General features: G+C 46.3%; 6 protein-coding genes across 20 annotated transcripts in view; 3 read left to right on the top strand and 3 right to left on the bottom strand.

The window, feature by feature from the left end:
* Positions 1-1,506: 1,506 nt before the first annotated feature.
* LAMP1 (lysosomal associated membrane protein 1) lies at positions 1,507-21,518 on the top strand. Of its 2 annotated transcripts, none has more exons than XM_036301359.1 (9): positions 1,507-1,708; positions 6,850-6,971; positions 8,794-9,010; positions 9,112-9,270; positions 17,005-17,303; positions 18,230-18,355; positions 19,707-19,773; positions 19,843-20,013; positions 20,557-21,518. In XM_036301359.1, the coding sequence occupies exons 1-9, from the start codon at positions 1,657-1,659 to the stop codon at positions 20,694-20,696; spliced, it is 1,353 nt and encodes a 450-aa protein (XP_036157252.1). In that variant the 5' UTR covers positions 1,507-1,656; the 3' UTR covers positions 20,697-21,518. The 2 variants fall into 2 exon arrangements, with proteins under 2 accessions (XP_036157252.1, XP_036157251.1); XM_036301358.1 differs by having other exon boundaries at positions 1,508-1,708; positions 6,847-6,971.
* A 2,378-nt stretch (positions 21,519-23,896) lies between these two features.
* Positions 23,897-54,869, bottom strand: GRTP1 (growth hormone regulated TBC protein 1). Of its 3 annotated transcripts, none has more exons than XM_036301363.1 (8): positions 54,689-54,869; positions 54,122-54,273; positions 46,763-46,921; positions 40,834-40,958; positions 37,746-37,842; positions 27,745-27,917; positions 27,480-27,663; positions 23,897-24,364 (listed from the first exon to the last, which is right to left on the bottom strand). In XM_036301363.1, the coding sequence occupies exons 1-8, from the start codon at positions 54,733-54,735 to the stop codon at positions 24,225-24,227; spliced, it is 1,077 nt and encodes a 358-aa protein (XP_036157256.1). In that variant the 5' UTR covers positions 54,736-54,869; the 3' UTR covers positions 23,897-24,224. The 3 variants fall into 3 exon arrangements, with proteins under 3 accessions (XP_036157256.1, XP_036157253.1, XP_036157255.1); XM_036301360.1 differs by having other exon boundaries at positions 23,897-24,340; positions 27,478-27,663; positions 54,689-54,865; XM_036301362.1 differs by lacking the exon at positions 27,480-27,663 and having other exon boundaries at positions 23,897-24,340; positions 54,689-54,735.
* Positions 54,870-78,012: 23,143 nt separating this feature from the next.
* LOC118651456 (protein ADP-ribosylarginine hydrolase-like protein 1) lies at positions 78,013-118,353 on the bottom strand. Of its 3 annotated transcripts, XM_036300640.1 has the most exons (8): positions 117,950-118,353; positions 111,675-111,839; positions 105,991-106,116; positions 101,647-101,787; positions 97,889-98,016; positions 97,216-97,348; positions 95,544-95,697; positions 78,013-83,719 (listed from the first exon to the last, which is right to left on the bottom strand). In XM_036300640.1, the coding sequence occupies exons 1-8, from the start codon at positions 118,161-118,163 to the stop codon at positions 79,903-79,905; spliced, it is 4,878 nt and encodes a 1,625-aa protein (XP_036156533.1). In that variant the 5' UTR covers positions 118,164-118,353; the 3' UTR covers positions 78,013-79,902. The 3 variants fall into 3 exon arrangements, with proteins under 3 accessions (XP_036156533.1, XP_036156535.1, XP_036156534.1); XM_036300642.1 differs by lacking the exon at positions 95,544-95,697 and having other exon boundaries at positions 83,534-83,719; XM_036300641.1 differs by lacking the exon at positions 78,013-83,719 and having other exon boundaries at positions 94,673-95,697; positions 117,950-118,163.
* Positions 118,354-120,622: 2,269 nt separating this feature from the next.
* Positions 120,623-154,788, bottom strand: DCUN1D2 (defective in cullin neddylation 1 domain containing 2). The gene is given in 8 exon segments (XM_036297496.1): positions 120,623-122,566; positions 124,036-124,132; positions 125,356-125,438; positions 137,105-137,235; positions 141,670-141,838; positions 147,904-148,120; positions 154,586-154,728; positions 154,731-154,788. Coding segments are annotated over 8 exon segments (963 nt in total). The 5' UTR covers positions 154,774-154,788; the 3' UTR covers positions 120,623-122,486.
* Positions 154,789-154,902: 114 nt separating this feature from the next.
* On the top strand, positions 154,903-212,001 carry TMCO3 (transmembrane and coiled-coil domains 3). 9 transcript variants are annotated; one of them, XM_036297490.1, is made up of 13 exons: positions 154,907-155,268; positions 163,843-164,198; positions 165,427-165,606; positions 167,652-167,843; positions 169,307-169,435; positions 176,722-176,814; positions 180,126-180,312; positions 182,923-183,043; positions 191,068-191,263; positions 196,078-196,228; positions 199,941-200,020; positions 200,902-201,051; positions 202,585-203,254. In XM_036297490.1, the coding sequence occupies exons 2-13, from the start codon at positions 163,923-163,925 to the stop codon at positions 202,696-202,698; spliced, it is 1,869 nt and encodes a 622-aa protein (XP_036153383.1). In that variant the 5' UTR covers positions 154,907-155,268; positions 163,843-163,922; the 3' UTR covers positions 202,699-203,254. The 9 variants fall into 9 exon arrangements, with proteins under 9 accessions (XP_036153386.1, XP_036153382.1, XP_036153381.1 ...); XM_036297486.1 differs by having other exon boundaries at positions 154,908-155,268; positions 163,843-164,366; XM_036297487.1 differs by having other exon boundaries at positions 154,909-155,268; positions 163,843-164,366; positions 182,926-183,043.
* A 20,782-nt stretch (positions 212,002-232,783) lies between these two features.
* Positions 232,784-257,403, top strand: part of TFDP1 (transcription factor Dp-1) — a 51,196-nt gene continuing 26,576 nt past the window's right edge. For both annotated transcript variants that reach the window (XR_004966018.1, XM_036298762.1), the window contains exons 1-3: positions 232,784-232,962; positions 233,869-233,943; positions 255,262-255,328. Coding sequence is in view for 1 of the 2 variants with exons in the window: in XM_036298762.1 (XP_036154655.1) it covers positions 233,932-233,943; positions 255,262-255,328 (79 nt within the window). In the remaining variant the exon portion in view is untranslated. The remainder of the gene's footprint in view (positions 232,963-233,868; positions 233,944-255,261; positions 255,329-257,403) is intronic.

The raw sequence follows: 257,403 nt of genomic DNA, 5'->3' as shown, positions 1-257,403 counted from the left end.
TCTCTGTGGCCCCAGCCAGGCACAGGAAGATCCACGGAGACTAAAGAGAGCTAGAGAGTTCTGAACGCTTGTCTCCCTGTAAAACATTCTTCGCGGACTCCGTCCCCACCTTTGGGAACCCCTGGACCACTGGGGCTGGACCCCGGCACTCAACTGGGTGGCACTTCACCTAGTCGAGCAGAATTCTGCTGTTTAAACACCTGCCCCATCTGGAAGAACCAACAAAAAAATCCAAAAAGATCCTTGAAAACACAAACTAGGTATCACCAAAGCTACTCTTTAGTTCCTGCCCCAAACAACAGAGCACAGCCCAACAAGTCTCTGCTTTCTCTCGGAGTCCATTGGCTCCTCCGCTTCATGACTTTTTCCAGCTGATTCCATGTTAGAAGCTGGAGGGCAGAGATGGGAAACTGGACAAAATCTACAAAAAGCGAATAAATGTAAGAACGAAGGGAAAAAGCGATGACACGATCAGGAGGAGGGGCAAGACTGCGAAGGCTGGACTCAGGGCAGGGACTGGGCAGCAGGAGGAGGAAGGGAAAGGGAACAGAGAGCCTCTGGTCCAGGCAAACCACGGGCGGGAGGGAGATGCTTCAGGAAGGTTCCAGAAACAGAGACGGCGGTTTCCTTGTCTGCGGCCCGTGTGGGTTCTGCGGAAAGGACTGGTGCTTCCTAACTCTTGTGATAAACGCCACCCCCATTCCTGAACATCTCCAGGCGGGTGTCACGGCTGGGGAGCGCCGTAACCTCTGAATCTCCTCCAAGCTACGATTTTTGTCTAGTTATAAATTCTGTACCTTGTGTTTAAAAAGAGGATTTTTGTTTTGATTTCAAATATGAAGTGTACTATTCACAAAGCGTGCTCAACCATCCCACCTCCTTCCGAACCTTCGCGTTCATCCTCCGTGAGGACAGCGGAGCGGAGGAGACCCAACGTTAGAAGCGTCGGGATGTCGCGTCCTAACTACCACCTAATCCCCCAAAAAGGTTCCTTCCTGCGGAAAGCCTCGCTCCTCGCGGGTGGGACCAGCCCTCTCCCCGCCGAGGACGCCCCCTCACAGTCGCTGGGTCACTAGGAACGCGAGTCTGCACCGCGCCGGCCCCTCGGCACGCCCCTGGGTTCACACTCAACTTAACCGCTGGCGGCCGCCGGCTGGTGGCTCAGGGACCCCCTTCCGCCCCGCCTCCCGCCCCCTCACCTGCAGGCTCCCGGGACCGCCTCCTCTACCCCGAGCCACCGCCCACTTTCCGCCTCGGGCCGCGCGGAGAACTGGGCCAGGGACTTTGGAGCCGGGCCCGAGTCACGCGGCTCCGCGATCACCCGCCTGGCGGTGTCACGCACCCGACTCCAGGGCGAGTGGGAGGCGCGCGCCGCGGGCGGGGAGGACCCCGCGCTGGAAGGCGCACGGCCGCCGGCCACCGCGCACTCTCGCGAGATCTGAGGTCACGTGATGGCGTGGGTGAGGCGACGCTTCACGTGACGGGCGCCGCCGGCCGTAGGGTCTCTTTTCTGTCGCGAGCACCGCAGCTGCTGGGCCTCTTGACCGAGGGATCTGCCGCTCTCACGCCGGCCCCCAGCGCTTTCCCCAGCGCCCATCCTCCGGCGGCCCCACCACCCGACCCCTCGGGGCTCCCGATCCCGTGGCCCTGGTGCCCATGGCGGCCCCCGGTGGCGCCCGGCGGCAGCCGCTGCTCCTGCTGTTACTCGGTGAGGGTCAGGCCAGGAGCTGGCGTCAGCGGGGAGGGCGGAGTGCGAGAGGGCAAGGGGCTGCGCGGCGGGGCTCGGGAGCATGGGAGCCCTGCGGGGAGGGTGTCTCCGGGGGCGCGGGGAGGGGGGAACTACACGGAGTCCCGGGGGCTACAAAGTCCGGGAGCTGCGGGCTGGGCCCGGGGGGCGGGCGGGCCTGCAGTCGTCCCCGCACACGCCGAGGTCCGCACGCCGGGTCCGGCCGGAGCCCGCTGGTCGCCGACTGAGGAGTCGGGTCCGGGTGCCGAGAGGCGGACGAGGGAGGGCCGAGGGTCTCAGCCGCGGGCCTGCTCCGCCCTCGGGCCACTGAACTCGTTTTCTGGGAGGTGGAGTGGATGAGAGTTGGGTGACTTGGTGCTTTCTGGAAATTGTGCTTTGTTTCTGTAACTTCCGGGCGAGTGTGGGCTCGGCCGGAGGTCCAGGTGAGGCTCTGCGCCCCGAGACGCCAGGGCCCGCGCGGTCCCTCGGTGCTCCCAGCGGGCGACCCACCTGGTGCCGCTTCCCACACGGGTCCGAACCAGGAGAGACTAGGCGGCGTGGCGACCCTGGCCTTGTGGAGTTCGTCCTTGGTGCTTTCACCTTTGCCTGTGTTTCTTCGTGGCCTGCAGCGCTCACATGTTGCTGCGAATTTAAGTTTGTGTTGGGAGGACTTCGAGGTACCCTTAGGAGTTTAGGAGAACTCATGGGGGGCGACCTGCGAGGCAGGACCAGGCCTCGGCTTCTCGATGGCAGTGTTCGCATCCAGTGAGTCCTTGTGAAGAGCTGCTGCCACTGTTCTGTGTGCTGCCCGTGAGCCAAAATGCGGGACTCGACACGTCGGGAAGCGGCTCGCCCTCCCCCACTCTGTGTAATTCATAGAAGCAGTTGGTGGGTGCTCAGTACTTGACTGATTGAGGGATTTTATTTTAATTTGTCTGTCCTAGTAAGAAAGAGGAATATGTGCTGTTTGTTGAACGGTAGTCATGACATGGCTTGATTTTAAGTCTGTTTAGAGGCCACCTGTGTATGCCACTCTGTCCCACTCGCTCCCAAATAAAACGGGAAGACTTATCTAAGGGCTAGGATCTGAAATATGGGGGTTCACGTGAGTTAAATAGATACAGATACACATTTCCTGCTCACACATTCTTTAGATACCTCTCACGTTTCATCTTACTCTGAAATTCTGTTCATTGTGATCGAATAGATTTTGGTCTGCTGTTTTCGTTTTGCCAGTTATGTAAAGTTCGTTCTTTGAGCTGCAAGAGCCACAAGGGATGACCTTATTCCAGCAGTAAACCTGAAGCCTTGCCCTTCACTGGCAGGTGTTACAAGAGGAGTTGCTGGAATAAGTTTTGTCATGCCAGAACGGCTGCATTGTGATTTATTAGAAGAGCTCACAAGCATTAGGACTTGGATATTTTGTTTCATGTTTTAAAAACTCATCTTAAAAATGAAGAGGGAAAGTTCATAACTTCTCTACATTGCAATAACTTGGAGTATTGTGCGTGTAATTAGCTTTTTTAATGCCCATTGCATCATATCTTTTAAGTTTTATATTCAACTAAAATCTAACTTTTTAAAAAGGTCCATTAACTTGGATTTAGGTCTGTTTTTTAAAAAAATGTTTATTTTAATGAACAATTTCACCAAAAAAGCATATTTTCTAAAAATAGAACAAGCTTCTAAATTACTAACTCCTCCTACATTAATGAGTAGAAACTACTTACACCTTTTGTATCATAGTATAATTGAGTGGGATTCTTTAAACCATTGATGTCAACTAGGTGGCTTCCTTTCCCTTTCCAAATGAAGAACTCACTACAGCGGTCGCCAGTGGTCCGTGAGGTCCTAAAGGTTGGCGACCACTGATAGGAAGGAAGTATTAGCTTTTATGCTAATTAACGTTATACTTGCTTGTGGGAGTTTTGTCAATTATCCCAAGTTTGCAACCAAATTCTTTGGTAGATTTGAGATCGAAATGTTTTGGGTTCATAATTTTGAATTTACATACTATTTACAAAATTGCAGTCCCATTCCAGGCAGTATTAGTATTCGCTCTGTTTGTGTCCACAGAACTTGACTACGTGCTACAATATGTTCTTTAGACCATTGATTCAGCTGAGTTACGATTATTTTTACAAGTGTATTTCCCTTCCCCATCTCACAGCCCAGCTCATGCCTCACACATAGTAAGTGCTCAGTACATACATATAGAGATGTCCAGTTTTACAGTAGTGGTCTCTAACCAAACATGCATAAGTCAGCTTTTTAGAAATCTACATACTCATGCCCCGCCTCTAGGGATTGTGGTTCATTTCAAAAGTGAGTGTTTCATAATTTAAAGCATATTTGCTTGCTCAACGAGGGCTGGAGAGAAAGCATGGGTTAGCCATGGCACTCATCCTGCAGCTAGCCCACACTAGCATGGGTGAACATGCTCTGAGTCAGCAGACCTGGCTCTACCACTCACTAGCTGTGTGACCTTGCACTAGTTAGTTAACATCTCTCCGCCTTAGTCTCTACATCTGTAAAGGAGTCAGAATATGTCTACCAATTAGGATTGTCATGATAATTTATCAGTGATGTGCTTGGAGCTATAATTGGCACATAGCAAGTGCATTACAAGTGCTTGTTCAATAAAATAATTGACATTTTGTGTCAGGTACTAGGATTCAGTGATGAACTTGATAGATGAGGTCTGTATAGCACTGAATGTTTAAATAATAATAGCTAATATAGTCAGTGCTAATGCCCTGTATACTGAACACTCTGCATGTTGTTGGCTCAGTTTGATGCTCTAGTGAACCTGTTGTGTCAGCACTCCTATTTCCATTTTGCAGGTACCTAAACCAAGGGTTTGGTAGTTGCTACTGGCCCAAGGTCACACAGTAGTGGGGGAGTCTGTCATAGAACCAAGATCTCTTACTGTCAAGCAAGCATGTTTCCCATAGCTGCATTTGTTTTAAAAAATGGAATTTCTACAAGTAGGAATATTTTAAAGGAATAGGACAAAGTTATTCCTTTATGTAACCCCTGGAGAAATGATCGAGTTCTCATCTGAGTGAAGTACTGCTAGAGATTAGCAGTTGCCAGTAGGCCAGGGAGCTGACTTTTGAGAGGGACACCCCTCAAATTACTGCAAACATTTTAACTGGCTTGAGAAGAGTCTTTTTTTCCTCACCAACTGCCACTGTTAAAGAATTCTTTAAAAAAATAAACATGATCATTAACATACATAATAATCTCTCAGAATATTATGTTCTAATCCTCTTGTAGACATTTTTCTCTGGATCAAAATTGGCTTCTGGGGTAAGTTTCTTGTTTTAATAATTGGACATTTCTGGGCCTTTCCAGAATAAATGTGGGCATTTAGTGCTGCTAGCGCTTATATTGTTTTAGTAATACTTTGTTTTTCTTTGAAAGATCAGCTCAACATATTTCTAAATGAAAAAATTGTATGATTGAAAGGTACTTAATGTGAAATGTTTACTAATGAAGTGCTTTGAGTCAGTAGAAAGTTTTTTTTTTTAATAATTCAGGAACTGTTTTATCAAAGGGCAGCTTGTTGAGAACTGACCTATGTGTGCTCCCATGGGAGACAGTGACCTGCTGTGCCTATGTCACATGTGATTGAATATGACAGACTCTCCAGCGGAGGGACCAGGGCTAGGCCTGAGGAAGCATATGCACTGGGCAGGCAGTGGCCCAGGGATCGCGCCCATGCTTTAACACACGCTTTTGCTTCTGCCTGCCGGCTCTGCTTTTCCCTCTGGTATGCTTACCCATCCTCTCAGAAAGCATGTGTTTTAAAAATCTTTACTGTGTCAAAAACAAGTTATGGAACAACTTTCTCTAACTTTTAAATAAAATATTCAATTTATTGGAAATGCTTTTAGTATAATCTTGCCCAAGTATTTCAGAGATGGGTTAAAAATTTGCAAATCAAAACAGACCAAAAAAAAATGTGCACAGGTTTTCCAGTCTACCATAGTTTGCTTCATTTTGGTGTAGCAACTTTTCTTTATGCACATGGATTTTGGTATTTCCTTTACCAGAGGCTTATGGGAAGATATGTGAGGTTTCTGGCTATACCCTTTACTTTAGGCTTGAACTGTTGGCTCTAAAGATTTTGTTTTGTGAAAATCTCAAGGGTAAAATGAATTGGAGACATTTACTTTGCCAGGGACAAGGGAGGTAGAATGAAATGTTAATTGAGTGTCCTCTGAGTATGCTGCCTTCAGAATGTGCAAGTCATATTTACCCTTAGAGTGATCAGAGCCAGGTGTGGAAATGCTTGCTTGGTAAAGGGCATGTAGGAGCTTGTAGCAGCAGAGATGGGGAGGAGGGAAGGGAGGAGCACACCACTTCTGAATGTTATAGTACACTGTGATGGCTGACAACTCTTTGGTTTTAGAACTAGTGAAAACACTTATTTTTACCCATCTATGAAAGAACAATGTGCTAAAATGTACCACTTGTAAAATTACCTACTTCTGTACTGTGCTGATCAGATTACATTTGCTAGTAAACTGCTTGATCAGGGTGGTGGGATATGAAGAAGATGGCACTGGCCCTGGGAACTTACTTAAAGAGGTATATTTAGCAGTGATCACTCTCAAGCTAGAAAGACCCATGAGAGTTTCACTCTGTCCCATGCCCCTGCCATATGGAGGCCATACCTAGACAGATTGATTGAAGTCCTAAGGTCACACAGCCAAGTCCTGGTTCAACTTAGTTTTTTTAGAACCTTTCTGAAATTGGGCAAAAATCTTAGATCTTTGAGTCCATGACTTTTCTTCCACACCACCAGTCCATGGGAGGTAAAAACATATCTAACTTTAAATATTGGTCTAAGTCCACAGTGAAAGATACCATCAGCTCTTCCATGGATTTCTGTAGAAGGTCAATATTTAGGTTGAGTTGTGCCTCCATGACCCTATGGAATTTCCTGAGGAACCAATGTAGAGCACTTATGCCCCGTGGTGACCCAGAAATTAACATTTGACTTCTTGATCAGTATTCTGACAAAATCCATTATTGCTACAGTTGAAGACAACAGAAATATCTTAAATATTTTCTTAGAGATGTTTGGTAATTTTTGTCTCTCCTGGAGTTAGCAGGCCTTGTGTATGGTGCATCAGCAGTGTTCTTTGAGGTGAAGGATGGCAACGGGACAACTTGTATAATGGCCAACTTCTCTGCTGACTTCTTGACCAACTATAATACCCAGAGTGGCTCTAAGGTAGGAAACAGCACATTGTGTACGTGCATGCATGTGTGTGTGTTCGCACACGAGAGATTATTAAAAGTTTTCAAATGTTTGAAAAATGATCCCTCCTTGACATAGTTAACATTGGTTGTTTTGTATGTATAGTTCCTTCTCAGCTCCTCAAGTAGCCTGTGCTGTTTTATATACTGAAGTTCCAGTCAAAATATACAAACCGTTTTATGCTTTGCATTCACTATTTTACTATGAGCATTTTTTCTCAGTTTTCTTTGTGATTATCTTTTTTAATACTTCATTATGTTAATCAACCTAATTTGTTAAACCATCCCACTATTTGTAGTTAAGTATATCTGTGGAATTTACTCTATATGAACTATTAACACTCCCCAGTTGTATATAAACAGTTTATGTGCAGTGCCATAAGCATTGTGTTAATTTGATTAAAATGTTTTTGGTTGTTTTGTTAAAACAACTCTGTACTTCTACAGGATAGGCTTTTGCATTTCCTAGATTTCTAACAAATAAACAGCATTTGTTTGTATTTCTTCTTTCAGTTACCTATTAATGGCATTTCACTTATTCTATTTACCATGTACCCTTTTAAATATATTCTTAATTCAGATTTTATTTCAATTCCTTCTTGTAACCACCATTTTTCTTTATCTCCATTTCGATAGCATCATATTTTTTTACTACCACTCAAAGGGCAGCAGTGGGGCCCAGGATTGCTGGGAAGATCAGCTGTTTCTTTAGAGCACTCTGGACTTTGTGCTAGCTGCTCAGCCTCATTAATTCATTTGTACTGGTCTAGATACAAACGTGGTCTCTGTCAAAATAGAAGAAAACTGGGAAGGTTTTGTTCTGTAGAAGTGTCTCAAATTCTAAAGACTTGTCTAAGCACCTTTTATTTTAATTTCTATTCACTATATTTTGTGCTTGGATTTTTAAAATACTGTCTTGCTATATATTAATTATTACACAAATGGGATCATCCCTATGGGTCATGTGCCTCACTATTTCGCAAAGCATGTCTTCGTCACCTCGTGTAGTTCTGTCTTTTTTTAGGACAGCATTCGCATGCAGCTTAACCATAGTTCTTTTAATCAGCCCAGTTCGTTTTGATGGACAGTAGGTTGTTTTCTAGTTGTTTGTTTGCATATAATAGTAAATTAAAACAATTCTGTGTAAACCCCTTAAAGAGACATATTCTGTAAACAAACATTTCTATGGCAAACAAGTAGTAATAGCCTTTTTAAAATAAAAACACACACTTTATCTTGAAACCCAATGTTAGTTATTTGAGTTTACTAAGATAATTTTAATTCTGTTCTGTTGAAAGTTAAAATTATATTAATGAAGAATTTGTAATTATATGAAAAATTAAGTCAACTTCTTCTAGCACTTGAATTACTTTATTTAATCCTCACTCGAGAGTATGGTTTTATTGATCTTCAGAGAGAGAGGAAGGGGGAGAGAGAGAGAAAGAAACATTGATGTGAGAGAAACATCAACGTGCTCCCACCAGAAATCAAATCTGCAAACTAGGTATGTATATCCCTGACTGGGAATGGAACCGGCAGCCTTTTGGTGCAGGGGACGATGCTCCAACCAACTGAGCCACACTAGCCAGGGCTTGAATTGCTTCTCTTACTGAAATGTAATGCTGACTTTCTTTGTGTTTTTTGTTTATATTAAAAATACCTTAACAGTGCCAACTGAGATGGAACTGAGGAACTGAGTTTATGTCATACTTACAAAAGATCTCTACTTAGTGTTTCTGAATCCCTTTAATAACCTACATTCTAATTGGGTTCTGTTGACATTGTGTTTGTTCTAGAATTCGACCTTCAAACTGCCACCTAATGCAGAAGCATTAAATAGCAGCTCCTGTGGTAAAGAGAATGCTTCTAACCCCAGTCTTATCATTGCTTTTGGAAACGGACATACACTGACCCTCAACTTCACAAGAAATAGTACACGTTACAGTGTCCAGATGATGCGTTTTGTTTATAACTTGTCAGACACACAGATTTTCCCCAATGCAAGCTCCCAGGGTAAGAACAAAAATTGACCGATTATGAAGTGAAGAAAATTGGTTTGGAGTAGTGTCTAAAATTACTTTTAACTAAGTAATTAAAATTTTATTCTTTTCTAGGACCCAAGACTGCAGAATCCGTACCTGACATCACTGCAGACATAAATAAAAAATACAGATGTGTGAGCAGCAACCAGATCCACATGAATAATGTCACTGTCACGTTCATTGATGCCACCATCCAGGCATACCTTTCAAATGATAACTTCAGCAAGGAAGGTAAGACCCTGCCCTTGGCCCTAATGTCATTAGTCTGACTTCACTGAACGCAGAAGCCGCTTTGTGGTCTGGTGCCTGGGAGAACTATGTACAGATGAGCATCTGTATAGCTGGGGACAGAGCAGGCAGCTTCTGTCTTAGAAGAGCTGTCCACCAAACCTTTTTTCTCTTTAGAGATGACCTCTTTAGATTAGGGAGGACAAAATTGATCAAAAAGGGGTAAAAGGGCAAAGCAGTTAAGCCTCTCTGGGTCTTCCCTTGTTAGAGCTAATGGAGTCCAGGGAGCTCAGGCAGACCCTAGGGCCAGATGGTGAAAGGATTAGGAGTGCCTTTCTGAGGGGATCATGACATACACCCTCACACCCCACAAGGCACCTGCCAACCCAGCTCCATGGTCTCGGCTAAGGTAGTCAACCTCTCATTTTCCTCACTTGTAAAATAAGGATAATAACTTGTGTTAGAAGGTTGTTAGAATTAAAAAGGAAATTAATGCAAAGTGGGTCTCTCAGTGCCTGGCACAGAGTAAGTAATAAATAGGGCTGTCATTTTACTATGACTTAAGAAAATTCTGTTCCCCAAATTCCACTAATCAACTAACAGATTAATGTCATTTTTCTAAAGAGTGAGGGGATAAGAGGTTGATTGCCTTGGGGAAGTTGTCTCTGCCTGCTAGAGGGTGTGTTAAGGATAGCACTTCATTCTAATCTTTTTGAATTTATTGGGGTAACATTGGTTAATCAGATCATGTAGGTTTCCAGTGTACAATGCTATAAATATATCATCTACATATTGTATTTTGTGTTCACCACCCCAAGTCTGGTCTCCTTCCATCATCATATATCTCCCCAACCTCCTTCTACTCTTTAGATCTGCTGGGCTTTTGATTTGCATTGTTCCCTGGTGGTCTTGCTTGAAGGCTCCGAGTGACTGTTGGAGAGTGGCTAATTTGCACCATCCCAGAGCTAATTAGCAGGATGAACCAGTCAGCCCTTTTGTGCAGCTTGTTACAGTCCTCAGAGACCGGGGTGCTTCTAGCAGAGCTGCCAAACTGGGCTGCAGGCCTGGTCCAGCCTGCCTCTGGTCTCTGTATAGTCAGTAAGCTAAGAATGGTTTTTATGCTTAAAATTTAAGGTTAAAAAAATGAAAATAATATTTCATGACGTGAAAATTCTTTGCAGTTCAGGTTTCAGTGCCCATAACTGAAGTGTTGTTGGAACACAGCCATGATCATTCACTCACCTATTTCTGTGCCCGCTTTCATGTTCATGGTGGCAGAGTTGAGTTGGAACAGACACCCGACAGCCACAAAGTCTAAAATGTTTAGTATCTGGCCCCTTACAGAGAAAATTAGCTGACCCCTGCCCTAATGGGAAGAGTGTTAGTAACAGAGCTAGGACTAAAAGAAACCAAGTGTAACTGGGAGAAATACAACTAGTAGCAAGTGTGCAGGGCTTATCAGTGGAGATCTGCGCAAGCTGGAGCAGCAGGAGATTCTGAAGGAAATGGGCTTGACCTTTCCACAAGCAGCCTCTTCTCAAACTGGGCCTGGCGGGCTGGGTGAGCATGCAGCTTCCCAAGGAAGGGCTGATGGAGTGCGAGGACTTTTCCTCTTGTGCTGGCGTGAGCAGTGTTTGGAGGCAGTAGGTCCCGGTGTGTGCACACTCTAAGGTGCACCTCCTCAGGCATATGAAAGGTGACTTTAGTCAGACAGTAGCTAAGCCAGTGGCGGTTAGATCAGCAAACTAAATACTTGAAGTTATTTGTGTTCACAGTGATAACTCTCCCAACTACCTGGGTTTCATACCTAGCCAAATACATCTGGGTTGCTTCAGTCTTCTGGCTCAGGTCTCAAGAGCAGAAAAAGGGAAAAGCAAATTCTGTCAGAAAGTCTTAGGAAATAATTGCATCTCTGGCTTGCTGGTTCATTGCAGGGCTCTCACTAAAGTTGGGCCAGAAAGTGGCCAAGATACAGCTCCTCACTTTCCAACTTGTTTTCTTTTGCTTCAAAGGCTTGCGAGCACAGAGATGACCAGGTCTCCCCTAGTGGGCTCCCCAATATGGTGCTTTGAAGTAAGGTGTCAACGCCACCAGGGTTCATACAGGGCAGTGGAGCCCTGTAACAGGACTACCGTTTCTAATCTAAAAACAGATGTGACAGTAGAGGGACTAATTTTGTTTTGGGGTTAATTAATTGCTTTTTTTTTTTAATAGACTTTATTTTTTAGAGCAGCTTTAGGTTCAAAACAAAATTGAATGGAAAGTAGAGATTTTTTTCATATCTCCATCCCCACAAATGCACATTGTCTTCCCTGCCAACATTCTACATTTTAATTACTTTTCCAATGGAGGACATATGCATGTGATTCCAAGTGGAAAAGGTACGGGTGTGAGGCTATCCTGACATCTGGACCCCAGCCAATAGCCCTTTCCCCAGTGGTATGCTCATGTCCTGCATAGGGTTACCTGGGGGTTTGGGGTTTTGGCCTTCCAGCCTGCGAGTCCTGGGTTATTTGGAGCTCATGGGTGCCACCCACCGTGTTCCTTCAAGTTGGTGGTAAGAAGTTTGGTCATCGAGCTCACCCTCACTGGACGGATCTAAGACATCGTACTCACCTCCCCATGTTTCGTGGTTGTCCCCTCTTACCAAAGCTTGATTCAGTTTTGTTAAATCCACCTGTGCCAATATGTATGTACTTTAGAAAGGAAATCTTTTTCAAAGACACTAGAGCACTCTCTTAGTAAATTCTACTTGGCTGAGGAGGGTTAAGAAGCATCCTAAAGTTACCAGGTACATGAATATCCTGTAGAAATCGAAGTTTCCTTCTCTCATCATTGGCCAGGAAGGCTGGGTGAAGTCGAGAGCTGCTCATACATCACCTCTCACACAACCGTGACTTCCTGCTTGACACACTGTTTTATAGGATTTGATCCTCCAGTGACCTGGGTCCTAGTATATGCAGGCTGCTGTTCAGGGTGGAGGTGCTGGGTAGGGAGCCTCTGAATCTCAAATATGGACTGATGCTCCTTAAGGAAGGGTCTACACTGTACAATATAGTAATTGATAACATGATCTAAGATTTACTTTCCAATTAGTTGATATACAGTGTTACACTAATTTCAGGTGTACAACATAGTTATTAGACATTTTATATACCTAATGAAGTTAATCTGAATTTTCTAGTCTTCACCCAAGGAAATTATTCCATTGATTTTTTTAGAGAGAGTGGAAGAAAGAGGGAAAAACAGAGAGAAATATGGATGGGAGAGAAATACATCAATTGGTTGCCTCCTGCACATACCCCAACCAGGACCTGGGCGGGGGAGGATCCTGCAACCAAGGTATGTGCCCCCGACTGGAATCGCTCTATCCACTGAGCAAAACCAGCCAGGGCAATCTGAATTGTTTTTAAAGCTCAACTGCTAACATGTTGCGAGGTTACTCAACTTATTATGAACCTAACTCGGAGTCTTGATTCTTGGGAAGCCTAGCCAGCCAGCATGTCATTATACTACTTTTTGTCTGTTCCCAGTATCTTACTGGGTATTTTTTTAAAATATCTTTTATTGATTTTTTTACAGAGAGGAAGGGAGATTGATAGAGAGTTAGAAACATCGATGAGAGACAAACATCGATCAGCTGCCTCCTGCACACTCCCTACTGGAGATGTGCCCACAACCAAGGTACATGCCCTTGACCGGAATCGAACCTGGGACCCTTGAGTCCGCAGGCTGCCGCTCTATCCACTGATCCAAACTGGTTACAGCTGGGTATTTTTTGACAATGGTTGCTATTAATGTTATTTTGTAATTAAAGAGACCATCATTTTCCCTAAAAGTATGAGATTTGGCATAACTAACCTCATATACTACCAAAACAGCATAAATGGCTTAAAATACTTGATTTCTATTAGAATTGAGCCATTTCTCATTTTTTATTTCCTTTTGTGCCAGTTTCACTCCTTTGATTCTTAGGTACTTTGTTTTGTTTTGTTAATCCTCACCCGAGGATATTTTTCTGTTGATCTTTGGAGAGAATGGAAGGGGAGGAGGAGAGACAGAAACATAGATGTAAGAGAGAGACATCAATTGGTTGCCTCCTGCATGCACCCCATCCAGGGACAGGGATCGAGCCTGCAACCAAGGTGTGTGCCCTTGACTGGAATTGAACCTGGGACCCTTCAGTCCTCGGGCTGACACTCTATCCACTGAACCAAACCGACCAGAGTGATTTGTAGGTACTTTTATGTTGTTGGTTTTTTTAAAATATTTTTATTTATTTCATAGAGAAGAAGGGAGAGGGAGGGAGAGACAGAAACATCAATGATGAGAGAGAATCATCTATCGGCTGCCTCCTGCATGCCCCCCTCTGAGGATCAAGCTCACAACCCAGGCATGTCCCCTGACCAGGAATTGAACCATGACCTCCTGGTTCATAGGTTGACACTCAACCACTGAGCTACGCCAGCCATGCTTTAGGTACTTTTAAATATTTTTCTTGTCAACTGAATTCCCTGTTTCAAGGAAAAGATCCCAAGCCAAATATGTTAAGCATATTTTTATATCCCCTACTCTGTTCTACTCATGGATCCTTAATAAATTGTTGAGTTAACATGTTTGCAATAAATCATTAAATTTTTGGTTATAAAAGCCTGGGTAAAGTTTTTATTTTTATTTTTTTATTTATTGGCTTTTAGAGAGAGAGAAATATCAATTTGTTGTGTCACCCATTTATTCATTCATTTGTTGGTTCTTGTATGTGTCCGGTCCAGGGATCGAACCTACAACTTTGGTGCATCAGGGTAAAATTTTTATTAGATAAACTGCATGTTCAGGTCATTAGAGTGGGCTTCTGTGTTTGTACGTAACAGTAGTGTAGTAGTCGCCTTGTCCAGAAAGTCCTTGTTCATTTTGCCTTTACATTTGTATCCTTTTACCAAAAAAAAATTTTAAAAAACCTCAGCTATTTAGAGATTTTATTTTTAAAAGGAAATAAATAACAAGGCAAGGCTGCACTGACTTTCCTGTCAATTTTGTTGATGAGGATAAGTTCTGGAGAAAATCAGGTATCTTCTTTCGTGAAGGTCTGCAAAGTAGGGTAGATGATTATCATTCTGGAATGCTCTGTCTGGAGGCTGGAGAAAGCCAGGTGAATGAGTCTCACTCTGTTCAGCAGAATTGGATTTCTGGGCCCAAGCCCACACTGGGTTAATGGATTTGGGGTGAATCCTATACAGGCATCTGAACAGCCCTTCACTTTCCTCTCCCAGTGTTTTCTTTGTGGGGAAAACTAATGGTGACCCAGTAGCAACCTCTGGATCCCCTAGTCTTTCCAGAGGCCTTCCCACAGGTGGCACTGAATATACTCAGTGCATTTTATTTGTGACTAGAGGCTCAGTGCACGAAATTCGTGCACAGGTAAGGGTCCCTAGGCCTGGCCGGCAATCAGGGCTGATTTGTAGGGTGATGGGGTGCCCCCACTGGCACCTGCCTTGGCTGGCCTGGCGCCACCCACTCGTGGGCGCTGCACCCCGCTGCCGTCGGTTGCCTCCCCTTGTAGGGCGACTGGTGAGGTGATCAGGGGTCCCCCGCTGACACCCGCCTTGGCTGGCCTGGGGCCTTCAGGCTGGGAGCAGCTCCTGCATTGAGCGTCTGCCCCCTGGTGGTCAGTGCACGTCATAGCGACCGGTCGTTCTGCCATTCAGTTGATTTGCATGTTAGGGTTTTATTATACAGGATTATCTCCCTGTGGCCTGTTTGTGAGCCTTCTGCAGGAAGGGCTTTGGTATTGGTTAGAGAGTGGACTTTGCATTTATAACTCAGAAGGAAGACGGCATTTTATCCTTACAGATTTCTAAAGTTCTGCAATTTTCTGACTAGGGATAAGATCTAAGGGTGTTTATTCATGTTTCCAAATTGATATTTTGTAACCGGCTTTATGAAAACAGTGGGTGATTGTAAAATCTCAGTGTAGGTTACTTTCCCTCATTTGTGTGGTGCGGCCATCTAGACCAGAACTTGGAGACTGGCCTGTTCTCGTTTTTGTTTTGGCGTCGTTTTAATTATGTTGTGTTCTGTAACTAGTTTTAATGTACTGATGAAGCTGTTTTTTAAAATGCGGCTAAAACGTCTGTCTGTAGCTTAGCTCGGGATAAGAAGTGGACAGTGTTGGCCAGCACGCCCTAGGTTGGAACATCTCCGGCAGTATTTGCTGTACCACCACTGGCCCAAGGTTAAACCCTTTCTGAGGTATTTCCCCAGGCTTTAGCCTCTGTCTAGAAAGGCACTTCAGTCTCTAAGATTACATTGTGGGAAGAGATTGAAGGGATCCTGGGTGAATTGAACTTTCCAGAAAGTGTGTCTAATTTTCCCTGTGTTACAGTTTTGTGGGGTGAAGTTTTCTATCTCTCCTCCCCTAAGTAGATGGGATATGGAGGCAGAATTGGCAACTGAAAAAGAGTTACATTGAAGTTTCATTTTAATTTAGAGAAAACAGGTGGTGGGTAGAGTTACACAAACTACTGACTGGCTCCCTACAAGGATGTCTGAGCCAGCTTCCTTGGCTCAGCCTAGCAGAACTGTGGGAAGAGTCAGAATTGGATGGAAATTGTATGAATATTATATTCAACTTCTTGATTGTCCACAGAAACAGAGTGATAAAAGAAAGAATCTAATTGTGGTATCCTAGAAGTGCTGCAGGTGTTATAAAATGTTAAGTAATCTGAAATCTTCACAGGGGAGCCTCTCCTTCCTGTCTATTCCTGTAGAAAATTTTGAGTTATTCCGCTGTGGGTCCCATTTGCTTTGATTTTGAATATAAATTTTTGTTGCAAACAATCATGGTGGGTCAAATTCTGAGGGACAGAGTCCCATTCAAACTCCTCAGCATCTGCTCTGGTGGCCTCTCCCCACAGACACCTCCCCCACAGATCTGGCTTCTGGTCACCAGGTTGCTTTGCCGTGGCCTGTCTGTACTCCATCCGCCCTCAGGTGCTGGATTGTTGTCTCCTCTTTTGGGGTTTTTGCTCTCACACTTACTGGGCCTTCTGCCTACGTGAGAGTGCCTGCCGGAGCCCTCACCACCCTGCCCCAAATAGAAACCCACAGCAGCTGCCCGGCCCTCTGCCTGAGTCTCAGCTCCAGGCTCAGCCTGCAGGGCCACCTGCCACCTGTCCTTCCAAGGCCTCTCTGCTCTCCCATGGGCTTTGTGCTGATGGCATTAGGTTTGTGTGTCTGGTGTCTGTCTGTCCCTCCTGAGCGTGTGAGCTCCAGGCCCCTCTTCTGTCCTGTGACTGTTTCCAGCAGCATGCAGTAATAGCTCAGAGAGCTGTTTCAGGTGGCGTGTGGCTGACTGTCCCACTGGCATGTGAGAGGTATGGTTTTTAACTTGACCGCACGTAGGAAGGGAAGGTTGTCAGGCAGCAGAGGATAGATCTGTGAGCATGGGGCTGCCCCGAGGCTGAAACGGAAGTGTCCACTTAGAACCATCACGTGTCAGGAGTGGGGACAGGAACTGGACACTGCCGTCCTCCTCAGCCAGCTGTGTGAGACACAGTGCCTGCCTGCCTGTATAATTTACTCCTGTTCTGAGGGGTGGGGCTATTTGAGAAAGTCTGGGGTTTACAAGGAGCTCAGGGAGCTAGAGCTCAGGGTTGCTGTGGCTCCTGTTTTTAAGGAACCAGAATTTTCACCTTCCTTCCTGTGAACAGTATGATTAATCCCTCCTTGTTTCTCCAGAGACGCACTGTATCCAAGATGAACCTTCTCCAACAATGTCACCAACATCTGCCCACCCCTCGTCATCCCCTCCACACCCTTCACCAACATCTGCCCACCCCTCGTCATCCCCTCCCCACCCTTCTCCTCCCCACCCTACCCCTCCTCACCCTTCACCAACCCCTCCCCACCCTTCACCATCCCCAGTGCCTGAGAGCCCCTCAGTGCACAAGTACAACGTAAGTGGTACCAACGGAACCTGTCTGCTTGCCAACATGGGGCTGCAGCTAAATGTCACCTACAAGAAGAAGGACGACAAGGTAGGCTGAGCCCCAAGGAGCCCCTTTCTCTCAGTGCGTAGCAGTGTTGGTGCACACGAGTGTTAAATCAGTGTGTGTGCACGGTCTTTCAGAATACAAGTCAGAGGGAATAAAAGTCAGTGTGCCTGTATCTGTAGTTAGCTTATTGGCCACAGCCATGCACACCCCTGTCATAGTATGGCAGCTTTCCTCTGAAACAGCAGAATCAAGTCATCCTGACAGAGACAAAGCATAAAATGTGCAGTGTTTGGCTTCTATAGAACAAGTTTGTTGACCCCTGAGAGAATATTAAATTTTGCTTAATTCTTACCACTCAGACATTTAAATGTTATTTTTTTTTAATATATTGTATGGATTTTTTTACAGAGAGGAAGGGAAGAGAGACAGAGAGTTAGAAACATCGATGAGAGAGAAACATTGATCAGCTGCCTCCTGCACATCTCCCACTGGGGATGTGCCCGCAACCAAGGCACATGCCCCCGACCGGAATCTAACCTGGGACCCTTGAGTCCGCAGGCCAACGCTCTATCCACTGAGCCAAACCGGTCTCGGCTAAATGTTATTTTTATGCTTTTCCTTTGAAATAATATTTCTCCCTAATGACAAACTCTGTGGGGCTATGTCAAATAACTTGCTTGTGATGAAAGTAAAGTGTGTGACCACTGGGAGACAGGGTGAGAAGGGCACTTGGATCTGCTACACCTTTCCCACGGGTATGGGCCATTTTGAAAGTAGCAATCAGAAATAGCGCTAAAAATTGTTTTTGATTCCAGAAATCTGCACTAGTGTAAACTTTTAGTGTCTTTCTTATAGTTTTGGTTAAAATGAAAGTGACCTTTGAAGTTTTTTAGGATTGCTTTTGTTTTTCAACAATAGAGGACCCAGGGTAGGAGATGGAATGGTAACTAGTTTGCTTTTCTTCGTAGACTGTGACCAGAGTATTCAACATTAACCCAAACAACACCAAAGTTAGTGGGAGCTGCACTACCCAGCAGGTGACCCTAGAGCTCCAGAGTGAGACCAGCACTTTCCTAGCCTTCCAGTTTGGAAAGGTGAGTGTCCATGTTCACTTCACTCAGGGGGCTTCAGTGCCAGACCTGCCTGGCATCTTAGCATGCATCTCACTGTGGTTTTTGTTCTACTGTGTTTGCTCACGCACTTGGTGCCTCGTGGCCACAGCGCCTAAGCTGAGCACACCATGTACAAGCCAGAATGAAACTGAACACAGGTCCTGAAACCCAGAGCTCTGCATTGGGAAGGATAAGTCTTTTTTTTTTTTTTTTACTATATTTTATTGATTTTTTTTTACAGAGAGGAAGGGAGAGGGATAGAGAGTTAGAAACATTATCAGCTGCCTCCTGCATGCCCCCTACTGGGGATGTGCCCGCAACCAAAGTACATGCCCTTAACCGGGATCGAACCTGGGACCCTTCAGTCTGCAGGCCAACGCTGTATCCACTGAGCCAAACCGGCCAGAGCAGGGAAGGATAAGTCTTTTCTCTGCCTTCCCTTTTCAGTCTTTTTGGACCTTTAGCTCCCCCTCCCCCTTTCTTGTTTACAAATGGACCTTCATTCATTTATTCATCAGACATTAGAGAGTGCCTACTATGCCCAATTGCCACTGTTAGCACTAGACTGCAGACAGTCTGTGTAGCTGCAGAGAGGGAAGGGGTGACTTCAGGGCGGAAGCTCAGGTCAGCCTCTCTCACCCCCTTACCGAGAAGCAGCATCTCTGTATTCTGTACCTCTTTTCTTTTTTTAAATATATTTTATTGATTTTTTACAGAGAGGAAGGAAGAGGGATACAGAGTTAGAAACATCGATGAGAGAGAAACATCAATCAGCCGCCTCCTGCACACCTCCTACTGGGGATGTGCCCACAACCAGTGTACATGCCCTTGACCGGAATCGAACCTGGGACCTTTCAGTCCGCAGGCTGACACTCTATCCACTGAGCCAAACCGGTCAGGGCTGTACCTCTTTTCTTTATACCTACCTAGGAAGAATCATACAGAAAGTTAAACTAATATGGGAAGAATAGAAGTACAACTTATGAATACTTATAATGTACTATGCTGGTGAACTGTTTAACAGTTGGGTTTCTCATAGTAAAGTTTAACTTTCCTAAAGCTCAGTAAACATTGGGGGGTGGGGGAGCAGAGTTTACCTTTTTAGAATAAGGCTTCCTCAGTCCTTTTAGCAGAAAATCTGATTATGTTAGAAGATCTGGAAGGAACTAATCAGAATTTGTGTTCTTGATATTTATATGATGCCTTTTACAGACATGATACTCTTCAGTTTCATTCTAAAGCTTAGAACTATGATAGATCAAATTTATTACCAAAGTTTACAACAAATGTGTGAATCTGTTAACTGGTTAAGGATTATCTTCTTCTCTTTAAGAATGCGAGTTCCAGCCGTTTTTTTCTGAAAGAAATCCAGTTGAACATGACTCTTCCTGACGCCAAAGGTAAGATTCCCCACAATTCCCCTGCCCACTCCGGTGTCTCGGAGCACTAATTCTCACATGCCTTTGCAGTGCCCACCTTCCAGGCCTCCAATAGCTCGCTGAGAGCACTTCAGGCCACTGTGGGGAATTCCTACAAGTGCAATGCCGAGGAGCACATTTGGGTCACAGAGGCCTTTTCTGTCAACATTTTCAAAGTGTGGGTCCAGGCTTTCCAGGTAGAAGGTGACAAGTTTGGGTCTGGTAAGTAGCATTGAAGGCAGCGTTTCAGACTCTGAGTGGGCTTCAGCAGGCTTTGGTTCTGTTTAGATATTTAACAGCTTCTGTGTTACAAGGAGGGGGTGGGAGTGCAGGTTCCCTTTCCCAGCCTAAGAGTTTTAGAGCAAATTCCCCTTCCTGTGTTAGCTTGCTTCCAAAATGCCCAGCATGTCTCAGTTGTGAGCATGTCACTATTTGAGCAAAGGCAGTTCTTCTAACAAGTAGTGTGGCTCTTCCCCCTATTAAATTGGGATATTAAAATGCTATCTGTTTGATGAGTTCAGTGTCCAGAAGGGCCCAAGCGCCTAGGACTGCACACTGACCATAATTTCCTAGCCACACAGAATGCCCCGCCTCTGTAGGAGCTTCTCCAAGTGATAATGGATTGGAATTGGAGCCCCCTCCCTGGTATGATCCTCCCCTGCTGGGAGTGGCGGTGGGCAGAGGTAGAGAGGAGGGAGAGGCCTCTGTGGGGTCCGCATGGTGACAACCCATGTGCGCATGGTGCGCTCCCGCTTGTCTCCTCAGTGGAAGAATGTCAGCTGGATGAGAATAACATGCTGATCCCCATCGCCGTGGGCGGTGCCCTGGCAGGGCTGGTCCTCATCGTCCTCATCGCCTACCTCATCGGCAGGAAGAGGAGCCATGCTGGCTACCAGACGATTTAGCCCGGCCGCAGACCAGCAGAAGCTGCAGGGCTCTCTGTTCATTTCCCTGAGCTTAGGTTGATGTTGAGGGAGGCACACTTTATTGCAAACTGATTTTCAGATCTGCTTTATCCAATGTGAAGTTCATCTTGCAACATTTACTATGCACAAAGAGTAACTATTGCAATGACGGTGTTAATTTTGCTAACGGGGTTAAATATTTTGCTAACTGGTTAAATGTTAATATTTACCAAAGTAGATCTTTAAAGGGGGGAGGGTAAGAGTGCTTTTTTAAATGGGCACTGGCTCCACTATCATTTGACTTTTTAAGGTTCTGGTGTTTAGTTTCTCTTCATTCTTGATTCAGATATAAGCCTTACAAAGGGAGGTTCTCTGGTCTTAACACTTACAACTGATGAAGGCTGGCTAACTGTTAGACTGACACAGTTCATAAATTAGTAGACAGAAGTACTTCAGAAGAGGAAACTCTGGAATGCTTAAATTAAGCTTTAGAAGCCAAGACAGGCCTGGCCCCCACAGGCTGCATAGCTGAGCATTAAAGCGATTGGTCTTTCCATGCTCTGCCACTCAAGAGCTGGCACTTTTTTAACTAGAAAAATGGGTGTTATTTTTACTTACTTTTTTTTTTTTTTTTTTTTTGTAAAGTGATTTTCAATCTTCTGTTTGAGGTTCAGGGTGATCCTGTGTCTGCACTTGTGTACAATAATCGGTTCCACTCTCTGATTTATCCGCTTGCAGCTCGGGTGGGCTGTGCACTGAGGATCACTTCATTTAATGCATTGCTGTAACAATGCTAATAAAATGTCTCTTTCTTTCTTTGGACCTTGTGCTTTTGTCAGCTCTCGGGATGAATGGTGGAGAGCAGTGTGTAAGCTGGGGTGGAGTGGTGCCAATAACAACTGCACGTGGGGAATCTGCCCTAGCCACCCTGCCTCTAGGAGAGCTGATGTGTAGCCAGTCTGCTGGTGGCAATTTGAGAACATGAGTGTGCCTAAAGGTTGGTCTTCAGTTGTGACAATGCAGCCATAGCGTTGTCCTACCCACTCCATGAGAGTGAGGAGAGGAAGAAGATGGGCCTTATCTGGTCCTGCTGCAGGCCCTGCGAGTTGTGCTTGGAGCTTACAGAGCAGGGGCTCAAGACTCAAGTTTTATTTAATCTTAACTTTTAAGCAAAGATCAGTGCCCTCTAAGGATCTCTGGGCCTTGGTGGCTTAGGCTGAGGGCAGCCTGCCTGCTGGGTGACCCTGGGACTGGAGTATCGCTGGCCACCTGCACCCCAGAATCTGCTGTGGGTGGGAGGAAATTTTCTTTTGTATAGCTGAGGTAGCCCTGGGTGGTTCTTACCTCGGTAGCAGTCCTTTTCAAACCAAGCATAGCAGTATGGGGCCATGTGACGAATACCAAGATGCGGCAGGATTGCAGTTAGGCAGTCTGAAAGCTGCCTGGGGATGGGGTCCAGAGCCTGCAGGCAGTGGCATGACATACAGCCTTAGTGCATCATGAGGTTCTTGGATTTTCATTTCCCCAGTCTGGACAGTACGGACACATTATGCCTGATCCAAAACTGAGAAACCAGCAGTTGGCTGAGGGTCGGGTCTTAGCAGGTGTTTCAGGGTTTAGAGAGCATTAGAAATGGCCAGTGTAGAAGTAGTGTATGTCTGGAAGGGCAGAGATTCCCAAGAACCCAGACAGCCCGGATGCTGAGACCATGCCCTAGACCAGTGATGGCGAACCTTTTGAGCTCGGCGTGTCAGCATTTTGAAAAACCCTAACTTAACTCTGGTGCCGTGTCACCTATAGAAATTTTTTGATATTTGCAACCATAGTAAAACAAAGACATATTTTTGATATTTATTTTATATATTTAAATGCCATTTAACGAAAAATCAACCAAAAAAATGAGTTCGCGTGTCACCTCTGACGCATGTCATAGGTTCGCCATCACTGCCCTAGAGGCACAGCTGCTTACATTTCAAGAAGGGAACCTCCATCACTGGGTTCCTTTCAGGGAAAGCCACCACTGGTTCATCAGGTACAGCTTCAAGTCATCCTGTCTAGGGTGGGTGTCGCAGTTCCTGGGAGCAGAAGGCTAGGGATCACACGGCTGGCGTGGAAGTGTCAGGACTAGGAGCTCTGAGGTCACTGGGCAGCTGTGCCCACCCCATGCAAGTGACCCGCATGCTTGGCTGTTTCTTGGAGGGCTCCCCAGCTCAGCGTCTAAAGTGGATTGGGACATTCGCATGCTGTTTTGGTCTAGGTCCAGCTTCATTAGTGGCGGCGGAGAAGGGAGGCGTTACCATGATGGCCCAGCTGGAGAGGAGCGTGGCCCAGGTGCTGCTATCAGGCAAGGCTGCCATCACCCAGGTCCCTTAACTGTGTCTCCCTTTGAGGGTAAAACTCCCCATAATCGCAGTATAGACGTGGGATGAGGATGGAATAAGTGGGAGGACGTTTTTTGGAGAAATTGGGTGTTTTCAGGTCACACTGCTGAGTAGGGCAGGCAAGCTTGGGGCCACTTGGAGGGGCAGGTGCTGGGGAAGCAGGCCAACTGCTTCTGAGTTCCCACATGTCTCCCATTTGCCTGCTCCCATGGGACCCTGCTTGTCTCCACCCGTCTCCCCTTGCCCCTGCCTGCCCCCTGCCCTGCCCCATCCTGTCCCTGCCTGTCCCATGCAGGGTTCAGCCTACCTAGGCAGTGAGGTTTCTCAGACAGAGGCAGCACCACCATCAGGGCTCAGGGTGGGGAGATGGGGTCAGGGGTCTGGGTGGGAGGTTCATGTCCTCGAGACCAGAGAGGATGGGGTCTAACTCCAGGGGTCCAGGAAAAGCATCAAGCACTCATGGGCCCAAATCATACTCATTCTTCGCGTCACATGACAATTTTTAAAGTTTTTTTAAATTACCTTTCTAGCCCTGGCCAGTGTGGCTGTTTGTTGGGCGTCTTCTGGAGCACCAAAAATTCCAATTTGATTCGTGGTCAGGGCACGTGCCTGGGTTTCAGGCTCAATCCCTAATAGGGGGCGTGCAGAAGGCAGCCGATTGATGTTTCACTCTCACATCAATGTTTCCCCCTCTCTTCCTCTCTCTAAAAACCTAAAAATCAAATTTTTAAAAATCTTTTTTTAAAATTACCTTTTTAAAGAGAGATCACTTGGTACATTTACAAACTTTACATGAAGGTAAATGCTCTGCCACAGAAAGGAATAGAATAATATTTAATTGGCATTAGTAACACTAATGACAGTTTACTGTTTTGGTTTTAATTTTCAATCGGCTGGCAATCACAAACTCATAGGTGTTGACATACTTTATTAAATACAAACGCACACCTCACATTTTATATATTATTGTCTCAGGTAAAAATATATCTTCAGAAATTTGACTTCATAGCTCATCAGTTACAGAATGACATGACTTTAAATTGCTCTTTTAAAAAATTCACGACTAAAGTGTGGAGACATCAAGTATTTACAGCACTAAAAAGGAAAGCAGTACAAATTGGTCAACTCTGGGAATGAAGCATCATGGTCAGGGCAGAGGGGAGTGTGTCCAGGTCACCCCTGCACCAGCAGCTTGGCCCTGCAGCTCTCCCGAAGCCTGGTGATGGTGGTCATGGGCAAGCTTCCAGGCTCGGAGAAGATTTTCTGGAAGAGGAACGGAATTGGATTAAAAACAAACCAAAGGTAAGTTTTTACCTTAGCCGCCCCCTGTTCAAGGCTAGGCTGTGGCAGATGGACAGATGTAAGACCACACCCACCGAGGGAAGACAAGTTTGATGTGTGTATTTTTGCTTCTGTTGCCTGAGTCCTGTGTATTGTTTAGACCCTTTAACTATTGCATCCTTAGTAGCTCTGACCCAGTCAAGCCATTCATGAGCAGACGAAGCATAAGAAACCAGATTTGAGAAGTGGAAGCAGGAAGAGACTCAGACTCATTTCTAGTAACAAAACTGCCTCCCCATGAGGAGAAAAGGGTGTCTGGGAGGGAGGCCGAGCAGAGAGCAGCAGGCAGGCGGCCATAGCCGCGGGACTCCACAGGCCGCGCGTTAGGATGGACATGAGAACAAACATTTTGAGCTGGTTGGTGTGCCATCACATCTTTTATGAGTACTTTAATAATTTGTGCAGTGACTGCTGAGAAATTCACGGTTATAAATCAGGCCAGGTGTAAAGGCTAGTCATTAAAAGGTTTTGTTAAAAGAAATTGCATTTCTGAAATTCTTTGGTTTCATAATACACAGCACCTAAGGTCGGGGTAGAGCGTGTGCGTGCTAACTGTCCACGTTCCTGAGAAGGGGCAGTAAGTCACATCCACCGAGATGTGCCAGGATGTTCACCTGTCCTCTGCCCATTAATGTCGCTCTGAGCTCCAACAGGAGGTTTCTATCCTCCAGGACATTCGAGGTTCTTGTTTAGGGTTTCAGAGACTTGTGATGTAGGAACTGCAATTGCTGTGCTGATGTGCTCTTAATACAGAAATACGGACACAATTTTGAAGAAATCACTGAGAAAATGAGACCCACTGTACTAGGGCTCTTTCCCTGCCAACTTCCCTTGAATGGCTACATCTATCCTGTGCAATGATACACGGCATTTTTATTTCAATGTGAGGAGACTGGCAAAACCCAGTGTCTCCATGGTCCTCTGTGCTTCCCTCGAGCTCACCAAGCTCACAGGGCCCAGAGTGCCTTTGGACAGCAACACAGGCAAGGTCCCGCCGTGGACGGCATACTCACCTGCAGCTGGCTCATGGGCAGAGCTGTCGCCTCACTGCCCTTTGCACTTTATAAACACTAGCACTTACTGAGTACTTGCCGTGTGCAAGATACTCCGCTAAACACTGACATAAAGTCCAGAGCCACGCAACCTTGAGGGCATTGTGCTGAACGAAAGAAGTCAATGCAAAAGGGCGCACGTTATTTGATTCTCCTTATGTGAAGTAAGCCCTTAGAAACAGAACATAGACTGGTGGTTGCCCAGCGTTTGGTGGTGGGGGTGGGTGGGGGTGCGGGTAGGGGTTACGGGGTTCATTTTTGGGGTGATGAAAATGTTCTGGAACTAGATAATGGAACTATACCTTTGAACTGTTCATGTTCAAAGGGTGAATTTTATATGGGAATTGTATCTCATTAAAACAAGCAAAATGCCCTAAATATCCTTAGAATACAGGACCTATTATCATCTCTTCCTATTATAAATGAGCATCTTGAGTCTAAAAGGAATCCTAAAACCTGCCAGCAGTCATACAGGTGAGTGCAAGCTATGATTCTGTCCAAGTTCAGTGTCCGGCTCCTACCAACTCCTCGACCTACAATCACAGACTCATATGAGGCCTAAAAGAGCAGGGTCCTGGCATCCGCTGCTTGAATTCCCCAATAACATTCTCACCAAGAGGCCACCAGTGGCTTCAAGACTTCCAAGGACGGAGAAGTTACTCCGGAGTATTTTGTCCTTACATGATGGGCTCCAACTCTACCTGACAAGCCTCCAAAGGAGTCAGTACAGGTTTCTGCCTGACATTTCTTATCCAGCATCCTCATCTTCTCTTTATTGGTACCAGCTGAAATGTCAGCGTTCATGCCCACCCGCCTGCCATTTAGAGGGTGCGTGTGACCCTCATGACCACTAGTCCTCACCACAGCAGCTAAATGGGAAGCCGTCTTCTAGGCCAGGGGGAAGCAGAACCCCAGCCCTAGCCCCTGCAGGTTTTCCCACTCCCAGCAGCTGTCCAGCATACCTCCAGAGTGGCGTGGAGAAAGCTCAAGGCGCTCCTCTCTGTCTCAGAGTCCTGGACATTTTCTAAGACAGTCCCAGCCATCAGCAGGCTGGCCCTTGGTGGCTCCCAGGCAAACAGCCCCAGCAAGGTGCTTGCACCCCCCAGGGAGGCTTGGAGAAGCACCTGGCTTTCCGGGGCATCTGAACAGCGCACCCTGGGGATGCCCTCTGCTACCTCCTTGGAATTTGTAATTACTTCAAATGGAAAGGTGAAAAGCCAGGTGGGCCGGGTGCTCTGGAACAAGGCTGCTCCAGATAGCACGCCTCACCTCCCACCAGGGCCATTCAAGCTCTGGGCTCTGCTCCTGGCTGGCGCCCTCTTCCCACTAGCCTACCTAAAACCCTCTTACCAGCCTAGGCCTGTCCCAGCTCCCAGGCCGCCTCAGAAGGCCTGTCAAATGCAGCTCCCACTTCATTCATTCACCAGGTATGAGTCATCTACAGAGCCTGCAGCCCCGCTAGGACCAGGAGAAACAGGAGACCTGTAGACGGGGCCATCAGGAGAGCCTCTGAGATCAGGTACACAGGCAGCAGGCTTGGGAGGGGCTCCAGTCCTCCAAGAACTCTGCCACCTTCCAGGCTCCCAGACCCGGAGAAACTGGAGATTAGATGAGCTGTGTACTCACACCTTGATGCTTCCCAGTGAAGAACCAGCCCTACAAGGGGTCCTATAAGCATTGGACCCTGCCCACCTTGGGGCAAGCCACTCCATGGCTGATGCACAGGAGGAGGGGCAGCAGCTGCTGGACTCCAGATAGGTGGCCCCACCCATCTGCCTCGGGCACTAGGCTCCAGGAGAAGAGGGCCTGGAAGGGCTGGAGTCCCTCCTCAGGGTTTGCTTGAGATGGGAGGGTGAAGGGACGAGTGGAGGCAGAGATCCAGATCCAAAGGAAACACAGAGACAGATGCTTTGCCAGACAGATATGCAAAGCCAGGACTCCCGTTCCACAGGCCAGGCAAATGGAACCGCAGAGCAAAGTGCAGGCTGAGCACACCCAGACACTCACCTGCATAAAGGTGTGACATTCAGTCACAAAACTCCCTTTGGTGATCTCCTTGAACTTTTCACAGATGTCTGCAAAACTGGTGGCTTCCAAAATAAAAGCCTGGTGTTGCTTAATCAGGGTCAGAGCCACCCGGAAGATAATCTTTGAGCCTTCGTTGAACAAACAATCCCAGATTCGAAGCACCGTCTGCAGAGAAACAGACATGGCGCATCTCTGCACGGTGATCTGAGCCAGCGCTGGGCCCAGCGAGGCTTGTGACATGCTCACCTCCACGGGCAGGATGTCCACAAACAGGCAGATGAACCAGCGTGACACGACCAGAGTCCACAAGACGCCATGCCCGTCCATCAGGGCCGCCACCGCTGGCAGCTTGGTCCTCACCAGCTCCCCCAGGACCTCCTGGTCCGTCTTCAGGCCCAGCATCTCAGGGCTGTAGTAATCTGCCACAGGGATGAAGAGAAAAACCCAAAAATGTGTATCACTTGTTCCACAACCACAGCCCCTGAGAGCCTCATCCCTCGTTCCTTCTCAGCCAGGGAAAGAAAACAGGGCTGTCCCCAGAGGATCCTTTCTAGAAGAGAGGAGGGCAAGGTTAGAGGGAGGACCAGGGAGAGATGCCATGCCATGTGGATAAAGGGACTCCTGGGAGTGATTCCCAAAGCAAGGCCCCCCAGGGTCCCTGGGGGCTCTGGACAGTGAGGCCCTGGGCATTGGTTAAAATCGGCTGGCAGAAAGAAGGAGGGTTTACACACCCATGTTCGTAGCAGGATTATTCACAACAGCCAAAAAAAGTACATAACCAAGTATCTGCCTATGGATAATGTGGTCTACACACATAATGGAGTATGATTCTGCCTTTAAAAGGAGGGAAACTGACACGTCCAACAATAGGATGAAGCTTGAGGACATCGTGCTAAGTGAGATAAGCCAGCCAGCCATAAACGAACAAATACTACATGATTCCACTTATGTGAGATGCCTAGAGCCGCCAAAATCAGACAAAGTAGAATGGTGGGTGCCAGGGGCTGGAAGAAGGGAGTGGGGAGCTGTTATTTAATGGGGACAGAGTTCTATTCGGGAAGATGAGAAAATTCTGGAGGTGGATGGTGGTGATGGTTACACAACAATGTGAATGCGCTTGATGCCACTGAACTGTATACTTAAAAATGGTAAAGATTGTTGTCCTGGCCAATGTGGCTCAGTTGGTTAGGCATTGTCCTGCGCACCAAAAGGTTGCCAGTCCGTCTCTTGGTCAGAGCACATGCCTAGGTTGTGGCACTATCCTGGTAGGGGGGTGCAGGAGGCAGCCGATTGATGTTTCACTCTCACATTGATGTTTCTCTCTCTCTCCCTCTCCCTATCTCCCAAAAAATCAATATAAAATATCTTTTAAAAATGATATAGATTGTAAATGTCATATTATTTGTATTTTATCACAATAAAAAATAAAACTTTAAAAATCTGCAGGTGACAGCTGCCTTTCCCTGTCATCCAGACTGAGGGAGAGCCCAGCAGCCACGGACATGCCGCCCTTGGTGGCTCTGCCCACCCGGACTAAGGGAGGCTTGGGGCACCGGAGGAGCAGGCATAGGGCCACCTGAGCTGCAGGACAGCACTGCCTGCAGCAAGCTCCTTCCTGGGAGCCAGAGAAGGTTCAGGGTCGAGGTGGCCCATGGAGGATGAGGGAGCAGGCACAAGTGAGCCTGACCCCAGCGCCCATGTGGTGCCATCGTGCCACCCCCTACATACATGGAGTAAGGAGAGGTGGGGCTCAAAGCAGCTGGTCCCTCTACATCGTCCCTCTGCATCCACTGCCTCCCCAGAGTGGAGGGTGTAGGCACACAAATTAGTGTCACAAAACAGTATTTTTAAAAATTTGGCCTAGCCCTGACCGGTTTGGCTCAGTGGATAAAGCGTCGGCCTGCAGACTAAAGGGTCCCCAATTTGATTGGTTTGATTCCGGTCAAGGGCATGTACCTTGGTTGCAGGCACATCCCCAGTTGTGGGTGTGCAGGAGGCAGCTGATCGATGTTTCTCTCTCATTGATGTTTCTTACTCTATCTCTCTCCCTTCCTCTCTGTAAAAAATCAATAAAATACCTTTAAAAAATTTTTTTGGCCTAAATCATAAATTTCTAATCCCACAACTGGTTGGTGAAACGTGTGCCCTTGATGAGGTGGACTTGGGATTTCAAGGACAGTGGCTGCCCCAGCCATGATGGCTTCTCCAGCATCATGCCAATGCCTCCCGAGCATCCTGGGGTCCTCTGAGCACGGCTGCACTCTTCCTTCTTTACTGGTGTTTTGTTGTTGTTGTTATGAAGGTGATACATGCCTCTGATAAAGTTGAACACTACAGGAGAGTAGCAGGTGAAAAGTCAAAGTCGTCCCCTAGGTAACCACTTATCACTAAGCAGTCTGATGGGCCTCCTCCATACTTGTAATGCCATGTCACACATGGACACACCTTGCAAATAGGACCCTGTCATACATCCCTTTGCAAACTTCCCCAACACCTTTCTGCATCCTCATGTACGTGGCCTGCCCTCTGCTGAGGTGCCTTCGCAGGGATATGCCATAACCCACTTCAACTGGCTCCTGGCTGATGCGCGTTCAGACATTGTCAACCCACATGCGTGTGCTCACGTGTGCAGGGGAATGTCTACACATAGAGCTGCTGGTGAAGGCTCTCTTCGCTGAAGTTTCAAGGAGTCCGAAATGCTTCCTCCAACTTGAGGGCGGAGGACACTTCATTCTATTTACCAGAAATTCTAGAAGGATCTAAATGTCCCCACCACGCTGAATACAGAAAGGCAGAGACAATATTAAGTCTAAAATTGTTCTTGTTCATTCCCAAAGAGGGCTGACAACTTAATTTGGAAAATTTTCTTCTACTCTAGTTTAGTAGCTTGGGGACCGACCCCAGGCTGTCAAAACACGACCCGCTAAGGCGACCTCATGGTCGCTCTGCTTCTCCCATCAGGGCCCTGGGCACCAGCGGGCTGCCAGCAGTCCCTACAGCTCTGTGACCACTCGCTCAACAGACAGAAAGACCAGCGCTGCCAACAGCATGTCCATCTTTTGACCGGACATTTGCCTTGCCAAAAAAACTTCCTAGCTTCTTAGTGTGATGTATTACAATAATTTTAACGCCTAATTTCTGCTATAAAAATGTAGCAGGTAATCTATGCAATAGAATAGACACATTCAGCATGCTGCCCAGTCTCTCACCAGGGCAAATGAAATATTTTGGTTAAAATAGTCATCATAAATATTGACACAATATCACAGTCACATTGCTAGTTTTCAAAGAGTAAGCTACAATAAACTGTTTAATACTGAAAATAATTTAATAGAAGCCAATTTGGTTATAAAACACCAGGGATTTAAAAAAATTCTTCCCCTTCATACATTTGGAGACTTGGAGCCATTTACTCTCTTTCTCCTTTTTAATTCGGCAATATTCTGCTCCATTTGGGAAGAAAGAAGCAGAGATTCTCTGTTCTCTGTACGAGAGTGTCTTCAATGCCAACCCAGTTATACGAGGGACATCTCAGAGGGAGCCGGGTCCAGGCGCAGCAGTGATAAGAGGATTTGCCCAGAAGGACATTTAAGCTGTGAGCACAGCACGACCTTCTTGGTTACAGAGACGCTTACAGTAGTTTCCAAAAATAGATGTCAGAGTCACACACCACAGGCCTGAGCCGATCACCAGGGGAGATCCCTGAAGCCCTCTGTACCTACTTTCCCTCCTCGATGCATTCTGCCCTTGAATGTTGCAGGCAGACAAACCACAGTTTCCTGTGGGCCTCACCTGCAGCACACCCCTACCTGTCTAAGCAGAGGAGCGCCTGACAGGGCACATTCCACTCTGCACAGGGACAGAGAAAGCCTAGGTAGGCCCTGAACTGACTCACCTGTCTGGGGCCCCTACTTACGCTTCTCCTGGGGACGTTCACCTCGGCAGACAGCATAATGGCTGTGTCAGACACTGGAAGACTAAACGCTGCTGCGGGGGCAGGGCCGCTGCTGGGGTGCTGTCTGGGGTGTGGGAGCTGCTGTGGGGGTGGGGTGTACAGATTTAAAGTGTGCCCGTGGTTATTGCTACATGAGTAGAAAGTGGTAGAGCTGGGTCCTCGCTGGTTTGGCTCCGTGGATAGAGCATTGGCCTGTGGACTGAAGGGTCCCGGGTTTGATTCTGGTCCAGGGCAAATGCCCGGGTTGTGGGAGGCAGCAGATCAATGATTTTCTCTCTCATCATTGATGTTTCTATCTCTCTCTCCCTCTCCCTTCCTCTCTGAAATCAATAAAAATATCTTTAAAAAAAAAGAAGAAGAAGAAAAAAAAGAAGAAAGTGGTAGAGTTGGGATTCAAACCCGTGAAGTCTAATTTCCAAATGGATGCTCTTCAGGCCAGGGATGAATGTCAGCCTGTGAAAAAGCAAACACCGGTCCCCACAGGCGAAGAGCACAGGCTGTGGAATACTATGGAGGAGACCCTGTGGGTAAGTTAATCAAGAGAACACATGAAACATCCTCCAGTGCAGCTGCGACAAAGACAGTCCAGTGTTCCTCAGCCTGCTCCACATTTGCTCCTAAGGGTCTGTGGGCTCCCCCCCACCCCTACCCCACCCCCCCCCCCCGCCCTCCTCCAGCGTGCCTTATCAGTCCTCATCTCGGCCACACCTTCTCGCTTCAGCTGGGTTATTCTGTGATGAGCAATTAACAGCCTGTTTCCCTGTGTTTCAACGGAAAACAGGTTTGACCAGCTTTTCAGGATGCTAATACATCATTAGTTCATTATTGCACTGATTCATTCTTGGAGGCAATTACCCCTTTACTTCTTGAAGTAGGATGGGCACCATTAGCACTAGGGGCTCAGAGCCTGGTCCTGGCCTCGCTTCTCTGCAAGGCTCAGGAATCCTTTTTTTTTTTTTTTTAAAAATATATATTTTATTGATTTTTCACAGAGAGGAAGGGAGAGAGATAGAGAGTTAGAAACATCGATGAGAGAGAAACATCGATCAGCTGCCTCCTGCATATCTCCCACTGGGGATGTGCCCGCAACCCAGGCACATGCCCTTGACCGGAATCGAACCTGGGACCCCTCAGTCCGCAGGCCGACGCTCTATCCACTGAGCCAAACCGGTTTCGGCAGGAATCCTCTTCTATCCACAAAGTGAATCTGCTTTTTCTTTTGCATCCCTTCACCGGATGCCTTGGTGTGAGTGGTGCCTAATCAGAAGAGCCACCACCGGTTCCCAGGAGCTCTGCTGGAGACTGCATTCTGCGGGAGACTGCATTCTGGATTTAGCATGCATTGTTTGCTAGTGCTTTGTTGCTTTGGGACCATAAGAGGCATTTAAGTGTAAAAGTGAAATCCTTTAAGTAAACCTTATATGAGTGACTTAACTTTTGTACAACTCCTAGAGGTGGTAGTGCCTGAGGAAGGCTCCGGCAACAGGGCAGGAGGCCAGCAAGGCGTACACAGGACCATGAGGTCTGTGACTTTGTACTCTGCTCTGCGTCCTCTGTGAGAAGTCCATAACACAATGCTGTCTTCGGTCCTAGCACTGACTTTTACCCCATTTCCACTGCTCTGAAATCGGGGTGTCACTTGCCTAGAAGTGGTGGCCGTCAGGTGGCTATGCTGGCTTTGACATCCTACTTTAGTGCTGTTTAAATCTGCATTTCCTTGCTCACAGGAGAACTTGGTCATCTCTTCGTAACTTTGTTGGCCATTCAGGTTTCCTATTTTGTAAAGTGCCTATCTGCTTTTTCACAAAAGTCTGAATCCATCTGGAATAGAAATAAGGATCTAATTTTGTCTTCTTCCATATAGATAGTCAATTGTCACCAAATGATATTTCAAATAGTCTTTCTTTTCCCCATTAATTGAGACATCTCACATATATTCTAATAGATTAATAGGTCAGTAGACCAGTTGACTTCTGGCCTCTTTTCTATGAATATATCAATACGCTAATATCACACAATTTAATTATTATAGCATTATAATAAATCTCCAATATTCTTCTCTCTCTCTCTCCCCCTCCCCCCGACACCTGTATTCTTCTTCCAAGCCTTTATTAGCTTGGCTTTGCTCTTGAGTCTTCCATATAATTAAGCCATCCTTGAATTCCTGGTAAACTCTCTTTAGATAAAAAAATAATCCTCCATGGCCATCCCTGGATTCAAGTTGCTAATTTTTTATTATTTAAATTAGGATTTGTATAACTGCTCATCAGTGAGATTCACCTGCATGACAACAAGGTTGTACCAGCTTCATAGCATAAATTGATGAGTAGTTATCATTTTCTACTTTCTACAAGATTTAGAAAACATATAGGAAATATCTGTTCCTTCAGTTTGATGAGATTTTATGTCTGTGAAGATTTTTGTATGTCTGTTCATATGCCCATTCAGATGCTCTATTTTCTCTCAAGTCAACTTTGTTAAACTGTCTTTTCTCAAAAGTATCAGTGTCTTCATTTTATTTGTAGTAAAATCAGTAGATTTTCAAATCACAGCAGATTTTTCATTTCTAAATACCTTATCCATTACTTTCTTTACCAATCTTGCCAAAGGCTTATCTATCTTATCAGTTTTCCTAAAGAACCAGTTTTTGTTTCAGTTCATCTTTTCTATTGGTTCTTTGTTTTTTTTTATTGTTTGTTTGTTTTGTTTTGTTTGTTTTTTAAATATATATTTTACTGATTTTTTACAGAGAGAAAAGAAGAGGGATAGAGAGTTAGAAACATCGATGAGAGAGAAACATCGATCAGCTGCCTCCTGCACACCCCCTACTGGGGATGCGCCCAAAACCAAGGTACATGCCCTTGACCAGAATCGAACCCAGGACCCTTCAGTCCGTGCAGGCCAACGCTCCATCCACTGAGCCAAACCGGTTACGGCCTTTGTTTTGTTTTTAATTTTCACTATTTCATTTGTGAAATTTCACTCTTTCATTATATATAAATATAAATACATAGAAAGAACTCTGGAAATACATATGCCAAATTGATAACATGATAATAATTACCTCTGAGTAGGAGAGAAATGGGTGTTAGTGAAGGTAGACTGTTACTTTTTATCTCATAATAACTATTATATTTTTGAACTTTTAAAATGAGAATATATCTGCATTTTTTTTTCTGTAATTAAAAAAGAAACAAGTAAAAGCAGGATAACTGTGGCACTAAAATGACCTAGTTTGTGCAACGAGAATTCAGATAACATGGCATCAGCTGCCTCTTTGCCACTTGGAGAGCTCTGCAATGGCAAGAATAATCCCTTTTTTCTCTCACAGTCCTAACATTTTTATTGTGACATTTTCTTTTTTTTAATATATATATATATATATATATATATATTATTGATTTTTTACAGAGAGGAAGGGAGAGAGATCGAGAGTCAGAAACATCGATGAGAGAGAAACATTGATCAGCTGCCTCCTGCACATCTCCTACTGAGGATGTGCCCGCAACCCAGGTACATGCCCTTGACTGGAATCGAACCTGGGACCCTTGAGTCCGCAGGCTGACGCTCTATCCACTGAGCCAAACCAGTTTTGGCTGTGACATTTTCTTTTGTTTTTGATGGCACTGCAGTTTAGTCTGACTGAACCTAATAATGATAGGAAATGACATTTCTTGGTTTTAAAAATAAGTCTCTGTAATGACACTGCCACTTCAGGAGCAATTTGGAGTCTTGCTCTTATGTTTTTCTAAGTCAGCATTTATTACCTGCTAATAATCTGTTGCAAAAATTAAAGGAAACCTCAACTATAATTGGAGTTGGGAAGGCCTATCGAGGGAGCTATCACACCTTACCACTTGAGGTCAACTACCCCAAAAAGGAAGACCTCAACTGCAGACCTCAACAGGAAGAAAGTCAATTACAGACCACAACACTTGACTACTTTAATACTCCAGCAGATTCTTCCCCTGCCCAGCAACAAGCCCAGCCAATGGAAACGTCACAGCTTAGCCAATGAGAAGCCACCATCACCTGAATTCTTACTTTCCTTTCATGAACTTTCACTTTTCATTTGCTGACTTCTTTGTCCCGCCCTCCTTTCTATAAAAGTCTTCTATCTTGTATAACCCCTCGTAGCATCTCTCTACTTATGAGATGAGTTGCTGCTTGATTCATGAATCGTTTGATAAAGCCAATTAGATCATCCAATGTACTCAGTTAAATTTTGTTTATTAACTACAGAGGAGAGACTGTTCCATGAAATGACTGCTCTCTGTCCCTTGAGCCGGACTCAGGCTAGAATGGAGGTTGCTTCATGCAAACCCCCTTTAGAGGCTATCTGAGCATAACTGGTGTTCATTCTGATATAAATCAGTACCCCTCCCTTGCCTCCTGCTACATACTAGTCCCTGGAACAGGTTACTGTCCTGACCTGGTCAAGCATGTAAATTAAGTTCCTGTACCTGGTCGCGCTGACACACCCATTACCATTCCCCTTTTTATCCATATAATTCTCTGGCACCAAGTGGCAGAGAGGCCACCTTGTCTTGCAGCTGCGGAGGACATGCCTCAAATGTAAGTTTCCCTAAATAAACTCTATCAATTGCAAGCCTCTCTCTTTGGTCTTTCCTTGCCCTCCACTTATTGAGGTGAATTTTCAGTCTCGGGGCTCCTCCCTTGGTCTGCGGGTATGAATGTCACCACGGCATATGTTGCCTATTTGTTATGGGTTGAATTGTGGCTGCTGTTGCTCATTGTTTGACCTCTTACTACGCTGGGAATCCACCGGGCAGGGCCTTTTCTGGTTTGTTCACTGATGTTTCCCACACCCCCAGAACGGAGTTGATCGTGGATATAAATTCAGTCTTAGGACATAACAGAAGCCAACGGTGAATATGTTACAAAGCTCTGTCAATATTTTATATGGAAAATCTTGACTCCCTCTTCCTCGTCATTTCCCCACCACTGCAGCTCTGGCCTTCACGTTGAGGCTGGGACTCCCAGAGTCCTCTCCCTTCAGGCTCTTTTCTCACGCTCAGGACCTTTGCACCTTTCCCCTCCCAGTGGCAGCGTCATCCAGCCTGGGCTCTGCATGCCCACGCCTGAGCCCTTGTTAATGGCCGTTCCAGAGCAGGAGGAGGGCCCCATTTCCCTCTCTTTCCAGGTCCTCCCTTTCTTTAACGGTGCCATCCAGGCTCACTCTTCCATCAGGTACATGCAAGGTCTTAGAGTCACATAGCCGTGGATTTGAACCCGGGCTCTGCTGCATACTAGGCTCTGCTGTGGGATCTAGGCCTTAAGTGTCCTTCTCTTTAAAACGGGTTTAATATTTGGGTCTATGTGGTGCAGCTGCTCTGAGGATTGAATGAGAATGTAGGCACAGTTTAGCATGGAACCTGAAACGTTCTATGTGCACACCACGCTCACTGTCTTCAACATGGAGACATGGGAGCCGTCTCTCCAGAGAAGCCCCTGGACGCTGTCCTGGGCGGGCCTAGCCTGACACAGGGAGGCATGCCTGAGGGAAGGGAGGAGCAGGAAGGGAACTCAGAGGCAGACAGAAAACAAGACCAACCCAGGGCTCACTGCCGTGGGAGGCCTGTAACCTCCCAGTCATGAGGACTTCGCAACCTGCTAGTCTTTCAGGACAAACGTGAGGCTCGCTGTGACCAACTGCCACCATCGAGTCCTATCCCACCCGGATGGCTCCGGCCACGTCTCTTTGCAAAGTGATCCTACTCTGCAGCTCATAGTCAACACGGTGCATTACCAAAATCAGTGGGTGATTATTAACATAAATTATTTAGTAATTAAAGCAATATTTATTAATAAATAGAAAGGTGGAAATGTATGACAAGAATGATTCTCACCTTCATAACAGGAATAACAACAGCTGACAATTATTTCGCTCTTACATCCATTCACAAACTCAGTAACAAATACTAGTATATGCATGTAACCAAGTGAACTTCTCGCAGGCCTGGTGATCAGTAAGACATGCCAAGGCCAAACGAGTCTCAACACAAATGGTACAGACTGAGGAACAGATGAGCCAAGCACACAGTCTCGGCCAAATTCAAGCTCGGAGATGCAGAAATGACCAGCCGCTCTAGCTGGAGCTGATCATCTGACATATATTTCTTCTCTTTAACTTCACTGCAAAAAGATTTTAAACCTCAACTCCCAAACAATTCAGTTATATTTTCATTAAATCTTGACTTGTCAGCTGAATCATTTCAATAACATCAGAAACAAGACAGTGAAAGGCATGCAGTATGGATTTTCAACATACCAGGTAGTATTCTTCCAACAAGAGCATCTAATAGCCAAAAGGATTCTTCTTCGTTCTTCGTGATAAGAATCAGATATCCCGCTATAAAATTCATTCCCTGAAATTAGAAACATGAGAAACAGAAATCCATGTTGAGCTTTAAAACACCATAAGATTCTGTAATCGTTGGGCTGCTTACTACTAACTTCCCATTTCCCTTGCTTTTTCCTAAAACTTGCATAATTCTAGAATGACCTTTTAGTGCAACTTTGGTGATAGTAAGGATCTGACATCTGGTGCATTTAGTCTACAAGAAAAGGAAGAAGAAGAAAATGATTACAGGAAACTCTTCTGAATGCTGCCTTAGAAAATTAAAATAAAAAATTCTTCAACCTTATGAAAGCAACTTGCAATTGATTTCTAAAAAAAAATTAATCTAATAGCATGAAACTCTATATCAGAGGGGAAACTACACCAATAGCCATAGTTCATAAAGTCCATAAGGAACATGCTCTGACACACAGGCATGTTGAAAGAGATTCTTGTGATCGAGGCTCTTTGGGGAAATTCATGGCCAAAGGGCAGATGTTGCTGAAATACTTGAAGTATGTGACTCTCTTATCGAAGAGAAGCAGCTAGATGAGGGAAGACCAAGGGAGGTGGGCGCTTAACAACAGTGAGTTAGTGTCATCTCTGGGTGACACGGTTTCAGACTATTTCTATTTTTCTCTTTGGCTTGCCTGTATTTTCTAAAAGAAGTATGTATTTCTCTAATAATAAGGGAAAAATCCAACTTTTGTCAACCAACAAGGTAAGTATGGACACGGAGACACCAGGCCGGGAGAACACCATGTGAGCAGGAAGGCAGAGATTGGGTGAGGTGCTTAAAAGCCAAGGATTGCCCGAGACCAGAAGCTGGGGGACGCCTGGGACAGAGACCCCCTCACAGCCTGCGAAGGAACCAGCCGTCCCACACCTCCATCTCAGACTTCGAACTCAGTGGGAGACGATTCCTGTTGTTCACACCTCTCAGCTTACAGCGCGTTGTCATGGCAGCCCCAGGAAGTTAATACAACATGTATGTGTGTATCTGTGTGCTTATGTGTAGGTGTGTGTGCGTATCTGTGTGTGTGTGTGTGTGTGTGTGTGTGTGTGTGTGTGTGTACATATTTATTCCAAAGCCAACATAGATTCGAAAAGCCAATAGGGTGTTGACATCATGCTAATATTTAAAATTGTGTGGTTTATTTTTTAAAGCCATTTTAAAAATCCACAAGAACTGTACCTAGAATACTCTTAGGACAATTTCTCAGCCCTCCTGCTTCCCCTTCTGAGAAAGGCAGGTGGAGTCCTTGTTTCAGGACAAGTTAATGACAGTAATAAAAGCTGAGAATGACAGGAATTCTGTCTGGAAGAATGGGCCCATCCCAGCTCCATCTACTTGAAGGCACTGCCTCTGGGCACCAGAGCAATATGAACACAATGATGAATTATTCAGGTGAATATGAGCAGTAACTATGATGCCTATTTTGAAAAGGACCTGCCTCACTCCTTCTCCCATTTCCTCTCTGAGTCCAGAGCCACGCCACATGCTGACCACACAGGAATGCAAACTGCAAAGCACCCCCCGCCCTCCATGCACAACCATTTGTTCAAACCTTAGGAAGGACCCAAACTCTCCTGGCTCCCCGGCCTGTATGACCCGCTCTGGAGCCTTGGACCCTGACTGTTAGGTGTATATTTCCCATCAAGATGGGCTTGGCCTGGGCGTGGCTCAGGGGTTGAGTGTCGACCTATGAAACAGGAGGTCATGGTTCGATTCCCGGTCAGGGCATATGCCTGGGTTTCGGGCTCGATCCCCAGTGTGGGCTGTGCAGGGGGCAGCCGATCAATGATTCTCTCTCATCACTGATGTTTCTATCTCTCTCTCCCTCTCCCTTCCTCTCTGAAATAAATAAAAATATATATTTTTAAAATATATATTTTATTGAATTTTTACAGAGAGGAGGGGAGAGGGAGAGAGAGTTAGAAACATTGATGAGAGAGAAACATCGATCAGCTGCCTCTTGTACACCTCTTATTGGGGATGTACCCGCAACCAAGGTACGTGCCCTTGACCGGAATCGAACCTGGTGGACCTTTCAGTCCGCAGGCCAACGCTCTATCCACTGAGCCAAACCGGTTAGGGCAAAAATATATTTAAAAAAAAAAAAAAGATGGGCTTACTCACCTCCTCTCAAGAAGCCTACCGACGAGCCTCAGGCTCCAGGAGCATGAGAAGCATGCAGTCTCAGAGGCAGGGAGAGCCACACTCCCGTGACAGCCCTGGGCGCCTGCTCGTAGCCATGGCAACAGCAGCCTTCCTGGTAACAGGAAGTGGGCAGCTCCTGCCAATGGCGGCTCAGGCCTCCCAGGCCTTCAGCAAGCTCAGAGACAGAACCGGCCCATCTCCAAGGCAGCGCGGCCGTATCCCATGCAGCAGCCACAGAGGGCACAGCTGCAGCTGCTCCTCACCAGGGTTCTTGCTTTCCCTGCTGTGAATAAGAGTGTCCCTCTGAAACACCCCAGCCTGAACTGTCCAGGGAGAAACAAGAGGTTTCATTCCCACCTCATGTGTGCTTCATGCAGCGAATCCAAAACAAGACAGCAACGTGGCAGGCGAGGAGGCATACCGTTACCTTTAATCGCAGGGAAGACTGACTTCCCAAAACCATGTCAAAGGAACAGGCCCCACCCCCACCCTCCAACACACACACACACACACACACACACACACACACACACACACACAATGCACACTGAGGCAGTAAGGTGCTGTTTGTCCCCTTCGGTTCTAGAAAACACAGCCCTGTGTTCACTTAACTTACTTCCTAGCTGCTTCCCAACTTTCCGCCTTCACTCCCTCTCAGGGCCGTCTGACACCAAAAGAAATCATTACGGAGGCTTCACTGCTTTGGTAACAGGGAAATGTTTGAAGTCACAGCTTGTGCGGGCGCCATGACTTAGGGAGTTTTGAACTAGATTTTTAAAGAATACTTCACGTAGACCTGAGAGCACACCTGCTGTAAGTCTGTGGGGTGCCGATCCTTTTCACCTTCCTGGGGCTTACCTGGCAGTACCCCACACCTTGGTTGTGGTGCCCGTAGGCCAAGAGCACGTTGTACAGGGTCTTCTGTAAACACGGATCCGCGCTCCTGCGGAATTTCACGTTGTCCGGGAAGGTCCTGTTCATATCTGCAGAGAAATCAACGACAGGATTATTCAGAAGGTGGGAACTGAACGGTCTGTGAGGTACAAGCCCCACCTGGTGAAGTGCTGGGCCCCGGCTCAGGTGCAAGGATTGGTGTCATCCCTGGCTATGCACTTGAGTCACCTGGTAGGGCTGCCCTGTATGGGCAATGAGCACCTGCAGCCTTCATAGTCAAGGTCCTGGGCGACTGGAGTCGGGATGGAAGAAGAGGGCACTCCCAGGACCCCCGTCCTGCTCCAGCCACACCCAGGGGGGCACTGTGGGCCCCAAGAGTGGTTCTCTCAAAATCAGTGACAGCAGAGTGGGTTTCCCTGGGGGAGGCCCTTCACCCTGCAAACCTGTCCTCACGCTGCCCCCTCTTAGCTAAGGGGAGGCTTGACTCTAGAACACATGACAGATGAACATCTTATACAAAACTCTAGAAATGTTTCCCAGTTCTGAAGATTGAAAACATAAAGAAGCAGAACACACCAAGATTCCCTTTCAGAGATAAACAGACAAAACCGAAAACTAAGAACTATACAGCCTGGTCGGTGTGGCTCAGTGGTTGAATGTCGACCTATGAACCAGGAGGTCACGGTTCAATTCCTGGTCAGGGCACATGCCCGGGTTGCGATCCCCAGTGTGGGGCATGTAGTAGGCAGCCATTTGATGATTCTCTCTCATCATTGATGTTTCTATCTCTCTCTCCCTCTCCCTTCTTCTCTGAAATCAATACAAATATTTATATATATAATTTCTTTATTAAGTTATTACATATGTGTCCTTATCCTCACATTACCCCCCATCCCCCCATTACAAATATATTTTTTTAAAAAGAACTAAATAAACTTCGCACTGTCAACCTTTGTCTGCAGGAGGGCTTCCTGGCCAGCCTCTTCCTGCGCATCAGACACCCACTTCCTCAGCCCGGCCCTCCCACCTGGCCGGCCAGGTCGCCAGGACACCAGGGCCCAGTGCAGGATTAGGCCACTAAGACAACGCCTGACTTTTTTTTTTTTTTTAAGATTTTTTAATTGAGTTTCAGAGAGGAAGGGAGTGGGAAAGAGAGAGAAAAACATCAATGTGAGAGCAAAACATCAATCAAACATCGACCAGCTGCCTCTTCCACGCTCCCGACCTTTCAGTGCACGGATGATGCCCAACCAACTGAGCCACACTGGCCAGGGCCGATGCCTGACTTTTTAAAGCTGAGTTTTATAAGTTAGTGCTGTGGACAGGTGCAAGAACATAGAGGATATCAACTTAAACTTTTACATCTTTTCTGACTCTACTGACCCCACTTAGGTAGACGAGTGGTGTGTTTGCTACTGTGCTATGTATGATAACCAAAACAAACCCGATACCCCTCATAGATCGCACTATGGGGCCCACATAACCATTAGCTTCCTCTGTCGTGATCTAAGATAAGCATGCAAGGTGTCTCCCCTCTGTATCTTAGGAAACCCAATCTCTATTTTACTTATTTTTTATAATTTTTTGTTTTTATTAATTTCAGAGAGGAAGGGAGAAGGAGAGAGAGAGAGAGAGAGAGAGAGAGAGAGAGAGAGAGAGAGACATCAACGATGAGAGAGAATTCTTGATCAGCTGCATTCTGTTTGCCCCCTACTGAGCTCACAACCTGGGCATGTGCCCTTGACCAGAATCGAACCCAGGACCCTTCAGTCTACAGGCCGACGCTCTATCCACTGGGCCAAGCCAGCTAGGTCCCAACCTCTGTTTTAGCATGATGGCCACAAACCTCTGTGAAATGCTGCAACGGTGATCCTCTGACCCCCCAGGCCTTGTCTTTGCTTATACAAAAACTAGATCTGGGCCGAACAAGCTTAGTGTCCCAAAGCACATTATTTTTTATTGTTTTCTACAAAAATTTGTTTTGCTTTTTAAATGTCCTCCATAAGCCTGTCGCATTCTCCATCCTTGCCTCAGCCTATGCCTTTCAGTTCTGACAACCTGAAGGACACACAGTATCACAGGGACAGTGAAAAGGAGCTTTGCAACGATTCATGATTGAGTAGTATCATCCCCAAGAAGGTGCCAAGAGGTGGGAGACTTAAGGTTTCTGTTTTATTAGCCATGGATACATTTTTTTAAACTTTTATTTGAATGTATTTAATAATGTATTTGATGATTCTCTCTCATCATTGATGTTTCTATCTCTCTCTCCCTCTCCCTTCTCTGAAATCAATACAAATATTTATATATATAATTTCTTTATTGATTAAGTTATTACATATGTAATATGTAGAGGCCTGTTGCATGAAGAGATTCATGCAATAGGCCTTCCCTTCCTTTGGCTGCTGGCACCAGTTTTCCTCTGGCACCCAGGGCCCAGGCCTTCGCTCTGGCTGGGCTCTGGCCAGAGCCCCCCGCCCCAGCCATCAGGCCTCGCGGCTCCGCTGATCCCGGTGCCGTGAGGCCTCGCGGCTCCGCTGATCCCGGGGCCGTGAGGCCTCGCTGCTCTGCCGGCTTCAGGGTCGTTTGGCTTCAGGGTCTTTTGGCTTCGCTCCACCGCTTGGAGCCTACGTATGCAAATTAACCGCCATCTTTGTTGGCAGTTAATTTGCATATCGCCCTGATTAGCCAATGGGAAGCATAGTGAAGGTACGGTCAATTACCCTTTTTGTCTTTTATTAGATAGGATGAGTATGATACATTTGTGTTACAATTAATGAAGTAATTAATACACTGTCATTAACTAAAATCCCTAATTCATTTGATTGCTTGTTTTTTTGTGTCTCTGAGTGGGCTTGAATCATTTAGATTTTTAAAAAATTTCCACAAATTTGTTTTTTTTCTGGAATTCTAAGCATTCCAAAAACTGCACCTGGTCAGGAGAAAATGAGTGCTTTCATTTTCATTTTTTACTAATTTAGACTAGAATGACCAGTTGTGCTCATTTTTAAAAAAATATATATTTTATTGATTTTTTACAGAGAGGAAGGGAGAGAGATAGAGAGTTGGAAACATCGATGAGAGAGAAAAATCGATCAGCTGCCTCCCGCACATCTCCCACTGGAGAGATGTACCCGCAACCCAGGTACATGCCCTTGACCGGAATCAAACCCGGGACCCTTCAGTCCGCAGGCCAACACTCTATCCACTGAGCCAAACCAGTTTCGGCACTCTTTTTTTTTTTTTTTTGTAATGTTTTTTGTTATGAGAAATTCTTTCATGTTTTTAAATCTTTCTATGGGGAATGCTACCTTCAACTGTACAAGTGAATGTGGACAAGGATATTCAGACTATGCTTACATGGGATGAAACATCCACTCTACTAATCCTATAAAATTATTTGTCCAGATTCCAAAAAAAATAGACACAGAATTACCATGTGATCCAGCAATTCTACTTCTGAGACTATACCCAAAAGAGCTGAAAGTAGGGTTTCGAAGAGATATTTGTCCACCCATGTTCATAGCAACATTATTCACAATAGCCAAGAGGTGGAAGCAACCTTAGTGTCCATCAAATGGGTGAATTTTAAACAGAACTGTGCATATACATACAATGAATAATTATTCAGCCTTAAAAAGGAAGGAAATGCTACACATGCTATAACATGGGTGAATCTTGAGATCATTATGCTCAGTGAAAGAAACCAGTTACAAAAAGACAAATACTGTACGATTCCACCTATAAGAGGTACTTATGATAGGGGCAGAAATAGAATAGTGGGGACCAGCTATAATCGTAAGAAATATTAATCATGCTCTGTTAACCGTGATTGTTTTGTTCTGATTAAAGAAAGCACATTCTAACCTGACTGGGAGTTGGCTGTGGGGCCTGGGAGCTCACCTGGAAATTTGGCCCATCCTCCCCATCTGGGAGCTGCCTATTATCATGGAAAGATGAACAACCTTGTTGCAGAAACAGAGCCGCCAGGGAGGACCCACAGCCTTTGCATACCCACAGGCCTTTGCAAATCTCCAGCCCTCATTACATGAAAACTGCCCATTTGGCATACACTTGTTCTTACTTCACCATGTAATCTTTGTCCTACCTAATATTCTAGTAAGCAGCTGGCTTATGGTGGGGTCAGAGCAGATTTTTGCTGTTCTCCCATACTGTGGGCATTTTTGGAATAAATGCTCATATATGACTCAACCCTATCTCTGCTTAATTGGCTCAAGTAGTGACAGGCAGCCTAGACCCATTGATTGTCCGGTTACACTTAGAGTCATCAAATTCCTCGAGACAGAAAGTAGAATGGTGGGTACCAGGGGCTGGGGGACAGGAAGTCAGTGTTTAATGGGATCAGAGTTTCAGTTTAGGAAAATAAAATGGTAAATTTTATATTATATATATTTTACCACAATAAAAAAATATTTATCCAAAAATACTGGCACTAAACAGAGCCTCTAAATTCATTTGTGAAACCAACAGCAGCATTCTATTTTGTTTACTATGCTCAGCCTCCCTTGGACCTCCCAACCTGACTCGGCATTTCTGGCCCTGCTGAGTGATACCCCAGGCTGTGCCTGCAAAGCCAGCAACAGCTTCTGTTCTGAGCCCTTTGACCCCAGTTTGCTGTGCAATCAGGATGCAGCCAGAGGGTTCAGCACCCCCAGCTCTCCCCACTGGTTCCAACCCTGGGCATATGAGACCCTGAGGACTGAAGGACCCCATTCCTTATGACAGGGACACACCACCCACTCTCCCACTGTCACAAGTCAGTGTGACAACCTCTCAGCACTTGAAAGTAATTGAAATTTTAAAGTGAACTATTTGTGTTTATATATTTATTTCCCCAAAACTGTTAAAATCAGAATGGCAGATGTATTTCCTTAAAATGTAATTATTCAATTTAGGTTAAACTTTTTTTTTTTTTTTTGAGCATTTTGAACTTTTAAGAGTCAGAGAACCTATGTAACTACTAGAGGCCCGGATGCATGAAATTCGTGCAAGAGTAGGCCTTCCTTCCCTGAGCTGCTGGCACTGGCTTCCCTCTGGCACCCGGGACCTGGGCTTCCCTCGCAGCCCTGGCTTGGTCTGGAAGGTTGTCTGGTCTAATTAGCATATTACGCTTATATTATTAGAGAAGATGAGGAAAGTGGAGGAAAAAGAGATCGGAGGCCAAGAATGCCAGCATCCCTATACAACTATTAAGAGTTTGACACAAAGAAAGAAAACTCTGGTGTGTGGCTTTAAGAGACATGTGTAGCTGGACCTGTAAGTCCCACATGCTCCTGGCAGGCACAAATCCCTTACAGCATTACCTACTGTATTATGACTGCTGCTCAGCGCCCTTCTCATTCTCCTGGAGGGCTTCTTCATGGAAGAAGTCTGGTCTCTCCATGGTCATTTTCCTCACTAGCTAGCTAGTTGCTCAAATATTTGCTGAATAAATTAAAGACATTGTTCTCACCTGGCCAGTGTGGCACAGTGGTTGAGTGTCAGTCTATGAACCAGGAGGTCATGGTTCAATTCCCGGTCAGGCATATGCCAGGTTTCAGGCTCAATCCCCAGTGTGGAGCGTGCAGGAGGCAGCCGATCAATAATGATTCTCTCTTACCATTGATGTTTCTATCTCTCTCTCCCTCTCCCTTCCTCTCTGAAATCATATATAAAAAGACATTGTTTTCCCTTCATGAACACTAAAGTTTTGATTTTCCTTTAAGAAAAATATAATTTCAAATTGAAATCGGTTGGTGCATCTTTAACCATGTTTGTTTCTTTGTCAACGTCATGACTTCAAAGACGGAGTACAAACCCAATTTGGGGATAATTCCCGCTCCTCCTCCTCCCGCCTGGGCACCATGCACCCAGGGAGGGATGCCATGCTCACCTGTCCTGATGGCCTCCTCCAGGCTGTCGTTCCTCTCTCCCTGGAGAAGCTGGTGGTAATAGCCAGGGTTCCTCTCCATCTGGGCCTGGGCCCCACTCACCCCCATCCACACGCGGGCCCTGTGCTCGAGTGGAACACCTTTCCGGATATAGCGCTTCACTGAAACCGAGAGAAGGGACAGTTTTAGAAGGGCAGACAGACATGTCCCAAGGTCAGGACCTCATAGAGGGCCCTTTGAGCAAATGGCACTAATTTCAGTGCCTTTAGCTCACCAGTTCTCTCCTTAAATCAAACATTAAAAAGCTGCTAAACTTCATACATCGCCCCTGAAACTGGTATATACACTCATTACAGGTTCCTGCTCTCTCTCCCAAACTGAGCACAACCAAGTGGGAGGCTGCAATAACCCCATACTTCTTCTTCACTGTCCAGACAGGGGCCTCAGAGGCCATCCACTGGCCCTCCCTCGCCTCTTGCCACACAAACTGTGCCAGACTCCACAGATGTAAAGACAGGTTAGCTGCAGGCCCAGCCTCGATCCCCTGCTCGGGGCAACTCGGACCAGAAATAGTCACTGTGACCCAGGCACTGCACAGGGGAGGAAAACTGGAGGGACAGAGCCAGCCCAAGTGAAGGGACAGGAAGCAGGAAGAGACCCTCCGCTGGTCCTGGGAGCTACAAGCAGAGCCTCGAGGGCTGGAGGGTCAGCTGTGGGCAGGGACAGACGCTGAGGCCCTAGTGCACCAGGCTCAGATGCACTGTCCTTTCCTGGAGGCGATGGGGACCGACGTCACATGGATGTTCTGGAAAGTCCGCTGGGGGCAGAGACCAGTGAGAGGGCAAACTGAAAACAGGAGACAGCTTGTGTGCAGCACCTGGCTGGGAGCAACTGGCCGCAGCTGCAGATGCCCCGGTCTTGTTTTGCAGCTAATCTCTATAAATTGAGAACTACAGCATTTGGGAGGAATATTTTTATTGAAAATAAATATGTGAAAAGGTAATCAGTAGTTTTCTAATGACCATAGAAACATATAGGAAAATAAGCCCAAAACCATGAGTGACCTCAATAATCAATATTCAATGCCCAGCCGGTGTGGCTCAGTGGTTGAGCATCAAACAATGAACCAGGAGGTCACAGTTCGATTCCTGGTCAGGGCACAGGCCTGTGTTGCAGGCTTGATCTCCAGTGGGGGGAGTGCAGGAGGCAGCCAATCAATGATTCTCTCTCATCATTGCTGTTTCTATCTCTCTCTCCCTCTCCCTTCCTCTCTGAAATCAATAAAAATATACTGTTTTAAAAAAGAAAAGGACAAAATTAGAAAGAGACCCACATAAATAGAATCAATTGCTTTTTGACAAAGTTCAAAGGAACTTCAATGCAGATATAGAATAGTCTTTCCAACAACAAATGTCCAAAATAAAAAATGCCAAAATATTAAGTGCTGGCAGGAATGTGACACAGCAGGAAATCTCATTCATTGATGGTAGAAAAGCAAAATTGTACAGCCACTTTGGAGAGACAGTTTGAAATTTCTTACAAATTAAACGTACAGTTACCATATGACCCAGGATTCTCAATCCTAGGTATTTCCCCCAAGAGAAATGAAAGCTTAACTTCACATAAAACACTGTAGGTGAATATTTATAACTAGAGGCCCAGTGCATGAAAGTTGTGCACTTGTGTCCCTCAGCCCGGCCTGCGCCCTCTCGCAGTCCGGGAGCCCTAGGAGGATGTCCAACTGACAGTTTAGGTGGGCCTAAGCTGGCAGTTGGACATCCTTAGCGCTGGTACAGAGGCGGGGAAGGCTCCTGCCACCGCTGCTATGCTCGCCAGCTGTGAGCCTGGCTTCTGGCTGAGCGGCGCTCCCCCTGTGGGAGCACACTGACCACCAGGGGGAAGCTCAAATGTTGAGCGTCTGCCCCCTGGTGGTCAGTGCACATTATAGTGACTGGTGGACTGGTTGACTTTCTGCCCCCTGGTGGTCAGTGCACATTATAGTGACTGGTGGACTGGTTGACTTTCTGCCCCCTGGTGGTCAGTGCATGTTATAGTGACTGGTGGACTGGTTGACTTTCTGCCCCCTGATGGTCAGTGCATGTTATAGTGACTGGTGGACTGGTTGACTTTCTGCCCCCTGGTGGTCAGTGCGCATCATAGCGAGTGGTTGTGCAGCCTTAGCATATTATTCGCATATTATTAGCATATTAACTTTGATTGGTTGAATGGACAACCAGAGGACCGGACACTTAGCAAATTAGGCTTTTATTATATAGGATGTTGGCCTCACACATCCTAAATGTCCTTTGACTGATGAACAGATAAAAGAATAAATTGTAGCCCTAGCCAGTTTGGCTCAGCGGATAGAGCGTCAGCCTGCGGACTGAAGGGTCCCAGGTTTGATTCCAGACAAGGGCATGTACCTTGGTTGTGGGCACATCCCCAGTAGGGGGTGTGCAGGAGGCAACTGATCAATGTTTCTCTCTCATCGATGTTTCTGACTATCTCTCTCCCTTCCTCTCTGTAAAAAGTCAATAAAATATATTTTTTAAAAATTGTAGTACACCACCATACAGTGAAATATTCCTCAACAATAAAAAATGAACTATTGATACACCCAAGATAATGGATGCATCTCAAACACATTATGTTAACTGAAAGAAGCTAGACTCCAAAGGCTACAAGGTGTATGATCCCACTTATGGCACATTTTCTGATGGCTGAAGAGATCAGCGGTTGTCCTGGGGGGCGGGGGGGGGGGGGGGGACTGCCCACAAACAGGCAGCAGAAGGCGATTCTGAAGGTGATGGACTCCTTTGACTCTTGCTTGGGCTGAGGTTATGTGGCTCTATGGGTTTGTCTGAATTCATAGAACTATACACCAATAAGAGTGAATTTCACTACAAATTCTAAAAAGTAATTTAAGAAAGGGGTCCATGGGGGGAGATGACATATGTAATACTTTCAACAATACAGATTTAAATAGCAAAAAAGAAAAGTAATTAAAAAAGGGAAAGTACAAAATGGCTAAACCCCTCACTATGGAGTTAGACACTGGCTCTACTGTGACTTCCTAGCCTCAAACCTGGAGCAGGTCTCAGTTTTCTCATCTATAAAATATAAATAAGGCACTCAGTCTAGTAGCTGAAATACAGTCGGAGCTCACGTTGGAGAACACATGTCTTTGCTACTTTTGGATGTTTGCTATCTGAATTTACAATGTTTCTTCAGGAAAGAATGAAAATAGTTTACTTGCCCTCAGAGACTAACACTTTCCCAGGGCAGGGCTCACCCACAGGTCATCGCTGACATTTGCAGAAGAATAAAATAGAAAGGAAAAACAGTGGGAAAATTTTTTATTAAAAAAAGAAGCCGGACACCAGAGAATTAACCTCCAACTGTCTGCCCCAACAAAGTTAAGCAAACCTCCAGTTTGGGGTATTTGTCTTTGAAAATATGTTTTTGTAAATTATTTCTAATTTACATGGTGCCGATCTCCTAAGCCACTGGGAAGGAGATCTAGAAGAAGCACGCGGCTAGGAGGCTTTTCCCCTTGTGGAGTCCCTTCACCTCAAGATGGGACATGAACAGGAGTAAGGATCGGGGCTAGGTCAAGCCAGGGCTAAGCTTGTTGAACTTGGCTTCAAGGCTGTGGGAGGAAGAGTAAGCTGTCTTAAGGCTCCTACTGGATATTTGCTGTAGACAAAGAAAAATAAAAATATTCATCATATCCACCAGTAGCATAATCAAGCAGCACACTAGTAAGCTGCCTGAACATACACTGAATGTCCAGATTTATAGATACCTGTGTTACTGGAGACTTTAAGATAGGCAACACAAATGAAAATCCTCCCCCAAAGAGAAAAAACAAAGCAGAACAACAACAACAACAAAAGCAAGATAAGGTGAGAAGAACAGGATAAAGGGAGATTTCAGGGTGTGCTTGCTGATATGCAAGGATGAGGTTCCAAGACTGAGTTCCTTGGTCACTGCAGGACCAAAATCCCTTACATGTCATCTCTTCCTCGAGATGTCTCGTACCTGACTACACAGCAGTCAGCCTAGGATGCGTGGCCGGAAAAAACTGGACTCCCAATTCTGGAACAACTTGTCCAGCTGTGTTTATGCCTGACAGCCCATGCTCTAACTGCTTCCTTGTCACACCCGGAAACTACACCGAGCTCCAGTGGCAACACCCTGGATCACAGGCCCCTGTGAGGTCACACCACACGCTCTCCCTGAATTAATCTGTGTCACTTCCTGGAACGACATCAGGCCATGAGACTCTCCAGTTCACCTTGACACTGAATCCCATCCCCTAGGCTGAAGGCTCGTCAGGAATCAAACATATTTATTCCTAAACCTGTTAGCTTTCTGTAAAGATACTTGTCACCATAATCACACAGTTTAACTGACATTACATAAATCTTAGAAGTATTAAAGCAAGCAAGCAAGAATTATTTCAGTAAAAAACCAAGCTAAATTTTTAGAGAGTTGCAAGAGACAGCTACCCAACGCAAAAGCAAAACAGAATCTTAGAATCAGATTTAAGACAACTGCAGGATGGGGAAAAGGCTAAACATCTGGGAGGAGTCTGTATTCAGATTGCTTTTATTCCTGCTCTACGTGAAAAACACACCAAAAAAACAACAACAAACAAACAAAAAAACCCCAATACTGGAAAACAGAGACAATGAATTGAGAGTGTGATACAAAATTTAAATTAGTGGACCCACCTATTCAAAGGAAAGGAGATGATAGGACAGAATTGAATGACAAACATCCACTTGCTGTGATTCTCTGCTTTAGCTGGCCTCTGGGTTAGTAGTCCAGAGTCAGCCATGTTGGACAGGAGGCCTTCTTCTGCACTAAAAGCAAACTGCAGCCCCATGGCGTGGCTGCTGCATTTATACACATGTGTGCATGCACACGCTCATGTGTGTGCACCCCCTTCCCGGGGGAGACGAAAGGACAGTCACCATGATCAGTCACCTTTATAGGAGAATGGAGCCTGGGGCAGGAGAGAAACCTAGCATCACTTTACATCTTTTAGTATGGTTAAGACATTTTACCATGCATGTAAACTATGTTCACTTTTGAATACTTGTATGTAACTTTTTAAAACAAAAAGACTAGTCAACTTTTAAAAATAAATTGAAAGGAAGAATTAAAGGCAGCCCTGGCCAGTGTGGCTCAGTGGTAGAGCTTCGGCCTTCTCACCTAAGGGTTGAGGGTTTGATTCCCAGTCAAGGGTCACTGGCATGTTTGAGGGTTGCAGGTTTGTTCCCTAGTCAGGGCGCATTCGAGAGGCAACCAATGGATGTGCCTCTCACCTCTCTCTCTCGCTCTCGCTCTCCTCATCCTCCCTTCCATTCTCTGTAAAATCAATGGGAAAAATATCCTCGGTTGAGGATTTTTTTAAAAATCAAAGGCAGATGTGCTGCTGGAAACACATTAACACACAAGGCCCATGCAGGGATGGACATATGTTTCATATAGGATGGTACATGGTACATTGGAAAATATTAGCTTTCTGTAAAGCAACAAAGGACCAACTTTAAGGTCCCTTCCAGCTGGTTTTATGAAATGATAGTTTCCCTGAGTTTTTGTTCTTTTTTAATCCTCACCTGAGGACATGCTTAGAGAGAGGAGGGAGGGAGAGAGTGAGAGAGCCATGGATGTGAGAGAGAAACAGAAATCGGTTGCCTTCCATATGTGTCCCAACCAGAGATCGAACCCGAAACTCAGGTATGACTAGAAATCAAACCAGCAACCTTTTAGAGCGCAGGATGATGCTAAAAAAAAAATGAGCCATTCTGGCTGGGCTAGCTGAGTTTTTACTAAGCACCCCTATCAGTAATAGCCTGGAGGAGGGAGGGCTGTCCAGTGTCTAGGGATAGCCCCTGACCCCTGCCCTACAGGGCAGCAAGTTCCCAGACCCACCTGCTTACACCCCGCCCTCTGTCAACTCCACAAATACTTTCCAGGCGCCTACTGTGTGCTGGGACCACTTTGGGCCCTATGCACTAACCGCTTTAAAAGCAAAAATTGATCTCTCCATCCCCTTGCTCATAATTCCTCTTACAGTTGGCTTCTGTCTGCCAGGTCCAGGTGATGTGTGGCTACATGGGGCCCCGTGCAGGGTTCCCTGGCTCCATCTCTGGCCCTTTCTACACACACCCCTAATACTCTAGTCACACAGCTCTGTCCCTTGCCTCTGACCCCGTCCTCAGCCTTAATTGTCACCAATGTCCTATTTCAGGAAACCCGTACACACCTCTCTGCACCATTTATCTGACTTCTCTTAACTCCTACCAAGGGGCACACTCCTACCAACGCCCTTCCACTTGCCCAGCAGTTACCACCTAAACCAGTGGTTCTCAACCTTCCTAATGCCACGACCCTTTAATACAGTTCCTCATGTTGTGGTGATCCCCAACCATAAAATTATTTTCGTTGCTACTTCATAACTGTAATTTTGCTACTGTTAGGAATCGTAATGTAAATATCTGATATGCAGGATGTATTTTCAGGGGTCGCGATCCACAGGTTGAGAAACACTGAAACACTTCATTCATTCATTCATTCATTCATTCATTCATTCATTCAAACACTGAAGCAATTACCCTGACCAATCCCTGCCAGCAGAGAGGGATCTTGGAGTCCAGCAGGGGAGACAAATGATAAAATAAATCAGCTCTGCACTGCATGAGACAGTGAGGAGAAAATAAGCAGAAAGGGGTGAAGAGTGTGTGGCTGTATGGTGTGATGGGGGAGTGCCATTCCAGACAGGAGCTCCGGAAGGCATCATGGAAGTGGCATTCCAGTCAGCCCCTGAAAAAGATAGGAGGGGCTGGGGATGAACCCCAAGGAGAGGCAGGTGCTAGCCTGGGGTGTGCTGGAGGAAGGGAGAGGAGGCCTGAGGGAGGGGGCCCCAGGCCTAGAGAGAGGAAGGGAGAGGGCTGGGGCAGAACAGGTGAGGAGGGGTCCAGTAAGGGACGCAGGGAGGGCTTGGTCACAGGCATGGACAAGCAGAGAGCCCTGGCCAATCTCATTTTGAGAAGCAGGGAACCAACTTTCTTCTGGAAAGCAAGCAGGCCCATCTTCTGGAAAGAACACCCCTGTACCTCAAAGGTGCAAGTTCTAGCTGAATTCAAAGCTTGGAGCCTCAACTTGGGCCTACGTAGGTCACACACCTGTCTGCCATTTCCCAATCTCCGGATCCCTAGGAAAGATGCCAGACTCAAGGCAGCCTCCCTAGATTAGGGGTGCCTGAGGAATCCTGAACCCCTCTTCCCCCCAGCATTTGTCAGCCAGTGACCTGGTGGTTGAGTGCGTGGTGGACCAAGTTCCAAACTCACCTCTCATGCTTTTCTGGACACTACCGCTTCCCTTTAGAAGTTTAGACCATTTTATTGCTCTTCTAGTGAGTACCACCAGATAGGTGGAAAAGAATTCTTCATAAGCCGCATAATCAAAATCCTCAGGCCTTTCAAACCCATACGCATCGATCCTGCAATACAAAGAGACGCCCTGTAGCCCCAGATCAAGCTCCCCACGCACGTGCGACCAGCGGCACAGACCGCCCGCCTGCCAGGGTCCCGTCCCGGGGTCCTCTTCCACGCCCCGCCCGCGGGTCCTCGCGTGGAGGGGCGGGGCCGTCAGGGGCCGTGACCACCCGCGGGGGGCGGGGTGGGGTGGGGGGCGCGCCCTGGACCCACCCCCGGTGCAGAAGGGGGTCTCGGGCAGAGAGCGGCAAGAATGCGCCCCGGCCGAGGGAGGTGCAAGGGCCAGCACCCCCACCGCCTACCGTCCCACTCCTCGCACCCCCAAATCCCGCGACGTCCCACTCCCGCATCTCCAGATCCCGCGCCACCACCCTCGCACCCCCAGGCTGGGCGAGGGGCGTCCCGGGCCTGAGCGCCCACCTGGGGACGCGGTCCCGCGCCGCCTGCTCGTGCTCCGAGAGCTCCATGCGGAGGAGGCGGGTGGCTGCCCGGAGCCGCCCAGACCTCGGCGGGTGGGGGTGCCCAGTCCGCCTCCCGGGACTCGGGCAGCCAGAGTCCTTCCACCGCCGCGGGCGCAGGGAGGCGGTGCGGGGGGCCGGCGGCAGGGGGCGGTGCTAGGAGTGGGGGAGGGGGCGTGCGGGGGGCGGGGCCAGGGGAGGGGTGAAGAGAGGGGAGGGTGGTGCTGCAAAGAGGGGGAGTGGGAGGGGGAGGGCAGAGATAGTGCGGGGGGCGGGGGGTGCGATGAGCGGCGTGGGAATAAGGCGGGGGCCGGGGAAATGGAGGGGAGGGGCGGGGGGGGGGCCCTGAGCGAGGGGGAGAGGGCGGGCGCCGGGTTGCACCTGCTCCCCGGCCCCTGCGGAGGGCGGAGGGCGGAGTCGGAGGCCCTGGAGCCGGGAGCCTGGCAAGGGGTAGCCCTGCCCACGACTCCCTCCCGGCCTCAAGGGAGAGGGCGCTGGGAGCTAGGGAATGGGGCCCGGGTGCAGGGTGGGGACGGGGTGGAAACGGGGGTGGGGGTAGACCGGGGAACGGGGTGGGGTGCAGGGGCTTGAAGGGGGCTCAGCGGGAACCGGATGAGGAGACCCGAGGGGCGGGATGGGGGGGGTCGCTGGGCAGGACGGGGACTCAGGGCGGGATGGTGGGCAGGCGGGAGCCTCCGGCTAAGGGATGGGGGAACCAGGGGGTGGAACCGGGGCCGACTGGCAGCGCGTCCGCCCAGCCTCCAGGCCTCTTAGACCCTGAGTAAAGGCCGGAGAAGGCCATCCAGGTTGGATTCCTCCGAGATTCCTTCAAGCCTGAGTGCGCAGCAGTTCCAAAGGCCAGAGTTCTGACTTGTGATACCTTTTTTATTTGCTTTATGCAGAAAAGCAAGTTCTCTCTCTCTCTCTCTCTCTCTCTCTCTCTCTCTCTCCTGCAGCCTACAGTTCAGACCTGAGAACCTGCCCTGTTCCTTCCTGCCTTCCCTTCTCCACCCAACCCCAACTGCAGTGAGCCGGGCCTAGGAAAATGGCAGCTGCCAGGAGCCGCGGTGTCAGACTGGCTGGCCTTGGCTACTACAACCCAGCAGTTGGAGGGATGTGCCGCCCTGCAGGGTTGCCATCTGGGGTGACTTGGAGTTAACAGCTCAGGCATCTGCACCACTCCCCAAACTGCAGCCGGCAGCTGTGGGGGCTGCTGCCTCCCTAGTGCTGTGTCCAGAATCCTGGGAGCATGAGTCAATGCCCAGTACTCTCAGAAAATGAACAGCCGTCTGATCACGCAGCTTCTTCTGCCTCTCACTTCTGAAGGAAAGCACCACCGAACAAAAACAGCCTAACAGCCACTCCTCCCTGGAGAGCCAGGGCTGCCCTGCTTTTGAATTGCATCTCCCTTGGTCCGGCTCACCATGCACTGAGATGGCAGAATTATGGCATGCAAACTAGGCCTGCACTGCTTTCCCTAGCTGTGTGTGTGTGTGTGGGGGGGGGGTCCCCAAAAATTTGCCTGAACTGTGTGTTTTGAACTTTGCGTCGGAAATGTGGTGAGATAAAAGGAAACTTAAGATGCTTTAAGATTTAAGGTTCTTTTGTAGCCTTAGTCCTCTACATCCCCAAGGTCTTTTTTTTTTTTTTTTTTTTTTTTTTAAATAAATAGTGGTCTCAGAACAGTAAGCAATCAGGCAAATCAGGAAGACAGCTCTTCTGCAAATGTTCCGTGACCACCTTCCTATGCCCAGGAACCTGCTCCACCATGGCCAGCCCACCTTTGAGGAAAAGTCTCCCTGGGACTCCAGATGCTCTTTCTCCAGAAAAGTACCCATAAGCCACTGCTATGTGCGGTAGAAATAAAACCGCCAGCTTTCCACTGCCAGGGCTTCTGCGAGCCAGCCTGGGAGCTTAACGTTGGTTGTTCAGGGGTGTTCTGTCTGAGGGCTCAACAGGAGCCTGGGAAGTAATTTGGGGCCCCCTCTAAATCGGAGACGTCAGTCTGCCCATTGTTAAGCCTCTCCAAACCCTGCAGGACTAGAGGAAAGTCAGTGCTTGGGTAAGCATAACCCAAGTGCCGGTTCTGCCAACCTTCCCAGTGTGCTGGTTCTGGGAAAATTCTTCAGGCTTTCAGCTCCGTTCACAGCATTTTGCTTTTGAAAGACAAAGTGTTGCTTCTTTCAAAGACCCCTTATCCACGCTCTGACCTCCTTGGCACATTGCCAACAATGGTCCTTTCTTCTGCAGGCTCAAGTCCACAGATAGGGTGACTTATTCTTACACAATTGTGGGGGGATCCCGTCGGCCCACACCACTTCACCTCTGCTGGGTCTTACAAAACAGAACAGGCACACAGCGACCTCCCCCTGATCCCCATCCTGTAGTTTTTGCCCTGTTCCCTTCCTTGTCGGTCTGCCACAGGTCCACGGGAATGACTGAACCCCTCTCTGCTCCGATCTCCCTATGGGCCCAAACCCCATTTCCTACTTCCTGTTGCAGTTTCTGTGAGAATATCTGGCATTTCTCTTGCACTCAGCATCGTGTGCCCCCAAACCATTCAGCTTCCAGCCCTGTTGGCACAGCTCTGCTATTCCGATCCCTCCTGGCAGTCCTGGTGGACACTTCTTACTTCCTCAAGGCCCCTCTTTTCTGTAACTCCTGCCCTTCTCCAGATGGGCCTCAGGGTCCCAGCCTCACTCCCCTCCTACCCACTTCTTCACAACCGCATTGGAGAGCAGCCTTGGTCCTGTGGCTCCAATGCCCCGACAGGAAGCACAGACCACGGGGTACATGCCTTAACCTTGAGTGTGATGGCAGTGCCCCAGATCAAGTGTATTTTGGAGCCAGATAAAACTAGAGTGTGAACTTTCTATGTTGGGAATAAGTTAGATAGGAGCGGGGCTGCCCTCCAGGAAGAGTGGAAGGAAAGATAGAAAGGACCAGGGCCCAGGGCAGGCAAGGACGGTCAGCAGCCAGAGGGCAATGTCACTAGAAGGGCCTCCGGGAGGTCTGAGGGCTGCTGGAACCCCACCAGCGTGCCCCGACTCCCATTGCACAGCTCCCCAAGCTCCCCTGTGTCCTTGGTGCACCTCCACCACCTCCCCATGCCCAGTGCTCTGAGTGTCCTGGGCACCTTCCTGGCCACCTCCCTTTCCTCAAAGCGGGCAGCTGTGATAATCCGTGATGGATAGATCACGTCGGAGTAAGGAAACCACACTGTGTGCACACCCCAGGAGGGAGCGTGCAGCCTGCGCAGAGGCAGCCAGCCCACGCCCGGTCTCCCCAGAGCATCCCTTCCTGGTGCTCTGGGGAAAGCTGTGTGAGGAGCCCGCTTTGCAGCACTAAACCTTCTGGACACCAGGGGGGCTGGTCAGTCCGGGTATGAGAATTCCTGCACAGGGGACCCAGGTCCTCTGGGGAGGTGGCACTGAGAGGGGCATGTGCAAAAGCTCTGGAGTCACCACCCAATGGATGTCTCTCTTCCTGCAGGAATTCCTGTTCTCATTACTTGATTAAAAGAGTTGCTAGGAGTGCCCCTTCCTCCAAGACTAACAGACATCTAGGGGACAGCCATAGACCTGTGGGTGATGGAGGGACAAAGGTAACATCTGAACTTGCTGACCCATTGCAGATCCCTGCAGCAGCCCACTGGACACCGAGTGCTTCCCAACGTGTGGCAAAGGGTGCCCAGCGCCACGCTGGGTCTCCTTGTGATGTCCTCAGACCTGAAGCCAGTAGAGCTTTTGCACATGGGGTGGGGTTGCAGGAGTCACAGGTGTCAGGGAAGGTGTCTTACCCAAAGTACAGCTGTGCTGCTCAGACGCCCACCTGGGGACCCAGTGAGATGTGGATCCTGATTCAGCGGGGCAGGGCGGAGGTGGGGTAGTCTGAGACCCTGCATTTCTCACAGGCTCCCACATCTGGTCCATGAGCCATAGTCTGTTCAACAAAGGGCTGGATGGGGAGAGCATTATAGATGAAAAGAAGCTTAAGAGAGGGAGGCCCTTGGAACTGATCCTCTTGCCTTGAGATCCAGCCTTGACTTTGGCCCCAATCCAGCTGGCTGTGCACTTCAGCTCCCTGGTCTGGGGCAGGGCCAGCACCCAGCCTTAGAGGCCTATTTTGACTCTGGGGATTAATGTGCACAAATGTACGCCTCCCACTCAGAAAGTCTGAATGGGTTCAGAACTGGCCTCTTCAAGATGCACTGTTTTGGTAGGTGAATTGTTTTGAGCTGAAGGCAATTGAGACCCTGCAGGATCATGAGAAACTTTCACCTCTCCCTTCAAGAATTTAAATTAGGGGCTTTGCCCATAATAAGAGTTATGATCAGTCCTGGCCAGGTAGCTCAATTGGTTAGAGCATTGTCTGATAGGGCACATATAGGAAGCAACCAATGAATGCATAAATAAGTGGAACAACAAATCAACCTCTCTCTCTCTCTCTCTCTCTCTCTCTCTCTCTCTCTCTCTCTCTCTTTCTCTCAAATCAAACAATCAATTAAAAAAAGAGTTATTGTTACAGGTGAGATGACAAGACTTCGGTTCTTGTCTTCTTGAAGGAAAAATTTTCATCAAGAAACAACGTGCAACAAAGCAAGCTATAATTTATTGGCTGAAGCAAAAACACACTCAGGACAGTGCAACAAAAAAGGGCATAGAAGAAGCAAAAGGAGAGCCTAGGCTGGGCTGCTTTGGCTCACTGAGAAGGGGGCCTTGGAGACAGGCTCAGGGGGTTAGCCCAGGATCAGCTGCCACTGCCCATTGCTCCCCTGGTTGCAAGTCTCCTGCAGTCCCTTGGAGGGAAGAAGTGGGGAAGGGAATGGCGTGGGCTGCTTCCCTGGGGGAGAGCTGGCTCTGGGTCCTTCATCCTGAGCGTACTTATCTCTCTCTTGCAGGTGGAAATCTTAGAGGAGGTTTCCTGGGAGGCTCTCAATAGAAGATTCATCAGCTCTCCAGGTGCGTTCTTTTAGGGTCCTGGTCTCACTGATTAGTTGGAGCCAGGCCACAGGGTTATTAGTCAATGCAGCTCTCCTGAGACAGCCATGGCATCACTTGTCTGGTTTTGCTGGTTTTCTGGGCCTGAAGTTGAAATACAACTGAGGCCTACCCAGATGTTATCTTTAGGGAGGAAAGGTCATGTGGTCTAAACTGTGTGACCATGACCATCGATATGCTAGGGGAGGAAAGATTAGCCTGGGGTGAGGTCTTGCTTTCCCAGTTTTGCCCCTTGCTGGGCACCTGCCTTGGTGAGTTTCTGTCCCTGGCCCATCATCCTCACTCTCTTCAAGTTGTCTAACTGCCTAGAACATTATCCCCAGAAGTAACTTTATATGACCTATCTATAGGGCAGGGCAAACTGCTAATTACCGAATATCTACTCTTTTTATCGTCCTGCCAATATCCTTCTTCCCCTATAAAGCCCCAGGGAATATTATCCCACCCTTAGCTCAGAATGTTCACATACCTCATTTCTCTTCCTGCCTTTGAACGCCTCATGGATGTGGGGTTCCCACATGCATGTGTGTAATTAAATTGGGTCATATTCTCTTGTTAACCTGTCTCATGCCTATTTAATTATTAGCCCAAAGAACCTTGAGGGTAGAGAAAAGTGTCTTCCTCCCCCACAGGCCTTATTAGGCCACCTGCTCCTGCCCTTCCCAGAAAGCAAACAGAAACACATGCAGATGTTATGAGTAAAGGATTGAGAACTGGGTTGGGGGACATAAAAAATGACCAATGTAGGGAGACGATGAGGTTTCCAGTGACCACCCAAATGCCCACATCTGCACGTGGGAGCTGAGCAGGGCGCCTGCCTTGAGCAAGAGCAGGAGGCTTTGCTCAGAGGACAAATTTCCCTTCTGTTCCTCCTGCCCCTTTCCTTACTCTCTAGGTGAGGTCCAGGCCAGGACAACTGGGTGAAATAATTGTGCTGGGACCTCCGGCAACAACCAGAACGGCCCCAGAAACACCAGGCCACAGGGTCACCCTCCGTGGGCCCTTTTCTTTGGGAAAGCCGCCCTCTTTGAGACTGCAGAAGAACTGGAGTCCCGGAGACTGTGCAGGTTCACGTCTCAGCTCATCCGGCTGGGTCATGTCACCTCGTGCACGTAAGGAACTTGGTGATGTCTGGTGCGTGGAACATGCTCAGTGGATGCTTGGCATTTTGTTGTTCCTGTTACGCATCCTCCCAAACTCAGGTGCTTCATGTGCATTTTTGCTCAGGTGCGTTTTTATCTGGGAGAAGATTCCTGGCTCCGAAGGCCCCTCATACCCCTCGTGCCCTGCAGGAAATCACCTTAGAGTCTTCCCTGAAGACCTTTAAAGAAGAAAAACAGGTTTAGGCAGATGGCAGGTCCAAAGTCTTCTTGCTCTCTGCTATGCCCGGGTAGTTTACAGCTGTGGGGAGAACTGTGCAAACAAGAGGCATGGTTATAAAGCAAGGAGATGGGTTTTGCGTATAGTTTATAAACCAGACACTTACAGTTGGTTTTGGCTCCCTCGTGCTTTCAATACAGATTCGAATGTAAGGTATTTTGTAGGCTCTGAGCATTACAGGAAGCTTACAATTAGGTTCCCGAGACAATTTTATGAGTGCTACTCATAAGCAAGATTTATTTCTATAAGGTAAAATGAACACTTTTTTTGTTTGTTTGTTAATCCTCACCCAAGAATATTTTCCCGTTGATTTTTAGAGAGAGCAGAAGGGAGGGGAAGAGACACAGAGAGAGAAACATCGATGTGAGAGAGACACATCAATTGGTTGCCTTCTGCAGGGGGATCAAGCCTGCAACCAACATATGTGCCCTTGACCAGAATCAAACCCGGAATCCTTCAATCTGTGGGCTGACACTCTGTCCACTGAGCAAAGCCAGGTAGGGCTAAAATGAACATTTTAAAGAAAAACATTGTGATGCATGACATTATGTAACAACCCTAATAAAGTTTTTTTTGTACAAGATACTATAATTCATGAGCGGGAGCAGGTACTTCCTTCTGCACAGGTCAAGGAGGCCTCACCCAGGAAGTGTTGTTTGTCAAGTCTTAATGGACGGTGGGAGCCTGCACTGCAGAGACCTGGGAAGGAGGCTTCTACTTCAACCTGCGCCCCTGACAGACAAGTGCTCAGGAAAGGCGGAAGGACAACAGGGGAGGACACTCTACAGACACTGAGGTGGTCTCCACCATCTTTTCTCCTCTTCTTCCTTTCATAATGGAACCCCCAAGTTTTCATTTTGTATTATCCAGCTCAGGCCACCCTAACAAAGTACCACAGCCTGGGGTGCTTGGACAACTGAGGTGTATTTTCTCACAGTCCGGGAGACTAGGAACCTGCAGTCAGGGCATTGACAGGGTTGGTTTGTCCTGAGGCCTCGCTCCTTGGCTTGCAGACAGCCATCCTCTCCCCCTGTCCTCATATGGTCTTTCTTCTGTGCATGTCTGTGTCCTACTCACCTTTGCTTAGAAGGACACCAGTCGTATGGGATCAGGACCTGCCCTAATGACCTCATTTTAGCTTGATCACCCTGGAAAGGCACTCTCTCCAAATGCAGTCACATTAAAAAATATTTCTACTGTTGAAAAAGAACCATGCTCTTAACTTTGGCAATTAAGGCAAAAAAAAAAAAAAAAAAAAAAAAAAAAAAAGTTCCAGCCCTAACTGGTTTGGCTCAGTGGATAGAGCATCGACCTGAGGACTGAAGGGTCCTGGGTTTGATTCTGGTTGGGGGCTCCATCCCCAGTAGGGGGCATGCAGGAGGCAGCTGATCAATGATTCTCTCTCATCATTAATGTTTCTATCTCTCTCCCCTTCTCCTTTCCTCTCTGAAATCAATAAAAATATATATTTTTAAAATATGTTTAAAAAAAATGTTCTAGATTCATGACATGAAAGTTACACACCCAGAGAAACCCACTTCACTTACGTCTAAAATGGGGCTGACAGATTTAGCAAATAAAAATACACATACAGCCCTAACTGGCTTGGCTCAGTGGATAGAGCGTCGGCCTGCGGACTGAAAGGTCCCAGGTTTGATTCCGGTCAAGGGCATGTACCTTGTTTGCGGGCACATCCCCAGTAGGGAGTGTGCAGGAGGCAGCTGATCAATGTTTCTCTCTCATGGATGTTTCTAACTCTCTATCCCTCTCCTTATCTCTCTGAGGTAATAAAATACCTTACATACAATAAAATATATTTATTTTTTTTCTTTAAAAATATATATTTTATTGATTTTTTTAAAAATTTATTGCTTAAAGTATTACAAAGGGTATTACATATGTGTCCATTTTATCCCCCCGCCCTAGACAGTCCCCTAGCCTCCCCTATCCCATACAATAAAATATATTTAAAAAAATACACATACAGGGCACCCAGTATGGGATATACTTATGCCAACAAAGTATTCATGTGCGTCTGCGCTTCTGATGTGGCCGGCATTCTGTGTCTCAGCTGGCAACTCTTTCCTGAAGGCATATGGAACACGGTGACCCAGATTTCTTTAAATAAGAGGTCAGATCCTTTTTCCTTGAGAGTTTTTCCTTATGAGGCCATTTATCAGGAAACACAATGATGTCCTTTGTTTCTCAGCTTTTTTATTTTGACGTTTTCTAGCAAACTGAGCACCGACCTGCCTCTCTGTTGCTCTGGAAAAGCTGGCAGCGCCCTTTGCCTCGGATGCAGAGGAGGTCTCCCTCTGGTGCTTACCCTGGGGTTTCAGGTGAAGAGGTAGTGGGACCTACTAAGTTAGGAAGCAGTGAGGTACAGGGCCCTTCAACGCCAGTGGGGAATGCTTTGAATACACAAAGCTAATTATCAACCATCTAGACTAGGAACCCAATCATTAGAATATGAATTTTAAAATAAATATTTGAAGCTGGAATTAGGGTCATGTCAAAATCTTATTCAAACCCAAGAGCACAAACTTCTGAGGGATTTCTGTGTGTGATCACTCAGTCAAACAAATCGATTCAAGGCCACTGTGATAACTGTCTGGGTAAATGCAAATCTAAACAATAAATTTCAATTTAAAAATGTCCCTAATGCCCAGTGTGGCTCGGTGGTTGAGTGTCAACCTATGAACCAGGAGGTCACAGTTTGATTCCTGGTCAGGGCACATTCCCCGGGTTGCCGGCTCGATCCCCAGTGTGGAGAATGCAGGAGGCAGCTGGTCGATGATTCTCTCTCATCATTGGTGTTTCTATCTATATCTCCCTTTCCTCTCCCCTCAGAAATCAATAAAAAAAAAATCTAAAAAAATAAAAGTGCCCTGGCTGGTTTTGCTCAATGGATAGAGCATCAGCCTGCGGACTGAAGGGTCCCAGGTTCGATTCCAGCCAAGGGCACATGCCTGGGTTGCGGGCTTGATCCCTATTGGGGGGCGTGCAGGAGGAGGCAATCAATGATTCTCTCTCATCATTGATGTTTCTATCTCTCTCTCCCTCTCCCTCTCTAAAATCAATAAAATATATTTTTTTTAAAAAATAGAAGTGTCCCTAGTTCCAAAAGGGAGCGAAAACTCCCACCTCTTTATCAACATTTTCTTTAGAAAAGTCAACACCATACATGCTCCCTCCCTCTTTGAGATGCAGGTAAAACTTTCTAGAAGCCGGAGCAGCCTTCAGATAGGCTTGCGTCTCAGGATGTCTTTCTTGGGCGCGCAGCCCTGTCTTTGAAATGTGAACATGGAAGCGGCCCCCTGTCTGGAGAACCTTCGCCAGGAGCTTGTCTGCACAATGCAACTTCCTCTGGTCGAAAGGCGGGAGTTTCATTTCTCCTTTGGAAAAAGACAACCGACATGTACACTGTGGGTGACACGGGCCTGACTTCACAAAAGGGTGGGATTCTCTCTGTCTTCACCATCTCTTGTTGGGCTGCCTGTAATGAGCACCGTATTCAGGCTTCGTGCTCATTCAGTAACAACCGTTTCTTTCTCGCCTGCCTAGGTGGAGAGGTTTTCTGGGCGAGAAGGAGGTTTGGTGGCTACTTTCGTCAGGCTGAGGTGCAGGCTTGGGGATCGTTAAAATGTCTCTACGGTGACTCCCGTGCACTGCCCCCATCCCCGAGAGTGATGTCTCTGCTTCGATCTTGAAAGTGCTGAGTCCACTTCCTTTCCTGAAGTAAGTGCTGACTCCCAGACCTTTACCTCAGGCTCCTACCCCTTTTCTGAGCTCTAGTCCTGTGTTTCATCAACCGAATGGACATTTTCACCGAGATGTCGAGAGGGCACCTCCAACTCAACCCAGAAAACCTGGGCTCATCTCCCTGCAACACTGTGCTGCTCTCCTGGCGCCTGCCTTGCTTTGGGGGTACCACCAATTAACCTATCTGCTCAAGCCAGGAGCCTGGGGGTCACTCCCCAAAACTACAAAGGAATTGAAATCATACAGAATTGAGGCAAAAAGAAAAGGTCATCCTCACCACTCTCTCTTATTCCCATTTTTCAGGGCCCTCTGATAGTTAGACTTCTGTGTATATTTCCTCCCAGACTTTCTATCCTTGCAGGGAGTAGAAGCGCACACACATGCATAAAGGCAGACACATACATGTGCACCCACACATACACTCTTTTTAATGGGCTCTCATTCCACATAATGTTGGCGCCTCTCTTGAATCCTCAACCCACATTCACTCAGTAACCAAAGCCCACCCTTTCTACCACCTCTAAGACCAAGAATAAAGGTTGTTGGATGAATTCCATTCAATGTACCCAAATTAAAATTCAAAACTAATGAGACTATGCTAAGTAAAAGAGCCCGACCCAAAAGAGTATATAGAGTACAATTTATTTGGATGATGCTCAAGAATAATGAATCTAACCCGTAGTGATTGAAATTGGAACAGCGGCTGCCAAGAGGGTTGGAGACGATGTAAAAGGGAACGAGGGAACTTTCTGGGCCAGGGAAAATGCCTGACCTCGACGTGTTATGTGTGTCAAACCTCATTAGATTGTGCACCTGAGATCTGTGCAATTCACTGCATATAAACTTTTCCTCCATTTTTTAAAATGTGAAAATATGAACTGCGCTGTGTTATCAGTAGACCTGCATCTATGCAGAATAAAGGGCCACGCAGAACTGGCACAGTACTGAAGAAGAGTCACGTGAAAGAGAGCGCCCCAATCAGATATGCAGACTTGTAGTAATTACGTTATAATAGCTCAGGCAGTGTGGCACTTTCACTAGGATAGACAGACTGGCCAAACGGATGTGCTCCCTGGGGCTTTCCTAACCAAATACCACAGACTGTGGTGGCTGAAACAGCATGAACCCGTTTTCTCACAGTTCTGGAAGCTAGATGTCCAGCACCAAGGTGTTGGCAGGGCCGTGCTCCTTCTGAAACCTGTAGGGAAAGGTTCTCCCTGCCTCTTCCCTCTTCTGGAATTCCTTGGCTTGTGGATGCATAACTCCAGCCTCTTCCTCTGTGGCCACCCAGACGTCTTCCCTTTGAATGGCTCTTCTTATAAGGACACCGGTCCTTGGATGTAGGGCCCACCCTAATCCAGCATTATTTCATCTTAACTAATTAAAGACGCAAAGACTCTATTTCCAAATAAGGCCACCATATGAGGTTACAGGTAGATATGAGTTGTTGGGGGACTCTATTGAATTCAGGACACCAATGGAGCCAAATAGAGATTCTAGAAACAAACCCAAGGGTATTTGAAAACTTGACTGATGAAAAAAGGTGCAGCGTGGTGGGGAAAGAAAGAATGTGCTGGGACACTTGGTTATGAGAGAGAGAGAGGGAGAGAGAAAGAGAGAGAGCATTCTCAGTGTTCTGTACCAAGGTAGTTGTCCAGTGGATTTCTCTTGACAGAGTTGGCTACACACGTGTGTGTATTTCAGGGCCTGGTAGCTTTCCCTGGAGCCTCAGCACAAGAACTTCTTTTTAAAGAAAACTTCATCCTCTAGCAGGTCAGTACCTCTGTATCGGCCAAGGTTCTTTGGTTGCCGTGAATGGGTCATCAACGAATACAGTATTTGTGATCAGAAATCCCACTTATGTCAGTTAGAATCCAGCTTCCAGAACAAATGCCCGTCGATGTGCTTTCGCACCGTGAGCAGATGTCTGTGTCTTGCTCACATAACAACCCAGAGGGAGTATCTGGTGGGCAACCTTCCATCTCTAGGCTCCACTGCCCCTGAGGCGTTGGGGTGGTGCGTGGAGAGAGTGTGCACCCGCCTCCTAACCATGCCGTCCCAGGTGTGACATGTGGGACTTCTCTCACACCCTACCTGGGCTGGGAGCATTTGTTACAGGACCGGGAAGCTGAGGGGGCTAGGAAAGGTGGCCTGGCTCACAGGCTGCTTCCAGCAAAGACGTCACACTGTGGAAAGAAGCATGAATCCTGAGTGCAGAGTCCCCATCACCCCACAGCATTCAAAACAGCTTAGACCACAGCCACGCTCGGAGGAAGGCCTGCAGCCGGGAGCGAGGGCCTCGCCGCAGTCCTCGGAGAATGCACCTGCTCCACCCCATAGGAGGCGACATGTCCTATTTTATGACATTTTGCCTCTATGTGGGCATCATTGAGCGCGCCCTATAATGTCCGTGCCAAATGGTCAAAGTTAAAAATGGGTCGGCACAGGGCTTGACTATATTGGTGCCTTATGTGTAATCCTACAGTTTCCATCTTCCACTATTTTTTAAAAAATATGTTTTTATTGATTTTTCAGAGAGAGAGGAAGGGAGAGGGATAGAGATAAGAACATTGATGAAAGAGAAACATCATCGATTGGCTGCCTCCTGCATGGCCCCCCTACTGGGGGTCAGGCATGCGCCCCAACGGGAATCAGAATCAAACCAGTGACCTCTTGGTTCATGGGTGGATGCTCAACCACTGAGCCACACTGACTGGGCCCACTATTGTTTTTATATCAAGAGTAATTAGTATTTGGTGGTGATTTCTCACTAAAGGCCCCACCTCTGCCAATTCCATGTAACCCGCAGACAAGTGGATGTCTCACGGGAAGTGGCATCCCTCAGAGGGGGGGGTACGGTTAGCCTGGTATTTACTAGCTTTTCTGCAGCTGATGTTTGGTTTTCATGAACTTCAGCTTCATTAACAGTCGGGTATTTCTTTTTTCCCCTTTGAGCTTTTTCTTAGAAAAATGAAATAAAATCATCTGCATAATCTTGGGAACAAAGGTGTCATAAAAAGTTCAACCAGACAAGGTGAGAAGCTTGCTTTTCCTGTTTTTAAAGCTTTCTACAAAACATCCTAACCATTTTCTCAGATTCCTTGGAGGGTTTCACATAAGTTGAAACTGTGGTGAACAGCCTGGGAAACAAATGAGTATAAAGTTAATTTTTCCACTTCGTGTTCCTTCAAGTCAACAGTCAAGCAAATTGCTCACAACGACCCAAAGAAACCGAATCAATAAAAAAGTAAATGTGCTTATTTTCCCAGGATTTGCTTGGAGGCACTGCTTGGAAAAAAAAATAAATTGAACGAACAGTCTAGAGTGGCAGAAGTTCGGGAGGGTGTTTATTTTTAGAGACTTGTTGACGTTTCTCAACAACCACCTCCAGGCTGGGCAGCAACCCCGCATCTTAACACGTGGGGGCACCCAGCTGTTCCCAAACACAGGGAGCCAGGAAAGGGACCTGCTGGTGGCCTCCGCTCCTCTCCTCCTGTCAGGGGCTATCCCTTCAGCCTCCAAACCTGGACGCACCCCCTCCTGCCCATCAGTGCCAGGTCATGTAGTGACCGCTCCCCCATTTTAAAATTGAGGTAAAATACACTTAACATAGCACTGACCACTGCGACCATGTTTAAGTGTACAGTTTAGTGCCATTAAGCGTATTCGCATTGCTGTGACATCGTGCATTTCCAAAGCTCTCTCATCTTCCCAAACGGAAACTCTGCACCCACTGAACAACTCCCCATCGCCCCCTCCTGCAGCCCATGACACCCACCACTCTACTTTCTGTCTTCAAATTTCACTACTCCAGAGACCTCAGATGAGTGGGACACAGTATTTATCCTTTTATGTGTCTGGCTTATTTATCTTAACAGTAGGTCCTCAGGGTCCATCCACACTGTGGTGCAGGAGGTTTCAAATAGTTTTGTAGCCCACAGGACATTTCTACTGCTGGGAGGGGCTCCAGACATAATTTTGGTTCATTCTATTTTCCTCTGAGCCTACTGGGCACGTTTCTGGCTGGGTGGGTCAGAGTGCAGTGAGAAGAAATCGCATTGTGGAGAAGGAAATAGTGAGGGTCCTACATCTCTGAGAGGTCAGTCTTCAATCTTGGAGAAAGTCGGGAAGGAATGGGCTCCACCAGAGCATGCCAAAACGGGCCAGCTTAACCTCCATTTGCCAAAGCCATTGAAAAGGAAAGCATATCCAGAAAGAGAATTGCAGGCCCGGTCGGTGTGGCTCAGTGGCTGAGCATCAACCTGTGAACCAGGAAATCGAGGTTCGATTCCCGGTCAGGGCCCATGCCTGGTTGCAGGCTTGATCCCCAGAGTGGGGCGTGCAGGAGGCAGTCAATCAATGATTCCCTCTCATCATCGATGTTTCTCTCTCTCTCTCCCTTCCTCTCTAAAATCAATAAAAATTATATTAAAAAAATAAATTAAAATAGAATATCAGCACAAAACCTATTGAATTTTCCCAGGAAGAGGCCTGAGACTTACGGTGGATTAGCCTTCAAAAGGGCATGTTTTTCTCAGAAAAGGTGTGGAGAAGAAATATTAATTGGCTCATGGGTCAGAGAGAGCTGACAGGATTCAGGGAAAGTTAAAACCCACGGTGCTAAGGTTTCCTGGAGAGTGAATGGCAGAACCTGAGAGCTGCCGTCACAGGAGGTAACACGAGGGGTAGGATTTGTGTTTGTCCTCAGCAGAGAGCATTGATGGCAAACTCCTGCATTCACTCACCCAGTGGAGCAGCGATTTACTCCTGCTGGAAGGGCACCACTGCTGGCCTGGTTGTCCCTGACCTCGGCGATGCCTCCTGCCATGTGACCATGTTTATCTGTGAGGCTCAGGGATGCTGACTGAGTCATCTGGCGCCTATGACTGTCTCACAGACAAGAGGACAGGACAGAGGAGGTGAGGTTACGTCCTTGCTCCCACAGCAAACCCCCTATAACTGACACCTGGACACCTGCCAGGTCAGGAGTTATGGAGCAGAGGCAGGAGGGTACCCACAGAGGGCCCCATGGGTCGGCTCAGGTGTGCCAGGCCAGTGCCAGGAGCTTCGTCCTCCACAGAGAGGAAGTGCTGAGCCTGGACGGGCACCTCCTGAATGACAACTCCTGGTCAGAGTGAGGGAGGCCCCCCTCCTCTGTAATAATGATAACAGCCATGCTGTGCCAGGCAGTGCCCAGTGCGAATGCACGGAGCCTAGTGCTCACACAGCCCCATGGGGTAGATGCTACAATTCTTATCTCAGAGTAGAGGAAGCTGAGGAGCTGAGGAGCATGCACCCACACGAGGGTCTCCCACCCTCGGATACACCCCCACACACGTACACACTTATGCACACACAGGAACTTTCCTGAGGCAAGTAGCCGGTCTGTGGCAAGACAGGGCTCAAAGCCAGCAGCTGGCTACAGGGCTCCATCCTGGTCCCACAGCCACTGCAGCTCCCTGGAGCCCCAAGGGAAGGAGAGAGCCCCTGAGGCTGGCTGCTCGTGCAGGCAGGGTCCAGGTCCAGGAAGGGTTGGAGGAACCCGTGTGCTGGTGCCGAGCCACGCGAAAGGGCCCTCTCAGGTGCCCAGCTGAAAGCAGGGATCACCAAAGCGGTGTAGGGCCCATGTGCTCTGACCCCCATGCACTCACTCCTTTCCAGCCTGGGTCTAGCAAACCCCATGGGTCACAGATCTCAGGACTGGACTCACAGGAGCCCACAGTGCCCTCTGGTGGTCATGGTGCCCGCTGTGGCTCGGTCATTTCCAGAACTAAGGTCTCTGAGGAGGTCCTGGCAGAAGGGCCTGTGGGCGATGGCCGCCATGAGTCCTGTCTTTGAACTGCCCCCCATGCCTCCCCTGGAAGAGTGGGCACGGAGCGTGGGTGAGGGCATAGGACACCCCACCTCAGTCGTGTGGGCCAGGACAGGGCTGGAAAGTCCAGCTGGACCCGCCCTCTGTCTAAGGTGCCTTCACTCTATCACAGAGCCCCCCTGACAAGCCCTGGACCCAGTGACCACATGACCATCTGGAACCTGACAGGCAGGACTGGTTGACTGGTTACCGCCCCAACAAAGAAGACGGGAAGCCAAGATCTGGGAGTTCGCTGACTTGGGCAAAGTCACGCAGCCGTAACAGAGGCGCTGGGTCTTGCAGCGCCAACCTGGGTCCGGGGACACTTAATTTCTGGTCATAAAATGTCTCCATACATTTAAATTAACTTGGAAAATGGTGACAAATACAAAGACAAGAGAAAGAAAGTACCTGTAGATTCACCACCCCCGATAACCAATGCCTGCTGTTCTGTTTATTTATTTTTTGTTTTCTTCCCCTTTTGATAGGCAGTTAGACACACACAAACAGCAAGGTGATGAGCCAGGTGCAGAGGTCACCTGGGCGGAAAGCCCCAGGTCCCTAGCAAAGGGACAATTGTGTAGGGTGGGGCCTCACCCCCAGGGTGACCTTTCCTCCCCTACCATCATATCGCTGGTCCTAAGGTTTGGACCCCCTGACCTTTCCACCCTAGAGATAATATCTAGGCCTCAGTTGTATTTCAGCTCCAGGCCCAGAAAAGCAATAAAACCAGACAAGCCACAGCCAAGGCTGACCTCAGGATGAACTGCATTGAAGAAGGACCCTGGTGCCGGCCAATCAATCGATGGAGACCACAACCCTGAAGAGACACACCTGGAAAACTGCTGAATATTCTATGAAGATCTTGCCCTGGGACCTTCCCTAAAATCTCCACCCTGAAAACCCTTAGGACGGAGGACCCAGTGAGTCTCCCTCCCGGGAGCACAGTGCCTTTCCTTCCCTTCCCCCTTCCCACCCACTAGGCACGGTTACCCTGAGCTTCCCACTCCCAAGTTCCTAGGGCCGCCGTTCCTTTGCCTTCATAACCTGCTTCCTAAGCCCATTACTTCTAGGAATTACTTCTTTTACCTCTGTGATTTACCCAATCAATGCTCTCTTACAGTCTGGGTCTTAGCTCTGAATTCTATCCCAGCCAGAACATAAGCACCAAGGTTGCTGAACTCAGGGTTGGTGTGCCCACACGGGTCAGACACCTGGTGCCATTCTTGCCGCCTACAACACCTTTACATGTAGTTTACATGTGTAGATCTACTGTTTTTGTATTGAATTTAAAATATATGTACTATATATAATATATAGTCTATGTATATAGACTATATATTATATATATATACTATATGTTACATATATATGATATATATTATATATATATAATATACATATATATATAATATATATATATGTATATATAAGAGCCCTAGCCGGTTTGGCTCAATGGATTGAGTGTTGGCCTGGGGACTGAAGGGTCCCGGGTTTGAGTCCGGTCAAGAGCACATGCCAAGGGCACATGCCCCGGTTGCAGGCTCAATCCCCAATAGGGGGCGTGCAGGAGGCAGCCAATTAATGATTCTCTCTCATCATTGATGTTTCTCTCCCTCTCACTTCCTCTTTGAAATCAATGAAAATATATTTTAAAAAAAATTAAATGGTAAACTATTATTCATTTCCTAAAATTATTTTTAAGCATGATTTTAGATGACTGCATATATCTTACTAAGTAGATTATGCAATAATTCATTTAATCCATCTCTATGGGGGGCAGACGTTTATGTCATGTATGTCTCTGTCTTGAATAATATACTGAATGGATTGTTTTTTACATTTCTATAAAAAAAAAAAGGATGTGTCCTTAATGAGATCCCTAAAAAGTTAGTTACTGGGCTAAGGACCCACACTCTCTAAAGCAGTGGTTCTCAACCTTCTGGCCCTTTAAATACAGTTCCTCATGTTGTGACCCAACCATAAAATTATTTTCGTTGCTACTTCATAACGGTAATGTTGCTACTGTTATGAATCTTCATGTAAATATCTGATATGCAGGATGGTCTTAGGCGACCCCTGTGAAAGGGTCGTTCGACCGCCAAAGGGATCGCGACCCACAGGTTGAGAACCGCTGCTCTAAAGGCTCTGGATACTGATTACCATATCGCTTTACAAAGGGCGGCACCAATTTGGGACCCATTAGAAATGCCTGTCTCAGCGCATTCTCCAAAGTAATGAGTGTTAATGTTTCCTTAAAAAAAAAAATTGGGGCAGGGCGGTGGAAGATGGGGGAGCAGGTTTGCCAGTTTGCCTGCCCCGTGTCGTATTCCATCCTTGCGTGCTCAGGCCCGTCAGCCTATCCTGATGTAGGCCCTGTCTGCACGTGTGTTCTATTGGATGTTGCTGTGGCCCTGCGCCTGGGCCTTGGCCATGGGAGCCGAATCCGCTCCAGCAAATGTCAGCAGAAAGGGACGTAGCAAGTGGTGTTAAGTAGCCAAAGGTTCGTTGGTGGGAGTGTAAGAAGGCTGTGGCCCATGGGGAGGGGTTGACCTGTGTGAAGGAGCCAGGATCTGCCTGTGGGGCACTGGGGGATGTAGAAAGACGATCAGGTAGTTCTCTCTGTGCGTCAGGACCACACTAACCGGTGATCCTGTAGAACTGTGATTGAAGGGAGCAGAGTTTGCTACCCCAAAGTATGCCTCTTTGGGATATTGATTATTTTGGGCTGGCTAATTTTAATAAAGAGCAGACGTGGGAGAAGCTGCGAAAACCAAGTAGAAGGGACCCTCAGTAAAGGACAGTTACCTTTGTCAGGGAAACCTCTATCAGTGATTCCCTCACTGTACCAGGCCTGCCTTCACCATCAAAGGAGAAGGCTTACATCTGCATCACCGGCTTACCTTGGAAACTGTATTTTTCCTGGCCACACTGTAACAGAATCTGCACCCTCAGCATCTTTTGTCTTTAGCTGAAGGTGGTATTTAAGGTGATTGCTAACGCCAACTTTCCTGGGTGTCTCCCATGGAAACAGGAGGCATGCATGTTATTAAACTTTAATGTGTTTCCCTGCTAATCTGTCTCATGTTAATGTGATTATTGGTCCAGGCAGAAGAACCTTGAAAGGTAGAGGATAATTTCTCCTCCCCCACATAATTAATGAGAAATAGGCCTTTGGTCTTTGTCCGTAGTTCCTGGCTCAGAGCTCCTAAAACCTTGGGAATTTCCTGAGTGTTGGGGTGAGGAGGGCATCTTTTGTTATTCATAATAAGCCCTTTCAGCCCTACCTGAGTTTGTGCTAACCAGGTTACCCTGGGAGGAGGGAGGCTGGTTGCCTGGGAGACCAACGATGTGACTAGAGCCGTGGTTCTCAACCTGTGGGTCGCGACCCCTTTGGGGGTCGAACGACCCTTTCACAGGGGTTGCCTAAGACCATCGGAAAACACATATATTGTTTTTGTGATTAATCACTATACTTTAATTATGTTCAATTTGTAAAAATGAAATTGGGGCCACCACAGCATGAGGAACTATATTAAAGGGTCGCGGCATTAGGAAGGTTGAGAACCACTGTACTAGAGGGTTGGAACTTTTAGCCCCACACTAGATCTGGGGAAAGGTAGAGGGGACAGGGCACTGGAGATTGAGTTCATCACCAATGGCCAACGATTTAATCAATCATGCCTGCCTAATGGGACCTCCATAAAAACCTTAAGCGACTGGGTTTGGGGAACTTCTGGAGTGAATAGTCCTGTGCGGAGGGTGGGACACCCCAACTCCAGGGAGACAGAAGCTCCTGCGCCACGGGCCCCATCTTCTACCCCCACCTGCCCCACCGGGCTCTATGGACCCTTCATCCTCATGTTCATTTGTAACTTTATAACAAATACCCTTTATAATAAACTGGTAATAGTAATTCTCTGAGTTCTGGGAGCTGCTATAGCAAATGATCAAACCTGAGGAGGGGGTCATGGGAACCCCTGATTTGTAGCCAGGTTGGACAGACGTGTGGAAACCTGGGGACCCAATGCTGCAATTGGGGCTGAGCACTTAACCTGTGGGGTGTGCACCAACCCCAGGTAGATGGTGTCAGAATTGAATTGAACAGTAGGACAGCCAGCTGGTGTCTCAGAGAATGGGAGGATTATTTGATGTGGAAAAACCAACAGATATATCTCGAGTATCGAAACAGTCTTCCTGTAGGTCCCTTTGTTCTTTCAGGGAAGATGCCCAACACTTTCACAGGTTTAGAGTTAGATTCACAAATTGACTGTCCATACCTTCCTGATCTTGGAGTGAATTCTGCCCACCACCCAGGGGCTACGGACCCCAGCCAAGTCAGTCCTCTGTCCTCAGAGAAACGAGTTAGCTGTGGGCCTTTTGCAGGTCCTTATCCGAAATCCTCCCCCCGCAGGAGGAGAGGGGACTGGGTGATCTCACCTCAGGGAGCTCCTGGTGCTAAGGAACATTTTAGGACCTTGGTCTTCCCAAACCCTCTTCCAGGAGCAGGGCACAGGCTCACCCTGAGGAGGGGGTGATGGGGACCCCCTGACCAGGTTGGACAGCCTTCGTGCTCCCCACTGTGGACGAAGGAGCTCTCCTCTCCCACGATGCTAAGGACTCGCAGGCCCCGCTCAGGGCACAGCAGTTTTTCTGAAGGTCCTGGAGGGAAGTGGAGTTGGAATTAGTGTACCCTGACCCCTGGCCTCCCAGGCTCCTCTTCTGTGCAGTCTGTCCCGGGCATCTCCCTGGGGCGGCTTGGCTGGCACCTGAGCTCCTCCTCCACGGGGCCTGGCCTGGGGAGCAGGCTTATTTATTCTCTCCTGGCCCTAGGCGGTGTCCTGGAAGCCCTGCTTGTTTTTACTAAGCATGCCCGAGGGATTCTCCTCCCAAGCCCAGGGCCTCCCAGATTGGAGGATGGAGGAGCCGCTGCTCTCCTTTGCTGACCGAATCTCCCCACACTGGTCAGCACTCCAGCGCTTGCCCCTGGCCCCACAGCTGCTTTCTGACATGAAACCCCTACCTCCGCAGGCAGTCCCTCAAAGAGGCAAGGAAGAGATCTGGAATGGGTGATTTTTTTTTAATTTTATCTTATTGATATTATTTCCAGCTGGATAAAGTTAGTAAAAATTCAAAAGAGAATACAACAAAATATATTTTGTATTTTTTTTTCTAATGAATCCATTTTAGAGTTTTATACAAAGGAGAATAAAACAAAGAACGTTGAGCTGCGGGTTAATACATAAGCCAATAATTAAAAGATTGTAACTCAAACGGCAAAGATGCCCTTGTTAAAATAAAAAAATAAGGAAGTGTTGCTGAATTCATAAAATTCTAAACAGTGACTTTCCTGACGGAGCGTCTAAAATACACGTGTTTCTTCATCATAGGAGTTTCCTCTGGGAGCCACCCCTCCCCTGCAGGTACATACCACAGGCGTGGCTCACAGATGAGTCTGTAAACAGTAGAAGGAGCTGTAAAAATCTGAAGTGAGGTGTAACTTGATAAGCTACTCAGATGTGCAAAATCAAGTGGGTCAGCTAAAAAGTTCACAAATGTTTACTGTGGGTTTCATTTAAGATGCCCACCACCCTCCTGCAAGAATCATTTCAACCCAGGAGGCCTCCTGGGTCTTTCTTTGGCAGAAACGGCTGCCATGTCTGCACTGTAAACTCTTGCTTCAAGTGTATTGTGAATGCACACTGACCACTAGTAAGTCCTGATGAAAAGTCACTCGAATCTTTCCCACGGAGCGGCTCCAGCAGCGGCATGGAGGGCAGCCTGACCTGAACCGTGTTTGGTGAAACCAGAGCCAGGGCCCTCCTGCTGGCCGGGTCGGAGACGCGCCCTGCGCCTGCCAGGTGTCCACAGGAACTCCGTGTACGACTTCTCAGAAGCCGCAGTCCGGAGGAGATTCTGATCATTTTTTCCCACCACTTAAAACGATACCGCTCAGTTCATTCTCCAACGGGCTTTCTGGCCTATTTAAAAATAGTGTCGAAACTCCACTGCTTCTTATTTTAAAAAGGGAACACCCAGTAAATAGAATATTTTTATCTCCTCTGTCGGTCATCAAGTTCTTTGCCAAACATTGCTTTAAATCCTTTGTGAAACAGAGGACAAATAAAGAAAACAAACAAGATGGTGCCCCCACCAGGTGCATTAGCAGGAAGTCACCTTCCCAGCTCTAGCAAAGACGCCCCTGGGTGTGAGCAGGTGTGGGCGATGGGACTGACAAAAGCCCCCTCATCTGTGGGCCTCTGCTGGGACCCTGAGTATGTATTTGTCTCCTGAGCCTCCTGGATTTGCAGCTCTGAGAAGCTGAACCCCAGTCTCGATGCAGCCTTCCCCTGGGGCAGGGACACCTTGGATCTCCGTAGCCTGTGCTCTTTGAGACAATGGGCACCCCGACTGCCCGGTGGAGGTGGAATGGCACCAGAGCCAGAGGCTTCGGTCCTGTGCATGGCCAGCCCTCAGCTCCAAGGGGAAGCAAAAGGCAGTGAGGGAGGTGTCTCCCCAAGGCCCCCCCCCCCCCAGAGGTGGGGCTCCTCATCCAGATGCCCAGACACTAGACACGGGGCAGCGCCACCCATGCAGGTGACTGTCACCCACACCGCCTCCTGCTGCTACAGCGAGCAAACCAGGCACACACCCTCCTGGGTGAACCCGGGGCACTGCCCCTGCTTTACAGAGGAGCAACCCACGGAGCCCTCTGAGGGGTGACGGAGGGAGACCAGCACCTTAATCCGCCTTCAGCTCCCGTGGGGCTCTCAGGCTCACCTGACGCTGCAGTTGAGAGTCTCTAATCGGCCTGATTTTAAGTTAATTGCCTGATTGGAGGGTCGAGGGTGCCAGGAAATGAGCCCCGCCCCTGGACAAAGCCCAGCTGGGTGTGCAGACCTCACCTTTCCTTCCTAGCCTCACTGAGCCCAGTGCCGCTTTGGCCACCATGCATGTCCGTCACATCTGGCTGACCTGTGCTGAGAGGAGACACCACAGCGACCTGGACCTCACCATGGACAGGGTGAAAACGGACAAACCCAGCTCTTCCTAAGCACCCAACCAAAGCTTAAATAAAAAAAGCCCTTCTTGCCCTGGCCCGTGTGCTCAGTGGTTAGAGCATTGGCCTGCCCACCGAAGGGTCTCAGGTTCAATTCTGGGTCAAGGGCACATACTGGGTTGCAGGTTTAATCCCCAGCCCCAGTCTGGGTGCGCGAGGGGAGGCAACCAATCGATGTCTCCTCTCTCTCTCTCCCCCTCCCTCCCTCCCTTTATCCCTCCCTCCCTTCCAAACTCTCTAAAAATCAATGGGAAAAATACCCTCAGGTGAAGATTGACAACAATAACAACAAAAAATAAAATAAGAAACCCTCCTGTAAATGAACAGTCAAGTCGGAGAATAAAGAGGTTGCAGCACACATGAAGGAAGCTTCTCCGGGAAGAAAAGTCTAGAACATCGCTCAGAGGCAAAGACAGCAAACATCACGAAGTCTTCAAAACACAGAAATCCATCTTCTGCAAGAGAACAGCACCGACAAGCGTGTGCTGGGCAGTGAGGGCTCACAGCGTCCGCCTCTGCTGAAAACCCGGGGCACACGCGTTAGGGTTCAAAGACCACTCTGCGGCCCCTGAAAGTGCGTGCCCTGTAACGTTAAATCTTAAAACTGGACACACGATGTGGCTCCTCATGCGTCTGTGTTATGGAAAAAATAGCCGAGGGAAAAGTCTGGAGAAAAAGCAGTCCAAGGTAGTAACAGAAATCATCTAAAGGTAACGTGGTTATGGGTGGTTTTTATTTCCTTCCTTATACTGTTATACAATGTTCAAAGATTGTAGACTGAAAAGGCATTGTTGCCCTAACCAGTTTGGCTCAATGGATAGAGCATTGGCCTGCAGACTCAAGGGTCCCAGGTTCGATTCCGGTCAAGGGCATGTACCTTGGTTGTGGGCACATCCCCAGTAGGGGGTGTGCAGGAGGCAGCTGATCGATGTTTCTAATTCTTTATCCTTCTCCCTTCTTCTCTGTAAGAAATCAATAAAATATATTTTTAAAAAAGAAAGAAAGAAAAGGCATTGTCTTAGTGAGTAAAGATAAATTCGAATAATATAACATCGCGGGCAGGGGTAGGAAACGCCCCTGTGCTTTTCAGGAGAGCAGCGTGGGGCGAGAGAGCATTGCGGCCCCGTCATTGGCCGGCAGTGCCATCCAGCGTCCCAGCAGGACGTGGAGACCCCGGAGGCTGCTGTGATGACTGAGGAAGACGGTGTGACATTGCGTTTTCCTCACCACAGCAGTTTCTAAACGAAAGCTTCCTTGGACTGGTGCACCTGCAAACACGGTGCTGAGAACGACCTTCCGATCGCTCTGCAGCCTCGCCTTCCTCTGTAACGGACTCGAGTATTTCCCGTGATCTGTTCTGCTCCGGCCCAGCTGGGCCCAGGTGCAGGGACAGGGTGTGCCAGAGCCCGGTTCCCAATGTCCTCACTCCACCTTCCTGACCGTCATCAAGAAGGTAAAGATAGATTATCTTCCCCCGGGAGAAGCTGCGACAAACCAGAGCTCTTAGCCCTCATTCCAGAATGTGTCAGGACTGGTGTCTGCATTGGAGTCACGGGCCCTCAGTCGAGGCACTCAGTGTGCGACTCCCCTGCCCAGGTCACACGCACTGGCGGCGTCTGAGTGAGGCAGGGGCCGAGGTCTGAGACCCACCACATCCATGCCTGCCGATGACCCGCAAGGAGACGGTGCCCTTAAAGGCCAAAGCTGGCGGAGCCCCCTAAGAGCAGCCAGGACAGACACATGCCAAGTTCAGCACCAAACCTTAAAGTGCCCAAAGCAGCACAGATCTGTGAAAAGGTAGACGTGTGTGCTTGGACGAACTCCAAGTAGAGATGCCTCAAGTGAAATAAGGAACAGATCCACGGTGGGCAAAGGCCTGGTGTGCCTGGCACCTGCCTCGTCCTCGCTGTGCACAGCTCCCGGGAAGTCATGTGCACTGAGAACACAGGGCAGGCTCCACAACACGTTCAGGCAACACGTCCGTAGCCGTGGGGACAGTTACTGTGAGAGTGAAAGGAAACCACTGGTCCAGGGGCCTTTGGAGGCAGGAAAACAGCCTGCAACCTGAGTGAGGAGCAGAAACGGAGGCATCAGACGTGCCAGTGGTCCCGACGCCGGGGGCTTCACTTTGGAAGTTCGAACGTGTCATTGGCCCTGATAACTTTGGCTCGAAAGGACAAATCAAAGGACCTCTGGTCGCAGAAGCTTTGGGCTTTGTACTTTGAGAAGTGTGCTGACTTTCTCTGATGTTCGCGGTCCAATGTGCTCCTTCCTGCCCTGGAGATGTCTGGGGGCCCCTCCTGGGCTGGGGCACCAGGCGTCTGGCAGCCCCCAGGCTTGGGCGTGGGCACTGCAGTGCCTTGTGTTGACTCAGGATGGACGGACGTCTGGCTCTTGGCCACCTGCAGACAGTGTTCTCCCACCTTCTGTGGCACTCTAGGTGGCCCCTGGCCACCCGTGAGGGCTGGTCTCTGGGACTGCCCACTGGCACCTGGTGTAGACGTAGGTGCCACAGCCAAGGAATTGCCTGTGGGCCGCACCAAGTGGTGGGGTGCCATCCCGCCGGCCTGGGCCTGTGCCGGGCGCCCCCGCTGCTCTTCAGTGTGGAGACCGTGCTGCGCTGAGGGGTCCTCTACAGACTGCACCCACTGCCCCGGGGCGCGTTCTGGTCCCTTCTCAGCGTGTCGGCAAGGAATCTCCCCACCAGCGGTCGCCCTGTCACTCCCCACCACGTCATCCTGGGGCTGTGTCTGCGCCTCTTCAGAGCCACACGAGGGGGTCTTCTGGCTTGAAGGAGGGACTCCCTTCTGACCAGGACTCTTCGGCCCCACAGGCCCTGAGACCCTCTCCTCTCCACCCCCCAGGCCTGCCTGTGACCCTGGCCTCTCTCTGACCTCCATGTCCAGCAGGACACCAGCTTGTGTGCGGGATGCAGGCAGCAGGTGTGCCTGGAGGCCGGGACACGTCTGGGGGGCCCCTTCTGCTCCTGTCGATGGCACTGAGGGTAACTGATGGGAAACGCCAGCAGCGAGAGGAAGCTGATTTTCCCACACGACATGCTTCTCCTCCCTGGCCCGCTGCTCCTCAGGAGACGCTGGGGGCTTGTCCAAGCCGTGGCGCGGAGGCCCCTGTACGCCACCTCCCTGCGGTGTGGGGTGATGTGAGGGTGCAACCGGGGACTTCGTGCTGTTCCCCCGAGGACCTGCTTGGGCAGCCGCGGTATTTCTGCTTCCTGCTGCCCCATTCGCTTTGTTGGCTGCCGGTTCATTTGAAACCCCCAAGCCGGGGTCGGCAGGCGTGAGTGGGGGGCCCGCGGCCTCCTGTGGGAGGGCGGTCAGTGACTCCGAGGTCGCCGGCAGGCGCTGCCCCGGGTCTCCGCAGCCGTGGCCCTCTGCCGCTCTGCCGCTGGGGGGCTTCGAGGGCCCTCCTGGTGCCAAGAAGAGGTGGCTGTTGGGTGCATGGCCGAGGCCCTCTGCGACAAGACTGTGACCTGTCGGTGAGGAGCCAGAGTCTCTCTTGTGCAAAGGGCTCCCCTGTTCAGGAGAACTGATTTCGGCGTCCACGGTGTTCCCTGGTGCTGGTGCTATGTGGCTCTTGGCGACCCCTGTGGCTGCCCCTCGTCCGGGGGCTTTGATACTTGGTTGGGGGCCTTCATTTAAGGAGGCCGGTCGGTTCTCACCAACATCCTGGCTGGCACCCCCTTCAGCCATCAGCAGGGGCTGAGTGGACTCAGTTACTGGTGGCCCCCTGCGTTCTGCTCGCTCACGCAGGATGTCCTGACCCACTGTGGTCACACGCTCAGACCTCGCCCAGTCCTCGGCCGGTGCCGCCAGCAGTGTTGGGGCGCCCGTCGAGTCTCCCTCGTTGGGAGATGGCGCTTGCTGACCACACAGTGCGAAGCGGCTGTCGCCCGTGGGGCGAGTTTCCGGAGCTGTGGAGTGATGTGCTGGGGCGCCCTCGCCACGGACGGGCATTCCCTCTGATTCTGGCAACGGATGCTGCTCAGACCTGAGCGCAGACACACGCTGTCCTGAAATACGCTCCTGATCCTTGAGTTTGTTGGAATTCCCACAGCTGCGTTGGTCTTCTTTTCCGCCAGCGGGACTTGTCGGAGGTTTCAGCGTCCAAGCTGCCTCTGGGGTGTCACCATCAATGCTGGCAGCACCCCTTAGGGGCGTGAGAGCCAGGTCTGCCCGGGAGTCCTGCTGAGAAGGGGTGCTGAGTCCCCTGGGCGTCCCTGCAGGCTGGTCCGCTCCCATCGGGGCCACCTTGGTGCTTTCACTCCCCGTCGTCGTGGGAAATGGCGCAGGTGCATGTTCAACCTCGCTCTCTCTTCCCCACACAGGAGATGGTGGGTCTGCATGACCTGCTGCCTCCTGCAGCGCGGCAGGAGGGAGTGGCATCTCATGGACCACCGGGAGCCTGACGGTTATCTGCGGAGGCTCGCAGGCCATCTGGGTGCGCCGGGCAGCCTGGGCGGCTGGCACGCTGAGTGGTGGGATCTGTCCCGGGACTGGCTGTTCCGGAAAATTCTCCTGGACAGCAAAGAGGGGGTCTTGCTCTGAGTCTGAAATCACTCTTTCCGTTTCATCCTCCGAACTGCAAACCATGAGGTCCACCTGAGGGGCCTCCTCTGCTCCCTCACCTGGGGGCCCGGGGCGGGGGCCTGCCCTTGGCCCCTCCGCCCCCTGGGAATCATCTGAGGTGATGCCTGCTGGGGGCCCCTCCATCCTGTCACCTCCCAACACCCTGGCGTGCCCTGGGCTGGCTGGTGTGAGCAAAGAGAACTTGGGTTCCAGGCCAGGAGGGGCTTCCGGGCTCTGGGAGGCAGGCGAGCGGGCCGGCTCAGGGAGGCACTCAGGCCCTGCACTCAGGGAGGCTGCTGTCAGGGTGGGAGCCACGGCCTGCGCTACCAAGGCCTGGGGGGGCCCCCCATCCAGCAGCCCCTTTCCTGGTGTTTGGGTCCCATCAGGCACCATCTCCCCCGCGTTGGGGGGCCTGCCGGTTTCCTTTGGGGGCATGCGCCTCAGGTCCGAGTGTCTGATCTTGGCGCAGTGGGACAGCCAGCTCCGGGGGCCGCCGACGATGGTGACGATGCTGAAGGCTGGCATGGGCTCCTCCGAGCAGGCCAGAAAGCGAGCAGGGGGCATCCTGATGCAGGAGCTGGCCAAGGTGGCCGTGCAGAGCACGCGGGCCTCGGGCCGGTGCATCTTCTTCCGCTGCAGGTTCTTCTTCTTTCGCTCCTCCATGTGGAGCGGCAGCACGCCGGCCTCTGAGCACAGACCCCCGCTCTGCTCGAACTTCTCCCGCAGCTTGGCGAGGACCGAGCCCTTCTTGCCCACGATCTTCGGCAGGAGGCCCCTGGCGGCCTTGGACCGCTGCGCAGGGGGCTTCTCACGCAGCCTCTTCTCCTCGGCCTCCTTCTCCTCTGCGGCCAGGAACTTCTTCAGAATGTTTTTCACGGTGTTTCTCCCGGCGGGCAGGCCCCCCCGGGGCTTATCACGGCTAAGGGGCTCCTGGCCCCCCGCGGAACTGCCGGCCCCCTCCCTGGTCTTCTCTAGGAGCTTGTTGATGGTGGTGGCCACCACGCTCCTGCCTGGGCCTTGCTTGTCCTTGAAGATCAGCCTTCCCACCTCCTGGGTCTTCTTGAGCCAGGTCTCCCGGCCAGTGCCCATGAACTTGGCCTGCAGGAGCTGGAAACGCGTGGGCCGCCGGTTGGCGTCTTGGGGCTCGGGCTTCCCGCTCCCCTGGCTGTCTCTGCTCTCTGTCCTCTTGGTGGGAGGCAGCCCCTGGGGCCCGTCCTCACGGTGGGTGATGTAGAGCAGCAGGCTTCTGAGGATGGCACGGACAGCGGGGTCGCGGGTCGCCTTGCTGACCTTCTTCTTCAGGGCTTGGGCATCAACAGGTGTCTTACTACTGCAAATCTTGACACTCTTGGGGCTGTAGGGAAACACACACACACAATCATCACAAATGTTATCATTTTTTCCGAGGTGACCCCATAGAACATTTCTTCTTTATTCAAATTTAATATATATATATATATATATATTTTATTGATTTCCGAGAGGAAGGGAGAGGGAGAGAGAGAGACAGAAACATCAATGATGAGAGAGAATTATTGATTGGCTGCCTCCTGCATGTCTTCACACTGGGGATTGAGCCCTGACTGGGAATCAAACCATGACCTTCTGGTTCATAGGTTGATACTCAACCACTGAGCCACACCAGCTGGACCATAATCCTATTTTAAATACCCAAGGATTCCAGGAGGAAAAACAGAAGAGTGGGAGGCAAGAGACTTGTAGTTTAGTGCATCCCCGCCCATAACTCAGGGATGTCAGGGACGCCCATCACCTCCCTGGGTGGCTGTTCCCTTTTCTGTGAAAGAGCAATCATTTCTGACCTAATACCCTCCTAAGGGCTCTGGCTGGTTGACATTAAATAGTTCTGTGAAAGCCATTTTTAAAACGACTTTGCATGTGAAAGGTATTTAATGTTTTTATAATGGACAATATCATACCTGGAATAAATGGGGCGTAAGCAAGCATAAAGAACTTATATTCTATGTGTGGGTCTGCATATCTCTCACTTTAAGTATGAGAGATGAGGTTAACATCACAGCTATGTCCTGACTCAATCACAAACCGAGCCTCTGAGAGCAATCAGCGAGACCCCAGCCCTGGGTATGAGAGGACTCAGCTTCGGAGTCCGGGTCACTGGGGCAGAACACCTGGGCTGTGGGTGGTGAACCCCAAAGCAGGCGGGAGAGGGCTTTGCTACAGAGTGGCAAGAGGGCTGGGGCACCGCTGGGACCTGCCTTCAGGAACCCCTTTGAAAATGCTCCCAGAGAAACCCTCAGGCAGAGGGAGGCCCGAGCCATCAGCACACCGCCGTTCTATGCCTGTGGACCCTTCTCAGCAAGGCTGCCGGATTCCTTCATCTCAGCCAAGCCACTGCAGGCGGGGACCTCAGCTCTCTTGGGGGAGGGGTCTCTGATCTATGACAAGGCTTCTGAGCATGCGGGCTGAGCGGCTCTCCCTTGAGCGGCTGGCACCCAGGGGTGCACCTGCCAGCTGCCATGTCAGAGCCAGAGTCCTTCCTGGTGGGGAGAACCACCCCCAGCCTTTTCGGGCGGTATTTTGTCAAGTTGCACCCAGAATTGTAGCCTCGCCATGACCCGGCCCCGTGGGGTTAGGTCCCTCACCAAGGGCTCCAAGGACATGACCAGGAAGTAGAGCAAAGGTTCTGCGGTGCAAGGAAAGTCTTCATGGCTGTTTAGAATATAAACATAATTGGAAATGCCCGACCTGTCAACCCCCAGGCTGCTTAAATAACACGCGTATTTACAGGAAAATAATCTGGTGCAGGAAAGTGCTTGTGATGTAAAGTTGGAAGTGCAAGCTGCAAAGCTGTATGTGGACTTTGGCCCAACTGTGTTTTTAAAAGAATGGCGCGGACACACAGAGACCGAAGACAGATGGGAAGGAAATACACTAACGTATTTTTCTTTTTGTACTTCCATGCATTTTTCCAAAAAAAGAGAGTTCTATCTTTAGAAGCCACATGCAAATGTCCTTTTAAAAAGCTGTCCTGATCACTTACGTGCCACTGTGATGGGGGAGCACCAGCAGCCCTCCCCTTCGGCGGCCCACCTCACGGACAGGGAAGAATCTGACCCCACCCACTGGGTGAGCCCACAGGATCACCCAATGCCGGGGGATGGATCTCAATACACAGAATTTCAAGGCAAACATAACCTTGGAGTTCTGCCTCCTTAGCCTCCCTGGCAACCTCAAATTCACCTCCATGCAGTGAATTCACACAGGAAGTGTCGGATGTCTCCGGCCCTCAAAGACATCAGAGCCCTGAGAGGACTCCTTAAAACCCGGAGCGCTGGGCGGCCACACCACAATTCTGACTCAGTTTGTCTCTGAGGGGCCAAGAACTTGCATTTCAAACAAGTTCCCTGCGTGGCCGATGCTGCCGGCCAGGGACTCCAGTTTGAGCACCACTGGGATAGACAGATCTTTTTCAACCTCAGACAACTGGGGATTTGGAGAACTGAAGCAGTGGATTAGGCTCCTAAAACAGAACAATATCTGAACCCACTCCTAAGCCACGACGTGGTGCGTAGACATCCCAGAGGACACGGCCGCCCACCGGCACCAACGAGGCCGAGAGGCCTGATGCTCACTGAGAACCCGCAGGAGGGGCCAGCCCACCCGGGACGGTGCCTGGCTGTGTCCTCAAAACTGAAAAGGCCGCCCCCCCCCCCCCCCCCCCCCCCGGCTTGGCCACTGAAGGTCCTGGACCAGCATCAGGGATTAGGGAAGACCAAGGAGCAGCCGAGTTCTGTGCTGTTTCAGCCTTTGGTGCCTCCTGCCCTATTTGAGAAGGTTGGCATCACACCTCGGCTGTCTGTGGCCCCGGCATCATTGCCACAGTGCTCACTTTCCCTGAACCCCAGGTGTTCAGCAGGGACGGCCTCTCTCCCATAGGGTTAGGTCCCTCACCAAGGGCTGCACCAGGTTATCTGAGACCTCCTTTGACCTGAGAACAGCAGCCAACACCAGGGACTCAGTGCTCCAGGCCAAAGCGTTTCAGGGGCTTCCTCCACAGCCCTCAATGCATCTCTGTCAATCTTACAAAGGCAGCTTGAAAGAGACCCGGCCCAGGAGCCATAGGGATGGATTAGGGGTGGAGGGGGGAGCTGGTCCCTGTGGCTGATGCTGGGACATCAGGGGAAAGCCCTGCTCAATGCAGTGCCCCATCCGCGATCCGAGAGTTGTTACGTCTCACATCTCTGAAATAAGAGGAACGTAGTGACCGATGGCGTCATGGCCCGGTCGATAGCTTGATCGGCTGGTGGCATTTTTATTTCCCAGAGGCACATGGACCATGGGCATCTCTGCGTTGGCTCAGTGGAACTCACCACGATGCTCTGCCACTAACTCCCTGGGCGTTTTTCCAGTGCCTGCTGGTGAGCGCCCTGCTCCTCACACTGGCTGCCTCACTGTATCTCCTTATCTCGTAGGGATGGTTGTCACCCCTTCCACGTCTGGGAAATCAACGCTGGAGATAGTCAGTGGCTTGTTGGAGTTCACAGGGCTGACCAAGTGCAGAACCAGGATGAGGTCGGTGCTCAGCTTCATGGAACATCATGGGGATCGCCCCTGGGAACTGCCCAGGTCTCAGCGCCTGGTGGACATCTGGGCCTCACAGGCACATCACACGTGGCTGAACCGACCTCCCTGCACCCCAATCCCTCTTCCCGTTTTTCCTCTCTTGGCAGATGGCTCCTGCTGCCCCCAGAAACACCAGTCATCCTTGGCTCCCACACCCACACCCACACCCACACCCACACCCACACCCACACCCACGCGTGGCTGAGCTCTGCAGTCCTATGGCCTAGGATGGAGGAATTGTCTCTGCCACCCTCACTGACCACACAAAAATCAACTCTGAAAACAAAACAAAACAAAAAACCTCCTCTGCTTGCTTCGGCTCCGCTCCCGCCTGCTGTTGTCTCTGAATCACGCCCGTGAAGGTGGCATCCGGACAGTGGCTTCCACTGACTTTAGAATTGAACGTGAACTGCCAGCGAGGCCCGCAAGACTCAAGCCTCACTTTGTGCCAGTTCCTCCTGGTTCCTGGGCCTGAGCTGCTCTGCCTGCCCTCTACCAAGTGTTCCTCTTTCTTTCTGCCACTCTACCCCACCTTCCTCACCTTCCTTGCTCAGGTCTTGGTGTAAGTGCCACTGTTCAAGGAGGTCCTCCCTGACTCCCTTTTGTTTTGTTTTGTTTTGAAAATCCTCACCCAAGGATATTTTTTCCATTGACTTTTAGAGAGAGTGGAAGGGACGGGGGAGAGACACAGAGAGAGAAATATCAATTGGTTACTTTCCACACACGCCCTGACCAGAGATCGAGCCTGCAACCGAGGTACGTGCCTTTGACAGGAATAGAACCCATGACCCTTCAATCCTCAGGCCTACACTCTAACCACTGAGCAAAACCAGCTAGGGTAAAAATATGTGTGTGTTTTTAAATTGACTTCAGAGAGAGGAAGGGAGAAGGAGAGACAGATAGAAGTGTCAATGATGAGAGAGAATCATTGATCGGCTGCCTCCCACACGTCCCCTACTGGACATCGCAACCCGGCATATGCCCTGACTGGGAATCGAACTGGCTTTGTGGGTCGATGCTCCACTGAGCCACGCAGGCCAGGCTTGAGAGTGTTTCTTTGGCAGCACCCTCACAGTCACACTGAATTCTTGGCCTAATTACTTAACATCTATCTCCACTACATTACGTGAGACTCTTCCCACAGAGTGAAACACGTAGCTCAGTGCCTGGCACATGGTGGGTCCTCCGTAGGCTTTTATGGACTGAATAACACACCTGTGACTAAGCAACGTGCTGAGGGCCTCCTGCTTCATCATCATTCCCGTCTATCAACGAGCCTCCCACAATGACTGCGACGTGCGGAGAGCCCGGCTAAATGCGGAAGGGTTACAGCAGCAGGGACAGCGATTCAGCGCCAGCGTCGGCTGTCCACACGCCACGTGGGAGCCTCTGGGTCTAGGACTCAGTTGCCAGGAGGGGCCTGGAGGAAGCCTGGCCTGGTCCCAGGTAGGACCAAGCTCTGGGCCTCCCGAGTCACGTTGCCGGGCGGCCTCCCAGCTTGGAGTCATTTGCTCACTTGGTCATTTCAATCATCTTTATGACTTCGCAGGTTGAGTCATTCAGATAACTGAAATAGTTACACCGACAACGTCCTTTGGGACATTCGGGTGTCTGAATAAGGCCCCGAGGGTCAGCCGTGTCTGAGCTCATCCGCCGCTCCGTGTACCTTGCCAACAGGTTCTGAGTCCCATGGTCTAAATAGAAAGATGAAGAATGCAGCTGACAGCACACTCCTGTCAGCCTCCTGTCTTAGGAGGCGAATCGGAGAGCACAGGAAGCTCGAGGCTGACTTTATCCATTACCCTCTCGTCAGTCTGCGGCACATCTCAGCGACCAGACACCAGCTTCCCCGTGCTCCACGCATGGTTTCGAGGCTGAGCATCCATCTCCTCTGGGAAGGACAGCGGTGCTCCTGCATGATGACAATGACACGTGCCCGGTTGGGCTTGCCGTATGTCCTTCTTACGGTGCGTTACTGGGACAAGTCTTATGCCACGCCAGTTCACTGTTCCAGCCAGCTCAGGGCTTCCACATCACGGGGACATTTGTGAGCCAGTTATGAGGTTGATTATGTTATCAAGACATTGATCAGCATCCCACGAAGCGAACAGCCCCCCAAAACTCCATGTCTCAGAGATGCTCCAAGCAGCCTAGGAGAGCCCCAGGTATATATCACAACTGGCTTTATCTGCCAGCCCACGGGTAGAGTTTCAAAACATTCTGAAATGCTTTCGTAATCAGCTAAGAAATGTCTTCTCTCCCCGAGAAGGTCAGGATGCTTTTTCTAAGATTTATAGGCCAAGGAATAGGAGATTCACCAGGACCATAAAGTGCTTTTTTAGGTGAGCCCTGCCTTGCCAAGGTGGCCTTGCCCATGAGCGGGTGGCATCTGAAGAATGTCAGATGCAGGACGACATCCTGGGACTGTGACAAGAGAAGGGGTATGGCATGACCTCCTTCAGTGAGTCATTACTGAGCTGGGCTCCGCGTTCCCTGCAGGGACCCCCTACCCTGCTCTTCAGGCCCAGGAGCTCAGCCCATCTGGCCCTTTGACCCCACCTTGTACTATGCTCCAGCTGCACTGGCCATCGAATGTTCCCAGCTCATTCCTACCACAGGGCCTTTGCTCAAACTCTTCCCTCTGCTTAGTGCAGTCTGCCCTCGGGGCTTCCCGCATCCCCTCCCGAGGTCACTCTCTGAGCACACAACCCACAGTGCTCTCCCGCACATCCCATGGATAGCTGTGGCTGGAGCATTTTTAACTCTCTGAGACTCAAGTGCAGTTGCAAACACACATGCATGTTTTTGTCTGCCCCCCTCCCCGCACCTCTAGAATATGGCTCCACATAGGCAGGCACTCATTTTGTCCCCCACTTTCCTCCGGGGCTGTCAGCAAGCCTGGCCAGCGCAGGCACTCAGCAAACGCCCATGGAAGGGCCTTGTTTGGAGGCTTTGGGTCACCCTACAGGTCACTGCAAGGTGTGCCTGAAGCTTCGAGCAGCAGCAGGTACCGCTCGCCCACCCCGGACCTTCTTCCGGGCTCCCTGCCCTGCCTCACTCCGTCTCTGGAGTGCCAGTCTCCTGAGCGTCTGCCACCTGACCAGGCTGTGCTCTTTCCCATTTCCAGACTTTGCCAATACTGAGCCTCCTGGCCTGGAACAGCCGCACGCCCAACGAGCTCCCATTCATCCTTCACAATCTGGTTCAGATGCCCCTGCTCAGTGGAGCCTTTTCCAGTGGCCCAGCTGTGCGAGCCACCAACCCCCAACCATTCCCACAGAGGCCTCTCAGTATGGACCTCTGCACCCCCAAAGTCACTGGATCAGAGCATGTGTGGGAGGGTGAGGGTGGTCCCTATTTTGGGGCACCCACGCCATTCACCAGGGACCAGACAGCAATCTGGGGTGGGCGGCTGACAGCCAGCCCATGTGGCTATTACAGCGGTGAGCTCGTAAGGCCAGTTCTAATGTTGAGTATTAATCATAATTTGTAGGCTCATTTTAATGGTAACTATGTTTCTACTAAAACACAATAACCAATGTCTGTTGACTATTCCATATTTTTTGTTAGTGACTAAGGAACTCACAGTTGAAATTGTGTCAATGAATCAGTCAGAGAACTGAACCTCTGCATTTTCCTTGAAATAAATCTGGTTACAAATTGGTGGGTGGCCTTCTGGGTTGGGGTACCCCATGGCCATGCACCTGAATCTCACAGGCGTGGCCCTGGCTGTGGTGGACAGAGGGGTGCCTGTCCAACCCAGCTGACTGAGGCCCCTGAGTCTTGAATACTTTTCCAGGCCCTGAGATTTAATAAGTGAGCAAGCATTCTTAAAACACTCCTCTCACACTTAATTACAACTACTGCCGTGTGTGTGTGTGTGTGTGTGTGTGTGTGTGTGTGTGTGGTGTGTCGGGGGTGTATATATCTCTGTGTGTGTGTCAGTGTATGTATCCATGTGTGCATACCCCTGTGTGTGTATCTGTGTATATACACCTCTTTTTGTGTGTCTGTGTGTAAGTGTATACCTCTGTGTGTCTGTACACCTCTCTTTGTGTGTCTTTGTGTAAGTATATACCTTTGTGTGTGTATCTGTATGTATACACCTCTCTTTGTGTGTGTGTGTACACCTCTCTTTGTGTGTCTGTGTGTAAGTGTATACCTGTGTCTATGTGTGTCTGTGTGTGCAGTGAGAGGGAGATAAAATGATAAGGCAAATGTAGCCCAGTGTTAACAGTTGGTGACGCTGGGTGAAGGGAACATGGGAGTTCTTTGAGCTGTTTTGGTAACTTCTGTGTGTGAAGTACTTAAAAACAAACAATTAGGATGGACAGGAGGGAGCAAAGCCATGGGAGACAAGTGCATTCCAGGACCCTGAGAGCACAGATAAGCCCTGGTCCGCGGTCACACTGGGGACCCGGCAGTGCACAGACACCGGAGGCCTGGCGCCAGGAGGAGGACTCTGGGTTTTCTCAGGAGTGAGGGACATGAGGCTGTCTACGCCAGGGAACTTCGGGCTCAGATAAGGCCCGTGTTCCCAGCGTCACCCTCCTGTGGGAGGTCCCCATGGTGATGAGGGTGGTGGTTGGGTGGCTGTTGAGGCCAAAGTGCTGCCCGTGGGCCGTGTGATGGGCTGTGAGCCCACCTTTTTGCCTGCAGCTTGGGCACCATCACAGCGCCCGCTGTGCCCATCCAGATGAAGTGGGTCAAGCACTTGGTGCCCGAGCCGCTGCCCTTTCCGCTGCACGTGCGGAAGCTCCCATTCGCGGGCTTGCCGTCTCGTTCAGCGCTCGGGCACCCGGAACCCACCCAGAGGCTCAAGGCTGACATTTTCCGTCCTGTGTTGATTCCCCCCATGATACTCTGCGGGAGCTTACACTTTATTTCTACTTGAAAACTGGAAATAAGTCAACACGTGAAGATTTTTTCACCCACGTGGTCACAGTGCCTGCACTGCCACTTAAAAGTTACTCCCACTTAAAGGGGCTTTGGGATGAAGTGTGTAAAACCCAGATGTTTGGAGGGGACATTAATTCGGGCAGTTCTGTCAGTTGACATCTGATCGATTTTTCCCGTTCTGTCTGCTAGGGGTGCTGGGGTTTCTTAACTCACTGAGGGTCCCCCTCGGGGACTCAGGACTGTGGTCAAGTCTCGCTGAACTAGGGTGGCCAGCTGGAGATTGAGAGGTAGGAGTTGGGTTGTCAGACAGGCTGGATTTACATTTCCACTCTCTGTTCACTACCGGCCCCAACCCCATGGAATATAAATGCAAAACCAAAGAGTTTGGGGACATGAATTCATCGAAATCAGCCTGAAGTCGGAAAACTTGTGAGCACCACAGAGAACCTGCTCCAATATTGGAGCCACAGGAACCGTGTGCCTGTCCGTGGGACACAGGGGCCGCCAGAGGGCAAACCCTTCCTGACGGCCACGACATTTCCTAGCCATGGCCCCAGTCCACCGAGAGTCCCCGGCTCAGACCTCACCTTCCAGGTGCTGCGTCAGCCATGGGGCCATGAATAAAGGGGTGTGGGCTATAGGGGTCGGAGGAAGACAGCGTGTGGTCAGTCACATCTCACAACACACACCTGCCACTGAGTCATCCTTTCTTGTCACCTGGGAATAAGAGGTAATAACACCCCCTCATCTGATGTCTACACTCGGGTGGTGTTTAGCATTAGCATTCTTGGATAGAACATGCTATTGATTGTAAGAGGAGCTGTTACTTTGTAAATCTCAGGAAAAGAAAAATAAACTCTGCCAATTAAGTGATCAGGCACAATGAAATATACACTGCATCTCAATTTTAGAAATGTTAAATGCAAAAACAAATGCATTCTGGAATTAAGAAATCACCGTGCTATTAATTAATGTTTAATTTCTTTCCAGACGAGATGGGGAAGCAACATTTTGAAGTAAACATAAGAAGCAGTGTTTTAAAATGCCACTTGGAAAACGAAAACAACTTAAGGATGACATCAATATGGTCCCTTTGTAAATGGAATAAAAAGCAACATGTAGATATAAATGTGCATATATATATGATGATACTGAAAAATATTTAAAAACCCATTAAGTGAATAAATCCAAAGGAAACCATTATGAATACTATAAACTTATTTGTGGAGAGTAATCATGTATATGTGTGTGTGTATGTGTGCGTGTGTGTGCGCACGCGCACAACACACAGATGCAAGTGTGCAACACACACAAACCCCTGGTTGTCTGTGTAGAGGAGGTTTCTGGAAGGAGACACAGGCATCACAACCTACGGCTTTCTCTGGGGCCTGGTGATGTGAGTCTGGCTGAGGTTTGGAAGAATCTTACTTTCCACACGCACATTTAATAATGACATTTGAATTTCTGAAGCTGCGCCCATGTACCACTTTTATAATAAAAATGCAATCAGCAAGCGTTACATTTCTAAAAGTTCAAGTAGGTGCAGTATTCATTACTTTTGATAGTTTTGTTTTTCTTTTCAACTTTTGCATTTCCCTGTAATAGGACAATGAAATGGGGAAGCAGTTTCACTAATTTGTGATGCTTATAAATTTTTCTTTATATGTTTTAATTTATAATTAATCTGTAAATAGACTCATTCCCTGATTCTTATATTTTTAAAAAATCCTCACCCAAGGATATTTTTCCCATTAATTTTCAAAGTGAAAAGGAGGGACGAGGAAGGGGAGAGAGAGAGAGAAAGAGAGAGAGAGAGAGAGAGAGAGAGAGAGAGAGAGAGAGAGAGAAAGAGAAACATTGATGTGAGAGAGACACATCAACTGGTTGCCTTCCCTAGGGGCCCCCATCAGGGGCAGAGAGTGAACCCACAACCCAGGTACGTTCCCTTGACAGGAATCAAACCCATGACCCTTCCGTCCACAGGCCAATGTTCTAATCACTGAGCAAACTGGCCAGGGCCACTCCCTGACTCTTAAGGGTGGTTTGAATTCTCCTAAATCGTCAATAAGGTTCAGACCGAGTGACTTCCTTCTAAACCATTTGCACTCAACTCGCTTGAGATCTACTTCTCTTTTGCACAGCAGAGTCGAAGGGCCACTTTTAAGGTAAGCTGGTAAACACAGATATCCCTTTAAAACAGTAAGCCGCTGTGTTATGTACCTCTAGGAAAAGTGCCAACTTACCTTACTTGGGTTTCTTTTCCTGGAAGATAACTCTCGGTTAATTTCTGCACACCCACTAACCCTGGCTTGGACCCTGGAGTGATGGGAGAACCCCTCACCCACTCTGTCTGTCTTGCTGCCTCTCTTGATTGAAAAGCATCAGTAGCAGCAAACGTTAGTTCCGTTATTCAGAAACCTGATGTGGAAAACACTTTGGTGCAATATGCCTAGTAGACAATGGCCCACTGGTTCTTTCATCAACCTGGAGGGAGGCCTTCACACTTCCCTAAGAAATGGACAGAGATGTATTCTATTGAAACTGTCCTGTCCTGTTCCACAGCCCAGGACACCAGGGTGCCCAGGAAGGGGAGGCAGGGTGCCTGGGGGAGACGAGGTGGTCTCAGGAAACCTCAACATCTGAGTGTCCTCTGAGTGTCTGCGAGCAAGCATCCCCGAATACCGGGATCCCGGGGGTTCTGGGCGCCTCGCCTGGCTGTGCTCAGAGGCAAACTTTCAATGAAAAGATGTCACCATCAACAAGATAGAGCCCAGCTAAGCCGCCAAAGCGCCATGTTAAACGTCAGTCACCAACTGCTGTTTTATTCACACCAGATACTACTTCAAAAAGATAGTGTCCACGGTTATTTTTAACAAGAGCACGTTATCTCCTTTTCAAGATTCTCAGAGAGAGAAACATGGGCCACAGGGAGCAGCTCTGTCTCCTTCAGCAAATCCGGGTGGAGCCGGCCACAGGCCCTCTCTGCAGCCTGGGCCGCACCCACGCGCGCATGACAGCTGCAGACCCAGGGAAGAAAGAGGTGGGTGCCGGCGTGAGAACTGTGTGGCCTGGTTTCCTCACTTAGTTGTTCCAAAAGGTTGGCTTTAAAGATCTAGTGTGATTAAAAACTTAGGCTGGAGGGTTAAACGCAGTGCTTCTGGCTGCATCCTGAAGGCACGCTTACTGACTGCTCTGCTGGGGAAACATGGCCGTGAGAACGCAAGGGCAGCAGGCGCCTGGGAGGGACGGCTTGGCTGGGGGCTGGGGCGGGGGAGCAGATGGGCAGTGGCTGAAGTGCGTGTCTAAGAGCTAGAAACAGACAGTGGCGGAAGGTTCTGCAGATGGAGGAGGCCCTTCTGAGCGGAGCCCTTGTGGTTAGTTGAAATGAGTGAGCGAAAAGCATTAGCTATGCAACAGAATAAAATACACCAGTTGTCCAAGAGACTACTTGCGACCACTGTATGTGGAGGTTTAGGGTAGCAAATCCAGGGTGACCTCCATCATGCACTGGATTTGGGCCAGGATAGGAACAATACTCTTGTAGGACAAATAATGTATTTTATAAGCACGGTCAGTTGGGCATGAGCTCTCAGTGCTCGGAGAGTCGGGGAGCTGCGCGTGGACTCCCCTGGGGCCCCGGGGCTGGGAGGGCTCCCTGGCAGGGGAGGTGGCTTTACTTCTCCTCCGTGGACAGGCGGTGGAGAGCCTCTCCCAGGTGCAGCAGCTCCGCCCTGTGCTCCAGCTCCTGGTGCAGGCCTTCGGGAACAGCGCCCAGGCCGTGGAGCAGTCCGAACAGGCAGCCCGCGATGGCCCCCGTGGCCCCACTCTCACCTGGAACGGAAACACAGGTCCTCAGGATTCCAAGGGCAGAGTGGGAAGGGGCACATCACTGTGAACTTGGCACTAACCCAGTGATGGCGAACCTTTTGAGCTCGGCGTGTCAGCATTTTGAAAAACCCTAACTTAACTCTGGTGCCGTGTCACATATAGAAACTTTTTGATATTTGCAACCATAGTAAAACAAAGACTTATATTTTTGATATTTATTTTATATATTTAAATGACATTTAACAAAGAAAAATCAACCAAAAAAATGGGTTCGTGTGGCACCTCTGACACGCGTGTCACAGGTTCGCCATCACTGCACTAACCAGGGCCTCTTTGCAAAGGCCTGTCTCAGAGATGCTCCTGGGCTGGTGTCTCTATAGCAGTAAGCACCAGGGCTTTCTCAGCCTCCTCCCCCTCCCTCGTGCCAAACCCCAGTTTTGCCGATGGGCCCTGGTGGCTTTTGCTGTCCTCAATACAAACACCCTGACAACACACAAGGTGTGCAGATGCCTTTGTTATCATGGGTGCAGGGTGCCCCGGAAGTCCTCCCCTCCAGGCTCTGCGGGTGGCCAGAGTCTACGCGGGCTCCCTCACAAGCAGTCTGCACCTCACGAAGACTCCTGTATGCCCCCCAACCCTGCTCTCAGCTAGGGGTCCTGGATTGTGTGGGTCACTGCGCCCCTTGGAAAGTCCCTTCTCCCACGTTCATGGCCACACTGCTGCCCTTGGCTCCCATCACTCTCTCCTGGGCTCCTCCTCCCTCAGTGGAGCCCCCAGGCTCTCAAAGAAGCCCCCTGCTGGCCTCCAGGAAGTGCAAACTTCTCAGTCATCTCAGTACCAGGAGCAGCACTCTGCTCTGACAACAGTCACTCTAATAGTGATGGAATCCATGCCCACCCAGAGGTAACATATACAGGAATCCTCTTTACACTCACAGGAGACAATGGTACAGGGAGTGAGGCAAGGCTCCCAGCCCTGCAGCAACGATCACTGCTGCTCAGTGGTGCAGTGGGGAACTCCTGGCACCATGTACCCAACTGCCTCATAGCCCTCTGAGTTGGGTTTGATCCTCTCACCTCACAGAGAGACTAGCCTGGAACTGCACTTGAACCCAGGGCTGCCTGATTCTAAAGTGCAACCTCTCTGTGATTGCAGTCTGCAGAGGTGAGGGACACGATGATGGTGATGGCAGAGGTCAGAACGCTGCACAGCCAGCACCAGTGGAACCCGCGTGCTCTTCAACCAGCAGCCACGAGGGAGAGGAGCCTGCACTCCAGCAACCTGAACACTACATCTCTCCAAGCTCAGAGCCTCAGGGCCACCCAAGGCAGCGCGGCAACCTGCCTGCAGCCTGTGATGTCTGTGCACGAGTAGCTGGAGCCAGGGCCCTGCCCAGAGAAGAGCCCATGGTCTGGGGCTCCCTCACGCCTGAAACGTCAGACATCCTGACAGAATGCACAGGGATAGGGATGGGGTGCTGGCCTCTTGGAAGTTCAAGGCCATTGAAGAAGGGAATCTCACCTCCGTGAAACATGGCCCGGTGGCAGAGCTCTGTCCAGTTGTTCCCGGCTCCTAAGAGAGCGTCGTAGGCAATCATGGGGGCATCATGGCCCCGTCGCCCCCCTCGGCCTTCTGAGCTCCATTTCTTGTAGGTCTGAAGAGAGAGCCAGGGGTCAGAGGCATGGACCAAAAGCGGAACCGTGTCAGAACCTGAGCTCCCCAGGTCCGTCCAGTGGCTGTTCATGGTACCCACGGAGCACTGATGGAGTACCACCCTGTGCCAGGCACTGCCCGGGGTTGGGGAGGGGCAGCGAGCAGGAAAGGCTCACTCCTCATGGCTCCTACATGGCAGCCATTCTGAGACGGACATTCACAGATAAACAAGCACCAACAGCGTGTCAGGCAGCCCTGAACCCCACGAGGACAAATAGAGCTGGGCAAAGGGGCTGAGGTGCTGTGACAGGCATTAGACACCACACGCAGGAAACCACTTGCTGGTGACATTCGGTCTGAGTAGGGCAAAGGGGCAACGAGATCTTCCACGACCCCTCCCACATGCAGCTGTTCCCTCAGCCCGTCTGTACTGCTTGGGGCTAAGATGGCAGTAACAGCCCTGGTGAGGTGGACCCCGTGGGCAGTGGTACCCTGAAAGCTCCAGGTCCCCGGCTGCCATCTCAGACACAGCAAGGCTTACCTTGTCCCTCTCTTCTGCATCGTAATGGTCAGGGAAGGCGGCTTTACTTTCGGTATCTTCACTGAGCTTTCTCTCTTCCAAGTAAAACTGCCATTTAGCTTCAAAGTAAAACCAGTGCTCCTGGTACTCTAAATGCAGAGAACAGGGTGGCAGGATGCCATGGCCATCAGCCGGGGTGTGGGGGCCGCAGGAGGGTGAGTGGGGCCTGGGGCAGAGGGGCTGGGCTCAGAACGTTGTGGGCAGTGAGCGGGAGGGGACAGAAGACACAGGGCAATACTCTTTATCGGACGGGAGGAGACCTGGCATCTGGCCTTCGTGATGGCTCTAGACATTCAAACATGCTCGTATTTGTAGCTACTCTGGAACAAAAGCAAGGAAGATGGTGATGGGGGACAAAAGCCATTCAAAGAATTGCTTAACTCTCTTCTGAAACTAGACAGTGACTGCAACATTTTTAAGTGCATTCTTTGAAAATTCTGAACCTGGGTATTTTTATTAATTCAACACTGCCTGCAAGGTAGGGAGAGAGGATGCTTTACTATCCTAATGACCAGCTCGACATCTAAACCCTGGAGGGGGTGAAGCAAGTTTTCTGGGTGAAGAGGACATTGACTCAAAAATGAGCTGGAGCAGCAGCTACACTTTCTGGTGGTGGATAGGAGATGGCTCTCTGAGTCTCAGAGCTCCTTGGAAGTCACGAGGGCTTCACTGTCCCTCCACAAAGTGTGCTGGGTTAACACACTTGACCTTGTCCTCTTTGAGAGCAGGCAGGACCCTGGCTCCATGGATCGCCCAGGATGCCAACTGCGTAGAGTGGTTAAGTGGCCAGTGAGGCCCGAGGGACTCAACCGACGCAAGAGGAAAACAGATGCTGCCGTGTCTGCTTATGGTTGGGGAGCTGGGGAAGAGAGCGGGGACCAGAGAGGGGCTAGGTGGTCACGGGCTGCAGGGGAAAGCAGTGTTCCTCTGCCCTTCTAACCACGGGGACAGCAGGAGGTGCCTGGGGTGGGTCGTGGGATGACATTCCAGGTTGCCGCGGGAATGCCAGTCTCTTGGAAACAGTGGCATGACCCTGTTTTACAAAACTAAAGGTGAGGCCCATTTAAGGTCTATTTCAGTGAAATAAGATGAAAAGTGAGAGGCAGAAGCAACAGGGCAGGGACCAGAATCCACAAATCCCATTAGCCCTGCAGAGACCCGTGTTTCTAGCAGAGAGCTCATGCTGGTGTGGGCACAAGCTCAGACAGAGCCTCCTTCCCAAGCAAATGGCCAGTCACCTTTGGAAGCAGATCTTCAAACACAAAAGCATGGAACTAACTTGCTAGCTGTCCTTGCTGCTGATGGATGTTGTCCTAGACTTGGCAGAGACCCCAGAAGAATATTTTCTGGGGGTGCTCTATAGAACATTATTTTTCTGGATGATTTTAGGTATTTTGTTAAAAAGGGGTTAAGAAGTACGAATGGAGGGGAAAAAAAGAAGTACAAAGGGGCCGTTACAAAATAGTCATGAGGATGTAAAGTACAACATAGAGAATATGGTCAATAATATTGTCATAATTATGTATGGGGCCAGGTGGGTACCAGATTTATGGGGGGAAGCTAACCACTATGCTGGTACACCTGAAACTAATCCTAATATATAAAGAACCAGGGTTCGTAACGTCCAAAACGACCGAATGGACGACCAAATGCCAGACCACACGTGCAGCAGGCTCAGGTGGGTGGGGACTGGTGAGTGGGCTAAACTGCTGACCTCTCGGTCCCTCCTGGGTCGAGGGTGCCCCAAAAACCCAGCACTGACTGCTGCCGCCGTGGGCATGGCAGAAGTCAGTCCTGGGTCCCGGTCACCCCCGGCTGGCACCGCAGTGACCTAGCACTGACTGCCACTGCCAAGGCGGGTGCAATGCAATTGGTTGGGGGGCCCCGCCATCGCCCCACGATCACCTCACAGAGGAAGGCCTGGCTACCTGGCCAGTGGTGGTGGGTGGGGCCTCTCTCTGCGGGGCGATCAATCATGGGGCTCCCGGACTGCAAGAGGGTGCAGGCTGGATCGAAGGACACCCCCCCCCCCAGTGCACAAATTTCATGCACCAGGTCTCTAGTATAAAATAATACTGACTGTTAACTGTGATTGACAAATAAAAAATTAAAATTAAAAAAGGGTTCTGCCATAGAGGTTCATAAAGCTCTGAGTTAAACAAATTTAAAATTAAACAGAAAGAATAAAATCTCAAAATTATCTGACCAATGACTCTTCTCGTTTCTGTTCATGGAAGATCTTTGACTATTTGTTCTTCAGAAAACACTGGGGAAAACCATTTTGATACTAGAGTTCTGGGGAACTGTTGATTAGTATAATGTGAATAATGCAGTGACTGTGTAGTTTAATACACTCATGTTATTTACTTCTTTCAGATGGTTTAAGGTGAACCTACTTGGGGGAAGGGGGGGCGGGGGGATGACTAACCCAGTGATCAGAAGCCAGGGATAACAATGACTTAGACCAGATGAAAAAAACAGTGCAGGGCTGCCACCTGTGTTCTATAATTAAGCCTGTAGAGGGTGACTGCTTAGGGACACTTTGCTGTGAACATGGAGGCTTCTTATTTCTCACTGGAACAGGGACCTTGTGAAGAAGTGTTTCCCAGCATTGGGTCCAGGCAGGGATAAGTGCAAAAGTCTCCTTGAAAAGTTGTTCTAAAGTTCCCACTCGGCCTTCTAGAATATAGCCCCTGGGGCTTGGAGGGTGGCAGAAAAGTGATTTGTTGGTTCTGTGTTTCAGGGCTTCAGCCTCAGGCTGTTCTGAAAAATCAAGCATCCTGCGCCTACATTCAAATCCTTCAACTCCCTCTCCTCCAGGACAAATTGGATACTTTATTCTGGAAATTTTCTTCCACAGTTTAGAGTGTCAAAGGCCACATGAAGCTGTCTGTGCTCCTCATGCAGCCCATGACCCTCTGTGGCTCAGCCGCCCGAGGAGAAAGCCAGGGGTTGCCTGGTCCTGTGCCCGCTCTCCCTCGGATCCCACGGGGAAAGGGGAGCAAGCCGAGAGGAGCTCAGAGGCCAAAACGCCAGCAGCACCGTGATCCCCTAGGACCTTTGCTGGGCTGGCTGCATTTGGCTGGGTTGACCGTACTCGTGGCCAAAAAGAGTGAAGCATTTAATGACTCAACTGGGACAGATGGAGCTTCCTGGGACTTCATGTCATCAGTGGGCACAGACCTCTGTCTGGCCTTCATGTGAGAGACTTTAAATCCCCTGGGTTAGGCACAGCTGTCCGTTAGGTCCTTGGAGCAGTGTCAGCTAGCATCTCTCATTCCTCTCTGAGACATGGGCTACTTAAGGATAATTTGGAAAATTAAATCTAAGTACAGTAAATTCTCACTTAACATCTTCAAATGCTTCTGTGACTTTAAGAGAAATGATGTATAAGGAAACCAATTTTACCATAGGCTAAGGGATATAAACAAGACTCAAGTTCCTCATCAATGATTTAACAAAATGACATTGAATGAAACACATACTTCAAGGATCTGCTGTAATGCACCCCGTTCTTCCTGGTACCTCTGTGGATCTCCCTGGGCTTCTTTGTGGGATCCACCTGCTCACATGGACCCTACAGAGATGCTCTTGGTGGGGCAAATGGACCTTGACCTCCTTGGGAGCCAGGTCTGTGCAAATTTGCACTGAATGTGACCTGAGACCAAGCTCTAACAGCCTCCTTTCCTATGAGTGGCAGGAAAGGAGGCCAGGCTCACCTGCCAGGTGCCGGATGGTCTTCTTACAATATTCTTCAGCCAGTGGGAGTGTCTTCATCATGTCTCGCCCCCACTGCTCCAGCGGCTTGCCTTGTATGGCGTAAGATGCAAACAGGGCTGTACATAGGGCCCCAAGGAAGCCTGGAGGGCGGAGGGGAGAGAGCAACAATGGCACCTGAGCCATACCCCTGCTCTGGGCTGCTGGATGTGTGTTAACAGAGGCAGGACCATGGGCAGTTGCTTCATGCATTTTGAGCTTTTTGATCTTTTGTTTCCTCTCTGCACAAAAAGGCACAGCACCCATCTTTCAAGGGCTTGTGGGGACAGATGATTCTAATCACAAATGAGTGCTTGCCAGCTCATAGTAATGGCCACACCAAGACTGTGCCCATCAGAGGAAGGGCACTGCCATCTTTTTTTTTTTTAATTGATTTCAGAGAGGGAGAGAGAGAGAGAAACATCAATGATGAGAGAGAATCACTGATAGGCTGCCTCCTGCACGCCCCCCACTGGGGATCGACCCCACAACCTGGGCATATGCCCTTGACTGGAATCGAACCCAGGATCCTTCAGTCTGCAGGCCGATGCTCTATCCACTGAGCAACCCGGCCAGGGCAGGCACTGCCATCTTGCTGAGACACTCTTTGGCCACTCCTTGAGGCATCAGTTAGGGGTCATTTCAAGGGCAGGGGACAAGCATCTCGTTCTCAAGCCCAGGGTTCAATCACTGTCCTGTCCACCTGCCATCACGCCCCCTCCTCTCATGGAGTGTTTCAGCTCGAGTCTGGGAAATGCACACTGTAATAAAAATTCTGACACTTGCAGTCAAAGGTGGTTCAAAAATGGAAAAGGAGCCCTAGCTGGTTAGGCTAAGTGTTAGAGCATTGGCTCAAGGACTGAAAGGTCCTGGGTTCGATTCCGGTCAAGGGCATGTACCTTGGTTGCAGGCTTGATCCCCACCCCGGTCAGGGCCTGGGGTGAGTTCAGGAGGCAACCAATAGATGTTTCTCACATCGATGTTCCTCTCTCTGTCTCTCCCCCTCTCTCCCACTCTCTCTAAAAAAAAAAAAAAAAACCAACAAAAAAAACCCAATGAAAAAAATATCCTCTGGTAAGGATTAACACAAAAAAAATTATAAAGGAGAGTGGACTCAATTGAAAAGGAGAATGCACATCTTAGCGTTAATTGAGTACAATCAACCCTTTAAAACATTTTCAGTCATCATTCTAGAAATACATAAATGACTTAGCTATTAAACATGGAAAACAACGTTTCTTTAATAAGATTGGGTAATATATTAGCCAATGTTTTAGGTGTTTAAATTCTCAACCCAGACCCTTTTTTTTGGATACAATTTTAAATTTAATTTTACTTGAATTTCACAAAACAAAAAGAAAGAGAAGTTGATGGAATTGTTGAATTAATATAAATCTTTTCTCTAGACAAGAGACACTTCCCCTAAAATATTCCTTCAAGATTAAAAAGAAAAAAAAAAAAAGAAAAAAAAGGAACTATGAGAACATTAGAGGTTGAAGTCATTATGATTTTTTCCAAGGACATATTTCCCTTTTTGTTTGTATAGACTGACTTTTGCTGTGAAAGATGAGTTCGTTGGCCCAGCCACACTGGCATGAACATGCGGTTCTGAAAATATTGAGCCCATCTGTACCAGTTAGTAAATATCAGCCACTGACTCCCCAGGGCTCTCCCCTCTCCCATCTGCCCCTTCTCACCGCCAGGACCAACCCCAACCCCCATCTCCCTGGACCCAGAGCTACAGGGGAAAGGGGACTCTGGTCTGTCTCCCAGGAACCTTCCAAGCAGCTTAGTTTCCATCTGTTTTATATAATGGCCTCAGGTAAGGCTTTGTTTGCAGAAAATATTCAGTGTGAAAACCCCTGCTCAAGGTCAGCCCTCAGGCCCTTGAAGTTTGGGGATTTCTGAGAATGAAGGCCTTTCTCCCAAACACACTAGCTCCTTGTGAAGTCAAGTGCACGTCTGCATCCTGGTGTAATTACCTGGCATCCAAATGGGCAACAGACACAGGCCTGTGGGTATGGAGACTGCCCCTGAGCCGGCTCCAAATCGGAGGAGGCAGAAGGTGCTGGAGCCCAGGCTCAAGGGGAGGCGGCAGGAAGGGAGTGGGCTTTGCTCCGTGCCCAGCCCCGGGCCAGGTGCTCATGGTCCGGATCCTCTCCAGTCCTATGAGAGGTGTTTCTTTGCTCCCTTCCCTCCCGCCCTCCTTCCCTTCCGTCCGGATTTACTGAGCACCTGTCTGTGCCAGGGGCTGGGCTACAAAGGCTCAGCTCGCATCCCGAGACCTCACCGCCCTGTGAGAGCATCAGCCAGAAAACGGCTGTGACTGGGGTGGGCGCAGGATGCAGGGGGAGCCCAAGCAACTCAGGGAAGGTGCTCCAGTGGAGTTAAAGCCGAGCTGGGATTTGAAGGACGAGGAAGGGCATCCCAGTGGAGGGAACTGCATGTGCGAAGGCAGGGAGGCAGGAAACAGCCTGCCTGGTCTGGGAACTGTGGGAGAGCGAAGGAGCTCAGGTCAGGAAATCTGCTGGGTGAGGTTGGGGCCCCAGAACCCACTACCTGGACCCTCTGTCTCCTTGACCTCCTTTGCTCCCGGCTGCCTGGCTAGGAAGAGGCCCTCATCCACCTGCACAAAAGGAGGCTTTGAAGCTGCAGAGAGGGAGTGAAGAAGGGGGGGCCAGCTGGTGTGTATTTTGGGGTTGCTTCTCAGAAATTTCCTCCTCCTCCTCCTCCTCCTCTTCCTCCTCGTCTGACACCATGGCAATCAAGGGGCCGCTGGGGGAGCCACCTGTGAGTAGGACTGACTTGAGGGGGAGGTGGGCTGGGGGTAGGGGCCTCAGTTTTGCCATCTAGAATATGGGCACGACAACCCAGTTGCTGGCTCCTGCAACCCAGGTGCTCCAAGAAGCAGAGGCCCAGGCTGGACTCCTTAGGGGGAAGGCCTGGGAGGTAAGGGTGGGGCTGGGAAGTACCCTGCCTCATCCTGCAGCTGGGGACTCAGCAGGGCAGCGAGGAGTCCCTGAGCCACGTAGCCTGCACTTCCCACCAAGCAGCCTGCCCGCTGTGCCCGCTGTGCCCACTGCACTGTCACTGCCGAGGAGCCCCTAGGGGAGTGGGAGACAGGGCTGAGGCACAGACACAGGGAGGAATCTCCCTGTGAGCCCTGCAGCGAGAGGTCTAGGGGGTCTCCCCTGCCGGGGCACAGGGCTCTGCTGTCCCCAGAACTGGTCAAAGCCCCAAATGGAGGGGTCTATTTCCTGGGGCTGCTGCTCCCATGACTCCAGACTGGCCTAAACAAACAGGAACCTGTGCTCTCCCCGTCTGGGGCCAGAATCTGAAACCGGGGTGTCTGGGGCTGTGCTCCCTCCCAGGGCTCCAGGGGAGTCCTTCCTGCCTCTTCAATCATTCCAGATGTTGCCAACTGGCTGAATTATATGCCTTTCCGTGTAAACTTTAAAGATCTAAGAAACTTATCTGTAGAAGTTATGGCTTAGCCTGTCACTGTCTTTGCTGAACTCATTGGCATGTTTTGCCACATCCACTTAACAGGGGTTACATTGCCCACTGCAGTTCACACCCACAAAAGAGTACTTTCCAGAAAGACATGGGATCACCCCTGAAGGTGACCTTGCGAAAGGACAACAGTCACCAGAGAGCAGCTGGCAGCCTCAGGACTTCTGGGTGGGGCTGGGGCACACCCCCTGCATTGCCATGATTAAGGGCTGGTCACAGGTACAAGAGTCTCAAGTCATTCTTTTTTTTAACATCAGGAGCTGATTGCTTTCTAAGTCACATCTCAGTCAGGCTCTGGGGCTGCCCCACCTGCCCTCCCTCTGTGTGATGGACATGTGGTGGGGATCCCAGCACGCAGCTGGCCCCGCTGTGCACACCGTGCCGTGAGGGTGCGTGGGGGATGAAGTGAGTAGAATAATAACCCTCCTATCACCATAATCATCCCTGTTGCGGGTGAGGACACAGAGGCGCAGGTCATTAAGTGACTCAGTGCAGCTCACATAGCCAGTGCGCCTTGGACCAGGGGCAGGTCGTGGCAGCCAAGGACGCCGGCTCTCTGGGCTGGCTTCTGTCTTGACAGCATAACACAAACGCTAGCTCTCATGGTGTCCACCCAGATCTCAGGTTTCAGCTCTTTTAGGTTGAAAACAGAATTTAAGCAGAACTGTAGATGTACAAACCCAAGTCTGTCAACAAACAGCAAACCAAATAGTGGATGTGACCACATAAGATTCCAGTCTAATCCACCGGACTGAGAATGGCACAGCAGGCGCCTGTGCTGACGCCAGTGGTACCTGTGGGGTGGTTGTGCGTCATCCTGCCGCACTCGATGCTGACTTCGATCAGGGTCTCCAGCCGCTCAGGCTTCCAGTACCGCATGCCGATGCACATCGCTTTGGTGGCAGCTCCAAACCCCGAACCTACATGGACCATGAAATACCTCATTTTAGACCTTTGCTCCAATAATTCCACTTCAGGCAATCTGGTTTTCACTAATAATCTTAAAAAATGTATAAAAATTGATGTAATAACATGTTTATCATAGTGTCATTTGGATGAGTGAAAAATAGACACAGCATCCAAATGCCTGACAAAGAAGAGATTGAATAAATTGCAAAGCATCCATGTGTGGAATGTTATTTAGTCATTAAATAACTCATTCTATGCTTCTACTGGGGACAATGTAGAAGACAGAATTGTGTACACAGTGTGCTTTCAATCATATATATTTTCTCTTTTTAAAAACAACTTCATGAGTTATAACTGACACATAATCAACTGCATGTATTTGAAGTATGCAAGTTGATGATTTTTGACATATCATATACCCATGAAATCAGCTCCTAAAGATAGTGAACATATCCACCACCTCAAAAAGTTTTCCCTGTCCCTCCTGCCATCCCCACCAACCACTGATCTGGCACTACAAATTAGTTTGCATTTTCTATAAATTTATATAAACAAGATCATACAGAACACACTTTTTTTTCCCTGACTTCTTCCACTCAGCATAACTACTTTGAGATACACCACTGATGAGTATCAATAGCTGACTCCCTTTTGTTGCTGAATAGTACTCCACTGTATGGATGTACCACAACTGAATTATCCATTTACCTGCTGATGAACATTTGGGTCATTTCTGGTTTGAGGCTATTACAAATAAGATGCTAAGAACATTCATAACCAAATCTTTGTGTGGACATATGCTTTACCTCAGAGTGGAACATGTAGCTCACATGGCAGATGAATGTTTAACTTTTTAGAAACTGACAAACAGGTTTCCAAAGTGGATGTACCATTCTACATCCCATCAGTAGCTCCTCCACGTCTTTGACCTCATTTGCTATGGTCAATCTTTTTAACTTCAGCCATTCTCTTAGGTATGCCATAGTATCTCATTGTGGTTTTAATTTGCATTTTTGTAATGACTAAGGATGTTGAGTATGTTTTCATCCACTTATTTGCTATCCATATCTCTTCTTTGGTGAAGTGTTCATTTAAATAGTTCTCCCACTTTTGTATTGGATTGCTTGTTTTCTTGTTATTTTTAAGAGTTCTTTATACACTCTGGATTGAAATCTTTTATCAGATATATGCTTTGCAAATATTTCCTCCCAAAATGTGGCTTGTCTTTTCATTCTTTTTTAAATTTTTTTTTTATTGATTTCAGAGAGGAAAGGAGGAGAGAGAGATAGAAGTATCAATGATCAGAGAGAATCATTGATTGGCTGCCTCCTGCACGCCCCCTACTGGGGATGAGTACACAACCCAGGCATGTGCCTTGACTAGGAACTGAACCAAAACCTCCTGGTTCATAGGTTGACGCTCAACCACTGAGCCATGTCAGCTGAGCAGCCCCTTCTTTCCCGCCCCCTCCCCCTCCCCCTCCCTTCCCCCTCCCCCTCCCCCTCCCCTCCCCTCCCCCTCCCCCTCCCCTCCCCTCCTCCTCCCCTCCCCCTCCCCTTCCCCTCCCCCTCCCCCTCTCCCTCCCCCTCCTCCCTCCCTCCTCCTCTTCTTCTTCTTCTTCTTCTTCTTCTTCTTCTTCTTCTTCTTCCATATTAGGCTTTTATTATACAGAATTTGCTGTTGCAAGAAGATCTAGTACTTACAATGATTACTTAAAATTGTGTTGTAAATATTGATAAAACATTTGTTAACCTCAGTTTTATTTTATTCATGTTTCCAGGTGGACAGAACATAGAGTTAGGCACATTTATTAAAGTTGTATGCAGCCCTAACCAGTTTGGCTCAGTGGATAGAGCGTCGACCTGCAGACTCAAGGGTCCCAGGTTTGATTCCGGTCAAGGGCATGTACCTTGGTTGCAGGCACATCCCCAGTAGGGAGTGTGCAGGAGGCAGCTGATCGATGCTTCTCTCTCATCGATGTTTCTAACTCTCTATTCCACTCCCTTTCTCTTTGTAAAAAATCAATAAAATATATATATATATTTTTAAAAAGCTTTAAAATTTTTTTTTAAAAGTTGTATGCAGCTGGGTATTTGCTGGTTCTCCATTTTCAGGTTTAGTTTAAAACTGAATTTCTTTTCATTTTATCGCAGAAACAAGTGTGATATAGAAGCCTTTCATTCTTTTAACAGACTCTTCTGGGGAGCAGAAGAATGGATTTGGGAAGTATTGTCTTCTTCAATTTCAATTTCCTGGAAGAGTTGTGTACAATTAGTACTATTTCCTTTTTAGCTGCTTGGTAGAATTCCTCAGTGAGGCTGTCTGGATCTGGAGCTTTCTTTGTAATGTCTTTCACAGATATAATGTAATTTAGGTGATTGTTTACTCGAGTGCCATTTGGTAGTTTGTATCTTTAAAGGAATTTGTCCATTTCATCTAGTTTATTAAATTTATCAGCATAAACATAGTCATAGTATTTCTTTTCCTCCTTTCAGTGAAAGGTGAAAGATCCATACGATCTGAAGAGAAACCTTTTTCCCCTTTTATTTCTGTGGAAACTGTAGTGATGTCGCTTCTTCCATTGTTGATACTGGTCATTTGTGTCTTCTTCTTTTTGCCTGATCATCGGCCTAGAGGATTATCACTTTTTTATCTTAAAAAATCAGCTTTTGTGGAGTTTCTCTGTTGTTTGTCTATATTTTCTTGGTCATAGATTTTCACCCTGATCTTCATTGTCTCCTTTCTTCTGTTTTCTGTGGGTTTAATTTGCTCTTCTTTTTTAGTTCCTTAAGGTGAAAATGGAAGTCATTGGTTTGAGACCTTAAAATTAAAATCTCTGCCTATAATTGTGGCTTTATCTATTTCTCCCTACAGTTCTATTAGTTTTTGCTTTGTATATTTTGAAGGTTTGTTATTAGATACACAAGTATTTATGTTGGTTACGTCTTCCTGACAAATGGATGCATCTGTCATGATGAAATCCCCCCAGCCCCTGCACAATATTTTTGCTACAAAACTTACTTTATGCACTATTAATAGAATCACTCCAGCTTTCCTTTGATTAATATTACATGGTATATCCTTTTTCATCTAACCTATGTGTGTCTTTATATTTAAAGTGCATGTTTTATAAGCATAATATAGTTGGGACTCAATTCTTTATTCCCTCTGAATCACTGCCTTTTATTTGGGGTCTTTAGAACACTTATATTTGATGTGATTAGTGATATGGTTAGGTTTAAGTCTATCATCTTGTTATTTATTTTCTATTTGTCCGATCTGTTATTTGTACCCCTTTCTCTCTTTTTCTGCATTTTTTGTATTGAATATTATTGACGATTCCCTTACCAATCCCAGTTAAAGATGACCACTGTGTGGAGGATGGTAAAGACCATAACAGTGCCACCACTATAGGGAGAAGCCTACGGACCTACTCCTACTGTGCCGTCAACGGGTTCAGAGTCACCAAAGAGGACTCAACACATGGGCCTGGGTTGGAACAGAAAGGAGAAGACACACAGCAAGGCCCAAATTGGTAGCACGCTCTGTCTCCCAGGGCTGGTGGGTCCCTCCTGAAGCAAGGCAGGGCAGCGGACTGCATGTACCCTCATGCTGCAGGTAAAACCTCATTCTCTGCCCACAAGGCTGATGTGCTGGTGAGGCAGGTTATGTGCCATATGATGCTCACGCCTAAGCAGTACAGGCCGTTCACTGCGAACCCAAACAGGGAAAGACTTCTCTTATTAAGGAAAAGAATTTTGAGTCGAGTGAAAGCTCTTCACCTGGTCTCCAGGTCAGGGGTACTGACTGGGCAAGCCGAGGGACGGCAGGGCCTCACAATTTCTGCTTCCCCATTTCACCTCTTTTGTTGGCTTACTAGTTATTATTTTGTTATTTTGGTGGTTGCTTTGGGCTCATAATCTAGATCAGCGGTCGCCAACCGATGGTCCATGGACCACTGGTGGTCCGTGAGGTCCGAAAGGTTGGCGACCGCTGGTGTAGATTTTTAACGTAGAACAGTCTGCCTTTGCGTGATTTTGTATCATTTCATGCCTCCTATTAGAACCTTACGCTGCGCACTCCATCTCTTTACTCCCTGCCTTTGTGCTGTTGCGCCATACGTTTGCTTATACATAATTTATAAACCTTGCAGTACATTGCTATCACTTGCTAAAGTCCATTCTCTTTTAAATACATTTAAATAACAAGTTAAAACATCTTACTGTTTACCCATGTGGTGAGCGTTTCCATCAGTCCCATGCCTTTGTGTGGATCCCTGTGCCCATTTGCTGTTCCTTTCCTTCTGCCTGAGTGACTTCCATTAGCATCTGCCAGCGTGACTGCTGGTGATGCCTCTTCAGCTTTTATTCACCCGAAAAGGGCCATGAGGGCTTGGGTCTGAAAGATAGTTTTTCTGGGTGTAGGATTCTAGGTTGAAGTTGTTTCTTTTCACACCTTAGTGATGTTGCTTGGCTAGCTCCTCTCTTACGTTGCTGCTGCTGTCCTCACCTTGACTATACACAGGACGTGCGTTGGTCTCTTTGGCATCAGTTTTGAGCAATTTGACCACTATACGCCTTGTTGCAGTTTTCTTCGTGTCCTTTTGTATTTGCTTGGAATTTATTGAGTTTCTTGGATCTGTGAGTTTACGGTTTCATCAAATTTGGAAATATTTGGTCCCTATTTCTTCAAATCATTTTCATTTGTTCCCCTTCTCTCTGCAGAGGATTCCAGCTTCAGGTATGCTAGGCTGCCGAAGTTGTGCCATGGCTCACTAGGTGTCCTTTTCTTATTTTCGGATTCTTTTTTCTCTGTCTGTCCCATTTTGGATAGTTTCCTCAAACTCACTCATCTTTTCTTCTGAAATGTCTAAACTGTTCATCTCGACCAATGTGTTTTTAAATTCAGACATTGTAGTGTTTTTCTCTAGAAGTGTAATTTAGGTCTTTTATTATACCTCCTTGTTTCTACCTAACTTTTTGAAAGTATAGAATACATACTATTTTATATCCTTGTCTGATAAGTCTAACGCCTGTGAGGTGTCATCAAGTTTAATGTACTGATTTTTCTCTTTTTAATTGGCTTTACTTGATTGGATGCCATCCTTCAATGTAAACCCAGAGGGGCAGGTCCCACCTTCAGTATAAACCCAGAGGGGCAGGTCCAGAACCCCAGGAGCCCAGGCCCTGGAGGCAGAGACTGTGGCTACCTAAATACATCCCCCATAAACACATGAAGTCTTTGCAGAGACAGACATTTATGCAGGTGGTGTATGTTTCCCTTGATATTTTAGCAAAAAAATTTTACAAACAACGGGAAACCAGTGGAAAATATTTCTTAAAATAAACCAGGGATGGGTGGCAAAACTGCCGGGGAAACTGGCGTCCTCTAAATAGACGCCCATGCTGCAAGCTGGCTCCCCAGGCGGCACGCTGCCCTACAAATCCTGGCAAATCCCTCCCAACCCGCACAAAGCGGCCAGGCGGCCGGCTAGTGGGCAGACAGATGGCCAGGGCCCGGGGCGGTTCTCTAGATGCGGCTTTAGAGGCGGAAGCAAGCCTTCCCTCACCCTTCTCGTTGAAAGGCGTGTGCCAGGCAAGGAGATAGTTATCCGGCTTCAGCTGCGAGCAGCCGTCAATGGTAGCGGGATCTGCTCGATGTTCTGGAAGCTTCTCGAGCACTTCCACGTAGTGCTTCACCATCTCCCGGTACAGGTCGTCCAGGCACCAGTAGTCTGGGGGAGGAAGGGGAAGGCAGGGTCAGAGAGAGTGGGAGACAAGTCTGCCAGGTAAACCCCAACACAGCAGTGACAACAGAAGGGCAGCGAGTCGGTGGAAGAGGAGGAAGATTTTAGTGACCCTCTCACACCACCCGGGCTACCCAGAGAAACTGGACATGCAGACAAATAATTCGCTTTAGAGTTCACCCAGATTTCAGACATCCTAGTCTGTGGTTGTATTTATTACTTCAGTTACACACAGGAATCTAGAAAAATCCAAGATGCTCATACGCTAACAGCTCTGTCCATGTGAGGACAAGCTAGACCGACATCTGCCTGTACCTTGGGGTTTCAAGGACCCACGTCTAACGCACCGGGAGCGAGTCTCTCCCATCTTCAATTCCCTCCTTCTCACACCCATGAAGCAGCCAGTGCTCCCCAGGCATTGTCCCAAACTGCACCCCACTGCGTGAAGGTGTCCTGGGGACAAGAGTGGCCTCAGACCCGAAGATCACAGGGCAGGAGGACAGAGGGGCCAACGCACACAGACCACCCGCCATCTGCCCCGCAGGACACCTTCAGTGATTCCATGTAGTCCTCCCAGGACCCTGCCAGGCTCCTATTGGTCACACCTGTGGCCAGTGGACCGCATGCGGCCCAGCCAATATAACAGTATGTAGGAAACATTTTAATAAAAATTTTGTAATTAATTCTGTATTAATTTTTGTAATATCCTGTTACACATAATTATTCATTATGAACGACAACGTTTGCTAATGACTGATTACTATAATCATGTTGCATTCATTTCCCTTACGCACCTTATGTACAGGTGCACCATTTCTCTCCACTGATACTAGCAGCAAATATTTTAGCAGCTGATTGCCACATCATTAGTCCTGGACTGATTTGTTTGGTGTGCGCAACAGGAAATATTTCACTTTCGGAGAACACGAAAAATACGTTTATTTGTGTTACGCTTATTAATTTGTGCAGTTATTCAGTGTCTAGTAAGTTAATGTTCTATTATTTTATGTTAACTAGAAGCCTGGTGCACGAAATTCCTGCGGGGGGGCAGGGGTGGTCCCTCAGCCCGGCCTGCACCCTCTCCAATCTGGGACATTCCTCTTGCAATCCGGGACTGCTGGCTCCTAACTGCTCACTTGCCTGCCTGCCTGATCACCCCTAACTGCCCTCCCCTGCTGGCCAGATCGCCCCTAACCACCTCTGCCTCAGCCCCTACCACTGTGACTTTGTCAGAAGGAGGACCAGACAACCAGAAGATGTCCGATCTATCTGGTCTAATTAGCATATTACCCTTTTATTAGTATAGATGATTACTCACTTATTTCAACCCTTTGTATTCAGCATGTCTCTATTGAAATAAACCTACGTTTCTATGAAAATTGAAGCTTTTGTTTTTTTTTGTGGCCCACATAAACTTAAACCTTGTTTATTTGGCCCATGTTAGCCTTTGAGTTTGACATGCTTGGGTCACTCTGTTCTTTTTCCAGATAAGGCACAGGGAGGTTATGTGACTTGCCCAAGACCAGGGCTGGTAAATGGGTTTCAATTGCAAAGCCTGAGCATTCCTGCCACTAAATTAATCCACAGCCCAGTGGGTTGGTCACATGGGAGAGCAGGCCCTGTGGGTTTGTGGAGGGGCTGCCATGCCAGGCAGGGCAGGCAGGTATGGGGCGCCCCTGCCCATGCATCTTTTAGAGCCCCCACAACTTTACCTGTGCTAAAACTGTGTTTCAGGCAATGTGGGCTGCCATCAGGAGCCAGCTACTGCCCCTCCTCTCTTTGGGGGTGGATTTCCCATCTCTGGTGGCTGGTGCGTGGCAGGGGGGTGGGGGTGGGGCGGCGGCAGGAGGGAGACCACCTCTCAACCTTCCTGGGCTCAGAGCAGGCAGTGAAGTGTCGTTGGCATGAAAACCCACGGCCCTTCCCCGGGTCCAACCAGATCTTCGTCAGGCCCCCTCAGAGCCAGGGGCCCAGCTCAGAGGGCGAGCAAGATCAGAAGTGCACTTGGCAAAAACAAAGCACTCCCTGGCCCAGGACGAAGCCTCAGGCCTGGCAGTGGCCATGGCAGGTGGCACCCCGTACCCTAGAGGTGTGACCCTTTGGAGAAAGAGTGGCTCTGAGTCCTTGGTTGCCATTCTCCAATCTCTTAACAGCAAGGGGAGTCCCAGGAGGCCCAGCCCACAGCTCCGATACTTGGCATTGCCCAGTCTTGAGTAGGGGACAGAGAAGATGTGGCCAGACCTTGGTTGGGGAGGAATGAGTTCTGCCGGTCACAACGCCACTAGAATAAAATTAATCCCTGGCTGGAGGTGCGAGCCACTGGAGCCAGCACTATCAGTTACAGACAGTGTTCGTAATTAACTCAATCCTGGATTAGCTCAGTCCAGCGTTAATAAGCCTGGCCCTCCCAGAGTCCCCCAAAATAATTCCTTTTATTCTGGAATACTTTTTAAAGGAAAAATAGTCCCTAAAAACAAAATGGCAAGTAAAAGCCTTGGGCTGGTTTCAGGCTAGAATTTAAAGTAGAAACAGATTTTTTTTCAAAGCTGCAGAGCCTCAGACTCTCTCCCCTGAGTTTCTCCACTTTGTGAAAACATGGATCCTCAACTCATTTCTTCTCTCTCTTGCCCGCCCAGTCTCCTAAAAGACAAACCAGCTTATAACGTCACCCGTAAGCCTCCCACCTGATCTCACAATAAAGACAAGTCACAATGCCAATATCAGGTTCCTTTGAAAGAAAAATGTCCACTTTTCAAAATGCGGTACTCAGGGAGACGTTGGTGGAGGAAGAGGAATCCGGAGCTGAGCCTGGACAGGCCTCATCTGCTCTGACTTGGGTCAGGCCCCATGTTCCCCTGCGGGCCATGGACCCACAGGTGGCACTTGCTGCTGTCCCCAGTGGGCTAATGTCCCCCCCCCCCCCCCCATTCTTCCTGCACCAACAGTGACAGGGCTCCTTGGCTTGGCCACGACCGTTGGAGCTGCTGACCCTCAGACGCATAAGACATTGTAAAAATACCAACAGTAATTAATTGCCATGAGTCACCTTCCCATATAACCCAAGCCGTCCCATTTAATCCTCACATAACCTATGACGAAGGTATTGCCGTCCGGAAGTAAGGCTCAGAGAGGGGAAGCGGGTTTCTGACCAGTGAGTGGTAGAGAGCTGGGAGTGTCATGCTCCAGAGCCCCCCGTCCTTGGGTGACGGGCCCACAAGGGAGCCTTTGGTAAACGCGTGTCGAGTGAGCTGTTTGCTCATAAGCTGTGCATCCTGGGTTGCCTTCCTACCTTGTGGAGTATCAGCTACTTCCTATATCTGGTCAGTGTCTGCTTTCATTTAACACTGACCCTTGTAGAGACACACCCAAAAGGAGGACATCACACAGGCTGCACCTGACCTGCCTCATCCTGTTGACTCTATAGAGAGCAGTGGCTCCCCAGACCACACCGCTACATGGCTTATGGGCTTAAGGCACTTATTAGCGAAACTTAAGTCTGCCAAGACGCAGTTCCACTTTGTGAAAGTCTGCCTCTCTTCGGAAAACATGCTGAAAAGCCACTGCTCATTGGGGTCCTTGAAATATTTGCATGTCCAGTAACCTTGGGTGGTCGGGACAGTGCTTATCAAGAACTTAGGCGTTGGAGCAGGTTGCTTGGGTTCCAATCCCTGGCCTGACGCTCACTCGAATGTGTAGCACTGTGTCAGCTATTTAACCTGTCTATCGGGTCCCTCGCCTGTAAAACTGTAATAATAGCCCAGCTGGTGTGCTCAGTGGTTGAGCATCGACCTATAAACCAGGAGGGCATGGTTCGATTCCTGGTCAGGGCATATGTGTGGGGCGTGTAGGAGGCAGCTGATCGATGTTTCTCTCTCATCATTGAAGTTTCTCTCTCTCACTCCTTCTCCCTTCCTCTCTGAAATCAATAAAAAAATTTTTTTTTACCAAGGCAAGAGTTCCTTCTTTTTTACCACAGCATAGTATTACATTGTGTAGATGTACCACAGTTTTCTAATCTTGCCTTTTGCAACAGCATGGATGGAACTGGAGAGCATTATGCTAAGTGAAATAAGCCAGTCAGAGAAAGATAAATACCACATGATCTCACTCATTTGTGGATTATAGAGAACAACATAGACTGATGAACAGGGACAGATCCAAAGACAGAGAAACAGTGATCAGACTATCAATCCCCAGAGGGAAAGTAGGGGAAAGAGGGGGTAAGGGGAAGAGATCAACCAAAGGACTTGTATGCGTGCATATAAGCCTAACCAATGGACACGGACAACAGGGGGATGAGAGCATGAGTGGCGGGGGGAGAGGATGGGGATTAATGGGGGGATAAGGACACATTTGTAATACCTTAACTAATAAAGAATTAAAAAAAAATAAAAACGGATTTCTCAGTATCAGAAAAAAAAATTTTTTTAAATGAGCTGTTTGAAAACTCAATGTAAATGAAATTTCAACTTGGATTTCAACTGAAAAAAATATGTTTGCTTGGGTTTTTGGAGGAGAACAATTCAAGGCAGCAGACTTCTCGCATTTTGTCTCATGACCCCCCAGCCAGAGGGTGCTGCCATGTATAGCAACTCCCCACTTCCCACGCCTGGTGGCTGCGATCACATAGAGTGAACTCATCTTCCTCCTTAAAAGCAATGTCCCAAACACTCACAATCCTCTTCAATGCATACATTTCACGTGGAGGGCAAATTAGGTCCTATTTCTGCCAACAGGACTTGACCCCATCTAACCTCAGAGAGCAGGTTATGGTCAGAGGTGCCCCAATCTGTGCCAGGTACTGTACAGGACAGAGACACGTTGTGGATCCTGCCACGCACAAAACCTTACTGAAGCGCTCATGGAGATGAGGGCAAACACCATGAGGGCAAGCATGAGAGGACGCGTGGACTGTGGACTGCGCGCATACAGCATCCGTCAGGCACGAATGAAGGAAGCAAAGTGTAAGCGTATGGACCGGCTGCGTGCACCTGAAACAAGCCATGCTTTTGTTTTGAAAGCCATGCTCTCCATGCCTGGGGGTGGGCATGGCTGCTGGAATGCTACTGAGCACTGTTAAACACCAAGCCCATGGGACCTTCCTGAAAACAGGCAGGCAACATTTGGATGCCACAGCCGTGTAGACTCAGAAAGACACCTCACCATTTTCAACACGCGGTGACACTTTATCATATCTATGGTGCTTTAGCTCTGCCCCTAGCTATTTAGGAACCGGTCACAAAGTAGATGGCATTCTTGTGCGATGACCACAGAACTAAATCGAGCGTGCTCACAGCAGCCCCATGGAGTGGTGAGGTGAGCTCATAAGTGAGATTTCATTGACTTAACAGTCACTCTCAGGCTTTAATTTTGCAGCGACATACTAATAACACAGGGTTTCAAAGAGCAAATCATGTGTAGAAAAATAGTGCTACATATTTATACGTTTATCTGAAATTCATATAAAAACATGTTGATCCTAAACCAACCTGTTTAAAGAATATTTCAATCAACTTTGTTTCCCCATTCCCCAAATTCAACCAATTTTATAGCATTTTCTTAGGACATACTTATATATAAGCAACAATCCAAGCTAAGTCATATTTTGGTAGCTGGCATTTCAACCCTATTTCAGTGGAATTTAGAAGTAGTCCCCAAACAATATTACCTTCATTTGTCCAAGTTTCAAAACTGGCATGTTACTTTATATTCTTTTGAAATAAATCCAGAAGAAAGCTTAATATCTGCAGTGAAAAGTTGAGCCCTCACCAGGAACAGCCCCAAAGTCAGATTTAATTGAATTTAATTCCAGAGACAGAGCTCAGCTTAGTAAACACTTTACAAATGAAAGTATTTAAGACACCGACTCTGCAGATAAGCAGAGTGAAAGAATATTGCCATCCAAAAAGACTGCATGAGAAACATGAGCTGTGGCACGTCCGATTTGCGGAGGGACGCTGGTGTATGTTAAATGGCCACTTTAGCAGTGGCACTGGGTGACACCATAGCTGAATCGCCACAGCGCCTTCAAAGCCCCAGTGCTTACCACAAGAGCTCGGGTTCACCGGACACACTGAGGGGCAGGGGCCGAGCCTTACCTGTGGTGAGGGCCCTGGCCGTCGCCAGGTGCATGATGGTGTTGTCACTCACAGGCCACTTCTCTGGTGAGAGCACCAGGTGGTCCAGCCCCCCGAGTTTTTGCAGGTCCTCCTGGATCTTTGTGCCTGAAGCACTGTTCTCCTTGCGGGCGTTTCTGTAACCGAGAGCGTCCCCAACACTGCCCAGCAGCATCGCAGCCTGAAATTTCTCCATTGCGGAGCAGCTCCTCTGTCCGCCCAGCTGCTGAGCACGTCCAGCCTCTGTTGCTTCGCGGCAGCAGCAGCCCTCAGTCCACCCCGCTGACCTCCGTTCTGGTCATTGTGTCACTGTCAAGAGCCTACTCAAATGGCCAAGCACTGCTTTCCTGTCTGCAGGTGGCACCAATGAGAAAACCTTCCTGGACCCCGCAGCTCACAGCGCCTTCTGAAGAGCCACGTGGAAGTGTCAGCTTCCTTCAGCGTCTGGACAGACACAAGCTCTTCCACAGAGGAGCCTGCGGCTTTCCCAGAGCATCTAGGCAGCGTCCAGGGCAACTCCCGACGCTCTCCCAAACGCAATGGCTTTCCAGTGTGAGTCTTTGCACAGCATCCTTGGAGAAATGCACTCATTTCTAAATGCTTTAAAGTGTAATTTACACACCGGGAAATTCTCTCATGTCCCGAGCACAGTCTGATGAGCTTGTGCAAAGGGACACTGCTGTGCGTCACATCACAGACCTGTTTTAGAACACTTCTGTCACCCCCAAGTCCCTGTTGCCCATCTGCTCCGTTCCCCCCATCACACCCCCAGGCAACCACTTTCCTGCTTTCTGTCTCTATAGTTTTGCTTTTTCCAGAATTTTTAAGAGTTATGCATATGTAGCCTTTTGTGTCTGGTTTCTTTTACTTAGCATGATGGTGAGATTCATCCATCATGGTTCCATTTTGGGGAAAACTTTTTGTATTATAAAACGTGTTTCTGATAGAACACCGAAAAAATGCAGAGGGTAAAGAACAAAGCATACCTGGCCCCAGGGGGAAAGATTACGAAGTGTTCTCACAATTCAATGTTCAACAAAAGGCTCCAAATACCCAGGCTTCAGGTGGCAATGCATGTGAGCACAGAGCAGAGCTTTGGCGTGGCATCTGTGATGGTGCCATCCATCAGCACCGGGTGCTTAAATAAACACTCTGTCCGTTCACAAGAACATTCAAAGAGATGAAGAGGCTGGCGGGGAGAGGAGGGGGGGGAGGTAGATGGGATGTCTAAACCAGGTATCTTGAGTTGAAACAAGGCGTTAGGAAGCAGTCATCTCACTGTCCCAGGCCCTCGAGTGACTGCCCCCACTGGGACCGTGCTTCCCCCTTGTCCGCAGGACCTGGGTGCACATCATGCCAGAAGGGGGAGGGCATCACACCTGGGCTTCAGAAACACATCTGCTAAAAATGGAATTTCTTTCAATAATAAGAGGATGCTAGGATGCACTTAAATGAACACATAGCACTGTAACGGCCCTTGTTAAAAATGAGGTTCTGGAACATGATTCCAGCTAGCACAGTTCTGAGAGATCCTGAAGCAAATAGTCCTTTAAAAGCCAGGACTTCACCTGTTTGGCTCAGTGAATAGAGCGTCAGCCTGCGGACTGAAGGGTCCCAGGTTCGATTCTGGTCGAGGGCATGTGCCTTGGCTGCAGGCACATCCCCAGTGGGGGGTGTGCAGGAGGCAGCTGATTGACGTTTCTCTCTCATCGATGTTTCTAACTCTATCCCTCCCCCTTCCTCGCTGTAAAAAATCAATAAAATATATTTTAACAACAACAACAAAAAGCCAGTACAGACAACCTTGGATTTCTGGGTATGCAGATTCCTTATCCACCAGGACCAGACAGACGACAGCAGTCCTTTTTTAGACAACTCCCACTGTAGGTAGAACAGCACCATTGGGCAGGCACATGTATCGTGGAGGGCAGAGGTATAGTCTAGGGTGAGATTCACTTGCTAATTCTGAGGCAGTGGAAACCTTTATTGCAGATGCCAGAAGCAACTCCATACTATGTGGCCTGTGTCAGCAAACAGGAAGAGGTGAGATGAGTTCACTGAGGGGTTCGTGCAACGTTTACTGAGCCCTGACTGTGTGGATGCAGCAACTAACGGAAAAAACCGGCTCTGCCTCCAAGGAGCCTGAAGTCCGCGATAGGCACATGACGCTTAAACTTTTACTGAGTTAAAATAACACAATGGCCTGCATCGTGCCACCAGGACAAAAAAAGAGACGACATCTATTCCAAAAATTCTTGGCAGGCACTGTATGAAGGCATTCATTATACTTATTAAACCTATTGTGCTTGGTTAATTTGTGTCTTTTCAATATATCTATAGCTTGCATTTCAGTGTATCCTGGTTATATAATTCCTATCAACTCAAGGGCTGTGTATTATGAGATCTGTAATTTTCCACATGAAAACCATATTAAGTGCCACGATGTGACACTTAAAAAAACCTAAATGACTGCAGCTGCCAATGTTGGGACATGACCACTTAACTAGGGTGGCAGGCTGGGCACAGGGGGGAATGTCCCTGTCCCTGGGCTATGGAGGTGGCTTTCCTGTAGGTGGCCACTCATGACTGATGAAGAGGCTGACATCTAGTGGTGAGTACTGGAATAACCGAGGGTAGAATTAAAAGTACACCACACCAGAGAAAATAATTTATTTTAATGTTTCCAAAGTCCTTAGCAGTTTTGTGGCATGCATGACTTAAATGTATATCATAGGAGAAAAAGAAACCCACAGTTTTTTGAAGACCCTTAGTCCCATTACTAATGTTTTGATATCTACTGAGCCCATAGAACATTTTTTCCTCATGTAACTTTAAACCTTAAGAATAAGTCTCTGAGCAGAACACTTACATGTCAAGAATGCATGAAGCCTGAAGGATGCTTTATATTTGCTGAGGTTTTTATTAAAGCTAGCTTTCATAATATAAAATAAATGCTCTCTTAGAATCACAGACTTACAGATAGAGCTGGCCTTGCTTTTCCTTTTATAGACATGGAAGTGGCAGCCTGGGAGAGGTGAAGTGACTTGCCTGGGCCCTGCACCTAGTCATGGGCCGGTGACCCCAGCTTAGCCTGTGGTCTCCAGGCCTCAGCCCCCTTTCCAATCCTCCACTGCCTGCTGCCCTCTTTGAAAGACTTCTATTCAAAAGTATAAATAGTTCACATAGAGTAAGTATACGCAAACCTTGTGTTGCACATGGGCACTTCCTAAAACACAGTGAATCACACTTTTGGAAGTCAAATCAAAATGACACATTTTAGGCACACTTTCTGTTTACAGGAAATCTGAGTGAATTTCCTGTGCGGAAATAACCCCAATTCACTTGTCTCCTAAACCAGGCTGCGGGCAGGGCAGCGGGCACACGCGTGGCAGGAAGATCTTCTCAAATATGAGGTAGGGTCCACACCGTGATTTTTCAAACCTGCACACAGAACCCCCACATATCCCTGTGCCGCGGGATGGTTCTCTTTGACAAGGCAAACACCAGGAAAAGTGGCGGGCAACGTGAGGCAAAGACAGACTGCAGCTCACAAATGAGATGAAGGTTTCTGGCTTGGTTTTTGGGTTTTTTGGACAATAAAGTGTATGTTAGCTCCCAAATGTGTACAACCATATGAAGGGCTGGAGAGTGGACATTATGGAGATTACAGATATGTGAAAGGAACCGACTCACTTGATTTTTAAATCTATAATTCATCATTCATAAAAGAAATATTCTTCATGGAAAACGTCCTTTAAAGTGTAATAAAATACATTTTTTTTAAAAAAACATAGTTTACGAAACTTCTTAGGAAGTTCAAATGACATTATTAGAAGTAAAATAGACCTGCTGACTTGCAAGCTGTTTAAAATAAAACTTCCTGGAATTATCACATACATGTGCCATTGCTTTGGAAACTAATGGCTATTAAAAACTATAAAATGATTTTCAGATGAACATCTAGAGAAAATTAAAACAAAAATAGATCTGATAAATCTAGATATTCGATAATTCAAAAAATATAAATCTTGAATTCCTGGCACCAAGTTTAAAAAAATGTTAGAATCCACAAGATCATTTCCTTCTGGGCACACACTTTAGCTTTGACTATATAAAAATATAACATCCTACCAAGGACATAAGTACTTTTTTTAAGTGTAATTACAATATAATTCAGCGGAGTGTGGTAACTGCTGGTGTTCACCTGAAATCATGAATTATCAGCATGCTCTGCAGTCCTGCTAACAGGCTCTAGGTGCTTTTTCATAAATATAAAAATCATGCAGAAATCTCCTAAAGCAGCAGCGATGCGATCCGTCTGCGGACATTCCACAGCAGCTCTTTCCTGAGGGTCTCCTACGGAGTCCAGGCTCAGCCACCGTTCCTTCAGGCAGAGTGAGATGCTCGTTCCAGTTCCACGGCTTCTGAAATCAGTGACATATGTGCACAGAAACTGACCAAAATGTCTCCTTGCAGGTGGCAGTTCATCTTACAATCCTAATCCATGTTCATTTTCTGCCTAGAAAGGGCTGTGTTTGCCACCTGTGACCACGGGCCGTGCATATTCTACGAAATCATCTATAAGAACAGGCCATGCTCCTAAAAACAAACAGATTTTTAAAAAATTTACATTTAGAGCAATATTTTTATTCAAAGCACTGTTTTCATAATCTAACACTTACAGTTCAAAACCTCAAATGATTTTTAGTTTTCACAGCTTGTGCTTCACTTAACTGCTGAAGTCACCCACTTCTCTGCTTTAGCTGGACCAGGGCCGGCAGATACTGGTGTGCTTGTGTGGCCATGGCCCTTGCTAACGATGGTAGCACACAGGGCTATCTGGCCCGGTGTTCCCACTGCAGCCTCACGGTTCTCAGCCTCTGCACCAGGCAGTCAGGACCAGGTGAGAAATGCAGCTGCTTCCCTCCACCAGGGATGCTGCATTCTTCCTGAGCCAGTACCTCACCCAATCCAAGTGGCCCCCTAAACGCCCAGGATATTCGGACACCACCCAGTGGCCAGCCACATACTGACTACTTTACATTTTGGCTCCTTTCTATGTAGACGTGCCCTATCTCACCCACCAGCAAAGGCTCCTGAAAGCTGGGCTTCTGTCTGAAGTCAACTACTCACCCACTGACGAGCTGCCTACTTTGCTAGGGAAGGAGTGGAGCTGAGGACAGAGACACAGACACTTGCCCTGGCAGCTACCACCAGGGTGGGGAGGAGGCTGTCCCAGAGCACATCACCTCCTCACTGGGCACCGAGGAAGCAGCCAGTGGGTGGGGTGCGGAGAGAGAGCATTCCCTTCCAAATGCAGCACATGCAGAGGCATTCACATGTTCCCAACAGAGTGCCCTGAAACACTGGGGCAGGGGCTGCTAGGTGTGAAGTTATGTTCATGTAGGGAAATGTAAGTGGACTCATCAAATAGCTCAAACAGCCTAACGACCTGAGGCCCCAAATGGGATTACGTCCCTGGAGCACATTTTCCAAACACCTGTCTGGTTCTAAATTCTGCCAGGGGCTCTTTGCACGCCCATATTTTAAATGGTTTAATTTAGAGAGTTGTCTTCGTGATTAAATAAACATGAAATCCTGTTTTTCTTTTGTGTGATTTATAAGATATAATGAAGTGGATACTATTATTTTCATCATCACCTCCATTTCAGCAATGGGGGAAAGCCAGGAGTCAACTGGGTCGTCTGACCCCAGTGTCTGTGTCACCATCACTGTCCTCTATTCTCGGGTTTACCTGACCCACTGTCTGTGTCACCATCACTGTCCTCTATTCTCAGGTTTGTCTGACCCACTGTCTGTGTCACCATCACTGTCCTCTATTCTCGGGTTTGTCTGACCCACTGTCTGTGTCACCATCACTGTCCTCTATTCTCAGGTTTACCTGACCCCAGTGTCTGTGTCACCATTACTGTCCTCTATTCTCGGGTTTGTCTGACCCCAGCGTCTGTGTTGCCATCACCGTCCTGTGCTCTAGGGCAGGAGAAGTTAACATACATATCAGCATTTTTGGCAATCACCCAAAGTGCTACAACTTCAACTTCTCGTACCTTCTTCGTCATAGTTAGACATGTCATCTGCAATCATATTTCCAAAATCCAGCAGTAGATTCCAAGTGTCCCTTGGGATTGACCTTTTGTGATGTTCCTAATATGTAAGAGAAGAAAACCACCAGATTTAAGACAGACGTAACTCTCAGGTATGCTAGTGATCTCAGTACATAATTGGGTGAGGAGTAAATAGCATAAGAAAACTGTGTTTGAAATGTATCCAGCCTACTGCATGTAAATCTCGATTGAGTCGTTCTTGTTCTCCTCAGAGTAAGTTGTATTCTATGCATTTATACTCTGAGTTTTTACCTACTCTCCTGCTTACGGACACTGGCTGTTCCCAGTGTTGCTGTTAAAAAGATGTGAGAGCCGCTAGGCCGGTGTTGCTCAGTGGTTAAGTGTCGACCTATGAACCAGGAGGTCACGGTTTGATTCCTGGTCAGGGCACACGCCTGGGTTGTGGGCCCAATCCCCAGTGTGGGGTGTGCAGAAGGCAGCTGATCAAAGATTATCTCTCATCATTGATGTTTCTCTCTCCCCCTTCCTCTCCTAAATCAGTAAAAACATACAAAAAGCTATTTTTTAAAAATATGAGTGCAGGTTCTCAGGGGAATGTCTGCAACTGAGGTTACTGGTCACAAAACAAGAAAATGTGACCTGTTGTTATTAAGTTGAACGTAGGCATTATCATGCTACTCCAAGGAGGGTCTTGAAATTCAACTGTTCTCAGTGGAGGGGCTTGTCCTCAGCCAGGTCAGGGCTCCTCTCACATCACAGATGGAGCCGATAAGGAAGATCTGGGCACATCTAGTATCACAATTGTCTGTTTTGGAGTCTGGATGTGTCCTTGTATTCCACACACTCAAACAGCCCAAAGCTACACCAGCTTCCCTTGTGTCACACTGAAAGGAGCCCTCTCACTAAGAGGCCCAGATGACTGGAATGCCGGCCTCCAGCATAGACGGGCTCTCTCCTAAAGGGGCCAGCTATGCCCTCCTTCCCTGCTAGGCATCATAAAATACATCTTAAAATGGAACCAGACTATGACCCCACACAGTGGCAGAGTTCCCCTGGACGATACAATCCGGCATCTGAAACGCCAGCCCAGAAGGAGCAGCCCGGCCTGAAACTCGGGGGCTGCCGCACTCTACAGGTGGCAGAACTATGTGGCAGCCTGTCAGCGACCTGGGGATCCAGGCACAGGGCTCTGGTTTCACAAGGCCCACATGCAATACTCTGGTGAGATAAAACGCACAGCCGCACCACCTGCTGACCCCACTGCACACTGGCTCACACGGCAAGAAGCAGGAGGGCACTTACCAATAAAAAGGTGTTCCACAGGTCTAAAAACTTAAACCTTCCAGATAATACTAAATTCCAATATGCAACAGCCATTTCTAAATCTGTCAAGAAGAGAGAAAGAGCAGTTAGTAAATCCCAATTTCTTCTTCTATTGCACAAAAACAATCACTTCTTAGCACACTGATATTCACTTAAGAAGAGTAGTCTTACCCAAGAGTAATACAAGGCTTAATCCTTACAGAAGTGTTCTTTCTAAAAAATATATTTTTATTGATATCAGAGAAGGAGAGAGAGATATAAACATCAATGATGAGAGTGAATCATCGATCGGTTGCCTCCTGCATGCCCCCTACTAGGGATTGAGCCCTCAACTCGGGCATCTGCCCCAACCGGGAATTGAACATTGATCTCCTGGTTCATAGGTCAATGATCAACCACTGAGCCACGCCACCTGGGACAAAAATATTCTTGAAATTACGGTCAATCTAATTTATAATCTAATTTTGTAACTCTAGGCAGATATCTTAACAAAAAGAATCTGCATTTTATGTTATTTGAACATGTAAATAATTACCCCCTAATTAATAATTTTTGGAGACTCGTTTTCCTATGCATCAGGCTTTCTTTAACCCTTTGAGTGCCAACCAATATCCTAGGAACTATGCTAAAATTGCCAAGGCATTTTTGCTGATTTTACAGCAGTTTAGGAAAAAAATTATGAATCGCAAGTAAATGAAGTTACATATTCAAAGACTTAAGGAAACCTTTACTACATTTGTTTTCATCTGTGACATATATTGTTTGCTGATTGTATTATGAAATACTAGTAGAAAAAAAATTTTGAACAAAACATATAATGTTAAAATAGAGGGACACCCTTCTCCAATATCTTCCACAAAATCATCATCTTCACAGCAAGAATTGACATATTTAGTAATATCATCATCACTAATAAAAGCAGACTTAGAACTGGGCGCCATTTCGAAGCTTTAGGGCTACAAAATCTGAGTAAACTTCATAAAATCGTAGTACCTGTAAAAAATTAGGCAGATAAATGCCAGTGGTCAATTTTAGAACTACTACAAACATTCGGCATCATAAGTAATCTGCACTTAGGTGCCATCTGTCAATAAAGAGTGAACTACTAGCATCTAACAGTGACACTGCAGGAGGAGCGCGATAGCGCTCCTGGCACTTTTGGTGAAAGACAGGAGGAGCTCGATTGCGCTCCCCGGCACTAAAAGGCTTAAACCTGAGCTAACCTGGATATTATTAATGCATATGGTGTTTTTTAAGTAGGCCAATGTGCTTTCTAAGTGATGAACCACAAGTTAAACAACTTGTTCAGAAAGAAAGTGACAGTGTTTTTCAAACTGACTTGCCTTGCTACTATAAAAATTAAAACAGAATCTGATTCCAAAGCAAATCATACAAGCTTCGTAAGGACTTTGAATTTCTCAAGACATAGTCAAGACAGATAAGCAGGTTTAGGGAAAAGAACTTTCACTGATGTAAGGCGAGTTAAAAATCTAGATGGCTCATAATCAAAGTCAATGTCCTCATTTAACCTCCACTGGAAGGTAGTGATTATTTCACCATATCTATACAATACTACGTTGTAGAGCTCAATTTTAAGATGGTATCTTGATGTAATATGAATGCTGGGTTTTAGGGCTGTGTTATATTATCCCTAATCCATAATTTTTGGAAGACTTGAGATTCATTCTCTGCTCACCAGAAGTTTAATAACTTTACTTTTTATACGCTTAACATAGAAAGTACATAAAGAGGCCAAGAATTTTACTTCTTAAAAATTGATAACCTTTAATCATGTTGAATAGTGCTCACCACTTTTAGATAGTAAAAGAACAATTATAATGAAATAATTTCCTAATTATATATTTATGTTTGTATGTCAGATAAAACTAATGTGAAGAGCAGGTGAATCAATATTTAAGGTAACATTTTAAATGCAAAATACTAAAAGATTTTCACTTAAATCTTGTTTGGTCCCACTTGGACAAAAATGATTAAAGTTCCAGCTCTAACCTGGGATTTAGAGGATAGCTCATTATTAAAAACAGATGTATGAACAGCAATCAACCTGAAATAACATGCCCATATTTCCTATGTGTTTGGAGCCCATGATAGACTTTCTCAGTCTTAAATACCCTGGAGTTTTAATCAGAAATAAATAAATGGTCAGAAAATGTCAAGGAACCAATAGCATGGAAAGGCTCACTGAACCTTACCTATGGGGCCCGCAGTATAATGCTAAGATGGTTAGTCTTGTCCAGCTAAGTCTACATCCTTATCACTTAGGAAGAACGTTAATTGAAATCTATACTCAACTCATCTTAATGATGAAAAGTCTCACACTGAGAAATGGAGGTAAACCTGGGAAGGAAAGAAAAATAATTTTATGGCAGACATTTAATCTGGTTACTTCTGGATTAGTTTGGTCCTAGAAATCTCTTATAAAGTTCCTGATTTGTATGTTTGTAAACCACACAACCAAAATTAAACGAATGCATTTTCAATATTTACCAGTAGTATTGCCTATTTAAAATGCTTAATATTATCCTAATAAACTTAGCTATTAGGAAGATAACAACAAAACTCAAAATGATAAAACTCGAGAGCTGAAATCAAGAACAACAGCTACTCCAGTGGCTATAAAAATAATTTTTATAGTAGCTAGATTCTTTCTAATAACCTCTGAAGTCTCATCTCCTGAGTAGAAAATGTTTAGATGAAGGTTTTACTATTTTAAATCTATGTTTGTGATGCTCCATTTAGAATTAGATAATAAAAATGACCCTTTTCTCAAAAAAAAGATCTTTGAGCAGATATAAAAATCAGCTAATCATGGGACTATTCCTTAAAAAAAAAAAAATCAAGATTTCTCAAAGCCAAATAATTCCAGACTCTAGACCAGGTGTGGGCAAACTTTTTGACTCAAGGGCCACAATGGGTTCTTAAACTGGACCGGAGGGCCGGAACAAAAGCATGGATGGAGTGTTTGTGTGAACTAATATAAATTCAAAGTAAACATCATTACATAAAAGGGTACGGTCTTTTTTTTTTTTTAGTTTTATTCATTTCAAACGGGCCGGATCTGGCCCGCGGGCTGTAGTTTGCCCACGGCTGCTCTAGACAGTATGAAACTATGCTAAGATTCTTACATTAAAACTAAGAGTCAAGTAGCTTTAATAATCTTCTTTACTATGTTATCAGTTAAGTACATGCTAAAGAATAATCATACATAAAACAATACAGTACTCATAATCTTAACACATACACATAAACAGACACACAAACATGAAGGAAATGAAGGATAAATCACTTTTTATTACTCTTTTCCACTGACGTCCATGCTTTTTCTAAGAACTACAGGAACACCTGTATCAATCTCTTTAATTTATACTGAATCTGTTAGGAAGCAGACCTTATAATATACTTTGGAAATCATAAAATAAATTGTTCTGTTTAGGTTGTGTAGTCATAAAATTATTTGTCTTGCTTTATTTCTTTTTTAAAAAATCCTTCAAAGCCTTCTAAAATAGAGAATGTAATATATTTGAAATGTTCAAGTAATTTAATCATTTCCTGAAGAGGCTACTCTTTTCTTTAACACAATTTCATATTCTCTCTCTCTCTTTTTTTTTTAATCCTCACCAGAGGATATTTTTCCATTGATTTTTTAGAGAGAGTGGGAGAGAGAAAGACAGAGAGAAATACTGATGTGAAAGAAACACATTGATTGGTTGCCTCCTGCACATGCCCTGACCAGGGCCCAGGCTGGGGAGGAGCCTGCAACGGAGGTACATGCCCTTGACTGGAATTGAACCCACCCTTTGGTCCACAGGCCATTGCTTTATCCTCAGAGCCAAACTGGCTAGGGCAGTGCTTCCCAACCTTCCTAATGCCGCGGCCCTTTAATACAGTTCCTTATGTTGTGGTGACCCCCAACCATAAAATTATTTTCGTTGCTACTTCATAACTGTAATTTTGCTACTGTTATGAATCGTAATGTAAATATCTGATATGCAGGATGTATTTTCATTGTTACAAATTGAACATAATTAAAGCATAGTGATTAATCACAAAAACAATATGTAATTATATATGTTTTCCGATGGTCTTAGGCGACCCCTGTGAAAGGATAGTTCGACCCCCCAAGGGGTCACGACCCACAGGTTGAGAACTGCTGGGCTAGGGCCATATTCTCTTAATTAGCCTCATAAAGCAAAGAAACAAAACCAGTAATTGTTCTAATTCTCTAGTGAATTATTATTTTCTAAATCTTCACTATGTTTCCTATTGATTTTTAGAGAGTGGAGGAGCGGGGAGAAGGTGAAGGGAGAGCGAGAGGAGGAGGAGGAGGGGGAGGAGAGGAGAGGAAAGAGGGAGAGAAACATCAAAGTGAGAGAGACACATCAATTGGTTGCCTCCCACACTGGCCCGACCAGGGGTGGGGATCAAAACTGCAAACCAGGTATGTGCCCTTGACTGGGAATCGAACCCTTCACCCTCCAGTGTGCAGGCCAATGCTTTAACCACTGACCAACACCAGTCAGGGCACTAGTGAATGATTTTGATAAACATTTTATTGAAGTGCTTATAGATATAAAATAAATTTAAAAATAATTATTTTTTCTTAGTAAAGGAATTACAGGATACATTATAAATATTACCTTTTTTTGCTTCCTGATGTTAAGGAAAATATACTTTATAAAAATAGAGGCTAACATATTTAGGCACTGTATTGTAAAAATATTTCAAAATACCCTTTACCTTAATACTGAATTTCTTTGAAATATTCATGGAGAAAGAAAATAAACTTTTAAACTTTAAATCAGGAAATTAATTTAGACTCTAATTTACAATCTCTCAGAAATCACTATGGAATTCAGAATGTGTACAGAACGTGGTACTGATAACATAGGATTTCCAGGGCTGGGCCTTAAGAGATGTGATCTGCTTCAGCAGCAGCCACCCAATCCTTGCTGCAGTGGAAATGACAGCTAAGGTATACCTCCTCCAGGCATTTATAAGATTCCTGAAAAAAAAATAAACTTTAAGGGTGAAAAAAATGGAGCTACAATCCATAATAATAAAAGTGTAATATGCTAATTAAACTGGACGTCCTTCCAGATGAAGCCAGGGCTGCGAGAGAAGCCCGGGTGCCTGCCGGTGGCCGGAGGGAAACCCAGGTCCTGGGTGCCAGAGGGAAGCCAGTGCTGGCAGCTGGGGGAAGGTCTACTTTTGCACGAATTTCATGCATCGGGCCTCTAGTAGAGCAAATAAAAGAATAAAGCTGAGGTTGGAAGTGTCATCAGCTGGCTAGGCCTATGAGTGCAGAGTGAGTTAGTTACTTTTAGATGGGGAGAAGAAGTCAGGAATTGAACTTGGCACCTGGTCTCCTAATTATTCTGTCACCAAGAGAGCACAGCTCATAGGCTGATGTCTTCATAACCACACCACATACAAAGCAAGATGAGGCTCTTAACAACTGACCGTTATAGCTACCTTAACCAAAGTCACACCATCTCCTAACTAGACTGACACTCAAGCCTTATAATCTGGCCTGACCACCAGGTGACACATCCTCAGTCAGGACTGCTGCACACACCACACACCAGGTGACATGTCCTCAGTCAGGACTGCTGCACACACACCAGGTGACATGTCCTCAGTCAGGACTGCAGCTCGCACACCAGGTGACATGTCCTCAGTCAGGACTGCAGCTCGCACACCAGGTGACATGTCCTCAGTCAGGACTGCAGCTCGCACACCAGGTGATATGTCCTCAGTCAGGACTGCACACACACCAGGTGACATGTCCTCAGTCAGCACTCGCTGCAGCAGCTTTCTGAGAGAGCAAGAAACCTTCTCCTGTCCACACACAGGAGGAAATGAGCAGCACATCATTTCTAAATGGCTCCAGCCCTGGTGTAAGCAGATGGGGCAACACTGCATGAGGAAATCACTGTGCTCTTTGGCAATGTCTGTGGCTTTTAAAAGTTGAGGTGAAGTCATTTATGCTAAAACAGAACTGTGGACATTTTAGGAGATTTAGAACTGTAATATGCTCATACAATATATATGCATAGTATAAAACAAGTAAATTGAACCCAAATAATATCAAATGCAAGATGCAGGTAGAATGGGAAATGCCTTGGCACAGAGGGTGGCTACAGCGGAGACCTGGAGTGTCTGGAGAATGCGAGGAGAGTGGTGGGAAAAAGCCCCAGAAGGCAGGCAGTACCCGGGCATGACCAGAGGGGATGTACGGGCCAAGAGGGGATGCACGGGCCAAGACAGACCTGACCCTACTTTGATCATCCAACTTTTCCCTGTCGGGCCCATGACAGTGAGGCGGTGAGGCGGGATGCCGTGCTGCTGCTCTCCTGTACTGCAGACTCCCTGCGTACCCCAACCTGGTTCTCTGGCTGTCAGCCCACATCAGGCAGGTGTGAACACACGAGAGGTGACGGTGAGTTCCAAACCCCCTGTCACAGCCTGTGTTCATCCCTCCAGCATGTCCTTCCACCTCAACCTGTTTCCCTGTTTATAAAGCGGGGGTGAGGCTTGTGTGAAGCAGATAAAGGCACTTGACTGCCACATCGTATGGGCTTCATAAATGCCAGTTTCCACCTTTCTTTCCAGTAACAGGTAAAAGGTAAAAGCTGCCACATACAGACAAAAGCCACACGGACTGTCGTGGTCAGTCCTGGATTTGGGAGATCCATTCTCCCACTTCCACCTTCTGAAGTTGTAAGCAGGCACAGAGGGAGACAGCGTGTCCAGGGCTGAGGCGGCTGGGGCGACGTGCTATTACTCCATGCCAATGCCAGTCCTCGCTGCTGAGTAGCACTGCAGGAATTATTCCTTTTTCAAGTATGCCAAGTGTTTTAATTATCCCAAGAGCACAAGACCGTGCTCGCTCTGCACTAACACAACTGAAGCAACTGAAAGGGCCCTGCCACCAATGCCTCAGAGTCCTGCTTCCTTACGGTCCTTCTGGAAGCGTCAGGAAAGCTCTTCTCCAGGTGACACCCCAGCGAGCCAGAGAGCGCAGGGGCCAAGTCAGGGCTCGAGCCGGCAGTGGCCGCTCGGGCCCTTAGCTCAGGCGGCTGACCACATGTCGGTCTCTGTGAGGGGCGAGGACAGACAAAACCCAGCTTCTGCTGCTCCTCACGACTGATGCTCAACCATCAACCTGGTGCTGCCGTGGACTCTCCTTTCCATTCAGTCTGTGCACTTGGTTATGAAACCAGACCCTTTACTGATGTCAGGCCCTGTGATAGCAAACTCCTCGCTGCTGCAACCTCATACAACTGACAGCCTCTACTTGCTCACCCGCTTCCTTGCATTGGAAAAGCTACATTTATATTTACCCAGCGGTTCTCCCATTTCCACCTTCTGAAGTTTTAATCAGATCCATTCAAGGAGGTTCCTGAACGGGACCCGTGGGGCAGAGGCCCTTTGCAGCGCGTGAGGTGGCGGGCACATGATCTGTGAGGTGATGTGCAGGGTGAGAAGCCAGTCCATGGTGGACCAGCCTAGAGAGAGAGGGGATCTGACAAGAGACTTATCCCAAGTCGATGCACCACTGGTAAAAACGAATGACCCGCAACACTGGAGAAAAAGAGATAAAACAATCCCTGCCATGGGAAAGAGGAAATAGTGCTTGGAAAGCACATCTGCTCTTCTTAATGGTCAGAGACAGAAGAGCCTGCGGCCACCTTCCTGCCCCTTCCGGCTCTGAGACACAGTCCTTAGAGCCCCTTCCTGCTGAGACACAGTCCTTAGTGCCCCTTCCGGCTCTGAGACACAGTCCTTAGTGCCCCTTCCTGCTCTGAGGCACAGTCCTTAGTGCCCCTTCCTGCTGAGACACAGTCCTTAGTACCCCTTCCTGCTGAGACACAGTCCTTAGTGACCCTTCCTGCTCTGAGACACAGTCCTTAGTGCCCCTTCCTGCTGAGACACAGTCCTTAGTGACCCTTCCTGCTCTGAGACACAGTCCTTAGTGCCCCTTCCTGCTCTGAGACACAGTCCTTAGTGCCCCTTCCTGCTGAGACACAGTCCTTAGTGCCTCTTCCTGCTGAGACACAGTCCTTAGTGCCCCTTCCTGCTGAGACACAGTCCTTAGTGCCCCTTCCTGCTGAGACACAGTCCTTAGTGCCTCTTCCTGCTCTGAGGCACAGTCCTTAGTGCCCCTTCCTGCTCTGAGGCACAGTCCTTAGTGCCCCTTCCTGCTGAGACACAGTCCTTAGTGACCCTTCCTGCTCTGAGACACAGTCCTTAGTGCCCCTTCCTGCTCTGAGACACAGTCCTTAGTGCCCCTTCCTGCTGAGACACAGTCCTTAGTGCCTCTTCCTGCTGAGACACAGTCCTTAGTGGCCCTTCCTGCTGAGACACAGTCCTTAGTGCCCCTTCCTGCTCTGAGGCACAGTCCTTAGTGCCCCTTCCTGCTCTGAGGCACAGTCCTTAGTGCCCCTTCCTGCTCTGAGGCACAGTCCTTAGTGACCCTTCCTGCTGAGACACAGTCCTTAGTGCCCCTTCCTGCTGAGACACAGTCCTTAGTGCCTCTTCCTGCTCTGAGTCACAGTCCTTAGTGCCCCTTCCTGCTGAGACACAGTCCTTAGTGCCCCTTCCTGCTCTGAGGCACAGTCCTTAGTGCCCCTTCCTGCTGAGACACAGTCCTTAGTGCCCCTTCCTGCTCTGAGGCACAGTCCTTAGTGCCCCTTCCTGCTCTGAGGCACAGTCCTTAGTGCCCCTTCCTGCTCTGAGGCACAGTCCTTAGTGCCCCTTCCTGCTGAGACACAGTCCTTAGTGCCCCTTCCTGCTCTGAGGCACAGTCCTTAGTGCCCCTTCCTGCTCTGAGACACATTCCTTAGTGCCCCTTCCTGCTGAGACACAGTCCTTAGTGCCCCTTCCTGCTCTGAGGCACAGTCCTTAGTGCCCCTTCCTGCTCTGAGGCACAGTCCTTAGTGCCCCTTCCTGCTCTGAGGCACAGTCCTTAGTGTCCCTTCCGGCTGAGACACAGTCCTTAGTGCCCCTTCCTGCTCTGAGGCACAGTCCTTAGTGCCCCTTCCTGCTGAGACACAGTCCTTAGTGCCCCTTCCTGCTCTGAGGCACAGTCCTTAGTGCCCCTTCCTGCTCTGAGGCACAGTCCTTAGTGCCCCTTCCTGCTGAGACACAGTCCTTAGTGCCCCTTCCGGCTGAGACACAGTCCTTAGTGCCCCTTCCTGCTCTGAGGCACAGTCCTTAGTGCCCCTTCCTGCTCTGAGGCACAGTCCTTAGTGCCCCTTCCTGCTCTGAGACACAGTCCTTAGTGCCCCTTCCTGCTGAGACACAGTCCTTAGTGCCCCTTCCTGTTGAGACACAGTCCTTAGTGCCCCTTCCGGCTGAGACACAGTCCTTAGTGCCCCTTCCTGCTCTGAGACACAGGCCTTAGTGCCCCTTCCTGCTCTGAGACACAGTCCTTAGTGCCCCTTCCTGCTCTGAGACACAGTCCTTAGTGCCCCTTCCTGCTCTGAGGCACAGTCCTTAGTGCCCCTTCCTGCTCTGAGGCACAGTCCTTAGTGCCCCTTCCTGCTCTGAGGCACAGTCCTTAGTGCCCCTTCCTGCTGAGACACAGTCCTTAGTGCCCCTTCCTGCTGAGACACAGTCCTTAGTGCCCCTTCCTGCTCTGAGGCACAGTCATTAGTGCCCCTTCCTGCTCTGAGGCACAGTCCTTAGTGCCCCTTCCTGCTGAGACACAGTCTTTAGTGCCCCTTCCTGCTGAGACACAGTCCTTAGTGCCCCTTCCTGCTCTGAGACACAGTCCTTAGTGCCCCTTCCTGCTCTGAGCCACAGTCCTTAGTGCCCCTTCCTGCTGAGACACAGTCCTTAGTGACCCTTCCTGCTCTGAGACACAGTCCTTAGTGCCCCTTCCTGCTCTGAGGCACAGTCCTTAGTGTCCCTTCCTGCTCAGACACAGTCCTTAGTGCTCCTTCCTGCTCTGAGGCACAGTCCTTAGTGCCCCTTCCTGCTCTGAGGCACAGTCCTTAGTGTCCCTTCCTGCTCAGACACAGTCCTTAGTGCTCCTTCCTGCTCTGAGGCACAGTCCTTAGTGCCCCTTCCTGCTCTGAGGCACAGTCCTTAGTACCCCTTCCTGCCCATCTCCCTGATCTAACACCGAAGTGCCTGCTGCCTCAATCTGCACCTGCCCTGTATCTGTTGATAGAAGGAAAGAACGTCAGACAGAGTAAGAATGTCTACTACACACACACCTGCAAACATTCATGAGTGAAAATCAGGACCTGAGACCAAATGCTTACAATCAATTTTAGTCCCTTTCTGTTTTTCTACCTAATTTTTGTCATCTTATAATAATGCTTTTATTTATAAAAACTTTTCTTAAAAATGTACTTTCTAATATACCAGCTTAATCCCTATATAATTTTCCCTTCCAAACTTAGAAGAGATTTTAATGAATGAGACATAAATAAGTCTGTTACATTAGGCAACAAAATGCAGGTCAATATAGATTTATTTTTATAAAGAGAAAAGACAAAAATAAACTATATAGTACTTAGGGGCCAAACAAATGAAAATAAGCAGAATTGCCCTGGCCAGTTTGGCTCAGTTGGATTCAGCCCTCGAAGAGTCCCGGGTTTGATTCCGGTCAAGGCCACATACCTTGGTTGCACGTTCTATCCCTGGCCCCTGCCGGGCAAGTACCAGAAACAACCAATTGATGTGTGTCTCTCTCACATCAATGTTTCTCTCTCTCGATCTCTCCCCCTCCCTTCCACTCTCTCTAAAAATCAATGGGACACATATCCTCAGGTAAGGATTAACAAACAAAGAAAAAGAAAGAAAGAAAGAAAATAAGCAGAATAAAACCTTCAAATAAACAAAAAATTAAACTAAACTTTTAAGTTAAAAAATTTCCGAATGTACCATACACAGTAATAACACAAGTTATAACAAAATCATACACCTCTGAAAGATTTTGCAGGTTCGGTTCCAGACCACCACAATATAGCCAATATCACAAAAAAGCGAGTAACACAAATTTTTTGGTTTTCTAGTGCATATGAAATTTACGTTTACAGTATACTATAGTTTATTAAGTGTGCAATAGCATTATGCTTCCTCAAAACAATGTACATACCTTAGTTTAAAAATACTTTATTGCTACAAAATGCTAATCAACATCTGAGCCTTCAGAGAGTCATAATCATTTTGCTGGTGGAGGGTCCTGCCTCAATGTTACTAAAAATACAGTATCTGTGAAGTATAACAGAACGAGGAGGGCCTGTACTAAAGCAATCCAATGCACATCAGAATTGGTTTCAAGTAAATTAGTTTAAATCTCCAGACCGGGACAAGACTGATATTACCTGGCAATCTTAGAAACACCATAGGCAGGATCACACACTTGGCCAGTACAAACATGCCCACTGTTGACATTAATTACTGACCTCTGTAACTCATTAGTCAATTAGATATCAATATGAGAGAACACAGAGCATTTGCAAATTCATTTACATTTTAAAAATTAAACCCAGAATTTGAGAGTAATATCGGTCGAGGTATTCAAGTATATGGTACTACAAACTGGTCTAGCTGCACATGGAACAAAGCAATGGAAAGGGGAAAAAACGCAAAGAGGGACAACAACATGATAGCAGGCAGGACTGAAATCTTGTTGATCATGTTCACGTAGTCTCAAGATGTGGCTTTTTACTAATTTGGATTTTATACTCACCTAAACCTTTTTGCCCAGGGTTCTTAGCAAAGGTAAAAGTAAACTGATAGAAATCCTTAAACTTCACTGTGTCCTTAAGCTCTTGCTCCAATCTTGGTAGGAGAGCTTTCAGTTTTTCTGTGCTGTCACACCTGTGATGAGAGAGAAAGAGAGAGAGAGAGAGAGAGAGAGAGAGAGAGAGAGAGAGAGAGAGAGAGAAAGGAGAAAGAGAGAACGAGAGCGCTTTGTTAAGGGGAGGAGACAGGTCTCCCCAATCCCCAGCAGTTCTCAGCCTCACTGTGATGTGGTGCCGCCTGGGGCTTGGTCAAAGCGGGGTGGGTAGGTGGAATTCTCATGGGCCTCTTTCTCTAGCTAAAAAGCCTTAAAAAGCCTTGAAATGCTCTAAAACTCATTGTGGTGATGACTGCACAGCGCTTTGAATACACCAAAACCACTGTAAATGGGTGAATTGTACGGCATGTGAATGATGTCTTAATAAAGCTGTCATTAAAAGAAAAAATACAAAATTGCTTGCCCTCCTCTGTGTAAACTGGAACAGGAACATGGTTTAACTCTGCAGCTTCAATCACAGAGGCCAAAGCCCTGAGATGACAGAGTGACAAACCCACTTTCTCCCAGCCCGTACCACTGTTACCACTATACTGTCCCTACATAAGGAAAATAAACCTGTGGTACTTTAGCTACTGTATCGAGGGGTTTCTTCACTACAGTGGGTTAGATTTAAAATATCCAAGTATAACGAAACGCAACTCAATTGTTTTAAAATTGAATTTGTCTTCCAAAGTCAATAATCTTTAAGCTATTAAAAAGCCTTTAAAGCAGAATCTAGAATAGCAAAACATAAAATTTCTCGTTTTTATCTTGATTGCACAGCAAGGAAGAGAACAAAAGCAACACTTCATTTATCCACACACCCAAGTAGAGCGGGGCTGAGGAAAGACAATTGAGCAAGTCCTGGAGAGGCCGGAACTATTCAGACCAGCAAGTCCATGAATAAATACACTCAGAGGCACAAATGCACAGCTTTAAGGGCTGTCATGGGTGCTGCGGACAGCCCCCAGCCCCGCCCCCAGCCAATGGAGAACCAGCAGGCAGCAGCACCTGGGGTGTGGCTGTGTGCCCTTCCCCATTACAACCCCTTTCCTCCACGTGGCCACTTCCTCGCTCTTCTTTATGCCTCTATCACTCCAACAAGCAATCCTTGGCAGTGTGTTAGTTATCCCTGCTTCTGAACTTCTTAAATGGGAACTCATGGTAAGTATTATTTTGTCTTTGGCTTTCTGTGCCAACATTATGTTTGTGAGGCTCATTTATGCTGACAGTGTGGCTGGGGTTGGTTCATTTCCATTGTCATATAGCATTCCATTAAATTCCTATTTTATAATTTATATATTCTACTGATGATAAATATTTTGGCTGCTTCTAGTTTTCTGGTTACAAAGAATGTTTAAAATGTTCTGTACATGTGTCCTGGCACACATATGCATGTGTTATGGTAGACACACCCAAGAGTAGAACAGCTGGGTTCACAGGGTCTGTGCACCTTCAGTTTATTAAGTAATGTCAAACAGTTTTCCAACGTGACCATCCCATTTCACACTCCACCAGCAGTACACTAGAGTTCCTGTTGCCTCACATTTTCACTAATATTTATGACTGTCTTATTTTAGCCACTCTAAAGAGTGGGTTGTGAGGTTCTATTTCATTGCAGTTTTAATTTGCACTTCCCCAATGAATGAGATTGAGCACATTCTTGTATTTTTCACTGATCATTTGGAAATTCTCTTTTGTGAAGTGCCTGTTCAAGTCTGTTGCCCATTTTCAATTAGGTTATCCTTTTCTTATTGTTTTATAGGAGATTTTTATATATCAGAAATACAAGCCTTTGTCAGTAAAGTATTTTCAAAGTACTTCAAAATATGGGCTGCCTTTCCACTTCCTTGATGATGTGTCTTGATGAGCTGTTATTTTTAGTATAGTACACTTTATCCATTTTCTTTATAGTGTTTTCTTGGTGATATTTTAAAACTTTCCCAACTGAATAATCATAAAGATATTCTCCTACATTATTTTCTAGAGGATTCTGCCATTAGCCTTTCAAATGGAGATCTACAATTCACTTGGATTGTTGGTTCATTTCCATTGTCATATAACATTCCATTAAAATTTTATGTGTGGTGTGAGGTAGGGATCAGATGAATTTTTTCCCATATGCCAATTCTCCCAGGACCATTTACTGAAAAGATGTTCTTTCTCCACTTTCCTAAAGTGCTGCCTTTGCCATAATCCAATGTACCTGTATACATGGATTTGTTTCTGGGCCCTCCATTCTGTTCCACTGGTATATTTATCTATTATGGTACTCAATATAGTCTTAGTTATTATAGTTTGAAGTCCTGACTAGCTGGTAGAGCAAATCTTCTCACCTTGTTCTTTTTTTCTTTAAGAATTGTTGGCTACTCTTGACCGTGCATATTCATATACATTTAAAATCCGCTTGTCAAATTACACACACATAAACCTACTACTTATTAGAGATCATATTAAATGTACAGATAAATTTAGGGATCAAACAGAAAGTGTTACAACCTATAAATGAGGTATATTTCTCCATTTATTCAGGTTTCCTATCTCTCAGTGAGTTTTCTCTATGGAGGCAGCACACATATTAAATTAGATTTACCCTAGGTGTTTTGTATTTTTGATGCTACTGGAAATGATATTTTTAAAAATTCATTTTATTTTGTTTCATTATTACATTCAGTGTTTTGAAATAATATCAATTTTTGTTTGCTGACCTTGTGCCCTGTAGTCTGGTTAAACTCAAGCTTGAGGTAAACCAAAACGGTGTGGTGTTGGGTGAAGGACAAACAGACCACGGAATATAATAGAGAACCCAGAAATAGAGCAACACAGTCATTTTTTTTTGATTTTACAAAGATGTCATGGTATTTCATAAAGTTTACTCAGCCTACTTAAGAATCCTCAAGCCCCCAATTAAAGTATGTAAGATGAACTGTTAAAGGCAGGTACTCTAGCCACAGTCAACAGTCAACAGCCAGGAAAACGTGTGAAAAAAACCCCAACAAAACAGAGCAGACACAAAAGCCAAAGTATATGTCAAAGCTTAGTGCTATTTAGACTAGAAGCCAACAGTCCTCTGCATCCCTAAAAGCAATGAGATTGTTTTTATAATACACTTTTTGAACACATGAATGATACTTTTGCTTGCTACATAGCACTTTAATATTTACAAAATGCTTTTACCTTTAACTTCCCTGTGAAATGTGGACAGCAGTACCATTAACTATCATTAACTGGTAATCTTAAATTACACTCTTGAATACTCCATATAAGAGGGCATGAAATATCTAACACATTTTGCAAAGATTCACACTCAAAATCTTTAAAGTATGTTTTTAAAGTTATGACACCTAACAGGATAACAGGCAAGAATTTAAAACATTTACTTGTATAATATATTTCTAGACAGTGTCTTAGAAATGCCAGTAAGTGTTTCTATAAGAAGCACTTATTTCCAAATCTCTCATTTCGGGGAGATTTTTAACAGATAGGATAGTGTATAGTATCATGCTCATGGAATAATTCCTTAGTAGGTTGTTTTCCATTTTAAAAGTACTAGTAATTCATCTAGGCTTTCCTAGTGCAGAGAACATGAAAAAATACACTATTACACCATTGTCACAATGTTCTCTTTTGTTTTTTTGGTTTTACAAAACCACCAGGTTATGGTAAGATAACACTACAAATCAAAGTTTTGTAGAGTTTATCATTTAAACAGACAAGGCTGACAAACATCACAGTTTCATCAGTTTAGTGGGAAAAAAACGAATGCTCTATTCACCCATCTGGCCTGGAATGCTGAAGCACATGCCTTAAGAACATGTTTACTTTAGGCTTTCAAGCTCCTTGAGCAGCTAAAAAAGGCTAGTTTAAATTGTCAACAATGAAATACCAGAATATCAGCAAGTCAAGCAAGTTGGCTTTTACACGACCTCATGAAATAGTTCGATAAGTTTAATGATTAAAAGACATTTGTTATGTGCTTTCATTTACTTCTTGGACTTAACTGACAAGTGAAAAACATCTTAAGCTATTAATGAAGCTTTAATCCCAACCTTGTAGGTAGAACAGAGAAATATTACAAGCAAATATCAAAACGACATTTTATTAATGCTTAATATAGCAACACACTAAACTATACATTCAGTACACAGTATTATGAAATAAGCCGAAGAGCTGAAAACAAACAAACAAAAACACCCTGATGCTTACTGTCAATTTAAAACTGGGGGAAAAAATTAAAAAGTAGAAAATAAATTACAAAAGGAATTAATCTGAGAAAAGATTATGAAATAAAACTTAAATTGGAATTTACTAGTAAAGGGAAACCAAAGGCTTAATATAGTGTAGCTGCATAAGAAATTTATAAGATACACAAATAAAATAAATTAATATGAAATTAATATTTACAGACTGAAAAAGAATTAATGTTGAAAGTATCTTCCTTTATGAAAAATTTAAACTGAGATCAATTTACTTACCCAAGCTCGGTCATGCCATCTACAAATTCCTTTTTGCTAAATTCACATTGAGTTGCTGCCCTGAATTTCCATGCTATAACCAAAACGCTGATACTGGCAGGATCTAGGCTTAAATCATCACAAAACTGTTGAATCCCATCAATTCCAATTTTATTTTCATCTTGTGGGTCTATAGTTAAAATTAAGGAGAAAAGTTATATTTTGGAAAGTACTACTGAAATGTTAGAATCATACATCTACTACATAGTTCTAGAAAGCTTGTTTCAAATACATCAGCAGACTGTAATTGTCTACTCTATGAGAAAGATAGCAACAAATAATAATTTATCCAGCAAGTACTCCTATTTTTAAAGTCTAGGTTTCTGGGCGTTAGTGAAAAAAAAAATCATTGAAACTTCTTTTAGAAGATTTCATCATTAACAAAAAATGTAATTTCCCTAAAATAGAATAAAATTCAAGTTTACAAAATTTTAGTTTGCCCAATGGCAAATTGTTACAAAAATACTGCATTGGTATTCATAGTATTTTAAGTTTTTATCACAACCCCACCTAAAGATTGCCGTTTTTCTTTTAAAAGTGATTTCATTTGCTATAGTTCTAATGCTACTATACAATACCTATTATCAAAATCATTTAGTTTATGCATCCACATTAACAGTTTAGAAATTCAAGTTTCCCCCACCCTTCACTTCTGGCTTATAAATAAAATTAAGAAACTTAGTATTTCCCTATCAGAAATTCAAAAAGTAAAATCTATTAAAAGAAGAATCCCAGCAAGATCTCATCAAACTAGATCTAGTAATTTGACAGACTGTGTGTATCATAATATATTATCACTAGAGGCCCAGTGCATGAAATTTGTGCACTCAGAGACCTGTGCCCTCTCGCTGGGAGCTCTCAGGGGATGGCCGACGGCCAGCAGTCAGACATCCTTAGCGCTGCCGCAGAGGAGGGAGAGGCTCCCACCACTGCCGCTGCATTCACCATCCGTAAGCTTGGCTCCTGGCTGAGCGGCATTCCCCCAGTGGAAGTGCACTGACCACCAGGCAGCAGCTCCTGCGTTGAGCATCTGCCCTTTGGTGGTCAGTGTGCATCATAGTGACCGGTTGTTCCACCATCGGGCTGAAACTGGCTCTCTGACATCCACCAAGGGTTCCCAGATTGCAAGAGCGCACAGCCCAGGCTGAGGAACCCCACTGGTGCACAACTGGGGCCAGGGAGGGACGCAGGAGGTTGGCCAGCCAAGGAGGAACTACGGGAGGGCTCCAGGGCATGTCTGGCCCATCTTGCTCAGTCCCAATCGGCTGGACCCCAGCAGCAAGCTAACCTACCAGTTGGAACATCTGCCCCCTGGTGGTCAGTGCACACCATAGCAAGCAGTTGAGTGGCCTTAGCATATCATTAGCATATTACTCTTTGATTGGTTGAACGATTGGACAACAGGACACTTAGCATATTAGGCATTTATTATCCTATACTAGAGGCCCGGTGCACAAAAATTTGTGCACTCGGTGGGGAGAGAGGGGTCCCTCAGCCCGACCTGTGCCCTCTTGCAGTCTGGGAACCCTCGGGAGATAACGACCTGCTGGCTTAGGCCTGCTCCCGGGTGGCAGAGGGCAGGCCCAATCCCTAGGTGCAGCCCCTGGTCGGGCTCAGAGCAGGGCCTATTGGGGAGTTGGGGCGCCACCCCGTGTCATGCAGAGATCAGGACGGATCGGGAGGTTGCGATGCCACCCTCAATCATGCTCAGGGTAGGGCCAATTGGGGGGTTGGGGCACCGGCCCCTGTCACACTCAAGGCAGGGTCGATGGGGAGGTTGCAGCGCCACCCCGTCACACACAGAGCAGGGCCAATCAGGGGGTAGGGGCTCCGTACCCTGTCACACACAGAGCAGGGCCCATCAGGGGGTCGGGGAGCTCCCCCCGTCACACACAGAGCAGGGCGGATCAGGGGGTTGGGGCACCGCCCTCTATCACCCACAGAGCAGGGCCGATCAGGGGGTTGAGGCGCCGCCACTGTCACACTCAGGGCAGGGCCGATGGGGAGGTTATGGCTCTACCCCGTCACACACAGAGCAGGGCCCGTGGGGGTTGGGGTGCCGCACCCTGTCACACACAGAGCCGCAGGGCGATCAGGGGTTTGGGGAACTCCCCTGTATCTGGCACAGAGCAGGGCTGATCAGGGGGTTGGGGCGCTTTCCCCTGTCACGAACAGAGCAGGGCCGATAGGGAGGTTGTGGCCCCTCCCCCTGTCACACACAGAGCCACAGGGCGATTAGGGGGTTTGGGCGCTGCCCCTGTAACACTGATCCCGGTGCCAGGAGGCCTCTCAGCTCCGCTAATCCCAGTGCTGGGAGGCCTCGCGGCTCCGCTGATCCCGGTGCTGGGAGGCATATTACACTTTTACTATATAGGATAGAGGCCTGGTGCATGGGTGGGGGCCGGCTGGTTTGCTCTGAAGGGTGTCCTGGATCAGGGTGGGGGTCCCCACTGGGGTGCCTGGCCAGCCTGGGTGAGGGGATGATGGCTGTTTGCAGCTGGTCACACACCCTTCAGGGTGGGGGTCCCCACTGGGGTGCCTGGCCAGTCTGGGTGAGGGGCTGAGGGCTGTTTTCAGGCTGGCGGGTGACTGAAGCTCCCAACTGCTCCTTTTTTTCTTTTTTTTTTATTCTGGGCCAGCTTTAGCTCTGACTCCAGCTCTGAGGCCTCTGCTGCTGAAAGCAGGTATCTGGTTTGTTTGGGTTCTATAATCGAAACAATGTATAACTCTAGCTCTGAGATCCCGGCTAGGTGAAAGCAGGTTTCTGGGGTTTTGTTTAGCTTCTATATTTGTTACAATGTTTCAAACTGCAAGCTCAGAGGCCGGCAAGGCAGGCGGGGAACGTTGGAGTCCTCCGTCACTGAAGCAAGCAAGCCTCATGTTCACTTCCAGCTGCCTGGCTGCCGGCCGCCATCTTGGCTGGCAGTTAATTTGCATATCGCCCTGATTAGCCAATGGGAAGAGTAGCGGTCGTGTGCCAATTACCATGTTTCTCTTTTATTAGATAGGATAATAAATAGGTAATATGCAAATTGACCATCACACCCTCCCACAAGATGGGCACCCCCATGTGGTCAAAGATGGCCACCCCCATGTGGTCACAAGATGGATGCCACAAGATGGCTGGCAGGAGAGGGCAGTTGTGGGCAATCAGGCCAGCAGGGGAAGGCAGTTGGGGGCGACCAGGCCTGCAGGGGAAGGCAGTTAGGGGAGAACGGGCCGGCAGGGGAGGGCAGTTGGGGGCGACCAGGCCTACAGGGGAGGGCAATTAGGGGTGACAAGGCCGGCAGGGGAGGGCAGTTAGGGGCGACCAGGCCGGCAGGGGAGGGCAGTTGGGAGCAATCGGGCTGTCAGGGGAGGGCAGTTAGGGGCGACCGGGCCGGCAGGGGAGGGCAGTTAGGGGTGACCGGGCCAGCAGGGGAGGGCAGTTGGGGTGATCAGGCCGGCAGGGGAGCAGTTAGACTGGGAGGGGAGTGGTTAGGGGGTGATCAGGCTGGCAGGCAGAAGCAGTTAGGGGCAATCAGGCAGGCAGGCAGGCGAGTGGTTGGGAGCCAGTAGTCCCGGATTGTGAGAGGGATGTCCAACTGCCTGTTTAGGCCCGATCCCTGTGACTTCCTGTGGGATTGGGCCTAAACCAACAGTTGGACATCCCCCGAAGGGTCCCAGATTGGAGAGGGTGCAGGCCGGGCTGAGGGACAACCCCCCCCCCCCCCCCCCCGTGCAAAAATTTCATGCACGGGGCCTCTAGTATAGGATAATGTATGTGTTAATTCTGTTAGAACAGGGATAGGGAAACTTTTTCTGCCAAGGGCCATTTGGATATTTATATCATTCATGGGCCATACAAAATTATCAACTTAAAAATTAGCCTGCTCTATTTGGTCAAACATTTAATTAACTCACCCCTAATGCCTTGGCAGTGCCAGGCCAAATGATTTCGGGCTGGACATTCCCCACCCCTGGTTGAGAAGGTGGAAACAGAAAACTTGTAGCTCCTTTACTTAAATAAAGATTAAGTGTGATAAACTTCTGTCATACAAGATTTAATTTTGGTCACTTAAGTACTATCTATTACATTTTAAATATATAAAAGAAAAACTGATGATTAAATGAATGAAACCAAAAATATCCTTCCACCTCTATTCTATTAATACTATTTCAAAAGTATTAGTGATGAAATAACTGCTGTCGTGGGTTTACAGGACAAAGGTTCTGTAAAACATTCTCACTTGTCTTTCTTTCAATTCTATGCTCCTAACATTATAGATTTTAAGGATAACAGAAAAACTGGTCTACAATGCTCTCACCTAATAAGCAATCTTAATAAATTTCATATACAATAATATTGTATATTTTAAAGTAACTTTAGAAGCACTTATTCATTTGTATATATTAATGCATAACCAACATTATATTTGTCCTTGAACAATACTGTATATTTATTTTTAGAACCCCACATGAATATACCATATATCTACTTTAAATAATTAAAATTACATGGATAATATTAAATGAAGGGATGAAGTTTAAACTATAGAAAAATGACAATTTTCACTTATATAACTGTATTTTTTTCAAAGGCAGCTGCACATATTTGAATAATTTTTAAAATCTGCACAGCATCTAACTTACAAAATTAGCTCAACAATTAACAGCCAAAAAATTAAAGCACACTAAAGCTTAATTTAAAATAATGTTCATTTTTTTTAAGAACTACAAGTACAAATCTTCTTTTAGCCACAGAATATGTTTCTGAGCCAAGATATTTTTAAAAATGCAATTCTCAATCCATTCTTCAGATCTAGACAGATTAAAATATACACACAGTATTCTCAAAAGTAAAACATGAAAATAATAAACAAGAATTTAAAGCCATAGAAGTTATACTGTTTGAGTTAATACTTGTTTAAATTAGTGTTTTTTGTTTTGTTTTGTTTTGTTTTGTTTTACGTTTGGGAAATAAAAGGATTTGCCTTAGAAACTACTAGAAGAAAAAAAACCCCTCAATAAACTCTTGAATCTTGCTGCCTCTCCCATCACAGCACAGATTTGATATTTCTATGAAATCTAAAAGCCTGCCGAGTGATTTGAATCTGTATATATTCAACATATAGACTTTTTTTTATGCAGACTTATTTATGCAGTATGACTGTATTTTTGTTGTTGTTGTTAATCCTCATCTGAGGATATTTTTTCCATTGATTTTTAGAGAGCGTGAAAGAGAGGGGTGAAACATCTATGTGAGAGAGACACATCGATTGGTTGCCTCCAGCACGCACCCCAACTGGAGCCAGGGATCGAGCCCACAACCGAAGTATGCACCCTTGACTGGAATGGAATCTGGGCCCCTTGAATGCGGGCCTACTCTCTGACCACTGAACCAAACGGGCCAGAGCGCAGTATGGCTGTATTTTGATATGGAAAGCTCCATTCTTGGTGTTGATTTCAATAAAAATAACAACTGTTCCCAAGCTCATGCAATAACTGAAGTTGTTTCAGTATTACAACACTACTACACTGTGTTAAGAGATGGATGACTTTTCCTGACACATCGGAACTATTCTTATGATTTGGTACTGTTATTTATTTATTTATTCATTTTATTATATATTTTCATTTATTTCAGAGAGGAAGGGAAGAGGAAAGAGATAGAAACATCAATGAGAGAGAATCATTCATTGGCTGCCTCCTGCACATCCCCCACTGGGGATCGAGTCCACAACCCAGGCATGTGTCCTGACGAATTGAACTGTGACCTCCTGGTTCATAGGTCGACACTCAACCACTGAGCCATGACTGGCCTGGCATTCTTGGTACTGTTTTTAAACAACTTTCTCACTACCAGTATTCAGCCTAGATGGAACTGCTTGGGGAAAAACACTATATTCACAGGTGTAACCACCTGGCCACGATACTATACTATTAATGGATCCCCTGCCACTAGTGATCCCAGTAGGGAGAGCTGACTGCCAATCAGTCTTTAGACTGCTCTCTTCTCATCCCACCCATAATCTACATCGATTAATAGTCACAATTCCATTTAAACTGGATTTTGCAGCTGGGTGTCAGGAAGAGTAGGAACAGCATGAAGGTCTTTTGAACACAGCACCAGAAATTCAAGAAACAACACTGGTCTGCTCCCTCGAATGGAAGCAAGTTCTTTACTGTCTGCCCGTTGTCACCGTCACCCCTTACCTTTGTACCTGTTATACAGCTGCTCCAGCCTCTTCTTGTCCACTGTGTTTTTCATGGATTCCTTGTGGAACGAGTCCGGGTTTTGGAAGAAGTTGTCGGTGGCCACGTCTAGTTTCCACTCATTCTGTGTTAAGCAGTAGATGGCAGTTCTTTCGCCAGCCTGAGTAAATGCCATAAACTGGCGGACCTTGTCCTTCTGAGATGATTTAAGCTTATGCTTTGGGATGCAAAAGAAGCAGGAAAGCCAATGAAGCCAATCCAGAGGTTTGTTTCAGCATTCTATTCCTAATGCCTATATTTTAACTGGACTTAGTTTTTATTTTTCTTGTTGGGTGACTCAACTTCACTTCAGAATTACAGGAAGACAAAGGCTTGTTCTTCATCAGTTAAAAAGACTGCACAGTCTTCTGAAAATTGAAACGACAGCATCTATATAGCAACAGATATGCAAAGTCTAATCTTCAAAACATGATGAGAATCAATATTTTCTACAAAATTTACATTCTGATCTCTACCCACTTCAATTTGCATGAGCACCTTATTTTTCCCTGTCTCAGTAAATCCCTCTTTATAATACATGAGGCCCCTGATAAAATGAGGCTGAGTACGCGACCCAGGGCCTGACCATATCACTGCCACCCAACTGTTCGCTTTGGCTACAATTAATTTCAGGCTCTAATGAACGGGAGGAGGGATTCCCAGTTTGAAAACATCTTTTTTTTTTTTTTTTAAGTTTTTTCCATTTTAAAATCGGCAGAACCACATTGATCAAAACATACACACACAATTAAGCATAGCGTGAAAAAAATTTACAAGAGTTCCAAATGCAGGCACAAAAAGCTCGTTACGACTAATTGAATATGATACTAATAGCAAGAATGTCTGTGTACATGAGACAGAAATAAAATAGAAAAATAGGGCAGAGGCTGTGAGGCAGTAAATAGCAAAACTGCCAAGTAACTGTACTATATATAGTATATAATGAAACAAAATAACATCTTAATACTTCCAGATATAGGATGGTAAAGTTTCCATTTATCTAAGATAACTTGATTAAAATGATACTAGGAATAAAAGTGATTCACTAATTTCTGTAAATCAAAATGGACTCAATCTAAGATGCTAATACTTTACACATAAGGGGGACATTTTTACTTAATTGAGAATATAAACTCAATCTTGTTTTTAAAAAGATGAGACAGCTTAAAGAAACACAAAATAAAATGTAACTTACAAACATCTGTAAATGGAAAACAAGCTATAGATGAAGAAACCGAGAGGAGGGGAAAAGGAAAATGAGAAAGCCAAGGACACGATACAGACATGCACACCACATACAAGAGCTGAAAATTAAGCTCCAAGCTTCCCAGTTGCCAAAGCAGAGAAGGAAATAGGACTAGTTGGAAAATCTGTTTTTATAAGATTAAAAAACCTACCAGTGGCCCAGAAGAGACACAGCTCCTCCTGGCACTGAAACCCAAAGGAAGCGTCCCCTGTGGCTGCTCATGAAAGGGCAGTGCGCAATGTCCCCTTCGTACCAGACCAACTCCTCACCAAGATGCCAACAACAAACAGCAGGGCAAGCTTCCAGAGCTGTTCTTAAGGCACCCCTCCGCGCATGCTGAAGCCAAAAGAGCACAGCATATATAATTCAGCAGGAGCACAGACAGTGCAGTCCAGTACACTGCTCTCCGGGTATGGTCTGAGGACCCCAGGGATCCATGATGACACAACTATCTCCACAATGATTCCAAGCCACTCTCCGCCCTTCTCACTCTCATTGGTGCACTCTAGAGGCTTCCAGAGGCTGCACAGCTTGTGCTATCACAACAGGGTGAATGCAGAACACTTGAGAACCTATCTTTTATTAAGCTGGACATTAAAGATAACTTGCAAAAAGGTAATGCAATGCAAACACATATGGGCTTATTATTACTAAGTATATAAACATTTTTAAACTTTCCATTTCCATTTCTAATATGGAACATACCAATGGCTACTACCCACATAAACAAAAGCTCTTTGGGGTCCCAATAATTTTTCAAAGCGTATAGGGGCCGTGGGACTAAAACGTTTGAGAACTGATCTAGGGTAACACAGAAAATTAACGATTTGGCTACTAAGAACAATGTTGATCATTTTGGGTGTTTGGTCCCATCTGGAATCTGATGAAAGTCACAGAACTTTCTCCAGGAACACATATGTGGTACATGTGGTACACACATGTGCATGCAGTTTTGCATATAATCTCAGGGTTGTCACAGAACACTTAAGCCCATCTATTGGTTCCTCAGAGGATAGGGGAAGGTGGAACTCCGTTTAAAAACTGATGCCTGGTTAGTGTGACAGTGGTAGAGTGTTAACCCATGAACCAGGAGGTCATGGTTTGATTCCTGGTCAGGGTTTGATTCCTGGGTTTCAGACTCAATCCCCACTAGGGGGTGTGCAGGAGGCAGCTGATCAATGACTCTCAATTCTCTCTCATCATTGATGTTTCTATCTCTCCTTCTCCTTTTCTCTCTCTGAAATGAATTTTTTAAAATGCAGATAAATGCACTTTAAAAAAACAAACAAACAACTGATGAGCAAGATCAGGAGCTGATTGGTCTCTATTGCAGCTACTCAACTTTTCCATTGCAGTGAAAGCAGCCCTTTACAACATGCAAATGAGTGCACATGCTGTGCACCAATAAAACTTTATTTGCAGCCAAGGCCGGATTGCTCGGTTGGTTGGAGCATCACCCCCTACACCAAAAAGTTGCGAGTTGGATTCCTGGTCAGAGTGTATAAAAGAGGCAACCAATCGATGTTTCCTTTCTCTCTTTCTCCCTTCCTTTCTCTCTCAAATCAATATAAATCCTCAGGTGAGGATTAAAAAAAATTATATTTACAAAAACAGGCAGCTAGCCTATGGTCTGTAGTTTACAATCTTGACCTATATTTTAGGTTTAATACATGGAATATGTATTCTATACATTATTTCCTGAAATTGAGCCTTTGGAAAGAACTAGAAAAAAGAGTTCCAGGTATATTCTTTGGTAAAATCAAATTCATCTAAATTAGGGCAGATCCCATAAGTTCTGATAGTGAGCTGATAAAAATAAAGCTAGCATCTTTTTATGATCGTCTCCCCAAGGGAGGGTGGGCAAAGCCAAGCGTTACCTCAGAAAGCTTAAGATAGAAACAGATGTTCAATCTCAAAATGGCACACCATTAAAAATAACCATGATATATTTATTATGGAAATTGCCATCAATGCTGGATTTAAAAATTTTGTCATGGTTGCAAAATTCAGTATATACACACAATGAAGCACAGTCATAAAAAGAAATAAAGTACTGATGTTACGATGTGGATGAACCTCGCAAATATGCTGAGTGAAAGAAGTCAGTCACAAAAGGTCACATAATGAATAATTCCATTTTTATGAAATATCCAGAAGAGACAAGTCCACAGAGATTGAATGAAGCAGACTGGTGACTGCTAGGGGCTGGAGTGAGGGGAACGGGGAGTGAGTGTTAATGAATGTGGGATTTTCTTGGGGGTGATGAAAATGTTTGGAAATATACAGAGCTGGTGGTAGTAGTACAACGTTGTGATTGTACTAAACAGTACTAAATGCAACTAAAACTCCTTACTGTTTAATAGTTAATTTTATGTTATATAGATCCCACCTCAAAAGAAAATTCCCAATCGTACCCTTGGAACCTTCTAGATTAATCAACAGAGTAGCATACTGTCAGGTAACTTAATTATTTAACCAGTTTATATAATTGGTAGACCCATACCAAGTGTTGACAGACAGCTGGAAGATATGGTGATGCCTGATCTCAAGGCACTTTTCTTGATAATCTGCTCTTGAAGCCTTTCCTAATATGTGACAAAAAATTCTATCAACGTGTAAAGGAGAATGCTTCCTGAAAACCCTGGAAGAGGTGCAGGAGTATATGGACCCAGGCCCACAAAGTGGTCTGAACTGTTACTATAAATTAAAAAATGGGTAGACCTGCAGTTAAGAGAAATAAATAGATCCCTCTTCCATCTATTCCAAGTGACTGCTATGTCATAAGACAGATCCCACAACCTTGAACCTCTAAGTGCTATGAAGGTGCTAGTTCTTAATGGGCAACAGTAGCCATGGGCCTAAGTATAGCCCATAAGTCTCTGGCTAGAATGAAAAGCAAGGGAACTATCATTAAAGTTGTAACAATTTGATGTTACCCATTACAAGTTTCTCCACAAAATAATAGCAATTAAAAACAAAAATCATTAAGCTAAGTCTAAAGATTGTATGCTAAATTTGCAAACTGCAAGTTGCAATTTGTAAAAAAGGGAACTGGCATAAAGCTGTCTAGAAGAAAAAGCCTCATAAACGAATTCATTATAGGGGAAAGAAGAAAGCTCTGGTCTATTTAAACAGCACTAAATCCATAAATTGGCAGGACCAGAGCTTACCCTGTCAAGAGAATTAAATTAATGTAGCTTTTAAGGGGGGAGAGGGACATTTTCTATGTTTCATTGTTTTAGAATATTAAATGTACACAATTCTTGAAATTAAAAACCTGGATAATCCAGTAGAAACAGCAAATAAAATCCCTAACCTATAGAAAAAGTCTCAAATATTTTAACTATGACCCTGTGAAAAAATCATTTACATAATCTGGGCATCAAGACTTAACCACACATAAAACGAAAAAAAACACACACAAGTTATTCTTACAATGAATGCCCTTCCACCTAATACAACGAATTTTCTCTTAGGGTCAACTTACTAGGGCTGCCAGGGCAACCATAATAATCAAATTAATGACATAAACTTGGTCACTTGGACTTTGTTTCAGGCTGGGGGTGGTGGTAAATTCAGTGTTTCACACTCCTGGATCTCCAGCCTCGGCAGTGGTTGCACCGTGCTCTTCTGCAAGTTAAGCCTTCCTTCCCCTGAAGCGCTGGAGAGAGTGGTCTCTGCCTGCTGAGGGGGCCACATCCTGCCCACGTCAGCAAGTGCCTCCTGGCCGCACCGCTGACCGCCCCCCTCTTGGTTTCTGTGACCACTCTCTTTCGTCTCCCCGTTCCTCTGACATGACCGTCATCGGCTCCTTCTTGGCCCACCTTCCCAATCTGAAGTTCTGTCTCAGGCCTCCACTCTTTCCCCTACACATTCCTCCAGGACTAGTTCTCTCCTGCTGGGAACCTTCCCACTGGCCTCCGGTACCATTAGGACGGAGACTAACGTTTTCTTTCTGCCCTAGAAGACGGCACAGTCTGGTTCCAGGCCCCTTACAAGCCTCCTGCTGTGCCACTTTCCCTTGGCTCCTTGTGCTGTCGCCAGGCCGACCTCCTACCACCTATTCTGTTCTTTCCACCGGGAGTACTGCTCACCTCTGGCTGTGCCTGGCATCCCCCTCATTTCCGAGAGCTCGGCTCACACTCTGGCTAAGCCTTCCTTGCCTTGGCATGGGACACCACTCACCCACCCCACCACAAGGGTTCCTGGAACCTGTGCTACTCCCTAGCACTTATCCCAACTGTAATAAAATAGTTGCATGCTTAGTGCTTATCTCCCCTGCTAGCCAGACACGGGTCAGAACACCAAACCCACGTCTGGCTCGCTCACCATCAAACCCCCAACATCTTGCGCACGACCGCTCTCGCCAAGAGAAATCACTGGGTTTATTGACTGCGTGATGAAACCCACCGATGGCCACGGTTTCCACTACATTTCAAAGTAATCAGACATTTCCCGAGACGTCTTTTCTGAGCTCCCGATCTCTATTTCCAACTAACCACAGGACCCTTCTATTTCCCCCTCGTCACTACCGCATAGTCTTCCCGCACAAATCTCTTCTCCCCTCTATCTTCTCTGTTTTTGCTGAATAATCTCACCATCTGCTCAGATGCCCAAGCCAGAAACTGCTGAGTCCTTTCTTTCCTTTATTCTCCCTTTCTGAAGAGTTCCCTAAAAGTCTTCCCCCCTCCCTCTCCTCCTCCCCCTTATTCCTACAGACAATCTCTGGCTCAAGTCCTCACCGCTTCTGCTCTAAATCATTACAACTTCCTAACTTGTCTCCCTGCAGCCCTGACCACCACCGGTCCAACCTATCCTCTCCGCCAAAGGCTTTTTTATAAAATGCGAACATGATCAAATCACACACGACCTCACTTCTTAAAAAAAACCTCCTAGGGCTCCCGTTATCTCCCGATAAACTCTACACTCGGCGTCCGAGAAGAGGCCCTGTGGGTGTAGCCCTGCCATGGTGGACCCCGACCTCCACGTTCCGGCCACAACTGAATTGCCGGCACCGCTCAGAGGCACTGTCGTGCCCATTTCACCCCGAGAGGATGCTGCGTAGGTACGAACGTCCCCGCTCCTCGGTCACCCGGCGGCTCGTGCTTCGGGGGAGCACCGGTCCGAGCCCCCACGCTGGCCCGGTGCCTCCATCCCGTCCAACCACATCACTGCACTGAGGTCACCACGCAGGGCTCGCCCCAGGTCCTGCGGTTCCCACCTGCGTGCCCCTCCTACTCCAGCGGCGCCCCCGGCGCGGGAGGGCGGACCGCGACCCGCCGCTCCGGTGACCTTCGAGCCCGGCGCTCCCCGGCCCTCCGACCCCCGCGCCCCCCACCCCCCGGCCCCGGGTGCGCAGAAGGGGCCGGGCAGAAAGCGACGCCGCGGGCCACTTACCATTCTCCCCGGCGTTCCCCGCTGCTCGCCGGCCCCGCCGTCTGCGCAGGAGCCGCGGCCGCCGCCTCCCGCTCCGCTCCAGCCGCTCCTTCCTCTTCCACGGCTCCCTGGACACCCGCCCTGGGAGGGGCGCAGGGGAGGCGGTGACAGGTCCCGCCGACCGAACTCCAACTCCCGGCGTGCACCATCCGCCCGGGAGCCGACCGGCCCAGGCCTCGCCCCTCCTCCACGCGACGCGCTAGGCGCGCGGGGACCCGGCGGGACCCGCACGCCCCGCCCCAAATTCCGACTCCAAGGTGGACGGGCCACTCGGGGCCGACCGTCCTCAAGCCCGCTCCCTCCTACAAATCCCGACGTGCACTGCGCCGCCCAGGGGCCCAAGGTAGCCGGGTCCCGCTCCCTCCTACAAATCCCAGCGAGCACCGCGCCGCCCTGGAGTCGCCACCGGTGCCCACCCCCTTAAAGGGGCAGCTACTCCCATCTGACCGTGTCTGCGGAGACGGCGATCGGGAGAGGGGGGTCGGCGGCTCGGGGCGTCCCCGTGACCGGACCCGGTCCCTGTCCCTGCACCAGAGGCGGCCCCGCCGCCTGCGAAGGGATGCGGGGAAGCCGCGTCCCTGTCCACCCTTCGCCACCCGGCCCCGGAGAGCCGGACCCAGGACGTGCGCGTCCGGAGCATCCCGGTGAGTGCTGCACGGGGTTCGGGCTCGGGGCTTGGAGCCTCGGTCCTGCCCGAAGTTCGGGCCCTTGGGGCTTCCACTCTAGGTCTCTCCTCCCGGCAGTCTTCCCTTCGTGGGGCTTCCCTCGGGGCGGGGTCTCCCCTTCTCTCCTCTCCGGGGGTCCCACGGACGAGGGCCTTTCTGCTCCCAGCGCCCGGCTCTCATCTCGCCTCCTGCCCGTGTGGCCTGCGGGGTGAGAGGTTTGTCAGCCTTCCTCGCCGCCTTCCCCCGTGGAGACTGGGCCCCGGCCGTGCACCCGGGATTGCGTTCCGGGGCTGTGGTGGGGCCGTGGCGCGAACTGCAGTCTGGACGCGTAACGCTGGGGAAGCCGCCGAGTGGGCAGGTCACAGCTGGCGGGTTTACAGACCTCAGCCGCTGCACCCTAACTTAGGTGTGAGTTCCCGTTGCTGTGGCCGGGCTAACAACACGGTCACACGGACGACCTAGCAGTGGTTCTCAACCTTCTGGCCCTTTAAATACAGTTCCTCATGTGGTGACCCAACCATAAAATTATTTTCGTTGCTACTTCATAACTGTAATGTTGCTACTGTTATGAATCGTAATGTAAATATCTGATATGCAGGATGGTCTTAGGCGACCCCTATGAAAGGGTCGTTTGACGCCAAAGGGGTCGCGACCCACAGGTTGAGAACCGCTGTGCCTTCTGCCCACTGGCTGTTCTGGGCCGTCACCCAGGAAAGACGGAGGCCCGCCGGGGGGTCCCAGCAATGGCTGGAACCCAGCGGCCAGCTCGTCTTCTCCCGCTGGGAAGCGGGAGGTGCCAGTGTGGGTCCCCGACGTCTCCCCAGGACTCCTGCAGCTCCCTTCCCATCCCCAGGACTCAGCTCCCTTCCCATCCCCAGGACTCCTGCAGCTCCCTTCCCATCCCCAGGACTCCTCAGCTCCCTTCCCATCCCCAGGACTCCTCAGCTCCCTTCCCATCCCCAGGACTCCTGCAGCTCCCTTCCCATCCCCAGGACTCCTCAGCTCCCTTCCCATCCCCAGGACTCCTCAGCTCCCTTCCCATCCCCAGGACTCCTCAGCTCCCTTCCCATCCCCAGGACTCCTCAGCTCCCTTCCCGTCCCCAGGACTCCTCAGCTCCCTTCCCATCCCCAGGACTCCTCAGCTCCCTTCCCGTCCCCAGGACTCCTCAGCTCCCTTCCCACCCCCAGGACTCCTGCAGCTCCCTTCCCATCCCCAGGACTCCTCAGCTCCCTTCCCGTCCCCAGGACTCCTCAGCTCCCTTCCCGTCCCCAGGACTCCTCAGCTCCCTTCCCACCCCCAGGACTCCTGCAGCTCCCTTCCCATCCCCAGGACTCCTCAGCTCCCTTCCCACCCCCAGGACTCCTGCAGCTCCCTTCCTATTCCCCAAGTCCTGCTTTCTGGCTTGAAGGAAGAGCAAAGGCAGGTCGCTGGCCTCCAGCCTCCTTCTAGGCCCTGGGGCTCAGTTATTTTTGGGTCTCACCTGATATCACCTGAGTCAATGTAATGGCCATTTTCAACACCCCTTGGGACACACGCTCTAAGGTAGCCCAGCCTTTTCATATTTATCCATTTTTTTTCTGGTTATTCTTTGGGTCAGAGCATCTTACAGGTTCCAGATTTCTCTTGCAATATTAATTTTTTTAAAGTAGTGTCTCAATGATTGGAGCACTCGATGGAATATTTCGTTTTTGTAGAGTTTAATTAACAATTAAATACCTTGAAGGTTTTTAATGTCTGTAAGAATTTTCTTTCTCCCTTTCTTAACTAATTTTCCAATTCTTTTATTAATTGAATGTGAATAACTATAGATTCTATTTTCAGGATAGTAAGTGCTTTATTTTTCACTTTACATCCTTTGATTTGTTACATTTTAAAATAAGCTTTTTAAGTTAAATCCTCCATAAATTAGATTGCAGTAGATTGTGTTGGGGAGTTTCCTCACTAGATCTTTCCACGAGCTCCTCCTTTGTTACCTGTTCAGTTACTGTTTTTTGCTGAACCTGGAAGTGTTAGTGGTATCATGAAGAAATTCTGATTTTAAAGCATCTATAATAATCTATAATAATAAAAGCATAATACACTAATTAGACTGGACAGCCAAGCAACCTTCCAGACAACCACACTATGACACCCACTGGCGCCAGGCCAGCCAAGGCGGGTGCGATTGGTCGGGGGCCGAGCCATTGCCCCATTATAGCCCTGTAGAGGGAGGCCCAGGCCACTGACGGGTAGGCTATGGCAGGTGGGTGGGGCCTCCCTCTGCAGGGGCGATCAATCGAGGGGCTCCTGGACTGTGAAAGGGCACAGGTCGGGCTGAAAGACCTCCCCCCCCCCCCCGCATGAATTTCGTGCACCAGGCCTCTAGTTAAATATAAATATTCTTCATATTTTAGTTTTTCAGAGGAAGCTAAATAACTGGTAGACCCTCTGTTTCTGCCACACCCACACTGCTTGCTCCAGAATTTCCTGCACATAGCCCAAGCACCAGGTCAGTACCCCCCACACCTGGGGCCAGGTTTAGCTGGGTGAGTGGGGCTAGCATCCCCACTTGAGCTGTCCTGTGAACTGTGGGGAGCAGGTGGCCTGTGCCAGGCAGACAGTGCTGCTGCACTAGTGCAGTGAATAAACTAGACTCTTTTTCAGCAGTTGATCTGGTAAATCTGAGTGGTCTGGAACAGCGGTCGCCAACTGGTGGTCCATGAGGTATGAAAGGTTGGTGACCACTGGTCTGGAAGGTCCAGAGGAAGAGAAGCAAAGGAAGGCTGGGCAGCAGAGCTGCGAGGTTTTCAAATTTTAGCCCATTATAAAAAGTGGAAAAAAGACTAGCTGCTTCGGTTCCCCTCTGTTGGCCTCCATAACCCTAGGGATCTGGGCTCTGGGGGTCCTAGCAGCAGGTGTCTGAGAAGAAAGTTTCCTCACATACTCTATAGTCATGAGGGGGCTCACTGTTAGAGGTGTATGGGAGAAATCTTTAACTTCAGTGACTTTGTTCTGAAAAAGCCTAATCTGAGGCTACATTATTTATGCTTTGCTTTTCAGCTATTTATCCAATAAACGATTTGTGACACTTCTGAATTGCTAAAAATTTTCTATAGAATAAGAGTAATGTGATTTTAATGTAAAATGACAGTGAATTTAAAGTATCAGAAGTTCTTTTGAGTAAGCTTAATGGTAATCCCACTTGCCCTTTTATTCTAAATCATTCAAGACATTTATTACAAATATTATTCTTCTTAATCAAATAACCTTATCAGTTTCAAAGTTTTGAGATTCCTGTTCTGCATTTACAAAAACAAGCAAAACTCATCAGAAATTTGATAAGTTGGGGAAATTGTGTGTGTGTTTGTGTGTATTTATTTATTTTAATCCTAACCTGAGGACATACTATCTAATAAAAGAGAAACATGGTAATTGGCGTACGACCGCTACCCTTCCCATTGGCTAATCAGGGCGATATGCAAATTAACTGCCAGCCAAGATGGCGGCCAGCAGCCAGGCAGCTTAAACTGAACATGAGGCTTGCTTGCTTCAGTGACGGAGGACTCCAACGTTCCCCGCCTGCCACTGCAGGCCTCTGAGCTGGCAGTTTGAAACATAGTTACAAAAATAGAAGCTAATCAAAACCCCAGAAACCAGCTTTCAGCTAGCCGGGATCTCAGACCTGGAGTTGATACAGAGTTTCGATTGTAGAACCTAAACAAACCAGATACCTGCTTTCAGGAGCGGAGGCCGAAGAGCTGGAGCCTCAGAGCTAAAGCTGGCCCAGAATAAAAAAAAGAAAAAAAGAAAAAAAGGAGCAGTTGGGAGCTTCAGTCCCAGCCTGAAAACAGCCCTCAGCCCCTCACCCAGACTGGCCAGGCACCCCAGTGGGGACCCCCACCCTGAAGGGTGTGTGACCAGCTGCAAACAGCCATCATCCCCTCATCCAGGCTGGCCAGGCACCCCAGCGGGGACCCCCACCCTGATCCGGGACACCCTTCAGGGCAAACCAGCCAGCCCCCACCCATGCACCAGGTCTCTATTCTATATAGTAAAAGGGTAATATGCCTCCCAGCACCGGGATCAGCAGAGCCGCGAGGTCTCCCGGCACCGGGATCAGAATGACAGGGGGCAGCGCCCAAACCCCCTGATCGCCCTGTGGCTCTGTGTGTGACAGGGGGCGGGGCCACAACCTCCCTATCGGCCCTGCTCTGTTCCTGACAGGGGAAGGCGCCCCAACCCCCTGATCGGCCCTGCTCTGTGCCTGATAGGGGGGAGCTCCCCAACCTCCTGATCGCCCTGCGGCTCTGTGTGTGACAGGGTGCGACGCCCCAACCTCCCCACCCCACGGGCCCTGCTCTGTGTGTGACGGGGTAGAGCCATAACTTCCCCATTGGCCCTGCCCTGAGTGTGAGAGTGGCGGTGCCCCAACCCCCTGATCGGCCCTGCTCTGTGGGTGATAGAGGGTGGCACCCCAACCCCCCCACCCCACGGGCCCTGCTCTGTGTGTGATGGAGTAGAGTCATAACCTCCCCATCGGCCCTGCCCTGAGTGTGACAGTGGCGGTGCCCCAACCCCCTGATTGGCCCTGCTCTGTGGGTGATAGAGGGCGGCGCCCCAACCCCCTGATCCGCCCTGCTCTGTGCGTGACAGGGGGGAGCTCCCCAACCCCCTGATCGACCCTGCTCTGTGCGTGACAGGGGGCAGCGCCCCAACCCCCTGATTGGCCCTGCTCTGTGCGTGACAGGGGGTGGCGCCGCAACCTCCCCATCGACCCTGCCTTGAGTGTGACAGGGGGCGGTGCCCCAACCCCCCAATCAGCCCTACCCTGAGCGTGACTGAGGGTGGCATTGCAACCTCCCAATCCGCCCTGCTCTGTGCATGACAGGAGGTGGTGCCCCAATTCCCCAATTGGCCCTGCTCTGAGCCCAACCAGGGGCTGTAGCTAGGAATTAGGCCTGCCCTCTGCCACCCGGGAACAGGCCTAAGCCAGCAGGTCGTTATCTCCCGAGGGGTCCCAGACTGCGAGAGGGCACAGGCCGGGCTAAGGGACCCCCGCCCCCCGAGTGCACAAATTTTTGTGCACCGGGCCTCTAGTGCTTAGATAAAGGAAGAGAGAAACATTAATCAGTTGCCTTCCGTACTCTTCCTGACCAGGGATCAAAACCACAATCCAAGCATGTGCCTGACCAGGAATTGAACCAGCAAGTCTTCAGTGCACGGGAGGATGCTCAACCAAACAGCCACTCAGGCCCGGTCGGGAGATATATTTTAATTAATGTTGGAATAGAAACTTTTCAAATAGAAACTTTGGGGGAAGGGTTGTGCTCAAAGTATTGAATTTGCTATTGCTCTAAGTGAAAAGTAACCTAGGGTTTTACTGTAGCCGAGTCATCCTGAAAATGATGACTCTGGCTCTGTTTTAGGGCATTTTCTAGTTTTTTAAAGATATGAAAAAATGTCATGGGCTTGGTTTCTTGCTCTGCAATGTAAATGGTGGTCATTACACGTAATAAAGATTTAGTGGGGAAAAGTAAACATTTATGTAGAAATTTTAAAACTCTATTTTGAGGTGATTGTAGATTCTCATGCAGTTGTAAGACATAATGCAGAGAAATCCTGTAGACCCTTTGCCCAGTTTTCCCCAATGGTAGCTCCTTACAAAACTAGCATAAGCAGGAAATTGCATTGGTATAATCCACCCCCTTAGTCAGATTGCACCAGTATGACATGCATGTGTGTGTGTGTGTGTGTGTCAGGATCTGTACAGTTGTATCACATGCGTAGATTTGTGTGGCCACACCACTGTCAAGACACAGAACATTCCTGTCCCGCAGGTCCCTCCTGCTACCTTATTATAGTAACTACCACCTCCTCACCCGTCCCTGACAACCACAATCTGTTCTCCAGCTCTACAGGTTGTCATTCAAGAGCGCTGTGTAAATGGAATCGTGCAGTGCGCGTGACAGGCTTGAGATCTGTTCCAGGTTGTATGTATCAGTAGTTCAAGATACAGAAACTTGAAGAATTTGTTATAAAAAACGCAACAAATCCCAAAAGTGTCTTTTTAGTAATGAAATATAACAATAACAAAATAACCCTGACGCTAAAAATGTTTACTATTCACTCAGGAAAAAACATGTTACAATTTAGTAGTCCATAGGATTTGGTAGCCAAGTTTGAAGGAAAAATGAGTTTATGAAAAAGGAGTGATTCATATTTTAAGGGTCTATAAAAAACTTCAGTTTCATGTTGATGATTTAAGCTTGTTTCAGTGGAAATATTAGTTTGACTACAAATAAATTCTCAAACATTTCTCATAAAAATTAATAACTCCCTTGGGTATTATGGTTTAGAGCAGTGATGGCAAACCTATGACACACGTGTCAGAGGTGACACGCGAACTCATTTTTTTGGTTGATTTTTCTTTGTTAAATGGCATTTAAATATATAAAATAAATATCAAAAATATAAGTCTTTGTTTTACTATGGTTGCAAATATCAAAAAATTTCTATATGTGACACGGCACCAGAGTTAAGTTAGGGTTTTTCAAAATGCTGACACGCCGAGCTCAAAAGCTTCGCCATCACTGGTTTAGAGGAATAGCTATTTAATTTCAGGGACTTGTTTAAGGAAGGAACCAGGAATTAAAGAAGGGGTGTTAGTCACACACAAACTATGCAGCAGGTTATTTTTCTGAAGTTTGAAATCCATAAAAATCACTTTGGTGGGGAAATGGGGGGCATTAATGAAGCATCTGAAATTGGTTCTGAAATATATCTGTTTTGGTTCTGAAATATACTAAAAGTGTCTACTTCTGAAGTAACGATTCAATTCTTGCTCTCCCTTTGTACAATAGAAGCTTAGCAATTAAATGAGTCATTAAACTAACAGATCAACTATATTGCTAGGGATTACTGTGATTGGTTAATCGTTTATTTACTTTTAAGGCGGGAACATTTACTTAAAATTGTATTAGAACTGTAACAAACAGCAAGTTCTCATTTATCCTGTCTTATTAAGCCGTGAACTGTTTTAGGTAAGTGAATTCTTGTAACATTAGGAGCTGAAGTATCTAAAAATGTATTGAAATTGAATAGTCTCCTGACTTTTTTAACCAAAATATAGTCTTTTTTTTTTTTTTGGTGACTTTTCATTGTCATTCTGAACCTTGGTGGCTCTCCTAGCCTCAAGTAGTGGTATTTTTAGGATCTGCTGAAGTGCACAGAACAATTCGGCCCTCACCAGGTCACCTGGGCTGCTAGTCTTTGCTGAGTTCTTGTGTTTCTTTTTCCGAAGCTCTGTTTTGTCTGCACTCTCTGTTGGCTGTCTTTCTGGGTTTGGTCAGAATTCTAGCTGTAGAAATACCACACTTTTACATTTGCTGCATTTAATCTGCTTTGCCTGGGAAACCACATTAAACTGATTAGAATTAGGATTATCAGTGAAATTAAAGTATCACTAAATATTTTAGTAAACAGAGCCTCAGGTAGGGGAAATATTGGTTTATTTTACAGTTGAGTAAGAATTCTTGACATGATAATGCACTGGATGCTACTATTAAGAACGATTAGATGGTGTATGTGAATGTTTTATTTCCTGTGTAAAATTGTGTTTTGTTTTCTTTTTTGGCCTATGCTCTTGTGCCCAGTGAGCTCCTAGCTGCCAGGTTAAGTGGGTATTTTTTAGGGTGTATCTTACTGGCCTCTCTTGCATTTGTTACTTTGTCCTTCTTTAGTCTATTCTACTACCTCTGAGGTCATTTTTTCTTAGTGATGTTGCTGCCACAGCTGCATCCTGCTCCTTGATAAAGCTTTCCTGCCTTCTAATCTGGACACCACAGCTGCAGCTCCCTCTGCTGCCTGTGCTGAAACCTTCAACTTGTGTGTCCAGGGTCCTTTCTGTGCTTCAGTTGCCAGATAAAATCGTACACATTGATGGAGGCCTTCCTAAAGGGATGGAGCCTGAATTTGGATGATTGGAAATGTTTAAATGTTTTATAAAGCCCTAGAGACCCAGATGTGATTATATTTGGAGATTTTATTGTCTATCCTTTATATCTCATTAGCACTTAATAGACTGACTTTGGAAATCTATTAAAATTCCAACTGATTTTGGAAAGCAAATGATATGGCAAAGCAAGCTAATAGTACCTCAAAGCATATCATGTCTGGAATGATCTGGAGCATGCTTCCCCCAGTGGTTCACTGATTTGTAAAGTGTCTGGTCTTTGATACATGAGCCTCTTACATAGAAGTGGTTTTGTCTTTTGCACTTGGTAGACTTAGTAGATATATGAGGCTGAGTTTTCTTCTTTAAAAATATTTCTTTTAAATTCAGACATAACCGTTAGTCTCAGTTCTTACCAGGCACATACTTTAACTTTCAGTATTTGAATTTAACCTCAGTGCAATAAATAGTGCTGATGTTAATATTAATATAGAAAAAAATAACTTTTTTCAGAACAGTGATAGTTTTCTGGATGTAATTATTTAATACTTTAACTCTGATTTCAGTAGTGATGAATCATCATTGAAGTATATGTAGTAATAAACCTCTTTATTGTTTTCAGCTGAAAATGTGTATCTAAAATGCAAGCTCAGCTTAGCAGAAATCTGTGGCCTGCCTTGCCCTGTCCTCTAAAACTGGATCATGAAGGTATTGGAAAGAAATTACTTCTGGATGTTGCTCCCATTGCTTCATTTGATAGCAAATGCTGCGGAACATGAAGGGGTAGCGAAACACGCCATCAAGTTACACCGCGGCAAGGGGGCAGCCATCACGCAGAGGAAGCAGTGGGTCCTAGACAGCTGCAGGAAGCTCTCCGGGCTTCTCCGCCAGAAGACCGTGGTTCTCAACAAGCTGAAAAGCGCCATCAGAGCCGTGGAAAAAGACACCGGCCTGTCGGATGAGGAGAAGCTGTTCCAGGTGCACACGTTTGAAATTTTTCAAAAAGAGCTGAATGAAAGTGAAAATTCCGTCTTCCAGGCTATCTATGGGCTCCAGAGAGCCCTGCAGGGAGATTACAAAGACGTGGTGAACATGAAAGAGAGCAGCCGGCAGCGCCTGGAGGCCTTGAGAGAGGCTGCCATAAAGGTTAGCCATCTCACTCATTTACCGGAAGAGCCATTCGCATTCTGAGCTAGGCAGTAGAGGGAAGGGGAGATGCAGGGGGGCTGATGCACAGGGGTAGTGGTCTGCCGGGGGCCCCTGTTCACAATGATCATGCCCAGGGAAAATCTCTTGTGTAGGAGAATCTTTTCCTTTTTCATAATATCTTAGCGTAGTTACGTTTTACCACTTCTACAAGGAGTCAATCTCTCATGCTTTTCTGTATTGTGAAATACTTGGGTCATTGAAATACTTACTGAAGTTATCCCATAACCAGTGGTCGGCAAACCGCGGCTCGCGAGCCACATGCGGCTCTTTCGCCCCTTGAGTGTGGCTCTTCCACAAAATACCGACTTCTGCGCATGGGCCACGAAGTTTCAATCGCACTGTATGTGCGCGCCCGCACGTGGTATTTTGTGGAAGAGCCATACTCAGGGGGCCAAAGTGCCGCATGTAGCTCGAGAGCCACAGTTTGCCGACCACTGCCATAAACTGATGTGGAAATAAATATATTTGTAACTGCAGCCAACATTTTGAATTTCTAACAAGAATTACTTTCTGTGTGAAGGTTGACTTTCTTCAAGGATTTTGATGAAGTATACTTTTAAAACGAGAAGAAACTATTACTGTGCCAGATGTGATATTTATTACGTAATCTCTTATAGCCATCATTTAAGCCATGTATTAGGTGCCAGGCACTTAAAATATATAAAATATAATTTCATCTTCATAGAAAGACTATGGTATTATTACATAGCTTAAAAAGTAGAGAAGATGCAGATTTATTAAACTTTCTTTACCAAAGTATGGCATTTTGGGTAGAAATACAGTCATACGCCACATAACAGTGTGCCCTTCAATGACGGACTGAATATAGGATGGCGGTCCTTGACTTTCCCTAATTGACGGGAGCTAGAATAATACACTTATGAGCAGGAATATTGGATAGAGTGTGTTGGTGTGGTTGGACCAGGTACCTGAATCAAAGTGATATTCTGGTTTATTTTTTGATAAACCCCATTCTTTATTTCTTACAAATGAATAGGAAGAGACAGAATATGTGGAACTTCTGGCAGCAGAAAAACATCAAGTCGAAGCCCTTAAAAATATGCAACATCAAAACAAAAGTTTATCCATGCTTGATGAAATTCTTGAAGATGTAAGAAAGGCAGCTGACCGTTTAGAGGAGGAAATAGAAGAACACGCTTTTGATGACAATAAATCAGTAAGTAGCATTCTAGAACCACTTCCTCTTCACCTGCTGAGACCGAGCTGCTTACTGAAAGGATGTGTTATTGAAATGGTTTGCATGTATATGTTTAGTATAGATCAAAAACAAAGAAAACTAAAATATAAAAATAATTTGGCTTGGTGCTGCAGAAGTACACTAGTTACCCTTTATTTGCTCATGTTTTGTCAGTCCCCTCTCAGTGGCTCACCTTTGTTTCCCAGTTGTGCTCTCAAGAGGATTGGGACTCTTTTCAAGAAGGCTTGCTCTGGACTGTTGGGTTTCAATGCTAACTGGCTGGAGGAGCAATAAACTCCTTATAGGAAATGATCTGCATATCAGAAGCAAGACTTTAGACTGCTCACTGTTACATGTTCAGGATTCTTTGGGGGAATAAGTGAGATTAGTGTTGAAAATGGTGAGTCTTGGCATGGACTCAGAAATGGGTTAGGTAATAAAAAGGAAAACAAACAAAAAACCAGAAAAAACCAACAAATTAGAACAAGCTCAGAGGAAAAAGGTGGGAGAATGAAAATTGAGTGAAAGGAATGGGGTGTTTTTAAAACTTTCTAATTATGGGATGGAGGAGAACTCATAAGCATTTTAAGGGGTATGAATTTTTGAAAAAAATATGCCCTTGAAAGTAAAACACGCACTCCCTTTAATCACTGCTCCCTGAACACTCTGATCTCCTAAGGCCGTGGTCGGCAAAGCGCGGCTCGCGAGCTACACGCGGCTCTTTGGCCCCTTGAGTATGGCTCTTCCACAAATACCACGTGCGGGCGCTCATGTACAGTGCGATTGAAACTTCGTGGCCCATGCGCAGAAGTCGGTATTTTGTGGAAGAGCCACACTCAAGGGGCCAAAGAGCCGCGTGTGGCTTGTGAGCCGCGCTTTGCCGAGCCGCAATTTGCCAACCACTGTCCTAGGGCATCAGGATTCCCCTCGCTCCCCTCCCCCCACCCCCCCCACCAAACAGCTCTCAAGTTCTGACTCTACCTGGGCTCAGCACAGGCCCCATAGATAAGGGCTCAGTCCAAGACTGTCCCCTCAATGTCAACCACCGACCCCAAGTCTCAGGTTGTCACCTTGGAGGATCCCACAACCCTCCTCCACGAGTTCCATAATTTGCTAAAGCAGCTCACAGAACTCAGGAAAGCAGTTTACTTACTAGATTGCCAGTTAAAGGATACAGCTCAGGAAGAGCCAGATGGAAGAGGTACATGGGACAAGGTGTGAGGAAAGAGTATAGCGCTCCCATGCCCTCTGAACCCCGGTCTTGAAGGATATTCAAGGAAGCTTCATTATGTAGGTCTGTGATTAATTCAGTCTCCAGCCCCTCTTCCCTCTTGGAGGTCTGGGTAGGGCTGAAAGGTCAACCCTCTCATCATATGCTTAGTTCCTCTGATGACCAGCCCAGTCCTGCGGTTATCTAAGGGCTTTCCAAATAGCACCTCACAAATATAAACTCAGGTAAGGTTGCTAGGGCTTGTGCTTAATAATAAGATACTTCTTTCATCTCACTCGGGAGCTATCTCAGGAACCAAGGACAAAGGACCGAATATAACAAGAGATGTTCCCATCGCTCATTATCACTTAGAGAATTACATGGGTTTGGGGAGCTGTAAGCCAGGAAAGGGGATGAAGACCTATGGGGCTGGCAAAAGTGGGTCTACAGTTCATATGGAAAAGTCATGCAGGCTATGATGATGCTATTACCAGAATAAACTGCATGATGTACTCACAACTGTAAACCTACTTTTGCCTACCCCTGTATTTTTACACATCACAGTGTCACCTGCAGAATTAGGTAAAGTAGGTATTTAGAAGTAATAGAAATCTTAAACACTTCCATCCTTAAAATCACTTTCGTAATTGAAAATTTTCAAATGAATGCTAATGAACAGTTATTGATCTTTCTTCACATTTGACAAAATTCTAAAAACATAACTATTATTCTTCTGCGTAGAATTTATTCTCTAGATATTGAACTTGAAAACATTTTATTGGTTTTCATTTCATAATACTGGTTATTCTTCCAGGTCAAAGGCGTCAATTTTGAGGCAGTTCTGAGGGTGGAGGAAGAAGAGGCCAACTCCAAGCAAAATCTCACTAAGCGGGAAGTGGAAGATGACTTAGGTCTTAGCATGCTGATTGACTCCCAGAACAACCAGTATATTTTGACCAAGCCCAGAGATTCAACAATCCCACGTGCAGATCACCACTTCATAAAGGTAGCCTGTCTGTCTGCTTGCTCTCCTCTCAAAATCATGTGCTGGGCTTAATTTCCACAACTCCCCTTCCAGCTCCTGGTATACATGGCAAATAAGATCAAGCTCTATATTCTGAGCATTATATTAGGGTATGCAGCCTTCTTCCTAGTAGAGAGAGTCTACTAGAATTCCTTATGTTTTCTGTGATTTAAAACTTTTAATTTTTTATTTTTCCCCAAAAGAATATTAGTAAAGCATTTTAATGTTTAAAATGAAAATTAATTTTGCTTTGGAGAGTTTGGAAGACTCTTTGAGTTATATAATGGGATTAAATCTTCAGCTATCTAAAAACGATATTCACTAAAATAGAACCTTCTTATGAAGCAGAGTTTTGGCTAAGGTATTGCATATGGCTTTCTTTAGACCGGGAGGAGGGGTTGCAGTGTGAGAACTGTCTCCTCCACCGGTGACTGGCATTCCAGACTGAGTTAGGTGCAGACCTCTGAACTCTAAGGAAACCATTCTAGAATACAGAATTATGTACAGGCTTGAAGTTGATGGTGTTATGGTTCAGGATCACTGTTTGGATTTGGACAGAAGTGGGGAGTAGATATGAGTGACATGGTTCAGCCTGCTCAGAGAAGGCTGGCAGAGTCTAGATAAACTGTCAGGTCTCTAGCAGAGCTCCCTGGCACAGGAAAAGAAACCCAGGCAAATAACCTACTTAGAGATGGTGTCAACACAGACAGGCTGAGAGGAAGATGGGACTACTGTGAGAGGCAGACCCCGGTATTAATAGACTTGAATCATTAGGTAAAACTCAGCAGATTATATTGCCTTCCTTGGTTATGCCTGGAATAGCAACTGGGAAGGGCTGAGTCTGCAAAATGAACACATTAGTGCCTCTGAATGGGTGCGGTCTCCACTGTAAGTTACTCTTGTTCTTACCTTTGTAGGTAATACATAATTTCTGGGGAAATATTTTGAGACTATATGACTATTATGCTCCTTGTCAAACTTTCACCAGTAGTTGTATTTAGCACTCACTGATGATTCTTGCCTAAATCAATTACAACTATGATGGTTATATTGACTTTATGTGGTGGGAAAACCAATGGAGAAGGTAAGTAGTTAAACTAGGACACCAGCTCTGAAGATTTCCCAGACTAGAAGACTAAATAGAGCGCTAGTGCTCAGAATTCTTAGAATACTATTACAGGATTTAAGCAAAACAGACAAATTTTGCTGTAATTGCTAGACCATTAGGAGCTAACCTCATCTACTCCTAGAATACATTCTGCATGTTTTCAACTTCTCTATAGTACACTGTAGTAGTAAAAATTCCCTCCCTTAGTTTCATAATCTGTCCTTTATTCTCATTCAGTGAAATCATGATACTATCCCAGCCTGCTTTCTCCATTAACCAGCCTTTCTTGACAACTATTATCTTAAGTTTTTGTATTTCTTGTTTATTCTTGCATTAGGACATTGTTACCATAGGAATGTTATCTTTACCCTGTGGCTGGCTATGCACAACAATAGGATTGCCTACAATGTTTGGTTATATTATTTGTGGTGTACTTCTGGGACCTTCAGGACTAAATAGTATTAAGGTAAGAACACAATTTAACCATTGCAGTATCTGTTTAACAGTACATAAGAAACATCCATGAAAACATTCATAAAAAGTTTTGAACTTGAATTAATGAAGATAACAATTTCTTATAAATCATATTCAAGAAGATGCCCTTTAAAGTTTCATAAGAAAGCTCTAAACCAGGGGTGGGCAAACTTTTTGCCTCGAGGGCCACAATGGGTTCTTAAACTGGACCGGAGGGCCGGAACAAAAGCATGGATGGAGTGTTTGTGTGAACTAATATAAATTCAAAGCAAACATCATTACATAAAAGGGTACGGTCTTTTTTTTTTTATTTCAATAGTTTTATTCATTTCAAACATTTTAACAAGAAGAATGTAAACACTATTATAATTTGAAACTTCAAAAAATGGAGGAATCATAGCACAATAACATACCTTATATTGAAGATGGCAAAGGCAAAATAAAATTGCCTAACAAAGGAAAGGTACAAAAGCCTTTCAAATTAAACTTAAATATAATAAAATAATTTAAAACTAAAATAGAAAAGAACAAAATGTGTAAACAGTAAATTAAACATTTTCTTTAGTGCAACTTCCAAATTATGCCCGGGACGTAGATGTAGATGGCAATGTAGACTGGGTTGAAAGGTTTTTGGTCTTTAAAACATCAACTTCAGTGGGAACAGTGTTGTTGGTCTCCTTCTTTAGCTAATGCATCAAAGTCTGGAGTTAGTTTTGTTGTGGCTATTCTCAGGATAGATCTGAGGTGTTCGTCAGTTAAGCTGGATCTGTGAGGGGCTTTGTTGATGTTCATGACGCTAAATGTCTGCTCACAAACATAGGTTGACCCAAACAGCACCAGTATCTTCTGTGCCATCCTCCGGATGTTTGGAAAAGTGGCTTCATTAAGTGAAGCATAAAAGTCTCTTAGTTCAAGAGAGCTGAATTTCTCCTTTAGGACAAAGTCAGACTGAAGATCGATGAGTTCCAGTTGCACCTCTTCTGGTGTTGTTTCAGGGTTTTGTGACAAAGGACAGGCCACCAGTTGAAGTGACTGGTCAATTTTGTCAACATCAGAAAACCGACGACAGAATTCTGCATGCAGGTCATCCAGTGATTTGCTGTATTTCTTCACGTTTTGGATGGTCTCCTTCTGTGTGGCTAGTGTGGCAAAATGAGTGAAGACTTTGTCTAAAATTTGTCTGGAAAAGAACATCAGCTTCGATTTAAAGGCTTTCACATTAGTGTACATGTCATGTACATACTGATCTTTTCCCTGTAGCTTCACATTTAGCTCATTCAAATGTGAAAATATATCTACAGCAGATGCAAAGTCACACAGCCAATTCTTGTCACTCAGCTCAGTAAATTCGTCAGACTTCCCCTTTAATTTCAAAAATGCACCAATCTCTTCTTTGAGCTCCCACACTCGTTGGAAAACTTTGCCCAAACTCAACCAGCGGACACGAGAGTGGTAAAGTAAGTCGTGGTGATCCCCATCAGTTTCCTCCAGAAACTTAATAAACTGACGGTGCTGAAGTCCCTTTGCTCGAATGAAATTAACAAGCTTTACGACTGGATTAACAACATGATTAAGTTGTAATATAGACTTGCACAATGATTCCTGGTGAATAATATAGTGAAGAAAAATAACATCTTGGTTAGGGTTCTCCTCTTTCACTTTATCCTGAATTCTTTTTAGCAGTCCAACATTTTTTCCAGTTAAATGTGGAGATCCATCTGTCGTGACATTAGCAAGTTTACTCCATGGTAGCTTCATTTTCTCGATGACAGTAGACACCCGGTCATACAAGTCCTCTCCCCGTGTTTTTCCTTTCAGTGGCTCCATGGCTAAAAACTCTTCCGTAATTTCAAAATTGTCACTAATCCCTCGTATAAAAATTAAGAGCTGAGCAGTGTCCTTTACGTCATTACTTTCATCCAAGAACTCTGCCTTACTATTTAACTTACTGGCCAAGTCTTCATCAATCAGTTCCACTGGAGGAGTCACTGTCCTGCGCGATAAGCTGAGTTTTTCAAACTTTCCTTTGCTCTCTGGACACAAGAGACCTGCTGTCTCTATCATACATTCTTTCAAAAACTCGCCTTCAGAGAGAGGTTTGCTAGCTTTTGCTAATTTGAATGATAGCATAAAACTTGCTTTGGTAGTTGTCTCTTGAATTGCAGTTTGTCTGTGAAAGACATTTTGCTGAGCCTGTAATTTAGCCATCAACCTCTGTGCAGTAGCCTCCTGTTCTTGAGGTGACTGCTTGCTAGCATAGTTGCCATGCTTTGTTGCAAAGTGACTGCTGAGATTGTACTCTTTGAAGACTGCAAGTGTTTCCTGGCATATCAGACATACCGGCATTGATCGGACTTCGGTGAGAAAATATTTTGTTGTCCACTCCCTCTTAAACACTCGGCATTCACTGTCCACTTTCCTTTTCTTTGGTCCACTCATGTTTAATATTGGGCTAAAACCAACAGTACTGTTCTCTTATTAAATTCTTTACTAAAATAAGACAGTAAAGTATAAAAACAAGTGATTAAATTTGCTCTACTATAACATTTTTGGTCTTCTAAAAAATATATATATAACAAAATCATCTGAAAAAGTTCAGACATGGGACAGAGGCACACCCTAACCATAGAGAACAAGCCCTTTCTTCCATAGGAAACCTGTGTATCTTTCACACAGGCCCTTTGTTTATGGAAACACACATAGCTGCACATTGCTGTGTCTTCCAGACACACTTGTATGGGAGGTGCTAGGGCAGTGCAAAACATGGGTAACCAGTAGTTACCACTAGCACTTCCGTTACTGGCAAAAAACAGCCGCAGTGCACATAGTGTGAAAGAGCCCATTATCAATGTCAGATTGCATCCACTGGACTCTATAAAAACAACCAAGTGCCACTTTTAAATGCCCATTGCAACAGTTTTTCTTATTAAAAACTGGAAATGGCAGGATATTTATATATATATACCCCTACTGTGACAACCTGGCAGAGCATTACAAAGGAGAAAACCCAGCATCTGGTGATGTCCATAAGTACAAGACTGAGCTGTCATTACCAGGAAAGGGTTTCATCCAAGTATTAGATACGAACATTTGATTTTCAGTTTTTCATTTGTCCAATTACTTCTGAAACCCTGAAATTAAGCGATTTTGTAATAAAATCTTTAGTTCATCACATTTCTATACAATCTTTTTGTTCAACCCACTGAATTAGGGTTCGTTCCCACTAGCCGTGCTGCCATTGCAGTGTAGTGCAGTACTGCAATGCAGCGCAGCTAGGGTTAATGCAGGGTACACAGGTTTCCATCATGTTTGCGTTGATGCTAATGTGCAGTGGTGCGTGTTAACACAAATGCCCTGTAGCATGCATTTTTACAGCTGAAAGTCTTTGTTGTTTTATTAACAAGTCATTGTGATGTACAGAATGTGGGAACAGGAAAAAATTGTGTTTGACTAGAGCTCTTAATCTTACCTCAGAAAGGCTGTGATGCTGTGCTCTCCAGGGGCGTGTCTCCCTACATCACCACCATCATGTGTCTACGCATTCCCAGGGTGATGTCGGAAGACGCGTCCTTGGGCATTACAAGGAGCCTCTGGAAGATTGAGAGGTTGTTCCTTCTACTGAATGGGCGGATATAAATCCGCCCACCCAGAAGGAGCTTCGGCCGTGTTTCCCGATGTTGCCATGTTAACACTGCTGCTGGTGAAGGAGCAGAGGGGAGAGCAAGAGAACCCTCCGCTCTTTCGGCTCCGCAGGCCGGGAAGAACAGCCGGACGGGCCGTAGTTTGCCCACGGCTGCTCTAAACCATAAGAAAGTAATTTTGTTTGTTAATGAATAGCGTAACTTGACTAGAGAAAATAACCCTGATCATGTCTTTAAATTATATTAGTCTTAAAGATTCTATTTCCAGTAGTTGATGGACTAGATTATTCAGAGACTGAAAGCAACTAAAAATGCTAGAGTAAATGCATTTTTTAAAATTCTTAGTACATTGAAAACTGATAAAGTAGTGAGGAATTATTAACCATAAATGTAGGGTATTGTAAGAACCCCGAGAGACAATGAGGCACTGAGGCTGCTTTTGCTAGAGGCTGTTTGCTGAACAAATTGAAGTGAGCATCATCTTACATTGACAGCATTTTTTTACAGAAAGGAGGTTCCCAGCATTTTGGGGGTTTCAAAATTTCTCACTTAAATACTCACAATTTGGACAAAATGGAAAGAGTGCGCCAAGAATAGGTGCCGTGAGCCCACACAGAAGGAACAACATAGGACGGTGGAAAATAGGCAACAGAATTTGCAGGCCTCACTGACGCTTCCCAGTTGGACAGAATAGGAGTAGGCAAATGGGGGAGCGTTGTGGAATGCTCCACTTGCAGCCTCATTTCCTTCTGCTGATTCAGACATCTGCATCAGGTCAAAAGGACCTCTGCGATTTACTCCGACCAGAAAACAGCAGAAGAGGGTGCAAAGAAATCATCACACCACACTAATTATTTTTATTTATTTACTTATTTTAATATGTTTTTATTGATTTCAGAGAGGAATGGAGAGGGAGAGAGAGATAGAAACATCAATGAGAGAGAATCACTGATCGGCTGCCTTCTGCACACTCCCTCCTGGGATTGAGCCCGCAACCCGTGCATGTGTCCTTGACCGGAATTGAACCCAGGACCCTGTAGGCCGACACTCTATCCCAGTGATGGCGAACCTTTTGAGCTCGGCAGGCCAGCATTTTGAAAAACCCTAACTTAACTCTGGTGCCATGTCACATATAGAAATTTTTTGATATTTGCAACCATAGTAAAACAAAGACTTATATTTTTGATATTTATTTTATATATTTAAATGCCATTTAACAAAGAAAAATCAACCAAAAAACATGAGTTCGCGCATCACCTCATAAGTTCGCCATCACTGCTCTATCCACTAAGCCAAACCAGTTAAAGCAGCGATTGTCAACCTTTCAGACCTCACAGACCACCAGTGGTCCATGGAACACTGATTGGCAACCGCTGAGCTAGAGCACATCAAACTAATCTTAACAGTGGGTCAGATTAGCCCGGTGAGGAGAAGTTGTGCTCAACTGCTCCAAGCTAAAAGCCTGGAACCTTAGTGAGTGGTGGAATAGCTAACCAATGTGGGAGTGCCCTCATGGACTGGGCTCAGCTTGGCAGGGTGGTCTCTGGGAAGAATGGTTTTAATTTAACATTTTGAATAGGTAATGTTCACATGATTGAAAACAATAAAAAGCTGTAAGTGAAAAAACTCTTCCTGTTCATGTCACATCCCTCCCTTTCCAGAGGATTTGCAAGCAATCACAAACACAGCTGTTTTCTCCCCCCCCCCCCCCCTTAACAGCAAAGATAGCTCATAAGCAAAGAATTAAGGCTAAATAGCTAAATAGATACAACTGGATATTATAATTCTTAATAAATCAGCTATACCATGGAAAAATAATGTAATTACAGTAGTCCAAGATAAAAATGCAAGAACACACTAGTCAAAAATGGGAGGTGGGTAAGAGGAAGTATAGTTGTACTAAAATATGTATCTTTTCCTAGGAGGAAGTTGATATGCTTTCATTTATTAAGTTGAGAAGTGTAGGTTTAAGTATGTTACTTTGAAGTCATAGGTTACAGCCTGATTTTTAAAAGGGATGAAAAATAAAATTAAAAATATCAGTCAGGAAGCATAAAAATCAGAAGACATTAAAGATGTTAGAAAAGGATGTTATAACAATAAATTTAAATAGAAAAAACTACCCTATTAAAAGATACCTATTAAAAAGTTTGCAGATAATATGGAGGAGAGTATAATAAAGATTAAGTCAAAACAAAGTGCTAGAGAGGATGTGGAGAAAAAGAAACCCTCATGCACTGCTGGTGGGAATGCAGACTGGTGCAGCCACTGTGGAGAACAGTATGAAGTTTCCTCAAAAATCTAAAAATGGAACTCCCATTTGACCCAGTGATCCCACTTCTAGGAATATATCCCAAAAAACTAGAAACACCAATCAGAAAGGATCTATGCACCCCTATGTTCACAGCAGCACAATTCACCATAGCTAAGATTTGGAAATAGCCCATCAGCAGATGAGTGGATTAGAAAACTGTGGTACATCTACACAATGGAATACTACACTGCTCTAAAAAAAGAAGGAAGTCTTACCCTTTGCAACAGCTTGGATGGACCTGGAGAGCATTATGCTAAGTGAAATAAGCCAGTCAGAGAAAGATAAATATCATATGATCTCACTCATTTGTGGATTATAATGAACAACATAAACTGATGAAAAAAACAGATCCAGAGACAGAGAAACATTGATCAGACAGTCAAACCTCAGAGGGAAGGTAGGGGAGGGTGGGGGTAAGGGGAAGAGATCAACCAAAGGACTTGTATGCATGCATATAAGCCTAACCAATGGTCACAGACACCAGGGGGATGAGGGCATGAGTGGGGGGGGGGGGCCAATGGGGGGATAAGAACACATATGTAATACCTTAATAAAGAAAAAAAAAGCAACTAAGAATTAAAATTGAAAGGAGGAGAGATGCCAATAAAGAGGGCAGGATTCATAATGTTAATAGCTGACAAACTGAGTAAGTGTGCTGGGGTCAGGACAGCATACAGATGCATGAGAGCCTGCACTTTATTTTCAGATGTTCAGGGAACATTTAAAAAAAAACGAGCAATGAAAATCTCAAATGTAAATACATAATACAAATAGTACCAAATATAGTAGTATAAACAAAATTATCTACTATAGTAGTGGAATAACATTAAAAATAAGTAGCAAATGAAGGACCAAAACAAATATAGAACCTAAGAACACCGTATATCAAAACCTGTGGGATATGACCAAATGTGGCACTCAGGAAAAAATTCACACGCTTAGTCACGCTGAAACCCAATGAGAGTGAACCACTGAATTACTTCATCCTTAAACTCAGGTTTAATGCCTCCCCATTCCCCAAAGAAAGCTAAAGAAAGGAACTAATGAAGATAACAGATCAGCAGTTAATGAACTTTAAAACAGGTGAATTCATGAGCTAGTTCTTAGAAAACTCCAGCTAATCAAGAAAAAAAAAAAGGAAAACCCCCCACTATAATCTGGAAGTCCAGGTTATCTCAGATAGAGGAAATTCAAAGACTTACTTGTTTTAAAAATATACTTATTTGGGGATAGTCCCTATGTTAGTACAAGATGTTCTGGTAAATATACTAAATGTGTTAAATATGTTAAATCATATGTTTTGAAAATTTTCTTATTTTTCAGTCTATTGTGCAAGTGGAGACATTAGGAGAATTTGGTGTGTTTTTCACTCTTTTCCTTGTTGGCTTAGAATTTTCCCCAGAAAAGCTGAGAAAGGTAAGGATTTATCAATCTGTGTTATTGCCCCCAATTTAACATAATATGGTTTTGGTTTATTTACTGTTCACATTTGTTCATGACTTGGCTGTCATTTTGCTGACCTCTCTTCCCATTTGTCTCCTTAGTTCATCCTATTTTTCTTTCACCTTGGTTTCTTTGGCCTCATTTTTTTCTATTGAAAGCTCCATTTGTCCATCTACAGATTATGGTCTCACACAGAACAGTTGCACTGACTGCCTTAAAAATCCCCTGTACTCCACCTCTTCATCTGTCCTCCCCACTAATATCTAGCAACTGAATATGTGATGTTGGGCAGTGTTCTTTGTTCCTTGCAAGCTGGGGTCTGTAATGTCCCTTCAACTCTGACGTGGATCCTCACTTACCAGTCCCCAAGTCCCCCGTGTGGCAGCCCTGAAACTTGACATGCACCAGGAATGCATCCTATCCCTTTCTAGGCCCATGGGCTCGGATTGCAGAAGACTTATATCTTCTTAATCAACTACATTATTAATTGACACATTTCTTTTTATTTCTCAGATATAAGTAACTGGCAAAATGCTAGAGCACCTGAAGTGACTAGTGTAGTCGTTCTCACTTGACAGCGCTTCTGCTGTGTGGGTTGATTACCCAGGTGTTCCTGTCAAGGTAGAAAATTATTGAATAGGGTTTTCGAAATAATAATTGCTGGAAGGGCCCTCCGAGGTCTTCGGTGAAATCTCCTAAAGGTCTGACTAGAAACTATTCAAAAACATGGAAGTCTGAAAACGACTTATTTCTTGTCGCTGAGGAAAGCTGTGGTCTTTCTGTTCTGTCCACTGGTACCATTGGTTGAGTCATTTATTTGTAAGTCATCATCCATTGCCTTACTTCATTCTTTTAGCTTCACTTAAACTGTTCTCTTAGCTTTATATCATAATAGTTCACCAGCTTTCATCTCTCTAAATAAGTTGTAAAATAATGGAGTCAAGAGTTGTATTTTGTTCTCTTTTATTCCTTATTTGTTGTCTCAACAAACACTTGTTGGGTGTGATGTTCCAGACCTTTGGTAGCTTCTATGTATAACGCAATGTATACAGTCAGCATGGTCCCTGCCCTTTGGGGAGTTGTGAACGGAAGTCCTAGGAAAAGAAAGAGGAAGAAGAACTGGAGAGGGCAGTTTAGGCTGATGTGTGCATCTGGGTACACAGGGAGCAGGGTCTTGGCTGAGAGGTTTCTTGTCAGTGCTTCTTAGATTCTGATGTCCGAGGAGTGGCCTGGGGCTCCTGCTGACCTAGAGCTACAGATGTGGGCAGCCTGAGGACCTGCATTTCTGTAAGGGCAGGGTCCCACATTGGACAGGAAGTTTCTGAAGGATGCTCCCTTGGGTCTTTTCTGTCGTTCCCTCCATACCTTGCTTCTCAGGCTAAATAGATTCAAATCCTCTAGACCAGCGGTTCTCAACCTGTGGGTCGCGACCCTTTTGGGGGTTGAACGACCCATTCACAGGGGTCGCCTAAGACCATCGGAAAACACATATATAATTACCTATTGTTTTTGTGATTAATCACTATGCTTTAATTATGTTCAATTTGTAACAATGAAATTGGGGGTCACCACAACATGAGGAACTGTATTAAAGGGTCGTGGCATTAGGAAGGTTGAGAACCACTGCTCTAGATCAAGGTATAGCAAGACTCCTGACAATAAAGTCTAAGGTTCGCTCTGGACCTCAGAAATTATTTAGTCTCACTTTTCTTCTCTACAGATGTGGAAACTAAAGAAGAGAGATTGTTACCTATTCAAGGTGCACAGCCAGTTAGTGACAGGTTCAAGCCTGAACTCCAGGTGTCCCGTGTGGGCAGGAATACTCTAACTGAGGGCTAACACTACTTACAGAAGGGGCTGCTAATTCCTGTGAACCCCAAAGTCCAACATGCTTGGCCTCCTTAGCTGCTGCAGCTGGCTGTGTGGGTCTGCTCTGGTCCTTCACTGCTCCTTAGCTGTAATATACAGGAAGAGGAAGAATGATTCGAAAGAGATTCGCTTTATGATAACATCACTGCCAAATATAAGAAGTCAAGAACATGAAATTTGAACGATTGAGGAACAGCCATTGTGGGGTAACTTGTGTCTTTCTGGAAGGAGAGAGTGGGGCCTGGGGGACCAGAGTCACATGGCAGAAGATGGATTTGGCTCTGCATGGAGGGCCGAGCACTCCGTTGAGTGCGCACTCAGTTCAGTCACCTCTTTTGGTCTCCCTTCATTGGGACCTTATGGAGTTGGGAGGCTCCTGTAATTGATTTCCTGAACAGGTGGGCCAGCAGGCTGGCAGCGATCATGGCTGTGGTGAGCCCAGGGTTGGCTTCTGCTTGTTTGGCCGCAGCAGGAAATCAATACCAGCCTAGGAAGAGCTTCCCAGTTGCCCTGATTCCCAAAGAAAATGTCGTTGGTTTTGCAAGTATTGCTTTAACTAAGAACCAGAAAAAGCTAACACTGTCTAGGGCACCCAAAGGTGAGGAGATGTGTGGAGACACAGCCGAGGTTGGCCAGCTGGTGGGGCCTCAGCGTTTGCCTTTGACTTCACTATTCTAGAGCTGCGCTGAGCCATGCCTCTCCTGCCCCGTTCCTCTGGGCCTCCACGAGCTCTTTGAGTAGAGGGCCTGGATGAGGGAATCAGTTTTAATTGGGGGGTGGGGGGGGTGCACTGAGGAGAACAAAAGTCCTTTAACGTAGAATAGGATGAGTTTCAGGTTAATTTCTTTTGTTAATATGTAATATTCACATCTGTATAAATATCAGACAGCTTTTATTATGTTGTCTCTTCAACCAGATTGAAAACCCCACAGGGTTAGAATCAAATCTGATTTCTTCACATTATCTATCATGTTTAGTGCAGTGTTAAGTGCATACCAAGGTGTCTATTCAATTTGTGATTGATTATCAGGCCATGCTGCCTGGGTTTATGTCCTCACATTGTCTTCCATGGTACCTGGTTAAATCACCTAACCTCTGTGGTCTGGTGTTTTCATCTAGAAATGGGGGAGACAATGATATCTACCTCTGAGATGTGTTCTGAGGATTAAGTTATGTGCACACACACATATATATACGCAGAGACATGTTTGTTTAGTTCCTGTAACAATACCGAGACCTGGGGAGGTCTTATGTTAGTTTTTACTGTCTCTATTGTGTTAACATTATGATGTTGGATTGGTGCTGATGTATCTACTGCAAAATTTCAGGCCTGCCCCATTACTGGGCAGTATGTATGTATGTGCTCCGCATAATGCTAGTCACTAAAATGTATAAATAAATGTGTTCTCTTTAAGGTGTGGAAGATATCCTTACAAGGACCATGTTATATGACACTATTGATGATTGCATTTGGCTTATTATGGGGACACCTTTTACAGATCAGACCCACTCAGAGCGTTTTCATTTCTACTTGTTTGTCCTTATCAAGCACACCCTTAGTGTCCAGATTCCTCGTGGGCAGTGCCCGGGGTGAAAAAGAAGGTAGGTGATGACCTCTTCTAAATATGTGTTGAAGCAGTACATATTTAATTGACTTAAATCCACTCCTAAGGCCTGTGAGAAAAACTTGCAACTCTTACTCCCTCCTTGGGGCTTTCCTAATAGTTATGGACATTCCCTTGTGAATTGTTGTCCCTGTAATCTCAGCTTCTCCAAACCTCCATTTGATTAAGAAAAAATGTCTTTGTATATGCTCACAAATTTAGAGTAGTTTGAGGAGCATTTTAGAGAAAGGAATCTACATTGAGAAATGTGCTGTGGGATTGGTGGGTTAAAGAGATGAGTGAGCTGCGCCAAACCTGAAACTGCCCGGCTCCAAAATTCTAATTAGCTGTGCTTATTGCCTACACTACTGCCGACTGGTGGCGTTACATGCAGCCTAAAAACAGTGTGATTGACGTACATTGCTTTGATTCTGGCAAGGTTGGGAATTGATGTATAAAGGAGGCCTGACACCTCCTTCTATAAAATATATGAGGTACTTTGGTAACTGAAGGTACTTTCACCTCTTATACTTTGGAGTTAGTGCCATCTATGTGTACGAAACGCTCGCATCTCTGTCATCGCTGTGTGTAGTGAAGTCGGACTTGATTGGACGTTAGGAGGACTGTTCTGAGGTGTTGCTCGGTGGCACTGTCTTTGGTGCAGTTAAACTTTGGCAGCATTGACACTTTGTACATCATGTTTATTCATTATGGTAATTTTCACTGTTTTGCTCTTATTTTGTAAAAGTCAGTAAAAAATAGGGTTCAGATGTCATAGTAGCTTCACACTGATACTCGCCCTGCAGCAACACAGATGAAAGGGAAAACATGGAGAGAGGGCACCAGAGCGGTGTGCCTGGCCTCTGCAGTAAGCAGAGCTGGCCAAGGGCCCGGGGCTCTGCGTCACAGGGGCCACAAGGACCACACTCACTCTTTTTTCCTTTTTAATATGTTTGTATTGATTTCAGAGAGAGGAAGGGAGAGGGAGAGAGAGATAGAAACATTGATGAGAGAGAAACAGTGATAGGCTACCTCATGCATGCCCCCTACTGGGAATCAAGCCCGCAGCAACCGGGGCATGTGCCCTGACCGGGAATCAAACCGGTGACCTCCTGTTACATGGGATAACGCTCATCCAACTGAGCCACACTGGCCAGGCCACACTCACTCGTGACATCAGGGGCTTCCCACTGGTGAGAGGAGGCTGGAAAAAACTATCTGGTCCCTTCTGCCGATTTGTGGGCCATGGGTGCAGCCTTCCTGCTAGCAACTAGACTAGCTGTCACCACCTTGGTGGTCTCATTTATTCCCAGTGCCCCTGTGGCCTGGTGTTTAGAACCTTCCCTCACAAGACCAAGTGACAAAAGGAGGTGAAGGGGACACCAGTAATGAAGTAGGAAAATAAGAGGAACTCCTATTATAACCTATTCTATGTAATAAAAGGCTAATATGCAAATCAACCAAACGGCAGAATGATCGGTTGCTATGACGTGCACTGACCACCAGGGGGCAGATGCTCAACGCCAGAGCTTCCCCCTGGTGGTCAGTGCGCTCCCACAGGGGGAGCGTCGCTCAGCCAGAAGCTGGGCTCACAGCTGGCGAGCGCAGTAGTGGTGGCAGGAACCTCTCCCGCCTCTGCGGCAGCACTAGGGTGTCCGACTGATGGCTTAGTCCCGCTCCCCCCATCAGTTGGACATCCCCCAAGGGCTCCCAGACTATGAGAGGGTGCAGGCTGGGCTGAGGGAACACCCCCCCACACACACACCGAGTGCACAAATTTTGCGCACTGGGCCTCTAGTGCACTATAATACCAGTACCTATTTGTGGGAAAATCTAATAAAGTCTTTAAAATAATCATGTTTGAAACACTCAAACATAAATTTAAAAAAACACGATTTTTTAAAAATCTTTTTTTTTAAAGAAAACATAAAAAGTTCCAAAGCCAAGAACTGTTGATTGAAAATGGAGACATTTGAGGCCTATGTGAAGTATTGAGCTCCCCAAAGCTGCATCATTTTCTTTCCAGAGAAGTTGTATAGTCCCTTCAGCCAGTGCTGGTTACTACTTTCCTGTTCTGTCCATATGAGTCAGTATTTCTATACCAAATCTGCATTAGTCTCAAAGGGAAGGGATCTTCAGTGTGGTGGTGATGGTGAGTTTGAAGGAAAGTGACCCATGCCGCTAGGCTCTGCTCAGCAGATGTGACCAGAAAGGGATGGGGCCAGGTCTCTCTTGAATAGCTTAGGGAAGAAATAAAGCTTGATGATGGAGACTGCGACTGCGTGTGTTTCTGGGACACAGTGAAGTTGGTATGATTATCCAGGCCTATCATATTGTTTGCCATGCCATCTTGTCAAAATGTCATTTTTCTGTAATTTTATAATTAACCAGTAACTAGTGGAAATATTTGGGAGATTTTCTTTACAAAAATTTTTAAATCTTTAAAATGTTACAGTGTTTGCTCTCAAAGAAATTTTAAAGTTTGTATTCTCATTTAAAGGATCAAAATCATTTTAATTATTTTGGGACTATGCATGATGACTTTATTTTGACTTGGGACAATTTAAAATACTGAAAATATTTGCTTTTAATATTTTGTTTTCTTAAGCAGGTGACCTTGACTATAGTGCTGTGTTGCTTGGCATGCTGGTGATGCAGGATGTACAGCTGGGGTTATTCATAGCTGTCATGCCAACTCTTATCCAAGCAGGAGCCAGTACATACTCTAGGTACATTTCTATATTATTTTATTTCATGGTTTGTTTTTCTGGTTTCAGATCATTTGTTTATAAAAATGCTATTTGATACCTTTTTCCAAAGATATGTTCAGAGCTTGTATAGCATTGTATAGCACAGGCTCAGGAGTAACACTGCCTAGACTCACACTCTAGCTCTGTGGACATTGATTGGGCAAGTTATTTAACCTCACTCTTCCTCAGGTTTCTCATCTGTAAAGTGGGGATAATGTCAATACTTACTTTATGGAATAGTTAGGATTGAAAGAGTTAAGATATAAAATGCCTGGAACATAGTGGGGTTTGTGTGTGTGTGTGCCCACATGCGCGCGTGCCCACACTATCATTAGTGACTGTCATTGTCATCTTCATTACCATTTTCCCTGATCCTTTTCCCTAGTCTTCTAATAAAATAATACCAGAACTCAAACTGTACTTGCTTAGGTTCATATTGCTGAGAAAAATAAATTCACTCAAAAAGCTCTAGGTTGGGTTGCATATATAATATATTACAAGAATACCCGCCAGAAAATAAATACACTTACAAAATATAGGGTGCCCTGTACAATTTAAAGGTACATCGCATGTAGGTTAGGATTATAAACTTGAATTTGTTTAAGCAAATATACTATATGCATATAAATATTGTGCTTTAAATATTTCCAGAGAATACTTTTTTTTTTTTTTTACCTCTTACAGTAATAATACTATTGGTCAAAAATTAGTAGACTTTGAAATTCCTTTTGGAACCACTTTGAAATGCTAAAATCTTTCTCATTTACTTTATTTCTTCTGTATGACTTCATCTAAACCTAATCACTTCCCAAAGGCCCACCTCCAAGTACTGTCACATTGGGGTTCAACATATGAATTTGGAGGGACACAAATATGCAATCCATACACTTTTTGGGTTTATCATATTTGGTGTTCGCTAAGCTGCTTGAATCTGTAGATGTATGTCTCTTGCCTAATTTAGGAATTTCAGCCATTATTTCCTCATGTAATTTTTTAGTTCCATTTGCTTTCTCCTTCTGGGACCCCAGTGATTTGTTTGTTTGTTTTTGTCCCACAGTCCTCTGAGACTTTTCCTTTTTTTCTCCAGTTTATTTTCTTTCTGTTCCAACTGAGTAAATGCTTATATATATATATATATATATGTTATTGGTTTTAGAGAATAAGGGAGAGGGAGAGAGAGATAGAAACATCAATGATGAGAGAGAATCATTGATTGGCTGCCTCCTGCACATCCCCTACTGGGGATCGAGCCTGCAACCCAAGCCTGTGCCCTTGACCGGAATCAAACCTGGGACCTTTCAGTCCGCAGGCTGACACTCCATCCACCGAGCCAAACCAGCTAGGGCTGAGTAAATGCTTTTGATCTGTCCTCAAGTTCACTGATTCTGTCCTCTGTCATCTCCACTCTACTATTTAGCTTATCTAACATTTGGCTCTTCTTTTTATAACTTCTATTTCTTTTCTGAGATTTTTCTTTTCTTTTTTTCATTTATTTCAAGAGAATTTTTGAGTGCTGTTGAGTTAATTTTAAGCTGCTTTAAACTCTGTCAGATATTTCTAACAATGATTCATCTCTATGTTGGAATCCTTTTATTGTCTTTTCACATTCAAGTTGTGGTTTTTCCTTGATTGTTGTGGAGATAAGTGATTTTCAGTTGTATCCTGGACATTTAGTATGAGTATCTAGATCCTATTCATCATATTTTTTAAAATAAGCAGTCCCCCAGTGAGGTGTGTGTGACATTGTGTATGTGTGTGTTCATCGCCCTGCTAGGTTCCACCCAAGTGAAGCCCTGGCTGACAAACCTACCTCATTGCAAGTGGGTCGGGTAGAAGTATTTTGTATTTTTTAGTATTTACCTTTGCCAGATATTATATTAAGTTTCAGCAATCCCAGAATGATTAAGATCTCTTCTCTGCTCTCAGATAACTCAGCTATGTTAAAAATGAATGCCTTTTTAACTGAGATTTCCAGAGATCAAGGCTCATGTCCTGGAGCAAAGCCTCCCTAGAGTTCTAGCTCAGCCATTTGCTAGCTTTGGCAACTTACCAAACCTCTCTGGGCTTCAGCTTTTCTCACCTATAAAATGGGGACAGTATGGAAATAGGACTTATCCCATGCACTGTAAGGCAGGGGTCCTCAAACTACGGCCCACGGGCCACATGCAAATACAAATACTGTATTTGTTCCCGTTTTGTTTTTTTACTTCAAAATAAGATATGTGCAGTGTGCATAGGAATTTGTTCATAGTTTTTTTTTAAAAACTATAGTCCGGCCCTCCTACAGTCTGAGGGACAGTGAACTGGCCCCCTGTTTAAAAAGTTTGAGGACCCCTGGTGTAAGAGCTGCAGGAGAGGATCCCATAAAGCAGTTAGACTAGTCGCTGGTATATGTAACTATTAAGGTCGGTTATTGAGGTCATTTTCCCTTGAAGACATTATGCTAAGGGAAAGAAGCCAGTCACAAAAGGCCATATATTGTATGATTCCATTGTTATGAAACATCCAGAATAGGTAAATCCACAGGGACAGAAAGGAGATCAGGTGTTGCCAAGCACAGAGGAAGAAGGAATGGAGAGTGAGTGGGAGTGGATACAGGGTTTCTTTTTGAGGTGGAAATATATTCTAAAATTCATTGTGGTGGTGGTTGCAATTCACTTTATGAATATACTAGAAAACCATTGAATTGTACACTTTAAATGGGTAAATTGTATGGGATGAGAATAATATCTCAAAACTATTGAAATTATATGCAATATTTTCTGAACTACATAAAGAAAAATGCATGGAGAGACCATAAATATATGTATATATGAATAACAAGTATATAACAAGGTATTAATGAGTAATAGATTATGATACTTTTATTGTCTATTATACATACATTTTTATATAATTTGGGAAAAACCTCTTTTCCAATTTTGATAACCAGAGAAAATTTATAGTAAACAAATTAAATAAAACAAGTTTTAATGTTAATATAAACTTTGCCTCTTTAGGAGGCTTTATTCAGAATTAACCTTTTTTTAATCCTTATCCAAGGAAATGTTCATTGATTTTTAGAGAGAGAGGGAGAGAGAGAGAAACATCAATGTAAGAGAGGAACATTGATCAATTGCCTCCAATATACAACCAATCAGTATTGAACCCAAAACCTAGGTCTGTGCCCTGTCTGGGAGTTGAACATGCTACCTTTTGTGTATGAGACAATACTCCAAGCCACCCAGCCAGAGCTAGAATTAATCTTGAGCTTTCCTAAAGGGAAGAATTAACTTCTTGACCCCAAATATTTCACGGGTAATGAGCAGAGCACAGAGACTATGATAAAGAATACTTTTTAAAAATAAAGTGATTTGAATTATTAGAATTAAAATCTTGCAAAACCATGGAAGTTCTAGAAGAAAGTATGGATGAATTTGTAATATTGAAGATGGGAGGGCCTTTCTGCTTCAAGCAGAACACAAATTCTAGAAGCCATAAAGGACAAGAAAAGTGAAAAGTATTACTGCATTAAAGTTGTTTAAATACACAAATATACATGTAAACACCCACACACATACACATATGTATACACACATATGTACATGTACATGTACATGTACTCGTTTGGTAAGCAGGCCAAAGACAAATGGGAAAAATATGTTTGTACACATATTAAAGACAGGGGTTAAGTTTCTTATTTTATCAAAATCTACAATTAATAAATTAATTATTTAATAAATTAATAAATTTTTGAATCCCAACTTAAAAAATAGCTGAGTAATATAAGCAGCTCATGTAGAAATGAGTTAATGGAAGATGCTCCCTTCGCACAAGGGAAAAGTAATGGCTCTTTTACCTGTCAGACTGCAAGCCTTTATTATTTTTTTTTAAATACATTTTATTGATTTTTTACAGAGAGGAAGGGAGAGGGATAGAGAATTAGGAACATTGATGAGAGAGAAACATCGATCAGCTGCCTCTTGCACACCCCCCACTGGCGATGTGCCCGCAACCACGGTACATGCCCTTGACTGGAATCGAACCTGGGACCCTTCAGTCCGCAGGCCGATGCGCTATCCACTGAGCCAAACCAGTTAGGGCAAGACTGCAAACCTTTATTTTTCTTATTTTTATTTTTTTAAAATATATTTTATTGATTTTTTACAGAGAGGAGGGGAGAGAGATAGAGAGTTAGCAACATCGATGAGAGAGAAACGTCGATCAGCTGCCTCCTGCACATCTCCTACTGGGGATGTGCCCGCAACCAAGGTACATGCCCTTGACCGGAATCGAACCTGGGTTTCGGCAAGACTGCAAACCTTTAGAAGTGGGATGATGTCCAGGGTTGCAGAACGGCACTCTGGGGTCTTGGTTGGGGGTGGGAATTGGAGCAGCCTTCCTGGCAGCTCATTTGGCAATGTCTGTCAAGTGTAATATGCTCCCAGAAGCTCATCATTCAGCACATCAAGAACCTAGAACAGCCCAGGTGTCTGGCTGAGAAAAAGATGACATAGACACATGATGGAATGCTGGCTCGGCTGTTGAAATGAGTTTATGCTTGTGCTGGCATAGAAACTTTGCCAAAACCTGATTAACAGAGAAATAGAGATGCAGAATAGTACCTTTCTGAGCTGTTTGACTATTTTATCCTCACCATCATGCATTTAATAGACAGTTGGGAGGTAGATCTGGATGCAGGCTCTGGACATGGTGATTGCAGAGCCTGTGCAGCAACTAGGAGTACAGGCCCTGGCGCCAGACACCTGGCACGTGACCTGAAGTGATGGCTTGCCCTTTGCCTCCACTTTCTTGTCAGTTAGATGGGGATGGTGACAGTGCTGGTCTGGTTGTGGCTGCAATCTCTTAAGTGGCTGCAATCTCTTTATCAGCTAAATAAACTGGCCTGAGACTAGAACACTTAAAACATGCCATACACAGGGGAGGATGGCCGCTCTCAGGGAGTTGCCGTGATGTCTGGGGAAGATATTGAATGAATGATAAATAAGTGAATGGTCAACAAGAAAATGCCTAGTGTAGGTTAGTGCTATGCAAAGAATTATAATGGGGTGATGAGTCCGCAAACAACGGATGACCACTTCAGATTGGGAAGGCATCTGAGCAGTTGACTTTGAGGCTGAACTCTGAAGGACACAGCTGAGCCAGTCGGCGAGGAGAACCTGGGATGGGGTGGGGTGCACTGGCCCCACAGCTGGGGAGTGTATGGCCTGTCAAGAAGCAAAGGCTGGCCCTGGGTGTTTTGCTCAGTGGATAGAGTGTCAGCCTGCAGACTGAAGGGTCCCAGGTTCGATTCTGGTCAAGGGCACATGCCCAGGTTGCAGGCTCGATCCCCAGTGGGGGGTGTGCAGGAGGCAGCCAAGCAATGATTCTCTTTCATCATTGATGTTTCTATCTCTCTTTCTCTCTCCCTTTCTCTCTGAAATCAATAAGATAATAATAATAATGACTTCCCAAAAAAAGAAGGTCGTACCACATGTGACGTCTTGATAAAGTAACAATTGGTGCAATAACTGCGGCTTTACAGGCATTGAAAAAGAAGAAGAAGAAGTAGTAGAGGCCGGTGTAGGCTGCTCTGCAGGTGAGGGTCAGTGGAAGGTGCTGCTGGGTGAAGGAGTCTGGGCTCATCTCAATGTCACAGGAGCTTTGGACATCTGACTGATGTTCCCAGCATGCTATTTAGGCCTCTGTGGAGCATGAACGAGATAAGTTAGGAGGTTATCATCACAGTTTTGCAGGGATATGATCACTGATGTAATGTGGGAGACTGGTCAGGAATTTGAGGTAGACAACCTACTTTATTCTGTCCCAGTGAGCACATTTCTATTCCTGCCTGGGCTGCAGACCCTGATTTCTCACACTGGCTCCCCGACTTTAAAGATGTGGAGTCATTCACAGTGACTTTGCTTCTCTGCTGCAATCCCAGCTCTGTCCCGATTCCCCTAAGTAATCATGTGCAACTTGAGATTTGTGTCCCGTGCTGCTATTTTAAGCCTGACTGCTGTAATGAATTCTCTTAGTACAGTAGTCCCTGCTTATCTGTGGGGATACGTTTCAAGACCCTCAGTTGATACCAAAAAACACAGGTAGTACTGAACCCTGTGTATGCTGTATTTTTTCCTATGCATACATATCTATTTACTTAAAGGAAGTACTTTACAACTTCTGTTTGGCATATCTGAATTGCCAGCATCACTATTCTTGCACTTTGGAGTCATGATTAGGTAAAATAAGGGTTATTTGAACACAAGGACTATAATACCCCAACAGCTGATCTGATCACCAAGACAGCTACTAAGAGACTAACAGGCAAGTAACGTATACAGCCTGGAGACAGTGGACAAAGATGATTCACATACCATGCGGGACAGAGCAGGACGGTGGGAGATTTCATAATGCTACTCAGAACCGTGCACATAAACTTATCAATTGTGTTGTTGTTGTGTATTTTGGAATTTTCCATGTAATATTTTCAGGCCATGGGTTGACGGTGGATAACTGAAACCAATAAATGAAACCACAAAAAGGGGGAACTACCAACATAAGATTTGTATTCTTCCATTGAGACCTTCTAAACCAGAACTTTGGACTGAATGTTTCTTAAATATGGTGGAGAGCTCAGTTTAAGAAAATACGTAGCCCTAGCTCAGTTAGCTATCATCCTGATATGCCAAGATGTTGGGTTCCATCCCTGGTCAGGGCACATAAAAGAATCAACCAATGAATGCATAAATAACTGGAACAACAAATTGATGTTTCTCTCTTTTTCTCTCTATCTCTCTTCCCCTCCTCTCTGAAATCAATAAATAAAAATAAAATATTAAAAAACCAAAACATGTATATTATTGTAAATGCTACAAATTCAAGGTGTCCCAACACATGTATACACACTTTGACAGCTGATAACTCAATGGATGTTTCTTTCTTTTCAGCCAGACTAAGCTGAAAAACAGAGGAAATGAACAAAGGAAATTCATCCTAAAATGCTACTGGAAGTTTGAAAATGCAGTTGAAGTACAGACACTGCCTTTATAATTATTCAAAGTGTGTGTGCATTTTTGGGGGGACATAGGCTGTCCCCCCCCAAAAAAAACATACACACTTTAACAGCTGATAACTCACTTAATTTTTACTCCTTTTCAGATCTAACTCATTTGAAATAATGGATAAAGCCAGACTAAGCTTTGAACAAAGAAAATTTTTCCACTAGACATTTTTACATAAAAGAAACTTTATGCTAAAAAAATGGCAACAGTTGATAAATTGAGGGCACACAAATACCAAACACAATGATTCTTAATGTTTGTGACTCCATTGCTTCACATTATCAGCAGTGCCTGAAACAGAAACAGTCATCAGTTTGAAAACAGGTGTTGACAAAAAAATTATTCATTTCTGTAGATCACATCAAATTTTGGAAATGAACTGTTTGTTAATAAATACTGATTTTATAATCATTCAAAGTGTGCAGACATTTTTGGGGACATCCTATATATAATAGTGCCTTTTTTGTGAGCTTAGTACAGAATCCTTTTCTTTATGACTAAGTAATAGACATAAAATTCAGATTTCTAAATTGAGATAAGAGAATATTTTGCGAAAGTCACTGGAATTCTTTAGTTATACTTCTAATGTGAGCCTGCAGTGTAATATTACAGGGTGACTATCACCTTATGAAGAATTTCAAATGGGGGTTATTATCTGAGAAGGAATTTTATTATCACTGAGATATACAAGCTGTCAGTTAAGAATCGTTACATCCTACAAATCGCATTTGTTTCAAAGAATTGATTGCAAAGTAATCCAGCTTCTTTATTGATTCAAATAAAAATTTCTGAGAGTAATATGATTGATAGTTTTTATTTTAATATTTGGAAATAAAAATGTATGTGATTTGGTTCATTTATTTTAACATGTTAGAAAATAGTGGAAGATCATTTTATTAGGTTTTAGAGAAATATATTTAGAGGTGAAATAACATGTCTTTTTTTTTTTTCCTTTCCTAGCATTGTCATGGAAATACTACGAATACTGGTTTTGATTGGTCAGATTCTTTTTTCGCTGGCTGCTGTTTTTCTGTTATGTCTTGTTATAAAGACTTACCTTATAGGACCATATTATCGAAAGCTACATATGGAAAGTAAAGGGAACAAAGAAATCCTTATCTTAGGAATCTCAGCTTTCATCTTTTTAATGTTAACGGTAATTCTCATAATATTTTTTATTTATGTAATTTGATTTATATAATCTGTTCACTGAAAGCTTGTGATCAGTTTCTTATCTTTTTATTTTAATAATAGTTAAAATATTAAACACTTATTAGTATTTTTTATTTTATACACAGTTATGTTACCCATCAATATTAATATGAGTTAAACCTATTTAACTGTTTTAACTCATACTCTTAAGCATTTTGCTAAAAACGTATTTGTGGAGTGCTGCATTAAAAAACAAATCTAACCCTAGCCAGGTGGTTCAGTTAGTTGGAGCATCATCCTGTATGCAAAAAAAAACACACACAAAATCTAGACCTGGTTGGTGTCCTCAGTGGTTAGAGCATCAGCCCATGAACCATAGAGTTTCGGGTTTGATTCCCGGCCCCAGTTGGGGTATGTGCAGGAAGCAACCAAACTCTCTCACTCTCTCTCTCTCTCTCTCTCTCTCTCTCTCTCTCTCTCTCTCTTCCTCTCTCTTCCTCCCTCCCTTTTACTCTCTCAGAAAAATCAATATAAACAGTATCTTCAGGTGAGGAATAACAAAAAGCAAACCTGTGAGAATGAAAAGCCACTAGTGTCAAACCATCTTACTCTGTCTTAAACTTTTAAACAGCTTTGTACCTGACAAAAGATTAACAATTTAAAAACAAATTTTAGTTCTGTTCCATAATGACAAGTAGTCAACAGAACTTCTTTTGCCATAAATGTGCAATGTTAAAAAAAAAAAAAAAAAAAAAAGTGTGTTTTGGAGGCAGCCTTCTCCTTATTTAGAGGACAGGCGTCTCATGAGAATGGGGGCAATGCTGGGAGAACCCCTCCTAAGTGGTTTAAGTACGAATGGCATCACTAGACTACCAGCATTTGCTCTCCTTGGCCTGTATCCCAGAGAAATGAAGACTAGGTTCACACGGAAACTTACACACTAATGTTTACAGCAGCTGCCCAGATGTCCTTCAGCAGGTGAATGTTTCCACCAGCTATGGTCGCTATGGTCCACCCACACCAAGGAAGACCACCCGGTTTTAAAACTATTGGTACATGATTTACCAGAGAATTGTGTTGAATGAGAAAAGCCAGCCCCAAGGGTTGCATATTGTATGATTCCATTTGTGTGAGATTTATGAAGAGAAAATTTCAGAATGGAGGGAAGATTGCTGGCCAGGTATTAAGGAGGGGGTGGGGGTGGGAAGGATCCTCATGGGGGCAGAATGTTCTTCCTCTCTTCATTGTGACACCTCAGTATCCTGGCTGTGACCTAGTGCTATGATTTGTTACGATGTTGCCATTGGGGAAACTGTACTTGGAATCTATGATTATCTCAAAATAAAAAGTTTAATTTTAAAAAGGAAATTGGCAAAAGTTACTTCCTTACATATGATTTAATTGCCTGCTAGTATTTCATAATCTTGGGAGAAGACTATGATTTCTTTCTGCTCAAAGCTGCTCAAGTATGTGACTTATGTAATTATTTTACATTGCTTTATCCATTCCGGAGTATTTTTCTCTTTGAAAATAGCATTCAGCACATTTGTCTTATCTGGATGACTTCTTTGCTGTTTCCCCAGTCATTGGTTCTTAGTTTTTTTTTTCTTCATTTGACTATAATTACTGAGCACCTGCTATAGTTGCCAGGTATGGTGTTAGGCGTTGGGCATTTTGCATATTGGGTATTCTTATAACTCCTCTGTCAGACTCCTCATTTATTGCTGTGTGATATTCCATCACATATTTCACAATTCATCCTTTCTGTTGTTAGCTACTAGGGTTTGTTTCCATTTAGGGCCGTTATGAATAAAGCTGCTGTATATTCTCATATGTGTCCTTTATGTCACATCTGATGAATATATGTCTAGGAGTGGAGTCGCTGGGTTGTAGGGTATACATGTGTTTAACTTTAGTAATTTCCCATGCTAGTTTTCCCCAAGTAGTTATACTGGTTTATACCCTTACCAGAGTTGTGTTAGGGTTCAGTTTCTTCGTATCCTCACCAACACTTGTGTTTTCTGTCAGTCTTTGTAATTTTAACCATTCTTCTAGGTGGTAGTATCTCATCTGGGTTTTGATTTTCATTTCCTTGATGACTGATGGTGTGAGCACCTTCCCATATGCGTATTAGCCAAGTGGATATCCTCCTTGGAGATGTGCCTGGTAGAGTCTTAAGGTTATTATTCTATTGGGTTGGTTATTTTCTTACTCATTTGTAGGAGTTTTTTATATGTTCTGCCAAAATTTTGACAAATTTCTTATTTACTGATTTAAAGTGTACAATTCAGTGGTTTTCAGCATATTCACAATGCTGTGCAACCATCACCACTACCCAATTTCTTTCACCCCAAAAGAAACCCTTTACCTCACAATTCTGTCTGTTCCCCACCCCCTCGTCACCACTAATCTACTTTCTGTTCCTACGATTTGCCTCTTCTGGACATCTTACATAAATGGGATCATATAATATGTGGCCTTTTCTATGTGGCTTATTTTACTTTGCATTTTTCAAAGGTTCATCCATGCTGTAGCATGTTTTAGTACTTTGTTTCATTTTATGGCTGAATAATATTCTATGTCAGATATATTTTTCCTAAGATTTCCTAGTTTGTGACTTTCCTTTTCACTTGCTGAATGGCTTTTTTTGATGAACAGCAGTTCTTAATTTTAATGAAGTCAAGTTATCCATTTTTTTGTGGTTAGCAATTTTTATATTCTATGTAAAAGACCTTTGCCTAACCGTGGCCAGTTTAGCTCAGTGGTTAGAGCATCAGCCCGTGGACCTGAGGATTTCAGGTTTGATCCCAGGTCAGGGGCACATACCTCAGTTGCAGGGTCGATCCCCAGCCCCAGCTGGGGTTTGTGTGAGAGGCAACCAAGCGATGTATGTCTCTCACGTCAATGTTTCTCTCTCCCCGCCTCTCTTCCCTTTCTTCCTCCCTCCATTTCTCTCTCTCTTTCTCTCTCTCCCTCCCTTCCGCTCTCTAAAAATCAATGGGAAAAAATATCCTTGGGTGAGGATTAAAAAAAAAAAAGACCTTTGCCTACTCCTGGATCACGAAGATACCCCCTGTTGCCCTCTGGAAGTGTTACTGCTTCACTTATCTTGTTTAGACCTGTCCATCTGGAGGTGAGTGTAACACATGAAGGAAGGAAGTGGAATTTGTTTTTTCACAGGCTTTTCCCCACACTGTGTGCTGAAAGACCCTCCCCCACTGCTGTGCAGGGTCACCTTGTCAAAACCCAAGAGGCCATGTGAGTGCTTGTGTGCGTGTGTGTGTTTCTGACCTGCACTCTGCTCCCTTGGCCAGCATACCTGCCCTCACAGCTGGCAGTGTAGCGGCAGCTTCCTTCGCCATCAGGGTTGTCTTGGCTCTACAGGGTGGGCAAAAGGAGGTTTACAGTTGTTCGTATGGAAAATAATATCATTAATAAATAATAATACAAGAATAAACTGTATTTTTCGTACTCACAACTGTAAACCTACTTTATTCCTACCCTGTATTTGTGGTCTTTCCAGTGTCCATGTATGTTTTTAGATTCAACTTGTCACTTTTCACACACAACAAGTTCTGTTGTGATTCCAGTGGGCCTGTAGGCCAGTTGAGGGAAAGTGACATTTTCCCTCCTGAGTGTGGCACACACCCTCTGTTTACTGAGGTCCTCATCTGTGTTTCTCAGCAGCATTTTGTAGTGTTTGGCGCGGAAGTTGTGCACTTCTTTTATTTATTCCGAGGTGTTTGATGAGTTTTGATGTTACTGTAAATGGTATTTCTTCAGAAGTTCATTTCCCCCCCTATGTGTCTGTCGCTGCTATCATTTGTAGTTTTACTGTCTCAAATTAAAAAGGCATCTTTCTAGTTGTTTTGCATCAGTAATGTCACATAAAGAAGTCTGAAACTGTGCATTTAACAGAACTATATTGGTAGAAGCCTAATGATCCATAACTATTCTATCTGAACCTGGCATTATTGAATCTAGTCATGTCTACATTCGCTGGTGCTTCCCTCTGGTTTCCTGCCATCTCCAGGTAATTGCTTATTAGCTGTGTCTGCTTTCTCTAAGCAGTTTGTTGGTGATGGGAATAGTTTTTTATACAAAACATTTTTCTAAATTTTTTTATTGATTTGAGAGAGGAAAAAAATGAGAGAAAGAGAAAAGAAACATTGATGTGAGAGAGACACATTAATCAGTCAGGACTACAATACTTTCGTTGTTGTTAATCCTCCTCCATTGATTTTTAGAGAGGGTGGGAAGGAGAGAGAGAAACGTTTCTTTGAGAGACATCATTGGTTGCATCCTACAGGTACCCTGACTAAAGCCAGGGATCGAGCCTGTGAGCAAGGTTTGTGCCCTTGACCCGAATCAAACCTGGAACCTTTCAGTCTGAGGGCCAATGCTCTATCCATTGAGCCAAACTGGCTAGGGCTACAATACATTTTTTAAGCCATAGTCAGGCTCTTCCTTGATTCAAAGTAAAGAAAATGTATCACAAATATTTAAAATAAAGTTTGGAAAATACTTTAATTCAAAAGTTTCACAGCTGTCTATGCGAATTGTTTCAAATGTTTTAAATTAATTTTTTCCTCCCTGTATGGTTAGTTCAGCTCATATTAGCTTCCTCATGTTGTCTCTCGGTCATCCCCACAGAGGCTCCACTGAGGATTTCACAGATGTACAGCGGGATTTGATTTTCACAGCTTTATTGTGATGGTCCTGCTAGACCTACAGGCTGTGTTTGGGTGTGAATCCGACTTGGGCAGAGCCGTTGGTCACTGGCGGCACTGTGTGTGTGACGTGTCCTTCCCTCCCCAGGTCACAGAGCTGCTGGATGTGTCCATGGAGCTGGGCTGCTTCCTGGCCGGAGCGCTCATCTCCTCCCAAGGCCACATGGTCACCGAGGAGATTGTGTCTTACATCGAGCCGATCCGCGACTTCCTGGCGATCATTTTCTTTGCCTCCATAGGTAACTTTCTGCTTTACATCGGAATGTTTGAATTGTGTTTGTTAAACACTTGCAGATTACCTCTGTAATCTCTTTATGTATTTTTATTTGTAGACTAGACAGTGGAAACAGTTCCCATAAAAATTAGAGTCTGAGGAGAAATCTTATTTAAAAAGAGGGAAAGTTTGAACTAAGGGATGTTAATTTGCTGGTTGGTTGCCATGCCCATCAATGCTAAGATGCACGTGTAGGAAGGAGTGTAAAGGCTCAGACGTCCTCAGGGAAGACGACTCTCATTTTGACTCCATAGGAAGGGCCCTCCCTGGTGCTCAGCAGGTTAGCAGCTTAACATCAGTGCATCAAAATGGGAAGCTTGGGAGGAAATACTAATTTTTATACAAAAAAAGTAAATTGGCAGGGCGCATGCTGCTCTGAAGATTTCCGTGTGTCGGTATCTTAGTGGCCAGTCCTGGAGAGGACCAGCGGTACAGAATCCCAGCCTCTGTGTTGCAGCATTTCCGCTTGGCACCTCCTTGTTCTCGCCCTCTTACGGCCTGGAAAGTTCCACACACTCTCCACTAGTCAACAGGTTCTGTGTGATCCCAGCAAGACTTTCAGAACATGGAAAAGCAGATTCTAAAATTAAAATGGAAATGTGAAAGGCCCTGAAGAGCCAAGACAGTTCTCAAAGGAAACGCAAGGGGAGGGTCACACTTGAAAGAGTTGAAATAAGCCCAGCCAGTGGGCTCAGGGGTTGAGCATTGACCTATGGACCAGGAGGTCAGTTTGATTCCTGGTTGGGGCACATGCCTGGGTTGCGGGCTCGATCCCCTGTGTGAGGTGTGCCGGAGGCAGCCAGTCAATGATTCTCTCTCATCATTGATGTTTCTATCTCTCTTACCCTCTCCCTTCCTCTCTGAAATCAATCCTCCTATATAATAAAAGAGAAACATATAAATTGACCATCCCTCTGCTATGCTCACCAGCCAATCAGGAGTGAGTATGCAAATTAACTTGACAAAGATGGCAGGTTAATTTGCATACACAGGCACTGGGCGGAGAGCAGAGCAGGAGAGCCGGCGGCTTGGGGGGGACGTGGCTCCCTCGGTTGCTCCCCCAAGCTGCCGGGTGGAGAGCAGTGCGGGAGAGCCGGCGGAGAGTGGAGCGGCTTGGGGAACTTGGCTTTCCCAACCCACCAGACAGAGAGCAGAGAGGGAGAGCTGGCGGCTTGGAGGACTTGACAGAGTGGGAGGCATGGGACAGAGACAGAGCAGGAAGGGAAAACCAAGAGCGCAGGGAGCATCAGGAATGCTGAGAATCGTAGTTCTGGTGGCAGATGGATCTCCTAGACCAGTGATTCTCAACCTTCCTAATGCCGTGGCCCCTTAATATAGTTCCTCATGTTGTGGTGACCCCAATTTCATTGTTACAAATTGAACATAATTAAAGCATAGTGATTAATCACAGAAACAATATATAATTATATATGTGTTTTCCGATGGTCTTAGGCGACCCCTGTGAAAGGGTCGTTCAACCCCCAAAGTGGTCGCGACCCACAGGTTGAGAACCGCTGTCCTAGACACTACAGCAAAGTGAGCCTGGAGCAAGTTATTATTGCGGTGGGGGATGGAGGGAAAGCAAAGGTGAGAGACATAAGTAAAATCAGAGTGTCTAGGAAAAATTAAAGGGAAGATATCCTAAAACTTCCAGGAAATCTCCACCAATGAAGCAAAGAAAAAAAAATGCCTCTGTTATTCTGTGAGCAACAAAGCAAACTGAGTTGGGGTCTCAGACAATTCGCTCATATGATTGCAAAGACAGATAGAAACTCCCTGATTGGAGAGGGCTCCCCTGAGGGCTCCCAGATTGGAGAGGGTGCAGGTCGGGCTGAGGGACCCCCACACCCCCCAGTGCACGAATGTCGTGCACTGGCCTCTAGTATAAATATATTTTTTTAAAAGAAAAAGAAATAAAGAGGTGACATGAGAGCATTCACAAGCAGTGTTAGTAATCGGATGTGTCCCTGAGAAAGCCCCTCTCGACGGATGTTTGCTCCGTCCTCTCTGCCCCTTCTCTCCTCATCTCTCTGCCCCCTCGTGTGTGTCTCTCTGTCTCCCCTCCTCCCCTCATTTTCTCTCCTTGGCCGTCTCTTCTGCCTCTTCCTTCCCCTTCACTCCACTGCTGGAAACACTGCCTCAGCATGCTAAGGAAGCTGCCGATTCTGATTCCTTGAACTTCCATTCCTGGTTGATGATTCACTTCTTTTCTGCCAGTTCTTTTTCAGACAAGGCCTAATAAAATTGATTAAATTGTAACCCTATTCTCACCACTATCCAGTCCTGCGTTCCATTCCTAAGAGCCCCCGCTCCCCGCCCCAGGTCACCCTGACTAGCTGTTCCACCCTGTGTCCTGCCTGCCCCGCTTCCTGAATGCTCGCTTATTAAAAAACTAAAACTTCACAAACACGTTATTTAAAACAGACAGATTTGCTCTAATATTTCTCAGATTGGGATTCTTGATTTATTAAGAGCCATGCTTTATAACAATAACCACTGTACTTTTTGCTTTGGTTATTCACACTCAATATATCAAAAGGAATTCAGGTTAATTTCCTTGCCAACTGAGAAACACGTGTACAATCAGGTTTTTATCCTCTGACTGCTCAGGGACATAATTTTTTTGTTCCAGGGTTCTAAGCAACAAGTTACCAGCATCTGTTTAAGAAGACACCTTTGCTTTTCTGCATACGTAGCCCTCGATGACATGTAAATGAATGGTGGGGTCCTGTGCTTAGCAAACATTCATCGACCTCCTGCCCCAGCCAGGCCCTGTCAGAACCACAAAGATGACCTGCATCCAGCTGCACCATCCAGCGCCCATGAGCCACATTCGGTTCTGGGTGATAAGAGTGGGTCCTGGGGTCACAGCCACTAGCAAATGGGAGTGAGGGACTCAGGCTGAGCTCCTGAGGAGAGGCCTCCTTAGAACATCACAGCGAAGGGCAGTCTTCGGCCCAGAGTGCAGGGGGGCTTTTCCTGCTCAAGTGGGAGAGTGCTGGTCATGTGGTTCTTGGAGGTGCCCTGAGGCAGTTGTCACATGTCAATGCTACCTAGCACCTTGCAGCCCTGGATCCTGGCTCACTTTCCTATCTGTGGGCCTGGTGTGTGTACGTAGTGACCACGAGGACAATTGTTTATAAACACGGGTACCTGCTTTACATGTCATGCTGTGTCCACTCACTGGCCAAATCCACAACTACAGATGAGGAAGCTGAGGCAGAGAGAGGGTAAGAGGCATGCCAGCACCTACCGTTGGTTAGTGGTAGGCCCGGGATTTTAGCCCAGAGCCTGTACGCTTTACCGTTGTGCTAGTCCAGGTACACATTTGGTGTTTGTTGCAAGAATGAGTGGCTTTAAGGAGAAAAACTATAACATGGCTTGCTTGCCCTCCTGTCACAGTTATATGTGGCAAAGCCATTGTAACGTGGACTTCATCTCCCTGCACTTTGTTAATGTCACTAAGTCCTGGCTCCAGTCAGTTTGGTGTCAGCCTTGCTCTCTGCATAAACAAACAGCACAACAGGATGGTGCTCACAAGAATTCTTCCCTCTAGTGAAACACGTCTGAGGAGCTTGAGAGTTAATCGGTTTATCAGTGAGAGGCAGGCGTGTATTTGTTCGGAGATGGGCTGTGTGATCCTGAAAGAATTCCCATGCCCGTCCTCTTCCTCACAGGCCTCCACGTGTTTCCCACTTTCGTGGTGTACGAGCTCACCATCCTGATGGTCCTCACGCTGGCGGTGGTGATCATGAAGGTACCGAGCCTCTCAGTCATTCGTGATGGGTCACACCCCGGTTATCTTGGGGTTTACATGTCACACTCGCACGTACTTCCTGCTGGGCCTGAGTGCCTGCCCACAGCGATGCCGAGTCTGTGAGCCGCCGGCAGGGCCACTTACCTGGAACGCCTGTCTGTGATGCCCCTCCTCCCCCTCCGGCCACCCCACCGCCTGGGGAAGGTCTGGGTTAGGATACAGGTGGTTTGGATGTGTTTTCCTTTGTTTGTCTCAGAATTGAGTATGTTTGAATCTGGAATGGGAGAAAGATAGCTGGAGTTAGATAGCTCTCTGGGTCCTCCAGGGAAGTCAGGAGAATTATTTCACCACTCTCCCTGTCTGTCCTCCAAGGGCACAAATCATTGCGTTCCCTGTATTAACTTTTAATGTCCGGACCTGCTCTGTAGCTATCTGGCTTTGTGGATTATAGAAATTGACTTAAAATATTTCCACTGGAAGGAGCCAGAATCCCCGATGATGGTCTAGCTGCCCTACTAGCTCCAGGCTGCTCACCCCTCTGGAGATTGCTTACATGAGAGAAATACATTCTCTCTTATTAAAAATAAAATTTCCATTTGAACGCTGTATAATATTTAATGCTGTTCATTTAGTTTGGGGCAGGGGTGGGGGGGAAGGTTTTGTTTTCTGCAAGGGAACCTAAACCCTGGATTTGGCCTTGGTGTTCTGTGTGGTTTTATTTCAGACATTTTGTGTTTTTTTGGTGCCTTCAGCATAGAAGTGCCTCTCTGTATGTCCCCTCTGTGTGTTATTCGAGGGCTGCCCCGGCGTTTGTGTCCTCTCTGTCCTGGGTGCTTGGCCACCAGGGCTCTGATTAAGCAGTAACACGGGCACTCTCGCAGTTTGTTCTGGCAGCACTGGTCTTGTCTCTCCTCTTGCCGAAAACCAGCCAGTACATCAAGTGGATCGTGGCCGCGGGGCTGGCCCAGGTCAGCGAGTTCTCTTTTGTCCTGGGGAGCAGAGCGCGCAGAGCTGGCATCATTTCTCGGGAGGTGAGTCTCCACCCGCTCCCTGCAAGTGTTCTGGTCGGGCAGGTGCCTCGTCACTGTCCCGTTAGACACTCCTCTTGCTGATGTGTGAGCATCGTGTGTGCGCATGAGTGTGTGTCCACCTTCCATTTGCACTTACATTTTTCCTCTGCATTTTTGCCCATTTTTACTTTTTTAAACTTTATTATTTGCCCTTTTTTAACTGGCTATGAACTAGAATTTGATAAGTATCATCTGATGATCCATGATTGTCACTAAATTTGATAAGGAGGTTTTTTTCTGTGATGGGTGGTGGGGTGTGGCTCTAAAGTGAAAAAAGGACTCCCAACCCCATGGGTAAATATGCCGCACTCTGTGCTTCCTGGTGTTAAAGGTGTAATGTTTAAAACCTGAATATGCTTCCAGGACCAGATAACGGAGTTGAGTATTAGCCCTGAGTGAGCTAAGGGCAAATGGATGCTGTAACTATGGAAAGTATTTGATAACTACAAACAGAGCATTACTGTTTCAGTGAAAACAAGATGGACATCAAAGGGAGTTTTGTTGTTGTTGAATGTATAAAATGTTGGGTAATAGTATAGGAATTTGAACTCCCTGCTTTTGAACTGCTCGTTCACTAAGAAATCACATGTGTGCCGGGCTGGAAAACTGCGTGCTATGTAGACTGTGGAAATCAGCTGTTTTTGTGTTTCCCAGGGTAGAAACAGTTAACTTCAGGATGTTTTTAAGTCATAGATTTCCAGACACACAAGTTCCTAATAGTAACTTCTATTTAAAATCATTTTTGACTCTATAGCCCTCTTCTGCAATCTGAGTGTCACTCTTTGCCCCTTGTGATGTCTACATCAGCACAGTTGAACTTCTGGGCCTGAAGGGGTCTGTCCTACTCTCATTCCCCTCCCTAGGGCAGGGGCCACAGCAAGAGGGCCTCCTGACTGCCCTGCCTTACAGCGTCCCTCCCCAAGTTGTGATGGTGTCAGGAAAGTCCACCCAGCCACGTGACACTGAATATTTGGACCTGCACACCTGCTCCCTCATACATGTGGACTGAATGAATATAAAAGCTCTAATTGGTACATGTGAAATGCTGGCAGGCATTCAAAATTACGTGGTTGTCTCCTTGTATCCATAAGTGTGAGGAAAGCAAGTCCTGCTATTAAAGAGCACTTAAAACCATTGCGGGAGAATGGAATTTATGCATGAGCTCCATCGGAGACCTGCCCTGAGCCTGTGTCCTCACTCCAACTGACCCCCAAGGGGTCGGTCTGACTGCCTACTGAGCCCAAGGGGTGACTCCGATTGCACAGACTCCAGTCTGTGCACCAGTGATGCATCGACCTGACAAGTTTCCACTGATGGTCTAACCTCAGTCCACCTCACATCCAAATGTTGAGGTACCTGTGTCTGTATAGGGGTGTACCTGAGAGTATATCTGTGGTTTGAGGTGGTCATAGTAATCCTGAGGGACACACCCAGATTTACCTGTTACAGGTGCACCTCTTAATCCTGAGATGACGCTCAGTTTTCCTGTTGCAGGTGTACCTCCTGATCCTGAGTGTGACCACGCTCAGTCTCTTACTGGCCCCAGTGCTGTGGAGAGCCGCAATTACGAAGTGCGTGCCGCGGCCAGACCGGCGGTCAAGTCTCTGAGGCATCAAGATGATAAACAACTTTGCAAAGCAAAACCTGTGTGCAGGGAAGCATGACATTTCAGATAGTTCTGAACTGCACTTTGGGGAACAAAATACGCTATTAAGGAGGGGGGTGTCTTATTTGCCCAGCTTTACAATCTATTACTGCCATATTTTAGAATCTTCCAGAGTAATTTATTGCGTTCAATTGATCATGCACAATATAAACATTACGCTGCATTTTATAAGTCGCCTTGACTATTTTGCCTGGATGTGCCTTTTTTTCGGAAATTAATGTTAACTTTCTATTGTTATTTTATCAATTCATGATATCTTGGTAAAAAAAATTAGAAAGCTTTTTTATTTATTGTACAGCTTTGGTGTTGTAATCTGTTGGTCATTATTTGTTATTAAAACACTTCTGTGATGTGAAATTTTAATTCTGGCAACGAGTTTGAAAAGTTACTTTTAATCCTTAAAGCCTATGTTTTCTAAAATGAGATAAATATCTTACAAATGTCTATTTGTTTTTTATTATAACAATTTTAAATAAAACAATTTCATGTCAGTTTTTATTAGGTTATATAATTTTTTAAAAATACTTGGTTTTGGCATTCTTTAATAAAGATCCTTTATGATCAAAATATAACTAATTGAAACTTATTGAAGATTATTTTAATAAGATTTTTGTGTTTTATTAATCTTTATCAATTTGTTGTTGCTGTGATTTGTATATTACCACACTATTCTCCAAGAGACCAAATTAATGTAGTGCTATTTGCACAGCCTAAGTTTTAACTTTCAATTTTTTTTTAATTGGGTAAATACTTTTTTTTTATTGCTTAAAGTATTACAAAGAGTATTACATATGTCTCCTTTTTTTTTTCCCCCGCCCTTGACAATCCCTTGGGCTCCCCTACCCCCCCCCAGTGTCTTATGTCCATTGGTTATGCTTATATGCATGCATACAAGTCCTTTGGTTGATCTCTTACCCACCCCCCTCCTACCCTCCCACCCTCCCCGGCCTTCCTGCTGTAGTTTGACAGTCTGTTCGAGGCAGCTCTGCCTCTGTATCTATTTTTGTTCATAAGTTTATAATGGTCTTTATTATCCAGAAATGAGTGACATCATGTGGTATTTTTCCTTCATTGACTGGCTTATTTCACTTAGCATAATGCTCTCCAGTTCCATCCATGCTGTTGCAAATGGTAAGAGTTCCTTCTTTTTTATAGCAGCATAGTATTCCATCGTGTAGATGTACCAGTTTTCTAATCCATTCATCTACAGATGGGCACTTAGGCTGTTTCCAGATCTTAGCTATGGTGAATTGTGCTGCTATGAACATAGGGGTGCATATATCCTTTCTGATTGGTGTTTCTGGTTTCCTGGGATATATTCCTAGAAGTGGGATCACAGGGTCAAATGGGAGTTCCATTTGTAGTTTTTTGAGGAAACTCCATACTGTCTTCCATAGTGGCTGCACCAGTCTGCATTCCCACCAGCAGTGCACAAGTGTTCCTTTTTCTCCACATCCTCTCCAGCACTTGTCGTTTGTTGATTTGTTGATGATAGCCAGTCTGACAGGTGTGAGATGGTACCTCATTGTTGTTTTGATTTGCATCTCTCGGATGATTAGTGACTTTGAGCATGTTTTCATATGTCTCTTGGCTTTCTGAATGTCCTCTTTTGAAAGGTGTCTATTTAGGTCCTTTGCCCATTTTTTGATTGGATTGTTTATCTTCCTTTTGTTAAGTTGTATGAGTTCCCTATAAATTTTGGAGATTAGGCCCTTATCAGATATGACATTGGCAAATATGTTTTCCCACGCAGTGGGTTTTCTTATTGTTTTGTTGATGGTTTCTTTTGCTGTGCAGAAGATTTTTATTTTGATGTAGTCCCATTTGTTTATTTTCTCTTTAGTTTCCAATGCCCTAGGAGCTGTATCGGTGAAGAAATTGCTTCGGCATATGTCTGAGATTTTGTTGCCTTTGGATTCTTCTAGTATTTGTATGATTTCCCATCGTATATTTAAGTCCTTTATCCATTTTGAGTTTATTTTTGTGTATGGTGTAAGTTGGTGGTCTAGTTTCATTTTCTTGCATGTATCTGTCCAATTTTCCCAACACCATTTATTGAAGAGACTATCTTGACTCCATTGTATGTTCTTGCCTCCTTTGTCAAATATTAATTGAGCGTATTGGTTGGGGCTGATTTCTGGGCTCTCCATTCTATTCCATTGATCTATATGTCTGTTCTTGTGCCAGTACCAGGCAGTTTTGAGAACAGTGGCTTTGTAATACAGCTTGATATCTGATATTGAGATCCCACCTACTTTGTTCTTTCTCAGGATCGCTGCAGCTATTCGGGGTCGTTTTTTATTCCAGATGAATTTTTGGAGAGAACGTTCTAGGTCTGTGAAATATGCCATTGGTATTTTAATGGGAAGTACGTTGAATTTATAGATTGCTTTGGGCAGTATGGACATTTTAATGATGTTGATTCCAACAATCCAAGAACATGGTATGTTCTTCCATCTCTTTATGTCTTCCTCTATCTCCTTTTCCAACGTCCTGTAGTTTTCTGAGAAGAGGTCTTTTACCTCTTTAGTTAAGTTTATTCCTAGGTAGCTTAATTTTTTTGGTGCGATGGTAAATGGGATTGCTTTTTTAGTCTCTCTTTCTGCACATTCACTATTGGTGTATAGAAATGCCATAGATTTCTTGGCATTAATTTTGTATCCTGCTACATTGCCGAATTCTTTTATTAAGTCTAATAGTTTATTGATGGAGTTTTTAGGGTTTTTTAAGTATAATATCATGACAGCTGCAAATAAGGACAGTTTTACTTCTTCTTTTCCAATTTGGATGCCTTTTATTTCTTCTTCTTGCCGAATTGCAATGGCTAATACTTCCAGTACTATGTCGAACAAGAGTGGTGAGAGTGGGCATCCCTGTCTTGTTCCTGTTCTTAGGGGAAATGGTGTTAGTTTTTGTCCATTGAGTATGATGTTGGCTGTGGGTTTGTCATATATGGCTTTTATTATGTTGAGGTATGATCCTTCAATTCCCACCTTGCTGAGAGTTTTTATCAAAAATGAGTGTTGAATTTTGTCAAACGCTTTTTCTGCATCAATTGATATGACTATGTGGTTTTTTTCTTTCAATTTGTTTATGTGATGTATCACGTTTATTGATTTGTGGATATTGTTCCATCCTTGCATCCCTGGGATAAATCCTACTTGGTCGTGGTGTATGATCTTTCTGATGTACTGCTGGATCCGATTTGCTAAGATTTTGTTGAGGATTTTTGGCATCTATGTTCATGAGGGATATTGGCCTGTAATTCTCTTTCATTGTGTTGTCTTTACCTGGTTTTGGTATTAGGGTGATGCTGGCTTCATAGAATGAGCTTGGAAGTGTTCCTTCCTCTTGGATTTTTTGTAGTAGTCTGAGGAGGAGAGGTTTTAGTTCTTCCTTGAATGTTTGGTAAAACTCCCCTGTGAAGCCGTCTGGTCCTGGGCTTTTGTTTGCTGGAAGCTTTTTGATGACTGCTTCAATTTCTTCCATAGTTATTGGCCTATTGAGATTTTTAGATTCTTCCTGATTAAGTTTTGGAATGTTGTATTTTTCTAGGAATATGTCCATTTCCTCCAGGTTGTCTAGTTTGTTGGAGTAGAGTTGTCCATAGTATTTTTTAACAATCATTTGTATTTCTGTGGGATCTGTTGTTATTTCGCCTCTATCATTTCTGATTTTGTTGATTTGGATCCTTTCTCTTTGCTTCTTGGTGAGCCTGGCTAGAGGTTTGTCAATCTTGTTTATCCTTTCAAAGAACCAGCTCTTTGTTTCATTGATTTTCTGTATTGTTTTTTTGGTCTCTATGTCATTTATTTCTGCTCTAATCTTTATTTTCTCCTTCCTTCTGCTCACTCTGGGCTTTTCTTGTTGCTCTCTTTCTAATTCTTTGAGCTGTAGATTTAGATGATTTACTACCATTTTTTCTTGTTTTTTGAGATAGGCCTGTAGAGCTCTAAACTTCCCTCTCAGGACTGCTTTCATTGTGTCCCAAAGGTTTTGGATTGTTGTGTTTTCAATGTCATTAGTTTCCAGGATGTTTTTAATTTCTTCTTTGATCTCATTGGTAACCCAATCAATATTTAATAACGTGCTATTCAGCTTCCAAGTGTTTGAGTATTTTGAGTTGTTTTTGTTGTAGTTTATTTCTAGTATTATGGCCTTGTGGTCTGAGAAGATGCTTGGTATGATTTCAATCTTCTTGAATTTGGGGAGACTTTGTTTGTGACCCAATATGTGGTCTATTTTTGAAGATGTCCCATGAGCACTTGAGAAGAACGTATATTTTGTGGCTTTGGGGTGAAGTGTTCTGAAGATGTCAATTAAGTCCATCTGATCTAGTGAGTCATTTAGGATTGCTGTTTCTTTGCTGAGTTTTTGTCTAGTGGATTTATCCAGTGATGTCAGTGGTGTATTAAAGTCCCCTACTATGATTGTATTGTTGTCGATCTCTCCCCTGATATCTTCCAGGAGTTTTCTTATGTATGTGGGTGCTCCTGCATTGGGTGCATATATGTTTATCAGTGTTATATCCTCTTGTTGTATTGACCCCTTTAGTATTATGAAGTGGCCTTCCTTATCTCTTGTTATGGCCTTCACTTTGAGGTCTATTTTGTCCGATATAAGTATTGCTACCCCAGCTTTTTTTTCATTTCCATTTGCCTGAAAGATATTTTTCCATCCCTTCACTTTCAGTCTGTGTGAGTCCCTTCTAATGAGGTGGGTCTCTTGTAGACAGCAAATATATGGGTCATGTTTTTTTATCCATTCAGCCACTCGATGTTTTTTGATTGGACCATTTAGTCCATTTATGTTTAAAGTTATTATTGAAAGGTACTTGTTTGTAGCCATTTCTATTTTTTTTTTGTGGCTGTTTTCTTTCTGGGCTTTTTAGTTCTTCTTTTTACACCAGTCCCTTTAGCATTTCTTGCATTGCTGGCTTGGTGGTGATAAACTCCCTTAGCCTTTTTTTGTCTGTGAAGCTTCTTATTTCCCCTTCAATTTTGAATGATAGCCTTGCTGGATAGAGTATTCTTGGATTCAGTCCTTTGCTTTGTATCACTTTGTAAATTTCTGTCCATTCTTTTCTGGCCTGATGTGTTTCTGTTGAGAAATCATTTGATAATCTGATAGGGGATCCTTTGTAGGTAACTCTCTATTTCTCTCTTGCAGCCTTTAAGATTCTGTCTTTGTCTTGTACATTTGCCATCGTTATTATGACGTGTCTTGGTGTGGGTCTTTTGGGGTTCATCTTGCCTGGGACTCTCTGTACTTGTGTAACTTTTTTCTTCCCCATATCTGGGAAGTTTTCTTTTTCTTTTTTTTTTTTTTTTGTTTTGTTTTGTTTTTTAATTAAATCTTTATTGTTCAGATTATTACATTTGTTCCTCTTTTTTCCCCCTCATAACTCCCCTCCTCCCAGTTCCCGCCCCACCCTCCGCCCTCACTTCCCACCCACTGTCCTCATCCATAGGTGCACGATTTTTGTCCAGTCTCTTCCCGCATCTCCCACACCCCTTTCCCCCCCAAGAACAGTCAGTCCATTCCCTTTCTATGCCCCTGATTCTATTATAATCACCAGTTCATTCTGTTCATCAGATTATTTATTCACTTGATTCTTAGATTCACTTGTTGATGATGCATATTTGTTGTTCATAATTTGTATCTTTACCTTTTTCTTCCTCTTCTTCTTCTTAAAGGATACCTTTCAGCATTTCATATAATCCTGGTTTGGTGGTGATGAACTCCTTTAGCTTTTCCTTATCTGTGAAGCTCTTTATCTGACCTTCAATTCTGAATGATAGCTTTGCTGGATAAAGTAATCTTGGTTGTAGGTTCTTGGTATTCATCACTTTGAATATTTCTTGCCACTCCCTTCTGGCCTGCAAAGTTTCTGTTGAGAAATCAGCTGACAGTCGTATGGGTATTCCCTTGTAGGTAACTGAGTTTCTTTCTCTTGCTGTTTTTAAGATTCTCTCTTTATCTTTTGCTCTTGGCATTTTAATTATGATGTGTCTTGGTGTGGTCCTCTTTGGATTCCTTTTGTTTGGGGTTCTCCGCGCTTCTTGGACCTGTAAGTCCATTTCTTTCACCAGGTGGGGGAAGTTTTCTGTCATTATTTCTTCAAATAGGTTTTCAATATCTTTCTCTCTCTCATCTTCTGGCACCCCTATAATTCTGATGTTGGTACGCTTGAAGCTGTCCCAGAGGCTCCTTACACTATCCTTGCATTTTTGGATTCTTTTTTCATTTTGCTTTTCCAGTTGGGTGTTTTTTGCTTCCTCGCATTTCAAATCATTGACTTGATTCTTGCGCTCCTCTGGTCTGCTGTCGGGAGTCTGTATAATATTCGTTATTTCAGTCCGTGTATGCTTAATTTCTAGTTGGTTCCCCAATATAACATCGAGGGTCTCATTAGTTTTCTTGTAGATCTCATTAAGTTTATCGGCGGCTTCTAAACAGTTCTTGAGAGACCTTAAAAGTGTGGTTCTGAACTCTATATCTTCCATTGACAATTTTGTCCTGTTTCTTTGTCTCCGCATTTTGTTATGCTTCCTTGGTGCACCCCCTAGTGGTCTTTGTGCGCAGTCTTATAGTTAAACCTTGATTGTTGTAGCTAATACCAGGGAGGGTTTGACCTCCAGGCCAAGTGGCTATGAGAATCAGCTGTGTCTGCAGTGAGAGAACTTCTGTCCTCTAGGGAGGTGCTAATCCAGCCTTTGCCTGAGGCTATCCGGCAAATGCCTCTGTGCAGGGCTTGGGCGGGACGGGTGGGTTGCACAGGATCAACAGGGTGGGCCAGAGAGAGCAGTTATGGCGGCTCTCAGTCCTGTCCCCAGGGGCTCTGCCTCTCTGAGTCCCAGCACCCGCTGCAAACCTCGGGGAGAAAGCTGTACTCGCTCTGACCGAAGCCAGACAGTCCCGCTTCTCCCGTTTGAGTCTGGGTCCCTAAAGACTCGCCTGTATCTGGAGCTCAGAGTCTGCAACTCCCTCCCGATTGAAAACGCCAACCGTGCCCTCCGCCGCCAGTCCGCTCCGCGCACTCCGCACCTCAGAATTTGACTTCAGCACTGCGCCTCCTCTGAGTGTCCGTATGCGTTTCTCTTTCCTCCTAGTTGTAGGACTTCCACTCAGCCAGCGTTCCTGTGGTTCTGGGTGATGTCCGTTCCGTTTTTTAGTTTCACTTTTGAAGTAGTTGTTCAAGGCAGCAAACTCCGGCGTTAACCTATGCCGCCATCTTGGTTCTCTCTGGGAAGTTTTCTGACATTATTTCTTCAAATATATTTTCTAATCCTTGCTGCTCTTCTTGTCCTTCTTGCAGCCCTATTATGCGTATGTTACTTCGTTTTCATGTTGTCCCGAAGCTCCCTTAGGCTCTCCTCCTGCTTTTTAATTCTTTTCTCCAGTTGCTGTTCAGATTGAGCTTGTTTCTCTGCCTTATCTTCTAATTCACTAATTCGGTCCTCTGCTTCTTCTAGTCTGCTGTTGAAACTTTCCATGGTGTTTTTGATTGTAGCTATATCACTTTTCATTTCTTCCTGATTCTTGCATAGGTTGTTGATTTTCTCATCCATCTGGTGAATGAATTGTACAACCATTATTCTGAATTCTTTTTCTGTCATGTTGCATGCTTCAACTTCATTAATGTCCTTTCTTGGTGACTCCTCATTGTCTTTCCTTTGGGTGTTGTTTCGTCTCTTCATTCTAATTATCTCCCGATGGTTCAAACGTAGAGTTACGTGGGCCTGAGCTGTGTGCAGTGGGAGCCTCCCACCACCCTAGTGTCACTGAAGAGCTCTGACACTAAGATGTGTGGTTGTTGTGGGTTGGTGGGAACCAGGCTCACTCGGAGTCAGTGTTGTCAGGGCTCAATGTGGCCTCGTACGCGCCCTTAGAATCAGGGACCCTGCCTGCACCGTGCTGAAACAGAGACCCCCCTAAAGCGTGTTGAAAACCAGAGCCCCCTAGCGTGCGCCAGGAGTCAGAGTTCCCCAGAATCCAGTATCAGAGTCTCTGTTGCTTCTCGTGACCTTGCCTTGAGAATCAGGGTCCCTGTGTGCCCTTGCACCAGGAATTGGAGTCACTGGCTCTTAGTATGAATGCACAGGAAACCAGGATCTCAGGCGCAGGTGAAAAGAAACACAGTCAAGTCACTGGTGCTTGGTGCTGCCACCTGCCCAGAGAATCGGGGTCCCTGGGCCTGTGATACGTGGGACAAATTCCCGGTGTTTGCACGATTGCTCCTAGCCCAGGGCTCAGAAGCTGGCAGTGCGTGTAGGATCAGTTCCAAGGTGCTCGCGAACTTCCAGGCTAAAGTTCCTGGAGCGCTGAGGGGTGGGTCTATCAGTTAGTTACTCTGGCGCTGCCCACAAGCCTGTGGGAAGGGGGGATGGGCTCTGTTACTCACGGATCTGCCGCGGGGATTTCTGAACTTTTGGTGTCCGCAGGTCTGTAGCTGTGGTTACAGGTCTCTGTCCCCAGTGGCTGCAGGGTCCTGGTATGCGTCTGAGATCAGACTGGGTGGTGCTGAGGCCAGGATCCTAGTCTCAAGCAGCTCTGTTTCCCAAGATGGCGTGGTCCCCTAACTTTCAATTTTAAAAGTGTATTTTGGTGATTATGTGCCTTATTTTAGAAAACCACACAGATGACTATCTGATCCTTTTAAAGATTCCCTAGCTACAGTTTTCCTATAAATATTGGCTTTAAGAGCCTAAATATTTGACCAAAATACTTGGACAGACCTGTTAGGTGGAATTATGTATTGCAGATATAAATTATGGATTGCAGTAATATAAATTAAAACACTTTAAAATGAAGTAAATTACATCTAATCTGAAGTCAGTCCATGGAGAAATGATATAAACGTGCTTATTTTTAGAAAATAGCATTGGTCATATTCATTTCTAAATTATACAGATGGTCCTGCCCATTCCCTTTGAGTTGTTGAGTGTATACACAGCAGTGTGCTAGGCATCCTGGCTTGGCCCACTCATGTGATGATGCTGAGGCCTTCCTATCCCATCTGTAACACTGTCTTATTCCATCCCGCAAGCTGGAACATGCTGAAGGCCTCTGGGATACATTTTATTTTGTTTTGAATCTCCGGCATCCCAGCAGAGCCAGAAGTTCATTACGTTTTGTTGAACTGAATGAAACCTATTTGATGCGCTGACATCAAGTTTTCAACAAAACGTGGAGTTGACATCACTCTGAGAATGAAGTAAGTAAAGATGCGCACCACCCGGCCAGCATGGCTCAGTGGTTGCACAGCGACCTATAAACCAGGAGGTCACAGTTCAATTCCCAGTCAGGGCACATGCCCTGGTTGTGGGCTCGATCCCCTGTGTGGGGCGAGCAGGAAGCAGTCGGTCATGATCCTCTCTCATCACTGATGTTTCTATCTCTCTCCCTCTCCCTGCCTCTCTGAAATAAATAAAAATATATTAAAAATATATAAATAAATAAAGGTGCACACTTAATGACAAGAGGGAATGCCTTTAGAGGACTCTGCCTGTGGAGAATGCTCCTTGGAGAGTCCTAAGTCATCAGGTCACCACGAAGCCATGGACAGCTCCACCTCCACCCCCACCAGGGCCCACCCTCCTTCCTCAATACCTACCTGGGCCCACCCTCCTCCAGCTCCAGGACTTGGCTTCTTTAGCTTTTACTCACCTGTGTCTTCACCCGCACCTCTTGTGTCTTCTGCGTCTGTAAACTTGCTTCAGTCTGCCCCATACTGAACTCACAAAGCCCTCTCTCAACCCCGTCCTAACCTTTTTGTCCAGACTTGCAGAAGGCTCAGCGCATTTGTCTCCATCCCTTCAAACCCCTGCACCTGGGAGCTGCAGACCACCTGCCTCCCAGATACCAACATTAAACCAACCCAAACCATCCCCCCCCCCCCCCCACACACACAGGCCTGCCTCCTCTCAGCATTTCCTCTGTGTGTGTGTGTGTGTGTGTGTGTGTGCGCACACGTGACGAGTGTGTAGAGTGAATCCTATTGTAGATATGTCTGCCAAAGGGAAAACGTGTGCTTGCTGACCAGCCTGGTGGTGACATCATCATCTTGAGTTTAAAACCATGTCTAAAGGTTTGATTCCATTCCTACGAGACTGACATGCTTGGAGAATTGAGCTTCCAGCCCTGAGAATTCTAAAGACAGATGGGAGAAGGGTGTGTCGGCCACCTTAACACCAACGAACCCGAGCAGTACTAGCTGCCCGCGAGTGCCTTGTGTCAGATGTCCCCCAAGCACTTCATCTGGGTGGTCAGGTGTTACACCTGGAGCTCTCACCTGAAACTTCCACAACCACGCCACGCCCCAGCTCTTCCTGTTGCAAGTCCCCACACTCCTCACACGTGCTGCAACCTGTCGGCACCACCTGTGGTGTCCTTGTCTCAGGGGCCAGAATTCCATCTCCTAAACCTCTGACGGCAGGGCCATCCTCTTCTATGGTGTCTAAAGCTTTGCTGAGGGTGCGGAGAGCAGGCTCGCAGCAAGTCAGCTTCCTCGGTTCACACAGCTTGAAGCATCGCACTATACGTGTTATGGAACTTTACTCAGGCCTAAAGGAATCAAAAAGGAGAATGTCACATACCAGGTAGCTACACACACAGGAGAAGATTAAGATGTGAGTAGCAGCTATTAGAGCAAATCTTTCATGGGAGGTCAGGAAAGAAACTTGCCTCATTTATTTAAGGAACAGATATAAAATAAAACATGAATGCATCATTGATTATGCTCAAACCAGAGGTGAGAGGTGTGTAGAAGTGAAGAAGATAGTTCCTGCCTCTAGGAACCCGTGATCTGGTGTAGCAGACTCATGAATGAATGGTGCAGAAGGGACTAGCTCAGAAGTCAAAACAGGGTTGACAGGGAGAGCCAGGGAGCAGGCAGGAGAAGTTAAATGCTGACTGTGGTCTCCAAGGCCTCTTGGGAGAGGCGTATGGGCTGGACTTGCAGTGGTCAGAGGTCAGTGTGGAAGTGAGCAGAGAGGGCGTTGCCGACAACACAGGGGCCTGAGAAGAGCCATGGCACCGCTGGGGTGTGGCTCTGCTGTGTCAGGGCAGCAGGTAAGAGAAGTGAACAGAGCAGAGGGCCCCAGGGGCCCCCTTGAGCCGTCTTCCTCTGAGTGCTAATCCATACTGTGACAGTGAAGACAGCAGCCGTGCTACGGGACACATCCCCTGGCGGTGAGAGTCCTTCAGAGATAGAGCATGTAGGTGACAACTACATCTGCTTTGGACACGTTGCCTGCATTGAAAACAGTCCAGCCCTGGCTGGTGTGGCCAGGTTGGGCATCCGCTGTGCACCAAAAGGTTGCCGGTTTGATTCCCAGTTGGGGCACATGTCTTGGTTGCAGCTCCATCCCTGGTAGGGGGCGTGCAGGAGGCAGCTCCCCCCGCCCCCTCTCTTTCTCTCTGAAAAGAAAAAATCAATAAAAAATATTTTAAAACATCAGTTGAGGTGAGGCACAGACTCAGGCCCACCTGCAGGGATGCGTGTGGAGGCCTCGGGGCCTGGAGCCAGGTGCGAGCACCGTGAGGGCAGACCCCACCGGGCAGGTGCAGATGGCTCCTCAAGAAGACAAGCAGTGGCAGGTATTCCAGAAGCAGGCAGGTGAAGGGGGCGAAGGGGAGAGGCAGAGTGAACGGGTTCTGCAGATGGGTGACTGCTCTGATGCCTCGGACTTTGGACATCCTGCTCCCTGGAGCTCCTTGGATATCACTCTGACGTTCAGCCCTCGGCTGACAGCACAAATGTTAAGGTACTTCTGCAGTGTGATCGCTCACAGTTCATACGGTGTACCCCCTGTTGCCCCACCAAACAGCATGGGGGTTGCCTCTGACCCCTGGGCTGGCACCCCACCCTTGGAACCTAGTAAAGAGCCCCAGGCCCATGCTCTTTACCTGTGGCCTTGCTGTGTGGACTTTGCGTATGCCATGTACTTTCCAGGGATTGTGAGTAAGATCTCTTGTTTCTCAAAATCCCCTGATGATTTTTGCTGAACTGTATCCTGTGACCATAATAAGACATAAGTGCCAGTCCAGCCACAGTATTGGGCCTGGTGGGAAAAATGTTCCTGGGGGCTCATTATGAGTCATATGGGCTCAGAGGCGTGCCTCAGGCATTCCTAGCTGAGCGCATCACTACCCATAAACTGGGAGTGACATAACAGATGCAAACTGCCAAAGTTCACACAGAAGAAATAGGTAATCCGAAAAAGCCTATATGTAAAGTGGAACCAATAGTAAATAACTTTGTACAACAGACTGCACCAGGCTCATATGGGCTCACTGGTGAATTCAACCAAACATTAGAGGAAGAAATTGTACTAAAAGCTACAACAAGCTATAGAAGAAAAATCACAGTATCATATCCATAGGCACAGAAAAAGCATTTTATAAAATTCAACGCTCATTCATGATTTTAAAAAACTCAGCAAACTAGCGATAGAAAAGAATGTCCTCAACTTAATAAAGAACAACTACAGAAATGTACAGCACACATTGTACTTAATGGTGAGCAACACAAAGCTTTCTTGTTAAGATCAGCAACAAGGCAAGAATGTCCTCTCACCACTCCTTTTCAACATTATGCTGGAAGTCAAAGCTAATGTAATAAGACCAAAAAAATAAAAATAAAAGGAAATAAAGCATGCATATAAGCATAACCAAAGGACACAAACTGTAGGGGGGCAGAGACATGTGCTGGGGGAGGGGGAGAACGGCCAGGGAGAGGTCAATGGGGAGAAAAGGGGACATATGTAAGACTTTCAACAATAAAGAATTTAAATTTTTTTAAAAAGGGTACTAAATTGGTAAGAAGGAAACAAAAGCATTTTTGTTTGCAGATTACATGATTGTCCATGTAGAAAATCCAACAGAACTGCCAAATAAAACCCTCTGGGACTAATAATTATAGTAAGTTTTAGGATATCTTAGCAAGATTAATATACAGGGTTGGGCAAAAGTAGGTTTACAATTGCTTGTATGGAAAATTGTTTTGTGTACTCACAACTGTAAACCTACTCTTGTCCCACCCTGTATAAGAGTCGATCGCTTACCTATATACCAGCAATGACCAACTAGAATTCGAAATTAAAAACATAATGCCATTTACATTAGTACCCCTAGCACTAAATAGGTAAATATAAATCCAACAAAATATGTACAATCTATACTAATAAAAGGGTAATATGCTAATTAGACCGGGAGACCTTCCGGACATCCTTCAGAACAAAGCCATGGTGGCGGGGCCAAGGCAGAGGCAGTTAGGGGCAATCAGGCCAGGAGGGGAGGGCAGTTGGGGGTGAGCAGGCCACGAGGAGGGGCAGTTGGGGGTGAGCAGGCTGTCGGGGGGGGGGCAGGTGGGGGCAATCAAGCCAGCAGGGGGGCAGTTGGGGGCGAGCAGGCTGGTGGGAGGTGACAGTTGGGGGGGAGCAGGCCATCGAGGGGGGGGGCAATTGGGGCAAGCAGGCCAGCGGGGGGTAGGGGCAGTTGGGGGCAAGCAGGCTGGCAGACAGAGTGGTTAGGCGTGATCAGGCAGGCAGGCAGGTGAGCGATTAAGAGCCTGTGGTCCCAGATTGCGAGAGGGATGTCCCCCAAGGGGTCCCAGATTAGAGAGGGTGCAGGCCGGGCTGAGGGACAACCCCCCCCCCATGCATGAATTTCGTGCACCAGGCCACTAGTAGTTAAATATAAACCCCCAAAAATATGTACATAAAGAAAGCTACAAAACTATCATGAAAGATATTAAAGAAAAACTAAATAAATGGAGGGATAGTCCATGTTCATGAATAGGAAGCTTCATGCATTATGCCAAGACGGTAGTTCTTCCTAACTTGATGTATAGATTCAGTGCCATCCCAGTGAAAATGGCATCAAGCCGTGGTGCAGATATTAACAAACTGATTCTAAAGTTTACATGGAAAGACAAAAGACACAGAAAAGCCAATACAAAATTAAAGGAGAACAAAGTCGGAGGACTGACACTAGTCAACTACAAGACCTACTATAATCTTCAGTAATCAAGACCATTTGGCTCAGTGGATAGAGTGTCAGCTGCAGATGGAAGTGTCCTGGGTTTGATTCCGGTCAAGGGCACATACCTCGGTGGCAGGCTCCTCCCTGGCCCCAGCCTTGTTTGGGGCACATGCAGGAGGCAACCAATTAATGTGTTTCCCCCACATGGATATTTCTCTCTGTCTTTCCCTCTCTCTTTCACTCTCTCTAAAAAAAATTAATGGAAAAATATCCTCAGGTGAAGATAAAAACAGACCATATGGTATTAGCAGAAGAATAGGCAAATAGATCAATAGAACTGATAGAGAACTTATCACTGGAACTTATCTTTGACAAAGAAGCAAAGGTACTACAAAGGAGAAAAAAGTGTTTTCAACAAATGCTACTGGAATAACTGGATATCCATGTGCAAAAAGATGACTCTGGATGTGGCACCTATCCTTTTCACAAAAATTAACTCAAAATAGGTCATAGACCTAAATATAAAATGCAAAACTATAAAACACTCAGAAGATAAAGAAGAAGATCTAGGTGACCTTCTGTTTACTAGTAGATACAACACCAAAGGCATAATCCATGAAAGAAATAATTGGTAATCTGGACTTCATTAAAATTAAAATCTGCCTTGTGAAAGACCCTGTTGACAGAATGAGAAGACACAGCAAAGACTGGGAGAAAATATTTGTAAAAGACATATATGATGAAGGACTGTTATCTAAAATATACAAAGAATTCTTAAAGCTTAACAAGAAAACAACCCAATTAAAAAATGAGCAAAAGAAGGGGATTGGGAGGAGGTAGAAGAAGAGAGTAAAGGGGGGATAAGTGGTGAGGGAAGGAGACTTGACTTGGAGTGGTAACACACACAATAAAATATACAAATAGTGTATTATAGAATTGTACACCTGAAACCTATATAATTTTATTAACTAATGTCACCCCAATAAAATGAATTCAATTTAAAAAGTAGGAAAAAGAACTGTAGAGGCACCTCATCAGAGAAGATATACAGATAACAAATAAGCATATGAAAAGATGCTCCACATAATATGCCATTAGAAAATTAAAACAATATTGAGATACCACTGCATTCCTTTTAGAATGGTGGAAATCCAAAATGCTGACAAACGCTGGTGAAGATGTGGACCATCAGGAACTCTCATCCATTGTTGGTGGGAATGAAAAATGGTACAGCCACTTTGAGTAATATGAGCACTCTTATCTTACAACTCAGTGATCATGCTCCTTGATATCTACCCAAATGAATTGAAAACTTATGTCCACACAAAAATCTGCACATGTATATTTATAGCAGTTTTATTTGTAATCGTCAGAACTTGGAAGCAACTAAGATGTCCTTCAGTAGATGAATAAATTGTGGTACATTGAGACAATTGAATATTACTCATTGCTAAAAAGAAATGAGCTAACAGTTTATTTTGTTCATCAGATTCCACATATAAGTGAGATCATGTGATACTTGTTTTTCTCTGACTGGCTTATTTCACTTAGCATAATAATCCCCAGGTCCCTTCATATTGTCTCAAAGGGTACTTGATTTTTCTTTTTACAGCTGCATAGTATTCCATTGTGTAAATGTACTACAGCTTCTTTATCCACTCATCCACTGATGAGCACTTGATCTGTCTCTAGATTTTAGCTATCCTATATAATAAAAGGCTAATATGCAAATGGACCAAACAGTGGAATGACCAGTCGCTATGAGGCACACTGACCACAGGGGGCAGATGCTCAATGCAAGAGCTTCCCCCTGGTGGTCAGCATGCTCCCACAGGGGGAGAGCTGCTCAGCCAGAAGCCCTGAGCCGGGCTTATGACTGGGGAGCCTTTCCCACCCGCCTCAGTGGCAGTGCTAAGGATGTGGGCCTAAGCCTCAGTCAGACATCCCCCAAGGGTTCCTGGACTGCGAGAGGGTGCAGGCTGGGCTGAGGGGCACCCCCCACCCACCCACCAATTGTATGAATTTCATGCACCAGGCTTCTAGTTGTAAATAACACTGCTATGAACATAGGGGTGCGTATATTCTTTCTAATAGGTATTTCAGACTTCTTAGGATATACACTGAGTGGCCAGAGTATTATGACAACCTGACGTTTGTAGGCAAATTAGCTATAATTTTGTGCTGAAGTTGCTAGAGGGCCAGACCATTATAAATAGGGAAGCAGGTTGTTTACCATGACAGGAGATAGTTTCTGTTGAGAAATCAGCTGAGAGATAGATAGAAACATCAGTGATGAGACACAACCAAGATGGTGGCATAGGTAAACACCTGAACTTGCTGCTGCGCAAAACCACATTAAAACTACAACTAAAAGACAAAACGAATAGCATCCAGAACCATGGGAAGGCTGGCTGAGTGGAAATTCTACAAATAGAAGGAAAGAGAAAAGCGCATTGAGTCCAGTAGGAGGTGCAGAGGTGTGGAAGTGTGGAGGTATGGAGACGTGCGTGAAAGGGGCTGGCACTGGGTACGCTGCTGTCTTTTTCAACCAGGAGGGAGATACAAGATCCTGACTCCTCTGAACTCCAGCTCCGGGCGAGAATTTGGGGATCCAGGCTCATACGGAGAGAAACTGTGGGGCACCGCTATAGGGTTAAGCCTCAGACTGACCTGTTGGCAAAGTCACAAACAAGTCCCAGCTTAGAGGGCATAGTCCTCTTAGCATAATTAAGCTTGACCTTATAATGCTCCCTAGATCTTATCTGGGAAGCTAATGGGCTGAGGGAGGTGCAGGAAGTGGCCAAAACAAGCGAAACTCACAAGAACAGTGTAACTGTTGGTATGGTAACCACTACCTTGTTTACCTCTGACTATAAAATAAAGGCTCAACTTGCCTCTGGATCTCTCTCTGTGGCCTCAGCCAGGCACAGGGAAGATCCATGGAGACTAAAGAGAGCTATGCTGATCATCTGAACGCTATCTCTGTGTAAATCATTCTTTGCCAACTCCGTCCACACCTTTGGGAACCCCTGGACCGCTGGGGCTGGACCCCGGCAAGAAACCGTACTGTCGGGCATCAGGTCGGAGCGTGAGGGCGGCTTTCTCACAGAGGTGCTTGCAGCATTCATTGTTCCTGCACGGGGCCATGGGACACACAAACCCAGGAACCTATCAGGGGAAGGCCAACGGGCAACCATTGCTATTTGCACTGCCCCTTGATTCTCTGAGACCACGCCCCACCCAATTTACAACCCCACCCAAGCTGTGCGCAGAGGCTTTTGCATACTAAAGGCCTGGCCTTTCTCCACCTAAAAACCTGTCAAACTGTAGCTGGGTCAGAGAACCACAGAGCTTCCAAAAGAAGGCCTAAGGCTTGTCAGCAGCCTGCAGTACTTCACAGCTGTGCCTCATCTGGGCATCTCCAAACCCAAAACAAAGAGGAGGAATCTTCAGATCTCTCTGTAGCTCCTACTGGGTGGCCTCAGGCAGTGGTGGACTTTGCACCTCCTTGGAGACCCAAGAACCAGTCTACCCAGTGGTCAGAGTGAGACCATCCAAATTACAATTCTTCACATCCATAAGAGACACACTAAGGGGGCAGACTCAGTGAGCGCTAAAGCCCTACTTAAGCAAGTCCTGCCCCAGAAGGGTGTCTCCAGCACAGAAGTTCTCCCATTGTAGACAGAAGTGATCCTCACAGCCAATTGACCTGGAGGTCAATTCCTCCCAGTGACACCAACAGCAATCAAGGCTTAACTACAACAAGACTGTGCACACAGCCCACAAAGGGGTGCACCAAGAGTGTCCACCTCAGATAATTAGGGAGGCTGAGCCACTGGACCCTATAGGACACCTAGCACACAAAGCCACTCTATCAACACAGGGAAGCAGCCAAAATGCAGAGACAAAGGAACAGATCACAAATTAAAGAAATGGAGGAAAGCAAATTACTGGATTTAGAGTTCAAAACCGTGGTTATAAGGTTACTCAAGAATGTTCTACAAACCTCTGAGGAACATAGTGAGACCCTCAAGGATCTTAATGAGAATACCAAAAACATGTAAAAGGACCAGTCAGAAATTAAGCATACACTGACAGAAATAAAGAATAATATACAGAGATCCAACAGAAGACTAGAGGATCCCAAGTATCAAGTCAAAGATTTGAAATATGAGGAAGCAAAAAACACCCATTTGGAAAAGCAAAAAGAATCCAAAAATATGAAGATAGTGTAAGGAGCCTCTGGGACAACTTCAAACGTACCAACATCTGAATTATGGGGGTGCCAGAAGAAGAGAGAGAGCAAGATATTGAAAGCCTATTAGAAGAAATAATGACAGAAAAATTCCTCTACCTGATGAAAGAAATAGACCTACAAGTCCAGGAAGTGAAGAGAAAGCCAAATAAGAGGAATCCAAAGAGGACCAGACCAAGACACATCATAATTAAAATGCCAAGGGCAAAGACAAAGAGAGAATATTAAAAGTAGCAAGAGAAAACCAGTTAGTTACCTACAAGGGAGTACCCATACGACTGTCAGCTGATTTCTCAACAGAAACTATGCAGGCCAGAAGGGAGTGGCAAGAAATATTCAAAGTGATGAATAGCAAGAACCTACAACCAAGCTTACTCTACCCAGCAAAGCTATCATTTAGAATTGAAGGTCAGATAAAGAGCTTCACAGAGAAGAAAAAGCTAAAGGAGTTCATCACCGCCAAACCAGTATTATATGAAATGCTGAAGGGTATTCTTTAAGAAGAGGAAGAAGAAGAAAAAGGTAAAGTTAAAAATTATGAACAACAAAGTGACAACAAATACATATCTATCAATAAGTGAATCTAAAAATCAAGTGAATAAAAAATCTGAGGAACAGAATAAACTGGTAAATAGATTAGAATCAGGGGCATAGAAAGGGAATGGACTGATAATTCTCCGGGGGAGGAGAGTGTGGAGTGTGCGGGAAGAGACTGGACAAAAATTGTACACCTATGGACAAGGACAGTGGCGGGGGCGGGGGGCGGGTAAGGGCAGAGGGTGGGGTGGGAACTGGGTGGAGGGGAGCAATGGGGGGGAAAAAGAGGAACAACTGTAATAATCTGGACAATAAATATTTATTAAAAAGAAAAAAAGACCAAGCCATAAAAGAAAGAAAGAAAGAAAGAAAGAAAGAAAGAAGAAAGAAAGAAAGAAAGAAAGAAAGAAAGAAGAAAGGAAGGAAGGAAGGAAGGAAGGAAGGAAGGAAGGAAGGAAGGAAGGAAGGAAGGAAGAAAAAAAAGAAAGAAAGAAAGAAAGAAAGAAAGAAAGAAAGAAAGAAAGAAGAAAGAAAGAAAGAAAGAAAGAAAGAAAGAAAGAAAGAAAGAAAGAAGAAGAAAGAAAGAAAGAAAGAAAGAAAGAAAGAAAGAAAGAAAGAAAGAAGAAAGAAAGATCAGTGATGAGAGAGTCATTGATCGGCTGTCTCCTGCACGCCCCCTACTGGGGATTAAGCCCACAACCTGGGCATGTGCCCTTGACTGGAACCCTTCAGTCCCCAGGGCAACACTCTATCCACTGAGCCAAAACTAGCCAGAGCTAGGCTACCCATTTTTAATTGTATTGTTTGTCTTCCTTTTGGCTTTGAACTGCACTGGTCCACTTTTATGTGGATTTTTTTTTGGACTGCACAGTTCAATTGACCTGCATAATTCAAACCGATGTTGTTTGAGGCTCAACTCAGTAGTTGGGAACCCTCATAAGCAGAGGATTAACTTGAGTTATACGTGGATTTCTGACTGTGTGCATGGTCAGCACTCCTAACCCCCACATTGTTCAAGAGTCAGCTGTGTACACTAAACATCAGTGCTTCTAAATATATGAAGCAAACATTGACAGAATTGAAGAAAGAAATAAGCAGCTCTGCAACAATATGAGACTTCAATACCCCACTTTAAATAATAGATAGAATACCGGGCAGAAAGTCAACAAGGATACAGAGGTCTTGCACAACAAATTGAACCCAGCCGACATATACAGAACACTCCACCCACCATCAGCAGAATACACATTTTTCTCCAGTGCACATGGAACAGTCCCTAGAATTAGGACCCTGAGACATTGCCTACACTTTGTGAGATAGCAATGCATTAAAGAATAGGTCTTACTTGGAGTTTATTTTGGTGACCCCTAGTTTCTCATCAACCCAGAAGCAGATCAGTCCATTGAAGGATTTTAAGCAAAAAGTAGTATGGTCTAATTTCCATTTTTACAACATCACACTGGCTGTGAACTATATATCAGAGTATGACAATTTGGAGGAAGGGAGAAGAGATAGGAGTTATTTTTATAGCCCTCTTCAAAGAGGATGGTATCTTGGCCAGGCTGGTGGCAGCGGAGATTGGGGAAAAGTAGAGGAATTCAATACATTTCACATTGGTGACTGACTGATTTTAGTTAGTGAGGAAAAGGGAGGTATTTGACTTGAACCTAATTTCTAGTATGAATAACTAGGTGAGCACAGTTCATTTCCTGATCAAGAGGATGTTGGGAGAGCAGCTGATTTGGCAGAGGAGACATGAGTTCATGATGGGTTGTATCAAATGACATTTTAAGGATTAATTACATTGCCCAATTGCCTTACTGAGTAGTTGTGCTAATTAATACTGCCACCAATGGCATATGAGGGTGTCCATGAAACCAGGATTTTAATGGTTTTCCCCAAAGGAATTTGTGTTCTAGTCATAGAATGGCAAACCTAAATTTGGAGAAAAATAAAGTATCTGTGGTGTGGGAGGGTTTAAAGAGTGTAGAGAGGAACCTTAGCCAGTTTGGCTCAGTGGATAGAGTGTTGGCCTGTGGACTGAAGGGTCCCAGGTTCGATTCTGGTCAAGGGCACATGCCCAGGTTGCTGACTCAATTCCCCAGTAGGGGGTATGCAAGAGGCAGCCAATCAATGATTCTCTCTCATCATTGATGTTTCTATTGCTCTCTTCCTCTCCCTTCCTCTCTGAAATCAATAAAAATATATATATTTTTAAAAAGAGTGTAGAGAGGAAAGAAGGAATGGAAGGTCATATGTAATACTGTATATAGCAATTTTAGAGAAATTTCACAGGTTATTCTATCTAATAAAGAGGGAATATGCAAATTGACCATCACACCATCACAAGATGGCTGCACACACAGCAGAAGCAAGGATTCCATAACACAAGATGACTGTGCCCACAGTGGAGGCCAAGTTCCCATAACAAGCCTTAACAAGCAATCAGCAGGGACTTGAGGCTTTGTGGTGCTGGGCTGGGGCAGGGGACCTGAGGCTGCGCCACCTGCCTAGTAGGGCTTGGCAGGGGACCTCAGGCTGTGCCCCCAGCCCAGCAGGGCTTGATGGGGGACCTCAGGCCGTGTCCCCCACCAGGCAGAGCTTGATGGGGGACCTCAGGCTACACCCCCCGCCTGGCAGGGCTTGACGGAAGACCTCAGGTTGTGCCCCCTGCCCCGATGCCAGGCCAGGGACCTGAGGCTGTGCCCCCCACCTGGCGGGGCTTGACAGGGAACCTTAGGCCATGCCCTCTGACCTGGGCCAGGGGACCTCAAGGAGCACCCCCCAGCCTGGCGTGGGGCCAGGTGGCCTGAGGCCACGCCCTACCACCCAGTGGGGCTTGACAGTGCGGGGGTGGAGGGGTGGCCACACCTGGATCTAGCCCAATGGGGGTGAGGCTGGCTGGGTCTGGGTCTCATGCAATTTTGAGGCACACATGGGTGGGCGGGGACTTAACTCTGGTTCCCGTGGCGTGCCCCAAACTCTGACAGAAGGTTTTCATATACATTTTACTAATTTTCTTTCATCTCTGACACTTCTATTATAGAGAGAAAGGGCAAATAGCAATATTAAAATATTTCCTCTAATTAATTCCCTTTTAATGTGCATGAATTTCATGCACCAGGCCACTAGTATGAAAGAAAACATAATTAGACTTGCCCTCATCAGTCCCACTGATGTCAGAATACAGACTTTCTCAGTTTAGCCCTCTCTTCATCCTGTCTCTTTCTGACTCCCCTATGTCCTAGTTCCATCAGTCATGCCTTCTTTTTCTTTCTTCTTCCGTCTCTTTCTATCTTTTTTAAAATATATATTTTTATTGATTTCAGAATGGAACGGGGGGGAGACATCAGTGATGAGAAAGTATCCATGCCTCCTGCATGCCCCCTACTGAGGTTCGAGCCCTCAACCTGGGCATGTGCCCTTGACTGGAATCAAGCCTGGGACCCTTCAGTCCACAGGCCGACACTCTATCCACTGAGCCCTAGGGCTGGTCTCTTTCTCTTTAGTCACTTCCACTCAGCCTACAAAACACTCAGACTCTTCATGTCCCCCAAACCCTTTGCCTCTACACTGCTTTTATCTGAAGCTTCGGAACACCACCCCTTTCCTGCAAGACCTGCTTGCTGCCTTCCCTTCTGTGTCCTCATCTCTCAGGACCTTCTTCAGGACATGCTTCCTGCTCTTTGCCCCTCTGTGCTGCTCTCCTAAATATCAGCAATTATCTCATTGCCACATTGAATAACCTCTCATCACCTTTCATTCTACTTGATCCTTGTAACACATTTGACACTATTGAACGCTCCCTCTTTTTGGAAACATATCCTTTCTTGGTTCTGTAAGTCAATTGATCCATGTCATTAGTGACCACTTTTTATGTTTAGAATGAATCAAACATGGTCCTGGCAGGAGTAGATGACAGAGGTTTTGTGAATGGACATGGGTGGGAGCACTAGTGTAGAGGTGTTGGCGGGGTTGATGACTCCTGTACGAGCTGAGGAGCATCTCCAGGCAGCCTTCACTCACCCCGAGTCTGGGGAGTAGGGGTAGGAAGCATGGCTTAATGACCTGAGGAGAGCTAGAGTTTTGGAAGAGGGGGCTCCCCTGACAGGAGCAGTGGCTAGAGAGAGATGCATACATTGCCCAGTGTGGCCAGGTAGGAAGAGGGTAATATACCTCAGGGGCCTCTTCCTCTTCCTGGTGACTCTGATTGGCTGAATCCAAGTGGACAGCATGGGAGAGGGATGCAGTTCCTAGAGGTCAGGGACAGGGTAGAGGGAAGGGCAGAGCCATACAGGGAATGGATGGAATGGGGCAGCAACCGAAATAATAGCACAGTGTTCTTTCTTGGGTGTCTCTGTCTTCCTCTTAGAACAAAGTTAGCACTGAGCTGTGGAGTTCTGTCTTCAGTCTTCACCTTTTCTCTCTCTCTGTGCTTTCTCCTTGTGACTCCCACTCCCAGAGCATCCCAGCATCTATATGCTACCAACCCCACTGGTGCATCTTAACCCTGAGCTTGTACCAGTGTTACTCTTGCCCTTTGAACAGTTTATTGATGTCTCACTTTCATAGTCCTCCTCAACCTGGAACCCAACTGTCAGAAATGCTCTTGCAAAACTACCCCTGTCCTGCACTCTTTGCCCCCGCTGCTCAGCCTGCCCACACCTGACTCTTCCTTGTCCCAGCTCAGGATCATCCATTCCAACTCCTGTAGATTAGGGCTCTTGGGTATGACCCCTGCTCTTCACTACCACCATACGTCACAGACCCTCAGGTCTCCTAGTGAAGGTCTCTGTAATAAAAGCTTGCATTTTGGAGGCTGTTGGTATCCGAAGCAACTCCTTATATTTAGGGAATCTGCCCTCATTAAATATTGCTTTGGGGCAGGTGCCACTCCCACCCTGAAAGACCGAGAAGCTAGAGAATAAGAGGGAACTCACCCATTCCAAGCCTCCCTGATAGACTCTGGAATAGTAACTCCAGTCAGGCCCAATTTAGCGCCATCCTGCATCTAGGCACTGTCTGCTCTAGTACTGCTGCCCCAGCCGGCTCTCGTGGTCGGTCAGCGTAGCTTCCTCAGCCCTTGCCGGTGCTGCTTCTGAGCTCGAACCTCAGCCAACCTCTGAGCCTGTGGCCCCTCTCGGTTTGTGCTGGCCAGGGTCAACAGGCCTCCTAACCCCTCACCTTCCAACTAATGTCGGGTCTCAGATCATTTCTCTCTCGGGTCTCTTCTCCCTACTGCCATGGGACCTATTCCTCTGAAACATAAATCTCTCTTCATCATTTGGAAGAAAATGCTAATTGTCTTCCAATAGGTGCTCTCTGCCCCTTTCTTTTATAGACCTTCAAATGCTTGGGTAGCTGTAGCACCCAGAAAAATGACTACATTTCTAGCATCCCTTATAGCAGGGGTAGGGAACCTTTTTTTCTGCCAAGGGCCTTTGGATAGTTATAACATCATTTGCAAGCCATACACATTTATCAACTTAAAAATTAACCTGCTATATTTGGCCAAACATTTAATTAACTCACCCCAGATGCCTTGGCAGGGCCAGACCAAATGATTTTGCTTGGCCTTATAGGGCCTGCGGGCTGGGCGTCCCCCACCCTTGTCTTAGAGCCAGGTGTGGCTCCTGGTTAAGCCAACGGGACTGTTATGGTCTGAATGTTTGCAGTCCCTCAAAATTCATAAGTTAAAATCTAATCCCTAATGTGGCATGAAGGATAGCAGAATATGCCACTCCAGAACAGTGCCTCTTTGGCACAGGATTATTTTGAGCGGCAGGAGAAACTCTGAACACAGAGATGAAGTTATCCTTTTGTAAAGGAAATTTATATTTATAAAGGAAATCTCCATTTGTCGGGGTGTCTCTCCTTACCAGGAGGAGGGGAATGACTAAACCAAGAAACTTTTATCAATGGAAAAGGCTGGCACTTTAAATCTGCATAACAAAACTTACTCTAGTTTACCTACCCTTCCAGGTCACCTCCCCATCATCTTTCTGATTAGCTGAACATGATTTTTTAAAAATATATTTTATTGACTTCTAACAGAGAGGAAGGGAAAGGGATAGAGAGTTAGAAACATCAATGAGAGAGAAACATCAATCAGCCGCCTCCTGCACACCCCCCACTGGGGATGTGCCTGCAACCAAGGTACATGCCCTTGACCGGAATCGAACCTGGGACCCTTCAGTCCGCAGGCCAATGCTCTATCCACTGAGCCAAACCGGTTAGGGCTGAAGATGATTTTTAATCCTGGCTTCTAGGCCACCTCTGAGAGTTACTCCCTTTCCCCTGGATAGCTCCCATGTATACATGAGGTACACATGTCCAACGTCTTCTGTTTTTCTCTGGTTAGAGGGGCACTGGCCAAGACCTTAGACTAGAGTGACATTTATTTTTCCTCGCATGCAGGTAGTATTTGGAGGTGGGGCCTTTCAGAGGTAATCAGGTCGTGAGGATGGAGCCCTGTGAATGGGATTAGTGCCTGTATCAGAGGCCAGAGAGCTAATGTGCTGTCTCTGCCATGTGAGGGTAAAAAGAGAAAGTGGCCATCTGCAAGTCTGGAAGAGGGTCCTGACTGGAACCTGACCAGGCCAGCACCTTGTTCTTCCAGTCTCCAGAACCGAGAAATGTTTCTCTGCCTGCAGGGGAAAATAGTTGTTCCTGGTTCTATGCTTCCACAATCCCCATTCCCAGTTATGAACAGAGTCTTGTCTCCTTATGGCATTTGTATGTCAGGCTGTCTCCCCTGTTTGACTCTGAGCAATCTCTATCTTATTAATCTGTACATTATCAGCCCTCAGACTACTATCTGGCACGTATTTGGAACTCAAAAATGTCTCCCAGGTAAGGAATGCAGGAAAGATGAATTCCTTTAGCTTTAGAAATTGTGGTTTATCTTTTCATCAAAGAACAGTTTTTATCTACTTATTTCTCAAAAAAAAAAAAAAAAAAAAAAAAAAAAAAGCTAAAGGAATTTGAGCCTCAGAGGGGCTGAGGTCATCTGACTTTTTTTCATCTCAGCTTGAGGTGAGCACTGAGGTCCTCAGAATCTATAAGTGGACAGGTAGCAGAGAAGTGCCCAAAGGCAGTAGGTTGTACATAAAGTCATTCCTTATGCTTGTGCAATAGGCTCCTGGTATTGCCTTTACTCCTGGCTGATGGTCAGTGGATTCAATTGAGGAAGGAAATGATATAAGGAAAACAGGGATCTTTCAACCTTATGTTGTAGGATTCCATAGAAAATCATCTTGATGTCATTTTAGCCACAACAATGTGAAATCACATAGAAGGAACACTTCAGAAGAATTGTGGAGTTAAATGGCAAAGGAATGAAAGGGATTTCTTTCTTTGCAAAAGTCAGAGAACATTTCAGATAAAAACAAACAAGAAGTGTCTAAGTAGCAGACAAGACTTGTAAAAGAAATTTAGGGTATTTTGAGTGATCTAGAATTTGTTAGATCCAACGTGTGCTTTTCAAAGGACTGCAGTGCAGCCTGTAAATGATTGTGCAAGTCTTTAACGCATGATATTAAAAGCATAATAATGCAAGAGGGTCAAGGGCTGGGCATTCTTCCAAGAGGACTTTGGATTTGACTGGAAATTTTCGAAAGGACTCATGATGCAAGGAAAAGTAAGAGAGGAACAAAGATGTCTTCCTGGTCTAGGTGGTGGGGTCGGGGATGCAGAATTTCTCTGTAGATGGGGCTTAGAAGCCGTGGTCTTTCTGGAGAAAGGACCAGGGCTTTATCTTTTGAGGTTAAGCAAGTTACAGATTTGCTTATCTTTTATGATACACACAAAGCTTTCTAAAGATGCCTTTATTTACATTTCACCAAAGAAAGAGAAAATGTCACTTGTCTATATCCAGGAACATTCCTCCCCTCTCATAAGTTCCATGAGCCCTTGTCGCCCTCCCTGTCCTCCCACCTCTCAATGACACCATGGCCATGGTGTCTCTAGAACAGTGATGGTGAACCTATGACAAGCGAACTCATTTTTTTGGTTGATTTTTCTTTGTTAAGTGGCATTTAAATACATAAAATAAATATCAAAAATATAAATCTTTGTTTATAAAACTATGGTTGCAAATATCAAAAAATTTCTATATGTGACACGGCATCAGAGTTAAGTTAGGGTTTTTCAAAATGCTGACATACCGAGCTCAAAAGGTTCACCATCACTGATCTAGAAGGTGGAAAACAGGAAACGGCTGGAGAAGAGACCAGTGTTGAGGAGGGAACCAAAGACAAATTGGATATTTAACAAACAGATTTAGAATAAAAATTTTCAAGGGATTAGAAAATTTTCATCCTCTCTTTAAAGGACAGTTTAAGGCAGTGGTTCTCAACCTTCCTAATGCCGAGACCCTTTAATACAGTTCCTCATGCTGTGGTGACCCCCAATTTCATTGTTACAAATTGAACATAATTAAAGCATAGTGATTAATCACAAAAACAATATGTAATTATATATGTGTTTTCCGATGGTCTTAGGCGACCCCTGTGAAAGAGTCATTCAGCCCCCAAAGGGTTCGCGACCCACAGGTTGAGAACCGCTGGTTTAAGGGGTTGGGGAGAAGAATCTGGATCAGCTCTGAGACTCAACACAGCCGACACACAAAGAGGGAGAGCTCTTGGGATTTGAGGACTTTTCCTGGAAAGGACTTATCACTTTCTTTTGATAAAACCGAGAACAGAATCATTTTCACATGGTATCCTGGACAACAATATGGGGCTGAATGCCAACGACTTAGGAAGTGGATCAAGTCAATACCCAAATGAAAACATCACTAAGTCATGCCCCTTGAACAACCTCCCCACAGATAAAGATTGGAGATGGAAAGATTAGATGGATACAGGAAGTTATGGGACTATTACTCATCAAGAAATTGCATTTCTGCAATCTAGTCTAGAGATTTCAAGGCAAGGCAGTGTCTAAAATATTTGGATCTTCAATCAAATAATTTAGAGAGAACTGTAACACAGAAACTGAACATTGTGGGATATGTTACTGAGAGGCCAAAAGGAACAATTTTTTACCCCTTTTCCAAGCAAATCAGAGTTTCAATGAGCTTCCACTGTTGCAACAGCGCCCTCTCTCTCTCTCTCTCTCTCTCTCTCTCTCTCTCTCTCCAATAGCTCTTGAGAGTTCAGAATATTTCACTATGGTGATCTTTGTGCAGATTTTTTTTTTTAAATATTTGAGGTAGTTACCCAGTGTAAATATTGTCGAGTTACTGGAATCTTGAATCTGCAGGGAGAGGTTTAAGATTCTGTACTCTGATCCCCCATTTCTTCCGAACTCTGAGACCCAGCTTCCTGTTCTGTGCATTTAGGTCCAAGGGCTTGAAGGAGGTCTTCTAGCTGCTATCTGGGGGTGAATATTCAAATACAGTAAAAAACAAGGAATTCTTGTGAAAGAAAAATGGAACTAGGAACATATGACTATGTGAGGAACAAAACGAAGGAATGTAGGTTCAGATATCATGGGGATCATGGGGACCTGCTAATGGGTGAAGAGCTGTATACATTTCACCAGCAGAGAAATAAGGTGTTAGGATGTGTAGGACTTTCCCTCTCTGTAAGCTTTTCTTCTTTATTAAATACTTTTATTGATTTCAGAGATGAAGGAAGAGAGAGAGAGAGAAACATCAATGATGAGAGAGAATCATTGATCGGCTGCCTCCTGCATGCACCACACTGGGGATTGAGTCCAGCAACCTGGGCATGTGCCCCCACCGGAAATTGAACTGAGATTTCCTGGTTCATAGGTTCATGCTTAATCACTGAACCACGCTGGCCAGGCAGCCCTCTGTAAGCTTTTTATTCACCCCATATCACGCCACCACCCATGTTTCTCTGTGTCCATTGTAGGTTGATCAGAGAAAGAATGTGAAGATTTTTGCTGTCTTCAAGAAGAAACCAATGCTGATTAAGATGTTAACAGTTTAAATGGTACATTAGAGAAGCAGGAGTGGGTGTGATCAGCATAAAATGGTTAAACTGTGAAATCATGCTAGGTGGGGTGTAATGCAGCAAACATGTTGCCCATACAGTGCAGAGGCCTTTGCTCTGTGCTTGTCCTCTGAAACGTTAATTAAGCCTGAGTTCTCAGCACAGCACCCCTGATATAGCCTTGAACTTTGGATTCTCAGGACCCGCCCACCCTCTTCTGGGTCGCCAGCCCCTTCAAAAAGCTGGCGGGGAGGGGCGCAAGGCCCTGACCCTGACGGTGGTGGGTTGCAGGGGCACAAGTCAGGGCTCATCAGTCTCACACATAAGGAGCAAACTGACTGCTTGGTTTCCCTTCCCAGCACCGTTCTGCAGGAGGACGCGGGTAATCTGCGCGGAAGCGGAGCATGGGTGTAGAGGTTGAGGGCCAGACCGGGAGAGGAGAGCGCCAGGTGGGCAGGGCCTTACAAGCTGCGTGCGCACACTCCCTGCCTCCTCCAAGCATCTGAACTCACGTGCGCCCTCCTCTCCTTGTGCACATACACAGGAACTCAACCAAACATGCCCATGGGCACATCCCTGCCTGCCTTTCTCAAGTACACATACACTCCTGCGTGCACACAACCTGCACGTGTTCACACACCCAGTCTCCCTTCCTCCTCCAAGTGCGCACACCTGCAGGTGGGCACACCGGTCCCCCTCCTCCATGTATGCACATAAACACCCGTGGCCACAAAATCAACCCTTTTTCTGCCCGTGTGCACACACTCCAGCAAGTACACCCATGTGCACCGGCACACAGCTGGCCCCTTTCCTCTCTGTGCACTTACACATGCGCACAGCCTCCCACTCTCATCCATGTGTGCATACTCATAGGTGCACACACACCCGTGTGCATACACTCTCATCCGTTTCCCATGTGCGCACAAGTGTACACACACGCTGCCCCCTGTGCGCACAGATGCACACTCAACCTGCGCCCCTGTCCGCCGTGTGCGCACAGGTGCACACATCCCCGGCCCCTGTCCTCCGTGTGCGCACACGTGCACACCGCACTGGCTCCTCTCCCCCGCGCGCGCAACGCCGCAGCCCGGCGCCAGTCCCTGGGTCTCCATCCCCGCTCGGCGCGCACACACACGCGCACGCGCAGCCCATCCCCTCCGAGCCAAGCGCGGGCCGCCCGGCGGGAGGAGGAGGAGGAGGAGAAGGGCGCCGAAGGCGCGAAAACGCGCGCGCAGGCGCGCTGCGGGAGCCGGGCTACCGCCCACGTCACCGCGCCGCGCACGTCACGCCGCCCGACGCCCGCTCGGCAGGGTGAGCCCCGCGCCCGGCGCCTTGCAGGGCAGGACCCCGGGCCGGAGTGCGCGCCGGGACCGCCCGCGTGTCCGTGTCCGCGTGTCCGCGCCCGCGTGTCCGTTTCCGCGCCCTCGTGTCTGTCCCCGCGTGTCCGCGCGCCGACCGTCAGCCAGGTGCGGCGGGCAGGGGGCCGGAGAGGGCCGGGGTCCCGGGAGGGGCGCGGACACGCGGGGCGCCCACAGGTCCCCGTCCGCCTTCCCCGCCGCGTGTGCGCGCCTCTCCGGGTTCTCCCGCCTCCTGCCCCCAGTCCTGGGCGCCGCCGTCGGGGGTTCCCAGGTGACCCGGCTGTGGGGTCGGGGTCCCGGGTTCCCCGGCAGGGCCTGCAGGTGGCCTTCCGGCGGAGCAGCAGCGCCGGCGCCTGCACCCGGCGGGGATTGGGGGTGGGCCCGGTCGCACAGGGTCTGGGGGTCCGGGGTGCGTGGGGGCGGCGCTGACCCCGACTTGGCCTGCCCGACTGCCGGTTCCGGCGCGCGGGAGGCGCTCGCGGCGAGGCGGCCGCGGCCTAGTGACAGGCCGGAGGCCGGACCCCGGAAGCCCACCTGTCAGAGTTACCGGCCGGCCGAGTGGGCGAGGGGATCGAGCCAGCGGGACCCGGGTGCTCCTTGGGGTGCGCTTTTGCGCAGGGACAGAGGGGCTGCTTCCAGGCGTTGGCAAGGGGTCCCCAGCTGCGCCCTGGGTGCGCGGGCGCAGGCTGGGTCCCAGGCCCGACCGGGTGCCGTGCTGGAGTCTTTGTGTGGGCTTCGGGGTGGACGGGGGTCTGCAGGGAGCGGGACTGGGCATCCTGGTGTTGGATGCATTTTAGTTCATTTAGATGACTTTCTAAAATCCCAGGTGTGGGTTTTTTTTGTTGTTGTTGTTTTTTCCAGCTGCGCTTTGAGGATGGAGTGTGGGTTTAGAAAGGAAAGTGCCTGCTACCTGCAGAGGCAGTCAGGATGGTTGGTGCTGGTACTGGGGAAAATGTTGATATTTTATTAACTTCTTTTCTCATTCTTACTCATTTCTGTTTTTCCTTCCTTCAGAAAAATCATTTTTCTTCTCTGGAGGGTGAACATTTATAGCATTGATTTCACGGATCTGATAACATGGCAAAAGATGTAAGTATATTTGCTTGGTTTTACAGACAGGTATTTGCCTCCATTCTTTGTAGTTTTCCCACTTTATTTTAGAATGACAACACAAACTGCAGTGCTGTTTATTACCAGACTTTTAAAGCAAATAATACGGGATAAAAGTGAAAGAGATGAAATAACTCTCATAGCTTTTTACAGAGATGTGTGTGATTTGCTTCTACCCCTGGGTTTTGCAGCCTTGGCACCAATGACAGATGTTGCATGAGGCTAAAATGATATCATCTGACTTTTCCTTCATCTTTTCAGACTGTATTAACTTAGAAATTTGAATATCTTTGTTGAAGGGCACCCTGAATTCAGTGAGATGGAGGGCTGGGACCAGGGGGGACTGGTTGTGTGCAGAATGCCCCTGTGTACCTGCTTTGTGGAGAGTGCAAGAAGTTAATTCAGCTTTGATCAACAAAGTACTCCTGCCATTTAAAACCCACCCTCTTTTGGCCACATTTTTTCCTCAGAAAAATGGAATTTGGTGCTTAATGAAATGTAAAAAATTTGCTTTGTATTTGTCATGAAACAATAGAATATATTGAATGATTTTTTTTTTAACTTGTTCCAAGAAATTGGCCTTAGGTCTAAAAACATAGTCTGTTTTACTGGTTCTGTAGTTCTTACTGCACTTTGTAATGTAGTCAGTTAAAGTCACTGAAGCCCCAGTTCTATCCTTCAGTGTTTCTTAGAATGCATTGTCCTGTAAACATCAGTGAGAAGAGGCTGTTTATTTACTGATTTATTGCACAGAGGTGGAACTGCAGCTCAGGTGGACTACATCTACCTGAAACACAGCGAGAGGAAGTCAAAATGTGTCCAGATCTGTGGGACCAACGGTAGGCATTATGCCTTTTCGTCGTTTCAGAGGTGTTAATAGTCTCTGAGAAGTCTGCCCGAGAGCGCCCCATGCTCTCACCGACTGTTGGGCGTGCTCTCACCCTTGGCTCCTGTCTTCCAGCGCTGGGTTTGGTTTGGTGGAGAGTGTGTATGAACACACAGTTGCATCCTGGGCGCTGTGTTTTAAGTTGAAGTCGTAATCCGTATATCACGTTAGCTTGATTTTTATCATCTCTAATTGCATTTGCCCATGTATTCCCCAGAGAGGCAAGAGAGGTTAGTATGTGCCCAGGAGCAGGTTAATGTGGCATCTTGCAGAGGGTGCTGCTGGACCCCAGTGCCTCTGTAAGAGTGCGTACAGTTCTGGGGTTGTGTGCTTCAGGGAGCCCAGTTTATCTGTTCTTTTTTATTAACGACTAGAGGAGAGGGGAGACTCTCTTTGACGCCTCGTTGGCCTCTGGAGGATGTAAAGAGACAGTCACGGCCCCTGCCATCTGGGTGCAGGGAGAAAGGCTCATCAACAGCCTTTCTGACGTTCACTTTCTTTTGGAGAAGCAGCCCTTGGGAAGCGAGGGGCAGCTGAGGGCTGTCTGGGTTGTGGGGTGGTTCTCCTGGAGCTGATGTTTGGTCCTGGGCGCTCTGATGATAATGGGGTATGTAGTTCAGGCTGAGAAACAGCGAGGGGAGAAACAGGGGAAGTGGCCTTCCCTGTCCTGAGAGCTGGGTGATGTCCGCAGTGGCTGCAGCCAGCTTCCACCCGGGCTGCTGGACCAAGCTGGAAATGGAGCCTGTGGTCAAGTAAGGGCATTTACTTTTCTTTGGCCTTTTCTCTAGTTAACCTTATTTTTTTTTAAGTAGGCGAGTGGCATTTGAGTTTGGAAAGATGACTTTGGCAGCCGTGTTGCAGGGGAAAGGAGAAGTAGTTAATTTAATTAAGCAGTGGTGTTTCAGTTTTTTCTTAGGTGTAAGATCAAAATCCCAGGTGGGAGCCGAGCCTTTCGGGTTGAAGTGGGTGGGCTAGGACCCCAGGTTTGCAGAGCTCTGGGGGCTCGATGGGAGGCTGTTGGGGCCCAGGGAGACTGGAGGGGGCTGGAGTTAGGTTTTAGGGGTCACAGAGGAGGACAAACTTAGGAGACTTGAGGGGTCAGTCTGTCAGATTTTGGTGAGGAGGATGAGGAAAAACGGTATGGCAGCTTCCTATGTCCAGTGGAGGTCCAGGGCGACCTGCAGGTCTTTGGGATGTAGCCAGGGAAATGGCTGGGCAGGAGTGAGCCCATTGACTGGACGTGAAGGGCTGGGCTGGCAGGGCCTGCAGAGGGGCAGCATGACTGTCCTGACAGGTGAGCTGCACTACACTAGGCCCGTGGGGGGTGGTCTGGGCACGGACGACTGTTGCAGGTTAACCTGCTGAACAGTGTCTTTGGTCTAAGGGGCCCGATGCCAGCTGGTCTTCTGGAAAGACTTGGAGCTTTTCTCCTGTCCTGTTGTAGATGCACCTCAGATTAGACTTGTACACGAGCCTGGCCCACTGGTTCCTGTGGGTATTTCATTGCCTCAGTTCTTGGTGTGTGGGCTAGAGGTGGAGACACCCGAAGTAATGGTCACCTGTGCTCCTCGGTTCACGCATCCACTGTTGCCATTGTTGAGTGCCTGTGTCCAACAGTGAGCTTCTCACCAAGCTTGCAGTTGGTGGGATACAGCCGAGTGGCGGGGCCAGGTGTTGGGGGCCTCTCAGGAAAGCAGTGCCGTTTTCACTGAAATCAGAGGATGAGGAAGAGAGCTAAGGTGGTGTGTGGGGATCAGGGAAGAGCATGGAAGTGGGGCTCCCATATTGTACTCTGGCACCAACTGTAAACCTTATGTCTTCTGTTTCAAGAACACAGATTAAATACTTGTGTATTTTTAAAAAAGATATTTAGACAAAACACTGTAATTCCTTTGTTTAGAAAACCCCCACATTTCTCAGAAATATCGGGAAATGAGCCTGATTCCTTGGTGATTAGTAGTTAACATTTCATTTCAAGAGTGTGTCTCTTCAGCGGGAGGTGTGCTAGAATGTGTGTTTAAAATGGCAGGGATGAGTGGGCTGCCACTAGGCATCCTCACTGTGAGTCCCCGTCTGTCCTCCTGCTTCTCTGGTTTTACTCCGGTCAGACAGAGGAGGGAGATGGTGCTGGGGAGGTGTGGCGAGAGGGTGGAAGGAGCCCAGGCTGCTCGAGGACCCGAGACGCCCCCTCCTGCCAGTCTCAGTGAAGCCAGCCAGCCTGGCCTGAGAAGCAAAGATGAGAGCAGGCCACAGGCCATCAGAGCCTTCACTCTTGCCTTCAACATTCGCTTATTTGAATTAAGTTAATATGTGCTTGAGGTGAAGAATTCCGATAGTAAAGTTCAAATTCACTATTCATACACGGTGTGGAGGAGGAGGAAGCAGAGAAGGGAAGATGCAGCAGCATGGATACACTTTGTGGAAGTTACAGAGACCCCAAGCGTGGCCGCTCAAAATTGACCACTAGCAACAACTTGGGGGGTTAGGTCCAGAAATTTAATGTAAGAGAAATATTGGCTGCTATTGGTATTTGGGGCAAGAATTTCCTTGCTGAGGGGACTGGCCTACACAGTGACAGTGGTCCCTTCCCCAGGCCTGAGACGCCGAGGGCCACTTCTCCTTGTATTTGCCAACATCCTGGTGGGGGCTAGTGCAGCCTGGAAAAGAATACTGATTGGTCATTAGACTTCTCTGGGGTCTTCCATCATTGCCTTCACAGGATCCCGTGGCCGTGTGTGTGTGTGTGTGTGTGTGTGTGTGTGTGTGTGTATATGTATGTGTTTTGGGACTCACTGGCCGCATGCAGGCTGTCCCTTGTTCTCACACCTGAAGCCCATGGGCCATCCTTAGATGTGCATCTTGGAATGTTTTTTCTCAGTTCCTGTAGAGAGAATCATGGCAGGTCAAAGGAAATGTCAGCATGCATTTCAGTCACTGCCCTGGAACTGCGTGGACCTGTGTTCCCGCAGCCATGGGCCTGTTCTCTCCATCACGGGGTCTTGTCACCCTCATAGGTGAAAAATGTAGTTTATTGTTTATTGATTTATAAAATTAGGTGTCTGTGAATTTTATTTTGTGCCAACCACAGTTCCCATGAGCACAGGTCATGATTGGGAAGGTTTGCCTTGTTGAGAGTGCAATTATATTTTCAGCACTGAGGAAAGCTTCTAAGGCAACAGTAAACTTTAAAGGAAATATAAACGTTATAATGGTTAGATCTTCGTATTAAAGGTTATAAGTGTGTGAAGTAGAAAGTGGATGGCATCTGACATGACTGTTCATGTGTGGGCACCTGTGTGTGTCCTTGCCTGGGCTGCTCCCCTTCCCCACCATCTTTTTCCAATCTGTAGGTCCCCACGAGCAGTTTGATGCTATTACTATTTGGAAAACTGTAGATAAAAGATAAAGGACCTGCATAGCGGCCGTAGTTCTTTTAGAACTGGAGCTAGAAGAGTCAGTGGGTGAGGGAGTGTGGCCCAGAGTGTGGTTCAAGTTCTTTCTCAAGGTCACAGGCAGAGCCTGTGTCCCCAGCTTCTAGTTTCAGAAGTTCCTCATGGCCCTGGGAAGGAGGAGGAGAAGGAACAGTGTCACCTCCATCCCCACTGGAAAGATCGCATTTGCATCCTCGTCCAGTATCACGAAGGTTTGTAAAGAGCAGAGAGCTAGATAGTTGATTTTTTAAATTATAAGGGTGCTTTTGCCAAGAGATGTTGAGTGGCAGGTTCCGACTGTGGTGGGTATTCCTGGGCCCACCCCTCCACATTGCAGGTGTGAGAGCAGAGGGAAGCCTGGTGTGCCCAGTGAGTCCTGACCCAGACCCCAGGCCACTAGCCCTGAGCACTTGGCCAGAGGCCCTCCTGAGGGAGGAAGACACCGCAGATGCCAGCATGATCTTAAGGTGGGGACAGGACTGGGACAGCTCCTGGCCGGGAGGGTGGCTATGTAGGTTTTTATTCACAGTCCATGGGCCTCAGTTTTTTGTTTGTTTGTTTTTGTTTTTTTTTTTTTTAATATATTTTTATTGATTCCAGAGAAGAAGGGAGAGGTAGAGAGAGACAGAAACATCAGTGATGAGAATCATTGATTGGCTGCCTCTTGCATGCCCCCTACTGGGGATGTAGCCCAAAACCTGGCCATGTGTCCTTGACCGGAATCAAATCAAACCCTCGACCCTTCAGTCCACAGGCTGACTCCTTATCCACTGAGCCAAACCAGCTAGAGTGATGGGCCTCAGTTTGAAAGCTGCTCTGTGAGTCCTCTTGTGTTCCGGAAAAAAAAAAAAAATCCCTAAGTTGTATTATTGAGAGCTGAAGACCAAAGAAAAAGGCATCCTATGTAAGCTTTAGAGGGATGCTATAATGAGGCCTGGTTTAATACCAATAGGAGACTAATGAGCTAATCTAAAAATACATGTCCTGAGTATCGTTTTGCAGACCTAGACCTTGGTGATGAAATTCAGGGCTGAAGAAATAAACCTGGCATGGCAATAACCTGCTGTTTCCGCCAGTCTTTGATGCAGTGAGTTCTGGGAATGGACACTAATTCAGTCATTTAGTACCGCCTTTTCTTTTGCCTGCCCTCATAAAGAAACAGCTTCACATTGGAGATTAAGAGGGTGGTACATTTAGCCCGAGTCACTCAGGTTTAAATAGAGAAGAAATCCATGATGGTGTGCTTGTTTTTGCAACAGGGTTTTCATGTTTTAGAGTTAATTTTTCTCTACGTGGAATGAAAATGGAGAACTCTGAGATGGTATCAAACAGCAGAAAGATAGAGCTTAATTAAAAGTGTTGCCCCGAAACATCTTGCTTTAAAAGAGGTATTATACAAACACCTGGTATAAAACTCAAAAGATTAAAGGGGTATCTTTTTCCCTCGTACAATCAGCTTTTTTTTTTTTTTTTTTAGCTTTGTCCTTCTGTGTAAAAAAAAAAAAATTATCTTCAGAGTTGGTTGTGAAACAATTAGGAAATTCGCCTGTGGTATTGATGCATAGCCTCACTTGCTGTGTAACTTCTAGACGATGTTTTCCTCACATCATCGCCTTTTCAAAGAGGTCTTCTCTCTTGGTATTTAATAAATTAATTATTTTTCAGTTAGGACAATTAGGAAATTCTCATTTGTCATTGACACCTGGCTTCTCTTGCCTGCGTTTTCATACGATTTAGGAGGGACTGGATTTCTAGGGAAGAGCGACCAGGAATGGGTCAGAGGTGGCACATGGCCTGCGCCTCTCATGACCCTGTGGATCCTTGCTGAGGGCAGAAGACCTCTGGGATGTACGTCATCTGGGACGTGGGGTGTTGGCCTTGGCTGACCCTCAGGCACCTCCTAACTCAAATGATTACCATTATTAGCGTATCAGCCACAAATAGTATGGCTGCTGTGTCTTCGGGGCACCTGGCCTGGAAAGGAGTCGGCCGTCAGTAAATCCCTGCTGACTGCCTGCGACTCCTGCAGACCCGACTCTGCGTGAGGACTTGTATTCACGGCTGACTAGCTTTTCAGTTGTTGCAGCTTACGGGTGCCCTTCAGATCTGCCACAGGTGATTTGGAACCTCCAGAATGAAGAGTTGTGTTCACCTCTTCTTGTCAGGGTCTGTTGTTTGAGCTTAGGACCCTGTTCATCAACATCAGTTTTTGCACTATCCCGTTTTAAAGGGATGCTTGTTTGATGGGATGAATGAAACTGCTTTGCATTCTCAGGTTCTAAAATGCAGCATCTCTTAACACACATGCTTGAACTGTGCACCCTGGTGTCCCTTACATAACATCACATCCCCAAAGGTCTAAGAAAAGGAGACAGTGACTATCTCCGCTAGGCAAGAGCCCAGATGGTCATTGCCTGTAAGCCGGAAAACCAGGCAGTTTCCAGACCTCGATGTCTCCACAGCCCCCCAGCTCAGCTCTGTCCTGTGCCTCCCCTGCCCAGGTAACAGGTGACAAGTGTGCTGGCCTCCTTCATGGTTCATTCTGCAGAGGAACTCGTCATTCCCAGGTTGTTGTGTGTGGCAGCTCAGCATAGACCGTGAGTTTTGTTTTTAATGAATGACAGTCCTGTCACACCAACCAGCTTTTCTGTCACAATCATTGGAATGTACATTTAGCAGAATTTCCATGAGTAGAGAGTTTGAGGTACTGAAAAAGTTCAAGTAATATTTCTTCTGTTACAAAAGTAATGTTAATTGTACAAAACTTAGAGAGTTCCGGAAAGTAAAAAGAAGAAAAAAATATCATCAGCCAGTATCTGAGATGAATTGTTGGTATTTTATAGTATGTTCCTGTTGGATTTTTATTTAGTCATATTTAATAAAGGCATGTTTTACAAAGATGTAAATGTACTGTACTATTTAATCTTCCTTTTCTCTTTTTTAAAAAAAATATATTTTATTGATTTTTTTTACAGAGAGGAAGGGAGAGGGCTAGAAGAGTTAGAAACATCGATGAGAAAGAAGCATTGATCACCTGTCTCCTCCACATCCCCTACTGGGGATGTGCCCACAACCAAGGTACATGCCCTTGACCAGAATCGAACCTGGGACCCTTCAGTCCACAGGCCGACGCTCTATCCACTGAGCCAAACTGGTCAGGGCCCTTTTCTCTTTAATGTATTGTCAGTATTTCCCCAAGTCAGTTACTTTTTTTAACCACGTTATTTTTAGCAGCTTTACGTTTATTTGACACGTCGGGAAATTATAGATGGTCAGTTCTTGAAAAAGTGAGTTAAAATGGGAAATGATAAAAATGATGCATACCGCCCTAACTGGTTTGGCTCAGTGGATAGAGCGTCACCCTGTGCGGACTGAAGGATCCCAGGTTCGATTCTGGTCAAGGGCACATGCCCGGGTTGCGGGCTCGATCCCCAGTAGGGGGCGTGCAGGAGGCAGCCAATCAATGATTCTCTCTCTCATTGATGTTTCTATCTCTCTCTCCCTCTCCCTTCCTCTCTGAAATCAATAAAAATATATATTTAAAAAATGATGCATACCTTTACACATCGTTTTAAATTCAAACATGTGTATCCACTCCCTCCCCACTCCTTTGCCTATAGAGTGAAAGTCCTTTCTAGGTGATGTGTCCACTGTTGCTGAGTCTCCTATATAAACTGTACTCATAATATCCAGTTCTGATTTCTGTAAAATGGATGGAGAACATAAAAGACATTTAAAGACACTGATGCAACCTTCTAGATTGTTTGCCATTTTCCCCAGACTTCCCCCCCCCCCTTTTTCCTTTATTTATTGGGGTTATGCTAGTTAACAAAATTATACAGGTTTCAGGTGCACAGTTCCACAACATATTATCTGTATACTGTATTGAGTTCACCACTCCAAGTCAAGTCTCTGCCCATCACCTTTATTCCCCCTTTATCCTCCTCCACCTCCCCTACCCCCATCCCTTCAGCAATCACCACACTGTTGTCTGTGTCCATGAGTTTTTTCTCTTTTTTCTTTTTTGCAGCGTCCCCCCACCCAGTCCCACCCCCCGCCCCCTCTGCCTGGGAGCTGTCAACCTAGCCTGCTCTCTATGAGTCTGCTCTATTTTGCTTGTTAGATCATTTTATTCATTAGTTTACACAGATGCGTGAAATCATATGATGTTAGCTTTCTCTGACTGGCTTATGCCACTTAGCATAATGTTCTCCAGATCCATCCATGAATTGTGCGCTCTGGTGTCCCCTTATGGAACATCGCAAAGGGCAAGATTTCCTTTTTTATTGCTGAGTAGTAAGTATTCCATTGTGTAAATGGACCACAGCTGTTTTATCCTCTCATTACTGATGGACACTTGGGCTGCTTCCAAATCTTGGCTATTGTAAATAACGCTGCAGTGAACATAGGGTGCATATATTCTTTCGAATTAGTGTTTTGGGTTTCTTTGGATATCTTCCCAGAAGTGGAATTGCTGGGGCATAGGCAGCTCCATTTTTAATTAAAAAGAAATATTTTTATTGGTTTCAGAGAGGAAGGGAGAGGGAGAGAGAGAAACATCAATGATGAGAATCATTGATTGCTGCCTGCTACATGCCCCCTACTGGGGTTTGAGGCTGTAATCCGGGCATGTGCCCTGACTTGGAATTGAACCGTGACCTTCTGGTTCATAGGTCACCGCTCAACCACTGTGCAACACCGGCTGGGCCCCATTTTTAATTTTTTGTGGTAACTTCATACTGCTTTCCACAGTGAATGTGCCAATCTGCATTCCCGCCAACAGTGCACAGGAGTTCCCTTTTCTCCACATTCTTGCCAACACTTACTTGTTTGCCCCAGGCTTTTAATAACATCCGAGGGGCATAAAGAGATTTTTTAGAAATGAGCACATCTGAGTGTTGGATAGCACGCTGCTGAACTTTCTGGAGCACAGATGTGTGGGTCACCTGAGAGTCCTGAAAGAAATCGGTATCTTATAAGAGAGTGGAGAATATCAAGTAATTTGACAACCCTTACTCCATCCTGATGGACCTTAATTCCTCAGTTCCCAATGCTGGGGATGCCAGTGGTCTCCAGTTAAGTCTCAGATTTGCCCAGATCGATGATGATATCTTAGGATAAATTCTTGGAAGTGTAATTCTGTGTGGATGTTTATGGCCGTGCCTGGATAGGCATGAGTGTGCATGGATGGATGTGGGTGTGTGAGGACGTGTGTGATGCAGCACGTATATGCACTGTATCTTTGAGAGATTATCAGATTACTTTCCAAAATTATTGTACCAGTTTTTACTTCCATCAGATTGTAGGTGAGAGCCCATTTTAACATTCTCTTTTCAACATTGAATTCGATAAGGTGATAGTTTAAAAACCCACAGGCTTGCTTCATTGGACAGGTGAAATATTAAATGGCATTTTGTTTTAGCTTGCATTTTTTTTTATTTAGAAGTTGAATATTTTCCTTTTAAAACAGTGTTTCACTGTGAATGGATGAACATACTCTCTGCTCATTTTCTTTATTCAGGTGTTTATTTCATGTGTATTTGCATCCACTCTTTTTTTTTTAATATATTTTATTGATTTTTTTTTTTTATAGAGAGGAAAGGAGAGGGATAGAGAGCTAGAAACATCGATCAGCTGCCTCCTGCATACTCCCCACTGGGGATGTGCCCGCAACCAAGGCACATGCCCCTGACCGGAATCGAACCCGGGACCCTTGAGTCCGCAGGCCGATGCTCTATCCACTGAGCCAAACCAGTTAGGGCTGCATCCACTCTTTATATATTAAGGATATTAAAGTTTTGTTTTTCATTTCACAGCAAAATGTTAACAATTGTTTGCTTTTGTCATTCAGCGAGAGTCATAAGTATAAAATCACCTCAATATAAGCCTTGGATTTTAACATTAAATACAGATAGTATTTAGGTAACTTTAATGTTTTTCTTCACTTGAGTGATTAGTATATATTTGTTCATCATTATTCAGTGTAATCATCAAAACTCTGAGGCTCGAGTTCACAGTAGCAGTGTGCATTCTTGTAGCTTCTTGGGTAAATGATTACAGTGCAGCCTAAGTATAGCCCATCAGATCTTTTTAGCTGTTGCATAATACCTTACTTCCTTTGTTTAAAAGCATTAATGACTTGGAGTACCTACTATGGGTCTTATTTTTCTGTTGGTTCATTTGCTTTTCAGAAAAATCAGGGTTTGAGTGAAAATATCTTATGCCACCTATACTGATAGATCCTAAATCCTGTTTTGCAGAGAAGGGAAGAGATATGTATGTGAGAGTTCAACCTCTAACTTTGTCTCATAGCTGAGTTTGGGGGGGTCAGTTAAAAAGCCACACTTACCTTTGACCTGGTGAACTTTTAGATTAATCCAGATAAAGACGTTATTTATTTTTGGAAGTTGTTATAACTAGCAGTTCTTGTGAAAAATCTGTTTTTTAAATTTAGATACCTTGTTTGAAATGATGTGCAGCATAAAAGATAAAGGTTTGCCTTAATGTTATCCAAATAGGTAGCCTGTGAGTTAAGATGGCTATGGAATAGTTGGGTGTTTCATTCTCCTTTTATGATGCCTTGAGGTGCCCCTCCCCCAACACACACACACACACACACACACACACACACAGCCACACAGCCACACAGCTTGGGTAGGAGGGAAGTCACAACATTGAACAATCTCATGGGGTTTTGTAACTCTGGAGAAATCCTGTCTGTAGGCTTAGGTGTTGCAGAGCATTTCCAGGCCGGAAGTGGGGACTGTAGAGACGCCTCCCCCCACAGATGTAACCCCTTCTTTTTCCTAACAAACTGTAAAGTGGCTCCTATGGGAGCTGCACGACCAGGTCTGACTTTGGGGATGGAAAGGATAGGAGCTGGTTAGTGTGGAGGTGGGTTTCTGTGATGACTGTAGGCCCGACCTCTTGTGCAACGATGGTGGCCCTGTCCGCCCCACCTCATAGGCCTTTGTCGGAGTGAGGTCTGGACAGGTGTGGACCATGGTCCTAGAGACCCTGCCTCCCCCTGGGAAGGGAAAGGGCCCATGGTGGCGGTGTACTGTTCTTGTCACAGTTGTTCGTCCCCTGCCATCTACCCACCCAGACCCCGCACAGCCTTCAGACCCTGGACCCTGCAGGCTTCCGGGGCCTTCCGTGGGGGTTGTGGAGGAGCACTGGTCCTTGTGCAAACTCCCGGCCTTGGATGACTTTGTTTTTGTTAAAAAGAGAGTTAGGTTTGTTGTAAAAGGGAAAAAAGTATGCTGCAATAAAATTTCCAGTGGAGAAGTGAGATTAGTGTATTGTTACTTTTAAAATTAGCTAATAAAATCAATATATTAGAGGAGCAGAAGATGTCTCTACGCCCTGTTGTGTTACCCTCAGGAGAAACCCCAGGCCTCGGTGCCGAGTGCACGCGGAGCCGCAGGGCCGTGGGTGTTCTCCTGGAAACGATTTCTGCGTGAGGACCAAGGCAGTGGTTTCGAGTGGACCGACGCTGCCTGCTTCTGAGTCCCAGCTCTGCCGCTTCCGGTGCTGTGACCTCAGGCAGAAAGTTCTCCAGGGCTTGGCGACTCGTCTATAAAATGAGGTAACAGGCATACTCTTCTCTCAGGGAAGCAAAGATTAAAGGACCAGATGCATCACGTGCTCGGCCTGGCCCCAGCAACTCTTAGATGGGTTCTGAAGAATAAAACGTGAGGCTTTGAAGAAATTTGGAGTTCGTCACAGGCCTGGGCCTCTGACACATGCTTCTTGGCCCTGAGTAGTTGGTCTGATCAGAGCTCTGGGGGTAGACCTCACCCCGAGTGTGATTGGGGGTGGGGTGGGGTCGGCTCCTTGTGAGGACCTGAACTCAGGAGTGAAGTAGGCAGGCCTTCAGAAGTGGGGTTCAGTGAGTCACAGGCTGCCAGAGACGAGGTGTAGGGGACACACAGGCCATGAAGAGGACGCTGGCTCACCACTGAGTGCTCGGGACCACGTGGCCTGTTTTGGCCCTGTTCCCTGCCTCTACTGCAGTCTTTCTGTAGGCAGACGTCTGCCCATCCCACCTGCAGCTTGCCGTGGCTAGAATTCAGAGGAATCCTGTAGGCGGCGGGCAGCAGGGACTCACCCTGGGGAATAGGGTTGGATGGGCAGCACCTCTGACACCCATGGCTTCCCCTTTAGGGGCTGAAGCTAGGAGGAGGGCGGACATGGGGCAGTTTTGTCATAAAGAACAAGAAATAATAGGGAGCAGCTTCCTGAAAAATCAAATCCTAGCTTCTGTTAGGTGTCCCCATCAGGTCCTGGTGAGCAGTGTCCACCATGCAGCAGGTGAGAGAACGCAGTCGGTGCTTTCCAGAGCTAACCCAGTGCCAATCTGCCACCAACGCCAGAAAGTGGGACATAAGCAAATAGTTAAAAATGGTTTTGGAACCATGTTGTTTTCTTCCAGGCAGTTTTACATTTGTGCCTGTTCTAGAATAGGTTTAATATTTTTCTGGCCGAAAAGCACGAGTTGAGATGACGACTGAAGGAGGCAGGTGATAGATTAGAAGAGCAGATGCTGTGGCTCAGCCTGCTTCTTTCTAGGAAGGATTGTCATTGGGGAGTGAGATACTGGATTCAGCGAGAAACGGAACCGCACACCTCGGCGTGAGCAGGCGGCAGTTCCTGTGCTGTGCATTGTGGAGTGGGGTGGAGGATAATAGTGAAGTGATTCAGCATTTGACTGACCTTCAGGTCCAGCGTGGTGGGCAGGAGTGGGATGGAAATGCTAATTTATACTTCACTCTGAAGAGGTGGGCTGTGGTGGCGGAGGCAGGAGGCCGAAGGAGGCGCTACTGCAGAGGAACTGAAGAATCTTAGCGCTTCAGAGCCGGAAGAGACTGGAGAGCTCCGAATCCAACTAAAGAAAAAGCAACAACGGAATTTAACCTAGGCTGTCCCTTTGAATCCTAATTTTGCTTATCATGGAGAAGAAGAACAGTTGTAATGTGTGTTCATTGCTGATGTCATGGCCCCTGGCAGAGAACTCAGGGTCTCACTTGAATTTCAGAAACCCTGGCAGTCTCAACCCCCTGTTCCTGACACCAAAAGCAAATCCCTTCCTCCCGCCTCCCTCCTCCCCTCCAGCCCCCCCTCAGTCTGCCACACCTGTTCCTCTTCCTTTCCTCTGAGTCTGCTGGCGTTGGTTAACTCCTACCTCTTCCTCTTCCCTTTACTGATGGACCTGAGATTTTCTCCTGAGGACACGGGTTTCTTGTGGGGGAAGGATTGGCACTTGCCTGGTCATTGTTTTCTCCACACTGTTGCTTTTCTGCTCCCCAGCTGATTCCGAAGGCCTGTGCCTCAGGGCCAGCTCTGTGGTCATGGGCTCTGCTCCATTGTCTCTTGCTGTCATTCTGGTTACTTTTCCATGGATGCTCCGTGGGGTCCTGAGCTCTGGTCCATAGCTTTCTGCCTCCGTCCTCATCTCCCTCATCATCCTTAGATTTTTTTTTTTTTTAATATATTTTATTGATTTTTTTTACAGAGAGGAAGGGAGAGGGATAGAGAGTCAGAAACATCGATGAGAGAGAAACATCGATCAGCTGCCTTCTGCACACTCCCCACTGGGTATGTGCCCGCAACAAAGGTACATGCCCTTAACCGGAATCAAACTTGGGACCCTTGAGTCCGCAGGCCGACGCTCTATCCACTGAGCCAAACCGGCTAGGGCTCATCCTTAGATCTTGCTATCCTTGCGACTATCTTTTGCTAGAAAATGACAATAGTTTTGTGCTTTAATTACAAAAATACACTAAGTCCTCAATGTTGCCGATAGGTTCTGCAACTTTAAGTGAAATGACGTATAATGAAGCCAGTTTTTACCACAGGCCAGTTGATATACACAAGAGGTAAGGTTTTACGGCATCTCATCAATGTTATAACGAAACGACATTGAGTCCAATGTCATTATTCGAGCACCTGTTATATAGGATTTATTTAGAAATTCAAATGGTATCAGAAAATCATAGTCCAGGGTGACTAGTCTTACCCTTTGGTGATGATTTTGGGGACTAACTCCTTAGATGTGTGTGTTGTTTAAACGTGCACATGTATTATCCAATTTCACATAAATGAACTCACATTCTGTTCCCTTCTATTTTATTCCACAAGTTGTCCTAGGCTTTTTCATGTGGGTAAATATAAACAGATAATTTAAAAAAAAACTAACCCCTGCATCCCTGTCACCATTCTTTACCGCCTCATTTCACAGCCCTCTTGTCCGTCCATGCTTCTCAATCCCAGCCAGGTGATCATGAAGCCAATGACAAACTTGACGTCGTTTCATTAAATATTCTAGTATGTATCTCTTAAAGATAAGAACTCTTACACATACCAAGACAACAAACAATAATTCATTAGCATTGCCAGATAGCTAGTGTTTGCATTTCTCCATTTATCTCCAAATTTGTAAGCTTCATTTGCGTCAAGGTCTACCTTGGTATTTTGTTTGGATATGCCCTCATTTATTTGAACCTACTGGTGGGCATTTAGGTTGTCTCCAGTAGCTTGCCTTTATGGTAAGCAGAACGGTGGTAAATGTCCTTGTGGGGTGGACTCTCACGATGGCATCTTCCAGGTGGTGGTGCTGGGTAGAGGCATTGATTTTTCGCTTCCCTGTGCTTCCCCTGTCCTAGGAGTGCCCTGATCTTGCCACACAGATTTAAATATAGATATTTGTATTAATTTATTTTGTATTGTTTTCAGCAAGAGCCTTGATTTGAAGCTCCTGTTTGGCTGTTGCCAGATACAGCATTCCTAGCTTTATTTTTTCCACTTTATTCTTTTTTTTTTTTTAAAATATATTTTATTGATTTTTTACAGAGAGGAAGGGAGAGGGATAGAGAGTTAGAAACATTGATGAGAGAGAAACATCGATCAGCTGCCTCCTGCACACGCCCTGCTAGGGATGTGCCCGCAACCCAGGTACATGCCCTTGACCGGAATCGAACCCGGGACCCCTCAGTCCGCAGGCTGATGCTCTATCCACTGAGCCAAACCAGCTAGGGCCACTTTATTCTTTTATTCACTTGGAATCTACTTTTTTATGTGATGAACCATAGCTCTAACTCAGATTTTTAAAAGATGTTTTCATTGATTTTTAGAGAGAGAGAAAAGGTGTGAGATAGAGAGATAGAAATATCAATGAGAGAAACATCGATTGGCTGCCTCCTGCACACCCCCTCCTGGGTATCGAGCTGGCAAACCCGTGCATGTGCCCTGACCTAGAATGGAGCCGGCAACCTCTTGGTCCATGGGTCGATGCTCAACCACTGAGCCACACCAGCTGGGCTCTCAGTTTTTTTTTCTTGCATCGTGCTTCATATCTCCTTGTTTTGTAATTTCACTATGATGTTCTTTCCGTAGCAAAGACAAACCCACAGCAGGTGGCTGTCACCGGAAACAGGCCAGCACATGAACAGTTCAGGAGAGATAGCTGTGCGGTCTCCAGCACCTTACCACTCTCCTTTGTCGGTTCTGTAACAGTTACCCAACATGTAGCAACCTGGCGCTTCGACATTGTTACCCGCGGCTTCTGTGGGTCAGGAGTCTGGCTATAGCTGCACTGGCCCCCCAGCTCAACACGCTAAGGTGTTGTACCCTGAGGTGTTGGGGTGGTGGTGACTGCATCCACTCACTTGCCTGGTTGTTGGTAGGATTCCGTCCCTTGAAGGTTCTTCGCTGGGGGTCACCCTCTGTTTCTGGGCACGTTGGTCCCTCCATGGGGCAGGTTCACATTATCAGAGGGACTGAGTGAGGCAGGGAGAGGGAGAGACAAGAGACAGACACACACGCATATGCACACGCACGCACACACACACACACACACACACACACACACACACATGCCAGTAAGTCAGAAGTCTTGGTCTTTGAGATCTAACATGGCCTTTGTAGATTAAGCCACCAGATGACCCTAAGGTAGTGGTTCCCAATGTGGGGCACAGCCCCACAGGGGGACTATTTGATTTTTAAGGGGGGCAATTCGAGAAAGTTATTAACAGTGAATTTTTTGCATTTCTTATAATTCTAGGGGCCTCATATACAATATATAAATATATAGTGACATTTATGCATTTCAGTTCTCTATTATATGTTTTGAAACTTTATTTGCTGTTTTTTCATATCCCTTTATATTATTATTTTTATAACAATTTCTTAGTGATTTCTTCCTCAGTACTTCAACTGTCCTTTTGTTCTTTTATTTTTCTCTTTCATGGATGCCATGTTCTTTGGAAGCTTGTGAGACCAAGTTAATGGCCTTTTAGGCTTCCTCCACATGAATAGGAGTTTACTTTTTGAATAATAAGAATTATATGTCACGGGGGGGGGGAGGGGGGGCATCAGGATTTTAGAGATGCTTAGGGTGGGGCATGGCCAAAAGGAGGTTGGGAACCACTGCCCTAAGGCCCAAATGCTGACTGAGGCCCTTCAAGGGCAGACCTCTCCTCTGGGCTGCTCGACCTCCTCAGTCTGGACTTTGGGGTCCTTGCTGCAGTGGTTTTCTTTCCATACAAACATCCTGCTCTTATAGGTCTTATAGTCTAGTGGCAAGAATAATTAGTAACCTGGATAATAACTTAGAAAGTGCATGGAGTCAGGAAGTAGCAGGAAGCATGGGGGCTGCACCTGGAGGAGGGCGGTGAGAACTGAGGGTGCCAAGAGGGGACTTTGGTTCTCTTGGGTAATGTCCAGCCCTGCTGGTCTCTCACCAGCAGCTGACTGTCCCTACCCTTCTCACTTTCCACGTAAACAACCAGCTCAGACCACCTTCCTTTACCTCCTCGCCCTGAGCTGTGCCCTGCTGGCCGGGAGCGAGGCTTTATCTTTCTGGCAGCCTTCTAATGGGATGTGGGCAGGCAGGCGGTCCCTGGTCTCAGGGTCTCTGTATTGCCGAAGACTTTGTATGTTATCCTAGGGTGATGAGAGGCAGTCATGGTTGAGTGTGTTTTAGAAAGAGGAAGGACAGGAAGAAGGAGACCAGTGCGGGGATTCAGAGTGTGGCGGTGGGAGCTGGCCTGTGGGTTAGGTCCGTCCTCTGCTGGGCCACTCGTGAAGTGGTGTGGTCATAGCACCCTTCTTGGGGCTGTCACAGGTTAAACTGGTTTGCATTTCTAAAGCCTGGAACATGGTAAGCGCAAGTAAGGTTCTAAATTAAGTAAAATAATCATATTCAATTTTTTAGTTTTCATTTTTAATTGGTTCAGCTTTTTCTAGCAGCATTATGTTTTGGTAATATGTTTTACTGTTATTGCCACTATTTTTTTAAATCTTTGTTATTGCTACTATTAATATTAGCTAATATAAGAATAATCAACTTTTATTTTCATTAAATATGAGCATAATAGGCTAATTATAGAAACTAAGAAAAACTATAGTTATGGGAAATGAGTACCTTTGCTATTGGTTTGGGTGTTAATATATTTAGCAGTTTGAGAGAGAGACACATCTATTGGTTGCCTCTCACATTCGCCCTAACTGGGGCCGGGGATTGAACCTGCAACCCAGGTATATGCCTGTGACCAGGGAATTGAACCCATGACCCTTTGTTGCATGGACCGATGCTCTAACACTTAACAACACTGGCCAGGGTGACATCTTAAGTATAAGGATTTTGTAGGAAAGTAAGTCTAATGCACTTATCTTAAAATTAATTGCAATTTCAGTAATGCCTTTAAAAAAACAAAAAACATTTGTAATACCTTAACTAATTAAAAAAAAAAAAAACAACAACCTGTGTTTTGATGCTTATAATCAGGTACCTGCAGGTCGTAGCTCTGGGCTACCAGGTGTAAGGAAGAAATCCAATGGGTGACTGTAATATTTTTGTTAATTCAGTATCTGTGGTTGTGTGATTGAAGTTGTGTACTAACCGTAAACCTGTCGGAGTGATGTCATGTTGGAAAATCCCAAGGAGGGCTGTAATGGGATTCATTTCAGTACGTCCCCATGCTGATAATATATTCCCATTGGTGTGGCATGTTGCATGGCCTTGGACTGTCCTACTGTCTGAAGAAAGAGTGGAGATGAAACAGGTCAGGCCTCGTTCACTGCCCACATGCCTAACGCCCTGCAGTCCTGGGTGCTGAGAGGAGACACTGGGTCAGGGTGCGGTCCAGGCGTGCGGGCTCCGTACCAAGGAGAGTGGCGACTCTGAGGCCAAGACGGGTTTGCCGCAGGACCTCGTAAGTCTTGTTTACACCAGCACTGTCGTCGGTGTGCAGGTTTCTGAAGGCATTTCTGTCCACAGTGACAACTTTGCAGCGGGCCTGGGCCGTTCCTGCTTTGAGCACCGGCAGACCAGCACCCCAGGAGCCCTCAGAACTTCCTTGGTCCTGGGCAGACCAGCATGATTGGTCACCCGTGTGTGAATTTTTAAAGGTTTGCAGGTCATGCTGTGATTCTTGTAGAAGCTGTGAGGGAGGTGTGACTGGCGCTGCTTGTCCCTGGTCTGCAGGTAGCGGCAATGGAGGCTGGGACTGCAGAATCACCCAGGCAGGGGAGCCGGTGGGAGGGTGTCCTGAGAATGAAGCAGAGCAGATGTGGGGAGTGGGCGGTCTTCTCGGCAGGTGACAGGCCAGGTATCAGGACTCAGTAGGTGTCTTAAAGTTGACCACACATGAATCCAATCAATAGGGAGGTATTTTTTTAGGAAAGATGACAGTAATTTCCTATTATACTTAGTTGATTCTTGTCACCCTTCACCAGTGAGGTCTTTGTTAGGTTTTTCAGTTGTCCTTTGGTGCTTATTCGCCATGAAGGGGGCGGTGTTTTAGAGAAGCACCATTACGAAGGCTGAAGCTGTGATTCTGGGTAGGTTTTGGGCGATGACGCTGGACCTGAGTTAGTTTGTGTGGGTTTGCGAGAAACCAGCTTTTCTCCTGAATTCCACAATGTCATGAGTGGTTCTAGTATAGTGTTCTTAAAGGGCTGAGGCGGGGCTTTGCCCAGTGATGTTAGTGCTACAAGGTCTCCCCTGCACCAGGCATTGTTCTCAAGGAGAGCAGTCCGGAGGAGCTATGCACCTTCGGACGGGTGGACACACAAATGTCTGAGGATGCTGTCTGTTCCCACACATAGCCTGGAGCAAGCAGAGTGTGTGTCTGGTCGGGGTTGGTCTTCAAGTCCCCAAATAATTTCTGTCACCTTCATAGAGAGCATATTAGAAGGAGTCTATTGGTGGCGAGGGTGAGGGGGGGGGGAGAGGCTTGGTTTTAGGTGTTATTTGGGAAAATCTGTTGTGCTGTATCTCTCGGCATTTAAGAGTAGGATGAACCCGTATCGAAACTGGTTTAGATTAGTCGTATGTGGAAGCTAGTCATATGTGGACCTGTCCTGTTCTGGTATTTCTCGCTATAATATCTTTAACTGCTCAGTTGTTGAAAACAATTCTGCTTTGCTGTAGCAACCTGCCACCTGGCTGACCAGATGCCACTGTAGTTCATATATTCCCAAGGCTCTTGCTCCTTCCAGAAAGGACTTTTAAAGTGTTGTGTTTATCTAAGATCAGGAAACCTAAATAAGTTATTTTGGTCATAACCATTTGTCTTTGACATTTTGCAGTCAGTCATCCTATCCTATATAATAAAACCCTAATATGCAAATCGACCAAACAGCAGAATGACCGGTCACTATGACATGCACTGACCACCAGGAGGCAGATGCTTGACACAGGAGCTGCCCCTTGGTGGTCAGTGGGCTCCCACAGGGGGAGCGCCGCTCAGCCAGAAGCCGGGCTCACGCTCATGGCTGGCAAGCGCAGCAGTGGTGGCAGAAGCCTCTCCTGCCTCCACTGCAGGTCGGTGGTAAGGAGCGAGGGGTCCCAGACTGCGAGAGCCCTGGACTGCGAGAGGGATGTCTGCCTGCCAGCTTGTCCCCCCGATCCCTGGGGGAATCGGGCCTAAGCTGGCAGGCAGACATCACCCAAGGGTTCCCAGACTGCAGGAGGGCGCAGGCTGGGCTGAGGGACACTCCCCTGCCCTCCATCTCCCCCCCCCCCCACAGTGCACAGATTTTATGCACTGGGCCTCTAGTATTACATAAAGACATTTGAGCCAGCACATTCCCTCTGGGGAGCACGACCACCACGCCGTCCCCTTCCCTCTCCCCCTCTCCTTCCCCCACCGGCATGCATCTCCTAAACTCTAAGGGACCCCACAAGACTTGCAAACAGGGGAGCAATGGGCAGCAGCCTAATCTCGGATCCTGTCCCCAAGGCCCTCTTTTCTCTGACTTCCCAGAAAGCTAAGGCAGCCTGCTCTTGTTTCACTGTCCCCAGCTTTAATAAACGTTCCCTCATAGAAAAGCAAAAGAACCAAAGCTCCATGCAGCTGTTAAGGTTTGCTTCAAAAATACATTCAGTGACTACCCAGGTCATGAAAAGAAGCAGTTTTCATTTTTTTTTGTTTGTTTGTTTTGTCTTGAGGCTCTGACCAACTCCAAGGCCCTTGTTCTATTCTCAGGCTGAATCACCAGGTTGCTTTCAAGATAGTTAAATGTCCTTTCACATCCACGCCTTTGCCAGCCTCAGACATTACCACTTAAAATACTTGTGCCATTTAAACATAAATAAAAACATTATTTCATTACTGTCTCAAGGTCTAAGCTTTAAAGAGTAAAATCTTCAAATGACCTTTTTATGCTGATCAGATAAGTAACTCATGGGCGAAGGCACCCACACGTGGACCTGGGTGTTTCCCTCCATGGCTTTCTGCAGTTCTTTGCGTAGTGGTGACCATTTTGCCCTTTTCCCCTCTTTTCTTTGAATTTATCGTGGTGACACTGGTTAACAAAATTATACAGGTTTCAGGTGCACAGTTCCACAACACGTCATGTATACACTGTATTTTGTGATGTTATTTATACCTCCCTCTGACCAGGATGGTGTGTTAAAGACCAGCTTTGTCGCTCTATTAGCTGTTGTATTTATTATGACTGTTGTTGTTTTCTCAGGCCGGTCTAATTGAAGCCAACGGGGAACTAAAGGTCTTCATAGACCAGAACCTTAGTCCTGGAAAAGGTAAGGGCACCTACTTTGGAAACGTGAGTTTGTTGATAAATGCGTGAAGTTTGCTGTATTTGTGAATTTTCTGCTATGAAAGCCCTTGAAAGCTGTGGAAACCCACCTTGGGAGCCCTCCTGCCTGGGAGCCCCCAGGATGGACTGGGAGGAGTGGCGTTCGGAAGTCACTCAGACACACCACCTGCACACACACACACCAGTGGCTGAGTTTATTTTGGTTTGTAAGTCGCATACTGTTGGCAGAAATTCAGGAAATGTGGAGAAGTGAAACGAAGAAAATACAGGTCACCTGTGTTCTGTCCACCTCATGGCCTGGAGCTGGGGGTGTGCTCTCCAGGCCTTTGCTCTGTGGCCAGCACTGAAGCAGATGGACACAGACTTCAAGGGCTCACGGTGAGGGGCACACCTCACAGTGTGAACAAGAGTCCACGTCAGTGGCTGTGTGTGTATCTTCGTTATTTCTCTGGGGATCAGTGTTGTTCTGCATCACTAGAATTCAGGGAGGATCGGTTAAAGCCATGCCTTCCCAGCGGTCCCTCAATTTGCAGTTTCCCTCTGAGAACGTGTATTTGAACATGCTGGGTACCTCCTCAGGTTGTGGAATTACTGGATCCACGTCAAAGGTATGTGCCTTTAAAGTGTTGATTTGTGATGGTTGGCTGATTGTAAAGCTGCATTGGTGTGGAGCTTTGATAACAAGTTCGAGCAAGCCCATTTGGTGCAGCTCATTGTAATACTGCTTAGAGAAGACCTGAGGGAGACCTGGTTTGTCTTAAGGAGGTTTTGCTTGCAGGGGTGGATGAAGTCCAGGTGTGTGGCTCCAGCTCTACCGTCCACTGTCTGTGTCAGCCAGGCTGGGGCCAGAGGCCTTGTGCAGTGTTAGGGGTTAGGTTCTGTTTAAGGATTACTTCTTTCTGCTTTTTCTAGTGATTGTCATACATTAGATTACCTTTTTACTCTAAGAGTGAGGCCTTAATAAGTGATCTTTTGATGCCTACTATAGCCTTGGGGATTTACAACTGGTGCGGGGCCCTCACTCGGTCTTCCCGCTGTGTCCCAGCCCCTTCACGTCTGTCCATCCATTACTGGTGAGCACTGGACAGAAACCCAGCCATCTCCTGCCTCATCCATTCCCCTCTCCCGGGAAGCTAGGTCCCTATGTGACTGAGCAAGTCTGGTGTGTTGTGGGTTCACACCCTGCCCCCTCGGTTGCATCGGGGCTTATCTTCAGATGGCCATGGAGGCTCCTGGACACGGCCACATGCTGTGTGCACCTTGGCCTGCACCCTGTCCAGGGCTTGACTGATCTCTTGCTCCAGGCCTAGGCTCACGCCTACTCTCCTGGTTTCACTGCTGGAATGTCATGGGCGTGCCCTGCACTTCATTTCCCTCTGTCCGAGGATGGAGGCCCACTGAGGGATTTGGTGTTGGCATACTTTTTAGTCTTGATATGTTGTGAAGCTAATGTTTGGCACTCACAGATTGCTTGAGTGAAAAATTCAGTGTAAGTAATTGAACATTTAACATTTTCAGAAATTGGAGGCATGACATTTTCTATTAAAGCGATGAAGCAGAAATAATAATGGGGAAAAAAATCCACAAACTTTGCTCCCTTGGAAATGATGGAAGCCTTTCATTCCGGTGTTTATTTTGAATTTCTCTCCAAGTAAGCTTACTTGTGACCTCACATTGGCTGTCTCCTTTTCCTTTCCTATTGAGTTTAATTGTGAGCCAAGGAATTGGATTGGAAGGATGGAAAAATAATAGTTTCTTGACTCTACTAAGATATTTTGGTGTTGGCTCCCTGCAGCGTTTAAAATACTTTGTGTCTCCCTCGGGCATGGCCTAGCTTCTCTGCAGCCCCCTCATCTTACCCTGTGTGTTCTTCAGCTCATTTTTTCGTCCTCACTCACCCCACTCGCCTTTGCTGTGCTGCGCTGCCATTGGGAGTCCCCTGACCGCATGCCCAGGCCTCGCTCATCCTCCTGACCAGTCCCTCCTGGCTGCCCCGTGGGTGGTGGAGTCCAGAGCCAGTCCTGGGACCAGTGCAGCCTCCAGGTGGTCCGGGCTCCT

Source organism: Myotis myotis, unplaced genomic scaffold (assembly GCF_014108235.1).
Source record: "Myotis myotis isolate mMyoMyo1 unplaced genomic scaffold, mMyoMyo1.p scaffold_m19_p_3, whole genome shotgun sequence".
NCBI classification, from domain to species: Eukaryota; Metazoa; Chordata; class Mammalia; order Chiroptera; family Vespertilionidae; genus Myotis; species Myotis myotis.
This window is presented reverse-complemented; position numbering and strand designations above follow the sequence as displayed.

Coding starts and splice junctions, on each gene's coding strand:
- LAMP1 (XM_036301358.1), top strand. CDS start 1,657: ATGGCGGCCCCCGGTGGCGCCCGGCGGCAGCCGCTGCTCCTGCTGTTA. Junction 17,304..18,229: donor ACAAGAAGAAGGACGACAAG/GTAGGCTGAGCC, acceptor TTTTCTTCGTAG/ACTGTGACCAGAGTATTCAA. Junction 20,014..20,556: donor AGGTGACAAGTTTGGGTCTG/GTAAGTAGCATT, acceptor TTGTCTCCTCAG/TGGAAGAATGTCAGCTGGAT.
- GRTP1 (XM_036301363.1), bottom strand. CDS start 54,735: ATGGAGCTCTCGGAGCACGAGCAGGCGGCGCGGGACCGCGTCCCCAG. Junction 40,959..46,762: donor GGAGGAGGCCATCAGGACAG/GTGAGCATGGCA, acceptor ATTTCTCTGCAG/ATATGAACAGGACCTTCCCG. Junction 24,365..27,479: donor TGAATGTCACACCTTTATGC/AGGTGAGTGTCT, acceptor TGGTTTGTTTTT/AATCCAATTCCGTTCCTCTT.
- LOC118651456 (XM_036300640.1), bottom strand. CDS start 118,163: ATGGAGAAATTTCAGGCTGCGATGCTGCTGGGCAGTGTTGGGGACGCT. Junction 101,788..105,990: donor GACGCACAACCACCCCACAG/GTACCACTGGCG, acceptor TCCGCCCTCCAG/GCTTCCTTGGGGCCCTATGT. Junction 95,698..97,215: donor CCGGGCCATGTTTCACGGAG/GTGAGATTCCCT, acceptor TTTCCGTTCCAG/GTGAGAGTGGGGCCACGGGG.
- TMCO3 (XM_036297486.1), top strand. CDS start 163,923: ATGAAGGTATTGGAAAGAAATTACTTCTGGATGTTGCTCCCATTGCTT. Junction 167,844..169,306: donor CAGATCACCACTTCATAAAG/GTAGCCTGTCTG, acceptor TTCTTGCATTAG/GACATTGTTACCATAGGAAT. Junction 169,436..176,721: donor CAGGACTAAATAGTATTAAG/GTAAGAACACAA, acceptor CTTATTTTTCAG/TCTATTGTGCAAGTGGAGAC.